This window comes from Lissotriton vulgaris, chromosome 11 (assembly GCF_964263255.1).
Source record: "Lissotriton vulgaris chromosome 11, aLisVul1.2, whole genome shotgun sequence".
In the NCBI taxonomy this organism is placed as follows: domain Eukaryota; kingdom Metazoa; phylum Chordata; class Amphibia; order Caudata; family Salamandridae; genus Lissotriton; species Lissotriton vulgaris.
In genome coordinates, this window is record NC_141699.1 from 671,457,333 (window position 1) to 671,745,690 (window position 288,358).

Sequence of the window (288,358 nt, forward strand, 5' to 3'; positions counted from 1 at the left end):
GATTGCGTATGTGCAGGGCATAGTGAACTCTCCCCCACCCCACCCCTTGCTTTTGGAACCACAGCAAGGGTGAAGTTCTTTATGGGCCTCTTCTGTCTGCAACTCAGTGGACAAAGGCTCGGCTCATAATTAATGTGAATAGGTGGGCTAGTAAATAAGTGAAGGAATGGTAAATGTCTCGATATATTAGTGAAAGGATGAATGGATGAGTGAAATGGTGAAAGAATGGATAATGATAGAAAGGATGGATGGATGCTTAAGTGGAAGGATGGATGAGGGTAAAAAGATGGATGTATGGGTAGATGGAATGGTAAAAGGGTGGATGGATCAGTAAAAGGATGGGTGAAAGAGTGAAAGGGTGGATGATGAGTGAGTGAATGGTGGATGGATGAGAGAAATGATGGATGGATTGATGAATTGATAAGTGAAAGGGTGAATGAATGAGTGGATGGATGGATGAGTGAAAGGGTGGATGAGTGATAGGGTCAATGGATGGATTCATGAGTGGATAAGTAAATGGATGAGTCCGTGGATGGGTGAAGGGTGGATGAAAGGTAAGTTGACCAAGTTAAAGGGGAATGGAGAGAAAAAGGGAGGATAGATGGATGAGTGAAAGCTTGGATGAATGATTGGCAGAATGGATGGGCGAATGGGTGCGTGGATGAGTGAAAAGAAGAATGTAAAGATGGATGAGTAAAAGAATGCATACAAGAGTGAAATGGAGGGTGGAGAGCTAGAAGAAAGGATGGATGGATTGATGAGTGAACGGTTGAATAGATGGATGGATGAGTGACTGGGTGGATGGATGAGTAAGTGAAAAGATGGCTGGATGGGTGAAAGGGTAAATGATTGGATGGATGATTGAATGAATGAATGGATGGGTGGAAGAGTGGATGGATGAGTGAAAGAGTGGCTTGGGTGAAAGCGTAAATGGTTGGATGGATGAGTGAATGGATGGATGGGTGGAAGTGTGGATGAATGAGTGAAAGGATGGATTGGGTGAAAGGGTGGATGGATGATAGATGGATGGATGAGTGAAAGGATGGATGGAGGGATGGATGAGTGAAATGATGGATGGAAGGATAGATGATGGTTAGGTTTCGAATAGATGGAAAGGTTTGGATATGGATGGGCACACAGATGGATGGACAGAATGAATGGTGAAAGACTGAATGATGGATGAAAGAATTAATAGATGACAGAATTTGAAATGGTGGATATCAGGGGTTTGATGGAAGGATGAATGACTAGATCCCTGGACAAAGAGAGCTCTTCTGTGGAGGGTTGTAATGACTTACTTTACTTTCTTAATCCCATAAGAGCTTTAGTTCAAAGGGGGAGGTATTTACATTTTCTGGCTACTCCCTTGCCTATGTGTTACTACTCTGTATTTGCTGTGTGCTTAAGTGCGGGATCTAAACATCATGCATATGATATTTTGAGTGACACCCAACTGCCACTTGAATGTTACACTAGTAATTGTAAATGTTTGCATGTTTTGTTTTAGGTGTAACGTTTTAGGGAGAGCCCTATAGTGCCATGAGCTGTACTTGAGATGTATATTGTGTTTTTAGCAATAGGCAAGGCTACAAAAATAAACTATGTAATAGTGTATCGACAGTGCCTTAATTAAGAAAGCTGCAAGGAAAAGCACCTTTGTGACTTCCGTCAGCTAGTCCAACTCTCTCTTCATCACAACAATCCTCCCATTAGTTCACCTATGCGTGCTGTTTCACATCTCACAAAGGCATTCAGATATGAGATGCTAGTAACAAACTCTATTCGAGCAAATCATCCTGATCACTACTCTCACCAAACATGCCTACTCAGGACCAAGAGTTGTAAACAAAATTTCAGACTGGACAACCCAGTGCAGTAACCATATAAATAGATTATTATCATATGAAATACCACAAAAAGCCCTGCACAGTTGCGCACACACCAAAAACACGTGAAGTGCACAATTGCCTCAACCTAATATGAACTTATTTTGACTTGTACTTAAGTAGTTGTCTATTTACTAAAGCTTATACTATCACACAACTTCCTCTGTTTTGTCTGTAAAACTTACCTTTTGTCCTGAAGTTTTGTCCTTGATTTTGACCTCCTGTCCTGAATATTGGTCCTGAATTTTGACCCTTTGTCCTGAAATTTTACACTTACTGTCCTGAATTTGCACCCATGCCAGCTGGTCACTCTAGATGTTGGGCACAGTTTGCATTTGTCAAAGAAAGGTAGACCTTTTTTAAAGTCAGTTATTTCAGATCTGCATCTGTTCTCTTATACTGTTCATGCATGGCCTTGTCACGAGCGACCTTTATCACAGATCGCGTGGTGTAACATAATTAACATTTAACGTCCGTTAATTCTGCCTACTCTTTCACACTGTGACTCAGCACCCAGATACGAAAACAGCAGAAAACCCAGAATTATGAAATCATAGATTTTGAGGAAGAGCTTTAAAGTGTACTTTCCATTCATTCTTTAGACTTCTATGCGGGCTTTTTCCATTCAGACAGGAATTTCTCTGTAAGGGGTGTGCCCCGGAGCTAACTAACAGGGCAGACTTGTTAGACTACATTCCGTTTTTGTGTGCAGAAAATAAAACTCCACAGTACAATTCACAAAAGACCTCTCTCTGTGTAGGACTTCCTGAAAAATTGTTACCCTTGGGTTTTCAGGCTTTCTCTGAGAAACAATATCCACGTTTTTACCCTACAAAATGTTAATAAAACTCTTGTGAATTAGTCCCTTAGAAGAAACGTATTTCTGTTCGAGAAAACAGTAATGGGGACGCATCCCCTCAGATATAGGACACTACGTCAGTGGCGCAGTGAAAGATCTTACAACACCTTGCCACTCGCTGGGTAACTTACTCCTGCAACGGAAGCAAAGGTTATTTGCAAGAATTGTAATGATACAAATAGCTTCAAAAAGATAATCAAGCCTTTTGTGAAAGAAGAGCATACAAAATATAATTTACAGTATGGAGGTTAAGTGGATAACTGTGTCTGTCCTCACAAATACATAACAAGCAATACAGCATGTCACGCCTTTCAATGCCATGACCTTTTGGCTTCTTCAATGCTTTCTCACAATTATGTTTTGCACTGGCACAAATGAAATAGAGAAATAAATCCTGTTTGCAGTAGCAAAACAGCATCAAGAAAAACAAACAAGCTTTGTCAAAGCCAATAGATCTCGCCTACTAGACCTATTGTTTAGCCATGCTGTGCAGTGTATCATGCCTAAAAAAACAAGCATTTGCAATACAATCGGCATCGCCTTTTGGACCTTATAAGCAGTGCTTAGTTTGAGCCGGTGGTTTCTGTTATGTCTTAGCATGTAATTGTGTATACCCAGACCAGGGTGATGTCGCGCTGCAAGGTGCCGGGACAAGTATGAGGGCCGCATTTAAGGCTGCAGCAAGAGGTTTTATTATAAGGTATGTGGCTAGAAAACGTAACATTACCCGCAAACGTACCAGGTCCCTACTTCTAGACCTCAAGAGATTGGAGCATTCTTTTTATACATCCAATTCAAAAGATATTCTCAATGCCCTTATAAAAGCTAAATTACAGATCAACAAGGAATCTACCGACAATGCCTCATTATAGCTACTGAAATCTAGTGCAAAATTTTATGGGGAAAAAATAGGGCTGGTAAAATCTTTGCCAATTATTTGAAAACCAAACAACACAAACTGAACATCGATTCTATTTATGATGAGCATTCTGCTTTAAAATTCAAAGAGACAATTTGTTTTAATGAATTTGCACTGTTTTACAAGTTATTATACTCTTCTGAAACGAATCCTACTAACCAACTGCTCTCACAATTCTTTTCAACTTTACATAAAACTCAACAGAACTTTCCTGACTTATCAACCTTGGAAACGGTGATAACGCAACAAGAACTTTTAGATGCACTTCAACATCTCAAAAAAGATAAGGCACCTGGCCCAGACGGTTTTACGGTTTAATTTTATTTTCACGTCTCTAAAGTATTAATGCCTAAATTACATTTTTTAATTGATTCCTTTTTTTCAGTGGGAAAATCCAAGGGTTCCTTTTCGATGCCCATATTTGTCTAATACCCAAAGAGGGCAAAGATTTGAAATTCTGTAAATATTACAGACCCATATCACTTGTCAATATAGATTACAAGATTTTTTCCAATGCACTAGCCTTACGTTTAGACCCTATCTTACCAAATATATTAGGTAAGGAACAATTTGGTTTTGTGAAAGGCCGAATAATCTCTGATAACACAAGACTTTTTAAAATATTTTATCTAAAGCCCCATATCTAAAACACCCTCTTGCGGCAATAGCGTTGGATGCAGAAAAGGCATTTGATAGAGTTGAATGGCAGTATCTATTCTACACTCTCAAATGGTTCGGATTTGGCCCTAAATGTGCGTCCCTAATCTCACTTTTATATAGTATAATCCACACGCTGCTGTCTGTGCTAATGGTTTAACATCTTCATTTTTTGATCTTGGCAGAGGAGTGCGTCAGGGATGCCCCTTATCCACTTTCCTTTTTAATTTGGCCCTTGAACTCTTCCTTTCAGAAATTCGTCAAAATGTACAAATACACAGATTTGAAACTCCCACAACCAATGTCAAACTTGCAGCATACGCTGACGATATTCTGCTTTTTATTTCAAATCCCAGTGAATCAATTCATGCATTTCAAAAGGAGGTTCATTCCTTTTCAATGATTTCAGGATATAAACTAAACAGCCACAAATGTGAAATCTTACCTCTCAGTAAATTTACCTTTAAAGCTGATTTTGCTTCAGCAAACTTTACTTGGAAATGCTCTCATATCAAATATTTAGGCTTAAATTTCATGCCTACAATTAAAGGTACAGTAACTTTGTGTATGAATACCTGCATTCAAAACATTTCGTAACTTACCTCAAAACGGCATTCCCTTTACCTATCCTGGTGGGGTCGTTTGGATACTATAAAAATTATGCTCTCTCCTATAATTGTATATACCATGTCCATCATTCCGGTTCCCATCTCTACTACACTATTTAAATCTATCAATTCAATATTATATTCCTTCTTATGGAACAATAAAAAGCCTGCATGTCTATTTCCAAGTTAGTGCGACCCAAAACTGAAGGAGGAGTTAATTTTCCTGATTTTCCAGCTTATCAAAAAGCGTTCTTGTTGCGACAGGCTTCATACTGGCTGCTTGATCCTACTGAAGATCATCCCTTATGGACCTCACTTGAGAATTCGTTTTAATTCCCTTACTCATTTCATGAATATCTTTCCTTTTCTGGCAAACCCCAAATTTGATCTACTCCCCTATTTAAATCACCTCCAAACTCCTTAACTCTATATTTCCTTCATTACATGATTCTCTCAAATCTTTTTTAGCCTCTACTATATGGCACACTAAAACTGTATTGATAAATAACAAGCCCTTTTATTGGAAATGGTGGAGGCAACATGGTTTAATATGGATTCACCAATTGTTCTCAAATAATGAGTTTGTTTCTTTCTCCTCGCTTCGACAGTTATATAGTTTGCCCGCCTCGTTCATTTCTAAGTATTATAGTCTACGCAACACTGTGCTTAACATATACACTCAGCTTAGTCGCAAGCCTCACAAATCTCCTATTAACGACTTGCATGTAGACTTGTCCTCTATTTTGCATACTAAACCCAAAGCATCAAAAATGTATGCTTACTTTCAATCCATAGGTACAACATGACATAAATCTAGTATTGAAATGGCTTGGGAGAAAGACTTTGATATAATCTGGCCTTTATCAACGTGGAACAATATCTGGACTAAGCTACGTAAAACCTCAAAAACAGCTAGTTTAACGCAAACATTATTTTACATCTATAACATGCTCATGCTATCCCCACACACATTAAACAAAGATTCCCCAATTTGCCGAATACTTGCTGGTCTTGCACATTTCCTTAAGCTGATTTGTATCATATGTTTTTTTCGTGTTCACCTGTATATCAGTTTTGGGAACGTGTATGGTCTCAAATTAATATAATTTTTGGTACCAATATTCAATTCTGTGTAAAATAATTTTTGGGGGAAGTCTTTCACCTTCTTGGGATAATTGTGAACTTAATATCAAAATTATTGATTTACTAATAGCAGTTGCCTTTCAGCAAATAACAAGAAACTGGAAAGACTTTAATAAGATTTCTTATAAAGCCTGGTGGTACGATGTATGCCACAATCATAGATTGGACACATTTTCCACATTTCCTCTCCACTTGGCCACGAAGAGAACTCAGTTATGGTCACCTGTTACAACATTCTTTTATAAATGTGCAAGCAGGACTTTTTGTCTAAACCATCTCAGTAGGATGTACTTAAACCCCCATAATTTTCTTTAGATATTCCTTTAGCTCATATATTAATAGGTATTGCACTAATTCTCTTATTTTCTTCAATATGTTTTATGTTTTATTCTTATTCTTGTATTTATGCTGGATTACATATGTGACTCATTGTTTCTTGATTGATCACATGTATGTATGATGACACCTCTTTATTTTCAATAAAATTATTTTTGAACTTAAAAATACGAGGGCCGCGTGGCATAGGCCGCAATGAATTAGGCATGACACAATGGGTAGTTCACAGTTGCTCGAGTGTGTCGGATCTGAGGCACGCGCACAACTATTTATTAACACTAGCCCGCGCTGCACGGTGCAAACCAAAACCATCTCGTAAGCGGCAAGAGCTCGTTGCCCACCCCTCGGTTACGCATTATGAATGGGCACGCCTAAAATAGAATATTGCGAAGAGTGATACAACATTCCTCCCCAAACAAAGAATTCACCCATACCAGCACTGGGCTCTTAGCACAAACATTCATAGCATCTGAAATAAAAAGTCTCAGAGAGCAGCATACAAGTTATCAGTTCCATTGAGGGATAACTTAGAAAGGAAAGTTCTTTAAACGACTCGATGGCTCAGGATTCTTCCACAGTCTACACTGAGTGCGATTCTCTTGGCACTCACCGGTGCTTTCAGTGGCTACTGGAGACTCCAACACATCTCGCTGAAGACCTGGGGGTAGTGTGGACACAGCCACAACTTCACCTCTCTGCATATCATGATCAGCTTCGGACCAATCTTCCCAGTGGCAGTCATCTGGACCTTGTTCCGCCAATATATTTTCAGTACTAGGGCGCCCATGATACTTCTTAAACACGGACAAGTTTCTGGTGAGCACTTCCAAGCCTCTCTTGATCATGACTTGTGTGCCTCGAACGTGAGTAATACACCAGGGATCTTTTTCGAAGGGAAGGTGGAACTTACTTCTAGGGTGCCGGTCTTAAACAATAACCAAAGCCCCTACCTTGAGCTTAGATATCTCCGCTCTACGCCTTCTCCTGACATGATCATGATCAAAAAAAATTAAAAACCTGGCTCTTTCCCTAAACATCTTCCCGCACCGACCCCACTTGGAACAAACTAGGTCCTCTTAGCGCTGGGATGCCCAAGGGTAGCTATGCGCTCTATAAATCCACATCCAAATCCAAAATCCAAATCATTGCCTCGTTTCCTTCTGCAATCTACAGCACTATTGTTTATGTCTTCTGGAACCCATCGGGGATGATGAGGGATGGAATCATTAGCCACTCATTCCATGGACAGATGCCCTGGAGCACACCCATTGGTGGTGTGGGAAGTCTGCATGTAATCCTGTTGAAAAGAGTATATAGATTGTTCCACAGACTCACCCTTGGCCACTGCATTCGGATAACTTTATTCAAGATTCTTATGAAACGCTCCGCTTCGCCATTGGCTTGCGGCCACTTCAGGGTTATCTTCTTGGGTATAATTCCATGAGACGTCAGGTATGATGCAAATTCCTGTCCCTGAAATGGCGGCCCATTATCAGTTCTGATCTCTTTGATGAGCCCATGGGAGGCCATCACTTTCTCCAGCTTGAGTATGACATCTCCAGCACTCAGGAAGGACACCACCTCTACCTCAGGATACTTCGAGTCGTCGACGATCACCACCATGGAGTGTCTTCCATCCAGGAGACTTCCAAAATCCATGCTTGCCCACATCCATGGGCCTTCTGGTCGTTGCTCTGTCATTATGGGTGCAGGAGGATTCGGTTCACCGGTCACTTGACACCACTGACAGGATCTCACCACTTCTTCCAGTTTGTCATCCATGAGAGGAAATCAGACTTTAGTTCTCAGTCTGCCTTTAGTCTTCACCAATCCCTGGTGTCCAGCATGTGCCAAACCAACCACTCAGTCGACAAGAGTTGCAGGAATCACCAACTTGTGGCCTCGAAGTAGGCATCCGCACTCGGTTCATGTCTCACCTGGTACAGGCTCTCGAATATTTTCCTGGCTTCCGGAGTGAAAGTTACCCCTTGATTTCTGCTATTAAACATAAAGAGTTTAAAAGAGTTGCTATGACTCACTTAGAAGGAAATAGGCTAACTCTCGAATTGAATAAATCCATGGTGATCCACCATCAATTGATTACAATCACTTGTAATATTCAACCATACTAGCAACACGTCCTGAGCAGATACAACAGATATCTCCTGACCAGATTTAGGTTTGGGACCTTCCACCATCTAATCACGTACATAACTATCAACAACTGCTCTAGAGAATTATGCCGATGCCCCTGTATTAATATATCACAACAAAGTACAATACATGTGGTTTTATTCTGTAAGTTCTACACTATCGAGAGGTTAAAATGGTTAACGCCATTATTAAAACAGGGAGGCTGGAGGCAATGCCGCCCTGATTTTATACATTTGCAGATGCTGGATTGTTTTTATTGTATTGGTTCTATAGTGGGATTCCTAAATACCGTATTAAGGATAAGGAAAGCGATCAATTAGTGAATTCTGGGAGGAGTGTATTGGAAAATCTACCCAAGGGAACCATAACACGTTTACAAGTATATTATGAACTTATCAGTATTACTCGTTCGATTGCTGCATATAAATGTATCTTTTATCGTGATATTTGATGATGAATTTTCTCTTCTGTATGTATGCTTTTATGATTTTAACCCCTAATATCGAATAACGCTCGTTTTTGATTTGATTTGTCTTCTGAGAGGATGCCATTTATTAATCTTCACGGCTTCTAACACCTTCTGCAGGCATTCATCCTGGACTGTTGCTTGGCACAGCTCTGCTAGGGATATGGGCAGCGGATGCGACCGGTCTGCTATGTATCTCACATACTCTTCAGTCTCGCCCATCTCAACACTATTAGCTCCACGGGCATAACACAATAAATAATCTGCTGGATTATTTGCTTCAGGGTGGTATTCAATTTTACAATTATATTCCTGCAACTGCAGCATCCAGTGTGAGGTGTTGGTTTGGACGCCGTTCCAGTAAAGAGAGGAATGAGAGGTTTGAGGTCAGTGGTGACCAAGAAAGGTTTTCCATATACATGTAGATGGAAGTGCCTGCACCCCCAATGCACCACTATTACTTCCTTTTTTATTTGGGAATACCTTTGTTCGGTAGCAGTCAGCTACCTACTTACAAACGCCACTGGAGCCCACTCGTCCTCCTCTGTCATCTGTTGAAGTAGAGCGGCTCCCAGACTTTTTGGGTCGGCGTCAACTGCAACTTGGGTCTGTTGCTTTGGGTCAAAGTATCTAAGCGTGGAGCAGTGCGCTAGAGGGCGCCAAGCAAGATGGCCATACTACTTTGAGGCTCTTGCTGCTCGGAGAACTATACGCTATTTATCCTGGCCATCCAGACCTCATGAGCGATTAAACAGTAAGCATTGTGCAGGGGAATTATACAGGAGTGCCTGAGACCGAGAACACAGCCGGTACCTGGCTGCGGACTGCTGATCCACGTGACTGTTCTGGATCTGCGGCCGGATTCAACATGGCGGAGACGAGAAGGCATTTGGCGGAGAAAAGAGAGCCGACGCGGGGGTTGTGGTGCTGGTCCCGACTGAGGCGGGGATCGCTGCTGGGCATGGCCGCTCGAGGCGCTTGCTGGTAACGTGGGTGCAGAGAACGGTGGCCCCCGACTGAAGACCGCGATCCGGCTGTCGGGAGGAGGAGCCGGTGTCCTGCTGCCTTCTCAAAGTAAGCAGCATTTCCTCGACACTCCGCAGCTTGCACAGGACTTCCTGAAGACCCTGCCGAAGACGGCGGTGGGGCGGGCTTCGCCTCCTCATCGCCCTGAAGCTGGCGGAGGCACTTCGTATGTGGAATGATCCCCAACCTCCTGTATATCCCTCACGGATGAAAATACAAGCCTTGTGATCCTGACCTGAACGGTATAGGTGAGAGGGGCAACTGCATAATGTTGGGGGGGCCTGGGGGGGAGGCTGTTCATTCCCTTGAAGGGGTACTGGGGCCCAGTTGAGTGATATGCTATGCTGGTCGATGTCATGGAGGCATGGACAGAGATGATCACTTTGGTACTGTCTGGGATGGTTACCTGACCCCTGCCCACCTGCAATGACAAGGACAGTTATATTTTTCCCCTACCCCTGCTGAAAGAGCGGATGGTTCTAGGCGATGTCTTTCGTATATAACTAAGTTCTAGATGACCATTATATAATCTCCCGAGCACCCTCGCTATAGCGAGGAAGACCCTTGGACACCCTCTGGACTCCACCTCGCAGGTGACCCCTTACTGAGATGAATGTGGGTTTAGTGCCACTAGTTATGGCATTGGTACAGATGATTTCCCCTGTTGGGAGCCTAATTTTGTGGGGTGCGGGAAGGGGGGAGGGACTTGGGCCACGGCAGGATTAGGCTGCTGATGTGGGAGGGGGATGGGGAACTGTTATTTGGGACTTTAAATGATGACCGATGTCATGCCACGTCACAGGCCACTAATTTTTGTGCTAATGGTGCCTTGAGCTTTGATTACCGTACAGGAGAATGCGCTGCCCCAGGTTTTGCAATAGATGAGCGCTTGGGACCCCCTGCCTACCGTTTCCTTGACTGGAATGTCAGAGGGATGGGGGCGGCCCGTAAACGCAGGCACATACTGTCCTTTTCAGATAGACACAACATACACTGCGCTATGCTACAAGAGATGCAGTTTAACCCCACTGTCCCCCTACCTTTGCTGCTCAATGGGCCATTCACATGCTTCCCTTCCTATTATTCGTATGCCCGCGGCACGTGCAGACTAGTGAGGAAGTCCCTCCCATATACCCGTTGGGAAATGTTACTGATAAGCAGGGGCGGTATTCCATTCTTTGGGGCTGGATAGCCAATCAAACCTTCACCCTGGTATCATCCTATGGACCTAACACTGATGATCCAGAATTTTTCCGGGTGCTCTGGGGAAAGATATTGGATATTGGGTTGGTGCATCTTTTATGCGGGGGAGATCTCACGGTGACAATTGCTCCTGGTATGGATCGCTCACACTCGCAACCACACCACTACTCCCATTCACAGGCCACCCTTAAGTCATTACTTGAGGATTATGAACTGGTTGATGCTTGGCGACATTTGCACCCGACTAGGCGGGAGGGCACCTGCTACACCACCGCCCGGACCTCTTGGTCGAGGATAGATGCCTGGATTATTTCGAAGGGCCTTGCCCCATTGGTTACACACTCCTCACACCTGCCTCGGACTTACTCAGACCATTCCCCGGTACTGATCTCTGTGACCCTCCCGCATACAGACTCCCCTTTTCAGTTTTGGCGCTTTAACTCACTCTCCCTATTGGACCCAGTGTTCAAGCAGGAATTAGAGCAGGAGATCGCCGATTTCTTCCCCAGGAACAAGGGCTCGGTGGCTCACTATTCCACACTATGGGACGCTTTCAATGTTACGGTGCTGGGTATATGTATTGCGAAAAGTGGCGGAGTCCTGAGGGACATCCGATCCACCTTGCGGCGATGTCCCACCCCTGAATTGCAAGCTAAGCTACGTAGTGCCCTCAGTGAATATTAAGAGACAGCAGAGAGGGAATGTAAATACAGAGGGAAATATCAGAGAGCACAGCAGTATGGGGAGGGGGATAGGCCCAGAAAGATGCTGGCGGCTTTGGTTCGGCCTCCACGCTTCTCAAACACAGTGCTGGAGATTGAGGGGGCAGATGGGCAAATGCACAACGACGCGACTGAGATTGTGGAGATCTTTAGGCGTTTTTACAAACGGTTGTATAAAACTCATAGAACTCAGACAGCTGACTTTACCCCCTTCTTCGAGGATACAGCCATTGCCTGACTGGGGGATGATTCAGAAAAGGGGGTGGTGATGAACAGAGTGTCTGAATTAAGCAGACCACTCTTACCCAGTCCAAAGATCAGGGCTTGATCTATCACCGTTATTTAGCTCACTGCACCATCCCAGCTCAGAACCTGGCTATATGCAAATTAGTCTGTCCCGGGCCCAGTGCATCATGGGAACAGGGCAGTCCAAACTACCAAGCCAATTCTTCACCAGAAAGGAGACAAGCTTCCGGGGACCGGTTTCTGGCATTTCGGCTGTCATCGCCCCGGCTTGCTTGAATCCTGATGGTGCAGTGAGCAAGGGACTCATGTCTGAGTATACCCTGCCACACCTATAGTGGCCAAAAACGATTCAGAAAAGGGGGTGGTGATGAACAGAGTGTCTGAATTAAGCAGCCCACTCTTACCCAGTCCAAAGATCAGGGCATGATCCATCACCGTTATTTAGCTCACTGCACCACCCCAGCTCAGAACCTGGCTATATGCAAATTAGTCTGTCCCTGGCCCAGTGCATCATGGGAACAGGGCAGACCAAACTACCAAGCCAATTCTTCACCAGAAAGGAGACAAGCTTCCGGGGACCGGTTTCTGGCATTTCAGCCGTCGTCGGCCCGGCTTGCTTGAATCCTGATGGTGCAGTGAGCAAGGGACTCATGTCTGAGTATACCCTGCCACACCTATAGTGGCCAAAAACGATTCAGAAAAGGGGGTGGTGATGAACAGAGTGTCTGAATTAGGCAGACCACTCTTACCCAGTCCAAAGATCAGGGGTTGATCCATCACCGTTATTTAGCTCACTGCACCATCCCAGCTCAGAACCTGGCTATATGCAAATTAGTCTGTCCCTGGCCCAGTGCATCATGGGAACAGGGCAGACCAAAGTACCAAGCCAATTCTTCACCAGAAAGGAGACAAACTTCCGGGGACCGGTTTCTGGCATTTCAGCCGTCGTCGGCCCGGCTTGCTTGAATCCTGATGGTGCAGTGAGCAAGGGACTCATGTCTGAGTATACCCTGCCACACCTATAGTGGCCAAAAACGATTCAGAATAGGGGGTGGTGATGAACAGAGTGTCTGAATTAAGCAGACCACTCTTACCCAGTCCAAAGATCAGGGCTTGATCCATCACCGTTATTTAGCTCACTGCACCATCCCAGCTCAGAACCTGGCTATATGCAAATTAGTCTGTCCCTGGCCCAGTGCATCATGGGAACAGGGCAGACCAAACTACCAAGCCAATTCTTCACCAGAAAGGAGACAAGCTTCCGGGGACCTGTTTCTGGCATTTCAGCCGTCGTCGGCCCGGCTTGCTTGAATCCTGATGGTGCAGTGAGCAAGGGACTCATGTCTGAGTATACCCTGCCACACCTATAGTGGCCAAAAACGATTCAGAAAAGGGGGTGGTGATGAACAGAGTGTCTGAATTAAGCAGACCACTCTTACCCAGTCCAAAGATCAGGGCTTGATCCATCACCGTTATTTAGCTCACTGCACCATCCCAGCTCAGAACCAGGGCTATATGCAAATTAGTCTGTCCCTGGCCCAGTGCATCATGGGAACAGGGCAGACCAAACTACCAAGCCAATTCTTCACCAGAAAGGAGACAAGCTTCCGGGGACCTGTTTCTGGCATTTCAGCCGTCGTCGGCCCGGCTTGCTTGAATCCTGATGGTGCAGTGAGCAAGGGACTCATGTCTGAGTATACCCTGCCACACCAATAGTGGCCAAAAACGATTCAGAATAGGGGGTGGTGATGAACAGAGTGTCTGAATTAAGCAGACCACTCTTACCCAGTCCAAAGATCAGGGCTTGATCCATCACCGTTATTTAGCTCACTGCACCATCCCAGCTCAGAACCTGGCTATATGCAAATTAGTCTGTCCCTGGCCCAGTGCATCATGGGAACAGGGCAGACCAAACTACCAAGCCAATTCTTCACCAGAAAGGAGAAAAGCGTGGAAGGGTATACTAAGATGTGAGTCCCTTGCTCATTGCACCATCAGGATTCAAGCAAGCCGGGCTGACGACGGCTGAAATGCCAGAAACCGGTCCCCGGAAGCTGGTTTCCTTCCCAGTATAAGAATTGGCTTGGTAGTTTGGTTTGCCCTGTTCCCATCATGCACTGGGACAGGAACAGACTAATTTGCATGTAGCCAGGTTCTGAGCTGGGATGGTGCAGTGAGCTAAAAAACGGTGATGGATCAAGCCCTGATCTTTGGACTGGGTAAGAGTGGTCTGCTTAATTCAGACACTCTGTTCATCACTACCCCCTTTTCTGACTGGGAGATGGGCAGAGGGAATTCCTTTTACGACACTATGAGGAAGAGGAAATTATTGCAGCGATAATGCAGTTACAGTCCGGGAAGGCCCCCGGTCCGGATGGCCTCCCGGCCAAATTTTATAAAACCTTCCATCATCTCCTTATCCCAGTGCTGAGACACGTGTTTGAAGAGGCCCGGGAGTGTGGTATACTTCCCCCCACTATGAGAGAGGCACATATAATTTCTATACCTAAACCTGGCAAATCACCTCATTTGTGCGACTCATATAGGCCTCTCTCCTTAGTAAATGTTGACGCGAAAATCCTGGCCAAACTTATTGCTAATCGTGTCAGTCCCCTTATGACGGCACTGGTGCTTACGGATCAATCAGGTTTCGTGCCCACTCGGGGCACATCCCATAACTTGCGGACGCTATTTGCGCTCCTCCATGACAAGGACCCGTACGACAACGCTGCGGGGGTATTTATTGATGCCACTAAGGCGTTCGATTCCCTGGAGTGGAACTATCTCACTTTTGTCCTTCAGCGCATGGGGTTTCCGACCCCCTTTATGGAGTCGATCAACTTGCTCTACTCCTGGGTGCGAGCCAAAAGGGTGGTGAATGACATTCAGTCTGTGCCCTTCTCTATCACACGGGGCACCCGGCAGGGATGCCCCCTGTCCCCACTGCTCTTTGCCGTAGCCATTGAGCCCATAGCAGCGAAGGTACGGCAGCACTATCGTGAGCATGCCATAATATATCCTGAGAGGCAAATTTTTATTTCCTTATACCCACATGACTTAACACTCTACTTGCAGGACCCCGCGGTCACCCTTAACCCCATTCTCTGACTGCTCATTCTCTTCTGACAGCTTCCTGGCATTAATGTGAATTGGGGCAAATCCCAAATTTTCCCCCTCACAGACGCTACAGGGGAATTTACACCTGACTTTCCGCTGAGATGATGCGGAGACACCATTACTTATCTGGGCATCCAAATCTCTCGATGTCGGGAGGAATTGATGCGTTCCAACTAAGGCTGTGCGCTTGATACCATCACAAACAAGGTAACTCGGTGGGTTTCAATGCCTCTTTCCATGGCGGCTAGGGTGTCGCTGATCAAGATGATAATTTTACCTAAACTCCTTTACCTTTTTACTAACATCACCTTCGCTCCGAGACGGTTTCTATTTAACTGCATCAAAGCACAGCTGATTTGACTAACATGGGGGGTAAAACAGCCCAGACTAGCGTGGGGGATTTTGACTAGGTTGTTTGAAGACAGTGGATTCAAGATCCCGGATATGGACTTATACTTTACCTGCGCTCAAGCACACTTTGCAGCGCATTGGTTCCATCCCCCCCATATATGCCTCACCTGGCTATTGAGGGCGGATATATGGCACCCACACCGTGTACAGCATATCTTAGTGCAACCAGAGTACTTAGACATTTGGCGGCCACCACGGTCCAATGCATAACTAGTGCCTGGCGCGACCAAACGCGTACACTTCAATGCCCCCTTCTTTACTCGTTAGTGCCCTTGCAGGGGAGGCAGGATATACCAGTAACTACGGAGGGAGGGTGCCGTAGCATGCTGTGGAAAATGTCCTATCTTACTTGGGGCCACTTGTACAAAAATGGGAAGTTTAAGACTAGTGAGGAGTTTTTTGGCCCCTACACCCCTACTCCTTTAGAGCGCTTTTACTATGTGCGACTTAGGCAAAATGTACGGTCACTAACCCAGGACTTCCCGTCAGAGCCTCCCGTCATGGTTCTTTACAAAATCTACTGCAACAAAATCCCCCTGAGCATGTGGTGTCGCGTTTATATAGTTCCACTCAAAGAGAATGGGGAAGGAGCCCTGCTCCAACTAAGGGGAAGTGGGAGGAAGAGTTGGATGCTCCCATCTCGGAGGAGCAATGGGCCTATTGCTGTTATGAAACAGGGGTCATCTATGCAAATAGCAGGCTACGCCTGATGCATTATAAATACATTACTCGCTTATATTATACACCTGCTAGGCTACACCGGCTACGCTTGCGAGACATGGAACGATGCAACAGATGCGGGGCTGAAGGAGCTGACTTTGGACATTTGGCATGGGACTGCCCGCTTGTTCGGAAATACTGGACGGAGGTACTGCAGGCGCTGGATGTCATAACTGCAATACATGTGCCTGATGATCCCCTCAACGTCCTGTTGGGCTATACGGAGCAAATTCCCGTTAAGGTCCGGAAGTTCACCTCTCTAGCTCTTTTGATGGCGAACGGCATATAGCCTGTCGCTGGGGACGCGGCCGAGCCCCCAAATTTAAAGAGTGGCTTAATGATCTTGTATACTGCCAGGAACAGCTGCACACTTATGCTGACCTTGTGCCACGTTCCTCATGCCCAAGGATATTTGGGGCCCTCTTAGGGCATATCTTCTGGAACATACTGACACTGGGGAGGCAGAGCTGAGTCCGGAGCGGGTGGGGAATGGGAGGGGAGGCCGGGGGGAGCTTGCAGGGGCAGGGGACTCTTCAGGCATGGTCCCATAAGATCCTATTGTGGGATATTTGGCGGAGCATGGGGTACGGGGGGTAGTTATCCTTGGCCATACATAATTACCTGTGACCTGAGTGGCAACTGGACTAAGGTATTGGATGACAATGTGGCTTAACTGTGACTGTTGATTTTTGTAGGAATTCTGTTGTAGGGGGGTTCTGGTTTATTGTTTCTTTTTAGGAAACCTAAATTGACTGCTGCCTGATTTGATTGCCTACCTGACGCGGCCAGCCCACTGGGGTGTAGACGACTTGCTGTGTATGCACCTCCCACTGCCTTATGCATTGAATGTCAAATACTGCTGTGCCGGCCCGATGGGATGTAGGCACCCGGCTGTGTTATGTTTTCTGACGTCAATAAAGGTCGAGTTTAAAACCCCCCCAAAAAATATATATATTTATCAGCGTGGTGGTGCGCGCCAGTGTGTCTTTAGCCACTTCAATTGAAGTTTCTTGTTCTGGGCACCATAGCCACGGAACAGACACTTTAGTCAATTCCCTCAGAAGTGTGGTCAGTGAGAATCGATCTTTGATAAAATCTACCGCAGTAGTTAACCATCCCCAGGAAGCTGCGAATTTCAGTCACATTTGTGGGGGCCGGGGCCTCTTTGATGTTCTTGACTTTTTCAGATTCAGGAGCGACCTCTTCTGCTGAAAAGGTATAACCAAAGAATTGCAGTCTCTGTTGAAGGAACTCGCACTTATCTCAGTGTAAAGTGAGCCCCGAGTCCTGTATTCGCTGGAGCACCTGCCGCAGCTGACTGTTGTGTTCAGGTATTGATTGTGCATAGACCAGAATATCATCACTCACATTCACTACACCCGGGAGGACGGACAGGAGTTGCTTGATAGTATTTTGGAAGACCTCCAATGCGCTCAATATCGAAAAGCTCAGCCGCTTGAACGCCTCAATCAAACATGCTTGTAAAATGTTGTGATGCATCTGGACAGTTCTTCGAAGACTAGTTGATGATACCCAGCTCAAAGGTCAAGATTCGAGAACCAGCTGGCCTCGCTTAGTTCCCTAATGAAGTCGTCAATGGTCGGAGTCAAATGCCTTTCTCCTTTTTATTGTTGCGTCGGGAGCTTGCATGTCCACACAGATTCTCACTTCTCTCGGCTGCTTGGGCTTCCTCGCAACCACGATTGGTGACCCCCAGGGAGTCGGGTCTTTCACCTTTTCTATAATCCCTGCTTCTTCGCGTTTACGCAGTTTCTTTTCTACCAGGGGTCTCAGATAAAATGCAACCCACCTGGGTTGAAGGGCCACTGGCTGCACCAAGGGGGTCAATGTGAAGACGTATCTACTTGTCCCGTAGACATCCAATCCCATTGAACACTTTTAGGAATTCTTCTAGTATTTTACTCACACTTTCTTGATGTAGGCCGAAGGCAAACATAACAATGCCCAGGGCCTCTGCTGACTTGCACCCAAGCAACATGCCATATTCTTCCTCTGTGAGGTATACCACCGCCTCCACTTCCTGCTTTTCATAGGCTAGGGTAGTTCTGAATTTTCCCCTCAAAGCCAGGGGTTTGGATTGTCCATATGCAAACACTTTAATATTTGCGGCAGTCAATGCTGGAGTAGGTGTCATTCCTTGGTGTGTTTCACAGGACATTATGTTTATGGTCATACCCGTATCTACTATCGCCGTCGAAGGGCGTCCCCCCACTAGAACTTGGCACTGTGGGATTCGACTCTGGGTTCTCGATGCTGACTCTGCAGTGAATACCGAGTGTACCGTGTGTTCATCATCGTCCATATCACTGCCTTGTTCCTGTGTCTCCGGGATCACGTTCACCTGGGACCTCACCGCTCGTTCTCTATTTGATCGACAGACTATCATAAAGTGGTTAATTTTGCCACATCCTGAGCACCTTTTTCCTTTCACTGGGCACACCGACGGCTGATGTAATGGTCCCCCACAATATCCACATGTGCGTTTTCTCTGGCCTCTTGGCCTTATTGGCACAGTCATGGGGGTCGGGGTGACTGCATTCACTGGTTCAGTCTTGATGGGAGCCTGCAGTGCGTCCTCCATATGTGCCTTTGAGAGCTCTTTAGTCCTTCCCACGGTAAGTATCTCTGCTAATGACTTCCCTGATTCTTCCAGAATTCGCACCTCTGAATGAATTGGCCTCTAATCTCCTCCATCTCATCCTGAAACCCACATGTGCTGGCTAGCTCCTTTAACCTCCCATGAAATACATCTAGCGACTCTTCAGGCTGTTGTCTGGCTTGTCTGAACTAAAAAACGTTTACAGTCGAGATTTACCATGTGCTCAAAAAGAGTGTTGAGGGCTGTGATGAGCGTGAGATGAGTCTTTGGTGCTGCCTCTGCCACTGACGTATCTATCTTCTACACATCCTTCCCTCCAAGATGTAAAATGATCGCCCTCTTCTGTTCATCATCTACTTTTGTGGCCTCGAAGAATAAGAGCACTCGCTCCACCCATTCTTTCCACCTCGGGGTTGAGCAGATGAGGCCCCATCCACCACAAATGGTTCTATGGCAGGGATGTGAACCATGACTGTGAAGTCTCAATGTAACCAGTGTGATCCTTCGAACGATAGATGTTGCAGCTACGCCTGGAGACAGCTGCTATATTCAGTGCCCTCAGCTGCTTCTACTCACAGGTCTCTGTGAGCACTCGCAATCTATGAGTTGCCACCAGCCAGATCAGCAGACAGCGCTCCAATGCTGCCCCTTCAGGACTTGTGACGATGCAGAGCAGGCGTCTCGCCGTACTTTTCCCCCATCAGGTGCGGACAGCACGTGGGCACGTGGGAGTGGTAACACGGTAGCATGAGCACGGCGCACACATTTTGATTGCGCGTGGTCGCTGCATGGGACCACGAGTCACCATCATCATCATCAAAATGTTATGTCTAAGCGTGTAATTGTGTATACCTAGACCAGGGTGATGTTGCAGTGCAATGCGCCATGACACGTGCGAGGGCCGCATGGCATAGGCCACAATAAATGAGGCAGGACTGAAGGGGCAGTTCACTGTTGCTCGCTTGTGTCAGCTCTGATGTCGAGCGCGCGCTCACAACTATTTATTAACACCAGCCCGTACTGAGCGGGGCAAACCAAAACCATCACTTAAGCGGGGACAGCTTGCCGCCCACCCCGTGGTTACGTATTATGAATGGGCACACCCAAAATAGAATATCGCAAGGAGCGATATAACAGTTTCCAATGCTAAGCACCGACACTTAATCATCAACACCGGGGCTTGAGCACCAGTTAAAGTGACATTCATTTTGGATAGGCTGAGGTCAATTAAGTGATTCGCCCAGAATCACAGTATGTTGAGCTAACGCGGAGGCTCGAACCTGGTTTGCCAGTGCTGAGGTTAGCAGCTCTGGGCATTATGGAACATCCTCTCCCCACTTGTAGGGTTTGTTGGTTTTGTGGAGAAATGGGCTGGTTGAAGAAGCAGCCTCTTGACGAGAGCCCCGGCACAATATTTTTAGAAATTAACCACTGCTTATAAGTCTTTAGCTATTCAACATATATAACATTTTGCGAACAACTTTGGTGTAGTGGGTGTAGTGTCTTTGAGGATAAATCATGGCTCTCCAAAAGAGACGCATGTTGCCAATGTTTTAGAAGAAAAAAATGCCAAATTAATTTAAATTAAATTTTCTAGCGAGATTCAAAGCCTTTTATAAAACATGTTCATTAATTGATTTTCGCTGTGTGTTGTTTTTAAGTTAAATGTTAGTAATTACCTTGTGTTAAGCTGCTGGTGTAGTCTGTGAAGTTTTTTGTCGAATCCTGCCTCTGGAATTACTTCCTTCGGAGTTCTGACTTACTCAGACCCATCCTTGCAAGCTTTTTCAAGGGTACTGCCTTTTATGGGAGCGTGCTTCTGATTTCCTTACCTACAGTTGTGAGTGTCCCAGATTGTGCCTCAACCCCGCCTCTCCTTTGGAGTGCCATTTAACTAGTAAACTAAAACGACCAACAGCTGTGAGCATTTTTGTCCTTAAGCTAAAAAAGCAATGGTGTCAGTGCATTTTTTTTAAGTGACAGGGCTAAGGGTTCGAGTCTTGGTGTCAGCTCAACATACTGTGATTCCGGGCAAATCGCTTAATCGACCTCTGCCTACTCTGCCTTCTCAAAATTAATGTTACTTTAACTGGTGCTCAAGCGCCCTTGTTGATGATTAAGTGCCGGTGCTCAGTAGCAGTAACCACCGGCTCAAACTTTTGCAACCCCACAATTTTGCAGAACTTCAAATAGGTAGGTCGCCTCTGCACACCCTGGGGCCAGCTGGGCGGCTGGCCACAGTGATGCCCAGCTTGACCACACAGAAGTTCATCAGTCGGTAACAATAGGGCAGTGCGCACTCACCTTGCAGAGCAGCTGTTGTACGGCCAGAAAAGTGCGGTCCCCCTCCAGTGGCTCTATCAGCAGGTAGATGCCGATACGCGGGGTCACACCGTGTGGAAAGCTGGGACTCTCAGGCAAGTCCAGGTTGGGGCTGAAGGCATTGGGGGAGCGGATACTGGCGGGCTGGGAGTAGGCATGGGCGGAAAATCCGTTACGCTCGCAGATTTTGCGGACTTTCGGTAAATTCGCAATCCGCGAGATTCGCGAATTTCCCGCAAAATCCGCAAATCCGCGAGCTGCGTATTTTTTGCTTGTGTTCGCACTGCTCGCGGCCCGCGGCGCGGGCAGCAACAATCTCGCACTCGCGAAATTACAAAAATTACAATTGGGGAGGGGTGAAGGAAGTGGCCCAGTCTCCAACTTCCTGTTCCTGTCCAGCAAGCTCCTCCCATTGGGGTGGGGTGAAGGAAGTGCCCCAGTCTCCAACTTCCTGTTCCTGTCCAGCAAGCTCCTCCCATTGCTTAGTCCATTTCCTGGCCACTTTGAATTCGATCTTGACTGGGAAGGATTACTTTTTGTGGATGCTGCTGGATATTTGGATTTGAGGCCTTTTGGATTACTTTTGGATTCTTTCACAAGTAAGTTGATAAGTTGATGTTGTTTGTTTGTGGTGATTTATTTTTGTGTGTGTTTTTCGACTTTTTGGGGTGGGTTTGGGGGCTGGCTATGTTGGTGTGGGGCCATTTTGAGGCATGGTCCTGCAGGTCCTGGCCATGTGGATGGGGTCAAGCGGCCACTTTGAAGTCAGGCAGTGTGCTTTGTGCCCTAGGCCCACCCAGTCTGCTCTGATTTCTTTCATGATGCCCAGGGGGCCTAGAACTCCCGCGGATTTACCGAAAATCGGATTTTTTTGCTTGTTTTCGCACTGCTCGCGTCCCGCGCAGCAACAATCTCGCACTCGCGAAATTGTAAAAATTACAATTCTGCACATGAATTGAAAACCACCAGGCTTAGTTATGGGTGCATGCATGATACAACTGTTTTGTTGAATTTTAACATGATTCTGGCCAGGGCATGGATGGCATTGGATTGTGGTGATTTTTGTGTGTTTTACGACTTTTTGGGGTGGTGTTGGGGGCTTGCTATGTGGGTGTGGGCCATTTTATTGCCTGGTCCCGTGTGGGTGGGGGTCTAGGGGCCATTTTTAAGCCAGTTTGTGTGCTTTGTGCCATAGGCCTGCACCCAGTGTGCTCTGATTTCATCCATTATGCCCAGGGGGCCCAGAATCGGTCTGTTCGCGGATTTTGCGGGTTTTTCGCCACGTTCGCGTCGTGAAGCAACAATCTCGCACTCGCGAAATTGCAAAAATTGCAATTCTGCACCAGAAAACTACCAGCAGGCAGCATAAACCTTCTGAAACTTGATGGATGGCATTGGATATTGGATTATGGTGATTTGTGTTGTGTTTTTTGACTTTTTGGAGTAGGGGTTGGGGGCTGGCTATGTTGGTGGGGGCCATTTTGAGGCATGGTCCTGGCCATGTGGATGGGGGTCAAGCGGCCATTTTGAAGGCAGGCAGTGAGCTTTGTGACATAGGCCTGCACCCATTTTGCCTTGCTTTCACCCATTGTGCCCAGGGGGAGTCAGTGGTACATGAAACTACAACCCTCTCTGTGGGCTCTCTTGGATCAATGTTAAATTCCTGTTTCCCAAAAATTTAGCAATTCTTATTTTTGATATTTCCATATTGTGGTGTGCACGTGTGTATTCATAAATGCCTACTTGCAAACTATTATTTGAAGCGCTACATATGCAACATATATTTAACTGATGTTCCTCTGTCTTCGTTTGCTTTTAGGTGCACAAAGTCAAGAACTCCGCATCATCGTTGAGCATCAGTGCCAGGAAGAAGTCCTGCTGCGGCCTGCTGTTCCGACATCTGAAGAAGATGGGTCCAAAAAGAGGTGGCCGTAGCTCCTCTTGCAAGAAAGATGTCTCTACTAAGGAGAAGAAGAAGCAAGTGGCACCACTTACCAAGGAGACTGGTGCCTCGACCACTAAATTTTTGTGGAAAAAAGAAAAGTCCACCATGAGTGCTGCACAGGTAGCCTGTTTAGTGGTTGAATCACCAACGACCAGTGATGTTGGCTCATCGCAAGAAAGTAGCAGCACACAATCAACACAGGTTGTAACTCATCTCACAAGTACTATTCAACAACCAAAGCCGCAACAACAACTGCATGGGCTACTGGTACAAGCACAAGTACATGCGCAAGGAGCTGTCCGAGAAGGAGCTGGCCGAGAAGGAGAAGGCCGAGAAGGAGCTGGCCGAGAAGGAGAAGGCCGAGAAGGAGCTGGCCGAGAAGGAGAAGGCAGAGAAGGAGCTGGCCGAGAAGGAGCTGGCCAAGAAGGAGAAGGCCGAGAAGGAGCTGTCCGAGAAGGAGCTGTCCGAGAAGGAGAAGGCCAAGAAGGAGAGGTCCATGGAGAGTTGCAAGTAGAGGTCAGTGAAGAGGCCCATGTAGCGGCGCATGGAGCGGTGCAAGTGGCCACAATGGTTGTTCTTCCAGAAGTAGGGGCACAGGAGGAAATTGACTTTGGAGCCGGGGTATCATGTCAGGAAGACGAAGCCACTCCTCCTGATGATTCATTTTCTCCCAGCTCCCCAGCAAGGAAAAGATCAAGGAGGGTGTGTAGAAGTTCCTCTTCAAGCGCCGCTCCATCAGATGATCTGGATCTAGAATGGCAACCATCTCCGACGTCTGAGAGGGAGGCACACCATGAGCTGAGAAAGGTATCAAATGTTAAAAGGAAGGGACCCGGAAAGCTCATACTTATGGATCCGAACGTCGGACTTGATGAAGTGGTGCATTCTGATGTTGATGAACAGGATGACAGCAATGACCTAGTCATCACACACGTCATTCCAGCCACACCGGCCATGCAGCAGACAGACATTTATACCTTATCCCGACGTCATGCTGAGCGTGACCCTGGCGACGTGGCACTGGTAGCACCACCAACGCAGTCAAGTAGTACAACAAGTTCAACAAAACCTACAGCTCCCATATTTTCTGCCCAGAGGGGAACTCCATCCAGCTCGACTCCCTCAAGTAGGGTTGCTGCAATAGTTGCACAACCCAGTAGATGTCTGCAAGGCTCATCCACCACTGCTTCATCTGGCATTGGCAGTATCATCTGGTGCGGCAAAACCAGAAGTTTCCAGTCCCCAGTTTGGAACTTTTTTAGTGTCCATGCAAAGCATGATTATATAGCCGTTTGTTCCATTTGTAAGACTAGAGTTAGCCGTGGTAAGACTGGTACCAACTATGGTACCGGAGGCCAGATAGGTCATCTTCAAAGAAGGCACGCTGTCGAATGGTTTGCGCACCTAGCAAATATCAAGGGAAAGCAATCCCAAAGGGCAAGTGGCCAAAATATACCCGTACTAGGTGTTTCATCTGAAGATGACGGGGAGGTAGAAGAAGCGTCAGACATTTGTCCGGTTGCACCCAGTACCCCTGGCAGCACCACACCCTCCGGAACACATAGGAGGCACACTGAGAGTCTGGGAGACACACCAATGCTGAAAATGTCAACACTGAGCACAACTGGGTCGAAGAAGGCATCAGCATCATCCAGTAAATTTGTCCAGCGCACCATTACAGACATGTTCTCCTCAGATGCGCCATTTCAACGCAACCACCCAATTGTGCGCCTGTATAACACTAAGCTGGCTAAAATGCTAGCGGTGGACCTTCTCCCTTTTTCGTTTGTCGAAGGTGTGGGTTTTCTTGAACTCGTGGCAACACTGGCCCCTAAATGGAAGGTTCCTAGCCGGTTCTATTTTGCCAGGGTTGCTGTTCCAGCACTACATAAAGAGGTGCTTGAGTTGGTTGGGGCAGCTTTGCAGAAGAGTGCTGTTCACACTATACACCTGACAACAGACATGTGGACCAGTTGTCAAGCCCTTGATTACATGTGCATCACTGCACACTGGGTCTCTTTTTCAGGGGTTGCAAAACAGATAAAATGCAGGTGGTGACTTGGTCGAGATTTTTAAGGGTGCTCGTAAACATGCAACATTAGCCATGTTTGGCATGGAGAAAACTTATACTGCAGACAACATTTTGGATGACTTTAACAAAAAGGTCTCGCAATGGCTGCCCCCAAGAAATTGCAAGGTTGGTTATGTTTCTACTGATAATGGCAGCAATGTAGTTAAGGCCATGGAGGACGGTGACTATTTCAGAGTGCCGTGTTTGGCGCACTGTATGAACCTGGTCGTGCAAAAGTTCTTGAAAAAAGAACCTGCAGTCGAGAAAATACTGACCATCTGCAGAAGAATATGCACACATTTCAACCATTCTTTTAAGGCCCGGTAGGAGCTGAGGCGCCAGCAAAATGTACGTAGAATGCCAGTGAAAGCACTTATCCAGGAGGTGGCAACACGTTGGAACTCAACCTTCTACATGCTTGAGCGTCTGCATGAGCTGTTTCCAGTAGTCAACGAGTATTTCTACAACCTGGGTGGTGATACGACAGAAATGATGCTAGCGGTGGAGCAATGGCAGCTAGTTAAAAGCCTGACAGACATGCTTCGTCCTTTTGAGGTCTTCACGCGTGAAGTCAGCAGGGAGGACTGTTCTTTGAGCAAAGCTATCCCATTGTTGCTGAAGCTCGAGCACCAAGTCTGGGTGGTGTCTTCAAAATTAAAGGATGCTGGAAAGAATGAAGCATATGAGTTGGCGCAGAGATTATTACAACGCCTAGTTAGCAATGAACGGCTTGTAAATATCAAGAAACAACAGCACTACATTTGTGCTACTATTCTGGATCCACGTTACAAACAGCTATTTTTTTGCAAAGTATTAATTCCTTTTGAAACTTCAGATGTTACAGAGTACAAAGGTTGGCTAGCTCAGTCAGCCATTCGTTTTGAAAGAGAGCGGAAGGAAACTGTAGGAGAAGACAGTACTAGTGAATCAGCAGGCCATCAGGCGTCCCAAAAAAGCACTTCTGCATCTGTGCCTGTGGCAGAAGTGAGTGTCTTTTCCTCTGAGCCGTTAACCACACCAGCAACCGTATCATCTGCACCAGGCCCAGGCGATATGTCTGAAGAGGATTGGCTAAGTCAGCTAGGGTTTCCTTGTCCCAGAAAGGACACAGAAGTGCAAAGTACAGGAATCCGGGAGAACATTATTTCAATGGTGCAGGCCTACCTGGATGACTCAACAGCGGTCAATATTACTGAGGACCCATTGGCGTATTGGCATGGGAAAAGAAACATATGGCGAGAGCTCACCAACCTGGCTATCAATTACTTGTCTTGCCCACTCGCAAGCATGTCTTCAGAACGTGTTTTTAGTTCTGCTGGTGGCATTGTGACTTCCAAAAGGTCCCGCCTCTTGCCCGCAAATGTGGAGCGGCTCACCATGATAAAGATGAACCAGCACTTCATACCACCAGATTACAAAGTACGAGAATGCACGCAGGAAGAAGAGGACACCGACCTACCTGAGGAAAGTTCTCCTCAGTTACCAGAAGTACTACCGACTGAATTTGCAGAGTATGAGGACGAGTTCTGCTTCCCTGACAGCGAGTTCTGAAAATGAGTCAATGATTCATTAACTTTATTTTTCGTCCTTATTCACTTTTATTCCTGTGTGTCTGTCTTTCTTTGTTTAGCAAGTGCTTGATCCCATTCACAACAAAACTGTAATCACCCAATCAAACAACAAGCCCATCAGCAGAACTGTCTTGATTTTGATGCTGCAGCATTCCTCAGGTTCACAAGTTAGTTGCCAAGAACTCATTCCTGGTCGTCTATCCTCCTCCTCCAGACTCACCCTATCCATTTCCCATAATGCTGATGCCTGGATTCCGCACAATGAAGAAACTTACGTTGAGGAGTCTCCTAAAGAGGTACTGGAAGTAGTGAGTCCTCATTTAAATACATTTTGCTAAGTGTGGCTTTTTTCCCGGATTTGCTTTTTGGCTGTTTGGGGGGTGTCAAACTTGTTTGTGCTTGGATTAACGGGTCTTGGCTGGGCCATTGCTGGCAAGGTCTATTAAGGGATGAAATTGGTTAGGAGGAAATGGGAGGTGAAAACGTTTAGGCGTTATTGCTCGCTTGCCTGTCATAGGGTTGCTGTCTGTGGGGCTTCTAGGGTTTTGGGGTCTGTGAGCACGGCTGCCACATTTCTAATGTTGATTGCTTTTGTTTTGCAGCAAATCCACGCCGGGAAACTCCAGTTGGGGCCCTGCTGCAGAACGCTTTAGGACACTGTGAATTCCAGGTGGAGCCAGCCTCAAACACAAATTACAGGTAAGATAAGCGTTTGGATGGGAGGTAGTATAATGGAGTATTAGGAGAGGCGAAAGAGTGACAGTGGTACTAGTAAAGTCCTAGGACTCTTGAATTAACAAACTCTGTGACAGGCATTTACTTTGGAAAACATTTGGCCAATTACACGTGAACGTTTAGGCGTTATTATTGCTCGCTTGCCTGTCTTAGGGGTGCTGTCTGTGGGGCTTCTAGGTTTTTGGGTGTGGGTTTTGGGGTCTGTGAGCACGGCTGCCACATTTCTAATGTTGATTGCTTTTGTTTTGCAGCAAATCCACGCCGGGAAACTCCAGTTGGGGCCCTGCTGCAGAACGCTTTAGGACACTGTGAATTCCAGGTGGAGCCAGCCCTCAAACACAAATTACAGGTAAGATAAGCGTTTGGATGGGAGGTAGTATAATGGAGTATTAGGAGAGGCGAGAGAGTGACAGTGGTACTAGTAAAGTCCTAGGACTCTTGAATTAACAAACTCTGTGACAGGCATTTACTTTGGAAAACATTTGGCCAATTACACGTGAATGTTTAGGCGTTATTATTGCTCGCTTGCCTGTCTTAGGGGTGCTGTCTGTGGGGCTTCTAGGTTTTTGGGTGTGGGTTTTGGGGTCTGTGAGCACGGCTGCCACATTTCTAATGTTGATTGCTTTTGTTTTGCAGCAAATCCACGCCGGGAAACTCCAGTTGGGGCCCTGCTGCAGAACGCTTTAGGACACTGTGAATTCCAGGTGGAGCCAGCCCTCAAACACAAATTACAGGTAAGATAAGCGTTTGGATGGGAGGTAGTATAATGGAGTATTAGGAGAGGCGAGGGAGTGACAGTGGTACTAGTAAAGTCCTAGGACTCTTGAATTAACAAACTCTGTGCCAGGCATTTGCTTTGGAAAACATTTGGCCAATTACACGTGAACCAACACGATGACAGTGTTCAGTAAAACAAACTTACTGCAAAACCACCACCCACCAGGCTCAAAAGTAGTAAAAAACAGGTATGCTCAGATAAAGTTTGAAAAAGTATATTTTTATATCCCTAACAAAATAATCTCCCGCAAGACCCTCCCTAACCCCAACAAATAAATAGTCCTTCAAAAGTCCCCAAAAACTCCAACTCCCAATTCCCACCCCCCAAAAGTCTCTAAAAAAGGGGCAAGGGACACTCTAGGGATGCATGGTGTGGACTTTGGCCTCCAGGGCATCATGCCTTAGGGCCAGGGCATCGTACTGCTCCCGGAGGGTGGCGTGGTCTAAGCGGAGGCCCTCCAACAAATTTTGATATTCTTTCAACTTCCGGACCTCCGCCTCCAGGTCGGACACTCTGTGGATTGCACGGCACAAGCGAGCCTTTAGAGTACTGTGAGGGGCAGCCTTTGCTGCTCGGCGGTGGCGTCTGCCAGCCCGGCTCCGTATCGCCGGAGCACTGCGCTGACCGGCAGAACGTGGGGTCACGGAGGAGGATGCAGGTGTCCCATTCGATGTACTGGACTGCGTGTCCTCCCACTCCAGTTCCACCAGCCGCCGATATTGGGCAACAGTAGCATCCAGCCTCCGTTGCCGGGCCAGTAGAGCCTGCATACTCCTTGATGGTTTTGATTTTTTAGTATTACCAACTATATGAAGAAAGAAAGACATAATCTGTAACCAATGCTCTTTAAGAATATGATTAACACAAAATGATTCAGCAGAAAGTTGTGTCACAGTACAACTAGCAACTAGCCAGCGCAGTACAAAACTATTGAGGCCAGTATCATGGGCGTCCGCAGGGAGGGGCAAGGGGGGGCGCTTGCCCCCCCCCCCCCGGATCGCAGGTCCATCCAGTGCTGGCCCAGTGACAAATTACAATATGGTAATTACAGCAGGCTGGGACCGACAGACAGATAGAGGCAGAGACAGGGACAGAGAGATAGAGAGGGAGATGGCGAGAGAGAGAGGGATTGAGACTGAGGGTGACGGAGGGAGGGAGACAGAGAGGGAGACAGAGAGACGGAGACAGAGAGACGGAGACGGAGGGAGACAGAGAGAGAGGGAGACGGACAGAGTGAGTGAGACAGAGGGAGAGAGAGAGAGGGGGAGAGAGAGCAAGAGAGGGAGACAGGCAGAGAGGGAGGGAGACAGAGAGAGAGAGGGAGGGAGGGAGACAGAGACAGACAGAGAGACACAGACAGAGACAGATGGAGGCAGAGACAGGGAAAGGGGCAGACAAGCAGAGACAGACAGAGAGACAGAGAGGGAGACAGAGGGAGGGAAACAGGGACAGATAGCGACAGGGACAGACTGACAGATAGGGGCAGAGACAGGGACAGACAGAGAGGAAGACAGAAGGAGAGAGAGAGAGAGGGAGGGAGCCAGAGGGTGACAGAGGGAGGGTGAGGGAGGGAGACAGAGAGAGAGAGACAGCGAGGTAGAGGGAGACACAGGGAGACAGAAAGAGGGAGACAGAGAGAGAGAGAGAGAGGGAAACAGAGAGACGGAGGGAGACAGAGAGAGAGGGAGGGAGACAGAGAGAGAGGGAGGGAGAGAGACAGAGAGAGAGAGAAAGAAAGATGTGTGTAATGTGTATGCCAGGTCTGGTGGCTCAGTGGAAGAAGGCATCCGCTGCAGGGGCATGAGTTCAACCTCATGGTCATAGTTTTTTTTGTTGCTCTAGATCCACCCCCCTCCCCCACTGACCCTGCCCCCTTCGGTGCGGCCCTTGGCCACAAACCACACTGTCAATTTGGCCCCGAGAGAAAGTTTGTGAGGATCCATGCTCTATAACCACATCCTCCTGATTTAGATTGAATTGTTTTTTTCTGGCATTTTTTGTTTTTCCCTCTGTTTTAATGTAGTTGCCAGGTCGTCTGCTGTGGTGCCGCACAAGATTTTTCTCTTCCCCCTATGGGGTTCTTTGTTTATTTAAGCTCTATGTCGTATTAGATTTAAAAAAAATGTATTTAATACTTGTGCTCAATCATGTCAGGACTCAGGAGATGGTGATGATGTTGCCCCCCCCCCCGGAAACATTTCATAGTATTTTCGTAGTTCATCCAGTGACCGTCTACTCTCTGTAGATACACATCATATGCTATCTAAGAGTCAGATAGTACCATGATCCAGCTTACCTCTACCCGCCGCCACCACTGTCTGTTTCCTCACAGTCTCTTCTTTGGCCACTTGCGCCGCCTCCTCCCCAGAGTTGTCCTCGGAGTCGACCACCACCACCACATCCGAGCTGGCCCCGCCACCAGATGTTCCACCTACAAAGTAGATTTAAGAATGTTAGATTACACCACTCACTAGTATTTGGTCTAGGAATGAAGAAATGTGAAAACAACAGAAAAAGTAATTGACTGTCTACTCTAGTCTAAAGTAAAAATGTCCCTCCTTCCAGGGAAGGCTGTTGTCTTGCTGCACTTTTTTGTCACAATTGATGAATGCTTGCTTAATTTTAACACACACCATTTCTCTCTGAACAGACAGAAGCTGGACTGCTAAGGACAAGAGCAACATCAACTTCAAACCAGGTGAAAGCTCGGCTCGACCACAAGAAATGTGTTCCATTACTCATCAACTCAGCACCAAGCACTTTTCCATTTCCAGCTAACTTAATTTTAATATATGTGTTTACTTTTACTTTTAATAAAGCTTTTAAACTTGAATAGACTCTGTGGTTTTTGGTCCTCCAGACTAGAGTGACTGAGCGAAAGGTATTGCAAATTTTGGCAAGGAGGAGTCCGTGCCGCTGACACTACCAGGTTTATACAGTGTGCCAAACACGCCACTCTGAAATATTATTACTCTGGTGTTTAGTGTCCATAGTTCGGTTTGTGGAGAATTGTCCCTGCAACAGTAGTATTATGGATTGTGCTCCTATCTAAACACTATTTCGAAAAAATTAAATTAGGATTGCTTGGACAACAATAGGTCCTCTATATTTAAATGAAAACTTACTGGGGCCAGCAAAGGAGCACTCGCCGCCCTGGCCTGCATCCTCCTCCTCTGGAGCCACAGCATCCTCCTGTTCCATCCGCTTGCCCCTGTGGGGACCTGACGTACAACATGAAAGAAAGAACAGAAAACATTGATGATTGCTGCTTGTCGATGTCCTTGTCAACCAAATCAAACATTTAGAAAGAACAAGAACCAACTATTTCAGCCAAAAAGAGGGCTACAAAGGAAGGACTGCACCTGAGCCTCTACTCTAGGGGCAGATTTACAAGCCCCTTGCAGCTCTTTTGCTCCGTTCTTGCATCACTTTTGTGACGCAGCGCCACAACAAGAGAGGCGCCATGGTGTGGCGTATATTAACAACGTGACGCATATGGGAGATGCATCCCATTTCAAAGCCCTGCGCCATAAGGGAGCGTTCCAGCGCAAGGGAGGGCGTTCCTGCGCAGGAACGCATGCTAAAAGTGGCTATGGAGAATATATAAAATTTCAATCAGTCATTTAGGACAATGATGCGTCACTCAAACCCTGCGCCTGCATGAAGCAGACGTACGGCTTGACGCAGCATTGCTGGAGCTGCGCCATCGTTGCGACGCAACTCCATCAATGAGCCGCCTTTACGGCACCGATGCGTAACGCTTCAGTGACGTTTTGGGACCATGGTGTGCCGCATTGTAAATACGGCGCACCATGGGTGGTGCTGGCGTGCCGCACACTTTGCAGGGATGCGCAGGTAATTGCAAATCTGACACTTAGGGGCATACTTACGAGTTCTGGGCTGCACACCTCCAGAGGTGCACCAGAACAAATGCGTAACGCAAAACTAACCTTGCGTCACGGCAGATGCGCCGCAATTACAATGCGGCTCACCCTGGCGCAAGGGTAGGCAGATGCGTGACGCATCTCGTGACGAAAGAGGGGCGCATCTCTAGAGTCGCGTCGCAGGCGCGATGCAACTCTAGCAATGCTCATGGCTGCCCAATACTCAACATACCGCATCAGTCCTTACGCCTGCTTCAAGCAAGCAGGCATAAAGAATTGACGTAGCAGCGTCACGGAAGTGCCTGCGTTAAATCTTGTAGATTTCACGCAGGCACTTTTGCGAGGCCCAAAGCTGCCTGACCGCCCCCCCCCTGCGTGGGAACGCACCCATTGTGGCGCAGGCCCAGGCCTTAACGTGGCGCATCTCCCTAGATGCATCACGTTGTACATGACTCGCAGGGATGCGCCACGTTTACGTCGCTGTTGCGTCAGGTAAGGCAGCGTAAACGTGGAGCAAGGGGCTTGTAAATCTGCCCCTTTGTGTCTAGCATTACGCAGTTCTGTAAAGTACACTCATACATTACTCAGCCCAATTAAATGAACACAAAATAGAAAACAAATAAGCAGTGGCACCGCCACAGAGAAGGAGAGCAGTGCACCTGAAATGCACAGAAGATTTTGAAATATTAATTTACCTCTACTATCAATGTAATCGGCAGCATTATTGCTCTTTGTAAAAAAGTTAAAACAAACATTTGCAATATAACACACAGAGCAGGGGAAAAAACAGAGTAGTGAGCGATGAAAAAATTGCTACTACTACTCACCAAGCCCGGGGACCTCCACTCCCAGCAGGTCGAGCAGGTCGCGCTCCCTGTCCAGGATATCCGTCCAGCGGTGGGTCACCTGGTTGTAGGTGCGCTGGACCCCCGAGATGTCAAACAGGGCCCGGCACACCTGCTCCCACCGCTTCCGTCGCTCCTGGCGGTTTGTGCCGCCTGCCGCGATGGTCCTGGGGAGGCGGCGCTGTACATAGAAAACGAGTGCGCCCACCTCCTCAGGGCTGAAGATGTCCCTGGGCACCACCATTTCCGCCCTTAAACGGCCACACGGGAGCCGGGCACGGGCTGCGGGGCCCGTCTTGGGCAGCTTCACTGCTGGCTTCACCATGGTCTGGGCAGGTGGTAGCAACAAGGAGAAAAAATGAAAAAGAATAAGACTAGGGAAGAAGAAAATAAAAGTTTAAAAAAGTAGTTGAAAAGTAAACAAAAGTAGCCTAAAACACAAAAATATAAAGCTAGAAAACTAGAGGGATAGATAATAATTTAAATGGATTAAAAAATATTAAAACAAGCAAAGGATGGCAGAGATATAGAGAGGATTAGAAACACCATGCCCAGACACATAGGAATGAATGAAAAACAAGATGGCGGCCCGCTCACGTGCGGGTAAGTAACTTCGCACGCGATTTCTCTCGCGAACTTATGCGAACTTGTATTCGCAAGGCGCTCATTCCGCGAGATTACACATAGCGGGCGGAAACGGAAATACGTCACGCAAACAAAATGGCGGCGCCCATACTCGACCTTGGGGTAATTCGCACGAGTTTGCGGCTTCCACGGTCGATTTCGCACGACGCCGCGCCTCGCGAATAGCGCGAAGTTACAGAAAAACGATTTTTGCAAAAGCAATGAGCAGGTGCAAAAGTTCAACCTCATCATTTGTAACCATTCCCTGTAGTGCTTCCTGAAGGGGCCCTCCAGAATTCGGTTAGGTTCCTGTTAAAAAAAATTTACATTGCAACAATAAGCAAAAGGAAAGGAAAGGGAGCAGACAAGCAGGTGCCAGCCTTCATTAATGTCAGTTGGGGCAGGGCAGGTGTTGTTGTAATTTAATTTTGCAAAACTTAAAGCACTTAGCAGGTGTGCTTTGCTTTGCCACAATAATGTACACTCACTGGTCAACCGAGGGTGGCATGGGTGTGCCAGCCAGAGGGTGGCATGGGTGAACCAGAGTGCCAGTGTTGACAGAGGATGGCAGTGCTTTGCTTTGCCCCAATAATGTACACTGGTGAACCAGAGGGTGCTGTGATGACACAGAGGGTGACATGGATTAGCCAGAGGGTGGCATGGGTGAACAAAGAGAGTGTCAGTGGTGACAGAGGGTGGCAGTGATGAAGAAAGGCTTGCAAACAGGCTGGGCACGTAGAAACAACAAGTTCGCAAAACTGGCGACCTGACAAGTAAGTTCGCAATTTGCGAAATTGTACAAAACCCTCGCGAACTTGCAGAAACCCGTGCGAACACACAAAAAAAAATCCGCTAAATCCGCAAGAATTCGCGGATTTTGGGGATTTTCGCAATCCGCAAATTCGCAAATCCGCAAATTCGCGGATTGCGAATCCGCAAAATCCGCCCATGCCTAGCTGGGAGCGGGTACTGGAGGGCTCCAACGAATGTGGCAGCAGGTACACTTCAGTGGTTGTTTTTTAGCCTGCTCATGTCCTACCTGTTCTTGACATACATGCATGGTGTTGATCTGAACTTTTGCATTTTCAGTAATATTGTTCCTGTGTACCTTTATAAACCACACTTGATGGCATGCTCTTAGACACCTTATTCAATCTCACTGTATAAACGAGTTACAATGTTAATCTTCCCCTCTACTGTATCTTATGTGAACACCATGAACATTTAGTATGATTCTTGCCTCTCAGGGCCTGTTGAGAGCACCCCCTTGGTACCTAATCAGTAAAAACGCTGCCTACTGAACACTGGAAATCACTACTAGTATTCCGCGTTTATTGTACAAATGAGTGCTCCTATACCCAGCATACAATTGCTTAGATGTTCCATCTGTTTACTAATGTTCATGGCACACTAAAGTTAGCGATATATAACTTGGTAATTCCTCCTGGGGGGTAGCCTCTGACATGTTCTCACTTATATTTTTTTCCTTACATTTTCACTGTTTAAAAAGAAAAGAAAAAACATTTGAGTACTTTAGTCTCCATACCATCAAGTAGTCAACTTCATAAGGAGAGGTCAAGAATTGAATATGCATTGACAAGCCAATTTTTTCTGCACTGCAAATGTTATTTCCGCTAAAGAGTTTATAGATTTTTGTTCTCTGCATATTTTCCGTAAAAGTCAAACTTAATGACTTTGTTGATGGTTCCATGTTCTAACTCTGGGTAAACTGCATCATAACTAGGGCTCCCGGTTTTCTGTTTAAACGGATTTTTACATATAAATACAGACGGCAAACAACTTTTCCTTTGTCTGTATTTATATGTAAAAACGGGAAAACACTAGCACATTTTGCGGCGCAGCGTGCTCCAACAGAGTTGAAAGAAACAGGATGGTATGGTGATTGCTCACAGAGCAATCACCTCTGGTGTTATCAGTATTTAAACAAAGCCTCATTAACAAGTGATTGGTCTTTTAAAGACCTGTGACGTTCTCGGGTGTGGCTGGCAGCACAAAAACTCTTGGTGTGTGGCAGGGAAGTTGTCTCAGCCCGGGCCTGCCACACGACGTAGGGGGGAGGTATTGTAAAAGAGAGAGGTGGCCATGCTTAAGACGTGCTGCGAAGCATGCATTCAGGTTCATGGGGAGTTTTTAAAAAACAGATGTTTAATTAGTTACAGGTCCGGTGACGACATGACAGACATAGCGTTATTTTCCTCTGTACTCCAGTTCCTGTGACATACACCTCGAAGTGCACCTGTTTACTCGGGTGCAAGTCTGTATGATTTAAAGATGTTCCACAGATTCTGTCTGAGCAGCAGCACTAATGGAGCATAATATAAAAACAAGACAGAGAAACCGTTTGACGCTGGATGGAGAACTTTAAATGTGGTTTATGTTTGAGTCTCTTGAAGCAGTAAGACGTCAGCCCCCGCCCTCTTGGCATATTGAAGAACCGCCCCCGCTTCACCTTGTCCAACACCCCCGCACATTCCAACTCAAGACACACAGGGCACCCGGGCCTACCCGCCCTCCCGTCGCAGCAGCAGACATAACATAACATGACAATGCAGACTACCAATGCCCCCATGACGCGGCATGTGAAAATAATAGTAGATACACAGCAGCATACATAGCGCAACCAAACTTCCCAACCCCCATCCCCAACTCCAACCCCAACCATCCCCCCTACCCTCCACCCCGTACCTCCCAAACATGGAAGCACCTGTTGTGGTCAGATCGCGGGCCAGCCCCCAACAGAGGAGCAAGCACCACACCCTCCAATGGATCCCCCAGCGATTGCCCATGGATCAGGGCTCTCACTCCCTCCCACCCACACCTATGGGGGCAGGCTCCCAGCCAATAGAGCTGAGCACCTCAGCATCAATCAACATCATGCACACAATTTTACGGGACAGTCCCAAACTTCATGATTCGTCCAATTGCTGTGTCGACACTGGGTCCTCCCGGCAAGGCACCGAGCCAGGACGAGACCTGCGCCCGGACCTCGACCGCCTGCGATGACTCTGCTGACTACGGAGCCCCTCACGGGCCTTCCCGCTCGAAGAGGAGTCGGATTCTCCCCCCGAGCCTGGTTGACTCAGATTTTCACTGTTTCGTCCGTCCAGTGAAACACCTCCTCTGGCGTATCGAAGAACAGGGTACGGGATTTGTAGATGACACGGAGCCGCGCCGTGTAAAGCAATGCATAGTGTAGCTTGAGGCCGCGAAGGCGAGCCTTGGCAGCCAAAAAGGATTGACGCTGCTGCTGCACCATTCGTGTGTAGTCCGGAAAAATGAGGATGGTGGCATTGTTGCACTGGAGAGAGTCCCTCACCCGAGCCTGCCGCAGGATAATGTCTCGATCAGCATAATTCAGAAACTTAGCAATTATCGGTCGCGGGCGAACACCAACTGGAGGTTTCGGCATGAGTGCTCGATGGGCCCTCTCCACGACAAAGCAGCACGACAGCAAGTCCGGGGGCAGCCAGCCCTCCAACCATTGGGCCAGGAAACGTTCCACATTGTCCCCCTCACAGCCTTCCGGAAACCCCACAAAGCGGAGGTTATTCCGTCGGGCCCGCCCTTCCGCGTCTTCCACCCTCATTGCCAGGCCCTTTTGTACCTTCTCCATGGCTGCCACTTTCTTCTTCAAGGCGGACACGTCGTCTTCCACTTTGGATATTCGGGTCTCCGCGCCCGTGATCCTCTCCACCGCGTTCCGCAGATCCTGACGGAGCAGGGTGACATCTGCCCCAACAGCCCCTATCTTGGCATCCAGCATGTCTCAGGACTGCGTTATAGCTGCCAGCAAGGCCGCATTGTCAGGTGCGGCCACTTGCGAACTCCCTCCGCCGCCACCGCCACCAGCCCCTTGGCCCGCCTCTGTAAACTTGTCCAGGGTCCCCTGTTTAGTGTGTCCACCTCCAGCATGGCCCGCGTCATTGTACTAGTATGGGTCGCACCGGGCTGTGTGTACTACTCTCAGACACCCGCTGTCGCGGGTGTAAGCAGGAATGGCGCTCCCAGCAGGCAAATCCAACCACAGAGGGCAGCAGGAGACTCAGCCCCAATGTCCGCGGACAGCAGATTCCCCGCCGCTCCACAGGGTACAGTGCGCCAGGGGCCGCGTATCAGGGTATCCGGTCCCCCCTGATGGGCCCACATGACCAGCCCAGGCAGCAGCTCCGACATACCACCGGCAAGCACCCACCACATGGGCGCCAAGGATCAGCCAACTACCACCGGGGCCCGATCTGGCCCCTGAGCGCAGCTATCACGGAGAAGGGCCACTGGCCAGGAGACCCAATGCAGGAGGGAAGGGGAGGATGAGGGGGGCCTTTTACCTATGCCCCGCCGCTCCCTGTCTCCTCCTTCACTCACTGCAGCTCCGGGGACCCTCAGGCCTCTCCAGACCACCACTGCTGTCCCCCGCAAGGATTGCCACGCTGCACTGTCCCGGCCTCTTCCTCACGCCAGATTCAATGACGGATGCACCAGCGGCGCGAAATGGCGGCCACTCTGCAACGTTCTTCGTAAATAGGCTGCCCCCGCCGTCTATGGGCGCCGTCCCGTCCGTGCCAGCTCTCCAGTCGCCAGGATATCAGGCAGCTACTCGGGCGCTATGCGCGCCTGGCCCCAGGCAGCCGGGAAGTCCACTCCCGGTCCGGGTCCGCAGCGCCGCCCACCGGGGGTCCGCCAATGTCTCGCCCAGGCCGGCGGCGCGAAAATTGAGGTCCCGGTTATTAGGCCCCACCGGGTGACGCAGACCGACACCACTCGCCGGGGCGTCCCTGCCGCCCCCGGCCTGGCCACGCACCACTGCTGCCACTGGAGTTTACCCCCAGGTCCAGGGCACCACTGGAGTCGTTTGCGGCCGCTTCCGATGCCCAGGGCCAGGATAATAAATCAGGATCAAGGATGGCTGGTCGGAGCTAGCGCTCTACACGACCGCCATCGCTGCCAGTCAAGCCACGCCCCGCATTTCAGACTCTTTTCTCAACAAAGCTTATATCAGTGGTTTAGTTTTCTTCAATAATGGAAGTTCCAGAAAGAAGGCATCATACTTCTCAGTGATAGTATGCTCCTGAAAATTGGAGTTTCTCTCTATGAGATATTTTGGGGTGCTTTTGTGGATCGCTTTATTTTTTTCAAACTTTATTTCCAGTAATTAGTTAGAAGGCACATTATGTAATGTTAAAAGATTTATACAGATTGCAGCTGCCCCAACAATGGGGCGTCCCAGCGCTAGTCATAAAAGACCACACAGCATAAAGCGACCAATTGCAAAGTGCTGCAGGAAACAGCTAAGAAGAGAATAACCAGGTCTTCAGGATTTTGGGAAAGACCAGGGGTTCTGGACATTCCTAATGGACAGAGGGAGTGTGTTCCATAGGGCTGGGGCCTTAGCGCGGAAAGAACGGCCTCCCACTCTGACTCTCTTAACACGTGGAACAGAAGCCAAATTATGATTGGCTGAACACAGAACCCGAGATGGCATGCACGAAGGCACCAGATTGGACAGGATGCGAGGCAGGTGGAAAAAAAGTTCTTATGGGTGGTGCATAAGGTTTGAAAATGCATGCTCTTCTCAACAGGGAGCCAAGGCAATTTGCGAAAAAGGCCAGAGACAAGACAATACTTTGGAAGCAATAACAGCAACCTGGCCAAAGTGTTTAGTGCCAGCTGGAGTCTACGAATCACAGCGTTGTTGGTTCCCAGGTAGAGGATGTTGCAGTAGTCTAGCCAGGAAAACATAGCTAACTGAATAATTACTTGTCAGTGGGAGAGTAAAAAAATCTGATATGGGTTTAAGCCCACGCATACGTCTAAAGAAGGTGCCAACCTCTGATTTTGCCTGTGCTTTACAAGTTAATGCATTGTCCACCCAGGCCCCTAGTTTTTTTTTTACCACAGACTTAAGACAAGGGGGGAGACTGAGTGAGGGAGGCAACCAGTGGTCGCCTCAAGAGTGGGTGTCTTTCCGTAATCTCAGTCTTGCTTGTATTCAGTTGTAAACAATTAGCCTCCATCCACTCTGCAATGGCCACCATACCCCTTTGGAAATTAGCCATATTTGACAAGGGATTGTTAGAGAAGTAGAGCATGAGCTGGGTGTCATCTGCATGGGACACCAGCGTGAGCTCCAGGGATTTCACAAAGCATGTCCAAACATTTTCATGGCAACATAGTGCGTGAAGGACATTACAAATTGCAAATCTCATCTTTGCAGAAGTTGAATGCATCAGTTCTAGGACATGACTAGTCCCATATACAGCAATAGCAAACTGGATCTGTTGCTTGCACATCATAGTACGTGGTTCCTGCTCACTATTACAGTAAGATGTATCCTAATACCACAAGTAGTACACCACATGCTCCTAGGCTTTTCCCATGCTAAGTATAATAGTTTGACCCACAACTCCCCAACCATTCTTCAATAAATAATCACAAAGTGGGTGGCAGATTTGTTTTGGCCAGGAAGCAGCAGGCAGTAGGAGTGCTTAAGTGTCTACCACATCATTGCAATAACTTAGATCCTTTATCTTCTCTTTTATTGTTTTGACTGTTCCCTGCACCCAAAACATGGCCACTGTGTTTTTTCTAGCAATAGCCCAGGGTCTATATATCTATCTGATGACTCAGGGTGATCCTTTCCAAATATCAGCAGCACTCTGAATGGAGTGGGTGTTAACTCTGTCCCGGTCCTCTCAGTCATTGCATGAAATACATCAACCTAGTATCTCAACACCCCAGGACACACACTGCAGGTGTAAGAAATCTGCCTCTGCACCTTCATCATTAACTCCTTCGACGCTCATGACGAGCTCAGCTCGTCATGAGGTACACCTCTCATACACTGATGCCGAGCTGAGCTCGTCATGATTAGTAGGAATTCCAGATTTTCAGCACAGGGGGGGGGGGGGAAACCATGAGCGTCGATGGTGTTAACATACTCAGCCAAGCCAAATAATGTAAGCTTCACTGATATGTGGTAAAGCATGTGTAGGAATGTATATTGCATCAGTCTATGTTTGCTATTCAAGGAGACTGCTTTCAGCCATATGCAGCAATCTTTCCACTAATTGTCAGTCAGTTATACGTTTATGCTGTGTTCCCGTTGACATCTAGACAAGGACGTCCCGGGTATTCCACCGTCTAAGGCTCCCTACATATATGCTTGATGAGGGGAAAAGGACTAGGGGTGCCCAGCAGGCTGGAGAGGGCTGAATAACTCGGTGGCTCCCATGGGTGTCATAGGTAGCCAACATGAAGCCCATTGGAAGCTAGCCAGAGGATTTTTCTGGTTAACCTCACCCCAACTAAATAAATACTGAAGCATGTCTACATAGAAATGTACGCGGTCTGAGGAAAAGATAAAGCTACAGTCGATTTTGTGAGACTTCATGCTCCTAAATAGACACTCTGTCATCAGCACAAATCCTCTGGGCAGCATGCATAGCATACATGAGAGGCCAAGTAATGAGAGAATTGGCATTGTGTAAACGAAAAGTTGTATATACTCAACGGCTACTAGAAGTCAAATACTAGATACAACACTTGAACACAGGGTCTCATCCACACCTGAAACGTTATGGCCGGTATTAAAAGCAACGTTTAGCCTCAATTTGCTTTCACTTTAAAGGCCAAGTGGGCATTGTCAAGGAACAAATTCAAGCAACATGAGCAGGGTAAAAAGCTGGTGACTCACTACTCAACCCTCTGATGCTGTCACTGTGCCACTTCTTGCACTGTGACCTGTAGGCACCGCACGCCACACCGCCTCACTTCACATCACTTCCTTGATCGCATCGGCTACGCCCACCAAGCTGACCCCAACGCTGCAGCCTGCACCGTGGCCTGAGGGCACCACTCGTAAGTTACACTACGCACTGCCCCATTCCACACCGCAGCCTTGGTCCACCAACATCAGCCCCATCAACTCCAGATTGTCAACAGATAGCGCTTCAGCAACGGCGACGACGCTGCTTGCATTGTGACCTGTCAGCACCATGAGTACCGCCCCACTTCGCACCGCGGCCATGGTCTCGCCAACGCCACTGGAGCCCATCACCGAGCCGCTGTCTGCACCACAACCTGAGGGCACTGCACGCTGCACCGCTCCACTTCACACTACAGCCCCGATGCCTGCACTCCTGACTTCAACCTCACTCCGTTCGATCTGAAACAAGTGTGACTTCAAGGGCCCGACGACTCCTGCACCAAGGTATGTGCTAACACAGGAGGGGAGGCACACTACCAAATTCTGTGAGGAGACCAGTGAGCCCTCTCTTGGAGACACACAGGCAAGGTGTTTTAAGTACACTGATCAGAAGTTCCTTCTGAAGACACAGAGCACCGAAGCACTTGAACACCTCTTAGACAGTACATTTACACCAGGAAAAAGAGCTTTTCTATGTGCTGGAGTACCCATGTAATATTTCTGAGTATAATTGGTGTTGTCAGAGCCCTCCTGAACAACTAGATATGGGGCTAAAAGAAAACCTGGTCTGGCATTTTAACTAACAGTGCCCCAAATTTTCTTCAGTACCGTGGTCACTTACGATTCTCAACCACAGTTTCTCACATCAGCCCCAGCAACGAGGAGGCAACACAATTTTCAGGCCAAAACTGAGCTGCTTGTGAAGGAGTGTGGGGCAGCTTTGGTGGGACCTCAGAGGTCTGATTTCGAACCCCTGTACCTTTCTTTGAAAGTCAGTCAGCTGGGTGACAGGCAGACTGGATGATAATACCCTCGTTTGTTGAGGCAGTCTCCATGGTCCTGTGGAGGGGCAACAGCAGGATTCTTTAGCCGGCGCTCTTGCTGGCTGCTGGTACTTCAGCTTGCAAACAGAAGGGAGCAAGTAAGTGTGTCCCTGCTTTGGCCCCAAGGGGACTGGGGAGTGCGCCATGTGATCGGAGCATTGGTTTCCCACAAAGCACGCAGAAATGAAATCACGAGGTATCCAATGAGTCCAGCACAGCGAGCTGAGCCCTGCTTATGAAGCACAAGTTGTAAAGGAGGTTAAGCCGGTTCCAGACATGAAGCTCTCCACACGTTGATGCACAGTAAAGGGTGGCAAAAATAATCACAGTCACACACTAACTGGAATGTGCAGTGCTTCCCACGCTGGTTAGAGATCAACAACCAGCGCTCAACACACACTTGTATTAAAGAGACAAGGAGCAGAAAACAGTGCTTACCAATCACTGGGGCTTCTTGGAGAACATTTGGGAGCACACAAGAAGCAGAAGGCAGGCAGGCCAGCACATAAAGATCCTCCCGGCAGCACTGCAGTCCTCTGGTAATGTGTAGAATGTAGAGCCAGCAGAATCTGGTTTCAAGTCCCATGCAGTATCTAACATCATGGGGTCAGAGCTCCTGTACTTATACTGATTAATTTATTTGGTCAAGGTGTAACTTCAAAAGAAATGCACAACAAACCACTATCAACCCAACCCTGGCTCCAGAAGTCAGTAGGGGTAAATCAGCTCTTTGTGCGAGGTCAGGACACATCCTATACAATTGTGTAGTGGGAACACCCTCTCCCTCTCCTAGCCCAGGAAGACAATCAGTATGCAGAAGAATACAGATGTGACCCTGTCACACCCAACCCGTCATGTGTGATAGCTGTCTGGAAAGTATGTGCAAAGTGTAGCAGTCACCCAGGCCCAGACTTGGATTGGAGTCAGGTTGCAGTGCACAAAGAGTCATAAGCACAGAGAAATCTCCACTTTCTAAAAGTGGCATTTCTAAAATAGTGATGTGAAATCAAACAACACCAGTACGCATGATTTATCACTACCACTCTAAAAATACCAAACATGGCAATACTACGTCTTTCAGAATAGGACTTAGCACTTAAATATATATAACTGAATTTCTTATGTAGGAATAGGCCTAACAGCAGTGAGAAACAAAATAGGCTGTTTGTCACTTCTAGGATATGCCAAACAATAAAGGCACATGTCCTACCTTTTAACTACAGAGCACACTGTCCAAGGGGCTTCCTAGGGCCTACCTTAGTAGTGGCTGTTAGACCCGGGATCCCTGGTTGGCTGAGGTAGGTGCCTTAGGCCAAATAGGTACCCGCGTTTTCATGTCAGGGAAAGGAAGGGCACCTTCTGAGATAGCCCCCGCTCACCCCTTGGTAGCTCGGCACGAGCAGCCAGGCTTATCTTCAAGGCAAATGTGTAAAGTATTTGCAACCAAGCTCACAGCAACCTAATGATGACCCCACAAATAGCCTCCACACAAGTTTTATAAAAACGAGTATAGATTTCATATATAAAGATATATGATAAGACCACACAATATAAATCCAACATATGAGTATGTGTATGTGTAATATTTCTCCTGGCTGGTTGTTAGGTCAGCCAGCCCTTGTAAGTTCTGGCAATATTAATGAATACTTCAAACCATTCCACTGTAATCTTAATACCACGTCATGCAATTTGTAATGCTAGAATCAGGCACTCTGCAATGGAAAAGAAATACAATGCGTAACGCAACAATCAGGCACTTTGCAATATAAAAATAATGTAATGCGTAACGCAACAATCAGGTACTTTGCAATGTAGAAATAATACAATGCATAATACAACCACCAGGTACATCCTTATTCAGATGTAAGGCAATGCGTAATACACTAATCAGGTAGTTTGTTATGCAGTAATAATGCAATGCGTAATACGCTAATCAAGTAGTTCGTTATGTAGAAACAATGCAATGCGTCAATCGACAATCAGATAGTTCATTATGCAGAAATAATGCCATGCGTCATACACTAATCAGGTAGTTTGTTATGCAGGTATAATACAATGCGTAATACACTAATCAGGTAATAAGTTATGCAAAAATAATGCAATGTGTAATACGACACTCAGGCACTCCGTTTAGCAGAAATAAGGAAATGCGTAATACACTCTAGCACCGATCACAGTGCTTTAGGCGGTCTCTCCACCGCTCCTTCTGACTCGCAGTCAGCCTCTGTCAACAATTGCCCCCAACACGGATATGGTATAAGAAAAAGTGCAGCTCCGCACTCCGGCCCCAGTACTGCCACTCCCATGGCAAATACGGGCCGTGATACGAACCGAAACAGAGGCTTGTGCTGCTGGAAAGAGAAAGAGGCAGAGAGAGTCCCCCTCTGAACCCGCGCCCCAGGAGTCGACATACATTACCTAGGGGGTGCAAACTCACTCTCCTCATCCAGCGCCTTGGGCCTCTGATGCTATCTTTGGGACTTGGCAACAGCGAGCTTGGGCCGGCGGCTCAGCTCGTGCGGGGCTGCCGGTCTGGGCAGCTACTGCTACGAAGAGCTCAGGCTGCCACAGGGCACACACACACAGTGTCGCTGAGACTACCTTGAGCTTTGGGTGCACGATCACCAGGCACTCCACACGAAGGTCTCAGGCTGCACGATGAACATGCACGCAGCATCACTGAGACTCACTTTAACTCCAGGTGCACGTTAACAAGGCAATCTTCATGAAGGTCTCACGCTGCACAAAGCACACAGCATCATAAGACTCACTTGGAGTCTGGTGCACACAATAACTGGACTATCCACACAAAAGGTTGAGGCTGCAAAAAGCACACACACACAGCAGCGCTGATCCTCGCTTGGACTTCAGGTGCTCACGATCACAGGGCATTGCTTACAATTGTCTCAGGCTGCAAAAAGCACACGCACACAGTGGCGCTGAGACTCTCCTGGAACCTTTTGTGTTCCTGAGTTTCCGCAATAGGGAGCCAGCTCCCCTCGGGCCCTTGGAGATAAGTTACTTCAGGACACAGCACAGCAAAGTTCCTTCAAGAAGGGGGACACAACACACAGCAAAGTCCCTTCATCCTTTCCTTGGTTAAAACAGCAAACTGCAGGCCAGCCCCAGAACGCACAGCAAGGGTCAGTCCTTTCCTTCAGTCTATTCAGTTGTTTCTTCCTTGGCAAAGGTTCCTCTTGACCACAAAGTAGCTCCAGTCTTGTTCAATCTTGATCAAGCCATTCTCCAAAGCTCAGGAGCTTCAGCTTTCATAGTTATTCCCCGCAATCCTTTTAAGTCTTTGTGTTCAGGGGGGCACTGACCCCTGTTCAAACTAGTTCTGGGTGCCTCCCTGCCAGTGACACCTGCTTCTTTTGATTAGTGGGGGTCTGGATTCTCAATCACTCAGCAGGAGATGGGACAATTGTTTTATAGCAGCAACCCAGACATTTTCACCTCCTGGGGCTACTCCTCCCCCTACACTCCAAATGCAGGTCAGCCTGTTGCTGTCTCACCTCCTCCCCTAGGTCAAGACATTTCCTAGATCCTATTGCTTTGAAATCCAGACAGTCATTCCACAACCAGGCAGAGACACACCGAAATGTTAGAGCACAAAGATCCAGCCACTTCTAAAAGAGTGGCTACTAAACACACAATGCAAAAACCACCTTCATAAAAAGATGTGTTATTACATTGTGAGTACAGGCACACTAAACTTCACCTCTCCATCTTAAGCCTTTGGGAAGATAGGCAGTAAAACATATTACACAGCCTTCCCATTCTATCCAATGGGCAAGATGACCTTTCAACAGTGAAAAACGAAATGGAGATAATTTCACTGTCAGGACATGGTACACACCTTAGTACATGTCCTACCGGTCACATGCACTGCACTCTGCCCAGGGGGTACCTTGAACCTACCATAGGGGTGTCTGATGTGCATAGAAAGGGAAGGGTAAGGACTGGCAAGTCGGTGCACTTGTCATAACAATATGGCAGTTTAACACACTCCGCGCACGCACTGCAATGGCAGGCATGTGTTCCCTTTTTAAGGCTACTTGTGTGAGTGGCACAATTAGTGCTGCAGGCCCACTAATAGCATTTGTATTACCAGCCCTGGCACACATAGTGCACTTCACTAGGGACTTTATTAGTAAGGCAAATATACCAATCATGGACAACCAATTACCATTACACTTTATACAGGGAGCACTTGCACTTTGACACTATTTAGCTGTGGCAAAGTGTTCAAAGCATCTAGGTTGGCAACACCATGTCAGAAAAAAAGGTCTAGGCGAAAGCAAAAAGCGTAGAGAAGTTTAGCCAAAAAGGGCCAAGTCCTGCAGTGACCAATGTGTAATAAAAGGGGAGTTTAAAGCTTGGCAGTAGTTGTAAACGCCGAGTCAAAGTGGCAGTAAATTGTGCACTCAGATCCTGCCTGTGGGAGGCAGAAGCAGTGCTGCAGGCCCACTACTTTTGGAGTCAATGGGGTAACCCTGTGTATTCCTCAGAACCTGGGCTACCTAAGCTACAACTGGTGCTGTGGGCCCACTACTAGCATTTAATTTACAGGCCCTATGTGTAAATTTAATATGCCAAAAAGGTGTAAAACAATCATACCTTGTGTTTAAAGGTGAGAGCACATGCACTTTAGCATTGGGTACCAGTGGTTAAGGGCCCAAAGTCCTAAAGCCAACAAAAAGGTCAGAAAAATAGGCGGAGGAAGGCAAAATGTTTGGGGATAATCCTTCAAAAGGGCAAGTCCAACACATATGTTTATAGTAAAGGTCCTTTAGGAGGAATTGGGCTTCATTGTCAATGACGAGAAGTTAACATTTCAGCCTTTTCAGTCAGTGGAATTTTTAGGTTTCAATATTGGCACGGTGAAGGTCCAGCTTCAGTTACCAGACAGGAAAATAATATTGATAATGAGAGAAGTATGTCATTTGAAGGGAAGGAAGGAGGTGCCCTCTGAGAGAGCTTGCATGCGTTATTGGTCTTTTGTCATCAACTCGGGCTGTCTTTCCAGGGCCTTTGCTTTACAGGGCTTTGCAACGCTTAAAGGCATCAGGTTTATTGAAGGGTCTTTGGTATTAAGACATGGTGGAGATGACAGAGAAAGTGAAGGAGAAGTTAACCTGGTCGCTGGAAAATCTTTATGCATGGAATGGATGAGCAGTTTTTGGTAGAGGGCCGGATTTTGTTGTAGAGTCAAATGCGAGCAATTATGGATATGGAGTGGTGCGTTTGGGTCAAGAAACTGGAGGAAGACAGAATCTGGAGGAAAGAGAGGAGCACATGAATTCATTGGAGATAGCTGTCGGTCTTTTTGCTTTTCGCTGTTTCAATCTGTTGAAAGGAGGTTTAGTATTTCTAAGAATGGACAATATAATAGCGGTTACCTATTTAACCAGGTTAGGGGGGAGAAGGTTGAAGAAACTGTAAATGAATGCAAAAGAGTTATGAGAGTTTTGTCAAGAGCACAAGATGCATGTAGCTGCACAAAATAGTGGCTGGGGAACGAGAATGTAGTAGCAGATTGGAATTCTTGCAATTAGAGAGACTCCAACAAGTGAAAGTTGAGAGAAGATTATTTTGGGGAAGATAGATTCTTGTCTGGGTCCAACAGAGGTGAATGCGTTCGCTTCCCGTCTAACTTGTCAGCGGGAGAAACCTATCAGTTGGCAACTAAATTCAGGAGCTATGGCAGTAGATGGTTTCACTCAATGTTGGCTGGGTCTGAAAGGATATGCACTCCCTCCTTTTATAATGATTCAGATGGTGTTGCTACAGGTGAGAGGCAGAAATGAAAGTTAGTATTGGTGACGTCTTTTTGGGTGGCGCAGAATTGGTTACCGCCAGTGATGTAGTTGGCTGTGGAAATTCCTTTTTTGATTCAGTCTTTCGAAGGGATGTTGGTAGGTATAGAAGGAGAGGAGCATCCTTTGTTGGAATTGGGTATGCTTGCCTTCTAGTTTGGTAGATATCAGGAATTCTGGAAGATTTGTTGGTCTTTCAGGAGAAGCTTCAGAGCTTCTTCGTGAATTATGGGCACCAGGAACTAGAAAGAGATACAAAGGGGCATGAAATGTTTGGGTTCATTAGTGCATGGAAAGGGAATTGGATCCTGTGGAGAAGGATGAAGTAGAGGTTGTAAATGTTTTAGTTGGCTATTATAGATCAGCGATTGCAGCAGGTCATTCTTTGTTGAATAGGTTGTCTATTGGGAAAAGGCCTTTTATCTGTAGAGTTACGCAAGAGATTTGGTTGACGTTAACAAGCACCTTAGAGGTAGGGGAGCTATATAATGATAGCAAGGTGTTAGTATAGCTTGGACCTAGTCCTAAATGCTGAATGAGTTTCTTCAGATAAAGCCAATTCACGCGGTCAAATGCCTTAGCGGCATCAAGGGCAATAAGAGCAAGGGGAAGATTAAAAACTGTAGCCATATCTATTGCGCCAGCCACTGAGAAAGTGAGTTCTTTTAGATATCTACCCTTCATGAATCCCTTTTGGTCCTCATGAACTAAGTGCGAGATAAGTAGACTCAATCTATCTGCCATAATTTTAGTGAACAGTTTATAATCATTATTTAATAATGATATTGGCCTGTATGCATCTAGATATTTGGGGGATTTGCCGGGTTTTGGGATCAGAACTATTACCACCTCATTCAAAGACTCCGGCATCACTGTGTCTCCTCTAAAGATATTATTAAATAATCGATGTAATGGAGGAGCAATTGAACCAATCAGGGCCTTATAGACCTCCAGAGGGAGACCGTCTGGCCCCGGGGCCTTACCTCTCTTACCATTCTTTATGGCTTTTTCCACCTCCATCAGTGAAATTTCTGAATTCAAAATCTGTTTATATTGGACTGGAAGTGGCTTTATTAACTGTGCCCATGCTCTCACCTCTTGTATATCTGGTACTAACTCCTCCTTATAAACCGCAGAGAAGTGCTCAAAAAAAGCTTCTGCAATCTCTCCACTATCTGTAATAGCTATGTCCCCTTCAGACCCATCCACTCTAATTTCCTCCATAAAGTTTCGAACCAGGTCCTTCTTGGCTTTCCATGCCAAAAGCTTACCACACCCCTCTCCATAACTAAAATGCGCCAAGCTGCTAGCATCCCATCTCTCCTTGTTTCTAGCTGCAAGAACTGTAACTAATTCAGTCTTCAGTTTTGAAATGTCAAAAATGGCCTGGTCCCTTAGCTGCTGCTCATTTTCTCCCACGATCCGTGCCTCATTTTGTCTGATTTTTTCTTCCAGATCAATAATTCTACTATAATATAACTGTCTCTTCTTTGCCCCTAAGACCCCCAGCCTCCCCCTCAAAAGGGCCTAACACGTGTCCCAAACCACATCTAGCTTGGCAGAGTCTATGTTCGCAGTCAAGAAAACATCCAGTTCGCCTTCTACAGTCTCCATGGCTTCTTGATCTAACAGAATCGTATGATCTAATCTCCAAACCAGGCTCTGCGTTTTTTGGCCAAACGTCAAGTGTAAAAGGATAGCTGTATGATCTGATAGATGCACACCTACATGACTAATACTCGTAACATGCTCCACCATCCTTAGATCTAACAAAATATAATCTATCCTTGAATTATGTCTATACTTTTGATTATAATATGTATAGCCCACCTTCTGGCCTGATTTAATACGCCAAATATCGCACATTCCAAACTGTGTTAACAGCACCCTTACTCTGTTATACATCTTAACATTCCTCTGCGCAATCTTTCCTGAACGGTCTAGGTCTTTATCCATGACCGTATTAAAGTCTCCTGCCATGACAATATTGCCAGAAAAACTTAATAATTCAGCCGCTAATTTATCCAGAGGTCCCAGGTCATCAATATTTGGCCCATAATATCCAACCAGGACAAGGTCTTTCCCAGCCACCGTGGCCTGTACTATGAGCCACCTCCCCCAGGATCTGCCACCATAGCACCAAAAGAAAACTGCACCCCTTCCCTAACCAAAATATCAACCCCCTTAGTCACCATAGTCTGAGGTGTATAATACTTATGAGTTATCCACTTCTGGGTTCCAAACATGTAATTACTTTCTACTGCATTTAAATGAGACTCTTGCAAAATAACTATATGAGCCAATGAGTCTTCTAAATATTTGAAAATAATCATTCTCCTGGATTTCACCCGTAACCTGTTAACATTCCAGGACAAAATTCTTAATTCCTTCCTGTTAGCCCCCGTCATTCTCTCTTAAAAAACAACTCTATTAGGCTAATGAGGGGCACGCGTCAGGGATGCCCTATTTCTCCATTATTATTTAATTTGTATATAGAGCCACTTGCTTGTAGAATTAGAGATATGGATACAATAGCCCCTTTTAGGGCGGGTGAATGGAATAAGAAGATTGGTCTTTACGCGGACGATATTATTATTTTCACTTCATACTTGAAAGAGTCAATGGGAAACTTATTTAAGCTCACTAAAGAATTTGGCAAGGTTTCAGGGTATGAAATCAATGAGATCAAAACGGAGCTAATGGTTTGGAACTTGGATACCGAAGACATTAAATGTAAGAAGGAGATGAGATACCTAGGCGTGAGAATAACGCAGAATATAGCGGACTTAACAAAAACTAATTTTTTTGGGGTGAAGAAAGAAATAGGGACTACATTGCGAAATTGGAGTCACCTACCTCTCACTCTGTTTGGTCGTACTAACCTGATTAAAATGGTGATTTTACCAAAACTTACTTTTTTGTTTGAAACAATTCCCTTGGACTTTGACAAGAATGGGCTTAAGAGATTACAAAGCGAGATTTGTTCTTTCATTTGGGCCTCTAAGGGATCTCGCCTATCTTGAAAGAAAATTAGAAGAAGATGGGACAAGGGCGGGTTGGCAGCCCCAGACTTTTTGTTATATGACTGGGCTTTTCGTTTAAAAAATTTGAGAGAGCTTATGGGAGTACCGAAGGCTACAACCAACGGGTATATCTTTATGGCTATGTTAAGCTTGAGCAATTATGATGAGGATGGATTCATGTATAAATTTTAAGACCCAAATTCTTTCAAGAAGGTGAAACTGAAAACTCTATGGGAAGCGGCAGAGCTCTGGTATAAAATCAGGAAACAAGCAAAGTTGAGTCTTTACGGGTATAGGTCGTCTATTTGGGATACACCAGGATCACCGTCTTGGGCAGAGGATGCATTGGCTATCCCGTTGAGAATAGCAGGCTTGAAAACTTGGGGAGACCTATTTTCAGAGGGAAAGCTGATCGGCTGGATACAAGGGGCACAGGTGTGGGGTAAAGGGTTATCTAAATTTAAATACTTGCAGATGCAAAGTTGGGCAAACAAGTCAGACACTGTTATCGGTCTCCAGAATGACTTTGAAGACAAGATATTTCTACCACAACCATTTAAGAAGGAAGTTGCGATATGGTACTGGGCAATGGTGGAGATGGAAGATGGCCCGTTCACACTGCCGGAACTGCTATGGGGAGATTGCTTGCCGGACATCGCTACAGAAAACCAATGACAAGTAATGATGACTATACTTTATAAAACTGTAAAATCTGCAAATGTAAGGCAAAATGTTCTGTTTACTATCCATAGAGCCTATTTGACTCCCCGTAGACTATCGAAGTTTGAAGCCAGCGGACGGGTTGGGTGCCCAAAGTGCAGAAATATAAATGTGGACGACCGGCACATGTTCGTGGAATGCTTGAACATCAGGGAATTTTGGGAGGCGGTAAGCAACTGTTTGTCACAATCAATTGGCTGCATGATAGAGGTAAGCCCTGAATTAATTATTACTGGGAGACACGATCTACAGGATAATAGAATAAATGATAAAGCAATGTTAGTTTTCTCTGGGGTTCTGCTAGCTCGCAGGGAAATCTGTAAGGTATGGGTAGAAGCTATGACACCGACACTTATGGACTGGTTAAAGAGCATGAGATACTTTGCAACACTAGATTCCAAGGGTCGGATGAACAAGAAGCACAGATTTTGGTCACTTTTTTTGCAACATTTTGGGTAACGAGTGGGCATTCGCCTTGGCATATTGTAAGAGATTAGGACACAAAAGAAAAAATCCTATGATTAAGGCTTTGGCCTATCTCGCAGGCGTGTTGAGCAGGAGACCGGGCTGCGGCCTCCAGTAAGGCTGTGCCATTGTTTTACAGGGCGGTATAGAGGATCTTGGCCCAGTGCAGGCTGGAGAGTCGCATATGCCCGAGTCTATAGCCAGCATATGAGATAAAAGCCCAGGGCGGAAACAATCGAACATTGGGTGGCGTAAAGGCTAATGAGGATTACAAAAAAAAAAAAAAGAGATTTGTTTGAGGAGGCCTCCAAAGTCAAGTTATGAGAGTGTTTGGAATGTCAGTATGATTTTAAAGTTCTTTAAGACTTGGCCAGCAAATAAGTATGTACCTTTAAAAGAGTTTACGTGGAAGTTAGCAACTTTCAGTGGTGGCTGGCACGGATCGGTGGTGGTGAGGGAGGGTGAAGGGGGTAAATACAAAATACAATTTCATGTACCTCCTTGCTGTGCCCTCCTAGTCGTGCTTCTCCTCGTCCCTCCGCTCCGGCTGGAACAGGAAGCACCTAGGCTCGCTCCCCATAGCCAATCACAATGCTGAAATGCAGCGGTGTGATTGGTCGCAGCGTCATGGTTCGGTGCACAGCCAGGGAATGGTAGCCTGCACATGTTCTCCACCCAGGCTGTAATGCAGCCTGGGTGGAGAACATGCTAAGTGCTCATGAATGTTTGGCCGGCCTGAGGTGGCGCCCAAACATTTATGCGCACTTAGGCAGCGCAAACCACTCCTCCCCTGTTCTGTCAGCAGAGCAGCCCTGCCTGTAATGCTGCAGCAACAGGAAAAAAAATGTATAATAACATTGAGTTATTAATATTTTATTTTTCCTTACACTGCTAAAAAGGAATATATTATGTTATAACGCATGCTTTTACTTCATATTCTATTACAATGCGGTCATAACAATGACCTCGTTGTTAGAAAGCGATACCTTTACATTGCAAGTCATTAGATCCACTAGCTGTAGGCCGAGATGGGCTTAGGAATAGTATAATTTACTATTCCAAATCCAGCGTGCGCAACAGTAGAGAAGGTGTTCGAATAGTAAATTATACTATTCCTTAAGTTAGAGCGCCCCCTACAGCAAGTCGATCGAATGACTTTCAATGTAAAGGTATTGCATTCTAACAACACGGTTGTTGTAACAACTGCGTTGTAAGTGTAACACGATGTAATGACAGCGTTTTAAATGCTGTTTCCCGCTGAAAAGTAGTGGGGCGACGCTTCTCCGACTTAATGGAGGGGTGGCCCCTGGCAACTTTGATGTTTGATGTTTGGTGGTTTTTATATAGCGCTCTGTCACTCCAGGGAGCATCCTGGCGCTTTGTCTTCATTGCTGACAGGTTGTACAATGTTTCGACTGCATTTGGGAAGTTTTGGGAATAATTTAGACCATAGTTTTGCATTTGGATTCTGGGAGTCCGTAGATCCAAGTTTTTAAGGATTTTTTGAAAGTCTGTTCTGAGGATATTGAACGTAGGTCTATGGGGAGTGTGTTCCAGGCCTTGGCCCCAAGAACTGCCAATGATCTTCCCCCCTTGGTGGCAAGTTTAAACTTGGGGACAGTGATCAGATTGGCTGTGGCTGATCTGAGTTCTCTCGAGGGATGATACCTGAGAAATCTGTTATTTAGGTATTTTGGGCCCGTTTGTGAAAACACTGGAATGTGATCACAATGATTTTAAATAGGATCCGCTTTTGAATAGGAAGCCAGTGCAGCTTGTTTAGGGCAGCTGATGCTGAAGATCTTCTAGGCAACTTTAGGACTAGTCTCGCTGCCGCATTTTGAATAGTCTGTAATTTGTGTAGGGTAGATTTTGTTACTCCTGCATACAGACTATTACAGTAGTCAATTTTGGATGTTATTAAGGCAACTGCTACTGTTCGGTGGGCGGACAATGGTAGATAGTCAAAAAATGTGCGTAGTCCTTTCATGATGTTAAAGCAGGCAGCTGCTATTTCTTTGGATTGTTGCTTAAAAGAGAGCAGATTATCAAATTTTATGCCCAGGTTTCGAGTGGCATTGATGGTATCGGGAGGAGCTTCTGCATCAGGTGGCCAACACGTGAGTGGGGAAAAGAGATTATTTTTTCCAAATGGAAGGATCTCTGTCTTTGCAGAGTTGCATTTCAGATGGTTTTCGTGCATCCACTTAAAAGTCGCCGTCAGACACTCTTTTAGGTCTCGTTCTGCTTTAGCTGTATCTTTGTCCAGAGTCAGGACCAGTTGGGTGTCGTCGGCGTATGCGACCGTGTTTACGTTGAAGGACGCAATTAGATTGATCAGGGGAGCCATGTATAAATTAAATAAGGTAGGGCTCAGACTAGAGCCCTGAGGTACCCCTGAGCCAATCTCCTTCTCCTTTGAGTGGAATTGTCCTAACCTGACGATTTGTTTTCTGTTTAACAGAAAGTTTGTGAACCAGTTCAACACGGACTCACTGGCGTATTATTTGGCGGGCCCTATATTGCTGGCGGGGGATTTTAACTCCATTTCAGATGTGCTCTTGGACAGGTCACACCCGCCCTTGGTAGACTCCCCAGTGCGCAGACTTGCGACCCATAGGCGGGACTGGCAAGAGAAGTGGGGCTTGGTGGATGTATGGAGGGCGCAGCACCCCGAAACTCGAGATTACTCCTACTTCTCAGCGCTGCATGATCTGCATGTTAGATTGGATTCGGTGCTGTGTTGCGAGTCTCTAGCGAAGGTGGTGATTCACTCTGAGTACTTGTCTAGAACCATCTCGGACCATAACCCACTGCTGATTTCTATGCAATGGCAGCAGGCGAGATCGGCGGTCCCTACGTGGAGACTTCGTCCGGAGACGCTGGATGACCCGGCGTTCTGTGATACGGTCCGACAGGGCATAGACGACTATTTCACGATCAATGCTGGGTCGACAGCGACTAGAGCGAATGAATGGGATGCGATGAAAGTGGTGGTGAGGGGGGTATGTATGGGACGGTTTCTGAATGTGAGAGGAACAGTGCTGAATGACCTCGCGAAGGCGGAGGAAGTGCTGAGAGGGGTGGAACAGCAGCGACCCGAGAAGCCGGAGCTGCAAGACAGCTTGTTACGTGCCAAGGAGGCGGTGGCAACTGAGACGGAGCGATTGCGGTGCTATGATTATAAGTTGTATGCGGTGAAAGTGCATGAGGAGCGAGATAAGGTGGGCACGCTCCTAGCGAAGTTGGCTGATCCGAATCCTAGAGGTTGTCCGGTTATGAGTGTGCGACAGGAAGATGGGGAGGTGGTTTATTCGCAGTCAGCGGTCCTGAGGCGCTTTCAATCCTACTACACGAGTCTGTACACCAGCCACCTCGAAGTGGAAGCCACGGACATTGGCGATTATTTAGACCAGATCCCTTTGCCGATATTGGATGAGGAGGAGGCCCGGGATCTGGGGGGCCCTGTCACCCTGGCCGAAATCAGAGGGGCGATTAGTCATATGGCGAGGAACAAAACCCCTGGGGTGGATGGGTTGCCGATCGAGTTCTACGCCAAATTTATGGAAGTGCTGGCGCCCAGACTGCAGGTTGTGTATGCGGAGGCGAAACAATTGGGGCGGTTGCCTGACTCTATGACGGAGGCGCTGGTAGTGCCCCTGCTGAAGCCGGGCAGAGATGCTTTAGATGTCTCTTCTTTTCGTCCGTTGTCTATGCTGACTGTAGATTATAAGATCTTGAGCCGCATCCTGGCCACCCGGCTCCTACCACTGATGACCTCTTTGGTGCATAGGGATCAAGCGGGATTCATCCCCTCTAGGAGTACTTCGATGAATATCCGTCGGCTGATTGGGGTCATTGATGGTGCTGCCATGGCGGATCCAGGCCCGGTAGTGCTGACGGTTGATATTGAAAAGGCGTTTGATAGCTTGGAATGGGATTTTTTAGATGGCGTGCTGTTGAAGTTCGGGGTTGGGGAGGGGTTCCGGGGCTGGACGAGAGTGCTCTATTCCTCGGCTAAGGCGCGAGTGCGGCTGGGGACCTTGGTCTCCTCGGTTTATCCGGTCTGTAGGGGCACGAGGCAAGGCTGCTCGCTATCCCCTCTGCTCTTTGCTCTAGCAATGGAACCACTAGCGGCACAGGCGAGAACGGGAGTTGTTTTCGACGGGATTGCACAGGGACTTGACTCGCATTATATCTCGTTGTACGCCGACGACTTGTTACTGTACCTGGCGGACTCTGGAAGAGCTCTAGAAAGCGCGGTGGACATGTTGGGCAGGTTCGGGAGGCTTTCAGGCCTCAGGGTGAACTGGACTAAGACTTGTGTGTTTCCGCTGCGAAAGACCACACTCTGCCCGCGGCTCACGAGGCCGGTGGTGTGGGAACCCTCTTGTTTTGTTTATTTAGGAGTGCGCATCTACCATGACGCGGCAGACCTCCTTGAGGGGAATGTGGGGCGCTGTATTAGGGCACTGAGAGGCAGTATGGACTTCTGGGCCTCTCTTCCGCTGTCTGTACTGGGCCGTGTGGCGCTGTTGAAAATGGTGGCACTCCCGAGGCTCCTCTACTATTTTAGAACGCTGCCGGTATGGATCCCGCAGGGTATCTTTAGGGAACTGAAGACGTTGGTGACAGGCTTTCTCTGGGGCCACGGTCGCAGACGGGTGGCATTGACCACCCTGCTGAGACCCAAGTGTGAGGGAGGGGTGGCTGTCCCGGACTATGAGCTTTACTATCTAGCAGCGCAGCTCCAGGTCCTGACACAGAACGTGGCCAGAGAATTCAGGGGGCCTGTAGAAGGCCGGGGGGTCGGCATTCAGAGGCATGTCTTGTCGTCTATCGTGATGCAACAGAGACTGGCCAGCAGGGACCTCACGATGGAGGAATGGACACTCAGGTTGTGTTGGAACAGGAACCTGAAGAGGGCTGGGAAGCGCCGGCCATACGCACCGGAGATCCCGCTGGGAATGCTCACTGCCTTACCGCACGGAAGTGATTGGTCCCAATTGTTAGAGTGGGAGGACCTGGGCTTGCAGATGGTGGGAGACCTCTATGTGGACGGGACGCTGGCCCCGTTCCAGACCCTACAAGAGCAGTTCGGCCTGCCGAGTGGTACCTTCTTGCTGCATGCGGCGGTTGTCGCGGCTCTGCAGAAACATTGGGGGGGTGGACTGGCTGAACCGGAGGTGACGGCGGTGTGCCAATATGTGGTGATGGCAGCGGGCACCGTCAAGGCGGTGACCTGCCTCCACAATAGGATGTTAAATGAAGGTCTGGCCCCGTTAGTTGAGTTGAAGTCGCGTTGGGAGACCAGCATCGGTAGACAAATCCCGGATTCCGTATGGGGTCAGGTGCTACACAGGACCTGGAAAGGGACGAGGAATGCAAGATTCCAACAGGTGCATTATTTTGTGCTCCATAGGGCATATTTGACCCCGGAGAGGTTACGTCGATACTTCCAGGTGCTTGATGCCGTGTGCCCGCGATGTCTAGAGCCCGAGGTGGATCTTGACCACATGCTGTGGGGTTGCCCGAAATTGGGGGACTACTGGTTTGAGGTGGGGGACCTCTTGAATGCTGTCACGGATCGGGAGGTGGACTTTGATATGGCCGCATGCCTGCTTCTTTGGTTCCCGCATACCAAAAAGACCAAGGTTACGAGCAAATTCATTGGGTTGGGACTGGTACTGGCGCAGCGTGAAATCACTTGGCATTGGAAGTCTAAAGAGGGGCCGTCTGTACGGAGATGGAGGAATGAACTGGTGAAGTGGTCGAGCTGTGAGAGTGTGTTACGAATGCGCCAGGCGACTAGAACTGGTAATGAGAAGAGCTTGGAACTGGCACGGTCCTGGGAGCTGGTGGTGCAGGCGTTAAGGGACTACCTAACTGAAGGCGAAGAAACTGATCAGTTATAGGCAGGGATTCCGTGTGACTACGTGCTTGTCGAGACTTCCTGATAGTTGTCACCCTGGAGCAGGAGAGGGAAGGTGGAACCCGCATTAGCAGCAGTTGAGGGGGAGGGCACCGAGAAGGAGTCGTGGGAGGGGGTGGTTTGCCGGCTAGCGGCAACCTCCCGGAACCGGATGGCCAAGGAAAGTAGTCGTGATGATTTAGTGACATGACATTGGAGTGGCCTAAGATTTGATGGAGAGGGTGGGTTGGTTGTGTTGGGATAAAAGCGGAAACGAAGTATTACACTTGACCTGTGTCCCGAATGGGGCATGCACCGAGGTACCTCCAGTGAACTGACTCATTGAAGCGCCGCCCAGCCTCCGGGATGTGGGCTAATCGGCTGTGTATTGTGTTACTATCGCACTGTATGCTGGGTACCGTTGGTGTATGGGTTGGCTTGTTGGAAGTGTTTATTCCTGATTCTGCAATAAAAATATATTTAAAAAAAAAAAAAAAACCAGTTCAACACGGTGCCCCCTATACCTGCCTCAGCTAGGCGATGTAATAAGATGGTATGGGACACCGTGTCGAAAGCTGCCGATAAGCCAAGGAGGACAAGGACAGCCTTGCCCCCCTGGTCTAGTGCAGTTCTTATGGTTTCTGTTGTAAATAACAGAGCTGATTCGGTAGAGTGGTTAGCTCTGAAACCAGCCTGGTTGGGGTGTAGGATGTTGTTTGTTTCCAGGAACGTTGTTAACTGTCTGTTGACCAGGGTTTCAGTGCATTTACACAATGCAGGGAGTTGGGAGATCGGGCGTAGGTTAGTTAGGACAGATGGAACATGTAAGGCCTTTTTTTGTAGTGGCTTTACAATGGCCGTTTTCCACACATTGGGGACTTCTCCGGATTTAAGTGAGGCATTGATGATGTCGTTGATCATGGGGGTTACGTCCTCTTTAATGGCCTGGATTAGTGAGGGAGGGCACGGGTCAAGTGGCGATCCAGATTTGATTTTTGATAGAATTTTCAGGGTGTCTGCTTTATCAATCGGGTCAAAATTATTCCATCTAACTGTTATCTCAGGGTTACTTTCTTGCAAGTTGTGTACTTTATTTTCCGTAATAACAGAAATTTTTGGTGATGTTTACAATCTTTTGTTCAAAGTAATCTGCAATATCATTACAGAAACTTTGTGATGGTGGTATCTCGTGAGATAGTATTTTTGGATTTCGGAAACTGGTGACTATACGGAAAATTTCTTTTTGGTCATTCTGTGAGGTTTCTATTCTTTTGGTAAAATAGGTTGTTTTAGTTTTTTTTATAAGTGCGTGGTAATTCTGTCTTGCAGTTTTAAAGTTGACCTGATCTACCTCGTCGTATTGTTTGCGCCATTTACGTTCAAGTCTACGAACTGTGCGTCGTTTGTCTTTCAGTTCTTCTGTGAACCAGGGAGCTGATGTTTTCCCCTGTTTAGATGTGGATTTTTTGTTATTTCTTCCTGACGTCAGTTTCTCACCTATGGTTCTCATCCATTTATCATAACTAAGATTGTCAATAGTAGCGTTTCCTACTGACTCTGGTTTATTCTCTTTGACCCAATTTTGTAGGTCAGGGTGCTCAATGATTTTGGTCTAGCAGGGAGTTGGCTTCTCATCTCTAACTTTAGCTGGTTTTGAAGTTTTCATTTCTTCCGTTTTAAGGTAAAAGGAAATGAATTTATGGTCAGTCCACGTTTGGAGTAGGGGCGTAGAGATGTTTATTGACTTTGCTCTGTTTCATCTCTATTAGGAGGGTGTCTGATGTTCAGACTTTAGACATTACCAAACTTTTATCAACCAAATGGAGTGTTTTTTGAGATATGGAGAATGAAAAAGACAAATCCAGAATCCATTTTTTATCCAAGATTTGAAAGTTATGCAAAACTTTGTGTGGTTGGTTGAGTGAATGAGTATGAATCAAGGGTGCAAGAATTTAAGAGTGAAGGCGTGAGTCAGTTATTACTTTCTTATATAAAACCAAATAAAGCTGTTTCACTAGCAATTACTGCTAGATGGGTGAAGGAAGTTATGAAGGAATCTGGTGTGGACATTGATAGATTTAAATCACATTCGGTGAGAGAGCGATGGCTTTAAGGGTTTTTAGAGCAGGAGCACAGTTAGAGGAGGTGATAAAGGCGGCAGATTGGTCAAATGCTAAAGTTTAGCGCATGTTTCAAGTCTCACTTTTAGAGGCATTGAGCATACATAATGCTAGCCTCATGTCTTGCCATTACATTCGGATTCTCATAGCTTTAGTAGATAGAGAATCATGATTTTATTAAAGGCAAGGAGGCCAGCATTATCCCTCCCACCCTTCCCAGGTGTTTACGAGGAGGGATTGGAGAGTGAAAGGGAGGTTACAGAATGAGTATACTGATGAAAAATATAATGATTTGTATAGGACGAAAGATGATAATGTTGTGTGCATAAGATCAAAGATGTTAGTGTTATGATGGGATTGAATAGTTTTTCTAACTAGGAGAGGAGTTTTTTATTATGGATACACTATCTTGTTTAATTTTGTAAAAACTCAATGAACAGCTGAGGAAGCACTGGAGACTGGAACTGGATGGATAAGAGTAGTGACAAAAGAGGGAGAAGATGGAACTTTGTGGGGTTTTATGGGCTTGTTGTCCTGGTTCACTTTATGAGTCATACAATATTCGTTTAATTGAACTTTAATGTGATTGCTGCTTGGAGGTAGTAAATAAAAGATGTGGGGCTAGATTTATGACCCTTTTTAGCGGTCGCAAATAGGAAATCCGTCCGTTTGCAACCTCTAACAAGCATTTGCAATGCAATAGGTCTCGCATTAGGAAAGTTTTAGCTATTGGTATTGTAAATGACAAATTTTTTATTTATGTGTTAGTTTTGAAAATAGCGAAATTAATAGCTTTGTCATTTACAATGCCAATAGTTATACCTTTCGCAAATGTGACACCTATAGCATTTGTAATGCAATATGTGTTGTATTTACGTGACTTAGATGTATTGATATCACAAATAACAGTGGCGTGTAATTGTTTTAATAATTAATACTTAAATAAAAGGTAGTGTAATTTATAATGGCAATAGCTTAAACTTTTGTGAAGATTATGTTCGGTGTATTTTATTGTGACGAAAATCCAAGAACAGAAGTGAAATATTAACATCGTTTTGTAACATTTGTAATAAAGCTGAGAACATATTTGAACCAGTTGTTGAATGGTTGCTCAGATTGATGATGTGATAGCGCATAGTGATACTGTGGAGGCCCTGAGTGATGCTGTGGTGTTCCTGAGTGGCGCTGTGGTGTTCCTGGAGTGGCGCTGTGGTGTTCCTGGAGGGGCGCTGTGGTGTTCCTGGAGTTGCGCTGTGGTGTTCCTGGAGTGGCGCTGTGGTGTTCCTGGAGTGGCGCTGTGGTGATGCTGGGGTGGTGCTGTGGTGATGCTGGGGTGGTGCTGTGGTGATGCAGGGGTGGCGCTGTGGTGATGCTGGGGTGGTACGTGGTGGCGCTGAGTGATAATGTGGTGGCGCCCAGTGATGCTGGGGTGGCAGAGGGGGAAGAGTTGAATTGGAAAGGAATGTGAGAACAGGAGGGGGGTAACTTATGCGAGGGACAGTAAAATATGAGAGAGGGAAACAAGGAGGTGAAGAGAGAAGAAACTGAGTGGAGGTACTCCAGAGAGAGAAGGGGAGGATGGGGCAGAGAAAGGGGGAGTAAAACGACCTATGGATGGAATAATAAGAGGATGGGCATGGGGAGAGAAGGATGGAATACCTGGAGAGGGAACAGGTGGAGAGTGGGTCATCTAAGAAGGAGAGAGTGCAGGAAGAGAAGAGAACTGAAACATCAGAAAAGAGGATGTGAGATGTAGGGGAGACAATGATGTAATTATAGAAGGGTAGAATGAAAGCAAGGGCTGCTAAGGGAGAGAAGTAAATGCAAGGGTGGTAAGAGCGTAAAGATCGCCCATGCCATGTGTGACACTTTCAGACAGTCCTATCTTTTCAGGCGGCAGTGCATTGCATTCTGGGACTTGTAGTTTCACTTTTCCCACCACATTATGGACCCACGAATGCTGTAAACGGGAAGCCGGAGTGGGTGGAGGCATCACATGGTGGAGGGGTGGGAGTGAAGGGGAGGCACTTGCTAGCTCTTCTTGAAATGGGTGGAGGGATGAGCAAGAGAGCTAAGAGGATGAGAGGAACGTGAGGAAGTGAGCGAGGAAGGCCTGGGGATGGGGGAGCACAGACTGTGAGGGCGGGACAGGAGGATGCGTCAAGAAACAGGCCGCTGTAAGGGAGGAAGATAGAATGGGAGAAAAGAGCGCGTGGGAGTCAAAGAGAGAAATGGGGTGGGAGCAGCATTGAAATAGCGCTCATCTTGGAACTGAACACACCGAGGGCGGGCTGAGGCGGTCACCGTGGGGGCGTGGAGAGGTGGGGTATCATCCAGGGGAGGGAGAAAAGGACAGAGGGCACAGGATGCATGAAGGAATCTGTGGGGCAGAAACCGCGGACCCCAGGTGGAGGGAAGCCACAAGGGAGAGGCAGAAACAGGGGAGTGCAGAAGAAGCGGGGGCAGGGAAGGGAAGGGTCCGCTGGACACGGGAGCGGGGCACGAGGAGGGAGGCGGGAGGAGAGGAGGCAAGAAGAGGGCCGGGTACCGGCAGAATAGATGTGATGGCAGTGGGGGTGCAAGAGAGGTGTCAGAGAAAGAATGGGGCCAAGGGCAGTGGAGGGAAGATGTATCTGGCAATAGGAGTGGAGGGCAATGGAGGGAAGAAGTATCTGGCAATAGGCGTGGAGTTTTAGAGTAATGTGACAGAATGAGGGTGGGTGCACTGGGGTGGAAGGAAGCAGTGTGACAAATTGGGGGTGAAGGGCAGTAGGGTGGACGAGTAGTGTCAAAGACAGAGTGGGGATCAGCCAGGGTTGTGTATGGGGGTGGGCAGGGCAGAGGGTAGAGAGGGGGAGGCAGGCAGAATTAAGGTAAAAGGATGGTGGGGAGGGGCCAGGCAGCATACAGGTGAGTCAGTGAGGTAGAGCAGTTGTATGACAGCATGAATAGCGGTGGACCGGTGGTGACTGGCAACGCGGAGGTGGGGCACGGCAGCAGGTGGGGTGCCGTGTATGGGGGTGCCAGGCAGGAGGACAGGTGCAGGGAAGTTAGACGTGATTAGGGATGTGGGGACAGAGGGGTTAAGGTCAGGGGGGGGTTGGAGGAGAGTTGGGGGGTACATATTAGGGGTGGGCAGAAATGTCTGAGAGTTGGGCCGAAAACAGGATGGGGGTGATGGATGGGGGAAGCGAGTGGCAGTCTCAAAACGTTGGGGTACAGACAAGATACAAAAGTTGGGCACGGAGAGATCGGAAGTGGGCGCAGATGCCCCGGGGGTGGGTACAGACAGGATGCATAAGATGGTATGTGAGAGTGGCAGATACTTGGGGCTAAGCATGGGCGGAAAATCCGTTACGCTCGCGGATTTTGCGGATTTTCGGGAAATCCGCAATCCGCGAGATTTGCGAATTTCCCGCAAAATCCGCAAATTCGCACGCAGCGGATTTTTTTGGCGGCGCGCGGCGTTGGTGATACAATTTTTGCGGCGCGCGGCGTTTATCATCGTTTGCCGAGTTGTTTTTTTCGATAGTTTGCGAGTGCTGCGCCATTTTGGATCTTGCTGTGTGATCCCGCGGGAATTGGCGAGCGCGATTACGTCATCGCGGCTTGCCAGCGATAGTTTGTCAATGCGAGTACGGCGAGATCACGTCTCGCGGTACTTCGCAATTGCGAGATTTGAGATGCGGCGAGCGAAAATATAAATTTGCAATTCTGCACAAGAAATCCACCAGCAAGCAGCATAAACCTTCTAGAAATGATGATTTTTATCTGAATAACTCCTTAGTTTGACATTTGCCTGCACTTTTTTAGCGAGGAGTCCATTTTGGGGAGGGGGGCAGGGGGGTGGGAGGAAGGAAGTGCCCCACAGTCTTCAACTTCCTGTTCCTGTTCAGCAGGCTCCTCCCAGTGCTTTGTCCATCTCCTGGTCACTTTTCATTTGGGTCTGGAGCTGGAAGGATTACTTTTTGTGGATGCTGCTGGATATTTGGATTTGAGGCCTTTTTGACTTTCTTTGGATCACTGTTGGATTAGAAATTTTACAAGTAAGTTTGTTTGGGGCATTACAGTTGCTGCAATTAAAATTTTGGAATTTTCGATTTTTGGGCTGTTTTGGGGCCTTTTGCCCAGGGGTACTCAGTGGTGGGTGGACTGAGTCTTTCTGTGGGTTGTCTTGAACTTAAACATCATGGAGGCCATGGATGAATTGGGATTGTGCTGATTTTTCTGTGTTTTTCGATTTTTGACCTGTTGTTGGGGCCTTGACCAGGGGTAGTGAGTGGTGCATGGGCCTAGTCTTTCTGTGGGCTGTCTTGAACTTAAACATCATGGAGGGCATGGATGGAATGGGATTGTGCTGATTTTTCTGTGTTTTTCGATTTTTGACCTGTTGTTGGGGCCTTGACCAGGGGTAGTGAGTGGTGCATGGGCCTAGTCTTTCTGTGGGGTGTCTTGAATTTAAACATCATGGAGGCCATGGATGGAATGGGATTGTGCAGATTTTTCAGTGATTTTCGTTTTTTGGGCCTGTACTTGTGGCCTTTTCACCAGGGGTATTTGAGTCTAGCATGGGCCTAGTCTTTCTGTGGGCTGTCTTGAACTTAAACATCGTGGAGGGCATGAATGGAATGGGATTGTGCTGATTTTTCTATGTTTTTCGATTTTTGACCTGTTGTTGGGGCCTTGACCAGGGGTAGTGAGTGGTGCATGGGCCTAGTCTTTCTGTGGGGTGTCTTGAATTTAAACATCATGGAGGGCATGGATGGAATGGGATTGTGCTGATTTTGCAGTGTTTTCCGATTTTTGGGGGTGTTCATGGGGACAGGCCATGTGGGTGGGGGCCATTTTGAGTGCTGGTACAGGCAGGCCCTGGCCATGTGCTATGAGGCAAGTGGCCATTTTGAATGCAGGCTTTGTTGTTAGGCCTCCAACCATTTTGCCTACTTTTCAACCTTTATTTATGCCCAGGGGTAGTGAGTCTTGCATGGGCCTAGTCTTTCTGTGGGTTGTCTTGAATTTAAACATCATGGAGGCCATGGATGGAATGGGATTGTGCTGATTTTGCAGTGTTTTTCGATTTTTGGGGGTGTTCATGGGGAGGGACATGCCATGTGGCTGGTGGCCATTTTGAGTGCAGCTACAGGCACTGGCCATGTGCTGGCAGGCAAGTGGCCATTTTGAATGCAGGCTTTGTTGTTAGGCCTCCAACCATTTTGCCTACTTTTCAACCTTTATTTATGCCCAGGGGTAGTGAGTCTTGCATGGGCCTAGTCTTTCTGTGGGTTGTCTTGAATTTAAACATCATGGAGGCCATGGATGGAATGGGATTGTGCTGATTTTGCAGTGTTTTTCGATTTTTGGGGGTGTTCATGGGGAGGGACATGCCATGTGGCTGGTGGCCATTTTGAGTGCAGCTACAGGCACTGGCCATGTGCTGGCAGGCAAGTGGCCATTTTGAATGCAGGCTTTGTTGTTAGGCCTCCAACCATTTTGCCTACTTTTCAACCTTTATTTATGCCCAGGGGTAGTGAGTCTTGCATGGGCCTAGTCTTTCTGTGGGTTGTCTTGAATTTAAACATCATGGAGGCCATGGATGGAATGGGATTGTGCAGATTTTTCAGTGTTTTTCGTTTTTTGGGCCTGTACTTGTGGCCTTTTCACCAGGGGTATTTGAGTCTAGCATGGGCCTAGTCTTTCTGTGGGCTGTCTTGAACTTAAACATCATGGAGGGCATGGATGGAATGGGATTGTGCTGATTTTTCTGTGTTTTTCGATTTTTGACCTGTTGTTGGGGCCTTGACCAGGGGTAGTGAGTGGTGCATGGGCCTAGTCTTTCTGTGGGGTGTCTTGAATTTAAACATCATGGAGGGCATGGATGGAATGGGATTGTGCTGATTTTGCAGTGTTTTTCGATTTTTGGGGGTGTTCATGGGGAGGGACATGCCATGTGGCTGGTGGCCATTTTGAGTGCAGCTACAGGCACTGGCCATGTGCTGGCAGGCAAGTGGCCATTTTGAATGCAGGCTTTGTTGTTAGGCCTCCAACCATTTTGCCTACTTTTCAACCTTTATTTATGCCCAGGGGTAGTGAGTCTTGCATGGGCCTAGTCTTTCTGTGGGCTGTCTTGAACTTAAACATCATGGAGGGCATGGATGGAATGGGATTGTGCTGATTTTTCTGTGTTTTTCGATTTTTGACCTGTTGTTGGGGCCTTGACCAGGGGTAGTGAGTGGTGCATGGGCCTAGTCTTTCTGTGGGGTGTCTTGAATTTAAACATCATGGAGGCCATGGATGGAATGGGATTGTGCAGATTTTTCAGTGATTTTCGTTTTTTGGGCCTGTACTTGTGGCCTTTTCACCAGGGGTATTTGAGTCTAGCATGGGCCTAGTCTTTCTGTGGGCTGTCTTGAACTTAAACATCGTGGAGGGCATGGATGGAATGGGATTGTGCTGATTTTTCTATGTTTTTCGATTTTTGACCTGTTGTTGGGGCCTTGACCAGGGGTAGTGAGTGGTGCATGGGCCTAGTCTTTCTGTGGGGTGTCTTGAATTTAAACATCATGGAGGGCATGGATGGAATGGGATTGTGCTGATTTTGCAGTGTTTTTCGATTTTTGGGGGTGTTCATGGGGACAGGCCATGTGGGTGGGGGCCATTTTGAGTGCTGGTACAGGCAGGCCCTGGCCATGTGCTATGAGGCAAGTGGCCATTTTGAATGCAGGCTTTGTTGTTAGGCCTCCAACCATTTTGCCTACTTTTCAACCTTTATTTATGCCCAGGGGTAGTGAGTCTTGCATGGGCCTAGTCTTTCTGTGGGTTGTCTTGAATTTAAACATCATGGAGGCCATGGATGGAATGGGATTGTGCTGATTTTGCAGTGTTTTTCGATTTTTGGGGGTGTTCATGGGGAGGGACATGCCATGTGGCTGGTGGCCATTTTGAGTGCAGCTACAGGCACTGGCCATGTGCTGGCAGGCAAGTGGCCATTTTGAATGCAGGCTTTGTTGTTAGGCCTCCAACCATTTTGCCTACTTTTCAACCTTTATTTATGCCCAGGGGTAGTGAGTCTTGCATGGGCCTAGTCTTTCTGTGGGTTGTCTTGAATTTAAACATCATGGAGGCCATGGATGGAATGGGATTGTGCAGATTTTTCAGTGTTTTTCGTTTTTTGGGCCTGTACTTGTGGCCTTTTCACCAGGGGTATTTGAGTCTAGCATGGGCCTAGTCTTTCTGTGGGCTGTCTTGAACTTAAACATCATGGAGGGCATGGATGGAATGGGATTGTGCTGATTTTTCTGTGTTTTTCGATTTTTGACCTGTTGTTGGGGCCTTGACCAGGGGTAGTGAGTGGTGCATGGGCCTAGTCTTTCTGTGGGGTGTCTTGAATTTAAACATCATGGAGGGCATGGATGGAATGGGATTGTGCTGATTTTGCAGTGTTTTTCGATTTTTGGGGGTGTTCATGGGGAGGGACATGCCATGTGGCTGGTGGCCATTTTGAGTGCAGCTACAGGCACTGGCCATGTGCTGGCAGGCAAGTGGCCATTTTGAATGCAGGCTTTGTTGTTAGGCCTCCAACCATTTTGCCTACTTTTCAACCTTTATTTATGCCCAGGGGTAGTGAGTCTTGCATGGGCCTAGTCTTTCTGTGGGTTGTCTTGAATTTAAACATCATGGAGGCCATGGATGGAATGGGATTGTGCTGATTTTGCAGTGTTTTTCGATGTTTGGGGGTGTTCATGGGGAGGGACATGCCATGTGGCTGGTGGCCATTTTGAGTGCAGCTACAGGCACTGGCCATGTGCTGGCAGGCAAGTGGCCATTTTGAATGCAGGCTTTGTTGTTAGGCCTCCAACCATTTTGCCTACTTTTCAACCTTTATTTATGCCCAGGGGTAGTGAGTCTTGCATGGGCCTAGTCTTTCTGTGGGTTGTCTTGAATTTAAACATCATGGAGGCCATGGATGGAATGGATTGTGCAGATTTTTCAGTGATTTTCGTTTTTTGGGCCTGTACTTGTGGCCTTTTCACCAGGGGTATTTGAGTCTAGCATGGGCCTAGTCTTTCTGTGGGCTGTCTTGAACTTAAACATCATGGAGGGCATGGATGGAATGGGATTGTGCTGATTTTTCTGTGTTTTTCGATTTTTGACCTGTTGTTGGGGCCTTGACCAGGGGTAGTGAGTGGTGCATGGGCCTAGTCTTTCTGTGGGGTGTCTTGAATTTAAACATCATGGAGGGCATGGATGGAATGGGATTGTGCTGATTTTGCAGTGTTTTTCGATTTTTGGGGGTGTTCATGGGGACAGGCCATGTGGGTGGGGGCCATTTTGAGTGCTGGTACAGGCAGGCCCTGGCCATGTGCTAGGAGGCAAGTGGCCATTTTGAATGCAGGCTTTGTTGTTAGGCCTCCAACCATTTTGCCTACTTTTCAACCTTTATTTATGCCCAGGGGTAGTGAGTCTTGCATGGGCCTAGTCTTTCTGTGGGTTGTCTTGAATTTAAACATTATGGAGGGCATGGATGGATTGGGATTGTGCTGATTTTGCAGTGTTTTTCGATTTTTTTTGTGCTCTATAACTGAACTGATGTTCCTCTGTCTTCCATTTTTTTTAGGTGCACAAGACTCAAGAGAACCACCAGTGCCAGGAAGAAGTCCTGCAGCGGTGTGTGTGTGCAGCATAACGTCACGCGACGTCACGTCTGGCCTCAGACAACTCTACAATTCGTGCAACTGCGGCCTGCTGTCTGACCTGCTCTGAAGAAGATGGCCCCAAAGAAATTTCTCTGTAGCTCCTCTAGCAAGAAAGTTGCTAGTAAGGAGCAGAAGAAGCAAGTTACCAAGGAGGCTGGTGTGCCACCCGCCACGTTTTTTGGGAGCAAAAAAAAAAGTACGCCTGCAGCAGCAGGATCTGCTGGGGACCAAGCTGGGAGCAGCACCCCTGCTCCATTGGGTTCAGTGCCTCCACCACCACGCCAACTTAAGTCAAAGCCCTTGAGTGCTTCAGAGGCAGTCAGTGTACTTCTCCAATCACCATCGACCAGTGATGTTGGCTCATCGCAAGAAAGTAGCAGCAATGTCCCTGAATCAACACAGGTTGTTGTAACTCATCTGACAAGTGTTGAACAACCACAGCCGCAACAACAACACCATGTGCAAGTACACGCCCAAGTACATGTGGAAGGAGAGGCAGCAAAAGGAGATGCGCAAGCAAAGGTGCATGGAGGTTCACAAGTGCCCACAATAGTTGTTCCTCCCGAAGTAGGGGCACATCAGGAAATCGACAATGAAGCCGAGGAGGTATCATTGGAAGCCACTCCTCCTGATGATCATTCATTGTCTTCCACATCCCTAGCAAGGAAAAGATCAAGGGGGGTGTCTACTACATCTTCTTCAAGCCCACCTCCTTCTGATGATACAGATCCAGCTTGGGAACCACAACTGCGGTCTGACAGTGAGGCACACCATGATCTGACACCGGTACCTAAGCGTAAAAGGAAGGTCGTCCAAAAACTCAAACCTATGGAGTGTGATGAGGCTCAACAAGAAGTGACAGATACTGCTGGTGATGAAGCCTCTCACGATGACGACGAGCCAGTCATCACAAAGGTCACTGCAGCCCCACCGGGCATGCAGCAAAGACACATTTTGACCCTATCCCGAGAAGCTGCTGAGCGTGATGATGATGTCGGCGAGGAGGCAATGGAAATGGAATCATTAGATTTGGAGTTGAGTAGTACACCAAAACCTACCGCTTCCATATTTCTTCCTCGCAAGAAGGTACCCACCTCGTCCTCGACCTCAATTCGTGGTGGTGAAAGTGCAAAACGTACTGAAGTTCGGCAATCCACATCCTCCACTTCATCTGGCATTAGCAGCAGGACCACCACCACCAGTATCGCCGCCTCCTCCGGCCCCCGAAGACATTTCAAGTCTCCAGTTTGGGACTTCTTTAGTGTTTGCCCAAAAAAGGAAAACGTAGCCATTTGTAGCCTTTGTAAGCTTCGAGTTAGTCGTGGTAAGCGTGGTTCTAACTATGGTACCGGAGGCCAGAGAGGTCATCTTGAGAGAGCGCACCCTGTCCAATGGTTTCCGCACCTAGAGGCGGTCAAGAAAGCCGGAATTGCACGTAATGAAAACGTTGATTTTTCATCTGATGATGACGAGGAGGTAGAAGACGATTCAAACACTTCACTTACACCCAGTTCCCCTGTCAGCAGCAAACCCCATGGGAGCCACACTAAGAGTGTGGGAGAGAGTGAGACATTAATGCGGAAAAGTTCATCAGCGAGCGTAACTGGGTCGAAGAGATCATCATCATCCCGTAAATCCTTGGTCCAGGGCAACATTAAAAAGATGTTGTTTACAGAAGCGCAATATGAACGCAACCACCCAATGACCCGTCTGTATAACACTAAGCTGGCTAAAATGCTAGCTCTGGACCTTCTCCCTTTTTCTTTTGTAGAAGGGGTTGGTTTTCTAGAATTAGTGACAGCGCTCTGCCCTAAATGGAAGGTTCCTAGCCGGTTCTATTTTGCCCGAGTTGCGGTTCCAGCACTACATGAAGATGTTCTGAAGGTGATTGGGGCAGCTTTGCAGAAGAGTGCTGTTCACACTATACATCTGACAACAGACATGTGGACCAGTGGCGCAGGCGCTGATTACATGTGCATCACTGCACACTGGGTCTCTTTTTCAGGGGCTAAAGCAAAGCTAAACGCAGGTGTTGACACGAACATTGTTTTTAAAGGTGCTCGGAAACATGCAACACTAGCCATGTTTGGTTTGGAGAAACGTCACACAGCAGAAAACATTTTGGATGTCTTTAACACAAAGGTCCTTAACTGGCTGTCCCCACTAAAACGCCAGGTTGGTTATGTTTCCACGGACAATGGCGCCAATATAGTTAAGGCCATGAGGGACGGTTACTATTTCAGAGTGCCGTGTTTGGCGCACTGTATAAACCTGGTTGTCCAAAAATTCTTGGGTAATAAAGGCAGTGCAGCGTACAGTGTATTGGAGACCTGCCGAAAAATGTGCAAGCATTTCAGGCATTCTTTTAAGGCCCGGAAGCAGCTGAGGAGCCTGCTATATCAACGTCAAATGCCAGTGAAAGCACTCATCCAGGAGGTGGTAACACGTTGGAACTCAACCTTCTACATGCTTGAGCGTCTGTATGAGCAGTATACGGAACTCGATCAATATTTCCTTAAAGAGGGTACAGAGGAGCTGAGGATGGGTGGGCCGCAATGGAACATAGTTGAAAGCCTGACACGCATGCTTCGTCCTTTTGAGTTCTTCACGCGTGCAGTCAGCAAGGAGGACTCTAATTTGGGAAAAGCTATCCCATTGTTGTACATGCTGGAGGACCAACTGAAGGAGGTGTGTTCTGTGTTTGGAAAAGATAAAAACCAAGACTCTTTGCTTCTGGCTGAGCAATTATTAGAGCTCCTACAAGGTGATGAACGTCTTAAAAAGATCCACTCAGAACAGCATTACATTTGTGCTACTATTCTGGATCCACGCTACAAAAAGGCGCTGGCAGGCCAAGCATTCTTTCCTTTTGATGATGAACATGTTCCAAAGTACAAACGTTGGCTAGCCTTGTCAGCCAAGAAGTTTGAAACAGAACGGCTGGAAATTGAAGGAAATGGCAGTACATCAGCAGGCCATCCCCAGTCAAAACAATCCACTTCTGCACCTGTGGCTGTGGCACAAGTGACCTCTCAGCCGTTAAAGACACCGGCAACCGGATCATCTGCACGAAAGACAACAGAAACATTGGAGGCTGAAGAGGATTGGCTAGCTCTGCGTGGGTTTGGTTCTCAAAAGGTCAGAGGCACAGCAAGAGCTAAGCAAAGTGGAGGAACCTTGGATGAGGACCTTGAGTCGATGGTGAAGGACTATCTGAATGACTCAACAGAGGTCTATGTTAATTCTGACCCATTGGCGTATTGGCATGGGAAAAAAGAATTGTGGCCACAGCTCACCAACCTGGCTTTAAACTACTTGTCTTGCCCACTCGCAAGCGTGTCTTCTGAACGGGTTTTCAGTGCGGCTGGTGGGATTGTAACTCCCAAACGGAGCCGCCTCTCGCCCAAAAATGTGGAGAGGTTAACAATGATCAAGATGAATCAGCACCTCATACCACCAGATTTCAGAGTACGAGAGAGCGTGCCGGATGAAGAGGAGGTGGCCAGCAACATAGATGAGGGAATTTCTACTCTGTCAGGTGACACTGAGCTCACCCTGCCTGAATTCGCAGAGTATGATGACGAAGCCTTATTCTTATTCCTGGACCGTGATACCGAGCCCTGAAAATGAGACAACGAATCAATAACTTTCTTTTTCATCCTTATTCCCTTTTATTCCTGTGTGTCTGTCTTTCTTTGTTGTGCACAGTTAATATAATTCAAACTTTAATCAGATAATCACAAAAACAAGCCCATCAGCAGAACTGTCTTCACTTGTTTGCTAATTGATTTGAAGGTGCCGCAGTCTGCATTCCTCAGGTTCACAAGTTCAGAAGAACATGCTCCTCTATCCTCCTCCTCCAGACTCCTATTTCCATCAAAGCAGAGGGCTGGTTTACGCCCAATGAAGAAAGACTCAGCACTTGTGGGGGTGTTGTTCTACCTCTCTGCAGGTGAGTTGACGGGTCTGGGGCCATTGCTGGGAAGCACTAAAAGTGGTTTGGACCAAATCCGAGGCGGAAAATTTTTTGTGTTTTTGATGACTTGCTTGCCTTTGAGGCGCTCTTAGGGGGGGTTCCGTCTGTTTGTGGGTGAGTTTCGTGGTCTGGGAGCACTGCTGGGACACTCTAATCTTGATTGCATTTGCTTTTCAGGAAATCCGTTGTGGCAACCCCGACTTATGGCCTAGCTACGCAGTGCGTTTGGACCGAAGGCCCAGAAATATTGCAAGTATGAGATTTTGCTTTTGGCCTGTTTGGGGGTGTTATGCTTCTTGGCGGGTGGGTTGGCGGGTCTTGGGGCATTCCTGGGAAAGGTCTAATACCGGGTAGAAGTGGTTGGGACAAAATCCAGGCCGATTTTTTTTTGGCTATTTCTGACATTTTGCTCTATGTAGCGTTTTCGGGGGCCTGTTTGGGGGGCTTCCTGGTGTTTGTGGGTGAGTTTCGTGGTCTGGGAGCACTGCTGGGACACTCTAATCTTGATTGCATTTGCTTTTCAGGAAATCCGTCGTGGCAACCCCGACTTATGGCCTAGCTACGCAGTGCGTTTGGACCGAAGGCCCAGAAATATTGCAAGTATGAGATTTTGCTTTTGGCCTGTTTGGGGGTGTTATGCTTCTTCGCGGGTGGGTTGCCGGGTCTTGAGGCATTCCTGGGAAGGTCTAATACCGGGTAGAAGTGGTTGGGACAAAATCCAGGCCGAATTTTTTTTTGGCTATTTCTGACATTTTGCTCTATGTAGCGTTTTCGGGGGCCTGTTTGGGGGGCTTCCTGGTGTTTGTGGGTGAGTTTCGTGGTCTGGGAGCACTGCTGGGACACTCTAATCTTGATTGCATTTGCTTTTCAGGAAATCCGTCGTGGCAACCCCGACTTATGGCCTAGCTACGCAGTGCGTTTGGACCGAAGGCCCAGAAATATTGCAAGTATGAGATTTTGCTTTTGGCCTGTTTGGGGGTGTTATGCTTCTTGGCGGGTGGGTTGGCGGGTCTTGGGGCATTCCTGGGAAAGGTCTAGTACCGGGTAGAAGTGGTTGGGACAAAATCCAGGCCGATTTTTTTGTGGCTATTTCTGACATTTTGCTCTATGTAGCGTTTTCGGGGGCCTGTTTGGGGGGCTTCCTGGTGTTTGTGGGTGAGTTTCCTGGTCTGGGAGCACTGCTGGGACACTCTAATCTTGATTGCATTTGCTTTTCAGGAAATCCGTCGTGGCAACCCCGACTTATGGCCTAGCTACGCAGTGCGTTTGGACCGAAGGCCCAGAAATATTGCAAGTATGAGATTTTGCTTTTGGCCTGTTTGGGGGTGTTATGCTTCTTGGCGGGTGGGTTGGCGGGTCTTGGGGCATTCCTGGGAAAGGTCTAATACCGGGTAGAAGTGGTTGGGACAAAATCCAGGCCGATTTTTTTTTGGCTATTTCTGACATTTTGCTCTATGTAGCGTTTTCGGGGGCCTGTTTGGGGGGCTTCCTGGTGTTTGTGGGTGAGTTTCGTGGTCTGGGAGCACTGCTGGCTATATATACTTTACTTTGCAAGAGGTTTGAAGCAAATCCATGGTGGCAGAGGGGACTTAGGGCCTAGCTGCAGAGCGCGCGCGGAGTGATTTGGGAAATTTGTGAAAAATTGACTAAGTCCCCATTTTTGTACTTTTGCTCTTTGGCTGTTTGGGGGTCTTCTACTCGTTTTCTCCTGGGTTGACGGCTCTGGGGCCATTGCTGGGAAGCTCTAATACCGGATAAAAGTGTTTTGGACCAAATCCCAGGCGGAAATTTTTTTGTGTTTTTGATGACTTGCTTGCCTTTGAGGTGCTCTTAGGGGGGGTTCCGTCTGTTTGTGGGTGAGTTTCGTGGTCTGGGAGCATTGCTGGGACACTCTAATCTTGATTGCATTTGCTTTTCAGGAAATCCGTCGTGCCAACCCCGACTTATGGCCTAGCTACGCAGCGCGTTTGGACCGAAGGCCCAGAAATATTGCAAGTATGAGATTTTGCTTTTGGCCTGTTTGGGGGTGTTATGCTTCTTGGCGGGTGGGTTGCCGGGTCTTGGGGCATTCCTGGGAAGGTCTAATACCGGGTAGAAGTGGTTGGGACAAAATCCTCGCGGAAAAGCCTTTAGTTTTGGCACTTTTTGTAACTTAGGGTTCGTTAGGGTTAGCCCTAGCAGCAGGATTGCATGTGTTTCGGGGTGTTCTAGATTTTTCCAACTGAGTTCTGGGGTCTTAGAGCACTCGTGAGAATGTGTAATTTTGGTTGCAAGTCATTTGAAGAAAATCCATGGTGGGAAAGGGGGGATTTGGCATAGTTAAAGAAAGCCTTTGCCACTATTCTTAATTTAGGGTTCGTTAGGGTTAGCAGTATTTCTATTGCATGTGTTTGAGTGGGGGGGATTTCGAGTCTTGGAGCGATGCTGGCTATGGCTACTTTTGCTTGGTTGCTTGCAAGTGGTTTGAATGCAATCCACGGTGGGTAATGGGTAATTAGGAAGGGGGTACTTCGGCCTACTTTTACTTTCAAAGTAAGTTTTGTCACCAGTTTTCTGCTAGGCCTCGTTTTTTGAGATTTGATTGGGGGTCTTCTACATTTTTGCGACTGGCTTTAGTAAGGGTCTGGGTGGGAGCACTGCTAGGAAGATCTAATTTTGTTCTAAAACACAGTTTACAGTACACCTAGCTTGAGGGGCAAGATCCGCTACATTAATTTGCCCATACTTATTTATCCTTCAAAAGGTGACTCAGAGTACGCACTTTCAAAAATATTGTACTGTCTACTAGGAAAATCAAATTGTGACTTTTTGCACTCCACAGCCTACATACCTTATATTTATTTATCAGTGGTGTTGTAATATTATATCACTTCCTGTTTTTCGTTGAATAACTACAGGCCGGGTTTCAGTCTCTGCAATGGGGAAAAAAGGATGGAGTCAGGCTTCACAGTAGCGAGCCACAATTCAGCATCAGGCAGGCAGTGGACAGGGTGTCTTCTGGTGACCAACATCGATGGACGAAGCGTCGGCTGCAATGGAGGAGTGCCGCTAATAGGAGGATTTTTTTTCTGCAGGCAACTTACTTACCACTTCCAACAGGACCACTACAACCACATAGATACAGTATCCCTTGCCTTTTTCTCTGACTGTGACTGCATTTCTTGGATCTCTCTCTGCTTCTAAATTGATCCCTTAACACATCACTTAGTCCACTCCACTATCACATCTGCACCACACATAGTCATTTGTAAGTGCTCCTACGTAATTCGCAAGTCGCAGCACGCCCCAGGCCGTAGAGGACTGGGATGGCCCCAATGATGAAGCATGTCACCAAGGGGCAACCCTGGTGAGTGAGGGGACACCTAGAAAACAAGCAATTTCTCCTTTTCTATCTACTATACCTTCCAGACCAACCCCACTGAGTGTTGTTGTGAATGGATTTATAGTGACCAGCAAGGCTCTCGGGTATCTGGCTAAGTACAGAGACCTTATGTTGAATATCGTTATCAATAATTCCACACAGGCCCTGTACTGTCGCATTCTTTCTTCCACAGTTGTCGAATGTACTACTTACTTTTCACTGACATGCATGCAGTAGTGCATGCACTTTCAAAGATTGATGGATAGGTTTGTACCCAAAGAATTGTTTATGTTCCATTGTTTGTCTATGCTGTGCTTTTTTTTACAGGGTGTCTTCTGGTGACCAACATCGATGGACGAAGCATCGGCTGCAAAGGAGGAGTGCCGCTAAAAGGAGGATTTTTTTTCTGCAGGCAACTTACTTACCACTTCCAACAGGACCACTACAACCACATAGATACAGTATCCCTTGCCTTTTTCTCTGACTGTGACTGCATTTCTTGGATCTCTCTCTGCTTCTAAATTGATCCCTTAACACATCACTTAGTCCACTCCACTATCACATCTGCACCACACATAGTCATTTGTAAGTGCTCCTACGTAATTCGCAAGTCGCAGCACGCCCCAGGCCGTAGAGGACTGGGATGGCCCCAATGATGAAGCATGTCACCAAGGGGCAACCCTGGTGAGTGAGGGGACACATAGAAAACAAGCAATTTCTCCTTTTCTATCTACTATACCTTCCAGACCAACCCCACTGAGTGTTGTTGTGAATGGATTTATAGTGACCAGCAAGGCTCTCGGGTATCTGGCTAAGTACAGAGACCTTATGTTGAATATCGTTATCAATAATTCCACACAGGCCCTGTACTGTTGCATTCTTTCTTCCACAGTTGTCGAATGTACTACTTACTTTTCACTGACATGCATGCAGTAGTGCATGCACTTTCAAAGATTGATGGATAGGTTTGTACCCAAAGAATTGTTTATGTTCCATTGTTTGTCTATGCTGTGCTTTTTTTTACAGGGTGTCTTCTGGTGACCAACATCGATGGACGAAGCGTCGGCTGCAAAGGAGGAGTGCCGCTAAAAGGAGGATTTTTTTTCTGCAGGCAACTTACTTACCACTTCCAACAGGACCACTACAACCACATAGATACAGTATCCCTTGCCTTTTTCTCTGACTGTGACTGCATTTCTTGGATCTCTCTCTGCTTCTAAATTGATCCCTTAACACATCACTTAGTCCACTCCACTATCACATCTGCACCACACATAGTCATTTGTAAGTGCTCCTACGTAATTCGCAAGTCGCAGCACGCCCCAGGCCGTAGAGGACTGGGATGGCCCCAATGATGAAGCATGTCACCAAGGGGCAACCCTGGTGAGTGAGGGGACAACTAGAAAACAAGCAATTTCTCCTTTTATATCTACTATACCTTCCAGACCAACCCCACTGAGTGTTGTTGTGAATGGATTTATAGTGACCAGCAAGGCTCTCGGGTATCTGGCTAAGTACAAAGACCTTATGTTGAATATCGTTATCAATAATTCCACACAGGCCCTGTACTGTCGCATTCTTTCTATTCTTCCACAGTTGTCGAATGTACTACTTACTTTTCACTGACATGTATGCAGTAGTGCATGCACTTTCAAAGATTGATGGATAGGTTTGTACCCAAAGATTTGTTTATGTTCACAATTGTTTGTCTATGCTGTGCTATTTTTTCTTGTCTCCCAAAACATTTCCCAAAAACCCCCGTACCCATCCATTTTTCAAACCCTAACCCTCTTCCCCCGGGCTGTGTGATTTTGATTGATGTGTGACTAAATGACAGCAATAAATCCACACACTTGCTGGGGAGGATAAGGTGATAGCAACAGGCTGGTGAAGAAATCCGAGGATATATTCTTACTCTGCTTGACAAAGAACCATTGCTAATGTGAAAGAACTTCAACCGAATTACTAGTTATACTTTACCATTTGTTAGGCTACAATGTGGCACTGTTCTACTGTACTTCTGTCACCTGCTATATTCTCAGTTGTACCGTTGAATTGCTCAGGAGGACAAACCAGATTTCATTTTCTTTTTTTTCATAGGCATGCAACTGCCACTGTGTCACACCACTAGTACCACCGCTATGAGGAAATTTTATCCGACCAAGATTGCCAACCATATTCGCTGTCTCCCGTGGAGCCAGCCCTGGGTCTAGCCCTACTTTCAAACACAAATTACAGGTAAGATAAGCGTTTGGTGGTTTGGGGGTATAATGGAGTATTAGTACGAGAGACGAGAGACTGAAGGTAGTACTACTAAAGTCCTAGGACTCTTGGATTCACTTTGTCTGTGAGAGGCACTTAGTGTTGAAAACATTTGGGCATTTACACTTAAAGGAAGAAAATGGAACTAAACTTTCAGGAAAACAAAGTCAACGTTAAACCCCCACCCACCAGGCAAGCAGTAAGAAACAGGTATGCTCAGATAAAGTTTGAAAAAGTATATTTATATCCCTAACAAAATAATCTCCCGCAAGACCCTCCCTAACCCCAACGATTGTCCTTCAAAAGTCCCCAAAAACCCAACTCCCAATTCCCACCCCCCAAAAGTCTCTAAAAAAGGGGCAAGGGACACTATGGGCGGATGCTGTCAACTTTTTGGGCCAGGGCATCATGCTCCTGGCGGAGCAAGGCGTGCTCTACGCGGAGCCCCTCCAACTGGTTGGAAAAGTGGTGGAGCTCCTGCTGGAGGCGGGACACCATCAGGGTACTGCGGCGCAGGCGTGCCTTCAATGCCTTGTAGGTGCAACGGCTGTGAGAGGAAGCTGTAGCTGTTGTCCTTGCTACTCGGCGGTGGCGTTTGGCTTTGGCAGCCCGGCTCAGTCTGGGTGGACCACTGTGCTGGGTGGCACTGGCAGCCCGTGGGGGAACGGAGGCCGATGCAGACGACGTAGTTGTTGTGGTCGACTGCACACTTTCTTCGTCCTCCAGGGCCACCAGCCGCCGATATTCGGCCACAGTGGCATCGATCCTCCGTTGCCGGGCCGCTCTAGCCAGCTCCTTCCTCCTTGTTCGTTTGGAAGGAGAACCTATATGAAGAAAGAAAGACATAGTCTGTAACCAATGCTCCTTAAGATTAACTCAATCATTCAGCAGAAATTTGTGTTGCACTACAACTAGCAACTTGCAAACGCATTACATAACTATTGAGGCCAGTATCTATCTAACCTCACACTTCTTCATCCTTGCTCTAACATTAGTGGGAGTTTAAGGAACAAATTCTACGAGCACTATGGACTTCCATTAGAGTCGACTATGAAAGTACACCAGTCTTATTCTTCTTCTTGTCTCTTGTTTTGGAAAATTGGTACGTTATCTTCTGCAAGCCGGCATAATGCCAGCGCTGTAAACTTGCACCCGAGAAAAAGAGACGCACGCCATGAGGAGTGACCTAGACTTGCGTTGCGTTACTGTACCCGTCCAGTACATGCAGGTGGTGAAGCTCTTACTTTTCTATTACGGGTGGCACTGAGAATACTCTGTTACAACTCAAGGGCTACTCCTTAATTAATTTAACTTTCACCCTACAGTGGAAATGAGTACTAGAAATGGAAAATTGAAGAAGATAAATAATCTGATTATCTATCACTTCAAATGGGATGTTTTTGCTTACATATATGGGATGACTTTTGGTGCTTTGCTTTTTATTGAGTGACCAGTGATACATCCACACATGAATGACTGAGTACTACTAAACTTATTAAGAGAGGTAGGGAGTGGCCACCGTAATAACCGGATCTATGCAGTGCTTGCAATACAAACTACTGCTACTATTGATGGTAGTATTTGGACAAAATTAAAAGTTCTTTTCCTTGCCTTTCCTACACTGGAACGGACGTGCGGGTGCAGTGTTACATGCTCTTCAAAGTTACACTTAGTTCATCCACTGACCGTCTACTCTCTCTAGATCATGGGTACTCACAAACTTTCTCTCAGGGGCTACATTTACAGTGTAGTTTGGGGCCGAGGGCCGCACTGGTGGGGGCGGAGTCAGAGGGGGCGGGGCTAAAGCAAAACGATAACTTGTGACCATGAGGTTGCACACAGGTCCCTGCAGCAGATGCCCTCACCCACTGAGCCACCAGACCCAGCATTTACATACATCTCTCTCCCTCCTGCTCTCCCTCCTGCCCTCCCTCTCCATCTCTCTCTCCCTCCTGCCCTCCCTCTACCTCCCCCTCTGTCATCTCACTGTGTGTGTGTCTATCTGTTTCAGCCTTCAGCCTGGGTTGAGACCGCTTCCTCAACGCGCACACACAGACAACAACACCAAAGTACTTAACAGGTCTTTAAAAGTCCATTAACATATTATTGAGGCTTTGTTTGTTGTAGCGCCCCTGCTTCTCCACCCTAACAATCACTGCTTGCCCGGCCCCACAGAGGCTTTGTTCTATTTCACCTCTTTGTGGCCTTGCATCTCCACTCTGCTCTGTGGGGGCCGGGGGAGCAGTGATTGTCTGCAAGGTCTGCGCACCGCCAAGGAAGGCTTGCCGGGCCACCACCGGCCCGCGGGCCGTACTATGAGTACCCCTGCTCTAGATACACATATGCTATCTAAGAGTCAGATAGTAGCATGATCCAGGTATATGGACACATACAGTTTCTGTGTCACCCACCCAGGCTGTTGTCCTTCCACCCATCATTGCTTCATCATTCACCCAGCCATGCATCTCATATTCTTGCCTTCCCAGCTAGTCTTCAATCTCAATAAGTAAGGAATATATAAGAGCTTACCTCTGGCCGCCACCACCACCGTCTCAACTCTCACAGCCGCCGCCTCCTCCCCTGAAGAATCGCCCTCCGCCTCCGTGTCGAGCACCACCACCTCCACACTGGCCCCGCCACCAGATGTTCCACCTACAAAGTACATTTAAGAATGTTAGAATAAAGCACTCACTACTCTTTGGTCTAGGAATGAAGACATGTGAAAACAATGTAATTTGTGACTGTCTACGTTAAAGTTAAAAAAAATGTCCCTTTTTCCAGGGAAGGTTGTCTTGCTGCACTTTTTGGCACAACTGATGAAGGCTGTTTTTTTAAAACGCACCATTTTTCTCCACACAGACAGAAGATGGACTTCTAACAACAAGATCAAGTTGAAACCAGGTGAGAGCTCGGCTCGACCACAAGAAATGTCTTCAATTAATCGTCAGCACTAACCACTTTTCCATTATCAGTTAAACGTTTAGTTTTATTATGACTTCATTTTAATAAATGTGTTTACTTTTAATAAAGCTTTTAAACTTAAATACAATCTGTGTATTTTGGTCCAGACTAGAGTGACTGAGCGAAAGGTTTTGCAATTTTTGCAAGCATGAGTCCAGATAGAACACTTCAAAAGACATTATGGACAATCCCAGAGGACTGCACTAAGTTGATAGAGCTATTGCTGACTAGAATCATGGGAGTTTCGCCAACCGTGTAATCTTACTTAGCTACACAGACAGACTAATAAGAATAATCTAGTAATACCACAGGGAGTCATAGTAGAGGCAGGATAAGAATTTAGATACAGTCTACAAGAAGAGCAAAGACAATTTTGAAAAAAGTCAAATGAGGAACGCTAGGAAAAATAGGTACTAGTCTAAAATGAAAACTTACTGGGGCCAGCAGAGGAGCCCTCGCCTGCCCGATCCTGGCCCTGTTGAACAGCATCCGCCGCCTGCTGCTCCTGTGTCCTCCTCTCGCCCCTGGGGGGAGCTGACGTACAACATGAAAGAAAGAACAGAAAACATGGATGATTGTTGCTTGTCAATGTCAACCAAATCAAACATTTCAAAAGAACAATAACAAAATATTTCCGCGAAATTATATTGATTAGGGTTAGTTTTCATTTATTTGCGGACCTGTGACTTCGAAAGTCACGTAACTCACTAAACAAAGTACTGAAACGTTCACCTAGGACTGGCAGGCAGCAGTCCGCAGGCAAGACGCAAAGTGACAGACAAACTCCATTGTGATTTCAGTCAGATCAGTGACAACACTAACAGTTGCCTGCTACATTACCAGTCATTGAAATAGTCAAACTATCAATCCACCGCCACTATTTTTCTTATTGTCAGGGGTACAAAGGAAGGGGCAGATTTAAGCCCCTTGCGGCTCTTTTGCGCCGTTCTTGCGTGACTTTTGTGACGCAGCAGCTAAACAAAAAAGGGCGCCATGGTGCGGCGTATAATATTATAACAACGTGACGCATTTGGGAGATGCATCCCGTTATAAAGCCCTGCGCCATCAGGGGGCGTTCCGGCGCAAGGGAGGGCATTCCTGCGCTGGAACACATCCTAATAGTGGCTGAGGGAAATCTACAAAATTTCAATCAGTCACCTTTAGGACAATGATGCGTCACACAAACCCTGCACCTGCTTGAAGCAGACGTACGGCTTGACCCAGCATTGGGGAGATAGGGTACCCCAGAGCATTGCTGGAGCTGCGCCATCGTTGTGACGCAACTCCAGCAGTAAAGCTTCGGTGACGTTTTGGGCCCATGGTGCGCCACATTGCAAATACGGCGCACCATGTTTGGTGGTGGTAGCGGGCCGCACAATTAATGGCGCATCCCTGCTACTTTGCAGGGATGCGACGGTAATTGCAATTCTGCCCCTTAGGGGCATACTTACTTACGCGTTCTGGCGCATCTCCAGAGATGCGCCAGATCAAATGCGTCACGCAAAACTACCCTTGCGACACGGCAGATGCGCCTCATTTACAATGCGGCGCGCCCTGGCGCAAGGGTAGGCACTTGTGTGACGCATCTCGTCACGTAAGAGCGGCGCATCGCTGGAGTCACGTCGCCAACGCAATGCAACTCCAGTAATGCTCAGGGCCACCCAATACTTAACATGCTGTGTCAGTCCTTTAGCCTGCTTCGAGCAGACATAAGGAATTGAATTGACGTAGCAGCGTCGCAGAAGTGCCTGCGTTAAATCTTGTAGATTTCACGCAGGCAATTTTGCGAGGCACACAGCCGCCGGACCGCCCACCCTGCGTACTAGGAACGCACCCATTGTGGTGCAGGCCCATGGCTTTATAACGTGACGCATCTCCCTAGATGCGTCATGCTGTAAATGACTCGCAGGGATGCGGCACGTTTACGCCACTGTTGCGTCACGCAAGGCAACGTAAACGTGGCGCAAGGGGCTTGTAAATGTAATCTGCCCCCTAGTGTCTAGCATTACGCAGTTCTGTAAAGTACACTCATACATAATAGTTACTCAGGCCAATGAGACCACGAAATAGAAAACAAATAAGCATAGTAGCAACGCCACTGAGAAGGAGAGCAGTGCACCTGAAATGCACAGAAGATTTTGAAATATAATTTAACTACAATGTAATCGTCATCAGCGGCATTATTGGCTTGCTCCATGTAAAAAACAAATATTTGCAATACAACAACACAGAGCAGGAGAAAACATCATAGTAGTGAGTGATTAAATGGCTACTACTACTCACCAAGCCCGGGGATCTCCAAGCCGAGCTGGTCCAGCAGGTCGCGCTCGCGGTCCAGGAGGTCCGTCCAGCGATGGGTGACCTAGCTGTAGGTGCGCTGTACCCCGTAGAGGTGGGATATGGCCCAGCACACCTTCTCCCACCTCTTCCGACGCTCCCGCATGTTGTAGCCACCGGCCGCGATCCTGCCGCCTCCCGCGATGGTCCTGGGCAGGCGGCGCTGGACGAAGTAGACCAGCGCGCCCACTTCCTCCGGGCTGAATATCTCCCGTCGCGTCACCTGCTCCCCCCTCAATCTCCCGCATGCTGTCCTGGCACTGGGTCCCTCAAGTGCCTGGGCAGCTTCACGGCGCCTGGCTTGACCATGGTCTGGGCAGGTAAGGTAGGAAGAAGTAGAAAATTAAGAAAGAATAGGATAGGGAAGAAGAAAAGAAAAGAGTTTAAAAAAGTAGTTTAAAAGTAAAGAAAAATAGCAGAAAAGACAAAAATATACAGCTAGGAAAAGAGAGGGATAGATAAGAAGCAAAATCGTAAAAAAAAAACTGAAAACAAGCAAAGGATGGCAAAGATACCAAGAGGATTAAACACCATGCCCAGACACAGGAAATGAATGAAAAACAAGATGGCCGGCGCCCGTTCACGAGCGCGAAAGTAAGTTCGCGCGAGATTTTCCTCGCGATCTCGTGCGAACCTCTAGATTTCCCGCGCGATCTCGTGCGAACCTCTACTCGCAATGCGCTTACTGCGCAAGATTATACATAGCGGGCGGAAACGGAAATACGTCACGCAAACAAAATGGCCGCGCCCGTACTCGACCTTGGGGTAAATTCGCGTGTTGCGCTGCAAGCGGCTCGCGAATACTGCAAAAAAACTCGCGAAACAACAAGCCGCAAAAAAATAAAATGCTAATTCGCACGAATTGGCGGCTTCCGCGGTCGGTTTCGCACGACGCCGCGCCCCGCGAATAGCGCGAAAAAAACCGAAAAACGATTTCAGCAAAAGCAAAAGCAATGAGCAGGTGCAAAAGGTCAACCTCATGATTTGTAACGATTCTTTGTAGTGCTTCCTGAGGGGGCCCTCCAGAATTCGGTTGCCTGCTTGCAACTATTGTGTGACCCTGCTCTGACCTTAACTGTATACCACAAAGGTCCTGATTTACAGCTAAAAGAGCAGACAAGCAGGTGCCAGGCTGGAACTTGAAATTCTTTCAGTGACACATTAATTAGCCCCTAATTCATTATTGTCAGTTGGGGCAGGGCAGGTGTTGTTAATAAACTAACCCCAAATTAATTCATGTCAGTTCAAGCAGGGCAGGTGGGCTTGCTTTTCCCCCCCATCTTCTACAGTGATGATGAACCAGAGGGTGGCATTGATGTAACAGAGGGTGGCATGGGTCAAAGAGAGGGTGCCAGTGGTGAAACAGAGGGTGCTGGGAGGCTGTGATGATGAACCAGACGTAGAAACAACATAGTCGCGACCGTTGCGAGCCGACAAGTAAGTTCGCAATTGCGAACTAGTACCAAATCCTCGCGAACTGGCAGAAACAATTGCGAACACACAAAAAAAAAATCCGCAAATTCGCGGGAATTCGCGGATTTTGCGGATTGCGAGTTCGCAAATCCGCAAAATTCGCGAACGCGAGATCCGCAAAATTCGCCCATGGTTACTTGGGGCGCCGAGAGATTGGAGGTGGGTGGGAGATGCCAGAGGGGTGCAGATCAGTAGCTGGAACAGCATGGGGTGTTCTTTAGGCATGCTTCATTGAGTTCATACAAAACAAGAGGGGGCTCTCTTCCAGCCTCCTCCCCTTTTTCATTTATCACACAGCCGGGCTGAACCTTCACAGCTCCACAAAAGTGTTTGTGTTCGCTGAAACTGTGCTCTAGAAATGAAGGCCGAAGAAACAGGACACGCCCTCACAGAGCACAGACCCTATTTCACGCTTGTTTAAAAGTGCTGGACGTGCTCTTTGTGCAATGTGTGAGCACTTTGTGTAAAAGTGCTGGATGTGGTTGTGCAACATTGTGGAGGCGACCTTTGTGCGGGGGGCCGATTGAGCTCTTGGTGTAAAAGTGCTGATTGAGCCTTTGTGCAAAGTGCTGACATGGCCATGCGGGAGTGCTGGGAGATGAGGGTTTGGGCACAGTTGATAGAAGATGGAGGTGGCTGCTGGGTGCTGCCCATTAGCGGGTGGCTATCTGTGAGGGTTTGGGGTGATGCTTTGGACACGGGTGCGGCAGACCAGCGTGTGGCATTGCTCTGCTGACAGCTCGCACTGATCCCGGCAGATCTCTGGGGGGACGGGGTCTGGGTGCAGTTGGGCGATGGAGGGATGAGGGATGGCGGATGGCATAGTGCCTTTGCTTGAACAGAACGTTGGGGTTAGGCATGGCGTTATTGGGGGGGGGTTATTTCTGGGCAGATGAGGTGACACGGGGGTCATCCAGAAGAAAAAAAACGTTTTTCCAGGTGGGGAGAACTGGGGGGTTGCAGGCTGTGCGGAGATGAGGGGTTAGCGGAATGCAGTCTAGGAGATGGACATGGTGGCGGGGGAGACTCTGGGAGAGTCCTAGGGCTACTGCGGGTTAGAAGGGATGAAGGGGCGCTGGCCTAGTGGTTGGGGGATTTGAGAGTGTGCAGTGCAGCGTTGCACGGTGGGGGCTTGCAGAGGGGGTGTTTCCCCCCCACCTCGGTGGGGGACAGCTGGGATTTGGCAGTACACTGGCTCTGGTGAGGCAAAGTGCGACTGGAGGGGTGGGGGGCACCAACCTAGGCAGCCAGACAAGACACAAAGTGGTGGGCTTAGTCAGGGGGAAGGGGGCTGTCTGAGTAAAGGAATTTATCAGAGGAGAACAGGGAGGGCCGGTTATGGTTTATGGGGTGGGCTGGCGAATTGGGTCGGTACGGGGTGGACGGGGGCTGCTCCACCAGCCATGGCAGAGAGCAGGAATGGGCGGCAGTTATTACTATGGCAGGAGTAATTTGCTCACTGGGGCAAAGAGGTACCGGACGGCAATAGCAGAGCGCAATCGCGGGTAGAGAGGGTGCTGCAAGTGTTGGGCACCGCAGGTGGCCTCAACCCTGCCTCACAGCTGGAGTCTGAGTGAGGGAGAGTCTTGCTCTGGTATATTTTATTCCGGTTGTCTGGTGAGTGATCTCTTTCGGGGCGAAGTGTGCGCATGGGGCCACGGCTCCCGGGCATGTTTTGTAGGGGAGTGGCAGAGCAGGAGTGGCACCAGGCGACGTGAGAGTGGACTTGTGTCCTGGCAGCAATGTTGAAGGAGGCGGGCCGGTTGAGCATAGTTGGGTACAGGGTGATTGTCACTTTGTTCCCTGCTGGAGCGCAGGAGTAGAATGTAGGTGCAGGCCGGGAGGGGCCAAGGATTGGGTCGATACCTACTGGTTGCATCCAATTAAATAGTTATGGCAGTTGCTCCTCCGCCGTAGCTCCCTTCGTTGAGTCAGCCATGTACAGTTCTGCAATCAAAGGTGCCCAGTTCGCTGTAGTTCGGTGCTGGTGATCATGAGTGGGGACTCTCGTCCATTATATGGACCCTGGTAGGGTGCTTGGACCGCACCAACCGGAGGCAGACTATTTCAGGTGCAGGCAAGAGCGTTGGGGCAGGACAAGGGGGAGTCGACAGACTTAGTATTAAGGCAAGCGCAAGGCGAGTGGTTTTTTATTTTCCATATTCCGTCATCTGTCGGCGGCGACCCTCCAACCCCCGGGATCTTACCTGCACCAGCCGTGCCGGTTCTTGTCCTTGAGAACAACAATCTTAAAAGGCACGTTCGGATCCATGTGTGCATGGTTTGCGGACTACATTTTTTTTATTCATTGAGCAAGAGTTTAGTCTATTAAATCAAACACCGGAGTTTATTTTATACAGCAGACACCGCAAACTCATTTATGACGCTTCACTCTACCCACTATCTCGTCCCCCTTCCAGAAAAATTAACATGTAAACTCCATTTTTCTTTTTGCCAACCAGGTTTGGAACGGGAAATGAATCGAAAAAAATGAGTGGGTCGTTTATGTAGGTGAGCGTGCATGTCCATATAAAATTACAAACTTTTTTAATTTTGCCATGGGGCACACTATCAGGGATGCTATACAGCACAGCTAAAAACCTTTTCATGGCTAATAGATCTTGTAGGCAAGACCTATTGGCTTTGCAAATGCTTGTTTTATGTCCGTTCAACTCCCATTCATAATTTGCTTCTGCCCGCCACAGCATATAACACAGAAACGAGTCAATCCACTTCATCCATTGGTTCTGTTGTACTGAAGCATTCACCTGATCACATGTCCACATCCTCACAAAATGAAAGGCACTTCATTCAGTGTGACTGATGTTGTGGAGCCAATCCTTTGAATTGTCAAGCTGTGTGTAAACGGTGTTCAGGTCCCAATAATTCTAAGGCAATAGCGCCCTTTCCCTGCACCAATAAGAATTATATTTTTCTGTGATGTGCATTAAAAGTAGAATGCGTTTGTCTACCTGTGGGCTAAGTTCACATGCCTGCTAGGAAGTAATTATTGTTTTTGCATGCAATAAACAATTTATAGTTTTTCTGGCAAGCACATGGTCGCCATGTTTATTTTGTGGCATATTTTTCACTTTTTATGGCATATGCTTGCTACATATAATTAAAATATGATCACTGCAAAAGCTTGCCAGACCTAATGTATTTGCCAAGCTTGTTTTGCATGTATTGTAGAATTCAACTCACTGTGCGCATTCTAAAAATTATCTATCAACAGCTATTTTCATGTTTGCATTCAGGATGTTGCAGTTGGCCGTACAGCCCAGGTGCAAAGGAGCTCATATTTGCTGCACTGAGACTGATAGCCATTCATGCTGGTGTCATGTGGAGGTCGCGCCAGCTAGTCTGCTCTACAGCATTCAACAGATCATAGCTCTGTTGAGGGTCGGTGTTGCTGCACAGCGGTGGTGGCAGTAAAGGGACACTTCCTATCACTTTACCACCAATGATAAAGCACAAAAGTAAAGCCGCACAAAGCTGTCGGACGGGCAGGCAGAAATACTAACACGAAAAAACACAAACAGCAGTTATGAGAGCTGATCTAAAGGGTGAAGAACTGGAAATAAAAACCGGGAACTAAAATGTAAGCCAGCCAAATTAGTCTTCGGCCTCAGACCTATTACGCCACCCTTCCAATCAAAATTTCCGAATCCTGGCCCTTTACGTCCCTTGATAGAGGCGCCATTCTCAAAACGTATCTCTATATGAAGTATATAGAGGAGAGGTGGAAAACCGATATTAACAATTTTCTAACTTATTCAGCACAGACATTTTTGGGAGTTTATGAATACGATGTGGGTACAGCGAACCAGGTGTCTTCAAAGAAAATTAAACAAAATTAATTTTAACGTGTAGGTGAGACAACTGAAGGGACCGTACTGTGGTAGTCTTAAAAAAGTAATTTAATTTGCTCAAAAGACAATATAAATAAAATATAATTCACTAAGAGTAGCCTAGCATGAAGAAAAGTAGTATGGAAACCAATTATTCGTTAATTTGGACTTTGGTGATGAGTGGGTCCATCTTTAACAATGTACGTAGTGAGATGAATAATTCGAACAAGTGATAATCTGCACATGCTTAACTCGTGTGTGCATCAGCATCAATCAAAACACTTCAAATAAGTCTTACACAAAAACAGGCTAATGGTTGTCACGTCTTTTTTTCTTCAAAAAAGCACTACCTCCCTGCTTAAACAAGGCACGGCCTGCAGCCGTGAATAAGTGACGGCGGGGGACAGGGCAGCTGAAGCCTTTGATGTGGCAAATGCTGCTGGCAGGGGGAAGCCTGTGGGGAAATGCGAGGCGCGGCCGTAAAGAAGTGACGGCGGGGGGCGGGGCAGCTGAAGCCTTTGATGTGGCAAATGCTGCTGGCAGGGGGAAGCCTGTGGGGAAATGCAAGCTCGTGCACGAAGGAGCTTGTGGTCACGTGATTTCACGTGAACTGTTGAGAATCGTCATCATAAAAAGTCAGCTTTGTGGATGGACAGTTATAGGTCTCTCTGCGAGACCTAAAAAGGGTTGTGGCATGTACAAACCCTATTTTGCTAGTCAGTAACCTATTACCGATTTGCAAAATAGGATTTGCAACTCGCTGTTAGAAAGGGGTGTGAAAAGGGCATCCCTTCCCAAAAGCGAGTCACACTGGTATGTACAATTTCGGTTGCAAAACAATCACAGTTAGCTTCTACTTCAAGTAGGTGGTAAGCAAGTCGCAAATGGTAAGCCAGGCTCAAACGAGAAGGGGTCTCCAGGGAACCCCTTCCCCTTTGTGAATGTATGTGAAAATATTTCTTTAGGAGCAGGAAGTGATCCCTTGGACCACTGCCTGCCCTTAAGAGATGTAAAGAAAACTTTACTTTTTTTTTTTAACACATCCCATATTCCTATAAGCGAAACGTGCTGCATTTGAAAACAAAAACATTGGATTTTTAAAAAGCAAACCTAGACACAGTGGTCTGTTGTCCCCAGCAAGTCACCATCCCTGTGATATGTGAGATTCCCAAAGGGTCGCAAATTGCTTTTATTAAAGAGGTAGGTCTTTTGCAACCCTATTGGGAATCACAAACATTCTCTGCGTCAATGTTGTACATTCAATTTTGTGAGTCGCAAATTGCAAGTCGCAAAACGTCGCAATTTTCGACTTGCAAAATGAAATGTTCATACATCTGGGCCCTGATAAATAATGCTAACCTCCTTGTTCTATATAAAATCATGATTCTCCGTATGCGAATCGGCTTTCTCATTCTTCTGATTACCATTAAAGATAAATGGTTTGCTTGCATTGTGTGTAAAAACAAGAAGGTGAAGGGCAGCTCCTAGTTAAATGGCTAGGGCAAAGAACGACCTAATGTATGAAAATAAAGGTGGGATGCAATAGTTTAGAATTATATACAGAATTTTTCTGGGACAAACACATGAATATGTATATATTATCTTCAACTTTTTTCCCAGTCGAGGAGGATGAGAATGGATGATAAATACCAATATCGATGCAGCATTAAAGGAGTGCACATAATTTGTAAATAACGGCTTTATCATTTTTACGTATTAAAAGCAAATTAAACATTAAGGTGTGTCGTTGACAATTCTATACTGTAACAGTTCTATGGATAGATACATCTTTACCTCAATCTCTGACAGTATGATTGTATCTGCATGACTCAGTATTGCCTTATGTGGCTACTGTCCTGGATGATATCAGAGCATGCATGAGGCAGATTGAGTCTTGGCCGTGACTGATTCCTGTATTTCAGAGTAGCTGGTGTACTGGACATCCTGTATCCAACACTGCCCATCAACACATGTCTGCTGTAGATCTAAAGGACTCAGAATGACTAATGGCAGTATGTTTTTATTAGATGTGGTTATTCTTGTTGCTCAAGAAGTGATTTAGAAATCCTTTGTTGCTCCAGTAAAGCGCTGCCAGTCTAGTGGACTTTCAAACTTCCTTTACACTGAGTCAGACTGATTTGCATATAGCCATGTCTGAACTGGGGTGGCAGAGTGGGCTAAAGAACGGTGATGGATCAAACCCAGATCTTTTGACTGGGCGTGAGTGTTTGATTGGTTCAGATGCTCCGACCATCACCACCCCCTTTTGTACCGCTTTTGGCCGCCATAAGTGTGGCAGGGTATACCCAGACGTGAGTCCCTTGCTCACTTTGCCACTGGATTCAAGCAAGCCGGGCTGAAGACGGCTGGAATGCCAGAAACCGGTCCTCCGAAGTTTGTTTCCGGTCCAGGGAAGGCATGGCTTGGCAGTTCGGGCTGGACTGTTCCCATGAGGCACAGGGTCAGACTGATTTGCATATAGCCATGTCTGAACTGGGGTGGCAGAGTGGGCTAAAGAACGGTGATGGATCAAACCCAGATCTTTTGACTGGGTGTGAGTGTTTGATTGGTTCAGATGCTCCGTCCATCACCACCCCCTTTTGTACCGCTTTTGGCCGCCATAAGTGTGGCAGGGTATACTCAGACGTGAGTCCCTTCCTCACTTTGCCACTGGATTCAAGCAAGCCGGGCTGAAGACGGCTGGAATGCCAGAAACCGGTCCTCGGAAGCTTGTTTCCGGTCCAGGGAAGGCATGGCTTGGCAGCTCGGGCTGGACTGTTCCCATGAGGCACAGGGTCAGACTGATTTGCATATAGCCATGTCTGAACAGGGGTGGCAGAGTGACCTAAAGAAAGGTGATGGATCAAACTCAGATCTTTTGACTGGGTGTGAGTGTTTGATTGGTTCAGATGCTCCGTCCATCACCACCCCCTTTTGTACCGCTTTTGGCCGCCATAAGTGTGGCAGGGTATACTCAGACGTGAGTCCCTTGCTCACTTTGCCACTGGATTCAAGCAAGCCGGGCTGAAGACGGCTGGAATGCCAGAAACCGGTCCTCGGAAGCTTGTTTCCGGTCCAGGGAAGGCATGGCTTGGCAGTTCGGGCTGGACTGTTCCCATGAGGCACAGGGTCAGACTGATTTGCATATAGCCATGTCTGAACTGGGGTGGCAGAGTGGGCTAAAGAACGGTGATGGATCAAACCCAGATCTTTTGACTGGGTGTGAGTGTTTGATTGGTTCAGATGCTCCGTCCATCACCACCCCCTTTTGTACCGCTTTTGGCCGCCATAAGTGTGGCAGGGTATACTCAGACGTGAGTCCCTTGCTCACTTTGCCACTGGATTCAAGCAAGCCGGGCTGAAGACGGCTGGAATGCCAGAAACCGGTCCTCGGAAGCTTGTTTCCGGTCCAGGGAAGGCATGGCTTGGCAGCTCGGGCTGGACTGTTCCCATGAGGCACAGGGTCAGACTGATTTGCATATAGCCATGTCTGAACAGGGGTGGCAGAGTGACCTAAAGAAAGGTGATGGATCAAACCAGATCTTTTGACTTGGTGTGAGTGTTTGATTGGTTCAGATGCTCCGTCCATCACCACCCCCTTTTGTACCGCTTTTGGCCGCCATAAGTGTGGCAGGGTATACTCAGACGTGAGTCCCTTGCTCACTTTGCCACTGGATTCAAGCAAGCCGGGCTGAAGACGGCTGGAATGCCAGAAACCGGTCCTCGGAAGCTTGTTTCCGGTCCAGGGAAGGCATGGCTTGGCAGTTCGGGCTGGACTGTTCCCATGAGGCACAGGGTCAGACTGATTTGCATATAGCCATGTCTGAACTGGGGTGGCAGAGTGGGCTAAAGAACGGTGATGGATCAAACCCAGATCTTTTGACTGGGTGTGAGTGTTTGATTGGTTCAGATGCTCCGTCCATCACCACCCCCTTTTGTACCGCTTTTGGCCGCCATAAGTGTGGCAGGGTATACTCAGACGTGAGTCCCTTGCTTACTTTGCCACTGGATTCAAGCAAGCCGGGCTGAAGACGGCTGGAATTCCAGAAACCGGTCCTCGGAAGCTTGTTTCCGGTCCTGGGAAGGCATGGCTTGGCAGTTCTGGCTGGACTGTTCCCATGAGGCACAGGGTCAGACTGATTTGCATATAGCCATGTCTGAACTGGGGTGGCAGAGTGGGCTAAAGAACAGTGATGAATCAAACCCAGATCTTTTGACTGGGTGTGAGTGTTTGATTGGTTCAGATGCTCCGTCCATCACCACCCCCTTCTGTACCGCTTTTGGCCGCCATAAGTGTGGCAGGGTATACTCAGACGTGAGTCCCTTGCTCACTTTGCCACTGGATTCAAGCAAGCCGGGCTGAAGACGGCTGGAATGCCAGAAACCGGTCCACGGAAGCTTGTTTCCGGTCCAGGGAAGGCATGGCTTGGCAGTTCGGACTGGACTGTTCCCATGAGGCACAGGGTCAGACTGATTTGCATATAGCCATGTCTGAACTGGGGTGGCAGAGTGGGATAAAGAACGGTGATGGATCAAACCCAGATTTATTGACTGGGTGTGAGTGTTTGATTGGTTCAGATGCTCCGTCCATCACCACCCCCTTTTGTACCGCTTTTGGCCACCATAAGTGTGGCAGGGTATACTCAGACGTGAGTCCCTTGCTCACTTTGCCACTGGATTCAAGCAAGCCGGGCTGAAGACGGCTGAAATGTCAGAAACCAGTCCTCGGAAGCTTGTTTCTGGTCCAGGGAAGGCACGGCTTGGCATTTCGGACTGGACTGTTCCCATGAGGCACAGGGTCAGACTGATTTGTATATAGCCATGTCTGAACTGGGGTGGCAGAGTGGGCTAAAGAAAGTTGATGGAACAAACCCAGATCTTTTGACTGGGTGTGAGTGTTTGATTGGTTCAGATGCTCCGTCCATCACCACCCCCTTTTGTACCGCTTTTGGCCGACATAAGTGTGGCAGGGTATACTCAGACGTGAGTCCCTTGCTCACTTTGCCACTGGATTCAAGCAAGCCGGGCTGAAGACGGCTGGAATGCCAGAAACAGGTCCTCGGAAGCTTGTTTCCGGTCCAGGGAAGGCATGGCTTGGCAGTTCGGGCTGGACTGTTCCCATGAAGCACAGGGTCAGACGGATTTGCATATAGCCATGTCTGAACTGGGGTGGCAGAGTGGGCTAAAGAACGGTGATGGATCAAACCCAGATCTTTTGACTGGGTGTGAGTGTTTGATTGGTTCAGATGCTCCGTCCATCACCACCCCCTTTTGTACCGCTTTTGGCCACCATAAGTGTGGCAGGGTATACTCAGACGTGAGTCCCTTGCTCACTTTGTCACTGGATTCAAGCAAGCCGGGCTGAATACGGCTGGAATGCCAGAAACCTGTCCTCGGAAGCCTGTTTCGGGTCCAGGAAAGGCATGGCTTGGCAGTTCCGGCTGGACTGTTCCCATGAGGCACAGGGTCAGACTGATTTGCATATAGCCATGTCTGAACTGGGGTGGCAGAGTGGGCTAAAGAACGGTGATGGATCAAACCCAGATCTTTTGACTGGGTGTGAGTGTTTGATTGGTTCAGATGCTCCGTCCATCACCACCCCCTTTTGTACCGTTAATTTCGTTAGGGGCATATTACCTCATCTATTCTTGAGGAAAACACCACCGCTGATCCTGCGAAGATGCTTTATCTATTATCTATCAGATTATCAAAGATAGTGTCAAAACCATCACTTTTCTGTTTGTTAAAGTAGATGCCCTAAGTGAGACGTGTATGCCCAGAAGTGGGTCCTATGCTCACTGTGCCTCAGGAATCAAGCTGTAAGCCACTGATCCAGACCTAAGTAGGCCTGAACCGGTCTGTGGTTGGCTGTGTTCCCATATGGTTGGGACCTGGTCTGGCTGTTCAAGCTGGATGGTCCTATCAGGGCAGATCGAAGGCTGACTTGCATTTGGGATGAAACTGTCTGGAGTGGCATAGTAGGTAAATAGGAATGCAGCCTTTAAAGACACATTTTTTGGCACAAAGAGTATGGCTGTTGCGTAAGAGAGGCTGGATTGTTCTTTTTCACCAATATCCACTCGATTTTGGACAATGGGTACTAGTTTCAGGAAGCTTCCTGATGTACAACTTTTTATTTCGGAAAGCTATACATTTCACTTATTAATTTACTGCTTTTTTTGTAAAAACAAAAACTCTTACCAGGTTGTATTTTTTTCTACTAGATATTTAAGCCTGTCTGGTGATACTAAAGCAAGATCTGCAAGAACAGAATATGAAATTAACTTCTGGATTTAGGGTGTCAGGAAGCAAAAGAAGCATAATCTGTGGTGATCACCAGGTGCTGAAGGAACTGTTCAGTGCCATTGTAAAAGTCAAATATTTATAGAAGGGCTATTAGTCAAGTTTAAAGTAAAGCACATGTAAACAACAATGATTAAAACGTCATAAAACAGAAGTGAGCCAATCAAAAGAAAAACGTATGTTGGCGAACTTTGTGACGCATACTTCTCTAATGTAAGGAAAGAAATCACCAGCTTGCATACTACAGCGGAATAATCATTTGAATGCATTTCCCCAACCGTATCTGGGCCATAGCTCAGCATTCAAAGCATTCATCTTTCCTGAAAATGCATCCAAGTAAACACACCAAAATACCAATTTAGAGTTTGGCATCTGAGATAATCTGTTAAAACATAACAGGTATCCTATCTGCCATAGGCTATAATGCTCTTGTAAAGCAATGTGGCAGATGAGATAATATGTTAAAACATAACAGGTATCCTATCTGCCATAGGCTATAATGCTCTTGTAAAGCAATGTGGCAGATGTGGAGGTCACCATGCAAACTCTAACTAATGCCCATAGCAACAAATGAAACACTGCACCCATAGTCACTTCCTGCCCTCATCCAAACAAACTGACAACATTCCCAGAACAAGAAGCATCTCAAATGGTAGTAGGCCTCACCTTGCCTAGGTTAAGTGCACCATGTTGATATCATTCAGGAAGAAAAGAAGAATCAGGAATTAATTTTGAGGTGGGCAGTAATATCTCGGCTGTCAAAAAAGGCCTGATGCCCAGTTTGCCAACCCCTGCATTCCCATGCAGCATTTATAGTGCTAGGAAAGGGGGTGTACTCAGTGGTGCAACCATCACCACTTGCATGGTGTTGGCTGTTGTTCTGCTGATGGGAATGGCATCTCATTGGCTAACACTAACTTGTCGGGTCTTTGACACCACTCTTATTGGTGGCCCTTGTGTTCAGGACCACAAATGAAACCAAGGAGGTGTGCATAGAAAAAACATGAATGTTCCTGTAGGACTTGGCCCTTTTTGGTTAAAGTTCCCTAGACTTTTTGCTTTCCCCTAGGCCTTTTTTCTGACATGGTGTTGCCACCTTAGATGCTTTGGACACTTTGCCGCTGCTAAACAGTGTCAAAGTGCAGGTGCTCCCTGTATAAAGTGTAATGATAAATGGTTGTCCATGAATCGTATGTTTGCCTCACTAGTAAAGTCCCCAGTAAAGAGCACTCTGCGTGCCAGGGCTGGTAATGCAAATGCTACTAGTGGGCCTGCAGCACTAATTGTGCCACCCACACAAGTAGCCTTAAAAAGGGAACTCAGGCCTGCCATTGCAGTGCTTGCACGCTGTTTGTTATACTGCCATGTTGTTCTGTAAAGTGCACCCACTTGCCAGATCTTACCCTTTCTTTTCCATGCACATCAGACACCCCTTTGGTAGGTCCAAGGTACGACCTGGGCAGGGTGAAGTGCATGTGACAGGTAAGACATGTACCAAGGCGTGTACCATGCCCTGACAGTGAAATATTCTCCATTTCGTTTTTCACTGTTAAAAGGCCATCTTGCCCATAGGATAGAATGGGAAGGCTGTGTAATATTTTTTCCAGCCTATTTTCCCAAGGCTTAAGATAGAGGGGTGACGTTTAGTGTGCCTGAACTCAAAATATAATACATCTTTTTATGAAGGCGGTTTTTGCATTGTGTGTTTAGAAGCCACTCTTTTAGAAGTGGCTGGTTTTTTGTGCTCTAACATTTGTGTGTGTCTGCCAGGTTGTGGATTTACTGTCTGGATTTAAAAGCAATAGGATCTAGGTAATGTCTTGACCCAGGGGGAGGTGAGATAGTAGCAGACTGACCTGCATCTGGAGTGTACGGGGAGTAGCCCTAGAGGTGAAGAGGCCTGGGTTGCTGCTTTAAAACAATTGTCCCATCTCCTGCTCAGTGATTGAGAATCCAGACCCCACTAATCAAAGGAAGAAGGTGTCACTGGCAGGGAGGCACCCAGAACTGGTTTGAACAGGGGTCAGTGTCTCCCTGAACACAAAGACTTCAAAGCCATTGAGGGGTAAAACTATGAGAACTTTAGAGAATGGCTTGTTCAAAATTGAACAAGACTGGAGCTACTTCGCGGTCAAGAGGAACCTTTGCCAAGAAAGAAACAACTGAAGGAAAGGACTGACCGTGCTGTGTGTTCTAGGGATGGCCTGCCCTTTGCTGTTTTACAAAGGAAAGGCTAAAGGGACTTTCCTGTGTGCTGTGACCCCCTGCTTGAGAGGACTGTGCTGTGCTGTGTCCTGAAGTAACTTATCTCCAAGGGCCCGAGGTGAGCTGGCTCCCTGATAAGGAAAATCAGGAACACAAAAGTTTCCAGGAGAGTCTCAGCAGCGCTGTTTGCGTGTGCTTTTTGCAACCTGAGACCTCATAAGCCGTGCCCTGTTATCATGGGCATCTGGAGTTCGAGCAAGGTTCAGCGACACTGTGTGTGTGTGCTTTTTGCAGCATGAACCCTTTGTGAGGATTGTCGAGTTATCTTGTGCACCGGAATCCAAGTGAGTCTCATCGACGCTGTGTGCATGGGTTTTGTGCAACATGAGACCTTCGTGAGGATTGCCTTGTTAACGTGCATACCAGGGATCCAAGTGAGTCTCAGTTACGCTGTGTGCGTGTGCTATGTGCAGCCTGAATCCTTTGTGAGGATTGTCCAGTTATTGTGTGCACCGGAATCCAAGTGTGTCTCATCGACGCTGTGTGCGTGTGCTTTGTGCACCGTGAGACCTTGTGAGGATTGCCTTGTTATCGCGCACACCCGGAATCAAAGTGAGTCTCATCGATGCTGTGCGTGTGTGCTCTGTGCAGCGTGAAACCTTTGTGAGTATTGCCTTGTTAACGTGCACCCGGAGTTGAAGTGAGTCTCAGTGACGCCAAGCGCATGTTCTTCGTGCAGCCTGAGACCTTCGTATGGAGTGCCCGGTGATCGTGCACCCAAAGCTCAAGGGAGTCTCAGCAACGCTGGGTGCTTGTGCCCTGTGGCAGCCTGAGATCTTCGTAGCAGTAGCGGCCCGGACCGGCAGCCCTGGAGGAGCTGAGCCGCGGCCCGATCCGGCCGTTGCCAATTCACAAAGATTGCTTTGGAGGCCTAAGCAGCTGGACGAGGAGAGGAGAGTGAGTTTGCGCCCCCAGGTAATGTGTGTCGACTCCTGGGGTGGAGTGCGGGCTCGGAGGGAGACGCTGTCTGCCTCTCTCTCATTCCTGCAGCGCACGCCTCTGCTTCGGCTCGTATTGCGCCCGTATTGCCATGGGAGTGGCAGTACCGGGGCCAGAGTACAGAGCTGCACTTTTGTTACACCATACCCGTGTTGGGGGCATCTGTTGACAGAGTCTGACTGCGAGTCAGAAGGAGTGGCGGAGAGACCGCCTGAGGTACTGTGATCGGTACCGGTGTGTATTACGCATTATCTTATTTCTGCAAAACGGAGTACCTGATTGTCGTATTACACATTGCATCATTTCTGAATAACGGGGTACCTGATTAGTGGATTACCCATTGCATTATCCCTGCATAACGAACTATCTGATTAGCGTATGACGCATGGCATTATTTCTGCATAACGAACTATCTGATTAGCGTATTACACATTGCATTATTCCTGCATAACGAACTACCTGATTAGTGGGTTACGCATTGCCTTATTGCTGCATAACAACGTACCTGATGGTTGTATTACGCATTGCATTATTCTTACATTGCAAAGTGCCTGATTGTTGCGTTACACATTGGATTATTTTTACATTGCAAAGTGCCTGATTGTTGTGTTACGCATTGCATTATTTTTACATTGCAAAAGTGCCTGATTCTTGCAATATGAACTGCATAACATGGTATTAGGATTACAGTGGAATGTTTAGAAGTGCTCATTAACATTGCCAGAACTTACAAGGGCTGGCTGGCCTAACAACCGGCCAGGAGAAATAGTTCACATACTCATATGTTGGATTTATATTGTGTGGTCTTATTGTATATCTTTTTATATTAAATTTATACTCGCTTTTATAAAACTTGTGTGGAGTCTATTTGTGGTGTCATCATCGGGTTGCTGGCAGCGTGTTTGCAAATACTTTACACATTTGCCTGGAAGATAAGCCTGGCTGCTCATGCCAAGCTACCAAGGAGGTGAGCGGGGGTTATCTCAGAAGGTGACCTTCTTTTCCTGATGTGGAAACGCAAGTCCCTATTTGGCCTAAGGTACCTACCTCAGCCAACCAGGCATCCCGGGTCTAACAGCTCCTCAGAGACATCAGGGCCTGGGGTCCTGGAGATGTACCCCTGATTTTGGGGCCTGAATGCAGGAAATGCAGTGATTGTGGAACATAACTGTTGCCGTGGGTCATCCGTCTCAGGGGAAAATAATCTGCTTTTGGGGCAGACATTGCAAAATTTTTGATCATGCCCTCACCCTTTCAGATTCATCTTTGTGAACATTTGTTTATCCAGAGAGTGCAGGAAGGTCATTTCGTTCATATTGGTGGGCTGTACACACATCCATCATTAATATCTTAAGTCATATATTCTTGTAAACATACTTTTCAGGCACCATTGCAAAAATATATTGGTAATATTAGCATTATCAGCATGATATGGAATCACCTGTTGGTGTGACCCTAGTAAAGCATTAACCCACACCATTCTTCGAAAGCCATGGACATAAAAGGTTGATTGTATTGGCAGCAGTCAGAATAACACTTTAAGAACAACTTCAGCTGTCAGTGGGCTATTTCTAAAACATCAAAGTAAAATGAGCAAAGAAAGATATTTGTATTTAATTTGCCATCCTTCCAAAATAACTAGCTTGATACTTACACCAATCACTTCCAGAAGTAAATAAGCATTGACAAAACCAATTGGTCTCTGTAATGTGAGAGCTATTGGCTTAGTCAATGCTAATGTCTTTTGATCATGTAGCCCAAGACCATCCATTTTAAGCGGGGAAACCTCAGTTTATTCATGTTTTCTGGTCTCACTTTGTAATAATGAGCTAGGAAATAGGCATCTATTTGTCTTTTGACCGAAGGCCAAGCACTTTACATGAGCACTAGTAAAATGGTACAAAATCACATGCATTGTTTATAGGCATAGGAAGTTTAAGTGATGTGCCAAGAATCACAGGATGCTTAGTTTATGCCAAGACTCAAGCCCAGTTCACCAGTTCCACGTTCGGAAGCTGTGATCATAATGGCACACTCCTGTTAAAGGGGGGGGGGAGTGAATAAGTGAGGCAATGGCTCAAAAAATGAAAGCAATTTAGTCACAGCTGCTGTAAACAAAGAAGCCATCACGTGACCAGCACTTTCCCCTCTCTTCTCCCTGACAAATGTGCATTCAGGGCAGAAACGTGTAGCCCTGAGTAATAAGTGAAACTGAAAGTAATTTAGAGGTAAGGCAGGGAAGTCACAGGTAGAGACGCATGCTTACGGAGGAGGGAGTCCTGAAATTGTAATGGAGAGTTTGTCAATGCGCAAAATAAATAAGTAATGGAACTTTCTTTATCAGGCTTCAGAAGGTCACAAAACAAGAAAGTACACTGTAACCTTAACTCCATGTTCGACTATATGTGCCCAGCTCTCAACGCCGCTGTGTCTGATGCCTTCATACACAATCCCAAGGAGCCCTCAATGAACTGGAGTCTGCTGAATGTGTACACAAAAAATCACAAACAATAGCTGGTGGGAGGGGTGGGGCGACGTGGGCTCATGGAGAAGGCGAGTAGGGGTGGACAAGAAGCAGAATGGGACAGAGGGGAAAACATAAGCACTCATGTGGAGTGCTGAAATACAAAAAAAATCCTCCAAAAACAGGAGCAATGGAATGGCACAAGTACTTGGTTCATACTCTAGGGTAGTGCCTAACAAAAGAAGAGTACATGATACAGGCACGGCTTGACAAAAAGCAATAAAGGAAATAAGAGTGATGCAGAAGCAATGAAAATATATGTGTGGCCTGTAATACCACTGTGTGTAAACAACATGTCTCGAAGAGACAGTGCATGCGCTGTCTAGCTTTGACATCAAAAAGGCCATTGTGGTTTCTGAAGTTAACCATCGATTTTTCTCATAGTCCCTGACTGAGCGAATATTTTTTAAAAGGTTTTGAATATTCTAATGCCAAATTAGTAATAAGATGTGTAGGCTGAGTAACTAGCCTCCTAACACACTTGTAATTACAACGCTCTAATTCTAAAATTAATCAAGGTGATTTGAAAAATATCACCAATCGACTCTGCCTTTGATATCCTGATTCAAAGGTGAACACATTTAAAGAAAAGTTAGCATGAGACATTGTTACATGCAATTGATCACGCTTTTGCCTGATATTTCAACCACAGTGACAATGATCAGATCGTTTTGCTCAGAGTGTTTCCAAACAGATGCGTACCAGATATAAATTATAAAACAAGTATTTTGTCCTATTATTTGCATATTTTGGTTTTTGCACAATTTATTTCCATTGTTTTGCAGTTGTGCACAGTGATGCCAACATTAATTTCAGCAGTGACTACAAGCAATGCTTCGAATTTTTAAAAAGGAGACAGCACAGAAAGTAGTAAGCTGTGCCCATTGTCAAGTGAACCCTTACTAAAAGGGTGGAGAGGAGAGGAGCACAAAGGCGCTACACCTAAGCAAAAGAAGGAACATTTAATCCTAGTAAGGCATGGAGAATTTAACTTGTAGGGGATCGCTCAACCAACCATCTGTGGGTGATGTATCAAGAGTCAATATGGAAAAAGATAATAAAAGGTCAGAGATCTAAACCATACACATAAACTAGCGTCTCTCGGTGCAGGAATTAAAAAACAAATCAGATTAATACAAAAAATCAATGCCACTTTTTAAAGTAAGGAAAAACAATGCTTGGCAATGAGGCAAAATTTAGTTTTCCAGTGTCAAAGTTGGATCAACCAGTGATTTGTTTGTTTTGATGTTGGACTGGTGCAGCTATTTTCTAGACAGAGCTGAGCCTGTCACTGGCCATCAATGGTCATTTGCTGAAAATGCAGGCTGATTGTGTTACTCAGGGAATTTGAAGTCGGCATCTGATTCTCCGCGGATCCATGAGCCGAATGTTTTGTTGCTGGAGACTCTACTAATCACGTAGATGGATCCCTGATACCTGAGGCCATGCCCATTAGTTCTGCGAAATTGAATTTTTGGTGAAGTATAGTACAAGCACTACATCAGTCTAAGTTCAAACTCACAACACATCAGACCCTTTTTAAAGCAATGTAGCTACAGAAGTTGCACCCATTGAATAATTCAGAATGGAAACAAGAGTTCCTAAAAGCTACATGTTGCGCTTGACTCTCAAAGAATTGTCCAGGGCTACCAGCTGCCGGAGGAATCCCCTGTTGGGAACAATGCCCCGATGCTCTTTTACGGTTTTGATGGCTTCCACGAGGGCCATATGTTGGTGGATCATGAGGTAGGCTAACACCAGTGTGGCCGAACGACTGACTCCAATAGCACAGTGAACTAGAATTTTGCCTGTGGGGAGAAAAAAAGGAATATGGAACATGGTGCATATCTCTTATATATCATATGTTACTCCAACATCAACATGGAAAATGAGATGGGAGGATATATATGCAGATTTTAAAGCATAATATATATAATGATGGTTTGTGGCCACATGGACATGTTCTTGTCATACCCACCATTACTGAAGAATTCTTTGATTGCTTGATAGTAATCTTTATTACACAAATTACTACTCTACCTTCTCACAATTCTAGCAGTGTGAAGGCGGCTGGCAGGGAATGAGGGTGGACAGGCGGGGGGAAGGTTGGGAACAGGAGTAGAGGAGGGGGGACATAATAATTAAAAAACACCACTTAACCTCTTCCACTGCCCGTCTCTCCTTGCTCTTTCGGAGTCCAGGAACCAGGAAGCACCCAGGCTCCTCTTAGCCAATCACAACACTACAATGCAGCATTGTGATTGTCCTGAGCACTATGGATCGGCTCTGAGTCGGGGACTGGGGGCCTGGCATGTTCCCCACCAGGCTGTGTAATGCTGCTTGGTAGGGAACATGCTAGGTGCGCATGAGGCTTTGCTCGGTCCCAGACTGCCGGCCAAGCAGTCATGTGCACTTAGTGTACACAAACCACTCCTCCCCCTTGCCTCCAGCCCCGCCCGCCCTAACCCAGCCCTGAACCAGTAAAAAATAAAATTATAATAACTATGTTATTATAATTGTATTTTTTTCTGCTCAAAGAGCAGTGGGACGACATTCCTCTGCCTTAAAGGCCATCACACCACCCACTCGATTTATAACAAAAAGAATTGTTGTACCCTGTCCATGGCCGGGCACCAAGTATCTAACCTCTCACCTGGAAATCATGACTTTAGTACTATTTTTCTTTTACTTAAAGTTTTCAGTGTATTTATACAAATGATTTCACGAATATCTAAACAAAACAAAACCAATCACAAAGAAAACATACCAGATCACAGTAGTGCAATATGATTAACACACACAAATAGTATGTTTTCAATGCATAGTGAACCTAAATATTTTACATTTTCACCGCACCATACAATATAATCAGTTACTCAGTGATATTGGACAACATATCCGGGTTAGATCTCCAATATTCGGACAGCGGCAGCCAGTATTCTTTTGGTCTTGCAGTTGGTGGTAGTTCTTCCTCATACGTTTTAAGAGTATCTTAGTCAGTTAACCATTGTTTCTTACTAGGTGATCTCCTACCTTCCCAGTGCATGGACACACACCTTTTAGCATCAGCAATGCCATAATGCAGAGTTTGCGTTTAGTTGATTTTAATTTTTCAACTATACCCAATAGGCAGGCTTTCGCTGTACAATCTATCTGTGTTTCTAACATTTGACTTAATGTCGCTGTGACTTCTTCCCAGTACTGATTTATTTTTGTATATTTCCATGCCAAGTGCATGAAGCCGGCATTATCTTCTCTACAACGGGCACATCTTACATATGCCTTCAATCCACATTTTAGTAATTTGAGTGGGGTGTGGTATATTTGATGTATGTACTTGTAATGAATGATGTGCAAGTGAGTCGCCGTTTGGTGTAAGCAGTGTGAATAGTGCACAGCAATTGTGCCATTCCTCCTCCTGCAGTGTTCTCTCTAATTGGGTGCTCCATCGGTCCCTGGCTTTATTGGTGTTTCCTGCAATATCATCCTGTAGTAATTTATATAATTTGGATTCCATATGTACATTGCTTGGGTTGTTGATGATCATGCCTGTAGTACTTAGAAAATTTAGCAACCCTTGAAGACACAGACTGTACAGGGTGGATGGAGAGAATCAAGGAAAGTAATCAGAAGAGTATGACTCCTTACAACAAAAAGTACTTGAGGTAATCAAAGCATTTCCATGTTGTCAAATTCTTTCACTATAGTCTTAAAAGTATGACAATATACTAATCAGTGACTCGTGTATTGCCGACAGCAGATGCTCAGGATAATTGCACCAATTATTATTTGTGGACACCTTTTCTCACACTCCATTAATAAAAGAAAGATCTATGAACGTCACTGCAACTAAGGAAATGACACAGAAAATCACAAGAGGGGTCCCAACGCTGCCCAGCAGCAGACGAAAGGTGTTCTCAAACAGATAACAGAAACATAAGGCACTAGAAAGGAGAAATCAACGGTATCACCACAACACTTCTGACTTGAAGAGAACAGGTCTTGTTTCACCAGCTTAACAACCAGGCGGGAGGGCAGAGGATGTGTAATGTCTCACAGAGCACAGGTATTCCTGTAGAGATACACAGCCTTCATACCCAAGCTTTAGATACCAGGCTATTTCTAGGGTACAAAGATTTCACATGGAACCCTGGGTAAGATATTATTAGTAAGAAAATCCAGCGAGCAAAACCAAGTCCTGATCTGGCAGGGGCTGTGGCCACATGTGTAGCTCAGCCCCTTTCCCCTAACCTACGACACAGGAGGGGCATGGAAGCCCCCCACCCCCTCCAACTGCCTGCCCTAAGCCTGTACTACTCCTGAGATCCTGTTGAGGTATTGTTCAGGCAACACAGCAAATTACATGTTTGACTCTCGTATATTAAGCTATCCCTTAAAGCACTTTAAGGAGAGATTTTTCTTTTAATTGAAATTAAAAACCTCCATAACCTCTGTTTTCATCGAAGTATGTCAAACATTTTGTTCCAGAAGAACCCTTGGCAGCTGCTGTCTAATTCATGGTTTATAGAGTCAACTTAACCACAATATATTAGTGATAATATATTTTGGGGTTTAGCACCCTTTTTTTTTTTTAAATAAACAAACTTTCCGGCTACCTAGCATGCCAGATTTTTATTGCCACAGATTGAAGACCCATGAGTTAATGTAGGGTGGCCACAGGCTACGTCTGCTAACTCAAGCCACTGTACGCCAAAAGCATACATTGCTACCTACCATTCTTTAGCCAACTCATCATTAAAGACAGGGACACCCTTGTGAATAAGAGAATTACTGTGGAATCGTAAGCAACCAATACGGGTATAAAGGAACAGTCACTATACTGACTATTAAATGTGTACAGTCCTGAATTAATTGTTACCCCCTTTGTAAGTGACAAATCCTTTTCGTAGATAAATCAGTCCGAATCATCCTTCTCAAGAGAGATATGGTCCAATTATTAGGAAAATCAATTTTTAATTTGATTTCTTAATGATTATTATTAATGTGTTTGTATAGTTTACATCTAATTTGTTTTCTTTTACATAGACCCACTATCTTTATATTGTCAGGAGAACTTTAAGCAGAGTTTGTGTGACTCCTATGCTGTGTGTGTGTCTGTGTCTGTGTGTGTGCGTACATTCATGCGTGTGTGTCAAAATGTGTACACCTGAAAGCTGTAAACGAATCATGGGCGAATATGGACCTGGAATAGTAGGTTTTTAAAATCTCTTCCAAATGTTTCAAAAAAGGAGATTGTCCTTATTGCTGATGGAATGGCTTGGAGATAATTTGCCACTATCAGAGAAAAATAGTTTTAGAGTTGTTTTTACTCTGAATGAAGGAGATATTCAGAGGTCCTGGGGTTGTGGGTACCATCGAAAATGTCATTAGTTCTAGAGTTAAGGCTCTTGTGGGAAACGTATGCAAGTTTTAAATACATGTCTGGCTTCAACGGGCTCTCATTTAAGAGTGCTTAGTACAGGTCTTATGTGATTGTATCATTTGGTACCTGAAACCTGCCTAGTGATGGCATCCAGGATAGTCTATATCAGGGCTATGGGTACCTTTGAAACCTCAGTTACAAACAATTTTATTCCTCTCAGAATTCTAAATTGGATTAAGAAGTTTACATGGACTTGAAGATTTTGTGTTCAGTGCGAACTCTTAGGACTTTGTGCAATCAATAATGCGAGGAGTACAGTCAAGAATTTTCAGTAAAGTTACCAACTTTGGGATGGGAGGTCACAATGAGGTGGGACATCAGGAGGGGCTTTGGTCTAAGTGTGTTCAGCATGAATTCAACAACTTAATCATGGCTTGAGTTTTGCAGTGGGAGACGACGTCCGAGAGATTTTCTAGCAGAGCTGTGTAACATAAGCGGAACTGTAGAAAGAGATATTTAAGTTTCTAATAGGAGAGCTCAAGGTGTTGAGGAGGGCATTATGAGGAACACCTTGATGAAGAAGGAAAGAGAATGATAAAGAGTTTGACATTTTTATCTGTTTGCATCAGTTACTCAAGAAAGATCAGAACCATATATTAAGCACAATGTAATTCTGCTCAATGAATGGACCAGTCACAGATGATCTGGGGATTTTCAAGAGGCTGGACAGACAAAGAATTAGCATTGTGGCGATTTTAATATTCATTTAGGGAATGGATTACTGGAGGCGAGGGACAATTTCTATACGGAACGTAAAGCCCAGGTGTTTATGGCTCTGTATTATATTGGGAGTGACCATGGGTTAGCAGAGGTTTGGAGTAAAACTACGACATCAGATCCAGGGTTCACATACTTTTCAGCCCTGCTTAGGAAACATGCCTGTTCAGATAATTTTTTATAGGACTCATAGTCTGCTCCAGAAAAGCATGATTGAAAAATTCCTCCAGGCCATCTTTCACTATCACCCCCTGGTGTTGGAGTTATCATCTCAGGGGGTAGTGAGGTTAGAATCAAATTGAACGTTTGAACGTGCTTTATTAGCTGGTGAAGACTATTTTAGGCTCATAGATAGATGGACTCTGCTCTTTATGGAAGAAAACAGGGTGAGTGCCCCACCTGGGATAATATGGAATGCCTTTAAGTTGGGAGTCCGAGGGGAGAAAAAAAGAGAAGCAACAAATGTTGATACAGTACAACACTTTGGCTAAAGCTGATCCAAATTAATACAGGCAACGTTAGATGGGGTAGAGTTTGAGAAAGCACAGCATATTGAAGCACTAGCTAAATCCGCAATCACTGAGATCTCTGCAATGAAGGCTGCAGAAAATGTTCCTGCTTGGAAGAAAGACCGCTGTGAGTATAGTGACTGTGTGGGCCACCTCTTCACTATCAGAGTTCATCAAAATTCAACACAAGGAGAGATAAGAAAACTTAGGGCCTCCCAATGGTGACAGTTTTGGAGTGCCAGAGGGCACAGGAGAGACTTTCCAAGAGTATTATCAGGATCTCTACAAAAAGGAAGCAGAGTGGGGGTAGGGTGAAGACATGATACGATTTTTAAAGTCAAGTCCCTCTCCAAAATGTAGACAAGGAATCACTCGACTCCACCCCCAGATGGGAGGAAATTCAGATTGTTATAAAAAGCCTATCATCTCGAAAAGCGGTCAGTACTGATAGGATCCCTATAGAGTTCTACAAAGTATTATCCTCCCAACTAGAGGTATTCCTGACAGATGTGTTTGCAAGTATCTATGAGGGACTGACTCCCCCCGCATCATAGGAAAATGCAAACATAGTAGTCTTCCAAAAAAAAAAAGCCCCATGAACCCAGGTCATAACGGCCAATAACGTTGATTAACAGCAACACTAAATTATACTCAAAAGTATTAGGTATACGGCTATCATGTATAATTTTTAAGACTGTTTCCCCTAAGCCGCACAGCTTTCTACCAGGGAAGGGGACCAGTGATCATACACGACGGGTTATCACACTTTTAGACGCCTCCGAGGTGGCAGAAGACCCTAAGGTGGCAATTTTATTAGATGCCGAAAAAGCATCTGATAGGGTTCCTGGAGGTACCTGTGGGCCATTAAAAAAATGGTGTGGTATTGGGCCTGGGTACATTAAAGTGTTTAGAGCTTTGAACTGTAATCCCATTGCTTGGATAGCACTAATGGGTGGACATTCCGAACAAATAAGGATTAAATGAGGTACAAGGCAAGTGTGTCCATGTTTTAGACTACTTTTTGCCATATGCTTAGATGCTATATTATGAAAAATGGATAGTAATACTTCAATCCCGCCTATGCGGTATCATGGATGGGTCACAAAAGTATTGTCCTATGCTGATGATGTTGCCATAGTGACCCCTGACTCCGACATGGCCTTTATAGACATTGAAAAGAGCCTGCCAATTTCGGAAGGTTTACAGGGTACTCTTTAAATTGGGATAAAATCCAAGTGGTCATTAATAGCAAAGTGCAGTTCAATGATACTTGGGTGGTAGGTAAGGTGGTTACTTTCTCTACTGAAGTTGAGCAAATTGTGAAGAATAATCTAGCTCCTGTTATTGAAAAGGCGAAGACACATTTTTCAAGAATCGACAAGCTGAATCTATCTATAATCGGCAGGAGTAATGTTGTCAAAATTATTTTCTGCTCAAAGTGCTATACTTCTTTTGGGCTATATCACTTGAATTCGGAAATCATTGGTTTAAGCTGATTGATGAGTTAATAATTCGTATTATTTCGGCCTATTCGAAATCTAGGAGGGCTCTCAAGTTCTTGACTGGGCTATTGCGCTGCAATACCTGGTCATGCTAATCGGGGAGGGGGATGGGATACACCAAGAGAGGGAAGAAATTCCTCAGGTTTTTTTTAATTACAATAGGGTGTTTTCTCCATCAGATAGATCTCAGCTACTTTAAAAACATTTGCTTTAAGACCATTCAGGGAGCCTACAAGATCTGGGCAATGCTGCAAAAGAAACTGGGGCTGGGCCGATGTAACTTCTATACCCTGATACATGAAATTCCTGGTCTTGCTGCATTCTTATGGGACTCTTACATACTTGGATGGAAGGGTCACGGTCTTAGAAGGCTAGGAGACTTCTATACAGATCTGGGATTTATCTCCTTTGAGGAATTAAAATTGAAGTTTGAGCTTAGTCAAAAGGAGTTTTTTAAGTATTTGCAAGTCTGGGATTTTTTAATCAAGGAGGGTGGGGGTCCGCAAGGTTTTTCTAAAATAGAGCTCATGGATTTAATAGTGGGGGTGAGGGGGTGTCTCACTTTACGATCGGGTGGAGATACAGGGTCTTAAACTCTATGGAAGGACAAGCTGGAGACCCACTCTTTGAAATGGCAAACAAAATCGTGGCCCCCAGACAGCTCTTTCCTGGAGTCACTCAAGCTAGGTCCCTCCATATTATGGTCCGCTAATTTAGCGACTCAATACTATAAAACCCTTTATGACCTCTAGTATACCCCAGGAAGATTGCTAAAGGGGGAGGTGGTTCAGGCACCAGTTGTCGAAGATGCCAATGTATCGGGCAGATGTGGTACATATAGTTGGTAATTGTCCTGTGCTTGATGCTCTTAGAGTGGAGATTGGTAAATTCCTTGATAGAAGCTTGAAACTCAAAATAGCTCTTACCCCATCTCCTACTACTGGGTGTACACAGTGAAGATGTCCCCAGCTTGGTTCAGCTTTTCATGTTTGTCTCCATGACTGTGTATCGATTATGCATAGCATCTTCCTGGCTTGATCACTCCCCACCATCTTTTCAGTAGTTGCTCCTGTGAATACTGGCAATTTATAATCTGGAGATCTCAATACTGTGGGTTTTCATGAAATCTAATATGTATGAATTAGATGCTCTTCACTTTGTGTTGATGGGGGCGAAATGATAACATCTTTGAAATAAAAAAATAATATATATATATATATATATATATATATATATATATATATATATATATATATATATATATATATATATATATTATCTACTGGCGGTCGCCAGTAGGTATATATAGTTAGGATATTTTCTCTATGGAATTTTTGAAAATTCTATGTCTAATAACTTTGGCGTTTGTGGACGGAATTGGCTGAAATTTTCAGGAAAATGGAACATTTTGTTTCTGAGCAGCCCCTGACAATTTGGGGGGGTTTCATCAAGGGGGAGCCGAGAAAAAAGGGGGGTCCCAAAACGCGTTTTTCCCATGTTAATTTCCATAGGGCGGTTGGCCTCACTTTTAGCTCGAACGGCTGAATGGATTTGCACAAAACTTGGCAAAATTGTAGGGACTGTTAGCCCGATGTGCCTTTGCTAGGTCTCAATATATGTGCTCCAGTGGATTTTGAGTAATTTAGGTTCAAAAAAAGATATATATCTGGGCGGAGCCTAACCACACATCTGATCTGATTGGCTGTCAGCACTTCATCCAAGAAGTGTTGGCAGCCATCTTGGGACCAATATACATGATAGCACCTCATTAAAAAGCATTGTAGTTAATAGAGGGTTTTAGGACTTTAGTTACATTATAAATCATTTGTTGATGGTACCATACTCGTTTTAGGAATTGTGGTGGGTTCTAAGGTGATTTTACCATGTGAAAAAACCTTCTGCTGTGATATCATGAATATTGTTTGAAAGAAAACTAATATCTCATGATTTTCCCACAGTGGTTTGGAAGGGGATCTATAAGCTAAACTGAAAGCATATTTTCTGTAAATTCACATTATCTTTCTCAGTCATGTGAAAATGAAGTCTGACATTCTCAGTAAAACATGTACATCCAACAAGGACAGAGACTGTCAGTTGATTCCTTTGTGTTCTACTGCAGCCTCCTAGAGTGTTCTAAAGAACAACTAGAGCGCTAACAGTCCTACTTATTACAAAGGTATGGCACACCTGAAGCCATCTTGATTGGAATAAAGTGGTAACTCTTAAAACATTTAATTTAAAAAGAAACAACATGAGGGGGTATGTTTTGCCATAGAAAGTATGATTAGTGCTGCAGAATGAAAAATTAGGGCACATTTTGAGTGACTTCTCAAATCCTTTTCTATTTCATTAAAACATTCTGACATGCAGTCTCCCAAAATGGCCACCAGAGACAAAAGAGCCCAAATGTAGCCCAAATATCACCCAGATGTAGCCCAAGTATAGCCCAATGGCAGAATGTCCCAGAGTGTTCTAAAGAACAACTAGAGCGCTAACAGTCCTACTTATTACAAATATATGGCACACCTGAAGCCATCTTGATTGGAATAAAGTGATAACTCTTAAAACATTTAATTTAAAAAGAATCAACATGAGGGGGTATATTTTGCCATAGAAAGTATGATTAGTGCTGCAGAATGAAAAATTAGGGCACATTTTGAGTGACTTCTCAAATCCTTTTCTATTTCATTAAAACATTCTGACATGCAGTCTCCCAAAATGGCCACCAGAGACAAAAGAGCCCAAATGTAGCCCAAATATCACCCAGATGTAGCCCAAGTATAGCCCAATGACAGAATGTCCCAGAGTGTTCTAAAGAACAACTAGAGCGCTAACAGTCCTACTTATTACAAAGGTATAGCACACCTGGAGCCATCGTGATGGGAATAAAGTGGTAACTCTTAAAACATTTAATTTAAAAAGGAACAAAATGAGGGGGTATATTATGCAATAGAAGGTATTATTAGTGCTGCAGAAAGAAAAATTAGGGCACATTTTGAGTGAATTTTCAAATCCTCTTCTATTTCATTAAAAAATTCTGACATGCAGTCTCCCAAAATGGCCACCAGAGACAAAAGAGCCCAAATGTAGCCCAAATATCACCCAGATGTAGCCCAAGTATAGCCCAATGACAGAATGTCCCAGAGTGTTCTAAAGAATAACTAGAGCGCTAACAGTCCTACTTATTACAAAGGTATGGCACACCTGAAGCCATCTTGATTGGAATAAAGTGGTAACTCTTAAAACATTTAATTTAAAAAGGAACAAAATGAGGGGGTATATTTTGCCATATGAATTATGATTAGTGCTGCAGAAAGAAAAATTAGGGCACATTTTGAGTGACTTCTCAAACCATCTTCAATTTCATTAAAAAATTCTGACATACAGTCTCCCAAGATGGCCACCAGAGACAAAAGAGCCTAAATGTAGCCCAAATATCACCCAGATGTACCCCAAGTATAGCCCAATTACAGAATGTCCCAGAGTGTTCTAAAGAACAACTAGAGCGCTAACAGTCTTACTTATGACAAAAGTATGGCACACCAGAAGCCATCTTGATTGGAATGAAGTGGTAAGTCTGAAAACACTCAATTTAAAAAGGAACAACATGAAAGGGTTAATTTTGCCATAGAAAGTATGATTAGTGCTTCAGAAAGAAAAATTAGGGATCATTTTGAGTGACTTCTCAAATGCTCTTCTATTTCATTAAAAAAATTGTGACATGCAGACTGAAACATGCACTTTGAATACCAGCAGCAGACGTCCCTGGTGAGCAGTAGCTTTACTACAGTGATCTAATGTGCAACTAGAGTGCTAACATTCAGAATTTATGGCAAATGTGTGACACATCTGAATGCCTTCTTGATGGAACCAAAGTAAACAAGCATTGAAAATGCAATAGATCTCGCCCTCGTTTAAGTTAAAGCCATTCTGTTTGTAATGAGGTGGCTTTTTAGCTTTGCTTTTATTAGTGTTTTTTCAACTTTCATGTAAATAACATGCATCTGTATGCATATAAGTATATGTATGCATGCATTTATGTTTGTATTTATATAGATATACAGATGATATATGTTTTTATATGTATGTATATATATATATATTCACTGAAAAAACCATAGGTTATATACCATATATAGTTAGGAATTAGCATTTACAAAACCTTGAAAATTCACTGAAAAAACCATAGGTTATAGACCATATATAGTTAGGAATTCGCATTTACAAAACCTTATTTTACTCACACAAAACCATTGAAATTCCATATATAGTTAGTTGCACTAACTATATATCGCGCACCCGCAATCCACTGCTGATGATGTCACATATTACATCATTCATGACATGGTCAGTGACATCACTGATGACATCACTGATGACATCTCAAATGACATCACTGATGACATCTCAAATGACATCACTGATGACATCACTGATGACATCTCATTTGACATTACTGATCACATCACTGATGATATCATTCATGTGATAATACGATGAACCTCTTCAGACTCTAATATAACCTTAGATACAATCAGTGTAAACAGACACTCACAGACTGTCGCTCATCCATGGAGTTACTCACACACCTAGTCAGTCATGCAAAGAATCAATCACACCTCCATTTCCTCAACTATACAGTTATACAAACTTTACTTATTCAAACATATACTAACACATATTTACTCTCTTATACAATCCCTGATACAAGTTCACAATGATCCATACAGCCACTCACACATTCACTGGCTCTTATGCACAGTTATTTATATATGTCAACTCTCACATGTACTGTGTTTTACATATGTACTTACTTTGACATGTAGCACTGAGATATCCATTCACTCACCAATACACTCATGCACACAGTCAACCGCCCATACAGCTGTTTCCACATGCACTTTTGAAACCATACATCTAGTGAATCAACTGCTCACACATCTATGCACAGAGTCATACACCTCCCAGCCACCCACACACACACTCAGTCTCCCATACAAATACTTGGGCAACCAATCAATAACCCATATAGTTACTCATATAGCTACTTATCAACACATGCAACAGTTTACAGAACAACAGACATAATGATGCACAAATTAAGACAGTTTAGTCACTAATCCATGCAGTCAGTGAGACACATTTAATCACTCACTCATACAGTCAGTCATGCACCTACTAAATCCTTCATCCAGACACGTATACATCCACTCATTCTTCAATATGTAAGACATATTTTAACTTTACAGAAACATACAGTCACTGGATGTTGTCATCAGTGATGTCATCAGTGATGTCATTTGAGATGTCATCAGTGATGTCATCAGTGATGTCACTGACCATGTCATGAATGATGTAATATGTGACATCATCAGCAGTGGATTGCGGGTGCGCGATATATAGTTAGTGCAACTAACTATATATGGAATTTCAATGGTTTTGTGTGAGTAAAATAAGGTCTATAACCTATGGTTTTTTCAGTGAATATATATATATATATATATATATATATATATATATATATATATATATATATATATATATATATATATATATATATATATATATATATATATATATATATATATATATATATATCTTCCAATGGACCGCTTAATGTGTAAGAGATCAGAGGCCACTGCGGCGAACTGTTGGAGGAAACTTTATTGACAGGATGCAAAGCGTAATGCATTTCGGCATTTCAAGCCTTCTTCAGACGCTGTAGCAAACAGGAAACGCTACCAAACTCCTCCTTTTGTCCTCCTGCGGTCCTCCACTGAACCAGGGAGTCAGCTGACCACGCCGAATCTTTGGCAGCTGTAGTCACAGTGCTTCTGGACCACAACTCCCATCATGCACCTGAGTGGTAAGTGCATTGGCGAAGTTGTTGCTTGGTGCATGCTGTAATACCTGGCAAAAGCGAGGGGGTAATATGATTATTGGTTGCGCTGTAATAAATGTCCAGTACCTCCTCAGGTCCCCAACACTCTGCCTGAGTACAACGATGTCGGGTAGGGCTGAAGGCATGGATTTTAGTGATCCCACCTTCTCTCAATGATGAGCTGCTCCTGGCAGTAGCCTCTTACCCACGCTGCTGTAAACGGCTGTCCTGCGGTAATCCGATACCTCGGGAGTTTTTTCAAAAGTGTTGCCACTCGTGTCAGCAAATACCGCAGCACACTTGGAGAGTGGGGCCCCTTTGCGCTGCCGACAAACGCATAGAATTGCTTCCAATGGACCGCTTAATGTGTAAGAGATCAGAGGCCACTGCGGGGAACTGTTGGAGGAAACTATTATTGACAGGATGCAAAGCGTAATGCATTTCGGCATTTCAAGCCTTCTTCAGACGCTGTAGCAAACAGGAAACGCTACCAATATATATATATATATATATATACTAGCAGCCCGTCCCGACCTTGTCCGGGAACAATCAGGCTTCAGGGCCCCCACCCGCCCCTACATTGTCCATGGGTCCCCCGGAGTAGCAGCCCGTCCTGACCTTGGCTTCAGGGCCCCCGCCCACCCCGACATTGTCCGTTGGTCCCCCGGAGCCTTACCTCACCGTCGCACCTCCCCGCGCTCCCGAGTTTACCGGTCCACCGCTACTCGCCGCTCCTCCCAGCCTGTCCGCCGCTCCTCACCGCTCCTCCCCGCCTGTCCGCCGCTCCTCCCCGCGCTCAAGTCCTCCGCTCCTCTTCGCGCTCCTGGATGCCGCTCCTCCCCGCGCTCCTGATGTCAGCACGCACGTCGCGGCCGGTGCTACTTCCATGGTACTACTTTTTTTTCTAGTAAATTTTTTAAATAACTTATACTTTCTTAATTTATTTTGCCTATGTCCATCTGCACACCCTGACAATTACAACAATGTATCGGGTGTGTGGATTGGCGATGTGGTTCCCGAGTTTACCCGCCCTAAAGGTTCAAAGTTCTTACTTTATAATAGTAGTATAGATATATATATACACACAAATTGTCCTGTAGCAGCGGGAGCACTGTTCAGTGGGTGCCCGCATCGAGACCAGAGCAGTGTCTCGTAAATATTCCACAAAAGCTTTTGTCACGTTCTGAAAATAAATAACTGCTTGAAACCCAAGAAGTGTGCAGCGAAACTTTATTTCGTGTGGAATATATATATATATATATATATATATATATATATATATATATCCAACCAGTACTTCTCCAGTAAGGAAAAAGAAATCCGGGCCACTTTAAAGTGCAAAGCGTGATTTATTCAAATGGCTTTCTCGACGCGTTTCGCAGTAAATACTGCTTTTTCACTTTTTCCTCGTGAAAAAGCAGTATTTACTGCGAAACGCGTCGAGAAAGCCATTTGAATAAATCACGCTTTGCACTTTAAAGTGGCCCGGATTTCTTTTTCCTTACTGGAGAAGTACTGGTTGGATGTTTTTGGGATTCGCTATCCCATTCGAGGCCCGCCTTTGACAAGCGGCAGGGTTCTACAGCGAAAAAAAAGTGGTTGGATATATATATATATATATATATATATATTACCTACTGGCGGTCGCCAGTAGGTATATATAGTTAGGATTTTTTTCCTATGGGATTTCTGAAAATTCTATGTCGAATAACTTTGGTGTTTGTGGACGGAATTGGCTGAAATTTTCAGGAAAATGGCACATTTTGTTTCTGACCAGCCCATGAAAATTTGGGGGGGGTTTCGTCAAGGGGGGGCAGAGAAAAAGGGGGGTCTCAAAACACGTTTTTCCCATTCATTTTTCCATAGGGCGGTTGGACTCACTTTCAGCTCGAACGGCTGAATGGATTTACACGAAACTTGGCAAAATTGTAGGGACTGGTAGCCAGATGTGCCTTTGCTAGGTCTCAAGATATGTGCTCCAGTGGATTTTGAGAAATGAACGTTCAAAAAAATATATATATCTGTGACAGCGTCCCGGTTAGCGCCCCGGTTCGCGTACCTGACGCGTAACGGAACTTCGCGAGGAGAAGCGGATTGGCTCCCCGGTGACTGTGAACATTCTAAACAGTCCGGAGCGGCCGCCATCTTGTGTCTCGGTAGGATCGAGACACAAGAGGTGGCAAAAACAAAGGGGGAAATGAGCATAAGGGGGCAGAGTACATCCTCCCTGACCCCCTAGGTTTGATGAGGGGGCTTTAAAAGGGCCCCGCGGGGCAAAAAAAATAATTTTTATTATCGTTTTTTTTGCGGGGGGAGCGCCCGGTACGCGCACCGGGAAGCGGTCCGGGGAGCGTAATATAGGGAAAAAAGAATGAAAGAATGTTCAAATATTGTATGTTTATTGATTGTTCTTTTTGTTGTATTTATTTTTTTATTTAAGTACCAACATGTAGGTACCAATGCAGAGTCTAAAAATAAATATACACCGTTTCCTTTGTAGATATCTTGCATGTTGTTTCAGAAGTTATTGTGGTATATAGAATTCATAGCATAGTCTGTGAGGAAAGCAGAAAGAACATGGAGGCAGGAGATGATAAAGAGATGTTAAATACACATTGGAGATAATATAGTGGGAGAAAGGAAGTAACTATCAGCAAACTTACTATGTAACACACAAAAGTTGCACAGTATATTTTAAGTCTCAGTTTATATTTTATCTTTTTGGGTACTATTTCATAATTTTCATATTAAAAAGAATAATGTCTCAAACAATTTTAACTTTTAAAATTTAAATTTATTGTTCTGATTTTTCAAAATCTAAGAGAATTTGTAACATTAAATCATCAGGTATGTCCTCCTTTTCATTCCAAGAATCACATTCTTCAGCACATTTTAATAATTCTTGGTCTACTGTTACATCCATAAAGTCTAGTTCTTCTTTTTCTTGGTTTGGATTGTTTTCAATCTTAATTTCAAATGAAATTGTATTTTCTTTTTGCTGTGCTTCCATTTTCTTGCTGTAAATTGCATAAAAAATAAATATATCAGTGGAGATAGGGAACTGTTGTTCAGACAGGTACTTGTGAGTTTTTAACAGTGAAGTAATCTTTGGGCAGTGCATGGTTTCAGGCAGGAAGTAGAACTATTAAAAAGTGCCTGTGATGAAGCCTAAGTAAATTCATAATTATACCACAGAAGCCTAACTCAATCAATAATTTAAATAATTAAGTCTTTCTCAATGACTAACTCTTGTAGAGGGACAGTATGTAACTATCTGAAAACGTTTTCCTAAATTAATTTAAAGTGCATAACATAGTTCTCCTTTCAAATTTTTTAAATTATATCTTACCTTTGAAAAAGAAGTTAAAGTTGACAGTGAAAATGCTCTTGAAATGTACTTCAGGAAGTAGTAGTCAAAATGGTTGTGTTTCTCTCTCTTTCTTTATATATATTCAGGTACATAACCAATCAAATGTCTTGAAATAATAGTAGAAAATGAAAGTAACATTTTAATTGGTTGTCAATTCTAACACTTCATATGTGTTTTTGTCATGTAATTTACCTCAGGATATTTAGTCAGGCCTACAGCATAATTTTCTCAATGGAATTCCATCGAATTTGGGTAAATGGTAGGGACTGCTATGCAGTAGGGCCTATTCTATATTTGATGAAAGTGTCTCCAGTGGTTTTTCTGTAAATTACTTTCCCACCTTTTTTTAGCGAGCGCTCACCGGTGCGCGCCCCGGTACGCGTACCGGCAGCGTTACGGGAGTCCTCCATTTTGTGTATCGGTAGAATTGAGACACAAGATGGAGGGGAAACAATGTTGGGAATGGGTAGAAGGGGGCACGGTAGACACTTTCTGACCCTCTAGGTTTTCTGAGGGGGGCTTAGGACGCTCATATAGGCCAAAAAAAAATAAAAATCCCATGGGGAGCGCCTGGTACGCGCACCGGTAAGCGAACCGGGGAGCGTACTTTGGTGAAAAATAGTGAAAAAAGTTAGAAAAGAAAAACGTTTTGAATGATCAGAGGTAGGGTAGCTCTGAAAAGAGCTATTGGGTTCTGTGGCTAATTTAGGTACCTACAAGTAGGTTCCAATGCACAGTTTTAAATTCAGGAGGAATATTCTATTCCCCTCATCGGAGAAGTGCACACCATCTCCTCTGTAGATGTCTTGCATGTTGTAACGCAAGTTATTGTTGTATATTAAACCCATTCTAAAGTCTCTCATGTAAGCAGAAACAGATTTATTCACATGTTTCCGTGCTTTCTCAAATTGTGGAAAAAATTGGTTGGGCCACTTCCATTTCTGTCTTTGGCATATATTGGAATATACCAAGGCAGTTTTGGGAAAAAGTGTCATCAATTGATGAAAGGTGTCCTGTAAAAGCATTTCCAGACCAACCCCAGTCATAGTCCCAAAATCATTTCCACCACAGTGCACTATTTAGAGGTCAGGGTTTGGCAGATGCATAAAAAAATTATATTAAAAACATATAAAATATATTTGTCATTTAAAAGAATAATACATTTTACAGATTTTGATATATGCTATAAAAAAAATTGAAATTCACTGAAAAAAACATAGGTTATAGACCATATATAGTTAGGAATTAGCATTTACAAAACCTTGAAAATTCACTGTAAAAACCATAAGTTATAGATCATATATAGTTAGGGATTAGCATTTACAAAACCTTATTTTACTCACACAAAACCATTGAAATTCTCATATATAGTTAGTTGCACTAACTATATATCGCGCACCCGCAATCCACTGCTGATGATGTCAATCAATCAATCAAGGCATTTATAGAGCGCACTACTTACCCGGAGGGTCTCAAGGCGCTTGGGGGGGGGGGGGGGGGTGCCGCTACTGCTCGAACAGCCAGGTCTTGAGTTTCTTCCTGAAGGAGAGGTGGTCTTGGGTCAGGCGAAGGTCGGTCGGGAGGGTGTTCCAGGTCTTGGCGGCCAGGTAGGAGAAGGACCTTCCTCCTGTTGTCGCTCTTCGGATGCGGGGGACGGCGGCGAGGGCGTGGTAGGTCGATCGGAGGTGGCGTTTGGGAGCGTAGAAGTTGAGGCGGTTGTTGAGGTAGCTCGGGCCTTGGTCGTGTAGAGATTTGTGTGCGTGGGTGAGGAGGCGGAAGGTGACTCTCTTGTTAACGGGGAGCCAGTGCAGGTCTCTCAGATGTCCGGAGATGTGGCTGCTTCGGGGGATGTTGAGGATGAGTCTGGCTGAGGCGTTCTGGATCCGCTGGAGTCTCTTCTGGAGCTTGGCGGTGGTTCCGGCGTAGAGGGCGTTGCCCTAGTCCAGTCGGCTGGTGACGAGGGCCTGGGTGACCGTCTTCCTGGTCTCGGTGGGGATCCACCGGAAGATCTTCCGTAACATGCGCAGGATGTTAAAACAGGACGCGGAGACGGCGTTGACTTGTCTGGTCATGGAGAGGGAGGAGTCCAGGATGAAGCCCAGGTTGCGTGCGTGGTCTGTCGGTTTGGGTGCAGTGCCCAGGGCGGGGGGCCACCAGGAGTCGTCCCAGGCGGAGGGCGAGGAGCCCAGGATGAGGACTTCCGTCTTGTCTGAGTTCAGTTTCAGGCGGCTGGTCGTCATCCACTCGGCTACGTCTTTCATCCCTTCGTGGAGGTTGGTTCTGGCGGCGGCGGGGTCGTTGGTCAGGGAGAGGATCAGCTGGGTGTCGTCGGCGTAGGAGATGATGTTGAGGTTGTGTTGGCGTGCGATGGCCGCAAGGGGGCTCATGTAGACGTTGAAGAGGGTGGGGCTGAGAGAGGAGCCCTGAGGAACGCCGCAGATGACTTCCGTGGCTGCAGATCTGAACGGTGGTAGGCGGACTCTCTGTGTCCTTCCAGCGAGGAAGGAGATGATCCACTCCAGTGCCTTTTCCTGGATTCCGATGTTGCTGAGGCGCTGCACTAGGGTGCGGTGGCAGACAGTGTCGAACGCCGCAGAGAGGTCTAGGAGGATGAGGGCCGCTGTTTCACCGTTGTCCAGCAGGGCTCGGATGTCATCGGTGGCAGCGATGAGGGCGGTCTCGGTGCTGTGGTTGGCTCGGAAGCCAGACTGAGAGGGGTCGAGGGATCCATTTGTCTAGAGGAAGGCGGCCAGCTGCTTGTTGACGGTCTTCTCGATGACTTTGGCTGGGAACGGGAGGAGCGAGATGGGGCGGTAATTCTTGAGTTCGGTGGGGTCCGCTGTTGGTTTCTTTAGTAGAGCGCTGAGTTCGGCGTGCTTCCAGCTCTCCGGGAAGGTGGCGGTGTCGAAGGAGGAGTTGATGATGTCCCGCAGGTGGGGTGCGATGAAAGCGTCGGCCTTGTTGAAGACGTGGTGGGGGCACGGGTCGGTCGGGGATCCGGAGTGGATAGAGTTCATTGTGTGGATGGTGTCTTCTGTGTTGATCTGGGTCCAGGCGCTGAGGGTGGTGGTGGGGGGCGTTGGTGCGGTCGTTGGGAGCGTTGTTTGTGGGCTGAAGCTGTTGTGTATGTCCGTGATCTTGTTGTGGAAGTAGGAGGCGAGGGAGTTGCAGAGGTCTTGCGACGGGGTGATGTCGTTGTTTCCGGCGTTGGGGTTGGAGAGCTCTTTCACAATGTTGAAAAGTTCCTTGCAGTTGTGTGCGTTGTTGTCCAGCCGGTCCTTAAATGCTGTTTTCTTGGTGGCGCGGATCAGTTGATGGTTGATGATGTCACATATTACATCATTCATGACATGGTCAGTGACATCACTGATGACATCTCAAATGACATCACTGATGACATCACTGATGACATCTCAAATGACATCACTGATGACATCACTGATGGCATCTCATTTGACATTACTGATCACATCACTGATGATATCATTTATGTGATAATACAATGAACCTCTTCAGACTCTAATATAACCTTAGATACAATCAGTGTAAACAGACACTCACAGACTGTCACTCATCCATGGAGTTACTCACACACCTAGTCAGTCATGCAAAGAATCAATCACACCTCCATTTCCTCAACTATACAGTTATACACACCTTACTTATTCAAACATATACTAACACATATTTACTCTCTTATACAATCCCTGATACAAGTTCACAATGATCCATACAGCCAATCACACATTCACTGGCTCTCATGCACAGTTATTTATATATGTCAACTCTCACATGTACTGTGTTTTACATATGTACTTACTTTGACATGTAGCACTGAGATATCCATTCACTCACCAATACACTCATGCACACAGTCAACCGCCCATACAGCTGTTTCCACATGCACTTTTGAACCCATACATCTAGTGAATCAACTGCTCACACATCTATGCACAGAGTCATACACCTCCCAGCCACCCACACACACACTCAGTCACCCATACAAATACTTGGGCAACCAATCAATAACCCATATAGTTACTCATATGGCTACTGATCAACACAAGCAGCAGTTTACAGAACAACAGATATTATGATGCACAAATTAAGACAGTTTAGTCACTAACCCATGCACTCAGTGAGACACATTTAATCACTCACTCATACAGTCAGTCATGCACCTACTAAATCCTTCATCCAGACACTTATACATCCACTCATTCTTCAATATGTAAGACATATTTTAACTTTACAGAAACATACAGTCAGTGGATGATGTCATCAGTGATGTCATCAGTGATGTCACTGACCATGTCATGAATGATTTAATATGTGACATCATCAGCAGTGGATTGAGGGTGCGCGATATATAGTTAGTGCAACTAACTATATATGCGAATTTCAATGGTTTTGTGTGAGTAAAATAAGGTTTTGTAAATGCTAATCCCTAACTATATATGGTCTATAACCTATGGTTTTTTCAGTGAATTTTCAAGGTTTTGTAAATGCTAATTCCTAACTATATATGGTCTATAACCTATGGTTTTTTCAGTGAAAATATATATATATATATATATATATATATATATATATATATATATATATATATATATATATATATATATATATATATATATATATATATATATATATATTACCTACTGGCGGTCGCCAGTAGGTAGTTATAGTTAGGATTATTTTGAATAGGGAAATCGCAACATTTCAAGAAAGTTTGGGGGGGATTCATCAAGCGGGGGCCGAGAAAAAAGGGGGCCGAACTCAGCGCCCTTCTGAAAAAACCCACAGCAGACCCCTCAGAACTGAAAAACTACCGACCCATATCCCTCCTCCCTTTCCCGGCCAAAGTCATCGAGAAAGCCGCCAACAGCCAGCTTGCCGCCTTCCTTGAATCCAACAACTCCCTTGATCCTTCTCAATCCGGATTTCGAGCCAAACTCAGCACCAAAACCGCCCTCATTGCAGCGACCGACGACATCCGAGCACTCCTGGACAATGGAGAAACAGTGGCCCTCATCCTACTCGACCTCTCTGCCGCTTTCGACACAGTCTGCCACAGCACCCTTATACAACGCCTCAGCAACATTGGCATACAAGGAAAAGCCTTGGACTGGATCATCTCGTTCCTAGCTGGGAGAACTCAGAGAGTCCGACTTCCCCCATTCTACTCAAAGGCCACAGAAGTCATCTGCGGCGTACCTCAAGGATCCTCACTCAGTCCCACCCTCTTCAACGTCTACATGAGTCCTCTTGCCTCTATCGCACGTCAACACAACCTCAACATCATCTCTTACGCCGACGACACCCAGCTAATCCTTTCCCTCACCAAAGACCCCAACACCGCCAAAACCAATCTTCATGAAGGCATGAAAGAAGTAGCCGAATGGATGAAACAGAGCCGCCTAAAACTCAACTCAGACAAAACGGAGGTGCTCATCCTAGGATCCTCCCCCTCAGCTTGGGACGACTCTTGGTGGCTTTCCGCTCTGGGCACAGCACCCACACCCACAGACCATGCACGTAACCTTGGCTTCATTCTAGACTCCTCTCTCTCAATGTCCAGACAAGTCAACGCCGTCTCGTCCTCCTGCATCAACGTCCTTCGCATTCTCAAAAAGATCTTCCGCTGGATCCCCCTCGAGACAAGAAAGACTGTCACCCATGCACTGGTCACGAGTCGTCTGGATTATGGCAACACACTTTATGCCGGAATTACAACAAAATTGCCGAAAAAACTCCAGCGCATCCAAAACGCGTCAGCGAGACTCATATTAGACATCCCGCGCCAAGATCACATCACCGGACACCTAAAAGACCTCCACTGGCTTCCCGTCAACAAAAGAATTACTTTCCGCCTTCTCACCCACGCACACAAGGCCCTTCATAATCTAGGACCCGAATGCCTCAACTCTCGACTGTCCTTCTACAAACCCACCCGCCAACTAAGATCATCCAATCAAGCCCTCGCCGCAGTCCCGCGCATCCGAAAATCCACCATGGGTGGCAGATCCTTCTCCTTCCTGGCTGCTAAGACCTGGAACTCACTCCCCACCCACCTCCGCCTTACTCAGAACCACATCTCCTTCAGAAAAGAACTGAAAACCTGGCTATTCGACAAATAATGAACCCCTCCCTCTAGCGCCTTGAGACCCTCTGGGTGAGTAGTGCGCTATATAAATGCCCGAACTTGAACTTGAATGGATTTCCACCAAACTTGGCAAAATTGTAGGGCATGGTAGCCCGATGTGCCTTTGCTATGTCTCAAGATATGTGCTCTTGTGGATTTTGAGTAATTTAGGTAAAAATATATATATATATCTATAAGCGCGCCCCGATACGCGCACCGGGGCGCTAACCAGCGCGCTACGCGAGTTCACGCGCGGAAACCTGATTGGCTCTCGGGTGTCTGTCAACATTCCAAACAGTCCGGAGCGGCCGCCATCTTGTGTCTCGGTAGCATCAAGACACAAGAGGTGGCAAAAACAAAGGGGGAAATGACCAAAAGGGGGCAGAGTAGACCCCCCGACCCCCTAGGTTTGATGTGGGGGCCATAAAAGGGCCCCGCGGGGCAAAAATAAAAAAATAAAAATTTGATTTGCGTGGGGGAGCGTACCATGGGGGGAAAAGAATGACAGAGTTTTTAAAAAATGTAGACTTTTTTTATAAATTGGAGGTAGTTCTAAAAAGAACTGTTTTTTTCTTCTTTTTGTTGTTTTATATTTTTTTTAATGTTTTTTTGAACATTTTTTACTTTTTTGGCTTTTATGAACAATTTTGTATTTTTTTTGTTATTTTTATGGCTAGAAACAAAAAACAGGGAATTGTAAACAGCTCAACTGGAGCAAAAAAAAATCTGGGAAAAATTATTGTTTTTTGGTGCAATTGTGGTTGTCACCAGCACGGTTGATGAGCTTTATGCTTTGCTCACCATAGGTGATGTTCTTACCACAAAATATACAAGTGATCTTGTATTGCCAAACTGGGGTTTGTGGCCAGTTCACGGACCTCTGCCGCAGCATAGTTGTTGGGATGCCTGCGCTGCATGTGGCGAATCATGGTGTTATTGCCAAATGAGTATTTCTTGTTAGGGTTCCCCCTTGAAAGTTCAGTGCCACAGATTAGGCAAGTCACCTTTGGCGCATTCACCTTTTTGAGGCCACTTGGGATGGAAAAAAACTCCCGTACAATGTGCTGCTTTGGCCTATATGGGGTATTGTCTTCTGGTAGGAATGTCCTCCTCCCCTCCTCCTCCTCCTCCTCCTCTTCTTCTTCATCTCCACCACTGGGGTGTAGTGGTGGTCCTCTTGGTGGTGGCTCAGATGCTGCTGCTGCTGCTACTGAAGCCATTTTTCAGTCAAAAAAAGTACAGAGAGGTCTTTCAACAGGTCTTCTTCACTCAAAGTACAAAATGAGAATGAGGAAAAAAGGTGGGGGCTTTCATCATTTGGAAAAAAAACTGTCCTGAACCAATGAAAAGTGTTAATTTCAGGTCACATGACCAAGGCTTTCATCATTTGGAAACCAAAACTGTCCTGCACCAATAAAAAGTGTTATTTTTAGGTCACATGACCCGACGCGCTTACGCTACGCGCCCCCGGCGTGCCCCGGGGCGTGCCCAGGGGCGCGTCGGATGCTAACGTTGCGCGATCGTATGTGCTCGAGTGCTTCCGGGTGCGTTTACGCCGTGCGTATCAAGCGGACGCGGCTACGCGATACGTCATGATGATGTTTTCGTTCACGGCAAAAGCGCTAACGGGACGCTCACCGGTACGCGCCCTAGGGCGCGCCTCAAGACTGCGCTTTCCGGTGCGCTCACCGTGACGCACCCCGGGAGCGCTCCAGGGCAAAAAAAAAAAACATGAACAATATACATAAAAAAAATAGTATTACATAAATATACATTAGAGGATTCATTATAAAAAATATTACATTTCATAGCTATAGAAATTTGCTATTAAAAAACCTTTGAAATTCACTGAAAAAAACAAAGGTTTCACACCAGTTATAGTTAGGAATGAGCATTTAAAAAACCTATGAAATTCACTGAAAAAACCATAGGTTTCACACCAGTTATAGTTAGGAATTAGCATTTAAAAAACCTTTGAAATTCACAGAAAAAACAATAGGTTTCACACCAGTTATAGTTAGGAATTAGCATTTAAAAAACCTATTAAATTCACTGAAAAAACCATAGGTTTCACACCAGTTATAGTTAGCTGGAAATTTTACTGATATAAAACCATTGAAATTCCCACGTTATAGTTAGTTGGACTCACTATAACTTGCGCGCCTGCAATGCACTGCTGATGACGTCACATATTACATCACTCATGACATGGTCAGTGACATCACTCATGACATCACTGATAACACCATCCTTGTGACACACTGACAGACCTCCTTTCAGTGTAATGTAACCCTTGAAACACATATTCTAAAATAGAAACTAACCTTTTAAAAAAAGATGGAGATACCCATACCAGTTACAACAACCAATTAGTAATTCCACCATCTATATACACATCCACTCATTCAGCAACAGTTCTATATAGTCACTCATACATATACTCACTCATCATATGTAGTGATACACATATAAATCCTGTTACACACCGACAGTCTTCCAAAAGTTACTCACACACATACTCACACATGCAAATAAACTATTGAACATCCATTTATTTGCATATACAGCTATACACACACTACCACCTTACTTCTAAGGAAACTTACACATACTTACTCTCTTAAACAATCACTTATAGAAACACATACTTATTTAAACAGGAACTCTTTCAATCTCTCACTCTCACATATACTTACTTATATACATCAATACTCACATATACTAGATTAAAACATATGTAGTTACTCATAAAGACAACAGTGAGGCAGGCATTCACTCACTAACACACATATATACACACTCATTCACCCATACAGTCCTGCACATATGCTGTCTTCAAAACACATACAAACAGCGAGTCAGTCACCAACCCATGCAGCAACTTATACACAAAGTGAAACACTGATACATATATTTAAATATTTAAAAATTACTCGCTAATATATGTATTCACTAAGATACACTTAATAATCCAGTCAAAGGGAAGCTTGTTTCCTGTTCAGGGAGGACATGGCTTGGCAGTTCAGGCTGGGCTGTTCCCATGAGGCACAGGGTCAAGACTGATTTGCAAATGGCTGTGCAAGCTAGGGTGGCATGGTGAGCAAAAGAACAATGGATTTAACCCAGATCTCTTGACTGGGAGTGAATATTTGATTAGCTCTGAATTCCATCCATCATCTGGGTGTCTTTTGCTTTCTTGGCCTAAGTGCACCGTGTATGCCTAGACGTGGGTCCTGGGCTCACTGTGCCTTTGGATTCAAGCTAGCCTGGCTGATGAGGGGTGATGCCTCAAAACCGATCCCAGGATGCTTGTTTCTGGTCCAGGGAGGACCTGGCTTGGCAGTTCGGGCTGGACTGTTCCCATGAAGCACAGGGTCAAGACTGATTTGCATATGGCTGTGTCCAAAGTGGGTTGGCATGGTGAGCAAAAGAATAATGGATTTAATGCAGATATCTCGACTGGGGGTGAATGTTTGATTTGCTCTGCAGTCCGTAAATCATCTGTGTGTCTTTTGCTTTATATGTCTTTCGTCAGTGCTTAATTTGTAACAAAAAATACAAAAATTAGTGACTCTCTGGGCTCAAGATATTTCTCAGAAGCCCACAACAGCTGGCACCATCCACTTCCCTGGCAGCGCTGCAAAGTGCCGGTATCAACACTACCTACAAACCAATACACTCATGCAAAAGTGATAGTTTGGTTTATTTCAGGTTACCAAAAGCTGTAAGAATAGCCTTGGCACCCTGGTGTTGCTATGTTTTTACTAACATATATTGAATTGTTAAAGATGCTGCTTTTTTGCCGTGTTTAAAATTAGACCGAGAGTGCCACAATGTAGTGGAATGTCATAATAATGTGATGGAGTTAAAAACATAAGTATCTATGCTGAGCCCATGGAAACACCAGCACAAATTAAGCACTACTTTCACTCATTTTCGGGGCAAGAGTTTTGACATCAAAGGTGTTCCATGGCTGTAGCCACATTCCTCTCTTCACTCCGTTCATTTTAGAATTATCATGCAAACTTGTTAGTTTTCTGTTATTTTAGGACCTCATTTACTAGAAAGTGCTGCAGTGCTGCACCATAAGCCCTTTGGCTCTGCGGCACTTTCAAAGCACAGGGATGCGTCATATCTACAAGCATATGATGGATTCCCTTGCTCTCCCCTGCGTTGGCGCACAATTAACTGCCATGCGCCAATGCAGGCACCTCTGCACTATGGTGCAAGGATGCCTGCGTCACGGGGATGATTGTTTATGTGCAGGAAGGGACACCTTCTTGCACATAAGCAATCATAAGAGGTGATTTACTCATTCTATGTGTGCTGCAGAATGCAGCATGCATAGAAAAAGTAAAAAGACGAGGAGAAATAAATACATTTCTCCTCAGACACATTTCCAGGTTTACGATTTCTCGTAAATATGGAAATGTGCCAGGCTCCATGGGTATTGCGTGGGAACACCCATGGAACGTCCCTTTCACGCAAAGTGCTGCGTGTAAAAGGCCATATTTACAAGGACAGGAAACCCACGCAGGGTTACTTTTCATGTCCTTATAAATATGGTGCAGCAAAAAGTGACGCACCGGCGGCGTAAGGGGCTTGTAAATAGGCCCCATAGTCTGTGTGGTGCCAATGTACCTATTCCCAATCAAGGTATTGTTAGTGCAAACAGACAGTGATGTAACTTGGTACTCTACATAGATTCGCTGTAGGCTGGGGAAGATTTTGGATCTAAGGTAGCTAGGTTCATGTCCTGAAAGTCTTTTACCCATTTATAGGGTCTCTTTGGTTGTCCATAAATTGTGATTTCAGAAAAAATTACAAAGAATGAAATCGGGAGGCTATGTAACCAATTTCCCTGGTGATCGCCCTTTGCCATTAAGAGATCAAATATGGATCTTCTTACATGGTTGGGAGTCAACCAGAGTTGGTCAAGATCATTTTTTGTCAAGGATAAGGATAATTAAAAGAATGTGGAGTCATACAATGTAGGCAATGTATATTAAGAACCCCCTTGTAGATGTTGTGGGAGGTATCGATAATTTATTTTCTGTCATAAGGTCTTCAAGTTGGTTGAGATACAAAAGGTTTTCTCTAGGAGGGTGGTAAATAATGTTGAAATTGGGTAATTCCAAGTGTAAGGATTTTCCTCTGCAGAAAGGCGTTGGATACACATTTTAAAGAACAAGTGAATATAGTCATGTTGCTTTATGTGTCAGAAAGTGTGTAGGTGCATGTGGTGTTTTCTGTGTATGTGCAATATGAAAAGTATAAGGGGTATGTAATGCAGGGATTGTAGGTACTGGGAAAGGTGGTCAAAGGTAAAGGGAATTTGGGGTTCTAGGTTTCATGTAGTTTAGGTGGTAGTGAAGGACAATGGTGTGGGTTTGGGTGTAGGTGGTTGTATACATAAAATGGCGACTAGGCAGAGCCGCAACACACCCTGGAGCGAAGGAAGACTGAGCGCGCTTCACGATTGAAGCGACCCAAACAGCGGAAACGTTGACGGAGGGCTAGCGTGTGAGTGGGCCTCCGGCAATCCCTGTATGGAGCCAGATATTGGGGCTCTGCGGTAAGGGGCTGCGGCTGAAGTTTAAAGCGGAGGAGGGAGGTGCCCGCACTGGACTACATTGAAGAGCTATCTCCGGCCACCGCAATAAGGACAGTGCCTGTCCTGCTGTGCTTAGCATGTGCGGATGCTGTAACTGATCAGCGTTCCTGGCTCCAGTATTCGGTGAGTAAAACGCGCCCCATCCTCCTTCACAAACGGCCCGGATTAACAAATGGCAGTGGGCGTGTTTCCTAATTTAAAAAGATGCTGTTCTCAGTGACAGTGGCGGTGCTGATCTTCTCGCTGTGGAACTTAGTCATTTGGTTTAAAATTGCTGGAGCATTGCGGAGCATTACGGACCATGTATGCAGGCGTAACCATGGCTTAATTTAGTGCCTTATTCTAGGTCGCTACAGTGCAAAAGAACGTAATGTAAACATTGTAAAGTCCTGCTACAGCCTTACGCTCACTGGGAGAATCTCAGGGAGAAACTACGGAGTGTCCCAAAGCCACGGGCGTGCATATTCTTACGACATCTTCCGGTAAGGTATTTATACCAGTATGACCATGTTTTCACACTTTGCAGGGCTCTTATCGTGACGTATCCTGTTCTTAAATTGGGCGGCTTAAATGCAATGCAAGGACGGGTCTTTCAGATTACAGTGATGTTGAGAAGAAGTGATTGTGTATCTGTGCATCCGTTGTTGGCGCTGCGCGAGTGACTCATAAAAAGCACCTCTTGGCGATCACACCTGGCACCGATGTCCCTGAGGCCTCCCCATTAGAAGACCGGCTACTGACTGACCATATGCAAAAGCGCGCCGCGTCCTTCACATACAGGAAGCTGATTAACAACTTGCCAAACCCGACAGTCTCACTAAGGGGCAAATGGGTGACAGATGTGGGTGACGTAGAAGACTTGGAATGGCAAGAAGCCCTGGCATCACCCAAAGAGGTGGGAATCCCTGCAAAGCTGCGGTTAGTGCAGCTTAAAATCCTACATAGGGTATATTACACCAGAACCATGTTATTTAAAATATCAAGGGCACAACACCCATACAGCATATGGGGGTGCGGAGAGGAGGGATCTCTCATACACACAATATGGGAATGTTCAGTGGTAGCGGACTATTGGCGACAAGTACTAAGAACAATATCACAGGTGATGGAGGTGTCGTTACTGCCAGAGCCACGCAGATGTTTACTCAACATATGGGAACCCAATGATATCATGCGCCATGGTCAAACGTGGGTCACGCTGGGGCTCATGGTGGCAAAAAGGAATATTGCACAGAAATGGGGTGCAGTGGACTTACCATCACTAGAGACTTGGTGCAGAGATATGGATCTCATTATGGTAACGGAAAGGACAGTGTACACAACTCAGAAAAGCCCCCAAAAGTGGACTAAAATCTGGGCGGCTTGGAACACCTACAGGGGGGATATTTGTGACCCGATAACAGAATTGGAAGCGCATAGCTCAGATGAAGATTAGAGGGTAGAAGGGTATAGGAGGGAATGGACTGCCGAATAACGTTCCTTTGGTAAATACTGATTATTCTTGTTTTATAATCGTAATGTTCTCGGGAATGTGTCACCTTACTATATTGCTCGAACTTTACTTATGTATCATCATTGCCGATGTGTTGACTGAATAAAAACTTAAAAAAAAAAAAAAGCACCTCTTGGAGGGCCCGACTCCGGCTGCCTGACTAATTTACTTTGAATGGTGCCTGACCCCAAGATGGCAGTCTCATGAAGACGAGGAAGTATGTCTACCCCTGCTGACACCGAGTGCTGCAGGTCTGGCGAGTGCGCATTTGTATTGTGACAGCGCTGTGTTATATGTTGAAAGCAACAAAGTAAGTTCAATTTTTTATGCAAGCTACAACTCCTGGGCACATTTTGGTGTTATTGTAAGCTGTTTCTATGATGGTGCCTCAGCATTGGGTGCATCAACACATGTCTCTACGTGGATCGGTATCAGCTGCCACCGCCCATCTCACATTCCAACCCAGCAGTCCGGAACACCGGATGGTTTCAATGGAACTATGATGACCCAAAACTGTTTTTTACCATCCACGGAGCCCGAGCAACCTTGGCTGATGCCCGGTGGAGCTGTCCCATATAGATATAGAGAAGTCTGGCCCCTTGGCCGTCACCTACCCAGCTGGTCATCTGACATTGTTTTCCTCGTCTCCCCATTTATGTCTCCTTCCCTCCCCCTTCGAAGGAACGATGACGACGCCCCCTGGACGGATACCAAAACTGTTTGTACCCACCGCTGAGACCGAGCAACCTTGGCCGATGCCCGGTGGTGCTATCCTATGCAGCTATAGATAAGTCTGGCCCCTTGGCCGTCACCTACTCAGCCGGTCATCTGACATTGTTTTTCCCTGTCTCCCCATTTGTGTCTCTTTCCTTCCCCCTTCGATGGAACTATGACGACCCCCCCTGGGCGGATACCTAAACTGTTTTTACTTACCGCGGAGCCCGAGCAACCTTGGCCGATGCCTCAGGGAGCTGTCCTATACAGCTATAGAGGAGTCTGGCCCCTTGGCCGTCACCTACCCAGCCATTCATCTGACATTGTTTTCCTCGTCTTCCAGTTCTAGTCTCCTTCCCTCCCCCTCCTCCTCCCTCTGTGATTCTTTGATTCAAACTGATGTAACTATGTAACCTGTAACTTGCTGATTCAACTGATTTATTTATTTGAGTTTTATATAGCGGTGGCTAGACCCGGAGGTATCAGAGCGCTTTACATGAGGTTTAGAGTTACAGGCTAACATGTTACATTTTTTTCAAGAGCAATCAAAACGTAGGAAACAAAGAAAAAGAGCAGAGTTACAGAAATTCGTTATGGGGTGGGTGAGAGGGATGAGGGAGACAGGGAGACAGGGAGAAACTGTGCCCAATGTCCGGGTGGGTAGGTGACGGCGGAGGGGAAGAACCAAGGTCGATCTCCTCAATAGCTGTACAGAGCAGCACCAGCGGGGGCGGACATAATGCTTGGACTCCGCTGTCACTGATATAACTATGTATTCTGTAACTCGCTAATCCTCATGTAAAGCACTCTGATACCTCTGGGTCTACCCAGCGCTATATAAAACTTTGCAAATAAAATAAAATAAATAAAGTGTTTAGGTGGTGGTGTTCAGTATGTGTTTAGGTTGAGTAGGGCTTGGGTGGTGCCATAGGTGTAGGTTGGGGTGTAGCTGTAAGGGTAGTTTAGGTGGTATGCAGGTGTATGTTGTCGGTGGTAATGTGAAATATAGGGGATATGGGTGTATGTAACGTAGGACGAAGTTGGTGGTGTATGGTGTAGGGTGTGCAACGTTCCAGTGATGTAAGTTATTATGTAGTGGACAGGTGGCGAAAAATGAGATAGATGGGAGTAAGTGGTGGTGCTAGGTGTAGATGGCTGTGTACAGTGTTTCTGATGGTGTGGGTAGTGTAAGTGGTGATGAAGAGAAGTGGTGTAGAGGAGGATGTTGGTGGTCAAGCATTGTTTGGATCATGTGAAGTGTAACATTTTATTGTAGGGTTGAGTGAGTAGGGTTTTTGTAATTCTGCATTTGTTAGTTGGTGATGAAGTTGGAGGGTGTAGGTAGGGAGGTTGGAATGCAAGTGTAGGGTATAGGTGGTGATATGAGGGTATAGTATGGTGGTTGGGCAGGTGAGGTGGTGTTTATTCTGGATGTTGGTCAAGACTGTAGTTGGTTTAAGGTGTATGTGGCAGTGCAGAGTGTGTTGCTATAATGTATAGATGGTGATGAAAGCCATAGGTGCTTTTGGGGGTATAGGTTGTATATGGTGTGCTAGAGGTGGTGGTCTTTGTGGCTTGAGGGAATGAAGAGTGGGAAGGAGCTTGCACTAGTAACAACAAACTGATGGTGGGGAAATGATGCTGCCTGTTCCTCATCCCAGTGGGGCAAAATTATCCTTGGTGAACATCGGGAAGGAGGCAACAATCAACTGCATGAAGTGTAGATTATGGTGCAAAGGATGTAGAGTGTATAGGGAAGGATAGGCAGTAGTAATGGTTGTAGGTTGTGTGGGATGCCGTATGTAAGTGATGGAGGTGGTGTAGGTGATGGGATATGATATAGGTGAAGTAAGTGTTGGTGTTGGATGTGTTGGTGTAGAGTGTGTGTGTTGTTTAGGTGGCTATGTAGGGTGTAACATGCAGATGGTAGTATACAGGAAGTGATGGAGGGTGTAAGTAATGTTGGGTTTAGACAGTCATTTAGGGCCTAGATAGTAGCAATAGGTGAAGGGTGTGGTGGTAATTTAATAACTGGGTGTTCTAGAACATAGTTGGTAGTGTACAGTTGAGATTGATGGTTGTTTTGCTACGTGTAGAATTGTGGCATTAGGAGAAACTAAAGGTTTAGGTGGGATGTAGGACATTGTTGTCATGTATGGTGCATGTTGTGCATTGAGTGTGGTTGATAATCTAGGATGTTGGCAATGTAGCTAATGGAGTGTTGGTGGAGATGTAGGGTTTAGGGTGTAGGTGGTAGGTGATGTGGATGCAAGGGACAGTGTCATCCTGGATGTCATTTTCAGAGAAAATCAGTCAGAGAAGATCCCACAAGAACGTACAGCTGGAATACTGAAGGTTGGACTGGATGGTGGATTTTTGGGACTAAAAGAATTTGACTATCTATCTAAAATATTCCCAAAGATTTCGGTAATTTCTTTTCTGCCAAAGATCCATAAGAGGCTGAATGACTCTCCAGGGAGAACAATTGTCTCAGGCAGTGATTCCTTGCTGGAGCCCATTTCGAAATACGTTGATTTTTTCTTGAAGCCCTTAATGATGGACGCGCCATCATACTTAAGAGACACCACTGATTTCATCACCTGAGTGGAAGGCCAAGAGTTTGACGATCAAACACAATGGATGGTTTCCTTTGATGTAGCCTTTCTATACACACAGATACCCCAGCACAAAGCATTACAAGTGATTGAAGCTTACTTTGAAGATAGACCACATCCTCACCGGGTTTGAAGACTTGTTTTACATTCAGATGAAAGGGACCCCCATTGGTTGTCCCTTTGCCTCAGAAATGGCAGTCCTCTTTATGGCCAAGTATGAAGAAAAATTCATCTTTAACAACAATCCGTTCAAAGATTTTTTTTTACATTGGTTACGCTATATAGACGACATTTGGTGTCTATGGCGAGGGTCCCAAGAAGAATTGGAAAGCTTCCATGGTTGGCTAAATACGCACCATGAGGACATACTATTCAGTTTGAACACAAGCAAAACCAGCCTGACGTTTTTAGATGTGGAAGTTTTTCCACACGTGAAGAGGTTTACTACTTCACTGCACCGTAAATCCACTGACAAAAATACCATCTTACAACATAAGAGTGCCCACCCAAGAAGCCTGAAAGAAAATTTTCCATATGGCCAACTTCTGCGGATACGAAGAAATTGCTCCAGAAAAACTGACTATGACCAGCATACAGCCATCCTCCGTAAACAAATGATCATGAGGGGATACCCATAGAAAATGTTAAAACAAGTAATAAACAGAGCGTGGTATATGCCTCGTGAAGAACTTCTCCAAAAGGAAGTGAAACCACCACTAGAAAGATTGTTTTGTGTTACAACATTTGGGCCACTTACCAATACATTTAGGTAAATAGTTTTAAAAAACTGGCACCTGTTAGAAAACTTGGATTGTCCGTTCCAGAGACCATTATTTGCCATGGAGAAAAACCAGAGTATTGGCCAACAAATTGTAAGGTCAGACATTCTTCCTTAATGATTAAAAAGTGACTTACGAATCAGGTGGCAACTTAAACTGGTTGAGGGCCACAATAAACGCGGAAACTGTTCTGCTTGTGACTCTGTAATTGAAGGATCTGAATTCATACAAAATGCCATCAAATGGCGACATTCGGAATTCACCAATTGCAAAACAAAAAATTTTGTTTATGCCTTTCTTTGCCCATGCTCCAAGCTATATATAGGCAAGACAAATCAGCAGATCAATCAACGCATTACTCAACATCTCTCAAGAATCGAAAAGAAAGTCTTAGCTGCACCCATGGTCGAGCATTTCATTGAAAAATCCCACAGTGAAAAGGATTTTAAGTTGACAGTGCTGTCAGTTTTAAACATAACTAAACGTTTACTTGATATTGAAACTGCCTTATTACAGAAGGAGGCTTACCTCATATTGAAATACAATAGCGCAGTTACCGGCCTCAATGGAGTGACAGAACTCTCAAAAACATAACGTTTTAGGTTTTTTTAAACGCAAGTCCCATAATGCACCATGCTGGGTGCCAGAGTGACCCCTTCTCTGAATTACACTGCTATTGGCTGTCAATTTTGCCCATTTCCCATGAGTACTTGTGCAGCTGTGTGTGCGATATAGTTCTAACGAGTAATGCCCCCAGCCATCTAATGTGCATCTATGCTGGTCGAAGGAATGGCTTAACTCACTTGAGCTACAGAAAGTAAGTTTGGCTCCTGTGATTCGAGCAGTAGGCTCTTGCACTGAAGTCCGTAGCTAAACTGACACATGCAATCTTTTTAGGAAATTGGGATGCCACAGATTTGAAGTATGTGTTGCTATAGCGATACTTCATTGTGGATTAAGGTACACTTTAATCTTTTTCACAACCTGCAATGAATGGTTGAGAGTCAAATAGAGCCACAATCAGTAATGACAATTGGCTTTAAAGCTACGAGCTACATTGCTTTTTTACAAAGTTGATATAAACCTGCTTTATGATCACCCTGAGAAAGCGAACTGATGGTGACAACTAATTTCCACCAGGTAACACTTGCTTGCTGAGTGCTTGGCCCTGTCGGAGACTAGGAGAGTTTTTAAATTTACTCACAACCATTTTTGCATCATTTATTTTGTAGAATACCCTGATACCTATTAATAAGAAGTCCTGATGAGAGCCCCAGTACTACAAGCCTTGGTCTTGAAACATGTTGGCATCTTTAAACACAGAGGAACTGAGAACTAATATGCTTTACTGTTTGAGGGAAATGGACTGTAAATTATCCCCTGGTTGTACGTATAAAATGAGTTCCCTGTGTGAGGCATTATCTTGAGCTTGATACAATCGGTAGTTCCAAGGTTTGCCTAGTCGTCATATGAAGTGGTGTAATACAATGTTTTTTTTAAATCGTTGTACATAGTGATGTCACATTTCACTGTTTGTTTATGAATGTTTTCTGTGAATTGTTGAATGTATTGTTTGTATACGTCATCTGGAAATTAAGTGTTTCTCTTCTTTTCATGCAGTTGAATTTTGGTTAAAAAATATACAAAAATAATTTTAAGTGGAATGGTTAAATAAATAACCTAATCAAACAGAAATGGTAGTTGTTTGTCTCGACAGTGCTTGGAGGCGTTTGAGGTTACGGCTGCAGTGTGGCCGGTGTGATGCAGAGCCCCACAGCCTGCCACTGCTAGACGGGTCACAGCACAGCTGAGACGCCGGCGGTGCCGTTGGGAAGGTACCGCAGGCGAGGAGCCGAGGAGCGAAGAGGCGAGGAGGCGGGCTGGGAGCACGCTGAGACACCGGTGGAGCCGCTGGGAGAGGAGCAGAAGAGGCGAGGAGGTGGGCTGGGAGCTAAGTCCAAAGGCTGCTACAACGGCTGTGGCTACAATAGTGCTTGGAGGTGTTAGAGGTTACGGCTGCAGTGTATTTGTCAGCTGTTAAGAAAACGCTTGAACGCAGGCATTAATGAGTGAACGAACGAATGAACTTGTGAAAACGGCTGTCTACAACGGCTTTAACAGTGCCTGGAGATTAAGACAGTAGCATCTGGAAAGTATTGGAAGCTCCCTTTTTTCAGTTTGCTACTCGGAGATTACGGCAGCGGTATTTAACGAACAAACTTTTGAAAATGGCTTTAACAGTGCTTGGAGGCTAAGTTATCAGCAATTGGAAGCAATAGTATTTAGAGTCACTATGAGTTTGTGGTAGCAGCGTTTTGGAAGCATTTGGCAGCTAATAAGAAAAACGCCTGACTTAAGGTACAGTGCATGAATTTAGGAAAAATGTTCTGTCTAGATAATATATAAACAATAGACAATAAGCAGCTAAAAAACAAACAAACAAATAAACGAGTTGAGCTGGACGAGTGAAAGCAAAGCGCTGGGGGAAACAGGCTGCCACAACGGTTTGAACGCTTGACTTAAGGTATTAAGTGGCTGCTTAGATAATATACAGATAACACACAGATAATAAGTATCTGCGCTGAGGTCTGAGCGCGGTCTGTGTTGCTGCGTGCTTGGTAAGGGCTGCCTTGCCCTGTCATCTGGCAGAAACTACCTGTGGGGGCCAGAGTGCCGAGGAGGACGATATTTCATGGCCGAATTTGCCCCAGGAATCACGAGGACTACCACGACCAGCAGCCCCTTTGCAGGCCACAGCACCGGGAGCACCTGAGGCTCGTTAAGCCCCGCCCTATCCACTACATCATTGCCCACCGCCCACGCAACGCGGGACGTGCGCGGGCTAAGCCCGGGCAAAGGGCGGGCCCTCTACGGCCCTCATCGGCACGAGTAGGCCAGGCTAGGCCACCCCCCTAAAAAGTCATCACTGAGCACCAGGGATCAGTTCCAGCCAGCTCACTGTCAGTGGAAGTGTTATTGCTTTTGGTTGACCGTCTCCTAAGTCTTAGTTACCAGACGGGGGTCGGTAAGTAGTCTGTATAGCTGCCACCGAATCGCCCAGGAACTTGGAAATAGGACGGGGCCTTCGATGAGAAGTATACAACAGATACAACACCACTACGAAGCAGGAAATAAGTTCGCTGGATACCTCTATAAGGCGCTGAAGTAAGACATTTGTTTTTTCAACCTTGAGAGTTACACCTTGTGATTTTGTTTGAGTTGTGGGTACAAGACTATCACATCCCTTTTGTATAATCATGCCTAAAAGAAATAATCACATGGCATCTGAAACACCAAATAACACCATGGATAACTACCTTGTTCAAGTGGTTAACAAGATAAACAGTGAGCGCAGACAGTCGTTGGGACTGAGTCAGTCACCTATTTTCCCTTCCATGAGCCCACCCACTTCCTCACAAACAAATGAGTCTCTGCCATTAGACTCTAATAATGATACTCATGAAATAAACTCCCCTGTAAATGTCAGTATTGATACCAGTGCAGCAAATGTGGCGGATATTGAGCCACATGTGGTCAATGATTTAGATGCACATGCTGTCATTGTGGTTGAAGAAAAAGAAGAAGTGGAGAACGAACCATCTGTAAAGCGGGCCACGAGGGCAGTTAGAGCCAGTCGTAGATTACAAAACAAACGTGGGGGGGGCACGCTCTGGAAAAAATAAGGTTACGTCACCACCAAAGACAAAAAGCACCCGCCAGAACCATGAGGAGGACAATTCGAGGGAAACATCGGATGAGGACCTAATGTCAAGAATAGCAGAGCTGTTAGAAATAAAAATTCAGACACTTATTAAGCCACTAATTAGCAAGATTGATAAACTTTCTGCGGACATAAAGAAATTGGGAGGTACACAAAATGTATTAGTAGATGCAATAGGAAATGTCTTAAGTAATGTTAACAAGGGCCACGATTGTCCAAAGGAAGATAACGATTCTGGGTCAACACCAGATGTTACCCCACTAGGGCCAACTCTTCCGGAATGCCCGCAAACTGGCCCCAATATCAATGATTTGCCACTAGAAGCCCCAATTGCTCAATTAACTGATCCACCACATGTCACAGTGCCCCCTAGTTCTGAAGAAGACTCAACACAATTTGTAGTTGAAGCATCGCCATTGGTGTTAGTTCTAGCTAATACACCAACCCTACCACCGGGTCAAACCGAGTCAACACCGTCACTAATAAGTAAGGCATTATACTGGCTGTCAAATAAAATGCGGATAGCACAGGGGGGTGAACAGCGGCTGGCTGACGAAATCAAAATGGCAAGGAGGGTTAGATGGATAGGAAATAAGCAAAAAAAATGGAAGGGCGACTGTGTGGTACTAAACCTTTCAAATCCAGCTACTCTTCCCGATATTCTATCCAATATTCTTCCACCACAAAGAAGAAGTAGTTCTATAATCCCCCTCACATTAGAATTCTTTTACAATGAGACGCAAAAAGCCAACAATCATAAGTCCCTGAAGTCAGCTTGGTTAGCGAGGAATAATGGATGGGGTGGGGGACCTACAATGTTTGACACGAACTATGCTTCCAAAAATAGGGCTGGCCCATGGCAAGCTAATCAACATAACATTCCCTGTTTCACTACTCCAGGGCAAAATTGGAATTTAATGGGCAGACGAGGGCCGGGCACATCTGCTAACAATTGTGGGGCCTTAGGTAATGGAAACTACAACGGAGGATGGCCAGGCGTGCAACAGAATTTACCATATCCCATTACCCCTGTACCCATAGGCAATGGCAACCATAACGGAGGATGGCCAGGTGCTCACCAGAATCCAGCATATCCTATTACCCCTGCATCTAGATGGAATGTACCAGCAAATGGTTGGGGTCTTGGGGCCCCATCTTATAATTGGGGAGTTAGCACCTCAAATAGGTTCGGAGCCCTAGCTGGTCTAGCTGATTGCGATTGACTTGATGGAGGGGCTTTGGCAATGTCATGTGGTATAGAATACACATATCCTAGTTTGCATCCTGAAGCTGTACCAAAGCAGATCGCTCTTGTTAAAAATTCTCAACAGCTACTGCACTATGTTGACACTATGGCACAAACACCACACTTAGATGCAAATGGGTCTATTGTACAACAGCAGTTAACAGGGAAACCAGGTGTTTTAGAAACAGCAAAAATAATCTGTTGGAATATTGCAGGTTTGAAAAAAAACCTCCCAGATCCGGCCTGGCATGACTATCTGGCTAGTGGGGATTTAATCATGTTCCAGGAAACCTGGGGGCTCGAGAATTATTTCAAGGTTGGCTATAGATCTTTTTTTATCCCCGCAGTTAACACAAATGGGGGAAGACCTTCTGGCGGCCTAACAATATGGGTAAAAATCACAGGCGGCCTGTCTTTTAAGCAAATTGATACAAATAATCCCGACCTTCTACTACTTGAGTTAAAAAACACCAAGGGTTGTAGCATTTACGTGATCAATATTTACAGCAGACCACACCGATCATGTAAAGAATCACCAGTTGTAACCCATTTGAGTAATATTGTGGCGGGGTTTGATCAAAATGCAATAATGATTATAGGTGGTGACTTCAACAGAGGTTTCGAACCTATAATAGGCCTAGAAGACATTTACAAGGACGAGGACAGCGTCAACAATATCCCCTTGGTTGACACAAATTATAAAGTACCTTGTACAGTGAGTGCCCTAAAACTATTGAACTTGACTCTCAAGTTAGGCCTACGTGCCTGCAATGGGCGGTTGCCCTCAGATTGCCCCAGTAAACCAACATTTACCAGAGGGGCGAATCCCAGCCATTTAGATTATTTTATAGTTTCTCTGAACTCATGGCCCATGATCATCGACCTAATGGTGGATGACCGCACGGAAAGTGACCACTATCCATTGATTTTATCTGTCCAGACTCAGATCTTTAAAACCCTTGAGAAAAGTGCTAAAAGTATTGTTTCCTTACCACAGGATCCTTTAGTGGCAAACAACCGTAGATCCCTGAAGTGGCCAGTGGTTTTAGGTAACACAACAATCATTAGTCAAATCTATAATGTATTTGTGAGGCACATGTCCCCTCTCTTAGGAAACAGCACTGTCAACCAAAATCCTTGTCTGATAGAATCTCATGATCATTTAATTGACCAGCTTGGCGAGATCCTAACTAGGGCGGTAAAAAGATCACATAACACCCAAAAGAAATTTGGGTCAGGCATTTTACCTCGTTATATGCTTGTGAAAGTTCTGGCGAGATTGAAGGTTGGGACAGTTTGCAGCCTCTTTTGGCTGAGCATTACACACCTCTTGTCTTCTCCTTGACAGAAACAATTCTAGCAATCAAGGCAGTTAAGCCAGGGAAAGCGCCAGGCCCTGACAGAATACCAGGTGATCTTTGGAAGCACGAGAACTATATTTGGGCTCCTTATATCAATCTACTATCTAATGATATTGCTAGAGGAGCTCCTGTCCCAGAAACCTGGAAGGGGGCGGAGATTGTTACACTGTTCAAGAAGGGTGATAGGTCAAATCCCTCGCATTATCGGCCTATCAGCTTAATTGACGTGTTGCAAAAAATTTTTGCTGGTCAAGTCCTTAGCCGGCTTTCCACTTGGATTGAAGAACACTCTATCTATACAAAATACCAGGCAGGTTTTAGATCAAAGATAAGCACTGTAGACCAGGTTTTTAGATTTTTATGTTTAGTCTGGAAATATACGATTATAAGAAGTTCCCATATATACGTGGCTTTTGTTGATTTGAAGGCAGCTTTTGATATGGTTCCAAGGGTAGCCCTATGGAAGACATTAAATAAGATGGGCGTCCCCGGGAACATCCTTCAAATTTTAATTAGACTTCACGAGAATAATTATGCACGAGTTAGATGGGGACCAAACGGAGAAGTCAGTGAGAAGATAAAAATAGCGAAAGGGGTAAGGCAAGGGTGCGTAATGGCACCTACCTTATTCTCCTTATACGTCAATGACATCCCGACACTCTTTTGGGCTGCGAGCATGACTCTCCCAAATTGAGTGGGCAAGCCGTTCCGGCATTGTTGTTTGCAGACGACACTATTTTAATTTCTCAGACACCTAGGGGGCTTCAAAACCTTTTAAATAAATTTAGCTCGTATTGTCATGACAAGGAACTAGAAATCAATTCCTCAAAAACAAAAGTTATGACAATCAACCCTCATAAAGGTTTTAGCAAAGTTTTTAAGATAAATAACGAACCCATTGAAGAAGTCCCCAATTTAAAATACCTGGGTATCATTTTAGACAGTAACGTTACATGGAAAACACAATTGGAGAACTCAAAATTAAGGCTGATTCAAAATCAGTGTCCGATTTTAAAGAGGCATAAGAATAGCCATTTTAAAGCAGTCTCACCAGCCATTGAACTATTCAAGTACAAAGTGCAATCATCTTCACTTTATGGTGCGGATCTCTGGGCTTATGCCTTAAAGGATACTTTCCGAGTGAGGGAAAATTCCTTTATTAGGCAACTCTTAGGGATACCTGGGTCAACACCAATGACACCCGTATTATGGGACCTTAACTTGCGACGTACAGATGACTATACTTCTCTTCGTCCGCTGCTCTATTGGGTCCGCTTATGGTCCACTGAGGAGCTGACTGATTACAGAGAAGCATTGAAAGAGATACCGGCTATAAGGAATATCACGCATTTGCCATGGTTAGAGTACGTCAAAAAATGGTTTGAAAAACTAGGGTTAAGTGATTTTTGGTTTGACCCTGATTCTCTTATAAATAGCTCAAAAAGGATCTTGAAACAAAGGTACTGGGACTATATTAGAGACTCAGTATTATCAAACTCTAGAACAGGGACTCTAACTTCGAAATTTTTTGAATTAAAAGTGACCATGCAATTAGAGCCCCTTATGGACGAAATTTACCCTCCATTGGCCAAAAGCCTATACTTAAAGTTCCGGTATGGTATCTTGCAATTAAAAGAAAGGACAACTAGCTGGAACTGCAACAAGGGGCTGGCCGGGGCCACTGGCTCCGTTATATGCGAGTTTTGCGAAATGGGGCTGAAAGAGGATGTGTCCCATGTTTTATTTATATGCCCAGCATACCTTAAAGCCAGGAAAAAATGGCTAAAGCCAATTTGTAAAAAGCTAGGCCTCCGACAAATTAAGGTTGGGCTCAGAATTTTTAAGGGAGACACTGCCCAACCGATTGTGTTCAGCCTGAGCCGTTTCCTTTTATGCGTAGCCCTGATAAGGAAGATGAAAGACCAAAAGACTTAAGGAAATAGGCTAATTTTCCATGTTACTGTTGGCTGCTAAAGTGCTGCTTGCTTTACTGTCCTGGTGTACATTTTTAAACAAAAACAGATATTTAATTTATTGTTTTATTCTGTATATTTATTCAGTGTTCGTGTACATTAGAGGGGCCGACTAGGACCAAGTTATCCCCAAGTGGTCATTCTGGGAAATGAATTGAATTTTATGTATTATATGTAAAGGAAGTGTGTTGATATTTTTATCCACCCGCCATTTTTATGTACTCAAACAAATTTTCTCTTTTATTGTGATATGATGTATTATGATTAAATGTATTGTATCTTACAAGGTTTTTTAAACCGAATAAAGATTGAATTGAATTGATTGATGCTGTAAAGCGATAGAGCGCAAGTTGTGAAGGAGTCAGGTTCCCCCTTTTGTATTTGATAATTTTCAGAGAAACAGCAGGAAAGAGTAAAGTGATAACACGTCTCAAAGGCCATTGAAACATCTAGAAGTATAATACTGGCAGCTCTGTTTGAGTCCACTTGTGACTTGAGATCATTCAAGTTCAGTGATACAGAATTTTGTCCCACAGTATTGAAGAATTGTTGAGATGCAATCAGTTAGGCTTTACTTTCATTAAGGTGGGGTATTCAGGGGGGACTGACTGGAGAGCCTCTGAAAATCACAGTGCACGTTTGTGTTATGATATAGTAAGACAAAGGAGCTTACTAGGCTGACCTCCTGTGACAGCATCTGGTGCTGAGGAGCCTGCAAGCACTCTCGACAGCCCTCTTTCTACACTCCCCCGATTCAACTCTGAAAATAAGGATATACCCAAGATTGTTCCGTCGGATGTCCAGCACGTTAAATTTGCTGAAATATGACTGTTTCTGCTTCGTGGCAATATTTGCACACCTCCAGCTTTGATCAACTACTGGAATTATTTCCTTTGCAATTTCTTAAAGTGCCATAGAGGGTTTTTCCTGCTCTTCCGCGTGGGAAGAATTAACCCCTTTGAAGCTAATGACGAGCTGGGCTCGTCATGGCGCTTACCTGCCGTGCGCGGATGACAAGGCCAGCTCGTCATCAGCCCCACCCTCGGGGGAAGCGCTGGCGCTCCCCCCGAGGTTCTCTGATCTTCGTTGTTTTGCTGGGGGCGGCAGCGGAAGAGCTTCCGCTGCCGCCCCGCCCCCCCCCCATGGGAATCCCTGATGACGTCAGCGCGCACAGCGCACGCTGACATCATCAGGGATTCCCAGCGCTCGGGAAGCCATCTGCTTCCTGCGCGTCTGGGGAAAAGGTAGGATTGCAGTGTCTGGCGGGGGTTTGGGGCAGCGAAGAGGCATCAGGGGAGAGGAAAGAGTTTTTCCTCTCCCCTGATGTCTCTTTGCAGGGCATTTCTGCCTCACGATCGCGCACAGCGTCGCGATTGTGCGGCGGAAATGCCCCCACTAGCACCAGGGATGTAATTTTAGATTATAGGGAGCGACCCCTTGGGCAAGGGTCGCTTCCAGGCGGGCTGTGATAATGTTTTCGTTTTTCTGCCCCCCCTGGGGGTAAATCGGCCCGTTTTTTCGGCCGTTTTGCCCCCAGGGGGGGCAGAAATTTCCCACTAGCACCAGGGTTGTTTTTTGGAGCCAAGATGGCGGCCATATTTTTTGTTTACGTTTTTCTGTCCCCCCTGGGGGCAAATCGGCCCGTTTTTTTTTGCCGTTTTGCCCCCAGGGGGGACAGAAAATGCCCACTAGCACCAGGGATTTTGTTTTAAGCTTTTAGGAAGCGACCCCTTGGGCAAGGGTTGCTTCCAGGTGGCCTCACACTTAACTTTTTGTTTTTCTGCCCCCCCTGGGGGCAAATCGGCCTGTTTTTCGGCCGTTTTGTCCCCAGGGGGGGCAGAAATTTCCCACTAGCACCAGGGATATTTGTTGGGGCACTGTGTTTGTTTTGGGAAGCGACCCCTTGGGTAAGGGTCGCTTCCAGGTGGCCATGATTGTGTTTTTTGTTTTTCTGTCCACCCTGGGTGCAAATCGGCCCGTTTTATTTGCCTTTTTGCCCCCGGGGGGGGGGGGGGCAGAAAATACCCACTAGCACCAGGGAATTTAAATTTAGTTTTTAGGAAGCGACCCCTTGGGCAAGAAGTAGTGCTTGGCTGGCGGTGTGTGTGGAGTGGCACTTGGCTTGCAGTGTGCGTGGAGTGGTGTTTGGCTGGTGGTGTGTGTGGAGTGGCGCCTGGCTGGATGGTGTGCGTGGAGTGGTACTTGGCTGTCTGTGCACGGAGTGCTGCTTGGCTGGCGGTGTGTGTGGAGGTGCGCATGGCTGGATGGTGTGCGTGGAGTGGTACTTGGCTGTCTGTGCACGGAGTGGTGCTTGGCTGGCGGTGTGCGTGGAGTGGTGCTTGGCTGGCCGTGTGCGTGGAGTGGCGCTTGGCTTGCAGTGTGCATGGAGTGGCGCTTGGCTTGCAGTGTGCGTGGAGTGGTGCTTGGCTGGCGGTGTGTGTGGAGTGGCGTTTGGCTGGATGGTGTGCGTGGAGTGGTACTTTGCTGTCTGTGCACGGAGTGGTGCTTGGCTGGCGGTGTGTGTGGAGTGGTACTTGGCTGTCGGTTTGCGCTGAGTGGTGTTTGGCTGGCGGTGTGCGTGGAGGGGTACTTGGCTATCTACGCACGGAGTGGTGCTTGGCTGGCGGTGTGTGTGGAGTGGCGCTTGGCTCGTGGTGTGCGTGGAGTGGTACTTTGCTGTCTGTGCACGGAGTGGTGCTTGGCTGGCGGTGTGTGTGGAGTGGTACTTGGCTGTCGGTGTGCGCTGAGTGGTGTTTGGCTGGCGGTGTGCGTGGAGGGGTACTTGGCTATCTACGCACGGAGTGGCGCTTGGCTGGTGGTGTGTGTGGAGTGGCGCTTGGCTGGTGGTGTGTGTGGAGTGGCGCTTGGCTTGCAGTGTGGGTGGAGTGGTGTTTGGCTGGCGGTGTGTGTGGAGTGGCGTTTGGCTGGTGGTGTGCGTTGAGTGGTACTTGGCTGTCTGTGCACGGAGTGGTGCTTGGCTGGCGGTGTGTGTGGAGTGGCGCTTGGCTGGATGGTGTGCGTGGAGTGGTACTTTGCTGTCTGTGCACTGAGTGGTGCTTGGCTGGCGGTGTGCGTGGAGCGGTGCTTGGCTGGCGGTGAGTGGTGCTTGGCTGTCGGTGTGCGCTGAGTGGTGCTTGGCTGGCGGTGTGTGTGGAGTGGCGCTTGGCTGGCGGTGTGTGTGGAGTGGCGCTTGGCTGGTGGTGTGTGTGGAGTGGCGCTTGGCTGGCGGTGTGTGTGGAGTGGCGCTTGGCTGGTGGTGTGTGTGGAGTGGCGCTTGGCTTGCGGTGTGCGTGGAGTGGCGCTTGGCTTGCAGTGTGCGTGGAGTGGTGCTTGGGTGGCGGTGTGTGTGGAGTGGCGCTTGGCTGGTGGTGTGTGTTGAGTGGTACTTGGCTGTCTGTGCACGGAGTGGTGCTTGGCTGGCGGTGTGTGTGGAGTGGCGCTTGGCTGGATGGTGTGCTTGGAGTGGTACTTTGCTGTCTGTGCATGGAGTGGTGCTTGGCTGGCGGTGTGTGTGGAGTGGTACTTGGCTGTCGGTGTGTGTGCTGAGTGGTGTTTGGCTGGTGGTGTGCGTGGAGGGGTACTTGGCTATCTATGCACGGAGTGGTGCTTGGCTGGCAGTGTGTGTGGAGTGGCGCATGGCTGGATGGTGTGCGTGGAGTGGTACTTGGCTGTTTGTGCACAGAGTGGTGCTTGGCTGGCGGTGTGCGTGGAGGGGTGCTTGGCTTGCAGTGTGCGTGGAGTGGTGCTTGGCTGGCGGTGTGTGTGGAGTGGCGCTTGGCTGGTGGTGTGCGTTGAGTGGTACTTGGCTGTCTGTGCACGGAGTGGTGCTTGGCTGGCGGTGTGTGTGGAGTGGCGATTGGCTGGATGGTGTGCTTGGAGTGGTACTTTGCTGTCTGTGCACGGAGTGGTGCTTGGCTGGCGGTGTGTGTGGAGTGGTACTTGGCTGTCGGTCTGTGCGCTGAGTGGTGTTTGGCTGGTGGTGTGCGTGGAGGGGTACTTGGCTATCTATGCATGGAGTGGTGCTTGGCTGGCAGTGTGTGTGGAGTGGCGCATGGCTGGATGGTGTGCGTGGAGTGGTACTTGGCTGTTTGTGCACGGAGTGGTGCTTGGCTGGCGGTGTGCGTGGAGTGGTGCTTGGCTGGCGGTGTGCGTGGAGTGGCGCTTGGCTTGCAGTGTGCGTGGAGTGGTGCTTGGCTGGCGGTGTGTGTGGAGTGGCGCTTGGCTGGTGGTGTGCGTTGAGTGGTACTTGGCTGTCTGTGCACGGAGTGGTGCTTGGCTGGCAGTGTGTGTGGAATGGCGCTTGGCTGGATGGTGTGCGTGGAGTGGTACTTTGCTGTCTGTGCACGGAGTGGTGCTTGGCTGGCGGTGTGTGTGGAGTGGTACTTGGCTGTCGGTGTGTGCTGAGTGGTGCTTGGCTGGCGGTGTGTGTGGAGTGGCGCTTGGCTGGTGGTGTGCGTTGAGTGGTACTTGGCTGTCTGTGCACGGAGTGGTGCTTGCCTGGCGGTGTGTGTGGAGTGGCGCTTGGCTGGAAGGTGTGCGTGGAGTAGTACTTTGCTGTGTGTGCACGGAGTGGTGCTTGGCTGGCGGTGTGTGTGGAGTGGTACTTGGCTGGCGGTGTGCGCTTTGTGGTGTTTGGCTGGCGGTGTGCATGGTCTGGTGCTTGGATGGTGGTGTGGGTGGACTGGCGCTCAGCTGGCAGTGTGCGAGTACTAACTTTCTGTTGGTCATTACACACACTGCTAGTTGAGTGACACTCTACGCAGTCCATCATTTTGTGTAGTTGCTGTGGCAGATACGTAAGTGATGGGCCCTTGAATGGCGCTGTCTGCTGGTGTGAGTGTTGTAATGTGATGGGTCCGCGGCTGGCGGTGGGTGGGCCAAAGGCCTGTGACTAAGGCAGGGGGGCTTAACTTGTAAAACTTACATACTACTTTTTTCAAAATTCATTTTTGGCCTGTTCTGCTTTGGGGCACCCACACAAGTGAGGTATCCTTTTACTCGGGAGAACAAGGGGAACGCTGGGTGGTAGGACATTTTTGCCGGCACGGAGATCCCACGCAAAAAAGTTTGGAAAATTGATATTTTTACCTAAGGTTTGCAAGGAGTTCTGGGTAGGAAAACATTGGGGGACCCACGCATGCCATACCTCCTTGGAAGCCCGCGGGTGTCTACTTTTCAGAAATGTGTGGGTTTGGTAGGTTTCCCTAGATGGCCGTCTAGCATGGGGCCAAAAACCCAGGTAACCCCTCTTGCAAAAGCTGGTAGTATTGACATTCAATACCACCAGCTTTTGCAAAAGGGGTTACCTGGGTTTTTGGCCCCGTGCGAGACGGCCATCTGGGGAAACCGACCAAACCCACACATTTCTGAAAAGTAGACACCCGGGGGCTTCCAAGGAGGTATGGCTTGCGTGGATCCTCCAACGTTCCTTTACCCAGAATCCCTTGCAAACATCTATTTTTGCTGAAAAAAACAGTTTTTTCACACTTTTTTTGTGTGGGAAAGCGTGGCATCACTGGGCTCCCACAAATTTCCTTCCACCAAGCGTTCCCCCAGGTCTCCTGAAAAAAATGGTACCTCACTTGCGTGGGTAGGCATAGTGGCTGCAACAGGAAACGGTTCAAATCGTACGGTGGTGAATTTACAATACCCAATTGCAAAACACCCTTGATTTTTGGGGGGGGCACCTGAGTTTTTGGCCTGGGGCTCGGTGGTATTCTTTGGAAAGTACCAAACGCAAACAGTTCTGAAAAGTAGACATCCGGGGAGTCCAGGGAGGTATGGCATGCGTGGGTCCCCCAATGTTTTCCTACCCAGAACTCCTTGCAAACCTTAAAATTAGGTAAAAATATCACTTTTCCAAACTTTTTTGCGTGGGATCTCCGTGCCGGCAAAAATGTCCTACCACCCAGCCTTCCCCTTGTTCTCCTGAGTAAAAGGATACCTCACATGTGTGGGTGCCCCAAAGCAGAATAGGCCAAAAATGAATTTTGAAAAAGTAGTATGTAAGTTTTACAAGTTAATTCCCCCTGCCTTAGTCACAGGCCTTGGGCCCACCCACACAAGTGAGGTATCATTTTACTCGGGAGAATAAGGGGAACGCTGGGTGGTAGGACATTTGTGCCGACACGGAGATCCCACGCAAAAATGTATGGAAAACTGTTTTTTTAACCTAAATTTATGGTTTGCAGGGATTTCTGGGTAGGAAAACATTGGGGGACCCACGCATGCCATACCTTCCTGGACTCCCCCGGGTGTCTAGTTTTCAGAACTGTTTGGTTTTGGTAGTTTCCAAAGATGCCCGCCGAGCCCCGGTCCAAAAACTCAATCCTACCCCCCAAAAAAGAAGGTAATGTTGCTATTGGTTGTTGTAATTTCTCCACCATACGATTTGGACCTTTTCCTGTTGCAGCCACTATGCCTACCCACGCAAGTGAGGTACCATTTTTATCGGGAGACCTGGGGGAACGCTGGGTGGGAGGAAATTTGTGTGAGCCCAGTGACGCCACGCTTTCCCACACAACAAAATTGTGAAAAATCTGTTTTTTTCTGCAAAAATTGATGTTTGCAAGGGATTCTGGGTAAAGGAACGTTGGAGGATCCACGCAAGCCATACCTCCTTGGAAGCCCCCGGGTGTCTACTTTTCAGAAATGTGTGGGTTTGGTAGGTTTCCCTAGATGGCCGTCTAGCACGGGGCCAAAAACCCAGGTAACCCCTCTTGCAAAAGCTAGTGGTATTGAATGTCAATACCACCAGCTTTTGCAAGCGGGGTTACCTGGGTTTTTGGCCCCGTGCTAGACGGCCATCTAGGGAAACCTACCAAACCCACACATTTCTGAAAAGTAGACACCCGGGGGCTTCCAAGGAGGTATGGCTTGCGTGGATCCTCCAACGTTCCTTTACCCAGAATCCCTTGCAAACATCAATTTTTGCAGAAAAAATCAGATTTTTCACACTTTTGTTGTGTGGGAAAGCGTGGCGTCACTGGGCTCACACAAATTTCCTCCCACCCAGCGTTCCCCCAGGTCTCCCGATAAGAATGGTACCTCACTTGCGTGGGTAGGCATAGTGGCTGCAACAGGAAAAGGTCCAAATCGTATGGTGGAGAAATTACAATAACCAATAGCAACATTACCTTCTTTTTTGGGGGGTAGGATTGAGTTTTTGGACCGGGGCTCGGCGGGCATCTTTGGAAACTACCAAAACCAAACAGTTCTGAAAACTAGACACCCGGGGGAGTCCAGGAAGGTATGGCATGCGTGGGTCCCCCAATGTTTTCCTACCCAGAAATCCCTGCAAACCATAAATTTAGGTTAAAAAAACAGTTTTCCATACATTTTTGCGTGGGATCTCAGTGTCGGCACAAATGTCCTACCACCCAGCGTTCCCCTTGTTCTCCCAAGTAAAATGATACCTCACTTGTGTGGGTGGGCCCAAGGCCTGTGACTAAGGCAGGGGGGCTTAACTTGTAAAACTTACATACTACTTTTTCAAAATTCATTTTCGGACTGTTCTGCGTTGAGGCACCCACACAAGTGAGGTATCCTTTTACTCGGGAGAACAAGGTGGACGCTGGGTGGTAGGACATTTTTGCCGGCACGGAGATCCCACGCAAAAAAGTTTGGAAAAGTGATATTTTTACCTAATTTTAAGGTTTGCAAGGAGTTCTGGGTAGGAAAACATTGGGGGACCTACGCATGCCATACCTCCCTGGACTCCCCCGGGTGTCTACTTTTCAGAACTGTTTGGGTTTGGTACTTTCCAAAGAATACCACCGAGCCCCGGGCCAAAAACTCAGGTGCCACCCCCCCAAAAATCAAGGTTGTTTTGCAATTGGGTATTGTAAATTCACCACCGTACGATTTGAACCGTTTCCGGTTGCAGCCACTATGCCTACCCACGCAAGTGAGGTACCATTTTTATCGGGAGACCTGAGGGAACGCTGGGTGGGTGGAAATTTGTTGATCCACGCAGATTCCAGAACTTTCCACCACAGAAATGTTAGGAAAATGTGTTTTTTTTTTCAAAATCTTAGCTTTGCAAGGGATTCTGGGTAACAAAACCTGGGGGTAGGCAGACGAGTCACCCCATCCTGAATTCCCCTGTGTGTCTAGTTTTCAAAAATGTATAGGTTTGCTAGGTTTCCCTAGGTGCTGGCAGAGCTAGGGCGCAAAAACAAAAGGTAGTCTTTTTTTCCAAAAAGTCCAAAATTTCACTGGGAAAATGAGGTGCGACGATGTTGTGTTTTGCGCTGTTTCATGTCGCAGCCACTATGCCTACCCACGCAAGTGAGGTACCATTTTTTTTGGGAGACCTGGGGGAACGCTGGGTGGGTGGAAATTTCTTGATCCACGCAGATTCCAGAACTTTCCACCACAGAAATATTAGGAAAATGTGTTTTTTTTTCAAAATCTTAGCTTTGCAAGGGATTCTGGGTAACAAAACCTGGGGGTAGGCAGACGAGTCACCCCATCCTGAATTTCCCTGTGTGTCTAGTTTTCAAAAATGTATAGGTTTGCTAGGTTTCCCTAGGTGCTGGCAGAGTTAGGGCGCAAAAACAAAAGGTAGTCTTTTTGTCCAAAAAGTGCAAAATTTCACTGGGAAATTGAGGTGCGACCATGTTGCGTTTTGCGCTGTTTCATGTCGCAGCCACCATGCCTACCCACGCAAGTGAGGTACCATTTTCTTTGGGAGACCTGGGGGAACGCTGGGTGGGTGGAAATTTGTTGATCCAGGCAGATTCCAGAACTTTCCACCACAGAAATATGAGGAAAATGTGTTTTTTTTGTCAAAATCCTAGCTTTGCAAGGTATTCTGGGTAACAAAACCTGGGGGTAGGCAGACGAGTCACCCCATCCTGAATTCCCCTGGGTGTCTAGTTTTCAAAAATGTATAGGTTTGCTAGGTTTCCCTAGGTGCTGGCAGAGCTAGGGCACAAAAATAAAAGGTAGTCTCTTTGTCCAAAAAGCACAAGATTTCACTTGTAAAATGAGGTGCGTCCACGTTGCGTTTTGCGCTGTTTCATGTCGCAGCCACTATGCTTAACAACGCAAGTGAGGTACCATTTTTTTCCAGAGACCTGGGGGAACACTGGGTGGGTGGAAATTCGTTGATCCTCGCAGATTCCAGAACTTTCCTCCACACTAATGTGAGGAAAATGTGTTTTTTTTGTCAAATTCCTAGCTTTGCAAGGGATTCTGGGTAACAAAACCTGGTGGTAGGCAGTCGAGTCACCCCATCCTGAATTCCCCTGGGTGTCTACTTTTCAAGAATATATAGGTTTGCTAGGTTTCCCTAGGTGCTGGCAGAGCTAGGGCTCAAAAACAAAAGGTAGTCTCTTTGTCCAAAGAGCGCAAGATTTCACTGGGACATTGAGGTGCGACAACGTTGCGTTTTGCGCTGTTTCGTGTCGCAGCCACTATGCCTACCCACGCAAGTGAGGTACCATTGTTTTAGGGAGACCTGGGGGAACACTGGGTGGGTGGAAATTTGTTGATCCACGCAGATTCCAGAACTTTCCTCCACAGAAATGTGAGGAAAATGTGTTTTTTTGTCAAATCCTTAGCTTTGCAAGGGATTCTGGGTAACAAGACCTGGTGGTAGGCAGTCGAGTCACCCCATCCTGAATTCCCCTGGGTGTCTAGTTTTCAAAAATGTATAGGTTTGCTAGGTTTCCCTAGGTGCTGGCAGAGCTAGGGCACAAAAATAAAAGGTAGTCTCTTTGTCCAAAAAGCACAAGATTTCACTTGTAAAATGAGGTGCGTCCACGTTGCGTTTTGCGCTGTTTCATGTCGCAGCCACTATGCCTAACAACGCAAGTGAGGTACCATTTTTTTCCAGAGACCTGGGGGAACACTGGGTGGGTGGAAATTCGTTGATCCTCGCAAATTCCAGAACTTTCCTCCACACTAATGTGAGGAAAATGTGTTTTTTTTGTCAAATTCCTAGCTTTGCAAGGGATTCTGGGTAACAAAACCTGGTGGTAGGCAGTCGAGTCACCCTATCCTGAATTCCCCTGGGTGTCTACTTTCCAAGAATATATAGGTTTGCTAGGTTTCCCTAGGTGCTGGCAGAGCTAGGGCTCAAAAACAAAAGGTAGTCTCTTTGTCCAAAGAGCGCAAGATTTCACTGGGACATTGAGGTGCGACAACGTTGCGTTTTGCGCTGTTTCGTGTCGCAGCCACTATGCCTACCCACGCAAGTGAGGTACCATTGTTTTAGGGAGACCTGGGGGAACACTGGGTGGGTGGAAATTTGTTGATCCACGCAGATTCCAGAACTTTCCTCCACAGAAATGTGAGGAAAATGTTTTTTTTTGTCAAATCCTTAGCTTTGCAAGGGATTCTGGGTAACAAGACCTGGTGGTAGGCAGTCGAGTCACCCCATCCTGAATTCCCCTGGGTGTCTACTTTTCAAAAATGTATAAGTTTGCTAGGTTTCCCTAGGTGCCGGCAGAGCTAGGGTGCAAAAACTACAGGTAGGCACTTTGCTAAAAAAGGGTCAATTTGTAACTGCAAAATTTAGGTGTCACCACGTTGCATTTTGCGCCGTTTCCTGTCGCAGGCACAAGGCCGACCCACACAAGTGAGGTACCATTTTTATCGGGAGACTTGGGGTAATTCAGATTTGTAAATCAACTGTTATTAACAATTGAGCTTTCGCGCATTTCTCCCTTTCAATGAAAGACATTGTGTAAAAAAAATATATTTTTGAAAAATGACCAATAATTGAGTATTCCCAATTTTGAAAATGAGCAATTATATACTGTTTCTGAACTCTATAATTTGTACCCAATTCAGAAATACATAGGTGTCTTTCATACAGATTTTTCCATGTATACATTTTCCAAGACAAAGTGCTCTATACCCAGTAAATGAAAAAATACCATCGCAAGTTGCTGCTCAGTTTTTGGATCTGGGTTCGTCGGATTCTTGGTGAAACTACAAGTCCTATATATCCCCACAACCAGGAAGGTCTAACGGATGTAACGGTATATTGCTTTCCAAGAGCAGTCAAAATTAGAAAAAGTTATAGGTGAAAACGTTGAGACAAAAGGCTGTTTTTTTCAACAAATTTTCAATTATTCCAATATTTAACTGTTAGTTTCTATAAAGAAACCTTCATGGATTTAGACAAATGACCCCTTTCTGAATTCAGAATGTTGTCTACTTTTCGAAAATGTACAGCTTTCTAGGATCCATTATTGCTTTCAAACTCATTTCTACCATTAACTGGAAGGAGGTGGAAAGCTCTAAAAATAGCAAAAATAGGCTATGTCCCAGAGAAATGCCAAAACTGTGTGAAAAATGTCGGTTCTCTGACAAAAGACTGTCATTTCCTAAAAGCTGAGAAAATGGAGATTTCAGCCCCACAAACCCTTTTTTGATAACATTTTCAGGCAAAACCCAGAGGCTTTCATTTGCAGCCCGTTTTTCCCATTTTTCTGAAAAAAACAAAAAAAATCACTATATTTTGGTTAATTTCTGGGACCCCTCCAAGGGAATCCACAAACCCTGGGTGCCTTTAGGATCCACATGATATTGGAAGAAAAGGACGCAAATTTGGCGTGGATACCTTATGTGGTCAAAAAGTTACAAGGCCCTAAGCACGCACTACCCCAAATCGCCAAAAAAGGGCTTAGCACAGGAGGGGAAAAGGCCTAGCAGCGAAGGGGTTAATTATGTGATCACCGCTCATCACGCAACGACTTGAACAGCGTAAATATAGTCTGAAAAAGCTTTGCAAGGCTTCACTTCAAACTAACCAGATAGACAATTGTATGATTCCTCACAACTATTTTGGACAATATTATAATGGCTACCAGATGCTTTTCTGCTGTTTATCTGGTGTTACTCTAGACTTACCTCACATGGCAGCCTCTTTTGATCAGCCCCCTGCAACTTCAACCTGCTGCAACTCTTGCTTAAATAACAAGGGCACATTAGCATAATTCGTATAATTTATACATACTGCTATGCTTGTTGCCTACTTTCTGAACATTATATGTCATAAAATCACTGCACCATGTGTTGTAAAAATAGCATACCTGCTTATAAAGACTAACAATGCACTAATTTATGGGCTGAATACAGAGTGCTTTATCTCTTCTCCTAGCTCCTTCTTGCTCTCAGGGAGGTGAAATCCTCTCTCTCGGTCCTATCTTCATGGAACACACTGGCAGACATCAACAAAAAGGATCATATGATTGCCAAAGAACTGAGAGAGCAAAAGACAGATCAAAATAGTTTCAAATCTGATCCTCCTCTACCAGATTCCCCACTAAAAGATAAACAAGACCTTTCTAAATGGACATAATTTTGCAACGGCTCAACTCTTGAAATGATTTGATACAATCGACAAAAACAAACAGAATGCCTTCAAGCGGAAACATGGGCCTGCAACAAGATGTTAAAGCACTGGCTAACGGCCTGGAGGAGGCAGAATCTAAAACTGGGAAAATGGAAGAAACACAAAACGCACTACTGAAAAAAAAAACAGACTCGAAGACACTAAACATGGAACCCCTTGAACTGGAAATAACTAAATTGGAAGACAGGAATAGAAGAGGTATTTTCTGAATTATTGTCCTTCCTGAGAATACAGAAAGCAACACTAAATCATGTGTAGTTTTCCTTGAACCCTCGCTTACTCAAGTGTTAGAAATCTTGTTTGTCAAAGACTTTGAAATCAAGAAAGTGCATAGAATTCCATCAAAAGCTGCCTCTACTTCATCAAAGCTGAGAACCCTCATCTTCAGGCCTTTAAGATACCAGCATAAAGTGCTGATTTTGGATCGCATGAGGAAGATTAAAGTCATCGAGTGGAAAGGTCATTAAAATGTGTGTGTCTTGTAAATGTGTGTGTCTTGTAAAGCGCACTGCTACCCGGAGGCGTCCTGGCGCTATAGACCGCTAGGGAACCCGTCCTGGCTTTCCCTGTGAGATGTTCTCTCCTGGGTATCTCCAAGGTGAAACCAGGCATCCCCGGCGTTTGTGGGGGGCCGTTGTGGAGATGAGGCAAGCTAATGCCCAGAGTTTCCAAGTGTGATCCCTGGTTAGAGTGGGCACCGAGGCGAGAATTATCGAGTCCGCTGACCCTGGTTCACGACCCTGCCGCGTCGGGGATTGAACCCTGGTCCCGGGCCGTCCTCTGCTTCCGGGTCTGCCACCTCTAACCAGTGAGCCACACCACTAAAACAGGATTTCCCAAGATTTTGAGAAGCCGACAGTGTACTGCAGGAAATGTTTTCTGGCCCTACATCCGGATTGATATCCCTGAACATTTTGTTCTTCTTTGTTGGCCCAGCAAAAATAAAAAACATATGTGGGTCGCACTACATTTTATGATGACTGTAAGGTCCTAGAGACCTTCATGAAAGTTTTGATAGACCCACGTATGTGTCATTAATCTCACTTTGTAAGGATATTTTAACTGAAGAGTCTCTGGACCTGTCCTCACCTAGACTTTGTCTAATAAATAATATGACTACTTTATTCTGAGTTTGCTCGTCCATGTTTGTGGTTATAATTAGGATGTTTTGTAGACATTCTATAAAGACTTCCACAATAATGTTTATGCTGTGCATGTTTAATACATTTCTGATCCTCAATGTCCTTGTACCACACTTCGGCCATGTATTGGGTTTTATTACACGCTAGAGACAGATGTGGTTTGTCACTCACCAGAAAGAGGACACCTGAAAGGACCCCCCTCTTTTTTATGCGAAGAATCCTGTTATAATTTTTTTAAGCTAGCATTTGTACTTCACACAACATGGTTATTTTAAATATATCTCCAATGATGGCAGTTTGTATATGTTCGAGTTTAATGTTTTTTGCAGATACTCAGATGGAAATATCAATGACTGACTGTTGTTAGTTTAGTGACCCCACAACATTCTTTTGTTTCCTCCTCAGGTTTGCTCTTCACATTTTGGCCAGATGGCTTGCCAGGCCTACATGGTTCCTGTTGTTCACGTTTGGGCATGGAGGCAGATTTGGGGAGGATTCAGGGAGGGAGTGAATCGAGAGTTCTCATGTCCCGTAGCCTGCTTCTTGAACGGCTGCGAAACCACAGAATTGGCAGCAAGGCTCTGCAGTGGTTGCCATCCTTTCTGCAGAACAGCGTCTTTCAGGTGGCATAAAACCCTTTTTCTTCATAGGTTTTTTCACTGCAGCAGTGGGTGCCTCAGGGCTCTTCCCTGAGCACGACACTATTTAATCTGTAAATGCGACCCTGGCTGATTCGTTGAGTGTCACAGATTTAACATTGTGTTGTACACTGATGATTCACAATTAATAGTCACTCTTTCCCAAAATTAAGCCTACACTGCGGTGCTATTCCATTCCTGCTTGACAGAGGTGGCAGAAGGAATAAGCCTCAGTTTTCTCAAGCTCAACACGGGAAAGACTGAGGTCTTCATCCTTGGCAAACAGTTCAATATGGTTGACAGCCTGGTGGCCTGATTTGCTGGGTCCCTTACCTTTACCCAAGTCAAAAATCTGAATCTTAGGCATCTAATTTGACTTAAAACTATCATTTGACAATCAAATCACAAGCCTAGTGGGACAATGCTCCAGGATCTTAAAATCCCTGAAAAAAGTTCTCGCTTCTTCCCCAGCGGGAGGTTTAATCATGCTCAGACTGGACTATTGCAATGTATTATATCTAGGGGTCTCTCAGTCACGACTGAGGAGACTCCTGTGGGTGCAGAACGTGGCAGCTCGCCTGCTATTAAATCTGCCTAGGTGCTCTTCCTTAGGTCCTGCCCTGACAAAACTGCATTGGCCTCCCCTGAAGGAACGGGTCTACTTTAAAGCTATGTGCTATTGCCATAAAATCCTCAACAGTAAAAGCCCCAGCTGTCTTCATTCTCTAGTTGCATCCTACTCCTCAAAAAGAAATCTGAGATCAGCTGATGCCTCCTTAGCATCCATTCCTAGAATCAATAGAATGAGTATCGGAGGATGCTCCTCCAGCTTTCTGGCAGCCAAGCTGTGGAACTCCCTGCCTATTGCCCTTAGGCAGGAAAAGTCAAAACTGTCCTTTCGTAAGAAATTACAAGCTTGGTTCTTTATATTTATTTAATTCCAGCCTTTCAGCATGAGAGAGCGCAAAACTGAGTTAGAAATTGTAGGGGTGCACCATATTCACGAGTAGTCAGCACCCACATATATAGAGGACTTTCTAATCGTGTTTAAATGTAATGTAGGGCTACGAATTAATGTGTTAGAAACACGCATAGAGCAACGTAAAGTGTTTTGAAAGCATTAATGCAATGTTAACCTAGAAATGTCGTTTTGCGGTGAAGTATTAATCCAATTAAGGGATGGTCAATAGATCATCATTGTATTAGCTGCTGCATTAAAATTCACTATTGTATTCTTATAACGTAATAGAAGTGATTAAGTTAGAAAATGTATTTTGCTTTAAGGATGAAGGCCTAAAGAACTAAATGTATTGCTTGTGTTGGGATGTGATACACATAAACGTGGAGAGGCCTAGTCATGAAAATCGCGTAGGCCAGATTGAAAATGCTTTGCTTGACAATAAACCATAGAAATGTTTTTGAGAAAGCTGCTTTTAGTTAAAGTCAATTGCAACATTATGAAACTGTGAGCCGATTCACATGCGTTCCTTTGCAGGTGCAAGACTAAGTAGAGATTGTAGAAGAAGGGCCCATTGTGTATGAGCGTTAGGATGGTAGACCCAGACATGGAGGAGTGATTGGGGAATTTAGGGAAGCAACTTCAAGAGAAGAAGAGTCTGGGACCCAAGGACGTTTCAACGGACAAGGATGGAGAGATGCCGTAGTGGAAATTTCTGAAAATTAACACCTTCGAGAGGGGCGTACCTTAGGGCGTGTCGTCCGTATTGTGGGGTTTTGTATTAGGGACAGCACCCAGAGGATCAGAGAGAGCAGATGCGCATGAGGGCAAAGGAAGCGGCTGATCAGGCAGAGAGCTTTGCTATGAGGGAGCAGTTCTTAGACTAAGTCCGAACTAAGTGAGTGTACTTCTTCGGAAGTCACCACTGCTGACACCTTTGGTAGGAGGGAACCTTGTTGAGTAGGGATGTCACTTAGTATAGTGTAGGGACAGATTAATCTGGATTTATTCCTTTTTCAAATGCATACTAAAACTCAGTTCATAGCAATTCTTGTTAGCCTGATGATTCTTGAACTAATTTTGGTATTGTTTCTGAGCCGACTAAGATTCTTCCGTAGGATTATGTTTGTATTAGTGCCTGTTTATCTTCTGAACCTTTTGTTGAGATGTTTATACATCCAATTGTCTTTGGCTTTGTTATAAATCTTTGAACTTGATCCCTAGTCAGTGGTTCAAAGCAATGGAAATTGTTGAAATTGATTGTCAACTGTTCAGATAGATTGCCTTCTACACTCTATGACAGATAAAAAGGTCTAGTCGACCTGTAACGGGATTCTGGAGAATACTATTCTAATTCTAGAGAAATAATCCCACCTTTCCAAGCATGTCATGCTCAGTATTGAGGGTAGGAACCCTTAGTGCTGGGACATGTCAGCTGGCGTAACTATGCACTATAAAACACCTTATTACTTTTAATATTTTTATTATTAGTATGTGGTTGATGAGGTTTATTCATTTCCTCTCCCTTCTCTGTTTTCTCTTTCAGTCCTTCTAGTTTACCTCTGCTCTCTGCTTTCCCCGTCTCACAGCTTTGTCCTTTTGCACTCCTCTTCCAACAATGTGTGCTCTGAAATACGAAATCACGCAGGTTGTGTCTTTCCAAATACCGACTCCCAGTAGCTAATTTCTTGATGAAATACATCTACTTCAATGCTCCCCCTCTTGATGTCTTTGTCATCTCTTAAGATGCTATCCCTCAACACGAAAGGTCTCAATCACTCGAATAAGTAGAACAAACGTTCTGGACTACTGTCACAAATTATTATCATCTAACACCAGGAAAACAGATTGGGGCCCACAGAGGCTCACAGTATACACCCCTTCAGCAGTGCATGTTTGCCAGCAAAGAAAATATAAAAACAATGTATTGACTCTTATCTCTAAACATACTAAATGCACTATTGACACTGTCGCGTATTATGCCAGTGGTAGATAGCTGATTTCCAAAATGATATGTCGTTTTTCGTTTGTTAACATCTATTCCCCCCTGGCTGATGAACCGTCCTTTTGGGTCTCTCTAAAAAGCACGAATTACCCAGCGACAGAAGGGTTAATCTGGGGGATGTGAGGATTTCAATCTTCCATATGAAACAACCATAGATAGAATTTCATGTTGTCCTTATAAACCAAGCTGTGCACATTCTCAAATGCGTAAACTTTGCAAAGACAGTGGTTTCGTTGACATACAAAGAATGCATAACCCAGCCGGTAGTGTCTTTACCCTTTACGCTCATCCGCACAACACTACATCCACTATGTCCAGAATAGACTACGTGCTAGCCAGCATACATTTAGTCCACTCAGCCTCTATGCCTACCATAGAACCGATCCTTATATCTGATCATTAAACTCTACAAACTGAATGGCAAGAGTAACTTGTGCAGACCCAGAATGCAAATCTACAATCTATTACTCACTGTTTTCAAACCAATAAAACACCAGCTATGAAGGCAACTATTAGAGGTGAAATGCTCAGCATTATGGCGACTCAGATAAAAATATGAATACGAGATTGAACCTATTAGAAATGCAGATCAAAAAACTGAAAACGAAAGAATGCAAATACTAGATCAAAATATTACAGTCAGGAAAAAAAACACTTAAATACGAATACAATAAAATCCTAAGTGAAAGAGCTCACATCTGGTCCAATAAAATGAAGTCGGGAACCCACCCAGAGCATAAAAAAGCAGTTGAAATTCTAGATCTAACTCTTAAGGAATCAAAAAACGTGATTCACATTCCAGACAATATCGATAAACAGGTTGATCATACAAAAATTGTTGAAGCTTTCAAATCCTTCTACATTGATTTATACAACCCAATCAGAGTTGATGGTATGTATAGCCCCGAAGCTTTCCAAAGATATTTGGATTTAATGCAGTTACCTCAATTATCGGATAAGGTGTCCGCTGAGCTTAGCAAACCGAATGATACAAATGAAATAGTTAAAGAAGTAACCGTACTGTATTAGTGGCCAGGCAAGTTATTTTGTGGCTGAATTTGTATTCCCCTTCTCGTCCTACCTGGTTTGATATTGAGGTTGAACTAGTTAATCCTCTCGCCCTACTCAGCACCCTCACAAAAAAACAACTTAATGTTCCCCACTGAGTCCTGATCATAAGGATACATTGGCAGCATTAAAAGCCTTAGACAACTGCTTCGTTCACAAAATAAGGGGTTCTGAGTTAGCCTCACTTTGGTTGAACAGCTCTGTTAAAATCAACCCTACCATGCCCTTCTGGAAAGACTGGGCTGCTCCCTCTTGGTATACTTTTTACCATGGATCTTGGAGAAAACAGAAACCCACTATCATTTGCTCTGCCTTCAGAGAGGTTCCACCTACAGGCTTATGACTTCTATGATTTTCTGAAAGTTAACATTGCCTTACGATATTGCAGTCATCCTCACCCAGAGGATTGCCTTCACTTTCTTGGGAATCTAATGAATAATGCTTCCCTAATATACAAAACCTTGCAAAAAAATTGAATCCAAATACCAACAAGCATTTGCAATGCAATTGGTCTCGCATTTGTGAAAGTTAGAGCTATTGGGTTTGTAAATGACAATTTTTTTACTAATGCTATTTTGTTTGCAGGGGAGTGATCCTTTAGAAAATGAGGGTTAGAGCTATTGGCGTTGTAAATGTAAATAGTTTTTAATCGTGTTATGGAGTGGAGTGGATATATGTGGTGTGTAGTGGAATTATGTAATTTCCATCCAGATGATGTGAGCTTTTAAAGAGCAGAGGTGTAGTTTAAGATGGATGGGTTGGCGGAGTGATAGATGTTTGCATGGATGCTTGAATGTATGGATACCTGTATGGGTACTTGGATGGATGTCTGGTTTCTTTGAGGAGGATGGGGTCTTTCTCCACCTACCGTTGTAAAAACACTATTAGGCGATTTCCCCAAGATATGACTTTATCCACCAGGACAATGTTTTAGACCTGGGACTTTGTGATGCCAATAGTTAACAGGTACCAGACTACATTACCCACAATACACTAGGATGGGAAAGGACAGGGCAGAACAGAAACATGAGTTGATTACATGGAGGGCGACAGCCCTTATTGAGATTATATATTTTTGGGCTGCAAAATGTCACCATCTCGTTACATTTACATTAGCCTCGGAGGCCCCTATAGGTCTCACTGAAGCAGGTTTCACACAAGTGTGATCGAACAGCACATTCAACCGACCAAAACTGCAGAGTTTAAAAACCTGCATTTATAATTACCACATACAAAACAGTCTCCTCAATATGTTGCATGAAGGAAATTCAGTACTGTTGTTCACAAAGTGATACAAGTCGGTAGGTTGTACTTTCCATATTTTACTCAGCAGCCTCCTGGAACAGGTCACAATAACTGAAGCAAATGGAGAGGGGATATCTGTAAATCCAAACAGCAAAGTGATTACTTATGTTTGTACAAGGCAATCGTCGTAAAACCCTATTGTAAGCTCTCTAGAGTGAAAGTAATACAGGGGTCAGAACGAGCAGATATCTAATGTAATTACAAAGATGGACCACTTACAAAATATCGATGTGAAGAATATCGACCTACCAAAATATCGAGGTAAAAATATCGAGAATCAGAATGGAGAATATCGACTTCCTATCTACAAACAGGTAAGTGCAAAAATATTGAATCCAAAATATCAAATTTTTTAAATGTCTTAAAAAAAGTAATACAAAATGTAATTAAATAATAAATATAATTATGTAAAACATCCTTAAAATTAATTAAAACATGTTACAATTAATAAATAATAAATAAAATGTAAAAAAAGACATAATTTTTTTAATATATATTAACTTTATATTATCAAAAAATAATTATTATTTTTAATTATAAAATGTTAAAAACATAACTTAAAATATAATTACGTATATATATAAATAAACCTATATTATAAATTTTAAAATAAATTATATATAATAAGTTAAAACATTAAAATAAATATTAAAAAAATAATATTTTACAATGCATTAAATATAACAATATTGAAAACGTTGCATAGCGTAGAGCATAAAATTACTATTTCCACTCCAGCGAGTGGCACAGTAGTGAAAATGTTGGATAGCGGTGGGTAAAAATCACTATTCCCACTCCAGCGAGTGCAACAGTAGGGAGAATGTTGGATAGCGGATATATAAAAATGACTATTCCCACTCCAGTGAATGCAACAGTAGGGAAAGTGTTGGATAGTGGTTGGGTAAAAATTACTATTCACACTCCAGCGAGTGGAACACTAGGGAAAGTTTTGGATAGCGGGTATTTAAAAATTACTATTCCCACTCCAGTGAGTGCAACAGTAGGGAAAGTGTTGGATAGTGGTTGGGTAAAAATTACTATTCTCACTCCAGCGAGTGCACAGAAAGGAAAAGGTTGGATAGCGGGTAAATAAAAATTACTATTCCCACTCCTGTGAGTGCAACAGTAGGGAGTGTGTTGGATAGCGGGAGTGTAAAAACTACTATTCCCACTCCAGTGAGTGCAACACTAGGGAAAGTGTTGGATAGCGGGTGGGTAAAAATAACTATTCCCACTCCAGTGAGTGCAACAGTAGGGAAAGTGTTAGATAGCAGGTGGGTAAAAATTACTATTCCCACTGCATCAAGTGCAACAGTAGAGAAAGTGTTGGATAGTGTTGGGGTAAAAGTTACTATTCCCACTCCAGAGAGTGCAACAGTAAGGAAAGTGTTGTATAGTGTAGTTGCAAAAATTTCTATTCCTACTCCTAAGAATGCAACAGTAGAGAAAGCGTTGGATAGCGTAGGGGTTAAAAATAACATACTTATAAATTCAATAATGTTTGTAATTAAATAGTTAATTATTAATAAACTAAAATTAAATTATATAAAACTACCAATAAATAAAAAATAATAATTACTTTAATAACATTCAATTATTTCCCACCCTATTCCCCAATAAACACACAACGCACTCCAATAATCATGAAAAACAATTAATATCATTATCAATTAATCAATTAATACAAATTCATTACCAATTAATAATTAATAGTAAAATAAAATAATTAGCAATACCAATAAATAACATTTCATACTTACTTAATTTCAATTAAATAACTTCCCACCCTATTCTCCTATAAACTCACAACCCACTCCTAAAAAAAGTATACAATTAATACATTAACAAATTAATCATTAATAATTAATATCAAATTAATAAATACTCAATATGTTTTTACACAATAAACATACTTGCCACTTAATTATTAATTGTTCAATAATAAATGTATAATTATTGATAATAACTTAATTAACTTAATTAACAATGTAAAGTATTAACTACTAATTTATTAATTAATAAAATAATTAATTAATATCAATTAAATTGCTTCCCACCCTATTCCCCTATAAACCCACAACTCGCTACAGAATTAAATTACGCAAAAAGTAATTAAAGTATAATTAATTAATTCTAAATAATTCTTAATTAATATATTATAATTAAATTACTTCCCACCTTATTTCCCTATAAACCCACGACCCACTCAAAAATAATTGAACATAAAATTAATTACTTCAAAAAAAATTCCAACACACATTTACTTACACTTAAAACAATAAAAGAAAATCGATATTCTTAACAACGATTTTATGACTATCCATATTACTGACTTCGATATTATTGAAAACGATATTTCTTACCTGCATGTCGATATTCTGCTCCACTATATTTTTGATGGTCAATGTTATGTCCACTCGATATTAAAAACTCAATATTTTGGTATATCGATATAAAAAATTCGATATTTTGACTGTTCACCTACAAAGAAACAAGAGTATTTAATAATAAGTTTAAGATAAAGATCTTGATGAAGCTTACAGACTAAAGAATAGAGAAAACAAGGATGTTTTTTTTTTAGTTAGGATGGATGATTTTTTTGTCCTATATTTTCCAAGAAGCTACCTGCAGGGGAGGGGAGCAAAAAGAGGTGCGATCAAAGAACTTCACAGCTTCTGAAGGGGGAGGGCAGAGAGAAAACAGGCGCAGCCTGCTGGAAATTTGGCTCGCACTTTGTACCAGAATGGTGGTTTAAAGGGTTAGTGAAAAAACACAGCTTTACCTCGTTGTTCCTGGGAAACATAGGACAAGCAGCAGTTAAACTAAGGCATGAATACAAATCGCTCCCACATCTCCGGACTTGGCATGGGGTTGCGATTGGGTAGACACATGCACACAAGGGAGGGTGAAGAAAAATTTAGGCCCAGTTCTCCGTACTGGGGTGAATGTATGACATTGTTCTGCATTGTATCCATCAATTTTGTTTTTGCATTTGTTACCCCGAGTAGGTCAGGTATGCCCATACTTGGGTCCCGTGCCCTCCATCCACTGGAGTCAAGCTATTCTGGCTTATGATGGCTGAAAGCCTGAAACTGGTCCTAGTATGCTTGTTTCCAGTCCAGGCAGGAACCGGCCTGGCAATTCGGGATGGACTGTTCCCATTGGGCGCAGGGTCAAGACTGATTTGATATGGCTGGGTCCAAACTGGAATGGCAAGGTGAGCAAAACAACGATGGATTTAGGTCCAGATATCTGGGATGAATGTATGACATTGTTCTGCATTCTGTCCATCAATTGTTCTTTTTGCATTTGCCATTGTGGTTCCAGTCCTGGGGAATAAGATGGCCTAACTTTTTACTACACCTCATCTGGGTGGAGGTTGAAGAAGCTCTTAACAAGATTTTCAACAATAAATTCACCCTAAACCAGGTAATCATCTCCTTAAGACTCCCAACCTGTTCTCCTGCCCCACCTCCAGACACCTGGGATTGTTCCCTGATAGATTTATTGCTTACTATTAGTGTGAAAACCATTTTGGAAAATTAGAAAAATATCATAACAAATCACATCAAACAAGATGGACTTGGATTTGCTTTTCAAGAAGTGCAGGATACAGCATACACAATAGCAATTGCAACACCAAATCCTCTTGTCTATTATGGGCAACAATAAGGGGTCTATTAGGATGTTGGGCGGATCGCCACCGCCGCAAGGCGGTGGCGATCCGCCCGATATTTCCCTCTGCCTGCATCCCATATCCCCCTGCCATATTACAATGGCGGGGGGTCCGTGGTGGACGGAAAGACCGTCCGTGGTTTTTCCGCTGGTCGACTCGTCGACCGGGCGGAAAACATCCCCATTATGGTGGCAGTGTCTGCAAGACACCGCCATCCATATTAGGATGCAGACGGAGACAAGCCTATCGGCATAGTGGGCCAATGTGGGCCCCCAGGGTGTTGGGTGGGTGAGGGTTTCACGTGGGGGGTTAGTACCCCCCTGCATTTGCATGCACAACGTGGCAGGTACCGTGCGGTGCCTGCCACGTTGTGCATGCAAATGCACAAGGTTCATCCACAGCATTGTGGCGGGCGGTGCTGTGAGCACCGCCCGCCACAATACTGGGAATAGGGGATGCCACAGTGTCGGTGGCATCCTAATTGTCGGTCCGGGACTGCTGCACCACTGGCGGCGGGTCCCAGCACCGCTAGGGTGTGCCATCCTAATAGGCCCCTAGATTTTTACCTATAAAGAAAACAAGCCGCCAACAACATCAACCCCTACGCAACACATACGTCCTGTAACTTCTTAAAGTGCATATCCTTGTCCCTCTTTTTCATTTCCATTTGTCATATTCTTTCTTGCTAAAAGATCTGTTTACTCTAGTCCACTATCTAAGTCTGGTCATCCTCTTTCCTTTATTCTAACACAGTGTATCCAGTAATGCCTTAGATGCTCACTGAGGGTTTTGTGACGTAAAACACTATGCTATGCAATGGAATGTATTAACATAGGTTGCCTGTAATTTTATATTTGTACTGTTCTGTGTTGGACTTCTCCAATAAAAAATTGCTGAAATTAAAAAAAAAGGGTTTTGAATTCAGAAATATTTTCTTTAACTCCGAGGAGGTGGCAGTGTGAGGCAGGCGGATATAACCCCTTTTATTTTTATTTTTCATGGAGGTTCTGTATAGCCTTGGTTTTGTAGTGCACTGCCCTCTACCATCTATGTTCGACTATGTGATTCTTTGGATTGAGCATATGGATTTGGTGAGGGAGGCGATTCGGCTAGGGATTTCCGTGTCAAGGAGGTGAAGTGTTTGTGATACTGTGTTGGAAGACTGATTCTGAGTATTCTACTGAAGTAAGGTCTTGTAGCGATGCTGCATAAGTCACCTCACGATCTTCTAATCATTACCTGAATGCTCCAATGCCAACTCAAGCTGCTCATTATACTACAGGTAGGTGAAGCCTTTCTGTAAGGTGTCTTCATTGAGAAAGGCATGATGTAGAGATAATTCTATATGAATGGTTATGGCTGGTGAGCTTTCTTCTGGGAGGAGACGTCATGGAGGGTATTTAGGGCTGTTTCCCTAAGCCAGCAGAAGCCTTGGTGGAGGTAACTGAAGTAATTGAAGGGAGGGTGGATTTTTTTTCCACTCATGAAAGTCAAACCACATGTTGAAGTTCCCAAGCATTATCAGTGAGGTGTAATTTATTTATTTATTTATTTATTTTTGAAATTTATACAGCGCACTGTTAAAGGACTATCGATGACTAGTCGCAGAAGGAGTCAGCGAAATGAGAATTGGTGGGTGGGCATCTGCAGATCAGCCGAGGAGAGAGAGAAAAGAGAGGAAATCTGATACCAGGCTAGAAGCACAAAAATGTTCATATTAAACTCACTATTTCAAATGGATGATGCCTCTCTTACCTCAGAAAATAAGTGCCTGTAATTTCTGGTACAAAAATGCAGACTGCCTGTGATACATCCTTGAATGGGTGAAAGGCTGCCATCTGTGTCCAAATGGAAGGAACATTGAAAACCTGGTGATTCGGAGAGCTGTCTCCTTTATTTATTCCATGGTCTGAAGAACTGGCACAATTCCTGTGCCAGACCCAAAAGTGAAAACCTTAAAATCTGGTTTTGTGAGTATCTCTTCTTCTCACCAAAGATTTAAGCCATCATCCACAGTGGAAGTTAATGTCACTGCCTTACAGCTGAATTTTGCAACATCAACAGTTTCAGGATATTTCACTTGGTGAAGCCTAACATAGGCATATTGCAACAGTAAATCTGAGACCATCTGGGGGCTTGATGATACTCACTGAAAACGGAGGAATCCTATTTAATACTCTCAAATTAAAGTAGCAATGTAACGCACGTGTTTTGCCAAGTTTATGGTGGAGTCAAAAATAACTCCACAGTCTGTTCTGTTGTACACTGAGAAAGGTATCCACAACATTTATGTTCTTGAATTCATTTTTGACATTCCTTTTATTTAGTTTGACGTGCAGTAAGCAGCATTTCGGTTTTTGATGCATTCCACTCTAACCAATTGGAGCCCATCTACATTGGAGTATCTGGGAATGTTGCTCCTTTTGATTTCACTTTCAATTCATCCAACTCATTTTACATCTTTTGCTCCTTTGAATATCACATTATCTACCTCGAAATAGCGACCTGAACGTATGTTGTAACCATGATATTGAAATTCGAAATATTGTCAAGATAAGTTTAGAGTTACTATGAACTCCTCTGTGACGATATTTGGAGTCAGTATTATGTTTATGATTTATATGTGTGTGTTAATATTTTCACTGTGATAATGTGGTGACACTGTTTTCCTCTACACATGAGGTCTCTATTTCTCAATGTTATGCTAACCTCAAGACAGCAAAGGTAACATTTATGGGCCTAGGGGTCTCTTTGGTCAAGCCTGGGCAGCACATGGGCTGCTCTGCGGCATGCTGTATTGGAGAATGGAATAGAAGCCCAGCCCACTCTCAGCCCATATTTGTCAGTGGCTTGTGTTATTGGCCTTCGTAAATGCTGGCTTCTGATTCGTTAATAAGCTTGGTAATCCCTCCTTAGTACCGCCTTGTCTTCATTTGCAACCTTCCATGAGGACTGGCCCTTTTACTTCTGTTTTTACACTGTAGTCTTTTTCAGTCTGTAAGCACTATTTTCTTTAATGAATTTCTCCTACTGCAAGCACGACGCGCTTTCATACAAAATTCAGTGTGCCTTGAATACTTTCACTTTCCAAGCACTCCGGGACAATGGCGAGATCTTCTTTGAATAGGTCTCGCATTTACAAGAGTTTGAGCTATTGACATCGTACATGACAATGCCGTTCATTTATGTATTAATTAGCAAAACAGATAAATAAAAGGCATTGTCATTTACAATGGCAATAGCTTAAACTCTCGCAAATGCAAGACCTATTGCATTGCAAATGCTTGTTCCACTTTCTTTATGCAATGAACATTCCAATGTAGTACATGCCCTTATCATTAAGGTATCACCATGAATGATCAGTTTACCTTTGTCTCCTCGCAGTGCCTGGTGGATGAAATCTGCTGCTGACTGGAAGTGGATGGTCATATCAAAAGTTTGGGAATCATGTGCCTCAATCCCCTTGTATGTGATGTTCATGCCCTCATAATATTCAGCTCCCCCTTTAAATTTGCTGTGGGAGACGTTGAGAATGTGGGTAATGCACAACCGTGACAATTCCCGGCGATCAGCAGCTATATCCCTAAAGAGAAAAGAATAAATAAAAAAACAGAAATAAAAAATCAGGGTGTATTCCAGCTTGCTACAATGCTTTACATCCAAGTAATACAAGGTATCACATTCACAAAGGGGGTGGGTGACTTGATTTTGTGCTGAGTGCCCCAGAAGTGAGTACTCCTGCCGCTGATCAGGGCCAGGCACCCAATTTTGAAAAACAGTGCCTTGCTTGTTATAGGTTTAACAGTTAACCATTAGCTTAAAGTACACTTGATATATTGAATCTACTGTTTGTACAGTTTTTTAATCTGTAGGGGGCATATTATCAAGGGGGTTTATCGCCGGTTTTTTGGCTTTAAAAGCCAAGAAAGCGGAGATAAAATTATCTCCCTATTACCTAGCTGTCGCTAACACCAGTTAGCGACAGCTAGTAGGAGATAGCGACCATCTTGGGCCCCACTTTGCATGTCAGTGAAATTTATCACTAATGACATGCAAAGTGGGCGTGCCAAGATGTTAGCGACTGGAAACAGTTGCTAACATCGATATCTCCTATTACCAACTTTTGGAGATATTCGCGCTAAGCGTGAATATCTCCAAAAGCTAACACCTGCCCCTGAGCAGTTCTTAGCCATGTTATCCAATGGTAGGTGGATAACATGGCTAAGAGCATTAGCTCGGTAATGCATGAATATCGCTGACTTTTCAGCGATATTCATGCATTTCGGCCGATTTTTATGGCTTAGGAGATAAACCTTGATAATAGCAAGGTTCCTAAGCGATAAAAATCACCGTAGCTCAGCGATAAAAATATTGCCGCTAAGCCAACATAGCGATAATTATCGCTAGTTGTTGGTAATATGCCCCCAGGTTTTTTAGTAACTTTGTGGTTTTCATATATTACATTTATTTTGCAGTTGTTTGTTTCATGTGATCCCTGAAGCTCTAATTGATTGCACTATATGCACATTATAAATAAAATAAACACACACAGCATGTCATATCTATATCTACACGAAGACCAGACAATGACTTTAATGGAGTGTGTATTTACTATTCTAACTCCACAAGCACCTCAATCCTGGGAAAAGTTATACAGTGGACCAAAGCAACTATAACTGTGCTTTTAGTTTGATGCACCAGCTGGAAAGTACCTACACACCAGATGGACTGGTTCACATAGGCCAACTGCTGTTAGAGAAATGGTCAGTCTTGTTTTGTCAGGGCTTACCAACACTTTGCGGACTGGTCTAGTCTCCATAGTGCGGGTTAAACATGCCTAGTGCTCCCATGTATATCAGCTCTTTCTCCCAAACCTATTAAAGGGTCAGCAGACCGGCCTATAGGTGAGTGTACTAGATGTCATCAGCTTTCATATGGGCCTTCCACGTAACTCTCGACTCAGGCTGCAGGGTGCCGGTGTTTAGATACTGATAGCACTGTTGCTGCCACACTATCAGTGAATGTGCCTGGGAATTTAGGATCCCCACCACAAGCTGAAGACTATGACTACATCCCTCATGGGCCATTATGTGGAGCATCTGTAGGAGCCTTTTTGCCCTCTCCCAACAATCCCATCAGGATGGCAAACTAAATGTGCATGTGGTATTCTACATTCAGCATATCACTCTAAAACCTCAATGCACCTGTGCATGCTTCAGAAAGGTAAAGGATGTGAAAAGGCGGGGCGTGGCCAGAGTGGAAAGATGTCCGCCGCACTCTAAAGTGAGCTCCCAGCCGGTGCCTAACATCCTGCACCATTCTGGCCTCGACGGGAGGTCCTGCAACCTGAAATTATTGACACTTGTCCCGGAAATGCCCAAAGTGTGCTGATGGCGAGCAGACCCCATGGGTGCGACCCGTAGGGGCTGTGTAGATGGATGGCATAGTAGAGTGGGTCCGGCCCAGTGCCTGCTTTGCCCACCTCATCTCTCCTGACCGTATCACTGGTGCCGACAGCGGATGCATGAGCATAGTGCCATCATGGCGACACTCCCCACCCCCCAGCCCATAGCATGCATGCAAATAAATACACACCACACAAATTTTATTATGGGAAAAACTGCTGCAGGTTTATTACATACAACGTTATGTAATATGGTGGGTTATCTTACGGGCGATCCAAGGGCAGGCAGCATTCTCGCCACCTGCCCGCCTGATGAGCCAAGCAGCACTGGGGTAAAGCCTGTCTGTGCTGCCCCTTCTGGTGATCCTCTTCCCAGATCACGTGACAGTTCTCACTCACGCCCCTTTCAGGGGGGAGCGTAGCAAGCCAAGCCCCCGGTTGTTCAGGCCTAGGCCTACAACCGCCTGAAGGACAAACGGGGCACAGACACGGTTTCCTGGAACCTTACATGAGGCTCCTGGGCTCTGGCACCCCTATTTGCCATGCAGAGGTACTCTTCTGTACCCATTTGCTTCCAGATCGCCCTGTAACTCCACCTGCAATGAAAAAAGTACAAGATGATAACATTCTCACCATGCTTCCTACCACCGGCCACGCCGGGTAAGCGGTAGGGTGGGCGACGGCGTGTCCCGCGAGGCAGCAGCCACGATTGTCCGGTGCGACGACAAAGAGGTCGTCAGCATGGTGAGGGGGACATATATACCCCTCACCCCGCCTAGCGCACCAGACATGACGCAGCACTGGCCGCACCCAGAAGGGGACTCCACGAGAGTCCCTGCCCCTAAGGGAGGAAAGGGGGTGTGGAATGCCTGATGGCACTAGAGGGCCACCCTCTTGAGTGGCCTCCTGCGGTGGCCTCGGGAAGCCGCATAGTACCATCATGGCGACACTCCCCACCCCCCAGCCCATAGCATGCATGCAAATAAATACACACCACACAAATTTTGTTATGGGAAAAACTGCTGCAGGTTTATTACATACAACGTTATGTAATATGGTGGGTTATCTTACAGGCGACCCAAGGGCATGCAGCATTCTCGCCGCCTGATGGGCCAAGCAGCACTGGGGCGAAGCCCATCTGTGCTGCCCCTTCTGGTGATCCTCTTCCCAGATCACGTGACACTTCTTACTCACGCCCCTTTCAGGTTGGAGCATAGCAAGGCAAGCCCCCGGTTGTTCAGGCCTACAACCGCCTGAAGGACAAACAGGGCTCCGACACGGTTTCCAGGAACCTCACATGAGGCTTGTGGGCTCTGGCACCCCTATGTGCTGTGCAGAGGTGCTCTTCTGTACCCATTTGCTTCCAGATCGCCCTCTAACTCCGCCACAGCTCTGGCGGCGGCCACCATCACCAACAGAGCCCCCACCAACACAGCTCCTTTCTCCCTGCAACTTCCCATTTACAGGCCCCCTGCCAATCCCAGAAAAGGGACCCCTCCCTACTGGGGATAGATGGACCCCTCTATATCCCAATTGCCCTTGGCGTTAGACACTAGTGTCTAATGAAACCAAAGGCCCTTCTGGCCTGTGAACTTGTACCAAGAACTGTTCCTCATATCAGAAAGTTCCACTGCCCCACATGACTCTGCCCTGAGCCAGCTCTGGGTGGGGTGGAATCAGACACTGTGGCTCACAAAGCCCCCGGAATATGGTGATGTCACCTAACTGCTATCCAACTAGCACCGTGTGTCCTGCACCTTGTGCCCCACATCTGAGGTACAGCAGCCCCCTGTTAGCTGACCGCTCCCATATCCGCCTGCCTACTTTGGGCTAAAGGGCTGGGAGGATTATACTTTAGCCTTAGCACGTTCCTTTTGCTTTTTGAATAAGGGCACACCCGGGTGTGCTGACTAGGAGTAAGTGACAGTGAGCAAGGGAGACCCTCATGAAATGAAATGAAATGAATGAAACTTATATAGCGCACGACTTACCCTGGGGCATCTCAGCGCTTGCTTAGGGAACCCGTCCTGGTATTCCCCTGTGAGATAACCCTGGCAGGGTATCCACAAGGTGAAAGCCAGGCATCCCACCGCGAGGGGCCGTTGTGGAGATTAAGCAAGCTATTGCCCAGAGTCGCAGAGTGTGAACCCGTGAGTCGAGAAGGCATCGGAACGAGAATTAACGAGTCCGTGGAATTTTTGAGCCCAAGACCCGCCGAGGCGGGGAATTGAACCCTGGTCCCGGGCCGAACTCAAGCTCCAGGTCTGCCGCCTCTAACCCCTGAGCCACACTTCTCATGCCCTTGCCCGGCGTCCCTTGGTCCTATTGGGAAACGCCCGCTCACCTCCCTCTGTGGAGAAACTCCCAAAAGCATGGCTGCTCAGAGGAAGTCTGGTTTATACACTGCCCGCTGCCGGTCCTATGGAGCCTAACCTTACTGATTGACTAAGTCCTACTTACCCCCCCCTAGCATGTTTAAGAATCGGGGCGGGAGCTTCACACTGCCTAAACTGAGCAGCCTCCGGGGTCGAGTAGGTAAGCCGTCCCAAGGGGAAAGTGCTTATGATGTGGTTTCTGTGAGGCCCTGCGGGAACATCCATAGCGGTGCCACTTGCTCTTTCTTCCTTTCTTTATCTCGGGCCCGTGCTGCTGTTACCTGGGTGGTAGTCAGGGTCTGGCAGGCCCAGTGTGGGGCATGTGGGAGAGAGGGGGTTACCCCTCTGTTCTGATCGTGCTTCCCTGGATGGGTGTCAGGCGGGCCTGATATAACCAGCCTCCTCACATGACTAAGGATAAACCCGCCATGAGGCAAAGAAAATTAGACTAGTATGCCAAATCCTTGCCATTCACGGACAAGGCGCCTACAAAAATGATGGAACCACCAGCCATGGAGACTGAGGCGCAGGGACGGCCGGTGGCCAATACAGCCATACTGCTCACCATCCAGGAGTCCAGATTGGCCCTAGAGAATAAAATTGGGTCGGTCGGGTCAGACGTCTCACTACTCCTTCAGGACTTGCATAAAACAATGGGCTGTGCCACAGAAGCTGAAGGGCATATCTCCAGTCTGGAAGACACCATAGGGGTGCTGCCACAGAGGGTCCACAACTTGCAGATCGCGAAATTTGACATAACGCGGCATATGGGGACTTGCCTGTAGAAATAATCTTTGATTTGTTTGCTTCCTGAGGGGCTGAACCCAGAGACTTACCTCAAAACTGTCTACCCAGCCTCCTATCTGCCAACCAGCTATCCCCTGGCTTTCGCGTTGAATGCGCGCATAGGGCCCAGTGACAGCAACCACCACCTGTGGCCCCACAAGGCGTATTATTGCCAGATTGCTCAACTACCGCAATTGTGACCTGGTCCTGCGTTCCATCACAAACTATTATAGGGCAACCATGTAACCCTGGGAAACTGGACTAGCTAACTTGGAGAAAAAACAATGATTCCCTACGGGAGAGGTTTCTGGCCTAAAGGCACACAGCAGTGCATCTTGTTGCATCTTCAACATGAGCTCTAAGTCTGCAGCACCAAAGTTTGAAGGTGCCTGGCCATTACTGATTCATTGCTGGCATTGTTCTCCTGGTGATTGTTCAATATTGTTTTGATTTTTTTACTTCATCGTGGGAGTGTTTACAGGTACTGGTTGCTGTCATTTTTTGTTGTCCTGATAATGACCCTGTCAAATTGTCTATAACAGGGCCAAAATGTTGTACTGATTTGATTACCCAAAATAATCATTATGTTCTCCTTTTTGGAGTCTTGGCGCAATATATTCATTTTGTCAGCCCCTAGAGATCCATGTACATATTTACTGTGTATATTTTTGAACAGCACTATCACACATCTTCTTCACTGATGTCACATTTCACTTGCACTGCATCATATTCGGAGCACCTGTTATGCTATATGAGATATTGAATTATATTATCTCCTGAAAATTGAATTGATTGATTTTGAATTGTAATTGTTTGCCTAGGAGGTTAAGGCCAGAAACCTCTCCGTCAGGGATCTATTGTTTTTACAACCTGGGCCTACTTTCGGCATGCCTCAGCGGAGATATTCCTTATCATGCCAAACTACAGGTCAGTGCACACCAAAAGGAAGTCAGTCAGTCAAATGAACTTTATTCGGCTTATCAACAGCCATAAAAGCACACATCTAAAATCAGTAAAAAAACAATGGACTTCCCACTTTAAAAGCTTAAAACGCAAATCATAAAAAAATTCAGCAACAAGCATAAATCTAAAACAGGGGTCTCCAACCTTTTCATCAGTAAGAGCTTCTTGTGTTAAGTGAAAATCATTCTGAGCTACTAATATTATTAGTGCAATACAACTGAAAAGATTATATTACTGGCCACCCTATGCAAGCTTACCAGCCGTGATCACCTCCGAGCTGGATTATCAGCAATAATGTAAATAAGGTTTTGCACATTGTGAATACCTCTACAAGGGTAATACTTAACCACCATGTCTGCAATGCCGCTGGCACTAGGGCAATAATAGGAAGATAATAATATTAGTAATAAATCTCCCAATACTGCAGGATTATCATTTATCAGTTTAAAATAGTTTGGGGAAATTATTGTCTTTGAAAATACACACATTTTCATTTTGAATCCTCATTTTTCAATTTTAGTACATATACAACAAACAGTATGCAGTCTTAATAAACAAACTACAAAAGAATAATGAGGTGTTGATTAACAAATCGTACAAAGGGGGCGACGTTGTTCTTTGGCCTAGATCTCTGTATCTTGAAGAGGCACAAAAACATCTCAGTGATAACACCTCCTACAGGATATCCAGTCTCAAGGAAGTTGGTACAAAAAGCAAAGAGTTAAAAAAGAAACTTAACCATTATAAATCAGAAGGCCTCTTCACCAAAGATGAATTCCAATTCCTCTGTAATGAATCTCCAGTGCTTCTGGTGTTATACTTTCTTCCCAAGGTAAACAAGGGACTTTCCCAGTCCCAGGACGTCCGCTCATTTTGGCTCGCAAGAGACTTTGTGAGAACATGTCCAAATACATGGATTATTTTTTGCAGGAGTTCGTCACCCAACTACCATCATATCTGAAAGATACGAGTGACTTCCTGCTTAAGATCAAAGATATCCCTTGATCTGAGAATTATATTCTGTTGTCCATGGACATTACCTCTTTTACACCAGTATCTGGCTCTGTGATGGTATATTTGCTCGTCAGCAAGTCCTCAAAAACAGACCCATATACTGTTACAAACTCAATGATCTGATTTTATTCATGACTGAGTGGTGTCTCAATAACAATTTCTTCGTGTTTGATAAATTGATCGATGAACATATTTCTATATGTCCTGCAAAACGACCCTTTTATACTCCCTCCCTTCTTCTTTTCTGATCTACAATCCAAGTTTACGAGGTTTTACCGGGCCTCTAAGACCCCCATGTTTCTCACAGTAAGTGCTCTACCTCCCCCTATGAAGAGGGCATAGGTGCCCCTGATCTCTGCCTCTATTGTTTTGCAGCACAAATTGGTACCAATCAAGATTGGCTGTTCAGGATTGCTATTATTCTTCTTGGTGCCTTGACCTGTACATACTTGAAAATTGGTGTATTCATAACCTAATGTATGTGAATAAACTCTTGCTTTCCTACTGCCGATCTCCAAAATCCCACTTTTGTGATGGAGGGTAGTACTCACTCATATCCACTGCCTCAGGGTAACAGCTGCACAAACGACTCTGTAGGTGGGGACCTGGCTGGAGCAGAATGCATGCCTGGAAGGGTTCCATGGATCGGACCGGACAGTTATCTCTACGCTGGGGGAACTTTGGGACAGGGACCACATAGTATCCTTCAGCCGTCTCAAAGCTGTATACAATTTTCATAATTCGCAATTCTTAGACTACCTACTTGTCCGCCATGCCCTGAATACATATAAAGACCTCCTTCTGAAGGTCCCTGAAGATAACCACTTAGAGAAGAAGGTGACAATGGGTCCTCTGGGTTCCCAGGGAATTTACCGACTGTACCAATCACTTCTCCCTAATGCCCCAGATCCTCTCCTAATTCTCTGGGAAAGCTTGTCATCTGATTTGGGAGAACTGGATGATGAGGAATGGTGGGCCACAAGGAAGGCATTGCGCACACTAGCCATACATTCTAACCTCCGTCTCATTCAATTTTCCTATTTTCACCACATATATTATAGCCTGGATAGGCTTTGGAGGATGGGGCACACTCACTCACCTAGCTGCACACGATGTGGCAACCCCTTGGGATCCTTCGATGTTATTTGGTCCTGTCCGGTTATAAAAGCCTACTGGGCTTCAGTTCACAAACAGATTACATGCATACTGCAGGAAGTGGCAGAGCTATACCCTAAAGTGGCACATCTTGGAATAATGGATGGTTGGCTACGCACCAAAAACCAACGTGGAAGGGCCCAGGCTAGATAGCTGTCTGAGACTGTGGTGCCTGGCTGAATGCTACCCCACTGTGCTGCGACACCTGATTACAGTGGAGTTGTTTTTTTCTTTTTTATGTGAGTGTGATGAATTGGTGAAAGTTAAAAATACCTCATGTATCCTGTTCCCGAGGAGACCGGAGTATGTTTAGAAGCGGGCAAGCACCGTGACGAAAGTGTGACTATAGGGGCTCGCCCCTACCGGGAACAGATTAGCTGTGGAATCTCATAGTAACTTTTCTCAGCAGTGGATCTATAACAAATGGTTAGTCCACAGCATGCATAGCACATCTTGGTGTGTGTGCTAAAAATGCAAACACACGTGGTATGATTTTTAACACCCACTTGTTCACTGTTTTCATCACCAATTGCACATCAGTTAGGTCCTGAAGAAAGCCTTACAATTTTTTGTATTTTTTATATAAGGCTGAAACATGTAGACCAGGGATAATTAAGACCAAATTCAGTGGTCTTAAAAAATTATCCACATTCTGTTTTAAATGTACCCTGGGCCACAGGGAATAAAGTAATTAACATTTGGAATCCCCAGAGGTATTTTTAACTTGCACCACTTCATCACACTCATATAAAAAAAGAAAAAAACAGCTCCACTGTAATCAGGTGTCACAGCACAGCTGGGTAGCATTCAGCTACTCAGCTGGGAGTCCGATGATGAAGCATGACACCAACTAGGTTGGTGTGTGAGGGTTCTTTTAACAAACCTGTGTGTTGCCAGGCACCAAAGTGTTGGACAGCTATTTAGCTTGGGCTTGTCCAAGTTGTTTTTTTATATAGTTACTTAGGGACAGGGACGGTCCTATAACGGTTCTAGCTTTCTCTTTTGTTCTTCCCATAGACACTACGCACCACAGGCTGTTTGCCGGCATTGGATACCTGGTAGCTAAATGGGACATTTCTCAGAAGTGTCTGACACTGTGCCCTCTGCCCCACCTAGCCACCCCCACCCCGCTGGCTACCTGGAGGAAAGAAGGTATAAACTTCTAATGCAATACCAAAAAGGAGATATATAGGTGTCAAGAAATTAAATAAATAAAATTCACATTTATGAAGCGCAAATTTATCACTTCTAAGGGTATCTAGGTGCTAGGGGGCCGTCAGGGAGATTAAGAGAGCTATTGCCCAGACTCACATGATGCTGATCTGAGCTGCTCCCGGTGATCGAACTGTGAACCCGAGCTCCGGAGTCAGCCACTCTGGCCGCAGCGCCACAGCTCTCCCGCACATGAAAGCTAGGGAGGCAAGGTTCTCGTAGAATGGGCACACAACTTTATTTTTGTTGTGATCCTGTTCAATGAGACTATCAAGACAACACGTAATGTCTACGTGGGTGAAGGGGATTTATATACCAAGACAGCTACATTACTCATATCTGCCCCCTACCAGAGTGTAACCATAAACCTTTGGTTTATAAAAAATATTTTAAACTGATAAAAAGAAGTATAAAGGAAGAATATGAAAAGGCAAAGGGATACATTCTTATGCATATTGCCACACCCCAAAGAAACACATCCATGCAAATTGTATACCCACACAATTGCTATTCAAATAAGGTCACATGCAAATAGTATGGCTCTTTCTGTAATCTCAAAGTGCCATGGGAGTGCTTAATCAGGTACAAACTATAATTGCACACCTGGGCAATTTTGGATACCTGAGGATAGAGACTGTATGCCATAAAGTGAGGACTGGGAGCGCTAAATTAAGACACTGTTTTGGGATGACCGGTGTTTTAAGTAGTCGAAGATCTGGAGCAGTGCTGTTTTATCACCATAGCAGTAAATGGTTGCTTGTCACAGGAAATTTCAAGGCAAATGGTGCTTTTGGTTGGACATGTAAGAGTATTTGTTGACATTGCTAAAATAAACGGCTGCAAAGAAGGCAGTAATATAAACAATGCAGCATAACACAAGTAAAACTCAACAGCACACTCCAACAATACTGTCAAAACAAAAGGTAACACAGCAGCCACACTACTCAACAAAATCACATTGCAATAGTGCAACCCAAAACACAGCAACAAACATCAAAATGCCACACCACAGATATGTGCAACCATTCTTGTCACACATTGCCATCTCCAGAATCCTGCATTCAAAATGTAGAGGTAAAACGTTTTTGCACCCAATACTTCCTTAAAATACAACAGATGATATGAAATAGTGACAGTCAAACATTTGCAATAGGCCCTGAATGCCTAAAATGAGGAACTTAAAAAACTGAATACTTTCATCTGATAAGCTCTTAGTTGTTGCATCATATCAAAATAAGCATAATGAAATGCTCAGTCAGTGACCTGGCTTAGCATGAAGGCCTGGGTCGAACAGTTTTATCTTGCCATTGCAAATCTTTATCGAAGCTGCATCAAAAGCTTGCAATTCCAGGTTTCTATAAAGATTTCAGTTTAGTTATTTGGTAGGGTACCAATCCTTACTCCAATGAGTCGTGCAAAGTGCTTTTGTACTATGTTGGCTATTAACCAGACACTGTTTTGTTTTGTGTTGTGTTGATCTCTGGTTATTGGAAGGATGAGAATCCCTACGCTCCTCTAGAATAGAAAAATGCAATGCATTTTACATATTTTTTCAGGCAATATTTTTATCTGTGGGATGGCTTACAATATAAATTCGGTAAAACAATGGCTAAATTAGCAAAGTTATAGTCAACATCTGTATACTTACCATTGTGAGAATATATTTTAAACCAAACAAGGGAACCCGCAAGGTAAATAAGGACCTTGTGTCTCAGTATTATAAGAAAATAGCGGTCCTTCTATAAAAGAAAAATAGGGCTGTGATTAAAATAGACTAGAGTCAGTGCTATATGGATGCTGTCCAGCCGGACAGTCAATTTAATGAATGATCAATGCAAAAACAAATAAGAACACAACAATAAAGTGGGACACAATCCTGCGTCTTACAAAAACACAAAACAAATACATTTGGATGAAAACATTTCAGGCAAGACAAAAGTAGCTTGTGAAAAATGGTTAAGACAACCTTAGAGACAACAGCTATTGAACTAGTTTTATCACATTAGATGAATGTGCAAGCTGCTTTAACAATGCACTAGTAAACCAGATATTGCAGTTCCGGGTCCGGAGCTCGTGGCTAGTCTACTAGTGCATCGCCACCAAGACCTCAATCACAGCCCTTCCAAATTTTTAGCTGCTGCATCCACACCGTGACCCTTCCATGGTACTACTAATACCAGGTCCGCACCTGAAGCACATCCAAGCTCCCTCTGAGCCATCCTTGGTCCCGCTCGTACTACCATACGAAGCACTAAAATTCAGGCTTGTATTAAATCCATCCTGATGATGATCCTAGATTTTTTTTAAAAAGATCGAAACATCGTCGACTTGTTAAAACAGCTTGCACATTCATCTAATGTGATAGAACAAGTTCAATAGCTGTTGTCTCTAAGGTTGTCTTAACCATTTTTCACAAGCTACTTTTGTCTTGCCTGAAATGTTTTCATCCAAATGTATTTGTTTTGTGTTTTTGTAAGACGCAGGATTGTGTCCCACTTTATTGTTGTGTTCTTATTTGGTTTTGCATTGATCATTCATTAAATTGACTGTCCGGCTGGACAGCATCAATATAGCACTGACTCTAGTCTATATTAATCACAGCCCTATTTTTGTTTTTGATAAGGACCACTGTTTTCTTATAATACCGTTATGAGAAAGCACTTTAGTTAATAAGCACTATGAAAGTTTTTTGTATTTTTATCACTGCTCCATTTTTTTCTGTTTGACTTCTGCTGTAGAGAAAGCCTGGCCACTGGGTTTATGCAGAAATATTACTATTATTGTTGTTGTTATAATGGTAATGATGATGATAATAAAAATACTGGTTTTATTTTAATGTTTTAACTTTTTCCTTTATGCTCAAAAACAGGACTTTATTGAATCAGTATTCACTAGGCATTTTCAATTAGCAGTCATTGGAATGTGTAATATGGTAAAACAAGTAAACTTCGCAAATATTTTTCTTTTACATGGATCAGCTTTGGATATGAATTTACCATCACATGCGATTTACTGGCAAGTCTTTTATGATTAACTTTGAATTGAAGGATAAAGCACTTTATGACATTTGCACTTTATAGGTACATTTGACAGGCTACCTCCTGTGCATGGTATCCCCCCTAGGTACTTATGCTCTGGAGCATCCGAATACATGTGGGTTGTGCTTTTCTAGTTTTATACCCCACTATTTGCATTTTTCAGATATTTACATTTTGTGATTTAAAGAGGCATGTGTTCTTTTTCACCCTTCTATCTCCCTTTCTTTCTCTCTAGCACGAAAACAACTCTGATAAAAGGTATTGGATGAAGCAGATGAAACTCTTACTTGTAGGCTTCATTTTTAGAAGTTTGTATTTAATATAGTCAAGCAATTAAATATAAAATGAAGGCCTTAACTGTTTTTGAACCATGAACGTCAATCATAGTGGGACAACAGATGCTTATCCTTCCTGTGGCCTTATTGCAGGCATGCTGGCAGATGTTAACTGCTATTAATTGTGTTTTCCCCTTGATTATGCCTTTCACATTAAACCCAGAGTTTTCGACGGGCAATTATTAGCTGATAATGTCCGGGGCGCCTGACCAACTCAGTGCTTCCCCTGTGCAAATGCACAATTTTTTTGTTTCTTTTCTCTCCATGGGGAAAATATTTTTCCCTGTGGAGTAACCCCTACCCTTACGCCTCCTTCAAATTTTGGTGTGATCCATTTCCCTGTCGATATTAGGGAAAAAAACAGATTTATGCCAGCACTTGGCTAAGGTACAGGGAAAGTTGAAGAGCTTGTGAACATGGGTATTTACAAACTATGGGGCATATTTACAATGAAATGTCGAAGCGGGAGCTGCACCAAATTTAACAGCACCGCGCTCCGACATTTATGAAATGCAGGGATGCACCGTATCTACAACAATATGTCACACTCCTGTGTTTTCTCTAGCACTGGTGCTAAAATTAGATGCCTAGCGTCAAAGCAAAAACCAACCACTTTTGTTGATGGATTAAACCCAGATCTGTTGACTGGGTGTGAGTGTTTGATTGGTTCAGATGCTCTGTCCATCACCAACCCCTTTTGTACCGCTTTGTTCGACATTAGTTGGCAGGGTATGCTCAGACGTAAGTCCCTTTCTCACTTTGCCACTTGATTCAAGCAAGCCGGGCTGAAGACGGCTGGAATGCCAGAAACTGGTCCTCGGAAGCTTGTTTCCGGTCCAGGGAAGGCATGGCTTGGCAGTTCGGGCTGGACTGTTCCCATGAGGCACAGGGTCAGACTGATTTGCATATGGTCATGTCTGAACTGGGGTGGCAGAGTGGGCTAAAGAACGGTGATGGATTAAACCCAGATCTGTTGACTGGGTGTGAGTGTTTGATTGGTTCAGATGCTCTGTCCATCACCAACCCCTTTTGTACCGCTTAGCGCCAAAGTAGGCACCCTTGCGCCATTGTGCAAGGGTGCCTGCGTTGCAGAGAATGATTATTACAGTGCAGGGAGGCGTCACTTCATGCACATAAACAATCCCTAATGGCTATTTGTTACTTCTATGCAGATTGCAGCACACATAGAAAATTCAAAAACAAGGAGAAATAAAATGATTTCTCCTAATTGCATCATTCTAGTGCCTGGAATTACATGGCATTAGTTTTTGGCGCTGCCTCAGATTCACACCTCCTTGTAAATCTGGGGCAAAGTAAAAAACGTAATGGGTGTTGCAGTGGGACGTCCACAGCAACACTCATTGCACACCCATTTTACGCAAAGACCTGTGTGAAAGGGTACCATATTTACAAAGCGGCGTTAAGCCACAAATAGTGGCTTAACAGCACTTTGTAAATATGGTGCCGGGCAAAGCGCCACTGGAACTTCAAAAAAGTGATATTCCAGTGGTGCAATCCCCTTGTAAATATGCCCCTAACATTTCCAAAAATGTTTGCGCTTTTTGGTTTATGGTTCTCAGTTGTGAGTTAAATATAGACCACTCCAAACAGTTACTTGAACTTCATCAGAATTCAAAGGGACTCTGCACACTGGTGCTCAGAATGTTTGCTAGAGTCAGGACTTTGCTGGGTTCTGTTTGCCTTCTGCGTTTGGCATGAGCCCAGCCTTTGAAACATTTTATTGCTGCGTCCTGAGCCCCAGGAGGAGAGGAACTTAACCCCTTCCATGCTGATGACGGCTGGGAGCCGTCATGGCACACGGTGCTCGTGTGCTAATGACGGCTCCTGGCCGTCATGACCTCCCCCGCGATCGGAATGTGCCGCACAGGCGCAGAATCGCGGCCGCGTCCAAGGGGTTAATGACACGGCAAGGGGATGAGCTTACCATTGACTTCCTGGAAGATATACACACGCTCAGATGCCTTAGGTTTGCATGGAGGTTAGAGTTATCTAGGAAAAAAAAGATTCCTGCAGCCCTACTGGCTATGGTATATACTCGTTAAATGTGTGGACTGGGCACATTTTTTCAACTCAATCTTTTTAAGTTATTGCTGATTTTGCTATGCAAACATTTTCTTTTGTTAAACTTATTTTTTCGAAGATGTTTTGCTGTTGCGTATCAGAATACCATCAACAAAAAAATTGTCAGAAATAAATATCCTGTCTTAAGTTTACTGTTAACAAAAATATCGTCCAACTTGGTGTACAGTTTGTGTTATTAGCTGTGAGAGGGTGTTATATAGGACACACTATTTTTATCAGACATTATTTATTCCACGATATTCTGTTTTTTTTTATTATAAAGACCTTTATTAGCAACAATACCAGCGTCGTTACAAATACAATAGCAAGCATACAGTTCGTGGCTACCGGGACCAAACAAGTCCTCAGGCAAAGATGTTACACAGCCATGATTGCCGGCATCCCGGGGGCCCGGGGGCCCGGCGGCGTCATTTAGTGGACTCAGCTCAGCTGTAGTGATAGTAGCTTCCCCATCAAGGCAGCACTCATCACAGCACGACTTCTGAGTATTCATTAACAACAGCTCGAAGGGAAGGTCTCGTGTGTGCAAGGTCAATAGTAGAACTAAAATGCCCATAAACCTACCCTAACCCCAACTCCCAACTCTACCCACCCACCCCAGTGTGTTCCGTGGAATGCCCAGTCAGTCTGATTCAGAGTAAACCTGCAGTGTAAACGTGTCGTGTACCAACCATGTCCCGTGCTAATTCCCAACCCATGTCATCAATGGCCAAACCCTCTGGTGACCCCCCCTGTTAAGCCCTCCCACGTAGGTGACTACTTGTGTGTCCCAGCGCCCCCCCCCGGCAATCTCCCCACTTTCCTACCCGTAGGGGAACCCCCCGTCCGCCCAGCCCATTATTCCAAAACTTGGTCCTGGAGATCCACCACCTCAGATGTGTCGGAATCACCTTCCTCCCCCTTCCGTAAGTACTCCTTGTAGAGGTCCCAGAAGTTTTTTGGCCTACTTCTGGGTGGCAACAGTTCACTGTACAGCTCAGTTTGGGTACAGCAAAAGCGCAGATCCCTCTTCCACCTAGCCACGGTGGGCAGCGGTCCGCGCATCCAGCAGGACGCAACTACTCTCCTGGCGAGCAACAACGCCATATCAGCTAGTCGGCGAAGTGATGGCGGCAGCGGCTTAGAAAAGCCCAGCAAAGCCAGCGCCGGTGTCCTGGGGAGCGTTTCTTCTAGCATTTGATCAAGTTCCGCAAATACCGCATTCCAGAAGTCTTGCACACCGGGGCAGAGCCACGCCATGTGGAGGAAGTCGGCGACCTGGGTGCGACAGCGCTCACATTCCGCCGTGGGCCGTAGGCCATAGCGGTGCAGTCGCTCTGGGGTATAGTACACCCTTTGGAGGAACTTAAAGTGCACCAGCCTGTGCCTGCCATTGAGTGAGATCTTGCGGGTGCTGGAGCAGCAATATCTCCACATGGCATCATCTATGGGTGATTGCAGATCCTCCTGCCATGCCTCTCTGGCTTTAGACTGCGTTAGTTTCTGGTGTGCGACGCCTAACTTGTTGACCGACGAGAGCAGTTTAGCCGAGGATTTAGTCTTAATAATATAGGACAACTCTGGGATCTCCTCAGGTTCTTCCATAGTCGGGCCCAACTCGTCTCGGTAAGCCGATCGCAGTCTGTGGAACTGAAACTGTTGAAGCAGTGTGGGGCTCGCAGTCCTCAGAGCTAACTGACCCCAAGTTTTAAGTGTGCCCACCTCGAACAGATCCTCCATCCTTTCCAGGCCCAAAGAGCGAAGGGACTCTACAACGCCCTTTTCTCCCAAGGGGCTCAACCACAGTGCCCATTCAATCGGCATCAGGGGTGAATACAATCGATCGCAATCACGGGCGCGCACAAGTGCATGCCATGCATGGTTAGTCGCCTTAAGGGAGTCAAGGCGCCCGACCGACCGATCAAGTGGAAGACTAATCGTTGCTGGCAGAGGGAGTGGTTCCGCGAATAGTCGCTCCAGGAGCAAGTGCGGTGTACGCGCCTCTCCGTGAACCCAGGAGTGCAGGTGAGTAGCCTGTGCTACGCGATAGTATCGTTCCATGTCAGGGGCCCCCAGGCCCCCCATTTCGCAGGGGAGAATGAGTGTCGCCCACCGTATCCTGGGCTGTTTGCCAGCCCATGCCAGCCGAATGAGAACCTGCGTGAGTTGTTTAAAGAAGGCCCTCGAGAGCACTACTGGTAGATTCGTGAATAAGAACAGAAACCGGGGTAGGACAATCATCTTCATTATAGCTATTCTGCCCAATAAGGACAGCGGGAGCCTGCACCAAGCGTCCACATCCTCCACCAGTTTGGCGAAGGCAACGCCGTAGTTATCACGGACAAGAATTTCCGGGTCGGGGTGTAAGTGGATGCCCAGGTATCTCACCGAGTCCGTCGTCCACTTTAGCGGGTACTCCATAGGGAAGGGCTGCGTCACAGGTGTGAGGGGGAATGCGATAGATTTGTCCCAGTTCACACGTAGTCCTGAGAGCGAGCCGAAGCGAACCACCTCTCTGAGGACTGATGTCAGGTTAGCTTCTGGGTCACGGACGTATAGTAAGGTGTCGTCTGCGTACGTAGATATGCCTATCTTATAGCTGGGGAAGCTGATCCCCTCCAAGCTGTGGTATTCCCTGATGGCACAAGCAAGCGGTTCCGCCACCAGCGCATAAAGAAGAGGTGATAGGGGGCAGCCTTGCCGCGTCCCTCTGCCGATATGGATCGGTGCTGACACCCTATCCCCCAGTTTCAGTCTGGCCGACGGTCGGTGATACAGCGCGCCAACCCTTTGCAGAAATGGTTCACCCAGACCTAGCTTCCGAAGCACCCGGACCATGAACGGCCATTCGACAGAGTCGAATGCCTTTTCCATATCCAGGAAAATCGCCAGTGCTCTATTCTCCTGTCGCACATGTTGCATGGTACCCAGGACTGTGCGTATATTGTACGTCAGATTTCTACTCGGCACGAACCCAGACTGCTCAGGTGCCACCAGTTCCGGGACAAGGAGGGCTAGCCGATTGGCCAGTACCTTCGCGTATATTTTAGCATCCACATTCAGCAGACTGAGGGGCCTGTAGGAACTGCACATGTTCAGTGGCTTCCCCGGTTTCGGGATTGTAACAAGCAGTGCCTCCCGCATCGTGGGGGGCATTTCCCCATCCTCACAAATCTCATCAAAGAGAGTGATCAAATGAGGAAGTAAGATCCCAGCATAGGCTTTATAGAAGCCCACCGTGAGCCCGTCAGAACCCGGAGCGCTGCCCGCCCTCATGCCCGCCAAGGCTTCCAGTATTTCGTCCCCATGAAAGGGGGCCATAAGGAACTCTCTGTCGGTATTCCGCAAAAATGGCATAGCTATATGCCCAAGGTAGTCGTCTATAGCGTCCTCTACGCCCAGGGACCTGGATTGGTAGAGGTCCGCATAATATCGGCGGAAAGTCGTCAGGACTTGCTCCTCATCCGTGACCACGCCTCCCTCGGGGGTGGTCAGTTCTTCTACAACTAGCGGTTTGCGCGAGTTCCGCACCATGCGGGCCAGTAGTGCGCCTGGCCTGTCCCCTTCACCGTAGGCGCATGCCGTTGCATATTTCCCCATGAAGAGGACCTCCCTATCCGCCAGGTCCTGGTATTCTGTTAACAGAGGAGCGAACCTTGAGTCAGCATCTGGGCCAGGGTCTCTGAGCAGTTTATCCTCCAAGTCCGCCAGTTTGGCCTCCATCGCAGTCAACTCCCTTCTAATAGAGCGCAGTGTACTGGAGTGTTTGGACATAGCCATGCCTCTGGTGAAGACCTTAAACGACTCCCAGGCCGTAGAGAAGTGATCTACCGAGCCCAGATTCGCAGCAAAGAACCCCTCAATATCCTCCGCCAGTTCACCCCGGAACACCTCGTCAAGCAGGGCAAAGGGGGGGAACCTCCAGGTAAATGCTGGGATACCTTTCCTGGTAGTGGTGATATGTAACATCACAGGAGAGTGGTCAGAGAGGGTGCGTGGCAGCACCTCACATTTGCCGATACTCCGCTGGACCGAAGACGACGCCAACCAGTAGTCTATACGTGTGTGGACATTATGGAAGGCCGAGTAGTGGGTGAAGCCACCAAGTGAGGGGTGCCTCTCCCTCCAGACATCGACCAAGTCTAGTTTGAGCATTTCGGTTTTCATATAGGCAGCTGAGGCCACCGGCCTTCGGGCTGGTCCTGAGGAGCGGTCTTTCTCGGGGTCAAAGATAAAGTTAAAATCACCTCCCCACAACAACCCTGGGTGAGTGTGCTTCCTACATAGTGCAGACAGGGCTGCATAAAAGTCAGTGTTGACATAGGTAGGGCCGTAAACATTAACAAGCATGAGATCAAGCCCTTTGCCGACACATCTGGCCAGGACATACCGCCCCTCAGTGTCTCTCTCCACCGGGAACAGTTTCAGTTGTGAGGACGGGTTAACCCAGGTCAGTACCCCTCTAGAGTGTGTTGTAAAGCCAGATGCCACTATGTGTCCCGCCAACCCTCGTGTCTGTAACATCCTGCTATGAATGGGTAGATGAGTTTCCTGCAATAGGGCTATGTCCACCTTATGGCGATGTAGGTAACTAATAACCTTCCTCAGTTTGCGGTGATCATTTAGGCCCCGAACATTCCACGTCATCAGTTTGAGAGTGTGCGGGGCATGTGTGCGATCTGTCAGGGCGGCATCCGACATTGCAAATTCAACTGTTCAATCATTAGACCACGGGCAGCATGGGTAGTCTTCCCCACCATAAGGGCAGCCACCAAGGGCATCCGATAAGCAGCAACACACAGCGTTACACATTGCGTCCCCCCGAACCATGTACACTCCTTGTCATGAGCGTTCCCACAACTATGAACACACATAAACCCTCCCCGAACACCACCCACATACGTCCCACACAACAGACCAAACAGGTGAACCAGAGAACAGCCACCCACCCACCCACAGCCGACCATCCCCAACCCGGTCAGACAGGACTCATCACCACCCGCCATCCCTCCCTACTCAACAATGATTTCTACTGAACCCCAGGTAGCCCCCGAAGGAGCTAAAAGCCAAAAGCGCAGGGGCAGAGGAGTCTAGCCAGCCAACGACTCAGCAGTGAGACCAGAGCTAGTAACCTCACGCGTGCTCCCGTCCCGCCCCCCGCCCAGTGGCTTTGAGCCCTGCCAGCTCCAGTCTTCGCAGTTTGTTAAGTCCAGACCCTTATGTGTGGCGGGCTACCCCGCAGCCGACCCCCCGCCAATCAGGCAGCCCCCCACCCAGACCACAGCGCAGATAAACCATCCCGGTAAGAACCAGGTAGATCTCACCCCAAAGTCACATCTCTACAGAGCCGCAGTGACTGCGTGCCATTCCAGCTCCTCACTGCGCCTCCAGTTCAGAAGCGACGCTCTCGAGTCCGGCTACTCCTGTTCATCCAAGCGGGATGTGGCCTCCAAGTCCTCTCGTTGGCTCCTCTGGCTATTGCGGATGTCCTTCTCCCATTCCTTTAAGGATTTCTTAAGTTCAGCGGGGTCGGTGAAGAAGTGGGAGTGCCCCTGTCTGTTGATGCGAAGCCTCGCAGGATACAGCATGGCGTAGTCGAGGCCTAGGTCTTTCAGCTGCTTCTTGTAGGGGGCAAATCGCTTTCTTTCCTCCTGTACTCTCGCCGTGAAGTCTGGGAATAGTGAGATGTTCATGCCCTCGTACTGTAGCTTCCCCTTCTCTCTGGCCAGTCGCAACGCCAAGTCCCTGTCCCGGTAATTTAATAGTTTCGCTATAATTGGTCGCGGGGGGAGGCCCGGTTGTGGTTTCGGCCCCAGCGTGCGATGAGCCCTCTCAATAATGAACATGGGGGAGAAGACATCTTCCCCCAGCAGGGTCTGAAGGAGCTTCTCCACAAACAGCTCAATTTTACCGGTGCTTGTGGATTCCGCCACTCCCGTAATGCGTAGATTGGAGCGCCTCGAGCGTGCCTCCAAATCCTCCGTCTTATCTTGTATCACCTGAAGCAGTCGGCCAAACTGTCTGCGGTCCTTATCCCACTCCGTTTGGGCCTCTTCCGCCTCCGTAAGTCGTCTCTCCGCCATGTCCAGCCTCTCCGCGTGCTTGTCCACCCTCTCGGACATGCGGTCCATCCGGTACGTCAACGCATCGATTTTGGTGCTGATCTGCGCCATGCTGCCTTGCAGGCCTCTTTCCATGCTTCCCAGCATGTCCCGGATCTCCGTGCACAGAGAGTTCTCGGATGTCGCCGGGCGTGGAGGGGTGGTTTGTGTTGTCCCCTCGGCCCCCTTCGTCTTCCTCTGGTCGAAAGAGAGCTTGGGCTGCGATCTGTCCCCCTTCCCCATGGTATTCCTAGTAGACATATAGCCGTCCGGCCAGAGGTGTGAGGTCCACCACACGTGATTAGTGACCAGGCTCTGCGGTGGGCAAGGCGTCAGGGGATCCCCACGGCCAGGGTGGTATTCAGCGGGACCGGCGCCCAAGATGGCGGCCGCGCGTACCGGAATGCAGATGTCAGTCGCCTCGTGGGCCTCACCCACATGCAGTGCCCCTCGCGGGCTGCTCCTCTAGCGGGTGGCCGAGCTGCTCCGGTTCTTGGGAGTGAGCCCTCACCGTCCCTCCAATGGCCCGTTACCACGCGGTGTTAGCGAGCTGTGCGTCTCGCCTTCGGGGATGCTCGGCTCTTCAGGGTCTTTCCCACCGCCAACGTGCGCTCCGCACTCCGTGTGCCCCTCCACACCGTGGATACCGGGTCGGGCCGGTCCTCTTTGTTGCTTCCAGCACCGTCCAAGTGCGCGCCGACCAACAAGTTGTCTTTACAGGCGGCCGGGACCGCCTCGATCACACACGCCGCACGTACTGCGACGTAACCCGGGCAGCTCTGCAACGTAGGTCGGGGATCGCGGCCTGGGCTGCCTCTGCTCCGTCTGCTCCGGCGCCAAGTCTCACCGCACCCGTTCTCCGCCGGACAAAGGGGTCGCCGTCCTGTCGGGGCTTTGGGCTGAGGTCCGCCACTGTTTTGGACGCCGGCAGGGTAGTTGAGGATGAGTATGCAGGAGTTTGGCGGGTTATCGGCGAGGAGCTCCGCGCTCGCGCGTCTTACATGGACGCCGGCTAGCTCCGCCCCCCTCCACGATATTCTGTTAGCATAACATTTTAACAGTGTTGTTTTAATAAACCTATTGACAACAAAAAAAACGACCAGAAGTAAAACCGCAGACAGCCTTTTTTGAGTTTGAGGTTCTGACATTTAACTTTTATAACATGTGCGATGAGCGTGCACTGTCCCTGACCTTTCTAGTACATAAGGGTGCTTGTATCTGCCCTCATTCATCACACGAGTAACACAATTGTTTTTCCTCTTGATCATTACCATTAGGGTGTGCCATGTGAACCTTTAGTTTCACATGTACAGTTTTGAATAGACTCCATTTTGAAGCCATAGCTGTACCATATCTCTGGATTTCATTACCCAGTTAAGAAATGGCAATTCATTGGCTCCAGTGGCGAGCCTCTCAGAGTTGCAAACCCCAGCAGAGAAAAAAGGGATGGCGAATAGCTCTTTTCAAGATAAGCACCCCTAAAGTTTGAAAATCTTGTGGTGCTTATCCTGACCCTGTACTGTTTCGACCCACTTGAAAATACTACTAAAGACTGTGGGGCATATTATCAAGGGGGTTTATCTCCGCTTTTTTGGCTTTAAAAGCCAAGAAAGCGGAGATAAAGTTATCTCCCTATTACCTAGCTGTCGCTAACACCAGTTAGCGACAGCTAGTAGGAGATAGCGACCATCTTGGGCCTCGCTTTGCATGTCAGTGATATTTATCACTAATGACATGCAAAGTGGGCGTGCCAAGATGTTAGCGACTGGAAACAGTTGCTAACATCTCTATCGCCTATTACCAACTTTTGGAGATATTCGCGCTAAGCGCGAATATCTCCATAAGCTAACACCTGCCCCTGAGCAGTTCTCAGCCATGTTATCCAATGGCAGGTGGATAACATGGCTAAGAGCATTAGCTCGGTAATGCATGAATATTGCTGACTTTTCAGCGATATTCATGCATTTGCGCCGATTTTTATCGCTTAGGAGATATACCTTGATAATAGCTAGGTTCCTAAGCGATAAAAATCGCCGCAGCTCGGCGATAAAAAAATCGCCGCTAAACCAACATAGCGATAATTATCGCTAGTTGTTGGTAATATGCCCCTGTGAGACCAGCAGAAACCGATGTCATCCTGAACTCTCTCCTGATAGACACCAACTATTGATTGATTGGACACTGAGATTATGATGTAACTTGCCTTGAAAACCCTAACACATCGTGCTAGGCTAGCTTGGGACTTGGATTTTTGTTTCTGTAGTATGGTGTTGGGACGAAGACATTTGTGAACTACTTTTGCTGGAAATGAGCTCCAGAGTTCTAGCCCCTGTGAGTTGTGCAAGAGTCAAAGCCACTAAAGGAATGGCAGAAAGATGTCCTACTTAATGAGAGCTGTTTGCAAGCACTGTAATGTATGTGGTGAGACCCAAGGGTGACTGAGAACACCATAAATATTTCCACAAAGGATAACATTTACTGTGGAGCTCAATCTTACTAGAAAATAATGCGCCTAGTTTACTTAATCCTATAAATTCTTTGGGTATCATATCACAGCCCTATAAAGTGCTGTGTGTACCGTATTTCTGCCTATTTCAATCAACTGTTAATTATGTTGTATTCATCTTTATCGTTATACTACTTAGCATACATTCAATTTATTGTGTATTATTTATTGTGTAATGTTGCACATTGCGCTCTAACCACTCCAACCTCATAGAATAAGTCGGACAGTTGAATTTAACTAAACCTGGACAGTTAACTGCCTCAAGGGAAAAATGTGGTTATGCAATTGAGGGCTTTTTTACAAGCCCATTGCGCTGCCGGTGCGTCACTTTTTTTTACGCACGGGCGGCTCGATGGGCTTGCCCATATTTACAAGGTCCCGTCAAGTCGCCCTGCATTTCTTTTCATGGCCTTGTAAATATGGGCCCCAGTCACGAATAACTCTCCGTGAAAGGGGCGTTGCATGGCTGTTGCAGTGGGTGTTCCCGCGCAACATCCATGAAACTTGATGCATTCCCAGATTTACAATATTTTGTAAAACTGGGAATGCGTCAGAATCCTACGCCTCCCCAGGTCAGGCGTAGGAATGGCGCAATGAGGAGAAATGCTTTTCTTTCAACTCGTTTTTTCCTCTTTCTATGCATTCTGCATTCTGCAGCAAGCATAGAAAGAGGAAAGTGCCATTAATGTCTGTTTATGTGAATCCCCACAGTGCAGGCACCCTTTGCAAAATGATGCCAGGGTGCCTGCGCTGGTGCATGGCAGCCAATTGTGGACCGGTGCAGGGGAAAGCACAGGGATGCATCATATTGTTGTTAATATGACGCATCTCTGTGCTTTGAAAATGATACAGCACAGCGCAGCTAAGTGGCTTGCGGCGCTGCACTGTGTCATTTTCTTGTAGATGAAGCCCTCGTGTGATTGGTGGTCTTGGGAAATGTGTGGCAAATAACAGTACCCACTTAGGATACTTGACCTGACAGTATGAAGGTATCACAAACTATTTTTCCAGGTAACAGCCAGAAGCTCATCCACCCGCACTTTCGTAATCTTACAGTATTACCATGGTACTGGATACATACTGGTCTCCAAGGTACAGGCTAGGCCAGACCTCGTCGACGTGGTTGCTGGCTGTCTTGCCTGTGTAAAGAAGCCTTTCCAGCTCGAAAACGCTGAGGGCAGGTGGGCTTGAGTTTTCTCTGGACCTTCTGCTTGGAGACTTGGAGCTGCTCCGGGAGAACCTGGATATGAATGCCATGGGTTCCAGATAAGAAGGCACATTACAGTGCAGTACGGGTGCTAGATCTGTTAGAGTTGACAGAGCTGATGTTTCCTATGGATAGAATGTATCAATGATCATGTCAGTCAATGAAATGAATCTTTATCAAGAGGAATTTCAAATGCAATCCACTAATACACCCAGCTATCAACCCAAAACCTGTCAATCAGTTAATAACTCCATCCACTTACCCATATATCCATCATGTGACCATCTTTCCCTATTTCCGCTACACTTATTAGTTTATCTGCCCAATCATCAAATCAGTTATCTTTCTGACTTTCAGCTTACCATCCATCAGTGGCGGCTCTTCAGCTATGGTAGAGGAGCGTCGCGCCCCCCCCCCTTCCAGCAGCCCAAAGAAAAAAACAACAAAAATAAACCATGGTTTATTATCATTTTATTTTGTGTCCCAGAGTCTTGGGGGAAGGGCCGGGGGGATAACAGGCACCCACGGGAGTGGCATGCACTGTAATCTGTGCACATGACCCCCATTCCCTGGCTGAGCACCGAACCACGGCACTTAGACCAATCACAGCACTGCATTGCAGCTTTGTGATTGGCTCAGGGAAGCCTGGGTGCTTCCTGCTTCCGGCTGGAGCAGAGCGAGGACAGGAGGGATGACAAAAGAGATGGGGCAGCAAGTAGGTAAGTTTCATTTTTTTTTCTAACCCTCTGCCCCCCCCTGCATTACTTCCCCCAATCTCTGCCAGCCGCCACTGCCATCCATCCATGCATCTGTCCATCCAGGTACTGACCTAGACATGCATCTATCGACCTATCAATCTATATATCCATGTATTCACCTGTCCATCTGTCTGTCTGTCCATCCATCCCACCTATACGCCTGTTCTTGGACTGCTGCTAGATGTGATTTACAAAACAGTTATAACTAGCACACATTTGATTTGTGCTGGCACAAATGTGTTGACCTTGTAATTGGGCAGACAGGATATCCCCCACATTTTGACAGAGTGCCACACAATCCAAATGTTAAATAAGGCCCTTTGTCTAAAATTAGCAGCATATCACTTTAGGTAATATGGCTCCATGAGCACCAAGGGCTTTGGCAGCAGCGCCATAAGGTAAACCAGCTGTAGCTGCCACCTCTTAATTAATGTCCCGTTTCATTCAGGAACATGGTACAAATCTCTTTAGCCAGAACTTTCAGAATGTACACACTCACGCACCCCCTGTATTGATGTGTCACTTATGTGTTTTGTTGTTTTGCACTGCACATACACAAGTGAACGGGAACTAAGGGCCAAAGGTCAGATGCTCGCTTACTCCGCATTTACATTTACAAAATCAATTTTTGTCAGTTTAATTAAATAAGTGAAGTTTACTCCTCTGACATAGCTCCACCAGACTGACCCAGAAGGTGAAGCCAGAACCATAAGAAGACTTTTTCATGGAATTAGAATCTTCCTCCACCTCAAGCAGATTATGACACTGTGTATATTTCTCCTAAGGTACTTCACTGCTGAGCCTGTGTGTTTATCCAGTCGGGCGAGCTCAGGCCACATGGAGCAGCAGTCCATGGGGCGAGAGCTCGGAAGCAATAAGAAGAGGTATTACAGGAAGAGCTCTCACTCTGCAATCCAATGATATGAGCCATCTGGGTATAATGTAGCAAGCTGTTGGTGCTGGTGGGAAGCCCAACACTGTTGGCAGAGGGCCATGTACTGCATTTAAAAACAGCCAAAGGCTGGAATGCCAGAACTATTCCCAATGGTGCATCTAGTATTACCCTGCACAGGAGGAACAGACAGTTGCCAGGCAATTGAAGAGAGCATACGAAAGACAATAAGTATGGGTCGCACACACCAGCGTCTTGACGTTAAGCAGGGTATGCCAGGGTGTGTTCAGAATACCTTGCTGGAGAGAAGCCTCCTTGGTTATGGAGTCCCATGTTCAGAGTAACACTGATATACACTCCCTGTAGTAGCCAGAGATTCCCAGCACTGCTTTCTCTCACTTATGACACATTGGTCATCCAGATGACATTAAAATTCAGCGTCTAGCTAGTAAATAGGGACAGTGGGAATCACGTTCATCCATTTATGCATATCACAATTTAGATGGCAATTGACAACTATCTACCTTAAGACATTGTCTGTATATCTTTTGGTGCATACAATCTGATATTATCTAATTATTCGCCCATCTCTCCTCTCTATTTACTTCCTCGTAGGCTTAACACACCTAACCACCCAGCACATGAATGCCAGCCATGCTTTAAATGCTTTAAATGCAATAAATAATCTGAAATTCAAAAGAATATTTTTGAGACATAAAATGATGAAGCTTTGAGATAGATTAGTTAACTCTGAACCACTGCAAAGTCACGCAGACTGTAGCGAAGCGGTGCAAAAGCTTGATAAAGTATTAATTTCCAGCAAAACCCTCTTTTGGAGCACAAATAGTGCTGTGCTTCTTGGTGCTAGTTTGCACCAAGGGGGTGCTCTGAGGAAATGTAGAATTTTATGGTCAAGTTGTGTTCCCTAGCGCGTACCCCACCGTCTCCATGTACGAGTTAAAGTGCATGTAACTTCCCTCCTGTATCAGCTATGAAGACGCAAATACATTTGCGTCCAACGTCAACATGTCCTCTTTCAGACCCACCCTGAATGGGTTGAATGGTCCGTTCCTAAGTATGCTATGCCAACGTCTTTTTGTAGTGTACTTCCACGTTTTTCAGCTCTAGTTGAGTAGGCCCTGAATTTCTGCCACCGAGCCTCTATTCTGGCTTCTGACTCCAAGGGCCTCTGCCCAGGCTGCCTCTGCACCCGTGAACTCTGACTTACTTTCAGCGCGGCCTCTCGCGCTCAGCCCAGCCTGCTGCCTGCCAAGATTGACTATAACCTTCGAGTTATCTGTTCCGCTCCCCGAAAATACATTCCTGCCTGCTAGCTTCAGTAAACATCCCTCTTCAGCTACAGGGCCAAAGGGCCGACCTGTCTCTGTGCAAGTAATTCATAGCTTCTGTTGCCATGCTTCCATGGAAGGCCCATGCCCCCACGCTTCTCATACAGACACTCAGGCGCTTATGTACGCACTCACAGTCAGTATAGAATAGCTTCGGCCCTAGAGACCTTTCCGCCCAGATAGCTTAGTTCCTAAAACACCAGATATCAGATATGATAGAAGCACAAGTTGATCTGACATGCCAGACTTCTGTCTCTTTCCGTCAGTGTAAATGTCAAGCCCCCTGCACCCTCCAGCTTCACGTCAATCACACGTCATGCAGCTGCGCGCGCATCCAAGCTTCCGATTTCTGCTGACATTGCAACATTTCTGTTAGTGCCACCCTTTTGTGACACCTACCTGTGACGTTTCTAGCACACACCTCTAGTTCACGCCTTCTGATTACGTACTTGTAACACGTGTATACTGTTATCTTGTCTTCTCTCAGCTGTTACGCCCATTATGACTGTTTAGTATGACATGAATTAAGTATATAAGCTATGTATTGTCAATAAATTGTAGCGCGCTCACTCTATCCCTTCTGACACCCTTGTGGGGGTCAGAACATGATATCCTGGTCTAAGACCATTCCTTTTTGAGGAATAAAACCCCTATGAACTCTAACACCACGGACTCTGTTTTCTTTCTTTCCGATTGAGTTATTATTGATTAAGTACTTACCTGCATAGAAATTAAGAGAGTAAATTAATTATTTACGTCATTTTGGCGCCCGAACAGGGACCCCTCCCCCACCTCACGCGCCGGTTGGTGCATTTGCAAGCTGTGTCCCCTGCCATCAGTTAGATGGAACTACGCGTACCGGCAGGATTTCCTGCATCTCCCTCTGACCCACGGAGGTGACGAAGACTGCGATCAGTACCCAGACGAGGCGGTGAGGAGTGCGGAGGATCCCGACCAGAGCCTAGCCGAAAGAAGCAAGGTCCGAGGTGTCGAGAGGCCCACCAGGTTTCCGAAATTTTCCGAAGTTTCCCGAAGTTTTCCGAAGTGTCGAGTCGAGTCCAGTCGAGTTTTCCGAGGCCTTCTGTTTCCGTGCTTCCCGGTGAGTACCATTGCTGGGACGTATCTAGACGGGTTTGGGTACACAAGTCCGGTCTGCACTGTTTTTAGGCAGTGTATCTGTACTGTTTAGCAGTATATCTAGTCTGAATTTCTGCACTGTTACACCAGTGTATCTGTACTGTTTAGCAGTACATCCTGTATAGGGGGTAGTCATCTATGTCTCAAATGTCTTTTCATGTGATTAATGTTGTGGTATGAATGTGACCGTTTTTTATGTGCATTATTGTGTTTCTTGTATACCTAGTTATATTCAGAATTAAGTATCAAGGATTGAGCATTCAGTACTAAGTAAGCAAAATGCCGTTTTTCAACAAGTTAAAGCAGATAGGAACTAGGAAAGGGATACTGGAGGAAGAAATTCCTATCCCCCCTAGGGACACTCCAGGTAACTTTATGTACCATAAGCACGGCATAGATGCCATATTGTATCTAGACTTATGGACTGACTATACTAAACACCTAGACGAAAGACACAGATGGCCCGTTAACGGAACATGGGATGCCGAGTGCATCATGAAGGTAGAGGAAGCATTATGGAAAAAGAAAGCCAGACAATCTCAGAAAGACGCCATAGAATTTTGGCGTAAGGAATCACATAAACGTGCTGAAAGAGCACTCCGTAGAGAAGACAGACTTAAAGAATCAGAGAAAGCACAAGAAAACGAACTAGTTACCGAGGGGATCCGAGTAAAAACAGAACAGATAGACCGCGCACGACATAATCTTGTAAACGGCATGTATCTTGTGGCCGAGGGTACACCTGAGGCCCTATCAGAAATACCGAAAAACTTACCGCCACCATTAGTTCCAACTAAAGTAATGCATAAGACTACTAAAGATATATTCCTAAATTCTTATCTAGAGGATGTAGCACCGGCTTACACCAATCTGCCTGTTCGCACCCCGCCCCCAGATCATGTTCCGCCAATACCGCAACAGACCTCCCCCGTTCCGCCAGCTCCGCCACTTCCCGCACCCAAAACAGACCTACCGAAACCACGTTTACTTGATCTAACTAAACGACAAATTCAAGTTCAGATACCGACTCCACAGGGAGATACTGCACAAGCCTCCGCTTCAGGAGGTGCGACCGCGGGTCCCCGGACCCCGCCATTGACACACAGATTCAATCTCAGGGATATGCAGAGTCCTCTCACGTTCAGGTCACCCCGCTTTGACGCATTTAAAGAAAACATTTCAGTCTGCAGATACGATCCAGTACCCGGAAAAGACGATCTAATGATACTGGCATCACTACGGTTAAGATCTGCTACTGATATCTTGCTATGTTATGTAGGAATGAAGGATCGTCTAGATAGAATATATGAGTTTGTTCAGACAGGGAAAGACCCTGACAGTATTAAGGAGGCCATGGAGAAACAGAAAGTTGACATTCAAGCACAGATACTACGTTAGAAAGGAAGATTGGGACGCGATCTCGTCCTGTAAACAGAAACATGATGAAGATACTAGTGATTTCTATTCGAGATTCGAGAAATGTTTCATTATTAATAGTGGCCTCAAACCAAGTAGCGAGTCATATCCGCATCTTTTTGTATCAAAACTAGTCGAGAACTCCCTACCATTAGTTAAAAACCGAGTGTACAAAGTTGAAAGTACTTGGCAGGCAAATACGCCATCCCAGATGTTACAGATGCTCCAATATCATCAGAACAGAATTAGGGAAGAACAAGACCAGGAACAAAAACGCATGAAAGACACGAAGATGAAAATGTTAGTAGCTCAGACGGTCCCAGCCGACGGTCAGAGAAAGGGTGGGACCCAGACAAGTCACACTACAGCTCCCGTTAAAGGGACATGTAATTACTGTAAGCAGCCAGGTCATTACGTACATGAATGCCCAGTCCTGAAACATAATATAGCGACGGGTAAAACTAAAGAAAGACCGCATCCGCCTAGACAGGACCATAACCAGCATCAGTCTTCACAGAATACACAGAATACACAGCCTATGCATGCTTCTTCACCTTCAGCACAGACAGTAGCGGTACCACAGCCACAGCCCATTGCCGCATCTCAGCAAGTTTCACAGCAGATGTACCAGTATGCCCAGTCCGCATATCCAGATTATCCCCGATATACATGAAACAGCCTAGAGAGGGAAGGTGGCTTGCCTCTTATTGAAATTCCTGTAGATCAAGAAGGTCCTTATGTACACAGTCACGTATTGGGAAAAGACAGAAAGTTTTTAATTGACACAGGGGCAAGTCGCACTACGATCAGCCATGATGAAGTCCCAGGGGCACCCCTCTCAGGCTCACAGAATGTTTCCCTGGGTTTTTCAGGACAGCCTATTGTAAATGAGGTATCAGAACCAGTACCCCTGGCTGTGGGTCCATTATCACGTGTTACAGACTTGTTACTTACAAAATCATGTCCAGAAAATCTGTTAGGAATTAAAACATTGAAGGCTCTAGGAGCTATAATATGCTGTTCCCCGGAGGGAGTTAGACTCTTTCTACGGGATTTCAAGGGTCATTATGTTTTGCGAGAATTCGATGTCAGATTGAAAAATGTGCCAGATTACTTGTGGGCAAAAGGCCCAACTGATGTAGGTTGCATGCACATCACCCCATACCGCGTTACACTCAAGGCAGGTGTTGTTCTACCACGAATCAGACAATACAAGTTACCACCCGATGCTGTAGTGGCTTTACTGAAAATCATTGAAGAGCTCATTGCCCAAGGAGTGGTCGTAGAGACCGACTCCAATGTCTGTAATTCACCGATTATTCCGATTCTTAAACGTACTGATCCCAATGCACCGCCAGTATATCGGCTGGTGATTGATCTTCGAGAACTGAACAAATGCATTATACCACAGTTCCCTGTGGTCCCCGATATCTCATCCCTATTGACTGCTATTGATTCAGAAGCAACGTTCTTTACTGTAATTGACCTCAAGAACGCCTTCTTCAGCGTGCCTATTGATCCAGAGAGCCAATATCTCTTCGGATTCAGTTTAAATGGACGCAGCTTCAAATTTTCACGCGCACCTCAAGGATTCACAGAAAGCCCCAGCATCTACAGTCAAGCACTGAAAAGACAACTAGATTGTATTCAAATGCCAGTTAACACCGCTTTACTGCAATACGTCGATGATCTACTGATCACCGCACGAAGTGAGCCCGAATGTGAACAAGCATCACTGACAGTTTTACATTTTCTGGCCGACAAGGGACACAAGGTGTCTCCTTCGAAGCTACAATTCTGTGTTCAGCAAGTTGTGTACTTGGGTCACTTGCTGTCCAAAGTGGGGAGACAGCTCACTCCCGATCGCATTCAGTTAATTGTAAATATGCCACAACCCCAGACACAAAAGGAAGTGCGGGCCTTCATAGGCCTCACCTCGTACTGCAGACAATGGATTCCTCAATATGCATTTCTAGCTAAACCACTCATCCAGTTAACGACACAGGAGGCAGCGACTTCGACTGCCCTTCCTTGGAATCAGGAACACACACAAGCTTTTGAAGAATTAAAGAAAGCCTTATGCCAAGCACCAGTTTTAGCGACACCATGTTACAGCAAACCGTTTACACTTTTTGTTACAGAACGTGATGGTACAGCGTTGTCTGTCCTCACCCAAGATCAAGCAGGTTCACATAAGCCTTGCGCTTATTTCTCAAGTACATTGGATTCAGTAGCCCAGGCACTCCCTGCGTGCTTGAAGTCAGTAGCAGCAACAGCGTTAGCCATCAGACAGAGCGACTCAATTGTGTTAGGCCATCAATTAACAGTACAAGTTCCACACTCTGTAGAGGTTCTGTTAAACAGAACCCAGACTCAGCACCTGACTATAGCACGACTGACAGGTTATGAATTAACGTTATTCCAGCCACACATAGAAATCAGGCGCTGCAGTATTCTGAACCCCGCAACACTGTTACCTACAATTATGACAGATCCAGCCCCGCATGATTGTATAGAAATAATTAATGCAGTAACAAAGCCACGACGAGATTTAACAGATGTTCCACTGACAAATCCAGACCTGACACTTTATGTGGACGGTTCATGCATGAGAACAAGTACGGGAGAATTAGTGGCCGCATATGCAGTGACCACTGAAAATGAAGTTAAAGAAACATATTGTATTGACACACTGTCTGCTCAAGCAGCAGAGCTCATCGCTCTGACCCGAGCTTGTATACTAGCCAAGAACAGAAATGTTAACATATACACTGATTCCCGTTACGCGTTCGGAGTCGTACACGACTTCGGCATGTTATGGCAAGAACGAGGTTTCCTGACCTCTCATGGTGCCAAGATACAACACGGTCCCCTCATTCAAGCACTGTTAGAAGCAATACATTTGCCCTCGGGCATATCAGTCATGAAGTGTAAAGCACATACTAAGGTCACAGATTCTGTTTCCCAGGGTAACGACCTGGCAGATCAGACAGCGAAACATACAGCATTGACTCACACTCAGACAGCTGACATGACAAAGACAATAGTACCGACAAGGTGTATGGCAGTCAAGGATCCCGCCCTAGATGTAATTGATATTCAGGCACATGCTACCCCAGAAGAAATAAAGAAATGGATTGAACTAGGAGGGATCCAGACAGATCAAGGTTGGATGACGAAGGGAAAATCTACATGGTTTCTCCCTGACTCTATGGTTCAAGTCATGATTAATACAGCACATAGCCCAGCACATCTAGGAGAGAAAGCGATGTTAGACAGTTTACAAAATCTCTGGAACAATAAACACTTACGAGCAGCAGCAAAACAGAAAGTGCGTACTTGCATGATCTGTTGTCAGTTCAATCCAGGTAAAAGCGTCCCTGTAGAGCAAGGTGGATTTCATCCTCCCGATCACCCTTTTGAAGTCCTCCAGATGGATTATATCCAGATGGACCGTTGTCGAGGATTCAAGTATGTTCTTGTAGTTGTTTGTGCTCTGTCCCGCTGGACCGAAGCATACCCAGTTCCAGACTACACTGCTCCGACCACTGCCAGGCAGTTGGTTCGTGAATTTTTTCCACGATACGGTTTGCCTCGTGTCGTATACTCAGATAACGGACAACCCTTCTCGTCCGAGTTAATGAAGCAGGTTTCTTTACTGCTGGGATACCAGTGGAAATTTCATTGTGTCCGACATCCTGAAGCCGCAGGCCTTGTAGAAAGGCATAACCAGACACTAAAGATCCGCCTTGCAAAGATATGTCAGGAGAAAGGGGTCGACTGGATAGTCGCCCTGCCAGTGGCACTATTCTACATGAGGATGGTTGCCCACTCGAGATCAGGGCTATCCCCGTACGAAGTGGTTTTTGGCAGACCACCGAATATGTGGGGGACGCCCATTCCGAAAAAGATCACTGATGTTGATTGTAACATGTTGACAGATTACCTTGCCTCCTTGATGTCTGCACTCCAATCATGTCGTTCACAGGTTGCCGCAGCCTTCCCTGACAACACTGATGTAAAGCCGCACGAGGTCCGTCCTGGGGACCTGGTACTGGTCCGAAATTTCGACAGGAAGAGTCCGCTGGAGCCCCGCTGGAAAGCACCGAAGACCGTCCTTCTCACCACGAGGACCGCCGTCAAGATCGAAGGGAGAAAGGGGTGGGTCCACACGAGTCATGTGAAAAAATTTTGCGAACTGAAACCTGATCGAGACTCGTCCACCCCCACCAAAGACTGTGTTGAGCCAAAAGACTTTACCGTTACCGAACGAGACAAAACTCCCCAAGAGGAGTATAGGTCGAAACTCCGATCTAGCAAGTCAGACAGTTTAATTGTTTAAGTCCTCCCCTAGGTGAATCGGTTAAATAGTTTCTGACATGTATCCCCTAGATCGAGATAGAGAGAGAGAGAGACAAGTTAAGAAAAGTGCATATTGTAAATCACTCCGTAGTCACTGTATAGTGACACTATTAATCATGTTTATTCTAAGTATTTTAGTTATTGTTGCTAGCATTCTGCTACCTATCTACTGGCCTATTTTCAGGCGTGAACAATCTGTTTACAATGTCTCTGCTGAACACACTTTTAGCAAGTTACCTCTACACGAACTCTCTTACAGACTTGCGCTGCGCAACAACACATTCATTAGTATGTTACACCACTCCCATCAGACTAACAATGCTACAGACTGCTGGATATGTGGCCGACTCCCTCTCTACCAGAATTACAAGGGAGCCCTTCCCCTCTTTCCGTACCCGTTCACTCACAATGGCTCCTGTGGGGCATGGTTTAAAATAATTAATTCCTTAGATCCTGATATTGCTGTCTTCGATGGGGGCTGGGTTTGGGGAAACTTGAACTTAGTCCTGCTCGACGTCTGTTACCCTGATAAGGAGGGACTCCCCACTCGAATAGGAACAGATCTAGAAAATGAAGTATATGGATTAGGTAACTACACAATTAGCCTTATGATCCTTACCGTTGAATCCGAGGCTGCACCAGTCCTGCCCCATATGCTAGTATTACCAGTCACTGGTGAATTATGTGTCCGAAAGAAAGGTTCAGTACACTTAGGTCATAGTAAATGCACTACTGTGGTCGAATTCAGTGATCATGGTAAATCGTCCTTCAAAGCTATCAGTCACTCCTATTTTGTTTGTGGTCATACCGCATACATACGTCTGCCTCCAGATTGGGATGGTACCTGTTACATTGCATTCCTTCTGCCACCTGTTTTCCTGGCTCCCCCTGATTACCATAGAAATACAAATCTAGTAAAGAATAGATCCAGACGAGACATCCCCCTTGTCGACTACACAGAAACGGCATGGGAACAGTACACTGATTTTAATAAGGGATTCTTTTTCTTTTTAGGACCTGTCCAAAACAGTAAATTAATACGTAGATTAACTAGAACACTTGAAGTCGTAGTACATGAAACTGCCTCCGCCTTAGGTAACTTAACAGAGGAGCAATCTGCTATACGGGTTGTAGTCCTTCAAAATCGTCTTGTTATTGACGTCATCTTGGCAGATAGAGGTGGAGCCTGTAAGGTCATCGGGTCAAGTTGCTGCGTTTTCATCCCGCAAAACGCGCCATCTGTCTATCAAGCTATTACCCGTCTGCATAAAATTGCAAATCAGATACATCAGAATCCAGGCACCTGGACTTGGTCCGGTTGGTTCTGGACAATGTTAACTGCTTGGGGATGGAAGATCCTATCCTTCCTAGGTTTTGGCCTTGTCATAGTATTCAGCTGCTGCCTGTGCCTACAGTGTGGGCCGGCGATATGTGGACTGTGTGCCACATCGTGCATTGAACATTCCAGTTTTCTCTCAAATAGACAACGGAAGAGAGATGAACAAATTATGCTGCAAGAACTAACTGATCAATTTATGATGATCGATATATCATGAAGGGTCCGTAGGGAACAAGGAGGGAATGAGGAAATGTAGAATTTTATGGTCAAGTTGTGTTCCCTAGCGCGTACCCCACCGTCTCCATGTACGAGTTAAAGTGCATGTAACTTCCCTCCTGTATCAGCTATGAAGACGCAAATACATTTGCGTCCAACGTCAACATGTCCTCTTTCAGACCCACCCTGAATGGGTTGAATGGTCCGTTCCTAAGTATGCTATGCCAACGTCTTTTTGTAGTGTACTTCCACGTTTTTCAGCTCTAGTTGAGTAGGCCCTGAATTTCTGCCACCGAGCCTCTATTCTGGCTTCTGACTCCAAGGGCCTCTGCCCAGGCTGCCTCTGCACCCGTGAACTCTGACTTACTTTCAGCGCGGCCTCTCGCGCTCAGCCCAGCCTGCTGCCTGCCAAGATTGACTATAACCTTCGAGTTATCTGTTCCGCTCCCCGAAAATACATTCCTGCCTGCTAGCTTCAGTAAACATCCCTCTTCAGCTACAGGGCCAAAGGGCCGACCTGTCTCTGTGCAAGTAATTCATAGCTTCTGTTGCCATGCTTCCATGGAAGGCCCATGCCCCCACGCTTCTCATACAGACACTCAGGCGCTTATGTACGCACTCACAGTCAGTATAGAATAGCTTCGGCCCTAGAGACCTTTCCGCCCAGATAGCTTAGTTCCTAAAACACCAGATATCAGATATGATAGAAGCACAAGTTGATCTGACATGCCAGACTTCTGTCTCTTTCCGTCAGTGTAAATGTCAAGCCCCCTGCACCCTCCAGCTTCACGTCAATCACACGTCATGCAGCTGCGCGCGCATCCAAGCTTCCGATTTCTGCTGACATTGCAACATTTCTGTTAGTGCCACCCTTTTGTGACACCTACCTGTGACGTTTCTAGCACACACCTCTAGTTCACGCCTTCTGATTACGTACTTGTAACACGTGTATACTGTTATCTTGTCTTCTCTCAGCTGTTACGCCCATTATGACTGTTTAGTATGACATGAATTAAGTATATAAGCTATGTATTGTCAATAAATTGTAGCGCGCTCACTCTATCCCTTCTGACACCCTTGTGGGGGTCAGAACATGATATCCTGGTCTAAGACCATTCCTTTTTGAGGAATAAAACCCCTATGAACTCTAACACCACGGACTCTGTTTTCTTTCTTTCCGATTGAGTTATTATTGATTAAGTACTTACCTGCATAGAAATTAAGAGAGTAAATTAATTATTTACGTCAGCTCTATGAATGGTACTGGCGTTATAATGCTACCAACCATTCTTTTTAAAGCACTGTGCAGCACACAGCCAATGTGTGAAATGTTAAAACAAAAATGAACTAAATGTAAGATTTTGTACTGCAAGGATATCCTTCCAGTTTAAAACCTATACTAGACATCTTGCACAAACCTATTCAATATGACCCAACATGTGTGATTAGCGCTAGGCAGCCTGTTTATGTGCAGGTAAAGAGAGCAGCAGCAGACTGTATTTTGTAATTTTGGCTCTTGTAAGACATTGTTATGTGGGTTGACTGGGGTGTGAGATCTGGTCAAGCAACAACAATCCTTGTCATGGCGAAGCACAAGCCAAACCTAAATTAACCGATGCTCAGCGCTCTGGTAGCTTGGCACAGACCAATCAGGCTTAACTCAGAGGCAATATGTAAAGTATTTGTGCAATCCTTAAAACAGTAATAAAGTGAAAAATGCCACACAAAAAGTACCTCAAAACAAGTTAGAAAAATAGAAATATTTTTAATAAATAAACAAGGCCAAAACAACAAAAATCCAATCAGTAGAATCAGAGATATTTATTGTGAAAGATTTCAGTCAAAATAGCGCCGAAAAGCAGAAGGCGCCAACTGTGGATATATGGTGTCACCGGACCGAGACAAAGTTTCAGGTTTGGGCTGACCACAATGGAGCGCAGGCCAATTACAGGGACTCCGTTAGGCCCACTGGACAGAGTACCTTAAATCCTGGTGAGCGGGGTGTTACGAGGACACCACGTGCTGTTTAAATGCATGGCTCTGCTGACATGTTGAAACTTTCTGATTCCTAAGGTCTTTGACAGGCTCCCCTGTTTTCCTTCCTGTTTTTTCTTCAACAGGCATTATGTTTCTTTCCAGGCATTGCATTCTTTAGTCCTGATGATGATCCCTTTGTTTTTTGAGCACGGGATCGAAACGTCGTCGACAAACTAAATAGTGCTATGTTTAACCAATGTGTATGACTAATGTGGTCACTATGTTGGTTAGCTTGATTCATTCCCTGATTATGCCAAGCTTCCAAAGCTCTTTTTTCGCCTGAAATCTTTTATGTGTAATATTTTCTCGTTTCCCTGTTTTGTGACTGGATGCAGGATTGCGTCCCACTCTATTGTGTTGTTTTCCTATTTTATATTCATTGGATTGCATTGAAAAATTAAAAATTCCTTGTCCGGCTGGACATCGAACGCATATAGCACCCATTAAGGTCTATATTTCATTTGTTTTCAGAAATTCCTTTTCTAAGGACCATTGTTCCCTGATATAGCTTTCTAATAGTGGCATTTTCAAAATTGAATTTTAAAATCTGGCTTAGCCATAAGTTAGGATTTAACATTACAATTCCAAAGACACCAACGATGAACTGGGTACCTGTTACAATTTAGAATGACATCTTATTAAATATAATAAGGTAACTCCAATGTTATCCTATGGGAAAGGTAGGGCGTGCAGTAATGAAAAACAAATCTAAGGGTTTTTCAGTACCAGGACATGTCAGACTAATAAGTACATGCCCCACTTCTTAAGCACACTGGACCGTGCTCTCTGGGCTGTCCAGGACCTACCCTAGGGGTGGCATATATATTAAAAGGGAAGGTTTGGGCCTGGCAAAAGGTTTATTTTGCCATGTTGAATTGGTGGTTTAAGACTGCACACACACAGGATTCAGCGGCGGGCCTGAGACATGTTTAAAGTGCTACTTGAGTGGGTGGCATAATCAGTGCTGCAGGCCCACTAACATCATTTAATTTGTAGGCTGTGGGTACAGGTGATGCCACTTTACTAAGGACTTACAAGTAAATTAGTTAAACCAGTTCACAAAGCTGGATCCCGAGCTATGCCGAACAACTACAGATTAATCGCCCTACTGGATATAGAGGCGAAACATTTTGCAAGACTAATTCTGGAGGATTTGAGGCAATGGACAAAGGATAACGATCTGATTCCTCTGAATCAAACAGGGTTTGTTGCCAAATCAGGTACCATGACAAACTTACTGGCAGTTTCCACTATCATCGACAAAGCTTCACTAACACGCAGGCTAGTCTTTTGCTGCTTTGTAGATTTCAAAGCAGCATTTGATAGAGTACCCAGGGCGGCCCTTTGGAAAAAACTGACACAGTGGGGTATTCCAAACAAGATACTGAACCCAATCATTCAACTCTACTCTGACACCTGGGTTCGAGTGCAGCTAGGGTCCGGCTCGCATCTCTCGTGAAAAATCATGACCTCACGTGGTGTCAAACAGGGATTCGTACTGGCCCCCCTTCTCTTTAACCTATTTATAGCCGACCTGTCAAGTACCCTAGATAAGGTAAACAGCCATCCACCTAAAATAAGAGGTGCTGCATTATGCAACCTTTTATATGCCGATGACCTGGCCCTGTTTAGCCTTACTAGAGTAGGGTTACAAAGGCTTCTTGATGCACTGTCGCAATACACGTTTGATAACCATCTAGAAATTAATATGGAGAAAACCCTGATAGTACCATTTGGTAAGAAACGCTACAGTGGCGGTGGCTGGTCAATCAATAAAACAAGTCTTACAATTGACCAATCATACAAATATTTAGGCGTTCACTTGGACTCCAGGGGCAACTTCACAAAGCAAAGCAGTGCGATCGCAGCCAAAACTACGGCTCTAGGGGTATCCTTGGCCAGACTATCAATTAAACTTTCAGGCCCAACCCTTGCCCCCTTACTAGAAGTCCTTAGAGTAAAGATTGGGCCAACACTCTCATACGGCATAGAGATCTTTAAAGGTAAAATGAATACTGCCCTAAACAAACACACCACTAAAATCTACAGAAAGGCACTTCACTTGCCGAGCACCACCTCCCCGGCCCAGATTAGATTAGAGCTAGGACTAACTAACTATGAAGCCTCCAATGTCGGCACCTATCTTAAGCTGTGTCACAAACTAAGACAGGCCGAACCAGGTACACTAGAATCTCTAACCTGGAAAGAAATCAATGAGACCAACCCAGGGGGAACATTTGTCCGCCTCTTGAATGACTATATTCTCCAAATGTCAGTTGCCGAACTCTGGGCCCTTAACCCCAGTCAGACCGTTTTAAAAAATATAATCAAAAAATGTGTAAGAATGAAATCTCTGGCTGCAGACAAAGCTCTAGTCACAAAGCGTAGTCACTCGTGGGCAGTAGTCAATTCCTACAAACGACTAACCCCTGCTGCCTACCACTCCACGACATTTTCACTTCATCTAAAGCGCTGTCTGATTGCTCTAAGAATGGGAGATTGGCGCTTTCTTCAAAATCTACCCACTTGGCGCCGCACCAAGGAGGCCACAACATGCAGAGGATGCGGGTTAGCAAATGAAACAATTTTGCACGTGGTCTGCCTCTGCCCTACATTTAATTCTCATCGCAGGCGTCTGCTTAAGCCAGAATGGAACAGGCTGGGGGTTCGGTCCTGTAGGCATGCCATTACTGCTGCTTTGTCTTTAGATATTATTATTTTAAGCATACATTTGGCCAAATATATTCAGCAAGTATACCGTAACCTAGATAAAATGGACACTGCTGAGGTCTCTGCTCATCGCTAAATCTGAATATGCATTCTAATAGAACTTGAAAAGACCGGAAGGGCTAATCTTCAAACTGTAATGTTTTAACTGGCATGCTTTAAGCCACATTTTATTGTTTGCTTCTCTTTTAATCATTTTTTTACTTCTTAAAATTGTATATAATGTGATTTGTGCGACCTTTTAAAGATATGTTTTATATCTAAATAAAGGAATTATTATTATACCAGTGGGATACAAGCCAATTCTACCATGGTTTAGGTACAGAGAATGAGCACTTTAGCACTGGTTGGCAGTGGTAAAGTGTGCAGAGTCCTAAAGCCAGCAAAAATGAAGACAGCAAACAGAAGGTCTGAAGGCAAAACAGTAGGGGCTAAACCACACCAAGTATGCCAGCTCTTGTAAGAAATGCACTGCACTGATTTCTTCCCCAGTTGAACACAGCACACCAACTTTGGTTGCTTTGCTGGGTTGCAATGTAATTTTAAAAAATCTGCCTTTTTATCCATCCCTTAGTAAAATAGCAATCACAAACAATACTGTGGTCATAACTCTGAGCTTCATCCTACAACAGAAGTACAAACAAAGTCAATACAGGACAATATAAGTCAACCCTTCACAAAATCAATAGGTTTAAAATGTACATAGTTCATGCATGAAGAGGTACAGAACATGAGGGCACACATACCCCACCCACCCACATGCAGACCACCACACCTACAGACATCATTCATGTGGAGCCACATAGGAGCGCATGCACACAAACATACAAACATATGTAGGCAGACCGACAAAAATATCAACTAACATATACACATCCAGACATACAGTCATTAACCAGTAGGCATTCATGCATGCAACCAGAAAGTGTACGTACAAATATCTACCCTGTAAAAAACACACCAATAAATATAGGCGCACATACATGCAGGCCAGAATGGAGACTTCTGTGCATTGGGGAGGAGTGAGAAATAGCAAGGGTCACAGAATGATGTGAGAAGGTGGCACAAGGTGATGCCAAAGGTGAAAGCTGAGGGTAATGTGCACAAGGGTAGCACAATCTGTTGTGAATGTTGGCAGTTCAAGTGATGTAGCACAAGTTAAAACTATTTGAGACAGCTTCACAAGCACAGGGTGATGTGTTTTAAAGAAGCACTGGGTAACGTGTGTCAGAAAGGCCATAAATGGCCCTCTTTGTGGAAGAGATGGCTGCTGTGCGTCAGGTGAACACCGGGTGTTCTTAGTTAGTGTAGCATTAGATTGTGTGTACCGTTATTTATTTCAAAATATTCCATGACTCCTGTAAAGGCCCTATCGAACAACGCATCTGGGTATAGACTCCAAGAAAGACCAGACCAAGGCATCCCCAGAATTCTCACTGTTAGCAAAACCAGAGCATGGTCTGAGAGGGTCCGGCTAAATGTGCCACATCCTTAGACAGTAACCAATAGTTAAAGCTTGATCATCCCCCATGTATGAGGGAATAGTAAGTGCTCTCTACGGTTCATCTTTGGCTGCAGCAGCTCCAGGGCCAGACGGCATGCAAGTTTTATCCATATGAGGCTGCAAAACACAATTAAAGTATCCCCCATATCAAAGCCTGAGGCTCAGAAGCGAGTATTCTAAACCATATATCAAAGAAACCGAGGTCTATATTAGGCCCATAACAATTAACAACTGTGAACGGGGTGTGTCCCAGGCTTCACCACAGAATAGCAAACATTCCGTGCACATCTATGAATGACCTACCCATTCTAAAAGGGAGATACAGTTCACCCCATGCGCATATAAGGAATAAGACAAGGTAACCCAACAGGACGACTAATGTTGACCCAGGGTAGCCTCCAAGTGCATTGCTAGATGTGTCTTCTGTAGAAGTGTGAAGTCAACTTTGTGGCTGTCAAGACCTGCCTAATTTTCTTGGGATATTGAATCCTCTCAATGTGAAGAAAAAAGGACCCACTGGTGAGAATCCCAGGGACAATTCAACAGTGCAATAACAATCCCCTTGGCAACCAATTAGATATGACATAATAGGAAAATATAGACCACAAAGAACAAGTAAACAACTACATATTTTATTTGTATTTACAAATAATATAAAAGTTACATGTTATCCTTTATGAATGTAACGCAGGCTCCTTAATGTGGCTGGATCTGAAAATGTTCTCCTTAATTAGGTCTTCAGTTCACAGTTTTAGAGGGTAAGGGTCAGCAAGAATAAGACACTGTCAGACTGCAAACATGACTAGAGCTGGCAAATTAATTGTGAGATCGTCCAACTACTATGAAGGTGACACTAGGTAGAAAAAACGTGATACCGAAATGTTCCCCAAACCCAAGCAATTCAAGCCTCTGACATTCCAGATCAAAAAGCGAAAGTACTCATCCATCCTGTCTCCCATGTCAGAAAACATTCAAATTGGAACATGGTCCCCTCGGACTGCAGTGGCAACACTGTGTCTCCTCTAAATTGCAATGCTGACAGATAACATAACATACAACAGCAATCACCCCTCAGCTCTATCCTTCCAACTACCCACTCTGATTGCCCAATCCCACCAGGAGTGTTAACCCCCCTGTAATGAAAGCCAAGCAAATCAGCAACAGAACAAGCCCAGAACAGAAATGGGGCAACTATCGCCAATAAAAAAAAAATCACAGGTGTGACCCTCAGGGTCCGTCCTGAGCGACAGTGAAGCAACCCCAGCATAAGCTGAGTGTGTCCGAGACATCCAGGTCCAAGCTCGCAGAACACATGGTGAGCGCAGGGCAACCACCAGCCCACAACATCAAAACTACAGTTGTACATGCCCAGCATTCCAAGAGCTCAGCGGAAGAGGGAGCACTCAACCCAGCGACCCCTTCCAAGGCGAGTTCCGATAAAGGATGAGAGAGACATTCCATCCCATGGCAAGTTCTGCCAGTGCATCAGCGAACAGTCCCCTGCCAGTGCATCAGTAAACAGACTCCTCTCATCAGTCTGAGTCAGTTTGCAAGGCTTGAGATATCATGGGTAAGCATCTTTCCAAGCTTGGATTATGATGACTGACACACCGGGTGTGACATTGCATACTGGATTCCAGCCTGTACAACTTATTGTTTCACCTGAGTAAACATAAGCCCAGCTTCTTGAACCGCTATCATAAAGTCCGGATAACAGTGACACTTGCGGCAGATTTAAGTGTACTTTTCTCGTGCACCTTTCCGAGTGCTGTGTCATTGTCCTGGAAATTTAACAGGCGCGCTATGATAGGCTGTACTGGAGCTCCTAGTGGTGGCATGACCCCCAAGGAATTGTGGTCTCTCTCCACTAAGAGGCGAGACATGGTGTCAGCTCTAGATAGCAACACCAGCATCCTCTCCACATAGTTGTCAAGCCTGCAAGTGTTAGTAGTCTCTGGCACTCCCAAGATACACTGGTGATTGCAGCGTGACCTAGCTTTGAGGTCCTCTTTCTTGGCAGCAATTTCCTCAAGAACATTTTCTCAATATTGAGCAGAGTTTCTCCTTTAGCCCCCAAGGCATCATCCGGTGTAGATATCCACTGCTCTGCATCTTTCAGTTGACTGTCGATGCTTATCGATCTTGTGCATAACAACAGGGCATCCAATTCCTGATCAATGGATCTTAGGCTCTCCAGCATGGCCATTATTAGGTTTTTCATGTCAGTATTTGGGGTGGGTGGAATTTGCAAGGTTTTAATGCATGGAATTCAGAGGAATTCCATGAACACTCCATCCTCAAAACCCGGGACTGGCTGAAAAAAGTTGCCCTCACAATGAAATGGGACCCAGTACATTACACCTTAATGTTACATTAGAGCTGGGCAGGAACTGGATGTGTGAACAAAGATTTTCGTACGCAGGAAACGTAGTAGGTAAGACTGGTAACTGTTTCAACAGTCACCCCCCTCCCGCCCTTACACAAAGGAGACCTTATTATCACACAGCAGACGCCATAATGTTTTTTTGATCCTTCATGCGATGACTTATGCCTAATAAGTGGGAATTTGTTTATATCAGGATGGTTCAAACGAACATAGAAACTAGTGCTGATTCTTTTTAAAGTAATGGTCTCATGTCTTTGTATTTTACATCAAATGTATGTGTATCTATTTACATGTACTGTGTTGTATTATATATTTGTTTTTAAATGTTTTTTACAGCCCTGATGAAGTTCTTCTAATAGAAAGAAACATGTTGGCTGTTTGGTGTACATTATTCAAATAGAAAGAAGAATAGAGAATTCTGAATATTATCAACACTGGACGGACATTCGAAAAGTTATTTATGTATGGGCATTGGGATTGGGTGGTGCAACCTACAGTTGGCAAAGTGTATGTTGGTTATTCTAACTGCCCCTTAAGAACAGCAGGGGCAGTGGTGTTGCACACCGTGAAAGAATAAGGCTCGTTGTTTTTGTTTAAACGTAGGAGGGATTAATCGTGTCGTGTCTTTACTTAGAAGGAGGTGCATCACAAACTCTTTTAGTGTTTGTATGGTTTAGCTGTTCCTATATTGTTTTGAACAATTTCTGTTATGCAGTGTGGTGGAAATCTAAGAATGGCTCCCCATAATGGCAAGTATCAATTCAGTACTTCAACATGCCTGCTTTGACAAGTACAAAGGCAGTGGTAAATGTAATGATACTTGAACAGTAACACCATCTGTGACCCCCAACTAGAGTACGCCCAAGAAGTGCCCAAGTATGAGCCAAACTTTTAGTATACATGGGGCCCTCAAGCCAGACATTTACTACCAAGAGAATGGCAATGTTAACCTGTGTCAATGCCTGCCCTTGCTGCCTCTGTAGTCCTTTTCCAAAAAGTCAAGAGTGGTACAATGGGATCTATTTGCACTAACTGCTGGGGTGCTAACTAATTTCTTTGCCATGTGCAGACTGTTCAAAATGCCGCTGCCCGACTGCTGGTAACATCCCCAAATTCCAATCAGTCTCGAGCACCATCAGAGAGTTGCATTGGCTTACCATTAGGAACAGAGCTAAGTTTAAGGCTCTGTGCATTGTCTATAAGGCACTGCACAACCAGGGACTGGCCTTTCTGACTCAACAACTCATCCCCTACCGGCCCGCTAGGTCCCTGCGGTCTTCTGATCTCTTCCAGCTGGAAGTACCCCGTACCAGACTGGTCTCATGGGGTGACAGAAGATTTCTTGTTTCAGCACCCAAGCTCTGGAACTCCTTGCCGCTAATCATAAAGAACAGTCCCTCTTTGTGGTCCTTTCGGAAACAACTCAAAACATGGTTATTTGACCAATAAGTAGATCCTCCTTTAGGGCTGAATTTAGCAGATATCAGCGCCGAGATGCCCAAGGGCCATTGTAGCGCTTTACAAATGTTTAAATAAATGTGCCATTCTACTTTGCTCTACTCTAGCCCACTCTACGGCACTCTATGCTACTCCACAACACTCTATGCTACTCCATTTTATGACACTTGACTCCACTTTATGGCCCTCCACTTTCTTACAATCTACTGCACTCTACTCCACTGTATGCAACTCTCTCTTTGCCACTACATGCCACTTTTCTTCACTCCACTCTACGACACTCTACGGCCCTTCACTTTACATCCCTTCCACTTTACTCTACTCCACACTACTTCCTCCATGAAACTCCATGACACTTTATGCCATTCCACTTTACTCCACTCTACATCATTCCACGACACTCCACGACACTCTACTCTATGCCACTCTGATCCATGCTCCTCTGGGCTGCTTACTATGCTGAACAGCAGTCACACTGGTGTACAGCCTGGCTAAAACGTATTGGCAAAGTCAATAGCTCTTGAATATGCAAGACCTATAGGCTTTTCCAATATTTGTTTTCCAAAGGCGTGATCTCAGACCTCTTGAAGGAATCAGTGACCATTAACAGAGGAATATAACGTTCAAATCACAAGTTCATTGTTAACCAACTCAATGGCACTCATTTAATTTTATAGCCCTCCGAAGGAGGAAAGACTGAGTGGAGAAGCCAGGATACGAACCTGTGACCATCAGGTCAAACACATATTACCAAAGTGTGATCCATTTGAACACCAGACTCAGCTACCAATCTAACCATTTTTCTTTCTTTAACATTGTGACACACATCTGTGGGACAGTAAGCAGCCTTGAACACATTAACTACTTCAATTACTCCATTAGTAGAAATACTTGAACTTGTGAATATTAACGTGCTAAGTGATCGGCGGAGCCTATTACTTGTGAATGCCTCCATTTTGATATTCTACATCTCTTTGGATGACTACATCCTTTGATAGATGATCAAATGTTGGCTTTTTTTTACTTGGAAAAATGATGGTTAGATCGTGTATCCATCTCTGTGTTTGATCAAATGAGAATGCTCTCTCTCTCTTTCCTCACTCCCTTTTATTTATGTATTATAATTAACTGAGGTTCCCTGTGTTTTTAGTTCTGGCCTCCTGGAGACAACTTTTGCACTAGCTTTCTTTCCATGTTCATGTTACCAAAAAATCACAAATTAAAACATTTATATAGTGGTGCGTTGGGTCAGCCCTCTTCATGCTTTTGGTGTGTTCAGATGTCATTCACATTGTGATTCTGCCGACCACACCATACGGTATTGAGCAGTAGGTCTGCCCACATTAGCCTTTGTCATAAATGTGAGTAACAGCATTGTGCTTGACTGATCACATGTTCATATTCGCTTTCAAATGAGTGCGCTTGAGTGTCAGGACTTTCAAAGGTAAGACCATAGTGCCTTTTCTTTGTGCCAATTAAAACTACAGGCTTTCTTTTGATGTGCATAAAAACCAAAAATGGGTTCTTTACTTGCTCCAAGTGCACCTCCCTGCTCGGATTCATTCCTCTTTGTCCTATTGAAATTCAATGCAGTGGTATTTTTTTAAAAAGACTTTTAAATCTGTCTGAAGAGGAAAAATACAAACTGAGAAAATTAGATAGTGAAAAGTGGAAGAGAAGGAATATGGACAAATATAGGAGAGAATAATAAAAGGGGCAGAGAGAGCAGGTAGAGGAAACAAAGAGGGAGAAGAAGAACGTGAAGAAGAAGAAAGAAGCATGAAGAGAAAATGAAAGAAAGACGAAAAGAGAAGCTAAGCAGTAGGAGCATTGTAGTGAAAGGTGAACTTTCATGAAGCTTGTGTGTTGGAACTGGAATACATGTGAATGTGAGTGACGGAAATGCAGTGTGTGTGACAGAAATAGCAATAGGTGACAGCAAAGCTTAAATAGAAAGATTAGTAAAGAGAGGAGAGGGGAATATGGAGCGTCAGAGTGATAGAAAGACAGATGTACAGGGAGATTTGGAGAAAAGAAAGTTAGGAAGAAGTACAGAGTAAAAAAAAAGGATAGAAAGAAAAATAGGAGAAATAATAAAACGTGTAATGGTGTGAAAGAGAGTGAAAGCGACAGATAGAAAGCAAGACAGCAAGAGAAAAATTAGGAGAATTGGGAGAAGGTGGGAGAAAGAAAGAGAGTGAGAGATAGATAAAAAAGAGCACTAAAGCGAGCAAAGGGGTAAGAGAGTGAAAGACTGCTAAGAGCACAGGGAGGGAGAAAGCTTAAAAGTGAAAGCACGAGAACAAATGAGAGAACAAGGACAGAGAAAAAGAGAGCAAGTGAGAGAGAAAAGCACAGTAAACGCATGTGTGAGTAGAAGTCTGTGTATATTGTGAGGGATTAAATGAGTTATGGCGAGTAAGAAAATAAAAGCACCTGTGAGATACCGATGGTAATTTGGCTAGATGTAAAGATAAGGCAAAGTGAAGAAGAACAATAATATGAGTATTAAAGACAGTGCAATGAGAGAGATAGGATCGAGAGAGTATGAAGCCTGGAGGAAAGCTGTCGAAGAATTGGGAATGTACATGCGATTTGGATACCCATGTACCTAGTTTGCCATACATGTTATTCTTGTGTGCAGTATTATATCCATGGTTACATCAGACACTGCCAAATGAAAGTATGAGTTTTTGAATATATGAGAGCTCCGAGCAATCGAACTTGGAGATGCCAATTATTCTGTTGTCATTCCATTCGCTAAGAAACCTGAAAGTAGTACTAAGAAGTGTAAGTGATGGTATTTTACAGAGAACCTGTACATGTCCAAAGAGGTAAAAATGGGCTTTGAGGCTATGCATGACGAAATCTTGCATTATATTCCTACTACATGCAACAGTACCACAAGGACTGAAAATAGACAAAGAGCTTCAGGTATTCTTGTAAAACTAAGGGCCACTCGAAATTCAGCGACTGCAGCGTTTTTCACATAATTAGGTATGTGCCGCACTTAATCCATCATCTGCTGCTTAATCTGTAGATATTAACAATAAAAAAATGTTTCTAGCTCAAACAGACCAAAGGTAACTAAAATCACAATGACGTAATCCTGCTCACTGGAAAGCCCTTTGAAAAAATTGACTAGTCATCTTTCAGTTACTTGTTCTTGTATTTGAGTGTTAAATTGATCCCAATACGGTGAAATCCTTAACCAGACAGTGTTAACATGTTGAAAAACTACAAAATTCTGTTAGTAATTAATACTATCACAAAATGTGCCGCATTATGCCGAATAATTTGCCTTTTCTTGCAGCATAATTCAGTCAATCCTGCCTCATAAATTGGTTCTCCTCTGCAAAATAATCCCACTGGCCCTCATTTTTCCTCCTTTGGGTTTGGGTTTTCCTATTAAGGCGTGATCTTAGAGTGAATATAATATTTTCTTGCACAGTGGCTTATATTCATAAATGTGCTCAATTATGAAGGAATGTATATATGTATTCTGCTATGTGTTGAGTTAAGGGGAAATGGAGTGCTATATATAGTAATGAAACAAAATGTTCATCAATTACTCTTTTGAGAAAGGTCAGTGGCTGAGCGAAATGCATCAGGCGAAATGTAACAAAATGTAGCACTACATCTAAACTGACAGCACATACGGCCGACCACACCCTCCAAGTCTGAGGGTCTCCTATCTGCGTGTCACAGTTGCACCCCCCCCCCCCCCCCACACACACACACCTTAATTTGTCTCGCGCTATATACCATTCAAAACCTTTGATTTAGTACAAGGCTTCTTAGGGATTGGGCGAGAAAGTTGTGGGTTTTTTTAGTCTCTATCAGAGTAAACCCATCCTACATCAGCTACCAATGGTGCCACAGAGAGAAAAATATTCTAGCTAGTTTTAGAGCTGAATAGAACTTGACCTAGATTGAGTTTGTTTTAAACCCCATTTTCCATCAAATGTCTCATGCTGTCAACAATTATACTCTCCCAGTCTGATTTATTTGCACCGTTAATTAAAGCCATTACAGAATCTATAAACTTGCTACATATGTAAATCGTGTTATTCAAAACCAATTTAAGTTTAGAAAAAATAGCCAGAGCACGATTGACGAAGAAATAGCTCAGCTGGCTAATGCAAAAACTGCAGCAGTGATTGCAGGTCACCTGTCCGAATCCTACTGGCCTACATAAAACAAGGACCATTGAGTTGGTGAGTATACATCCTCATTCCACAGTGCTACGAAGCTTCAAAACTGAGGGCTAAGCACTAGATAAAACACAAGAGTTCTTAAGGTATGTATGACTCGTGAGCTGTTATTTTAGTGACTTGCATCTGGTCACTCAAGTATGCATGACGACTGTTTTAATGTCGCGAACAGGCACTGGCAGGCAAGAGACTCCTGATGAAATCACCACAGGAATCACGGATTTGTCCCAATGTCTTTACTGCTCACAGAGCAGGGGCGTAGGTAGCCCTCAGTGGTGCAGCGGCACTAGAACCCAGGATTGCGAGGATCCCACTTTGCCCCCAGTTCAATTGGTGTTCCGCCTGCACCTCGGTGTTTACCTCGACCAACCTGCCCTGCGTCCTCAACTGACACTACACTCTCCATCCGGAGGAGGCACCGCGACTGCAGAAGGACACGTGAAAAGCAGGGAATGGAATAGCCGAAAATAGATACCCTTTAGCCTCCACCCTGCTTGAAAACAAGACGGTTTCACGGGTTCTGGAAACTGAAAATTAGAATTCAGGCACACTTACCGTAAAAGGGGATGGTGTTATCGTTTAATATGAAATGAAGGGCAGAGGCGGTCACCTCTCTCCCAGACAGGCAGCCATGTCTTCTGCGGCTCCTGGCGGGGGAGAAGCAGAGCTATGAGCGGCTATTTTAAGCCCACTACATGCCTGGGCGGCAGGATGGCGGTTCATGTTCGGGTGCCTGGGAGATAGATGCCAGGGTCCAGGATGCCCATTGTTAACCCAACGTTGTCGATGGGTATTTATACCGTATTTTTTTCTCGAAGCCAGCGTTCCGTGTGCAGACCTGCAATCCTAGCTAGTGAGGTGAGGGAAGCTGCCTCCCACCGTGGTCTGGTTCTCGAACCTTCTCCCTGTGGGGGACACGTCGTGAAATATCCTGAATGGATTTAAAAACACAAAATGTGGCGCCACTATTCTTTGTACAGCCACCGCCCACTGCTACTCTGACAACAGAGTTATGAAGCGTTTGTTGTAACATTGACGAATTATCAATAATCTGTTCTATCTCTGCTGTGACGTCAATACATTGTACACTTGATTGAGGGTCCCCATGCACTAGGCAGAGCAAACATGCGTCGGCAACGTTAATCGTTTTGGCATTTGTATATTGAAAAATCTTTTTGTAAACTGGCATTTTAGTAATGGGGGTAACAAATTATTAACAAGGGGAGCTGAGCCAAGGGAATAGCTTGCCTCTAAGAGCTCGTGCACGAGCCGAGTCATTATAAATGTTTTGGAAAGAAGATCGTGCAACGAACATCATATAAACATGTGATAACGTCTCTTCAAAATTGAAAAAAAAAGATGTTAACAAGCGGAAGCGTTTCATCTTTAGTACATCAGGCTATATTACTGCATTGAGATGCGTTTATTAAAACAAAAGTGATAGATTTTAGAAACATACGTCTTACCATTCCCTGACAAAGAATGCTATTTGTTAACTGACGCAAGTCAGATGTCAAGTGCACGACTCTACACATTTGCTAGAGGCTTATTATTCATGAAGCAACATTGCAGTCTATTAATGAAACACAGGAGACGTTTTTGTACTGCATGTTTTCAGAGCCTATGTAATTCAGGGTGTTCTCTTATGCATGAAAGAAAAAAACTAGGCATAATTAAATAGAATGCTTGCCTAAGATCACACAGTTTGGTCAAATGAGTAATCAGGAATTGATCCTGGGTTTTGTGGTTTCACTTTGTGCGATTCAGTCACTAAATGGGCATCTTTCTCTCCTGTTTTACATCAAAGGTTAATGCTTTGTCTTTAATTCTTGCCGCATGAAGTTAGAGAGAGGGTGGCAGGCCGAAGCCAATTGAAAGCTCGTCTCGTTTTGGACTCAATGCTCCAAGAGGACCTTGAGCTGAGCCAGGGCCATGCACCTGTCTCAAGCCTCAAGTGCCTCGCTGACTTTTATCTCCGCCTAGAGAAGAAATGTTGTATCATGATTCCTACCAGCTGAGTATGGTCCTGCAAGGGTGGGTTAAAGTGGGTTGGTAGCTGCTGCCGCAGGGTAAGAAGAGTTAGAGGAGAGCTGTCCCTGTTGGATGTGAATGGCCTCAGCAGCTGCCCTGACCTCCGCCCCGAAAGGATTGGGCTTAGTCAAGTCAAGTCAAGTCAAGAGATTTATATAGCGCGCTACATACCCATAGGGTCTCAAGGCGCTTGAGGAAGGGTGGGGGATTACTTGTCGAATATCCAAGTTTTAAGTTGCTTTCTGAATGCTAGGTGGTTCTGAGTAAGGCGAAGGTGAGTAGGAAGTGTGTTCCAGGTTTTAGCTGCCAGGTAGGAGAAGGATCTACCTCCCATGGTGGTTTTGTTGATGCGAGGTACAGTGGCAAGGGCTTGGTTGGAGGATCATAGCTGACGGGAGGGGGAGTAGAAGGACAGTCGTGTGTTGAGGCATTCGGGTCCAAGTTCGTAGAGTGATTTGTGTGCGTGGGTTAGGAGGCGGAAAGTAATCCTCTTATTTACGGGGAGCCAGTGGAGGTTTTTCAGGTGACCAGAGATGTGTTCTTTACGCGGGATGTCTAGTATGAGCCTGGCTGAAGCGTTCTGGATGCGTTGGAGTTTTTTCTGGAGTTTTTCGGTGGTACCGGCATATAGGGTGTTTCCTTAGTCTAGGCGGCTCGTGACCAGTGCGTGGGTGACCATTTTTCTAGTTTCGGTGGGGATCCAGTGAAATGTTTTTTGGAGCATGCGAAGAATGTTGAAGCAAGATGAAGAGACGGCGTTGACTTGTCTGGTCATCGAGAGAGAGGAGTCCAGGATGACGCCCAGGTTCCGTGCGTGGTCAGTTGGGATGGGTGCTTTTCCTAGGGCAGCTGGCCACCAGGAGTCATCCCAGGCGGAGGGGGAGGTGCCTAAGATGAGGACTTCTGTTTTGTCTGAGTTCAGTTTCAGACGGCTGTGCTTCATCCACTCGGCTACTTCTTTCATTCCTTCATGTAGGTTGGTTTTGGCGGTGTTAGGGTCTTTGGTGAGTGAGAGGATCAGTTGGATGCCATCAGCGTAGGAGATGATGTTGAGGTTGTGTTGGCGTGCGATGGCCGCGAAGGGGCTCATGTATACGTTGAAGAGGGTGGGGCTGAGTGAAGATCCTTGTGGCACGCCGCAGATGACTTCAGAGGCCTCTGATTTGAATGGTGGGAGGCGGACTCTCTGGGTCCTTCCGGTGAGGAACGAGGTGATCCATTCCAGTGCTTTTCCTTGGATTCCGACGTTTTTGAGGCGCTGTAGAAGGGTGCTATGACAGACTGTGTCGAAGGCAGCGGAGAGGTCGAGGAGGATGAGGGCGACTGTGTCTCCGTTGTCCAGTAGAGTTCGAATGTCGTCTGTTGCTGCGATAAGTGCGGTCTCAGTGCTGTGTTTGGCTCGGAAGCCGGACTGTGAGGAGTCGAGGGATTTGTTGGTTTCGAGGAAGGTGGCGAGCTGGTTGTGGACAGCTTTCTCAATGACTTTGGACGGGAATGGAAGAAGCGAGATGGGGCGGTAGTTTTTGAGTTCGTTGGGGTCAGCTGTGGGTTTTTTCAGAAGGGCGCTGAGTTCTGCGTGTTTCCAGCTTTCCGGGAAGGTGGCGGAGTTGAGGGAGCAGTTGATGACGTCTCGGAAATGGGGTGCGAGAATGGAGTCTGCTTTGTTGAAGATGTGTTTAGGGCATGGGTCAGTTGGGGATCCTGAGTGGATGGAGTTCATCAGGCGGATGGTGTCCTCAGTGGAGATTGGGTTCCAATTGTTAAGGACGTTCAAGGGGGGTGAAGGTCCTGCAGGAGGTTGGGTGGGTTGGTCTCCGGGTCGGTTGTCGAAGCTGTTGTGGATGTCTGCGATTTTGTTGTGGAAGAAGGAAGCTAGGGAGTCGCAGAGGGCTTGGGAGGGGGTGATGTCGTTGGAGTTGGCTGATGGGTTGGTGAATTCTTTGACGATGTTGAATAATTCCTTGTTGTGGGCGTTGTTGTCTAGTCGGTCTTTGAATGCGGCTTTCTTGGCAGACCGGATTAGTTGGTGATGTATGCGGGTGGCGTTTTTGAAGGCGTCCCTGGTGCTGGTGTTTGGGTCTTTTTTCCAGGCCTTCTCGAGGGAGCGACAGAGTTTCTTAGATTTCTTAAGAGCATCGTTGAACCAGGAGGCGTTTTTGCTGTATAGTTTTATTTGACGTTTTTTCAACGGTGCTAGGATGTCTGCGCTGTTGGATAGCCATTGGGTGAGGTTAATGGCTGCTTGGTCGGGGTTTGAGGAGTGGGCGGGGGGGTTGAGAAGAAGCGATGAGGAGATCTGGTCGATGGTGATTTTGTTCCAATTTCTTCGCAATTTCTTCCTTTGCCACTACCCACTCCTAAACTCTAGAATTACCCTTACCTCCATTTACTACTACCCACACCAAAATTATTTTTATAATAATATTATGGTTATGTTGTTAAGAAAATATTTACCTGCCTGGTAAGGGCTGTCATGGTAAAGATACAATTACTTACCTGCATGATACTTGCCTGCATGATGTAGGCTGCATGCTAAAGGTATTGCCTGACAAAGTCGTTGTTATAAAGGCAGTCTCCCACAATATTGGCGGTCAGGTTCGAACTAATTATTTTCCTCCGTATGCTAAAAAAATAAACCTGAAGCTATTGTAAACCAAAAATAATTAATAATAATCAACAAACTATTGTAATGAACTATAGACACCCCTGGACTAATTTTTTATTGCATTTTTTGTTTTCTATTTTTTATACATTACTGAACAATTACATACTCACCCATGCCATGCTAAAAGTATGTTTTCGTTAACCTCACAATGTGTTGTTTTTTAGTGAGGGAGGTCTTCTTTTCAAGATTGCTTTTGACTTCACAAAATTGTTCACACCATCGGCCACTGCTCCTGACAGTGCTCCTCGTGCAATGCAATGGAAACATCCCTCAATAAGCACCAAAATATGTCCATCGGCCCACAGCATCACAGTTAGACAGAATTATGCATCTGTGCAAATCCAGATTCTGATTGATTCTGTCCTAAAGGGGGATGACCTAAACAAGCTAATTGCTGATGGAGGCAGACGCAATGCCCACTCTCTGTGCATTATTTACAAAATGTCTAGTGGAACACTAACGCTGCCAAGCTAGAGCTACACACAAAGGTTCACCAAAAAGCCTTCTTTGAATTCCCACAGTCGTATGTTATTTAGTGCTGTGACCTGTATTGATTAAGTTTTCTGTTGTCTATTTGTCTATTTTTTATGTTTTGATTGTACCAGATGGACTTGATTGATATCAGGAAAATGACAAATAAGTATGAAAAATATTGGAGATAAATTTTAAGCATACAAGTGTGATGTGTATGTTGTGCTTTTTTTCAAATCAAACATTGAATTTTGGCCAAGTGGGGGCTCTGAGTACTTTTGTGTTATGAAATTGATCCCTCCTCACTAACAGGGCTTATTGGATAACCCCCGTTACGTAGCTAGATTGTGAGTGTGTGTTGAACCAAGAGGGCTTCAGTGATATATATTCCATTTACTGTTTTCAGGTAATTGAATCTTAGTCCATCTGGTTGACAATCATCTTTTATTACTGAGTATGTCAACTCTACAGACCCTTAGTTATTCTGAAGAGGAGATAGGATCTCTATCACAAAGACCATCTACATTTAATCCGGGTGGAGAAAGTGCTACTATATCAGAGCAGAAATTACTACGACTAAAAAAGAAACAAATCTGCACACATTTGCATGTAGAGGTTCTCCTTGAACATTTGAGGAATACGACCATTCCTATAGGATCACAAGTCAAGAATGTCCCTGTAATTTTCGTTGATGGGCCTGAGTACCTTGGTGATTTTAGCTGTATAGGAACAAAATGTTCCAGGGACTGGATGTTTCTATCCATAAAAACAGCTGAAAAGATTAGTCTAAAACAACTAGAACAAATTCAGGAATTGTTGTGGAGAAGTGTGGCTCAATGATTAGAGCGACAGACCCTGATGCAGAGGTCTAGGCCGGGACCAGGGTTCAATTCTCTGCCTCGGCGGGTCTTGGGCTCAAAATTCCACGGACCTGATAATTCTTTCCTCGGTGCCTATTCCAATCATGGAGTCCCACTCTGCAACTCTGGGCAATAGCTTGCTTAATCTCCACAACAGCCCCCACAATGCTAAGGATGCCTGGTCTCCACCTTGGGGGTGCCCAGGAGTGGACGCCTCACAGGGAAAGCCAGGATGGGTTCCACAGCGGTATTTGTACAAGCCCCTTGAGACCTTTGTGGGTGAGTAGTGCACTATACAAGTATCAATTTACAAAGAGGCAATAAAGATTAATACTGCAGTTGCTGACTCCAAATCCCTTCTAGTAAAGATCGAGAAAGAGGTGTCTGATTTTCGAATAAACACTAAAACATTTAAACAAAAAAAACTACAAAAGGATCTTTTGAACTTCAAGAGGGAAAGAGTTTATCCATACTTACAAAAAAACTTCTATGACCAGGCCAATAATACAAGATTTCACCGCCAATTATCAATATAAAAGGAGAAGCAATAGGAGGTTCATTGGCTTCTCGGATAGCTCCTCATATTTTGTTTCAAACACAAGTGATTCAGAGCAGGGCACCAATTTTGAAGAGGGCTCGACAAGAGTTCGTTTTTTAGATTTTGCCTAGTGTTGCAGCACATGCGCTGCTCGCTCTGCGAGACCTCTTGTAATCGAGAAGATTTTGGAAGTAGAGTGGAAGCTCCGACCATATTTTTATTGGCGGGGTCATCATTTATGGTAAATGCTCGCTTTCTATTTGAAGTGAGACTTGTTTGTTCTCTCCCTGTCTCCTTTTCGGCTCGCCCATCCGGACTGGATTGTGTAATTGCGGCGTGACAAGGTGGGATTTATATGTTGGTTCAGTACTATTTTATACAGACACTGATCAGGACAATGGCATTGGCTGCTGCAGCGGTATGCGCTTCAAATTGTATGTTTACAGCTGTCATGAGTAGTGATCCATCGTGTGTGTCGACTTCTTAGATCTCTTATGTACCTTTAGACTGTCTTGGGGGCGTGTAGTGTCCGTGAAATGTTTTTCATGATGACAGAGCCAGGACATTGCCGCAAGCAGGGCTTTGACTGCTGTCATGCGGTGAGAAAGTTCGTAATGCGTACCACATCATCAGCTGACTCTGAGTTAATGAAACAGGCTCATAGACTTTAGGTCCCGTGCCGTGCCGCCCAGCCTGCAGCAACGTCACGTTCTGGTAATGCTGCCAGAGCTGGTGCTCCCTCTTAGTTGTGGCAAATCATGGCAGCGTGGCTGCAGTGAATAAAAAATCTTAATCCTGATCATGACCGTCCCCTCCACTCCCCCCTCCCCCCGTGAAGTGAGAAGGAGTGACTGTGCAGGCCAGGACTGGAGTCTGAGGAAGCAGGCGGGCCTCGGAATCTGAAGTAAGTCAGATAAACAATGTGTTAACTCCAGCTTTTTTTTCTTTGTATGCGGCAGCTGATGTTACCTACAATATGTGTTTCTTAGTGTAGCAGCAGCGCGTTGTCAGCTGCCTGCAGTGTTGCTAGAGTTCTTCCCTGGGTATTGCTGCAGGCTCGAGGCTGCTGGTGGGCCGCGACCAAGTGTGTGCTGCGTCACAGAGCCTGAGGCTGCCTTGCCTAAAATATCCAGCGTTGCATGCTGCTTTCTTATTTTAAATCTCCCTTGAGTCTTTTCTCTTGACTCGCAGTCAGTTTTTGTGGGCGAGTGTTTGTGTCCTCGAGAACGTGTAAGCAATGCGTGCCAGGAAGTGTTTTTGAAGGAAAGAGTGAGTGTTAGATGGTGTTTTTCAAGTGTGTGTGTTTCAGACAGTGTTGGTATTACTGCGCTAGTGAATGTGTATGTTCTTATATGCACCAGATAGTGCAGGTGTCAGTCATGTTTATTTATAAAGTTTTATATAGTGCTACCTTGTGCTACCGTCGTTCAGTGTTTGGCACAGTTAGAGCTTTTTGTTACTTAGTTTGTGTGTACGACAGTGTCTCAGGCAATAAGAGCGTGTGTGCCAACGCTTGTTTGTGTCACTGAGTACGTTATTGCCTGTGTTAATTATTTGTATGTGTGTACTTTTGTCACTGGAAGTAATCATAATGCGGGTGTGTGTTCTTGTGTTAGTGGATGTATCAGTAGCTCACATTGATGGGTTGTCCCTGTAACAGTTTTCTCAGTGTTTGTATCAGTGAGTGTTGTGAGTATGTGAGTGAGTCATCAAGTGAACAGCTTTTAGTTTTGTGACAGTGGAAGTTGAGCGAGTGAATATTTACACTAGACACCGTTAGCTAAGAAATACTGAATCTGCTTTCGTGTCAGTAAGTCCTTAAAAGAGTGCTTGAAATGGAAAAATAGGTGTGTGTGTGTTGTGGGGGGCTCAAGTAATGAAATAGACGATAAATATAAAGTTATGTTAAGATTTTTTATGGTAGTAAAAGGGCCCACAGGGAGCCAGCAGAAGGGACGCAGTCACTGGCAGAGCGGACACGGCGTCTAGCAGATGACAGCAATGACGTCACATATGTAATCTCCGAACATTCGGAGATGACAGATCGTGACGCATACTCATGGAAATAGAAAACATACCTAACGAAGTAAGATGAAATAACATTTCAACATCTCCTTTTTTCCCCAACTGAACCACAAGGAAGAAGTTATACGAGTGAACAAAACATTTTCATTCCATTACATAGTCCTCAAAGCGTTTAGGCATCCTGACCGCTCTTCCTGATTTAGACTGAACCCCTGAGGTACTAGGGCACACATTGTCAGTCATTGAAACACAGAGGGATTCATCACGCTCATTGGACTGTACCATAGCAGAACTATCATTGTCATCTATCTTAGTACTTGTCCTTGCCATAGAACCCCTTGCTCTCTCTCCTTTGTTCATGGAAGTGTTGGTGCTATTGTCTAAAGTTGAATAGCTTTGGTTGCCAGAAACATTATCCCACTCAAGTATACTCTCGTCTAGCCTTTTCTCTTCTTCATCCATGTTTCTTAATATGATCTTTTCCTGCCCTTTTTTCAATGTTACAATGTCATCCTTGCTCCACCATCCTTTTCCTTCAGCAAAAACTGCCCCACCAGTAGTTTCGCACACTTTCACTGTCTCGCTGAACTTAGTCTCCCCCTTAGAGACTACAGTGGGTTTTCTTATTAAAATCCAATCACCTGGTTTCATGTTCTTTTCTCTGACTCTATTCACCATATCAGAATATCTCTTGGTCTTTTCCTGTTTGTTTACAATGCGCTCTTTAACCTTGATATCACTGTCATTTATTTCATCAGAAATAACTTCTTCACTGTACCATTTGCTAAACTTAGGCGTAAGTATAGTTACATTTTCTACCTCTCATCAGATAAAAAGGTGTATATTTTGTTGTTTCGTTGGGCGTGTTATTGTACGCATTTATTTTCTCCCTAATGAACTCCTTCACACACCTTTTTGATGCAATGGCAGATTGGATGCCTTCTTTAATGAATTTATTTACTCTCTCCACCTGACCATTACTTTTGGGGCTATATAAAGGCGTCTTCTCCTGTTTGATTCCAGCATTTGATAAAAACTCCGTCATTTTATGCGAAATTAACTGAGCACCATTGTCTGAGACCAAAATTTTAGGTTGCCCTTCACTTGCAAACATTTTTTCCAATAATTTTATCACCACATCAGTTGTAACGGCACTCACACATTTGTAATATACCCACTTTGAATAATAATCCGTTAGTACAATTAGGTTCTTACAGTTATCCTGCAATATATTAAAAGGTCCAGCAAAGTCAATAGCAACTTTTGTCCATGGACCATTTGGTATTTCCACCATCTGCAATTTATTCTTAGAAACAGTACAGTGCTAGTCAGACCTTAGACATTGTTCACACCTGTCGATGTAGTCCTTAATTTCATTATCTACTCCTGGCCACCAATAATGCATCCTCAGAACATTCCTTGTGGCAGTGCTGCCAGGGTGGCCCTTATGTGCCAATGCAATTATTTTCTGTCTTAAACCTGCTGGCGGTATGAACATTTCTCCTCTTTTCAGGAAACCGCTTTCGATGGTCAGTTCATCATTTACCTGCAGGTAACTTTTCATTTCACAATGCACATTTCTGATAGGGGGCCATTTGGATTTCACATGACCCATCACATTCAACAAAATAGAATCTTTTTCCATGTTTTCCAACCATTCTTTTTCTGTAATGGATCCTTTACACATGGTAGTAGCATCCACCAATGCCACCACGCACTCAGTGTCATCGAGTGATTCCTCTATTTGACCGCCGACTGGTAGGCGGGACAGACAGTCAGCTCTACAGTTCTTTCCACCTTTTATGTGCCTTATTCCAAAGTTATACTCTTGTAGCTTCGAAAGAAGCCTTATCAATCTTGAACTTGCCCTGCCATTTCCACGTCCTTCACCATCCATCATGTAAACTAACGGTTTATGGTCTGTGACTATAATGAACCTTTTGCCCCATAAATAGTCTTTTAATTTTTGCACGGCCCAGAAACATGCCAACGTTTCGCGTTCTATAGTACTATAATTCTTTTCAGTATCATTTAGACTTCTAGATATGAACGCAATTGTATTTTCTCTGTTACCTTGAAGCTGACAGAAAACAGCTCCGATCCCTTTGGCACTTGCATCAACGGTAACTGAGTTTTCTAGTCCAGGATCATAAGGTTTTAGAGCAGGAGCGCCCGCTATTTCTTCTTTTACCACTTTGAACGCTTGCTCTTGTTCAGTAGACCAGTTGTATGTCACATTCTTTCTAAGCAATTTCCTCAGAGGTTCTACCTTTTCAGCATAGCCCTGAATGAATTTAGCATAGTATTCGCTGAGGCCCAAAAATGATTTTAAACTCTCCTTATCATTTGGTTCAGGTGCTTCTTTTATGGCCTTCACGAGATCATCTTTTGGGGTGATTCCTTCAGAAGACAATACATGACATAAGTACTCTATTTTGTTTGTCATAAACTTGCACTTGCCCTTTGATACTGTCATTCCTTTTTTTTTCAAGATGCCTAATATCTTTTCAAGAATTTTCAGGTGATCTTGTACAGTCTCTGAATGTATTAGAATATCATCTTGGAATGCTTCGACACCCTTCATTCCACTAAATAAGATGTCCATCAATTTTTGAAAAACGCCTGATGAGGAAGCCAAACCAAATGGCAGGCGGATGTATCTGTATGCACTAAATGGTGTGATAAATGTTGTCAGCTTCTTTGAATTTTCTGTCAGACATACCTGGTAGTATGCAGCTTTCAAGTCAATTAAGGTGAAATACTTTGAACCAGTAACTGATTGCAATATATCTTGGATCCTTGGGAGTGGGTGGCAGTTTACTATGATGTTTTTGTTTAAACTTCTCAGGTCTACACACAACCTTAATTCACCTGTTTTTTTCTTTTTAGAAACCACTATAGCTGATACCCACTCTGACTCATCAGTATCTTCAATTAGGCCTTCATTGCTCAATTTATCCAGAACCTCTTTCAATTCTTTTTTAATTGACAATGGAATGGTTCTCACCTTATGTTTACTAGGAACAGCGCCATCCTTTAGCTTTATTTCGTGTGTGAAACCTTTGACACACCCTATTTCGTCTTTGAAAACAAACATCCTGGTATTTTTCCATGGTACACTTAATATCATTCTGAATGTCATCTATGCATACGCTGTTTACCCAATCCTCACTCAAAATTATAGGATCTTTTGCACCTGGTTTTAACAAAACTCCTAATTTCGCCAAGTCTCTCCACCCAATTAAGATCCTCCCTTTATCTGCCACATAGATTTTTGTTTTTATCATTCTGCCTCTAAATGTAACTGTATCACAAAAATATCCTAACATATTTATGTCTTGTTCACCAAAAGCTTTTGGGTTCACATCAGATTCCACTAAACTTACATCTTGCCATTTCTCCTCAAATAGTTTATCTGATATTGTCGTGATTGGTGACCCTGAGTCAGCCGTGAATTGTAGCTCAACATCACCAATCTTAGCATCACCTATCGGTCCTTTTATTTTCCCATCGACCATTTCCACATACAAAATTATGCTTGCACACATTTCCTCGTCATAGTCTACTACAGTGTTAACATTTACATTACTGTACGCTTTTTTTGTCTTACATAAGGCTGTATTGTGACCGAATTTTTTGCATTTTAAACATTTTTTACCTATTGCAGGACATGTTTTGCAGTCTGCCAAATGCTCTTTTGAGCCGCACCTGAAACAACTCAATTGTTTTCCTCCTACTTTTTTCTCACTCCAACTTTTTTCATAACTTTTGCTCTCACTTTTTCTTTTGTCCTGTAGATAAAATACATTAGCATTACCACATGCATTGGACAACTCTTTAGTAGACACCATTGACCTTTCTATCCCTTTTGCGATGTCTACAACTTCTTGTAGCGTCGGTTTTTTACATGCCAGTAATCTTTCCTGCACCTTTTTTGAATAGCAATAAAATACAATTTGGTCTCTGATATAAATATCAGTCATGCCCTCAAATTCACATTCTTTTGCAAGGACACGTAAACATGCAATATATTCGTCAATAGTTTCCCCTTCATGCTGCTTTCTTAGCGCAAATTTGTGCCTTCCTACCATTATGTTACTTTCTTCATCGAATTGTGCCTCAAGTCTTTTTACTGCTTCCTGGTACTCGTTTAATGGTAAAAAGACTCCTGGTGGGCTCTCATACTCAGGTAAGCTATCGAACACTACCTGCCCAGCTTTTCCTAAAAGACCAAACAATAATGAACATTTCCTCTCAGCATCATATCCTTTCCCATCTATGGACACAATATAACTCTCAAACGCCCTAATCCATTTCTTGGTAGGTCTTCCTGGCTCATCAAGGAAAAGTGGTGGCACACATATGGTATTGCTCTGTGCCATATTAACTTTCAAAACTTTTACTTGTACGTCTTTTTTTTGTTCCTTATAATTTTTATTAAAAGACTTCCTTTGCTGCCTCATATGTTGCTTAATTTGTTGCTAAAGTTCCTTATTTCAACTCGATTATTTTATACTTTGGTTACTTCTTCAGGCATATATTGTTTATAACATTTTTGCTAATTTCCACTTAAAGAATCTGCTTTGCGCGATATATTTTCCTCATAAAGAATTTGTTTTGCGCGATATATTTTCAATGTTCAAATCGCCGCTTTTGCCATCACTCGCGCTCTATACAATAGAATAGGCACCGTGTATATTTTGAGTTAATTTCTGTTTCAAAAATGGCCGCACGCTTTTGACGCTTGCTGACGTCTTCGGCTTGCATCCAATGGTTACACAGATGCCAAACCTTAATTTCCCAGCATGCTTCACGCGACACAGCTGACTGGATTCCTCAGCGCCACGCCGGCAGCCTTTACACAGCTGACAGGTTTCCTCAGCACGCTACGCCGGCAGCCTTTACACAGCTGACAGGGTTCTTCAGCGCGCTACGCCGGCAGCCTTTACACAGCTGACAGGGTTCTTCTGCGCGCTACGCCGGCAGCCTTTACACAGCTGACAGGGTTTCTCAGCGCGCTTACGCCGGCAGCCTTTACTCAGCTGACTGGTCTCCTCAGTGCGCTTACGCCTGCAGCCTTTACCTCCTCTTCAACCTCCGATGCACTTACTTCGATTCCTTTAAATTTCGAAATCCACATCCCTTCTTTTCTCGTTTTATGAAAACTCAGTGGTGACTCTTCAATCAGCACCGCGACTCTTCACTCAAGATATTTATTACCCGTGGGCCCATGTCTTATCCCCGTCCTCGTCGCCAATTGTTGTGGGGGGCTCAAGTAATGAAATAGACGATAAATATAAAGTTATGTTAAGATTTATTATGGTAGTAAAAACGCCCACGGGGAGCCAGCAGAAGGGACGCAGTCACTGGCAGAGCGGACACGGCGCCTGGCAGATGACAGCAATGACGTCACATATGTAATCTCCGAACATTCGGAGATGACAGATCGTGACGCATACTCATGGAAATAGAAAACATACCTAACAAAGTAAGATGAAATAACATTTCAACAGTGTGACCTGTTACTTGTGAAACAGGCCTGGACTTTAACCCTGTGGGAATGCGCCAGTGCGTGGATGATTCTTCTCAGCTCGCTCAGCGCCCTGGCGAGGGGCAGTGGTGTTAGCAGTTCAGGGAGAAGGACTGCCCTCACCAGCAAACACAGGAATCACAGCAACTCACAGGGACTTAAGCAAAGTAGAAAACTATATGGGAATGCATCCACCTTACAGGTGGAAAAAAATATGAACACAAAGGGTTGTGGTTCTTGTACTGTACAACCTGCATTTTACCATATTTTGAATCGGTGATGTACTTTGTAGTTTGCCCCAAAGGAGTATCCTCTATCGAATATCACATATTACAATGCAGGGCTTTATCCTGCACCCCTTTACCGTGGGCATTGCAATGCATTGACCTTTACAATGCACTGTATGTTACGTTTGTGTATTGTTTTGCTTGTAATGCGCAGAAAAATGTCAATTGCAATTGTATTTCTAACAGACCAATGACAGGTCACATCGCCTCTCACTTCCCAATATTGTCAAGTTTCAATGAAGTCATTTCTTGTTTAACTAACTGAGGGCAGAAAGAGCAAGCCAGTCAGCCCTGTCAGTTGTGAGAGCTATATAAATAAATTTACAGTTGACTCTGACTGACCTGACTTTTCAAAGGAAAAGACTGCTATTCGATCTTGCATACATTTAAGTCAAGGTGAGCCAGTGTTCCTCAGATCAAGGGAGTAGCCAGAAAAATAAAATACACCCCACTTTCAACCAAAGGCCTTATGGCACTAAGCAGGCAAAGCAAGTCATTGTGCCCATCCCCAGAAAAGCTTGCTTGTTTATTCAACCCAAACATCTACCCATTCATCTTTTCATCATTCATCCACCTGTTGATATCCACTATTTCATCCATATACTCTGTTATCCATTCAGTCTTTCATCCAACATTCAGTCTGTCACCTTCCGCCCATCCATATCCAAACCTCTTCATCTATCTTTAAACCTATCCATAACACAAACCCTTCCTTTCACCCAGCCATCCATCCTTTTACTCAGCCAACCATCCTTTCACACAGCCATCACCCTTCGACCCATCCATCCATCCATTTACCTTTTCTGCTCATACATCTTTTCACTAACTCATCCATCCACCCTTTCACTTATTCGTCCTTCCATACACTCTTCCACTCATCCATCCACACTTTCACTCAGCCATCGGTCTACTCTCCCTTTCACTCATCCATCGATTCCTTCACTGATCCATCCTTACAGCCACTCCTTCACTCATCCATCCGTTCACTCATCCATGCGCCATTCCACTCAGTTATCGACCCATTCACTCATTAATCCATCCATTTACCCTTTCACTCATCGATCCATCCTTTCGCTTACTCATCCATACTTTCTCTCATCCATCCATTCATCTACCCATTCATCCATACATTCTTTCACTCATCTACTCATCTTTCCTCTTTCATTCATACAACCTTGCATCAATCATTTTGCTCATTCATCCATTCATGTATCCATCTATCTTTTCACTCGCCTGCAATACACTTTTTCACTCACACATCCATCCACCCTTTCACTCATAAATCCTTCCATTCCTTCACACTTTCACTCATCCATCCTCCCTTTCACCCAGCCATCGTCTGTCCTCCCTTTCACTCATTCATGTATTGTTTCACTCACCCATCCATCCAGTATCCATTCATCCACTCATTTAACCCGTCCATCGCTCGAGCCTTTCACCCATCCTTCCAGTTACTCTTTCACACATCATCCATCCTTTCACTCATTAATCAATCAATTTTTTACTCATCAGTCATCGACCCTTTCACACATCCACTCAGCCATCCATTAATTCATCATTTGACATATTCATCCATGCATGTATCCATCCATAACTTCACTCACCCACCCATCCACCATTTCACTCATCCATCCAGCCATCCTTTCACTCACTTACCGTCCCACCTTTCAGCCAGCTATGCAGAATTAAAACATTTTTTTTAATTAAAAGTAACTTTGCTGTTTTCATTAGGGGACAGTGGACACTTGGAAAATGCAGGAGTTGGCTAGAGCGAGTAGTACTAAAATAACTACTATACAGAGGCAACCTGATTATGTCATAGGTGGGGAAAGATTTCCATGTTTGCTGCATCCACACAGTTCCATGTCTCACAATTCAACAGCACACCACATAATTAAACTCCCGAACACAAAAAACATTCCACAGTATTACACTCCATAACACAATCCCACTCCACATAATTCCAGTACTCAATACCACATAACTACTATACACATATTTCCACTGCACACCATGCCACTTAATTGCACTACACAAATCAACAGAATTCAACACCACACAATTCCATAACTAACACTTCAAATCCAACCCACATAATTCCACTACACACCACATACATACACCCCATAACACTTACATAAAAGGCATTGTCATTTACAACGCTAATAGCTCTAACTCAACCAAATGCGAGACCTATTGCATTTTCAGTGCTTGTTTAGGAAGAGGACGGGGACGAGGCAGAATGAGGCGACCATGGACCCCAGACAAGGAACAGGAGCATTACGAACAAGCCGCAGGAGCGTGACACAGGCCCCGACATCCCCTGTGGTGTGTGGGGGACCCCAAGCTGCAGGGGGCCCCCTCAGCACAGTACTCAGGCCTGAACGCTCCAGATTAAATCCGGAGAGGGGGCCCCCGTGTACATAGCAAGGGGACACCTTAAACTTTTGTTACACCACTGATAATTTATACAAAAGGTTTTTGGATGAGATGGAACAAATGATTTGAAATTATGCATTTTTTCAGGAGTGTACGGTTAAATGTTTTCTTTTTGGATAAAGAGAATGTCTACAATAGTGGTTTCTCACGATTGAAAAACCGGTCAACTTTCTATCCACCAAACAGTTTAATACCATTGGAAGTGAATTCTTTTGAGAAAACTGTGCTTAGAGAACTAGATGTTGTAGAAACAAAGATAAGCTATACTAAACACCACATCTTGAAGGAAGATCGAGAAGCTTTAAATTGACTAAAGATTGACCCTGAAATAATTTCAAACTAGCAGACAAGGGTGGGGGAATTGTGATAATGGACAGAGAATACTATGAGGATGAAGTCCTCAGACAACTCTCAGATAATGACACCTATAGGACCCTTTATGGTGATCTCTTCTTATCTTTCAAAGATAAAATAAGTAATTCCATTAAAAAAGGAGTAACTGGAGGGTGGATCACCGAAAAGGAAAATGTTTTTTTGATAAATAAGAATCCACGTACCCCGGTAATGTACATTTTACCAAAAGTATATAAAAACCCATTAAGTCCCCCAGATCACCCCATTATTTCCGGGGGTGAATTCAATTTCAAATCTCTGGCTATGTATGTATATGTGTTTTGTAAACCCCTCATTCTGACTATACCTAGCTATTTAAAAGACACCACTGATGGAATCAACAAATTAGATCAGAGTACGTTTGATCCTGGAACAGACGTTCTTTCAACACTTGATATAACAAGCCTATACACCCATATTCCACAAGAGGCAAGACTTGAAGCTATGTAATGTTTCCTCGAAAATAGCTCAAGACCCCATAATGTATCCACATGGTTGAATTGACACTGATCTGTTTACAGAATTATTTTCCTCGTTTCAATAAAACATTTTATCTGCAGGACAAAGGGACCGTAATGGGATGTCCCTTTACTCTAGAATTGGTGGTAATGTTTATCGCCCAATATGAAGATAGATGGGTATGCAATAATAACTCTTTTAGGGATAACATCATGACATGAAAACGTTTCATTGATGATATTTTCCTGATAAGGCGGGGAGATGTGGAATACTTTCAGCTATTTATTAAATGGTTAAACAATCGATTAGGTGACAAAACAATTCACCGCACAGTGGAGTAAAGCGCATATCAAATTCCTTGACCAGAACATCAAACACGAGGAAGGGGAAATTTACACCACCCTCTACTATTATAGTCAACACCAAAGAGACCTTAAAGTCAATTTTACTTACAGCCAATTCTTGCGCTTACACAGGAATTGTACAAAGAAATCGGACTATTTCGATAATGCCAAAACTCATGACAAAATTGAAAGACTGTCAATACCCTCACCGCTTGCTGTGCCGGTCAATGAAGAGAGCCTGGAATACACCAAGAGAGGCCCTACTAGAACCAAGAAATAAGCAGTCAACAGACCGTTTAGTCTGTGTAACTACTTTTAGCGGTGTGACATCAGATATGAAAAAAAAATCTGCAATCATTGGAGGAGTGTATCTTTTCCTAACCCATTCAAAGAAATGCCTTTATTTGCCCTTAAGACAAGTAAAAACCTTAAAGAGAACTTGGTTCACTCTAATACTGAGTTACCAAGTACCCGAAGACAAAGAAATTTAAGAACTATATTGGGTTTATCGCCTATTTTGGGGCACCACAAGTGTGGTACATGTGTGGCTTGTTAACCACTTCGATGCTGATGACGGAACCGCTCCGTCATCAGCTGCGGTTGGGCTGTGCTGATGACGGAGCGGTTCCGTCATGGCTCGGCCGCCACGCCTGCGTGGCGCTGATTTCGCGCCTGCGCGGTGCGTTCTATTGAGCGGGCGGGGCCATGACGGAACCGCTCCGTCACAAGCACAGCCCAACCGCGGCTGGTGACGAAGCGGTTCCGTCACCAGCATGCGGCCGCTGCGCGGCCGCCCACCCTCTTAGCGCTGCAGCGGAATAGCCGCAGCAGCGATGTGGTTAATCCATAATAGAAGGGACTTTGTTTGTGTATAATAACATCTCGATTCAACACAAGAAATTCACCAATTGCAAATCAACAAATGTAATTTATGACATGTGTCCATGTGGCAAAGTCTATGTGGGTAAAACTAACCAAGAAATCCGACATCGGATTAGCCAACACAAATCACGGATATGATGTCGAAATCTGACGGCACCTTTGGTGCAATATTTTATTGATAATAAAAACATGGTTGGCAATTTAAAATGGACTGTATTGCGTCAAATGAAACAAACTAGTGGTGATAGCTCCAACTTAGATAGACAAGAGTCACTGCTAATTATGAAGCTACGCACTGTAGAAATGGGCCTAAATTACCTGTCTGAATTAGCAAATGCTTTGCAATGACAAGCTTCTTTCTATGTATCCTTTTAAACTACATGTATTCAAGTATATATGCATTACCATACACTGAATGGATTGTCTGAATTAGCAAATGTTTTTTGATGGCACAGTTTTTCTATGTATTTTCTCTAACCATGTGTATTTAAGTATGAAACTAGGTATCATCCTCTCTTTTAACAACGATATGAGTTGCAACTTTCCCTCAGATCTTTGATTTAGAGAATGTCTTGACTACAAAACATGAATCTTGAGTTACCTGCAATTGCATATTTGTGAGGAGTGAAAATCAACCTGATGTATTTGATTCTTGAAATGTATTGATATCATCAGAACCATCAGAAACACTTTTGTTTTTGATTCCCATTGGAATATGCTTCAAGCACGCCTGTAGTCCTGAATATGAAGCTAAATAAGTAAAAAAACGAAGTGAAAAACTACAATCCCCATGAGGCCAAGGGGCCAGGAAGTGCCCTGCGGGCATCTCACAGGATAACGACTTTGTCCGTAGACTTGCATACTTGATTTTGCGAGCCACGGAGTGCCTTGAATTAAAGAAGGTTCGGCAACACTTCCTAAGCATCATAGAGGGCCAAAAAGTAAGTGACGCTCTACTCGGCTCTCCCCGCCTTTATTTTTGGTGGGAGGGGGGGGGGGGCAAATTCTAAATACCTTATATATATTTATATTTATTGTTTTCAGACACTTTACTTTGTGTATTGTGGATATCGAGATGGCAATGAAAGGGTGGGTTTATCTAAGCATGGGCCTATACCATTTTACTCTGGTGAGGCAGTACACGATCATAATAGAGTACTGCACCATTGGTGTTGGCTAATATAAACCTTTGGGCTGACATTATTTTTTAATGACCCCACAGTGAAAATACTTTTGTTCACTAATCCCTGGGCAAAAACAGTTGATTAGATGTAGGTCCACTCATTAGGTATTACGATAAGGGCCTGTAAGGTACCAATACATAAAAAGGTATATTCCCCTTCAGGGATATACTCATGTTTTGGGCTGCACATGGTGATTTAGTAAATGACTCCTTGTAGACATTTTCCAAATAATGCCTCATTTTATACTCATACCCTTTTTTCTATTTTTGAATGGATATGTTTTCCTTTAGACCTGATGAGACCTCTTAAAAAGAGTTGCTGCATACGCCTGTACCTCATGAGGTCGAAACGTGTTGGTATGTTCTAATGGGAACCCATCGGAAGTACCACCTCATTCACATAATTACTGGCTATGATTCTGAAAAGACTCTTTCAACTTGAAAAGGAATCAAATAAATGTTTCACTTGTTTGGACGGTGTTGAGTGTGGGAACATACCATTGGATGTACAGCCCCATTTTTATTTAAGGGGTAGGATCATTTACTAGAGTTAGTTAGTCTGGACTTATTGGCAACAACTCACTAAGGTTCACCCAAAAAATCTTCTTTGAATTCCAACAGTAGTATGTTATTTTGTGCTGTGACGTGTACTGATTAAGTTTTCTGTTGTTTATTTGTATATTTTTTGTGTTTGAATTGTACCAGATGGACTTGATTGATATTAAGAAAATGACAAATAAGTATGAAAAATATTGGAGATAAATTCTTAAGTATACAAGTTTAATGTGTATGTTGTGCTTCTTTTCAGATCAAACGTTGATTACTGGCCAAGTGGGGGCTCTGAGTACTTTGAAGCTACAAAAAGCACATTGTTTAAAAAAAAAATCAGCCTTGGGAGTTCATTTGAGCCTTTGTTAATTTCATAGTGGTATTAAAGAGTATTTGTTTGTGAAATCTAAAGTCTGTGTGGGTTGAGAGAAGAACAGTTACGGATTACCAAATAGGCAAAGTAGACACTGGCCTATGGGCCCCACGCCTTTTAAGGTACTCAGGATAACGGATTAAAATACAATTTAAAAAACATAAACTAGGAACATCAGATTCACATAACAGTTTGTGCCGTAAAAGCTCTTCTTCTGGAAGCTGTCAGTTTGTGAAAAAATCTTGTGCATTGGGTATTAGGAAACATTTTGGTAGGGGGGGGCTGAAATTTCAACCGCCAAGGGGCCTCCACAGGGTTTAATCCGGCACAGGAGAGGACAACATCTCACAGGCTTTGACTGGTGCTTGAGGGGGAAGGAAGGAGGGGAGCACACTCTCAGTGCTATCTAGCACTTTTTTTAGCACCCACTGCATGGGGCTTTATTTGTGAACTTTGGAGTCTGCCTGGAAGGGAAGGGACAACATCCTGAAGGTGTACCATCCATGCCAACATTTAAATAAGGAAAGAGAGAGTTAGTGGGAAAAAAATAGGGGTCATTATTTTTTTGCATTGATTAACATTGAAATTGAGGCAGATTTAGGTGGGAGACCGCAAAAAAAAAAGCCATTTCATGCTTTGAAAATCATGCGTCTCCCCCTGAATCGGGTCTGTTGGCATGTATGGTGCACACCCTCTCAGCACTATTAAGCACTTTTTCAGCTCCCTCTGAAGTATGGCTGAGAGGGAGAAGACTACATGTCCCAGGCTTCATCTACTGCTTGAGGGAGACGAAAAGAGGCATAGCACCCCCTCAGTGCTATTTAGTGTTATCCACTGGTGCCTTGCCTGTGCCTGGGTGAAGCCCAAGCTTAAACCTGCCTCCTCTGCATCCATCCGAGTCTAACTGAGGCAGTGCTGTGGTCCTTTTATTTGCTATAATTTGATATGAGTAAAAGGAAAGCATCTGCCCTTCACAACGACATTGCTTCATTTAAAGAGTAATTGTGCTAATTGAATAATGCTTCTGAAATATCTCATAGTTGTGTCCCATCAGCTGCCATTGTTAATACTGATATTACAGCACCCGAAAGAAAAACGAACTTGTGTATTTCTAATCAACCTTTTACTATTAAGGCTGAAATACACCACTCCACTTCCTCATAATCACAGGTCTTGTTACCTCTAGTTAAGAAAAAGAAAGTTTCTCAGTTAGTAGTGTGCTGCCTGGTTTCAACAAGCATTGCCAAAGCCAATAGGTCTGGTCTATGTGATTGCTATTGCCTTTGAGAATGTGATTTAGCCATGCTGTACACCAAAGTGACTGCTGTTCAGCATGTCTAAATGCTAGTTGCCTAGAGAAGAGTGGCATGAAGCGGAGTGGCATAGAGTGGAGTGAGGTAGAGTGGCATAGTATAGAGTGTTGTAGAGTGAAGTGACAGAGTGGAGTGTCGTAGAATGGAGTGGCATAGAGTGGATTGATTTGGAGAACAGTGTCTTAAAGTGGATTGGAGTAGAGGTGGTAAATTGGAGTGGCGTAGAGTAGAGTGTCATACAGTAGAGTGGTATAGACTGGAGTAGAGTGCCGTAGAGTGGAGTGGTGTGGAGGGGAGTAGCGTGGAGTGTTGTAGAGGGGAGTGGACTGTTGTAGAGTGAAGTGGCATAGAGAGGAGTAGAGTGTTATAGAGTGGAGTGTCATAGAGTGACTTAGACAGGAGTGGCATAGAGTGGCGAAGAGTGGAGTGGCGTGGAGTAAAGTAGCATAGAGTGGAGTAGAGTGTCTAGAACAGTGCCAAGCATTCAGCCCTCCTTCCATCTCAGTCACCATCATTGTGATTGATCGGAGTTCAGTCTAATGGGGCTGTCAAAAACTGGGAACTGTTGTGGTACGATTTCAGATGGTTTGTCGCAAAACATTTTAATAAAAATATCTTTGACAAAAACTGGGAACTGTTGGAGCTTTTTGGCACTCATGAAAGGCATCTGCCACATACAGACAGTTCTGACAACTTCTCTGCAACCAATCTAGTCTCTGCCAACATGAACTTCTATTTAATTTTATTCTGATTTGCTTCCAATTTGTCACTGCGATATTGTACATAACTTCAAACCCTCAGACAGCAATTTTTATTGCCACCAAAACATATTCTGCTGTATATGAGAACTAATAACGCGAAGCAAACCAAGAATGAACTACAACAAGAATCCACTAAGATTTCCCTTTTCTGTATTTTTAACGCCATTGTGCTGTCTGAAAACCTCCATCAACCTCTCATAATCAGCATGCACAGACTCTTTGGACTCTTGAGAGGTTCTGACTATTTTGAGCCAATCAACCTTCTTAATCCAAACCTCTGTTTTCAAATTTGCAATCAGTTTGTTATACTTGTCCATAACAGCAGGAGAAGGAGCAATGGTTCTAGGATCTCTCTGAGGTTCGGCGTTTGGCCAATTCACACCCACTTTGCATTTTGCATATACATCTTTATGGACCACAACACCAAAAAAATTTATTAAAATCCGCACAAATCACTTTTGAAATCTTCACGCCAGTATACCATTGGGTGGAATTCTTCTGTAGCTTTGGAAATTGATTGGTGAATGTTAAAAGGTCACCATGACTCCAAAGCACATGAACACACCCACCTCCCTGCACCTTTCTCAGCAGGCAATCTCTGAGGTAGGTATCACTCATGCTAACATCCACTTCAGGCCCATCGGTATCCACTTTCTTTTTCTATTTATTTTCCTTTCTTATCCATCGATGCATGTATTTTTAGATATTCTCCCATTTTCTGTTACATTCCAATAACTCCCTGACATGTATTCTCAAACCAGCAGTTCTCATCTTCATTGGTGTATCCTCAATATGAACATCCTATAATTCTTCTTTAAATCCTGACTATTATTCAAGTCAACTCAAAATTTGGCAGCCAACCCTTCTAACTTCTGCTGTGGCATTTACTGGGCCCACAAAGCATTGTTTACTTTCTTTCTCTCCTGTGAGATATTTATACCGGTCTCTTGGTCCTCTGATGAACCTTGTTTTGTGTAGAGAGGGGTTGGATATAAGGGTCCCAACAGTCATCCAATGAGGACCAGGAATTGGATAACTGTACTACAAACTAGAAATTATATTTATGTAAATTATTCTCAATACAATGCTATAAAGGTTAAGGATTATCACAACTAGCCCAATTCTCCTGAAGAGACATAGGTGAGCCAAAAGTACACCCACTAAAAGTTCAGTTAAAGCAATACAGAATAATACCTCTAGTATTTGATGCTGTATGATCTCTCTGATATGATGTTTTCTGATCATTGCAAACCAGAATTAAGAATGCACATTCATTTGGATAGAAATAAACATGATAGCTGAGTCATTATGGAAAATGTTGGTATAGTTTATCAAATGTCAAGTAAAATAAATGCATCAGTAAATTTGCATCAGGTCATAAGGTAAATCGAGCAAATTCTAAATAGATATACCAAAGCTCAAGAGTTCAGGGCGGGACATAAAATATTCCAGTTCAAGCAGCCTCCCAGCAAGGAAGAGACCCCAAGGTCGCATTTAGCATATGGATCAGTTTGAAAGGGTAAGCCAGGTGAATCCGCAACAAGCGAGTTATAGATTGCCAAGGAATTTCCACAGATTTCTGTAATAGGAAAACCAGCAACCCATTCATCACCACTAGCATGTGTGGTCGCACCAAGCAGCAACTGTCAACCAGCTCAGCCCCACTGTCTATTCCATCAGGTAATAGTATATTCTTAAAGTTCTGGGGGTGACACCTCCCAGAGTCACCTCATCTGATCAGACCACTCAGTTCATTGGTCAGTTCATATAGGATGAGTGTCAGGCGACATAAAGAAGACACAAAATGTAGAGAAGTAGGTGGGACAATTACGCAGTCCTTAAGCAATCCAATAAGTGAAACTTAGAACAAATTCCCCTTTAGCCAGAGCACATAAGCAAGTGCAAGAGGAAAGTTTCTCAGGCAGCTGTTCTGGATTGAAATGAAAAATTTAGTAAAACGTATTGTTCAGTACATGGGAACTCAGGAAAGAAAACACTGTTTCATGTTATTGATTACATTGAGGGAGCAGTAGACTCAGCAAGTCAAGGTTCTTCACATTTTCTGTCAGGCCCACTATAGATAGAGCTAATTTAATGTAAAATATGTATGATCGTTGGACATATGGTCATAGAGAATATAAAGATCTCATGATTCTAAAATAACTCGTATATATATGAAATCTTTTAGTGTGGTTACAAAAAATACGTGCCAGGATGATGTATTACTACTTTGAAAGTAGTAACATGTAAAAAATATTATAAATCAAAGTAATAGGCATCTAACATTGGTAGATATGTAAAATCCATTCTCTGAAAATCCCACAAATACACCATTAATTTGGAATATGCAACACCTTTTTTCTTTTGTCATTTCGGTGCACGTGCACACGTTTACACATAAAAGACACATTTTATATTGAATTCAACACCATATTCAGGTTAAATCTTGATAAGTAACTAATTGCCGTTGGTTGTACACACATATAAATGATAATAAAGAATGATTAGAGACAAAACTCCATAATGTGAGAATTCACCATTTACACATTTTTAGCTCATTAAAGAAAAATAGTACTTTGTCAATTAATAAATCACAGTCTCTATTATTTACACAAATGATATCATCTAGTCTACACCTTTTTCTGCATGCTTTTACAATGCAGTAACTAAAATCCTCTTGTCATAATTTCTTGAACGTGTATTTGGTGCATGTTTATTATTTTCCTCTCAGAAATGTCATCATTCTGTTTCTCACGTCTCTGAAAGTTTAAATGCGATTCCCTCTCCAACACTTCTAATGCGCCACACAAGCATATCTTGCAGCTTCACTGCTCAAAAAATTAAGTTCTGCCTCATGTATGCCTCTATGAAATATAACTCGAGATTTCCCTTTGCAAATTACTCAAATTCTGCATTTAATTTTAAAATACCATTATTTTTATTATGGTCTCTCTTTCATGAGCGTGAGACTCTGGATCTATGTCAGTGGCAACAACAGACATGTTTATGGGTTTGGTACCTCATGTACAGAGTTGAGCTCCCTAATCTAGTGGGGTACCAGTATAAGATTAACCATGGGCGAATTTTGCGAATCTGGCGTTCGCAAATTTTGCGAATTTGCGAACTCGCAATCCGCAAAATCCGCGAATTCTCGCGAATTTGCGTATTTTTTTTTGTGTTTGCAAGGATTTCTGCCAGTTCGCAAGGATTTCTGACAGTTCGCGAGGGTTTTGTAACAGTTCGCAATCGCGAACTTACATGTCGGCTCGCAACGGTCACGATTATGTTGTTTCTACGTCTGGTTCATCATCATAGGTTCCCAGCACCCTCTGTTTCACCCCTGCCGCCCTCTGTTTTACCAATGCCACCCTCTGGTACATCAATGCCTTATGCCACCCTCTGGTTCATCATCACTGTAGATTATGGGGGGAAAAAGCAAGCACACCTGCCTGCTTCAACTGACATGAATTAATTTGGGGTTGATTTATTAATGTGTCACTGTTTTAAAATTCCAGTCTGGCACCTGAATCCTTATCTGTAATTTGCTTTCTGTTGCAGTGCAAATTTTTTTTCCAGGACCTTTGTGGCCTACTTGTAGCTATTCTATGAGCCTGCTGTGAGGGTCAGAGCAGGGTCATACAATTGTTGCAACTAGCAACTGAACAATTGTTGCAACTAGCAACTGAACTTTGGAGGGGCCCTTGTCAGGAAGCACTACAGGGAACGGTTACTAATGATGAGTTTGAACTTTTGAACCTGCTTTCACTTTTGCAAAACTCGTTTTTCTGCAGAGCAGCATTACAGCAACTTTAATGCCCCACCAAGCTTATATGAGAAAGTTGATTTCTAATCCAAAAGTTATCCAAAGTAAATCAAAAGGCCTCAAATCTAAAAAAAAGTGCAGGCAAATGTCAACCTGAGGAGTTATTCTGATAAAAATAATCATTTTCAGAAGGTCTATGCTGCTTGCTAGTAGATTTCTTGTGCGGAATTGCAATTTTTGTAATTTCGCGAGTGCGAGATTGTTGCTGCCCGCCGCACCTACATGTTCGCAATTGCGAACTTACACCGCAAAGAAAAAAAACCTGCTGCGTTCGAATTTGCGGATTTTGCGGGAAATTCGCGAATCTCGCGGATTGCGAATTTACCGAAAATCCGCAAAATCCGCGAGCGTAACGGATTTTCCGCCCATGCTTATAAAAGATGCACTAGGGGAAATGGTGACAACAGACGCCCCAGGCTAGTAAAGATAACCGTAGTATTAGTGGCTCTTAATGAGGGATCTGGAGTGGCAAGGTGTGAGCCTCCTTATGTGCAATCCAAGCGCACTGGGACTCATACCTACATTGGCACCCAAGTTTGCTCCTCCTTCCAAAGCTCCCAATTGGGGCTGAGGGTTCCCTAAAGGCTGAGGAACAACTTTGTATGGAGATGGTTGAGAGTTAACAAATCATCCAAAAATTGTCATCCGATTCACTGTCATTTCCAAATTCTCTCTTTTCATCCCCACTTCCCTCTCATGATTTCTTTCCTTCTGTTTCTTCTTTGCTATCACAGGGTATATACCTATGTCCTCAATCATATCTTCACTCACATATTCCTTCTGGCCTCCATCCAACTATGAACTTTATTTCCCATTTGGGTTTTATATTTTTCCTCCTCTTTCTTGTGCGTGGCATGCTACCATGGATGTAATTGCTTCAAACGGTATAGACCTGGGTTCATCTCATACATCACTCATCTCAGAGTCTCGATTTTTCTACAATTCAATATACCATACCAGGGAAATTGCAAGCACCTATCTTCCACCGTGATCTTATTTCTTTTTTTCATCCAAACAAAAGTGTGTAAACCAACCTTAGTAGGCATATTGTGGGTGAGTGTGCCCTCTGGAAAATCCTTCTCCCCCTCAAGGACAGGCGTGCTCACCTCATTTCTCGACATAGTTGTAATTTTCTTAAAGAATTTCATCATTGTCCTTATACAAAACAACACACAAATTGAAATACCAACAGTTCGCATTAATTCACAGTGCAATACTCAATGATTCAAACACATAATCCTAGCGCACACCACTGAGCAGAGCACTGGTAGCATGGAGCCCAATGACGTAACAACCAATCCCAGCATGGTAGAAAAGCCACAACCAATTTCAGAGCAAAATATATTGATGTAACTCACAGCGCCACATAGCGGCTCTCACTTCACTCTGATCAGCTGCACATAAACTGATCGAAGTGAACAAAAAAATAATAATAAAACCATAATTCTTGTCTGTTAACCTAAAGATATATAGAATTGAGAATTGCTCTACTGGGATAGGGAATAGTACCCTCCTGGTACCATCAAACACACAAAGTAAGTTTGAACCAAAGGGAACACATCTTGGCTAGTTGGGTCCACTCCTGTACTCAAAGAATCAACCAACACTAATATCAGATAGTCCAATCTCACAATACCATTTTTACAAATCCATTGGTGCAGCCAATGGTGCTTCACGGTCCAACACCTCAACCTTGACAGACAAGTCAAATAACTATTAATATATCTGTATCTATTCAGGATTCTCGAATATGACAAAGCTGATGACCAAACTTCAGCTCTTACAAATAAGGGCATTAATCTCTATAAGCAGAAGCACTATATATGTGGAAAACACTTTAATTCTCTATTTCAACATAGAGGTAAAAAGTTATTTTTTACTTCTCAAATTGAGCTTGTCAATAGTGACCAAAGAAGATTTTTCAGATCTCCAAGTCATTTCTCAAACCCAAAGCCTCTGGGAGAGATATTACTCCTTCTCAAACTTTATGCAACATTTGCTCCATTTATTTTTAGGCGAAAATCATTACTATCCAGATGAGCTTTAATAGTAACTATGATGGGTTGGATATTTTTCACTGCTTCTCAGGATATTTCCAATCTTAAGCCCAAAATGGCTGTATTTTTTAACCGATTTCTTGAAAGCAATTGGAACGAGGTATTACTTTAGTAAATCGGGCGCCCAAGCCTGGAAGCAACGTCTGAGATCCTTGAGATTCATAGAGAATGAATCTGTTTTTAAGAAATGTCTAAAAACCTGGCTCTTTTCCGTTCCTGATGTTTTATGTAAACGGCTGATTGAATGATTTTAGTTGTTGGTTTTGATTCTTGGTCTTAGAATCGTACAGCTACATGCATCATTGTAGGAATTTGCGATTCCTAAATTGCGAAAATTAAGGAATCGCAATTTCCTATGCATCAAAAAATCGCATTTTTTTTTGCGATTCGCTAATTTTCCTTATTTGCGATTCCTTAATTGCGAATCGCAAATAAGTAAAGGCTTTACATTGATTCCTATGGGCCTAGAGGCCCATAGGAATCAATGGGAAGGCATTTTCATTTTGCGAATTCGCAATTAAGGAATCGCAAAATGAGAATGCAATTTCAAGGGTGCAGGGGGGGTCCAAAGGACCCCACCCTTCACCACTGGAATGCCATGTAAGTACATTTTACTCACACACATGTCCCAAGGGCATGTGTGTGTTTAAAATGTAAGTTTCAAAAATGCATTTATTTGCATTTTTGAAACTTTTCGCAAAATGCCATGAAGGTGTACTTCATGGTAATTTTTCCCTTTAAAATTGCGAATTCGCAAAAATAAATAAATCATGCATAGCATTTAAGAAATCGCAAAATTTGCGATTTCTTAAATGCTATCGCAATTTGAGAAATCGCAAAAAATTGCGATTTCTTAAATTGCGAGAAATGGGAAATGAATGATGCATCCCAATAAGTGATTTTGGAATCGCAAACGGCCGATTTTTGCGAGTTGCACCGTTTGCGATTCCAAAATCGCTTGATGCATGTGCCTGTTAATGTTTTTCCCTGTAGGTTTAATAAATGGGACAGGTATCTAAAACAGCACTAGGATATGTTGGTTTATGTGACAGTGCATCTTTAAAATACTTCACTTCACTTCGTTTCATTTTAATTTTACATCATTTCATAAATGCTTTAAGTTATGGCAAACAATTACTATAGCTGTCTCACACCTCGTCATGTAATAAAAGGTCCTCTGGCATAATTATGCATAATGCCTCACGTCTACATTGACAAAGTATGAGATAACTTATTTAAATGTCCAGGAATCACATGGACTACAGGGCTGTCATGTACAATCACTGTATGCCTGATCAAAGAAGAGAGTGAGGACTGGATAAGCTAGTCCGGATCCCCAATTTATATATGGTATATCAATAAGAACTAGCTAGAGGTGCGAGACTCTGTTATGTACGCTTTTATCTGGGAAACCATTGGGTTTGTTTAAAAAGCCCTCACCCACCAACCTAGTTGGTGGCATGCTTCATCATCGGGCCCACCACAGTGACACCTAGCATGCCTCGGGTGTGCTTCAACGTCAGTGTTACTGCGGAGCTGGTATAATTGCTGAGTGTGATGTGTAGTGAGTGAGAAAGTGAGATTAAAAGCTATACAGTGGGTCCCAGTACCCGAGGGTAAGATAGATACATTTTATTAACTGGGCCCCTGTTAGCGGATGAAAAGGCTGTAGGACGTGTTGGTGAATTTACGATTCCCTACGTCCAGTGCGTTCTACATGTTTCAGCCAGGCCTTAAAAACTGGCTTTCCTCAGGACCAATAAGTGAAAAAGTGCAATTAAATTATACTAAATTATAGTGTTGGTTGTTTAGAATGTGTCGCACTCCCTAAAGTGGGTCTATATGTAGAGGGGGATTCCCTTGTCACTTCTCATCGACACACTCTACCTAAAGCTTTCAGGTCAGTGTATAAATGCCTCTTATCAAAAAGCAAAGATGCATACTGGTACAATTTTAGATATAGGAGAAATAAGAATTTTCCTCAAGAGTTGTATACAGAAAAATATTGCCCATCCCCTAAGTATTTCCAATTGTGAATATAACATAAGTAGCAACAGTGGTGCCATTGACTTGTGCTCCACAGGTGCATGGACCTTCCCACAAGGGACAGCGGCATATTGCTCATGCACCGTGGATCAAAGGTCCCCCTACTGGGAAGTGTATTTAGTAGCATCCAGTCAATTTTCATGTTTTACAAGATTAGAACACAGGAAGTAAGAGACTTTACGCACAGAGCACGTGAAGAGAGTAAAATTGTTTTTGAGAAGATGTAAGGAGAAACAATCCAGGGGATCAAGATTACTACAAACCTTCCGGCCTTGGCGATCCTCATTGACAGAGTAATTAAAATAATATCTATGCTGTACCTCTGTTTCGTGGATTTTGAAGCAGCATTTGACTCTGTACCCCTGAAACAAATTATTGCAGAAATTAGTGGTGAGAAACATTTTTCCACTTTTCCTGAAGAGCATCATCACATTGTACTCAGACACATGGCTTCAAGTTAAAAGTGGAGGTGGAAATTAACATACCCGTAAAACTCAAACATGGACCGGGTTAAAACAAGGATGCATTTTAGCCCCTCTACTTTTGAACATCTTTTTGTCTGAACTTCTTTCAGACTTGGAGGAAGTAGATGCACATTCCCCGAAACTCGGTGGCAAGCAGATCAATTGCCTCCTCTACGTAGACGATGCTCTTCTGATTCTATAAACAGGATATTGCAATAATGCTGTTTTAACAAACTGCATAACTACATTGAATCCAATGGACACACCCTTAATTTGGGAGAAAACAAAAATCGTGATAATGGGCATAAAGATATAGAAGTTGGGGCATTGCATCTGAATGGTCTTCCAGTTAAGAAAGCATCCGAGTGTAAGTACTTGGGGGTGGGTATAAATAATCGAGGAACTGTCCTCCCCCACATACAACTCATAAAAATAAAGGCCTTGTCTCTGCTCTATGCTTTCTTGAAACTCTTCAAAAATGTTTGCGGCCTCTCCCTTGACCCTATCATGATAATTATATGTGCCAAGCTATTTCCTAACTTAGTTTATGTTCAGAAGCCATGTTTGGAAGTGGTTTCAATTGTTCTGGAGGAACTGCTAATTAATTGGACTTACCCAAAATTTGCTTTCCAGTCCAGATTCACCTGGAAATCGGCTTAACCAGAAAAATGCTAGAAAGACTAGGGACATTTGTAAAATGTGTTTTAGTCTATGAGCTGCAGTGGAAAACTCACTAGGACATCAAGAATGGCAAGAGATTTCAAACCGAAGTATCAACGCAACAGCTTGTTCCTGTTTAGGTCTTGCCTATGTGCACGTGTGGCGATTCCCTTGCGAGAGCAAGCGCCGCCATATGGTAGCAATTATCTCTCTCGCAAGGGAATCGCGCAGTCCCCCTCCTCCCTCCTGTTGCCGCGCGAGGCGCTCGCGCTCCTCCCCTGCTGCCGGCAGCCTGCCGTGCTTGTAAAGTTATCTTTGACTGTGGCCTCTGCCCAGCGACATGCTCTCCCTAGTTTTTCTTCTTCTTGGAGTCTTAGAAAACAATTGGTGATGGCACTTCGTACCTGGATATTTCGTGTAAGCCCAGGAAGCGTTATTGCCTCCCAACTTTATTTAGAGGTGAAAGCATATTACACAGAACTGTCACCCATGGGTGACTATTGTATAATTGTATAATATGAAAACTGTTAGCAGTGTTAACTAACTTAACTGGGGGGTGGGAAATGCAGCTACATCTAGTGCAAGTTTCACTTGAGAATCATAACAAAAACCAAAATATATATAAACACAGATCCATATTAATGTAGCTAAACATCTCAATCAAATGATATTTAGTAACTACCTCGCTGGTTTAATAATAGATGTGGCAAACGACAATCCAGACTTTTCAAAGTCCGTTTAAACCTCTGAGGTCTCCACGTGCTCCTAGTGCGCCGTGTTTGATTGGCTGAAATCTTGGCACAGCGCACCCCCTGGGTACTGTCCCTGCTTCCCTATGCCATACAGCCAGCCAAAGCCCCTCGCTCGCATTTTCAACAAGCATTTGCAATGCAACAAGGTATCTCATTTACACAAGCTTGAGCTCTTGGCATTGCAAATGACAATGCTTTTTGTTTATGTTCTGGTTTTTTAAACATAAATATAAGGGATTGTCATTTACAATGCCAATAGCTTAAACTCGCGTAAATGCGAGACCTATTGCATTGCAAATGCTTGCTTTGCAAGTAAGGGAAATGAGACCCAGAGAATTTAAGTGAATGAACACATACATTCTATGGAAATCCCTCTTTAGTCGTTCCCTAAAAAGGAGTTTCCAAACTCTGAAAGTGCTAAAATGCAGCAAAACAATTGTAGCTTTCATATTATTCTTGAATAAATTCTGCTTCCTGTGCCATTTTAAATTTAAAAAAAGGTCAATGGCTCTCTTCACTATAACAGCACGCATGGCACAGAGGTTTCTCCGTACACGATTCTCCACTTTAGATTTCATTTTAACTTCAGCTGGAGGAGAATTAAATTTTCCACGAACACATTAGACAAGGTTCAGGAAAAAGACATTTCTTGGTAAGATGCTTTTGCCTGTGCAACATTGCTAGATTTTACTGAAATATATTGATAATGGATGTATGAATTATGTTACTTGTGTACTTTGGACGTACACACACCATTGTGTACTTGCTCACTCATGAACTGCAAAAAAAGTATGCAAATGCTTCAAAACAAAACTAGGCCGGGGTTTAAATTTTGTTATGTGAGCATAATTGTGCATAGTTCCTAATTATCGGGCCAAATGACACCTGTATAATTACTAAGCCTGGGCGGGCAACTTCGCTACGCCCACAAAGTGGGCATAGTGCCGCCTACTTCGCCCTTTGCAAAGTAGGCGAAGTAGGAAACACTACGCCCACTCCTTGGGCGTAGCGAAGTTGCCCGCCACCCGCCTCCCTCCCGCCCTCCCAATCATAGCTAAATTAAATTAAATGGGCAAAGATAAACACTTAAAATACACTTACCTTGTCCGCAGCGTCCCGGGGCTCCCTCTGCTCGTTCACGGAGCTGCCTTCTAACCAATGCGCATGCACATTTCTCGTGAGAAATGCGCATGCACGGCCGCCCGCGCATGCGCATTGGCTAGAAGACGGCGCCGTGAACGAGTAGAGGGAGCCCCGGGACGCCGCGGAAAAGGTAAGTGTATTTTATGTATTTATCTTTGCCCATTTAATTTAATTTAGCTATGTTCGGGAGGGGGGCATGCGGTGCGTAGTGGGGCTACGCAAAGTGCGCAGGTGGGCGTAGTTTCTCGCCCACTTTGCGTAGCTTCGCGTAGCCCCACTACGCACACTACGCCCAGGGTTAATAATTACATGTTTTCCTTATGCCTAAACTGACTTCATAGCTTTTATTTGGGATAGTGTTGTTTCCTGCAGAAACGCCTTGTGGGAACTGTGAAAACCGGATGTGCGGGGTGCATGCCATACCATTCCATTACCACTTATTGTGTTCTTTACAGAAACTGGACAGAGGGCAGTCAAGCGGGATAGGTGTGCAATTACATTTAATCTGATGAACAGATGATGAAAATGGAGATCTGGAAAGAAGAAAACAATGCGACTTTATCCACCTATAATAAAAAAAGAAAGCATTGGCATAGCCAATAGGTCTCGCCTTTGGGACCTTATAAGTGTTTAGCCATGCAACGGTTGATGTTGTTGCACCAAGGATATTGTGCTGCATAACAAAAAACGTATAAGGCTCCAAAAGCGAGACCTATTGGCTATGCCAATGCTTGGTGGAATTGTAGGTGCAGAATCTGCAGATAGTTAGCCTATAGTCAGACCCAGTTACCTTCACAACCTTTGCAAGATTAGTTTAAAAAACCTTGTGGCATAAATTGTGGCTGGAAGACCTACAGAGACTGGCATATTGGGCACAGGCCTGGCAGGTTTTAAACAACTATGAGAAGCTAGGCCCACAACCCATCTTGAATCTTTGTATATCGAAAAAGAGCAAACGGAAACTGTTCCAGTGTAGGCAAGGAGGTCTGCCTACACTTGACTGCAAACAGAAAGGGTTAAGGAAAACAACTAATACCCCCTGCAGGCGGTGCAATTTACACCAGGAAACTATCATATCCATTGCCTTCATTTCTCTGGCCTTGCTGAAAGAGAGGTGTGGACTATTGGGAAATCAGTACAAGTTATTGGGTATTCACTCCTGCAGACCGGCTGTAATGACTTGCATTAAAGCAGAGCACCCCACTCTGGCTACTAGATTTGTGAAATGTATGTATTTTGATGAAAACTATTTAACGCTAAAGTGTCAACACCTGTTAAAAAAGAAATTAGAGGGCTCATTTTTTGGCCTTTGGATGATACTCCCACGAGAAGAACCGTGAGCTGTTCCTTTGGCAAAATGGTTGCGCCATGCACTTTACTTTTATTTTGTTATTCAGTATCTTATGATGACTTTTTGTGAAGCATTTTTCTAGACATAGATATGGTTACAATGAGAAGTCTTCATGATGAATTGTATATGATGATAGATTCTTGTGATGACTGTTTTATCCTACAAGTTATGTTATGTTACTGATTCTTCTAGGGATCAAGGTTATCCAGAACAGGCTTTCCAGCACTAACAGGAGTCATGAGAGCAATAATACGCTATTCATGTGAAGAAATTGGTCTTTAGCTGCCTTCTGAACCCGAGCAAGTTGCCATTAGCTCTTAGTTGAATAAGGAGGCATTTCTAGAACTTGGATGCTAGATAAGCGAAAGACCGTCCTTCACTTCTGGCCCTATTGATTTTGGGGGTGGCCCGAAGATAGTGATTGTTAGACCTTAGATCTCATACTTTGTTGTGTGGGACGATGAGGTGCCTAAGGATATGTGGTCTCTGGTGATGTTTTACTTTATGTACAATGCAGAGTGTTTTAATTTCTATTATTCTCCTTACTGGTAGCCAATAGATCATAACCAGGGCCGGACATGCAGACTGCGTACTTGGAAGGCTCAGTAGGACTCTGGCTGCAGCATTCTGAATAATCTGCAGCCTCCTGATAACATACACAGGACTGCCGAGTTAGAGCAAGTTTCCATACTCTAACCGTGACAAAATGAGATCTTGTATCACTATTCTTCAGGTTTCCATAGGGAGCCATCTGGCCATCTTCCTGAGAGCTTTGAGAAGGTCAGAGCAGGTTCCTGCTACCTTCTTAGCCTGTGAGGCCTTGGTTAGGTCTTCATGCAAGAGAAATCCAAGGCCCTTTTCTTTTCTTCCACTTTTGGGGAAAGACAATCACCCAGGCATGAGGGTCAGGTAAACTGGCCCCTGAGGGAGGAATGTTTCCCAACCACCATAACCTCTGTCTTGTCGCCATTTAGCTTAAGGTAACTGGTGGCAATCCATTTGTACACTTGCTCCAATCAGGTACACAGATTCGCTGAGGTTTGGCTGATGTTAGGCACCAAAGATACAATGATCTGGGTGTCATAGGCATACAACACCATACTAAAACAAGGCTGAGCAAATGATATCAGCTAAGGGACACATATATGCATTAAAAAGAGCGGGGCTCAGTTTTACATACTCGCGAGTGCACGAGGCATCTGGTATCCTCGTGCGGTCGCGTGTTTGTGAATGTTGTAGATTTGTGTATATATGAAGTGGTAACAGAGACGCGAGCCCTTGTGCGTCTCTGTTACCTTTTGAATGGATAAGTTAGTTTGCTGGCTTGTGGGTGGTTGTTGCTTGAAACCTGCGACTTGTATATATTGAGGACGGTTGTGCCGTTGTGGCATTCAACTGTACACTTGGGGATCTTCATGTTCCTGTTCATGAAGCGCTAATAAAAATAAGGAGAAAACTCTACAAATACCGTTTTCTGTGTCTTCATACTTTGTGGATATTGCTGGATTACACTTTCCAACACTCAGAGATGAGCCCTAAAGTACTTCAAACTTGAGCTGATGGTCTCCAACAGGCAGGGTCCTTCCCTAACCTGGAAACTTCTTTTGTCCAGAAAGGAGGTCAGCCAATTTAACTTGTTGCCTGTGATTCCGAGCACCTCCAGCCAGTGTCGAAGGATTGAGTGTCAAAGACTGCGCTCAAATCAAGAAGGATGAGCGCAGCTGAGCCACCATGATCTTATGTTTTCTGAGATCTTCCATGGCCAGTAAGAGAGCTGTCTCAATGCTATATCTGGCAAGGAAACTAGTTTGGGTCTGATTTACAAAGTTATGGCTTTCCAGAAATGAGTCAAATAGCAGTGTACCAGTTTCTCTATGATCTTACTGACACCTTAGAGCAGAGATACAGGTTTGTAATTATTTGCCTTATCAACTGCCGTTCAACTTCCAGATCACTAAGGTGAGGGGGACCAGTAGGTGAGGCGAGGAAGACCTCAGGGGAGACGGGCATCTCAGCAAGATCCAAGGAGGACCCACTGCCAGACTCAGCAACAAGGGGTACTTGAGACCTCCTGGGCCAGAGAGACAACACAGCAAGCACCTAAGCCTCCACCCTCTGAACCTTCAACAGAAACGCAGGGATGAGTGGAAAGGGAGGGAAGGCATACAGCAACCAGAGGGACATTGGAGGAACAAGGCCTCCACCCCCCACACATCATGAATCCAAGAACAAAAGAGAGGAAAAAGAGCATCCGCCCTTGCAGCAAACAAAACCAGCACCAGAGTCCCGATCATCCGGCAAATCAATCGGAATACCCTGGGGGAGAGAAGCACTAAGTCAGAGAGGATGGAAACCTGCGGCTTACAGCGTCTGCTACCACATTGTCCAAGCCCCTGATGTGTTGAGCAGAAATGGCCTGGAGATGAAGCTCCGCCCAACCTACAATCGCACAGGTCGCCTGATTCAAGGACTGACTTGAGTACTGCCCTGATGATTCACTTATGCCAAAGTCACAGTGTTGTCGGACTGCACAAGAACATTGCAACCCAGCAGACGATCCTGGAAGAACCGAAGGGCCTGCTCCACGGCAGACAGCTCCTTCCAGTTGTAGGACCAGTGGGACTCTGAGGCAAGCCACCAACATGAAACAAAACAGGAAGCGCTTTCTGATGGCTGTGGGGTAATTGCCCCTGGCAGGAGGGTGGGTGGAGCCTAAAAGTATTTCCTGTTTTGTTTCCTGTCAGTGGAATATACCTCATGTGTTATGACTGAGACGAGTACGAGGGAGGTAGAGGTAAGTACTATTTTACACCTTAAAAAGCCTAAGACACCTCAACCTATGACGTTTAAAAAAGTGCGGGTAAAAAGCGGGACAACCAGGAATAAATATATTGCCACTAAGGAACCGGGACATATTGAGGTTTTAGTTCCTGATCCTTTTGATCTGGAGAGGATCTGTATAATAATGACAAAATAGGAATTATGTTACATATGTTTTGCTTGGAGGGTAAAATGCAATGTTATTGTGATTACAATTGGTCTTCTGAACCCGTCTAAAAATGCAGAATGGTTTAGTGGGTTCTTAGGTTATATGGTAAGTTTTTGTGAAAACAAACTCATCATAAATATAACAAGAACAAACAATAATTCCCTTTAGCCTTAACTTCAAATGTGCACCCATTCTTTCCAAAACCAGCGTTCCAACTCAAATAAATAAGCCTCTGCCACCCTCTGCTGGATTGTTTAAGGAATAACCCCGTATGACAACTGGCATTATTGTGATATCGCCAGCAATAGACCAATAAAAACCTGTAGAGAAATATGTGACACGTTGCTGAAATATTTTCAGATTTCTTTGAGAAGAGGATATAAAGTTTGAGGAAACTATGGTGAAAGTGAATATTAATTTCTCGTAGGCCAATGACAAAATAAATTAGGCCGGTGCACCAACCTGCACTGGCTGTATATGTTTTACGTTCAAAATTACGAATGTTTAGAAACGAAGCTAATTGACACACCTTCACATACTTTGCCACTTTTTGCATGATTGTACACGAAGAGCGCATGTTTGTTGCATTCATCTATAGTGGATAAGACCTACTGTTCTGGGCGTCTTTCCTGCAAACAGTCACTCCGCTGGTGTGCTCAGCCCAGCTCAGAAGACAAATAGGCGTCATTAAAACATTGAGCCCTTCAGGCAGTTCCTGAATGTTATCAGCCCATGTTAATAGCTGCCACTGTAGCGCCACTTTCTGCTCTGTCGCTCCTTATTCCTTTCTGATGATCTGACATGCTTTCTTTTTGCTTGGAAATTCCAGCAGAAACTGGACCAGCGCTTTAAATTGAAATATAAAAGTGCAGCTACTCACTATTTGGGGTACCTGTTCAGATATTCATCCAGTATTGCAGCAGTGCTAAGAAGTGAAGGAGCTCTCCCCTTCAAATTAAAGAAATGCAGGTACTCAGTACTGGACAGTACCCATTTAAACCATGCAGGACATCAGTGGTAATTTCCCAAATTACAAAAATTTGCTGGAACTTTGCAAAATACCCTAACACTGTAGGAACTGGTGTTGCTCTGTCACTATTTTTCATTTTGCATAACATGTATTTTAATCCGAACATCTTATACATGTACCTGAAGTTTGATTTTCACGTTAAGTAAGCCCTAGTTAATTCAAGTCTCAATTTAACTAACTCTCGCTAACATAGAAAATGGCTGCTGCATTTTTCTCTTGTTTCAGAAAACAAACTATAGTAGTTTGCACAAATTAGATTCTTGAAAAATGTTTTTTTTAGAATTGTTTATCTAGCCTAGTCTGGATATTTATATTGCGCAAACATATCACATCCCGGAGGGAGTCTCATGGCGCATGCGGACAGTCCCAGAAAAAAAAAGTAAATGAGCCTGGAAATGGAAGTTTAACTAAAGAGCCATGTTTTCAATTTCTTTCGGAAACTCATGAGTTCGATGGTTGTACGTATGTTTAGGGGGAGTTTATTCCATAGGGATGGTGCCATATAGGAAAAGGCACGTCCGCCGTTTCTAGCAGTTAGAGCTCTGAGCGGCGTGAGCTGCAACTTGAAGCTTGATCTCAATTGTCGACCAGGCTGGTACCATGTCAGTTTTTGATTCCAATATTTTGGTCCTGTGCCGTACATGTGTTTATGAACCAAACACATAGTTTTAAAGATGGCTCTTTTTTAAACAGGGAGCCAGTGTAGGCTTTTTAGGCATGGCAGAGAAGGGGATCGTCTTGGTAAGCCCAGAATCATACGAGCAGCAGTATTTTGTACAACTTGTGATTTCCTAATATAGCACTCATTTATGGCAAGAAGAAGAGAGTTACCATAATCTAACCTATTTAGTATAAGGCCCTGAACCAGGGTTCTGCGTGCTTCCGTTGGTATCCATTTGAAGACCTTACGTAGACTTCGCATGATTCCAAAGCAGGTGCCTACGGTGTAATTTACATGGTCCTTCATGGATAGTTTATTATCCATGCAGAATCCAAGGTTGCGGACTGATTCCTTTGGGACGGGGCACTCCCCCATTTCCGGGGGCCACCAATCATGGGTCCAGTGTACACTAGCTTGCCCAAATGTCATAATTTCAGATTTGGAACCATTCAGCTGGAGATGGTTTAAGCTCATCCAGTTTTTTACCTCTATCAAGCACTTTTTTAAACGCTTTTTGGTGTCGTTTACATCAGGGCGAAGGTGACCAGTATTTGCGTGTCATCCGCATATGATAACACGTCAAAACCGTATGCCCTGATAAGATTGGCTAGGGGGGCCATATAAACGTTAAAAAGCGAAGGGCTGAGGATAGAGCCTTGAGGCACACCTCTTGTAACTGGCCGGGTACTAGCTAGGGTCTCGTCTGTTTGCAGTGTAGCTGTTCGATTAGACAAATAACTGATAAAACATTTTAAAACCTGCCCTTTGACACCACACTCCCACAGTCTTCTAATCAAGATCTGATGGGAGATGGTGTCAAAGGCAGCCGACAGATCTAAAAGCACCAGAATGCAGGATTGACGTTTGTCAAGAGCAAGTCTGATGTTGTCGGCAACCTCAACCAGGGCTGTCTCCATGCTGTGAGCAGCACGGAAACCTGACTGTGAGGAATCGAGTAGGTTGTTCTTCTCAAGATAGTTTACCAGCTGTTCATTAACAAATGCCTCTAGTACTTTCCCTGAAAAGGGCAGCAGGGAGATGGGGCGATAGTTTAAAAAAGTGTTTGCATCAGCACCGGGCTTTTTTAATAAGGGTTTTACTCTTGCCGCCTTCCAGATTTTAGGAACTTCCGCTTCTGTCAGGGATGTGTTTAAGAGGCAAGAGAGAGGATGAACTAACACTGGGGCAAGAATGGCAAATAGTTTTGAGGTAAACTGATCGCAAGGGGAACCTGATTTGATTTTTCGTCCTAAAAGCATGTTTTTTTCGTTATCCAACAGATCGAAAGTGGACAAGCTCGAGGATGAATCATTTATGTATACATCTTGATTCACGTGTAGCTCCAGTTCCAGGTGTTGGAGAGATCTATTCTCTGTTTTAAAGGATTGACATATTTTTGTAATTTTTTCGTCTAGAAACGTAGAAAGGTCTTCCGTCCATTCATTTGTTTTTGGGGTTTCTTGCGGGCTTTTAAAGGAAGTGAATTCTTTTAAAATATGGTGGAGCTCCTTAGACGAATTCTCGGCTTTATTTATTCGTTCAGCTATGTGTGTTCTTTTCGCTGTTTTTATTTCCCTCATATATTTGGTGTGTAGGGTTTGAACGATTTTACGATCTGTCTGTGTTTCTCTGAAAGCTGAATAATGAATCATTGAAATAATGCTGACTGCAATGTATCTCCTTGCTGGGAGATATCTCTTGAAGGCATTGCAGATGAAAACTTCCATTGTGTGATGGCTGGGCAGAGGTTTGACCCCCAGGATATCTTGAAAGGTTCGATCCCGATTTGTCACCTCTCTCTGGGAATCGTGGAAAGTGCTGCATTTTAGCAAGAAGTGTGTGATTTAATTGCACATTGCTAATCTAGTTGGATTCAGATGCTCCCTTCCACTTTCTTGAGATCCGCTGCCTTACTTTGAGTCTCTCTAAGAGTTAGACTTCTGAGAAAATCCATTCTCATTTACCTAACTGAATCTTTATTTGATTCTGCATTTCAGAGACTTTACTTGCTGACACCTCCTGCTTGACTTCAATTACATTTTCCTGATTTCCTCTAGTTTAGCATGTTAGGGAATCTTCCCTTCAAGGGAAACTGAATTTGCATGATTTGCTTATGATAACGTTAAACACTTGTTGTTGTATTTATTTTTAATCACTTTCAATTATACTAACAAATGCATTTATATGATGATTATTGATTTATGACTAATGGGAATGTTTTGAATTTGTAACTTTGGTAATCTGATAATAAACCTCATGGTTTGCAAATCTACTACTCTCTATTATCCTTTGGGGCCTAAAATATTTCTCTAAAAAATTATATACCATAGAATTTCTGATGTTAAACCTCATCCTGGGGTTAAAGGCCAATCTGCTCGAGTGTAGCTTGTACCAATGATCTGCATGGTGCAAATCCCATCCCTGCTACAAGAAAACTGAGAAGTCACTAATCATGTTACTTCCTATGTTAATTCCTATGAGGAGTCGAGTACACGAGTAGCATCAGAGGTACTTTCTCATTCCTGTGTATTTTTAACCCTGAGTGGCCCACACTAAGAGTACAAGGATAGACACATCCTTCTTTTCTCATTTCGCAGACGCAACAGTTTGGTACTAAATGCATATGAACGTTTCAGCTCTGGGTCTGAAGAAGCAGCTTGTTGATTGGGATTGTATGTAGTCTGGTAGCTAAACAATAAATGTGGAACCTCAAGAACTGAGTTGTAGTCATGGCTTTTCTATGGGTTGCAGTGGGGGGCATAGACAGGTCTTGAGGCCCCATTTTTGGGGGCAGTGCACCCTGCAAGCACCACGGGGGAGGGACCTGCAGGTCTTTTATTACAGAAAAGTGCTGCAGGTGCTGGGGCAGTTCCTATAGTTTCTGCAGGTACAGAGGTGGACATGGGTGGGTAGAATAAGAGGTGGCGCCTCACCAGGTAGGGATGGGTGTGGGGGCAGATGCTTGAGACCAGGATCAGGGAACAGTACCAGTTACTAAGGGACACTGAAGAGAGGTGGGAGAGAATGGACAGGTAGCAAGAAGCAGCACTAGAGCAAGGCCATAAGGACAAGAAGGTCAAGGGAATGGTGGATGCTAGGCACATGGGGGCCAGGGCCCTGGGATTTCTGGTCAGGGTGAGGGTCCTAAAGGCCAGTGGCTCTGGGTGCCAGATACACGGGATGATAGCGCAGGGTCCGGGGGAGCTGGTGTAGCTCAGGGGGCAAGCGGTGAAGTAGTCCCTGCAGGTTTGTGTAGCCTGGGGTTGGACAATGGAGGTTAGCTGACTCCTGGCAAAGCCAATTGGGTCCACAACGGCCCCAGGATGTTTGTCTGAAGAGGAATAGGGTCATCGGTAGTTCTCCCCAGGCCGTGGGCCCGGGCTTCCACAGCGCACACTGTGAGATGCACTGCAGATGATGTGGAGTTACCCTGGAGGGGGAGTAGTATGAATGTCCGGCTGAATGTGAGTGGGGTATGGATGGTGCAGATGATTTGGTGCTGAATTATGTAGATGACAGAGATGAATGGGAGGAGACGCGGATGTTGCTGGAGTGGACACAAGTGACGGAGCCGGTGTTAGGGACCGGGGCACTGGAAGAAATGTTGGTGTTTTTCAGAAGTCAAGTGCAGACAAAGAAGACGCAGACGCCAAGCTGGCCGACAAGCAGGTATGGCATGCCCAGAAGCCAGGAGGCAGGAACAGATTGCAAAAAGGTTTGGACTGACTGGTAGTCTGTATAGGACAGTGGGGACATGGGGATGGGGAAGAGACACACCAAATCAGTGGGGGTGGGTGAAGGGGTCATATATGAAGTGAAGAAGAAGGAGGGGGACAGATGGTCCAACCATAAATAGTGCAGAAGGACACCAGGTATGTGATAAAGCAATTTAGGATGAAGGGAAAGAGGTCGATAAGAGCCATGGACACTAAAGAAGGTGAAGAAGACAAGGACTGTGGTCAGCATAGGAAAAGTAGCCTTATATAGGCTTGGCAATGCCTTCGGCTCCCACATATTGGACAAGACTGAAAGGGCTTGTCCTAGACAGAATCACGTGTCAGAGGAGGAGCAGCGGCGAGCAGCGGCTAGTGGCGTGAACGGAGGCGAGAGCGTGAACGGAGAGCGGAGGCAAGGCAAACAGACCCCGCTGGTGGACGCCCGGGGTTTTTTTCCCCGCAATTCCAGTATCATCTGGTGAGAGAAGTGGCCGCATCTCTGTTAGTCCATCTGGCAGGCGAGGGAAGAGAGAGCCGCGCCAACTGGGACGTGGGGCTCGAGGGACGGAGGCAGAGACACAAGCGCGGCTGCCGTAAGAGGCGGCCGCAAAGTAAGAGTCCGGTAGCTGGTCTGCCTGCGTCCCCCCCGAGTGCGCCGCTCTGTTTGCCGCTAGTCCCCCGTGATGCTGAATCGAAACCCGGTGCTCCCGCCTATATCTTAAAATTATAAGATACCTAAGCATCAACTGTGTCTGGCCAGAGACGAGACAAAATCTCTGTGCCAACAAACCTTGCGACAAGGGGAGGCTGCAGCTGACCAAAACTCCTCTTACTTTTCACCAGATGAAGCAGGGGCTGTGTTTTCATCGTCCCTAACTACCTAAATTTTACTTCCTTTGTGCCTGTATACTGGGACTGGACCTTTGCTGCCGGTGGAGCTGTCAGCGCTTAAGAAATCCTGCGCGCTTTTCTCTTTACAAAGCACTACCTCTTGCCGGACCCGCTTTGCAGTGCTTTGCCCTTTGAGGACGCTGGGGAGCAGGTCTCTCTAAAGACTGATGTGGGCATTTATAAAGCAGGGCTGCGAGCGCATCAGCTGTTGGACTCCAGTTCCCAAGAGTCCCTGCTGCTGACCTGACCAGAATCACCTGGTGCCGCTCTCCCTGTAGGCTACTCCCCCCCTATCAGCATTAAAACTACCAGGACTCCGACCTTCGTGGGATTTTACTTCCTTTGTGCCTGTATACTGGGACTGGACCTTTGCTGCCGGTGGAGCTGTCAGCGCTTAAGAAATCCTAAGCGCTTTTCTCTTTACTAAGCGCTACCTCTTGCCGGACCCGCTCCGCGGGTCCCGCTTCGCGGTGCATTGCCCTTTGAGGACGCTGGGGAGCAGGTCTCTCTAAAGACTGTTGTGGGCATTTATAAAGCAGGGCTGCGAGGGCGTCAGTTGTTGGACTCCAGTTCCCAAGAGTCCCTGTTGCTGACCTGACCAGAATCACCTGGTGCCGCTCTCCCTGTAGGCTACGCCCCCCCCCCTAGCTACTCCCCTATAAAACATTGAACGTCACTACCGCCGCGCGGGAGCGCGCCGGGAGAAGCCTGGGACAAGGGCGGGACCGACAGAGGCCGATTGAGGCTGGGCTGGGCCATTTCTCTTTACTCTTTTGCTTTTTGATTTATTAAGTTTTTATGTTTATTGTTAATTAGTGGAATATATTGTTTTTATCCTAATCTTTTATTTTCTGGTGATATTGTATAATGTCTCTCCAGCAAAAAATGACGACAAAGAAATTGAGATCAGGAAGAGTATTAGTTGGTAGAGCTTGTTCTAAGACTAAATCCAACCCCTTGCGGAATAGAGATGGGTCAGCTTTACAATTAAAAAGTAAATGTCAACTTTACTCTTTGTGGGACAAGGGTAAGGATAAAGTAGAGCGGGAGGGGCCCTTTGCTGAAGATATTATTATTAACAACAAAGAGCAGGTGAAGGATCCCGTTGTTACTAAAAATGATAGTACCTTATCGGGTATCGTTGCCCTGCCCCCTACAGAAGATATATCTTATAATAACCAAGAGGGAGACCCCGCCTATTTGCCTGAAATCCAAGCCAAAGCTGTAGGTGTTGCAGATTTAGGTAACACCTCCGTTTTATCTGCTGTGGCCGCAGTACATAACTTTCCCCCTCCTCTTAAAGCAGACCAAAAAATTCATCTCGGTACATCTCCTTCTTTGCATCTTCTGCCAGAGGACTTCACCTTACCAGATATAAACCTTGAGTCCCAGAAAGGATTAATCAAAGTACAGAATTCCATTATTTCACAAGATATTGTAGCTACTCCTAGGTTACATCTTTTTAGTAGTACTCCTTCAAAAAACTCCGAGTTCTCCATCACTGAAATGAACTCTTTCCCTAGCCCCGTTCATATTCAAAATAAAGATCCCCTTAACTCTTATATACGAGAAGATAACGTAATATCTAATTCCTTGTCCTCTTTAGAGCGGCTCATTTCATCTATTTTACAGCTTCTGGAAAAATTAGTCAGTGGGTCGGATAGTGTATTTGATACAGTAACCCTGATTTTAAAGGCATTGCTGAGTCATAACAAAGGATCAGAAGGTGTCACCCATCCAAAAATAATTACTCCAACAAAAAATTCCAGTAAGGTAGTAAATGAAGAATTAAACGTTAAAACAAATCTTGAGGTACCCCTATCGACCACAGTTTCAGATCCTCTGATTAAAACTAACACTCATACAGCGGTTATTTCTGAATCTTCCGTATATAGGAATGAGAATCCAATCAACGGTAATTGTGTGGCATTTATTAATCAAGAGATTGAGGCTTTGATACTTCCGGACGATAACTTGACCAGAACTTTACCCCCTATTTTTCCTATTTTTATTCCCCAAACAAATAAAGAAACACCACTTCCCGCTGTTTTCCCGGATAAGGTTTCTCCGCTAAAGGAGAAAAAACCTGAAATAGTAGTATTAAAACAACAAAGATGCAAAAAAAGAAAACCAAACCATAGATTTTATAAAAAAAGGCAAAGGAAAATCACCTTTGAATGCGAACAAGAGCCTTCTTTGGATAATTCTAACCTCGAGGTCTTGGAATCTAATTCGTTACATGACTCAGTGGGAACATTAAAGTTGATCCCCACAGAGACACAACATGAATTTTTATCTCACACAAACCAACAATGTACCGATGAGCAGATCAAAATGGTGAATGATCGAAAAGCAAAACCAATTCTTGATCCAAAATTAAAATTAAATCTTAACCCTCTGGCTATTCCCTTTTCAGACGTGGTCGCAACTGAATATGTATCCAAGACAGTGCCCAAGAATAGAGAAAATGTGGACACTCTTTTCTTGGATTTCATACCTATCTTTGATCCAGATCTTATTTTAAATAGATCTAAGCATGGGCGAATTTTGCGAATCTCGCGTTCGCGAATTTTGCGGATTTGCGAATTCGCAATCCGCAAAATCCGCGAATTCTCGCGAATTTGCTGATTTTTTTTTTTGTGTTCGCAAGTGTTTCCACCAGTTCGCGAGGATTTGGTACTAGTTCGCAATTGCGAACTTACTTGTCGGCTCGCAACGGTCGCGACTATGTTGTTTCTACGTCTGGTTCATCATCACAGCCTCCCAGCAGCACCCTCAGTTTCACCACTGGCACCCTCTCTTTGACCCATGCCACCCTCTGTTACATCAATGCCACCCTCTGGTTCATCATCACTGTAGAAGATGGGGGGGGAAAGCAAGCCCACCTGCCCTGCTTGAACTGACATGAATTAATTTGGGGTTAGTTTATTAACAACACCTGCCCTGCCCCAACTGACAATAATGAATTAGGGGCTAATTAATGTGTCACTGAAAGAATTTCAAGTTCCAGCCTGGCACCTGCTTGTCTGCTCCTTTAGCTGTAAATCAGGACCTTTGTGGCATACAGTTAAGGTCAGAGCAGGGTCACACAATAGTTGCAAGCAGGCAACCGAATTCTGGAGGGCCCCCTCAGGAAGCACTACAGAGAATCGTTACAAATCATGAGGTTGACCTTTTGCACCTGCTCATTGCTTTTGCTTTTGCTGAAATCGTTTTTCGGTTTTTTCGCGCTATTCGCGGGGCGCGGCGTCGTGCGAAACCGACCGCGGAAGCCGCCAATTCGTGCGAATGAGCATTTTATTTTTTTGCGGCTTGTTGTTTCGCGAGTTTTTTTGCAGTATTCGCGAGCCGCTTGCAGCGCAACACGCGAATTTACCCCAAGGTCGAGTACGGGCGCGGCCATTTTGTTTGCGTGCCGTATTTCCGTTTCCGCCCGCTATGTATAATCTCGCGCAGTAAGCGCATTGCGAGCAGAGGTTCGCACGAGATCGCGCGGGAAATCTACAGGTTCACACGAGATCGCGAGGAAAATCTCGCGCGAACTTACTTTCGCGCCCGTGAACGGGCGCGGCCATCTTGTTTTTCATTCATTTCCTGTGTCTGGGCATGGTGTTTAATCCTCTTGGTATCTTTGCCATCCTTTGCTTGTTTTCAGTTTTTTTTTTACGATTTTGCTTCTTATCTATCCCTCTCTTTTCCTAGCTGTATATTTTTGTCTTTTCTGCTATTTTTCTTTACTTTTAAACTACTTTTTTAAACTCTTTTCTTTTCTTCTTCCCTATCCTATTCTTTCTTAATTTTCTACTTCTTCCTACCTTACCTGCCCAGACCATGGTCAAGCCAGGCGCCGTGAAGCTGCCCAGGCACTTGAGGGCCGCAGCGGCGGCGGGGAGTAGTGCTGGACCCAGTGCCAGGACAGCATGCGGGAGATTGAGGGGGGAGCAGGTGACGCGACGGGAGATATTCAGCCCGGAGGAAGTGGGCGCGCTGGTCTACTTCGTCCAGCGCCGCCTGCCCAGGACCATCGCGGGAGGCGGCAGGATCGCGGCCGGCGGCTACAACATGCGGGAGCGCCGGAAGCGGTGGGAGAAGGTGTGCTGGGCCATATCCCACCTCTACGGGGTCCAGCGCACCTACAGCCAGGTCACCCATCGCTGGACGGACCTCCTGGACCGCGAGCGCGACCTGCTGGACCAGCTCGGCTTGGAGATCCCCGGGCTTGGTGAGTAGTAGTAGCCATTTAATCACTCACTACTATGATGTTTTCTCCTGCTCTTTGTTGTTGTATTGCAAATATTTGTTTTTTACATGGAGCAAGCCAATAATGCCGCTGATGACGTTTTACATTGTAGTTAAATTATATTTCAAAATCTTCTGTGCATTTCAGGTGCACTGCTCTCCTTCTCAGTGGCGTTGCTACTATGCTTATTTGTTTTCTATTTCGTGGTCTCAATGGCCTGAGTAACTATTATGTATGAGTGTACTTTACAGAACTGCGTAATGCTAGACACTAGGGGGCAGATTACATTTACAAGCCCCTTGCGCCACGTTTACGTTGCCTTGCGTGACGCAACAGCGGCGTAAACGTGCCGCATCCCTGCGAGTCATTTACAGCATGACGCATCTAGGGAGATGCGTCACGTTATAAAGCCATGGGCCTGCACCACAATGGGTGCGTTCCTAGTACGCAGGGTGGGCGGTCCGGCGGCTGTGCGCCTCGCAAAATTGCCTGCGTGAAATCTACAAGATTTAACGCAGGCACTTCTGCGACGCTGCTACGTCAATTCAATTCCTTATGTCTGCTCGAAGCAGGCGAAAGGACTGACACAGCATGTTAAGTATTGGGTGGCCCTGAGCATTACTGGAGTTGCATTGGGTTGGCGACGTGACTCCAGCGATGCGCCGCTCTTACGTGACGAGATGCGTCACGCAAGTGCCTACCCTTGCGCCAGGGCGCGCCGCATTGTAAATGAGGCGCATCTGCCGTGTCGCAAGGGTAGTTTTGCGTGACGCATTTGATCTGGCGCATCTCTGGAGATGCGCCAGAACGCGTAAGTAAGTATGCCCCTAAGGGGCAGAATTGCAATTACCGTCGCATCCCTGCAAAGTAGCAGGGATGCGCCATTAATTGTGCGGCCCGCTACCACCACCAAACATGGTGCGCCGTATTTGCAATGCGGCGCACCATGGGCCCAAAACGTCACCGAAGCTTTACTGCTGAAGTTGCGTCGCAACGATGGCGCAGCTCCAGCAATGCTCTGGGGTACCCTATCTCCCCAATGCTGGGTCAAGCCGTACGTCTGCTTCAAGCAGGTGCAGGGTTTGTGTGACGCATCATTGTCCTAAAGGTGACTGATTGAAATTTTGTAGATTTCCCTCAGCCACTATTAGGATGTGTTCCAGCGCAGGAATGCCCTCCCTTGCGCTGGAACGCCCCCTGATGGCGCAGGGCTTTATAACGGGATACATCTCCCAAATGCGTCACGTTGTTATAATATTATACGCCGCACCATGGCGCCCTTTTTTGTTTAGCTGCTGCGTCACAAAAGTCACGCAAGAACGGCGCAAAAGAGCCGCAAGGGGCTTAAATCTGCCCCTTCCTTTGTACCCCTGACAATAAGAAAAATAGTGGCGGTGGATTGATAGTTTGACTATTTAAATGACTGGTAATGTAGCAGGCAACTGTTAGTGTTGTCACTGATCTGACTGAAATCACAATGGAGTTTGTCTGTCACTTTGCGTCTTGCCTGCGGACTGCTGCCTGCCAGTCCTAGGTGAACGTTTCAGTACTTTGTTTAGTGAGTTACGTGACTTTCGAAGTCACAGGTCCGCAAATAAATGAAAACTAACCCTAATCAATATAATTTCGCGGAAATATTTTGTTATTGTTCTTTTGAAATGTTTGATTTGGTTGACATTGACAAGCAACAATCATCCATGTTTTCTGTTCTTTCTTTCATGTTGTACGTCAGCTCCCCCCAGGGGCGAGAGGAGGACACAGGAGCAGCAGGCGGCGGATGCTGTTCAACAGGGCCAGGATCGGGCAGGCGAGGGCTCCTCTGCTGGCCCCAGTAAGTTTTCATTTTAGACTAGTACCTATTTTTCCTAGCGTTCCTCATTTGACTTTTTTCAAAATTGTCTTTGCTCTTCTTGTAGACTGTATCTAAATTCTTATCCTGCCTCTACTATGACTCCCTGTGGTATTACTAGATTATTCTTATTAGTCTGTCTGTGTAGCTAACTAAGATTGCACGGTTGGCGAAACTCCCATGATTCTAGTCAGCAATAGCTCTATCAACTTAGTGCAGTCCTCTGGGATTGTCCATAATGTCTTTTGAAGTGTTCTATCTGGACTCATGCTTGCAAAAATTGCAAAACCTTTCGCTCAGTCACTCTAGTCTGGAGCAAAAAACACAGATTGTATTTAAGTTTAAAAGCTTTATTAAAAGTAAACACATTTATTAAAATGAAGTCATAATAAAACTAAACGTTTAACTGATAATGGAAAAGTGGTTAGTGCTGACGATTAATTGAAGACATTTCTTGTGGTCGAGCCGAGCTCTCACCTGGTTTCAACTTGATCTTGTTGTTAGAAGTCCATCTTCTGTCTGTGTGTAGAAAAATGGTGCGTGTTAAAAAAACAGCCTTCTAACATTCTTAAATGTACTTTGTAGGTGGAACATCTGGTGGCGGGGCCAGTGTGGAGGTGGTGGTGCTCGACACGGAGGCGGAGGGCGATTCTTCAGGGGAGGAGGCGGCGGCTGTGAGAGTTGAGACGGTGGTGCTGGCAGCCAGAGGTAAGCTCTTATATATTCCTTACTTATTGAGATTGAAGACTAGCTGGGAAGGCAAGAATATGAGATGCATGGCTGGGTGAATGATGAAGCAATGATGGGTGGAAGGACAACAGCCTGGGTGGGTGACACAGAAACTGTATGTGTCCATATACCTGGATCATGCTACTATCTGACTCTTAGATAGCATATGTGTATCTAGAGCAGGGGTACTCATAGTACGGCCCGCGGGCCGGTGGTGGCCCGGCAAGCCTTCCTTGGCGGTGCGCAGACCTTGCAGACAATCACTGCTCCCCCGGCCCCCACAGAGCAGAGGCTTTTTTGTATTTCACCTGTTAGCGCCCCTGCATCTCCACTCTGACAATCACTGCTCCCCCGGCCCCCACAGAGCAGAGTGGAGATGCAAGGCCACAAAGAGGTGAAATAGAACAAAGCCTCTGCTCTGTGGGGCCGGGCAAGCAGTGATTGTCAGGGTGGAGAAGCAGGGGCGCTACAACAAACAAAGCCTCAATAATATGTTAATGGTCTTTTAAAGACCTGTTAAGTACTTTGGTGTTGTTGTCTGTGTGTGCGCGTTGAGGAAGCGGTCTCAACCCGGGCTGAAGGCTGACACAGATAGACACACACACAGTGAGATGACAGAGGGGGAGGGAGAGGGAGGGCAGGAGGGAGAGAGAGATGGAGAGGGAGGGCAGGAGGGAGAGCAGGAGGGAGAGAGATGTATGTAAATGCTGGGTCTGGTGGCTCAGTGGATGAGGGCATCTACTGCAGGGACCTGTGTGCAACCTCATGGTCACAAGTTATCGTTTTGCTTTAGCCCCGCCCCCTCTGACTCCGCCCCCACCAGTGCGGCCCTCGGCCCCAAACTACACTGTAAATGTAGCCCCTGAGAGAAAGTTTGTGAGTACCCATGATCTAGAGAGAGTAGATGGTCAGTGGATGAACTAAGTGTAACTTTGAAGAGCATGTAACACTGCACCCGCACGTCCGTTCCAGTGTAGGAAAGGCAAGGAAAAGAACTTTTAATTTTGTCCAAATACTACCATCAATAGTAGCAGTAGTTTGTATTGCAAGCACTGCATAGATCCGGTTATTACGGTGGCCACTCCCTACCTCTCTTAATAAGTTTAGTAGTACTCAGTCATTCATGTGTGGATGTATCACTGGTCACTCAATAAAAAGCAAAGCACCTAAAGTCATCCCATATATAAGCAAAAACATCCCATGTGAAGTGATAGATAATCAGATTATTTATCTTCTTCAATTTTCCATTTCTAGTACTCATTTCCACTGTAGGGTGAAAGTTAAATTAATTAAGCACTAGCCCTTGAGTTGTAACAGAGTATTTTCAGTGCCACCCGTAATAGAAAAGTAAGAGCTTCACCACCTGCATGTACTGGACGGGTACAGTAACGCAACGCAAGTCTAGGTCACTCCTCATGGCGTGCGTCTCTTTTTCTCGGGTGCAAGTTTACTGCGCTGGCATTATGCCGGCTTGCAGAAGATAACGTACCAATTTTCCAAAACAAGAGACAAGAAGAAGAATAAGACTGGTGTACTTTCATAGTCGACTCCAATGGAAGTCCATAGTGCTCGTAGAATTTGTTCCTTAAACTCCCACTAATGTTAGAGCAAGGATGAAGAAGTGTGAGGTTAGATAGATACTGGCCTCAATAGTTATGTAATGCGTTTGCAAGTTGCTAGTTGTAGTGCAACACAAATTTCTGCTGAATGATTGAGTTAATCTTAAAGAGCATTGGTTACAGACTATGTCTTTCTTTCTTCATATAGGTTCTCCTTCCAAACGAACAAGGAGGAAGGAGCTGGCTAGAGCGGCCCGGCAACGGAGGATCGATGCCACTGTGGCCGAATATCGGCGGCTGGTGGCCCTGGAGGACGAAGAAAGTGTGCAGTCGACCACAACAACTACGTCGTCTGCATCGGCCTCCGTTCCCCCATGGGCTGCCAGTGCCACCCAGCACAGTGGTCCACCCAGACTGAGCCGGGCTGCCAAAGCCAAACGCCACCGCCGAGTAGCAAGGACAACAGCTACAGCTTCCTCTCACAGCCGTTGCACCTACAAGGCATTGAAGGCACGCCTGCGCCGCAGTACCCTGATGGTGTCCCGCCTCCAGCAGGAGCTCCACAACTTTTCCAACCAGTTGGAGGGGCTCCGCGTAGAGCACGCCTTGCTCCGCCAGGAGCATGATGCCCTGGCCCAAAAAGTTGACAGCATCCACCCATAGTGTCCCTTGCCCCTTTTTTAGAGACTTTTGGGGGGTGGGAATTGGGAGTTGGGTTTTTGGGGACTTTTGAAGGACAATCGTTGGGGTTAGGGAGGGTCTTGCGGGAGATTATTTTGTTAGGGATATAAATATACTTTTTCAAACTTTATCTGAGCATACCCGTTTCTTACTGCTTGCCTGGTGGGTGGGGGTTTAACAGTGACTTTGTTTTCCTGAAAGTTTAGTTCCATTTTCTTCCTTTAAGTGTAAATGCCCAAATGTTTTCAACACTAAGTGCCTTTCACAGACTGAGTGAAGTGAATCCAAGAGTCCTAGGACTTTAGTAGTACTACCTTCAGTCTCTCGTCTCTCGTACTAATACTCCATTATACCCCCAAACCACCAAACGCTTATCTTACCTGTAATTTGTGTTTGAAAGTAGGGCTAGACCCAGGGCTGGCTCCACGGGAAACAGCGAATAAGGTTGGCAATCTTGGTCGGATAAAATTTCCTCATAGCGGTGGTACTAGTGGTGTGACACAGTGGCAGTTGCATGCCTATGAAAAAAAAGAAAATGAAATCTGGTTTGTCCTCCTGAGCAATTCAACGGTACAACTGAGAATATAGCAGGTGACAGAAGTACAGTAGAACAGTGCCACATTGTAGCCTAACAAATGGTAAAGTATAACTACTAATTCGGTTGAAGTTCTTTCACATTAGCAATGGTTCTTTGTCAAGCAGAGTAAGAATATATCCTCAGATTTCTTCACCAGCCTGTTGCTATCACCTTATCCTCCCCAGCAAGTGTGTGGATTTATTGCTGTAATTTAGTCACACATCAATCAAAACCACACAGCCCGGGGGAAGAGGGTTAGGGTTTGAAAAATGGATGGGTACGGGGGTTTTTGGGAAAGGTTTTGGGAGACAAGAAAAAATAGCACAGCATAGACAAACAATTGTGAACATAAACAAATCTTTGGGTACAAACCTATCCATCAATCTTTGAAAGTGCATGCACTACTGCATGCATGTCAGTGAAAAGTAAGTAGTACATTCGACAACTGTGGAAGAAAGAATGCGACAGTACAGGGCCTGTGTGGAATTATTGATAACGATATTCAACATAAGGTCTCTGTAGCCAGATACCCGAGAGCCTTGCTGGTCACTATAAATCTATTCACAACAACACTCAATGGGGTTGGTCTGGAAGGTATGGTAGATAGAAAAGGAGAAATTGCTTTTTTTCTAGGTGTCCCCTCACTCACCAGGGTTGCCCCTTGGTGACATGCTTCATCATTGGGGCCATCCCAGTCCTCTACGGCCTGGGGCATGCTGCGACTTGCGTATTACGTAGGAGCACTTACAAATGACTATGTGTGGTGCAGATGTGATAGTGGAGTGGACTAAGTGATGTGTTAAGGGATCAATTTAGAAGCAGAGAGAGATCCAAGAAATGCAGTCACAGTCAGAGAAAAAGGCAAGGGATACTGTATCTATGTGGTTGTAGTGGTCCTGTTGGAAGTGGTAAGTAAGTTGCCTGCAGAAAAAAAATCCTCCTATTAGCGGCACTCCTCCATTGCAGCCGACGCTTCGTCCATCGATGTTGGTCACCAGAAGACACCCTGTAAAAAAAAGCACAGCATAGACAAACAATTGAACATAAACAATTATTTGGGTACAAACCTATCCATTAATCTTTGAAAGTGCATGCACTACTGCATGCATGTCAGTGAAAAGTAAGTAGTACATTCGACAACTGTGGAAGAAAGAATGCGACAGTACAGGGCCTGTGTGGAATTATTGATAACGATATTCAACATAAGGTCTCTGTAGCCAGATACCCGAGAGCCTTGCTGGTCACTATAAATCCATTCACAACAACACTCAGTGGGGTTGGTCTGGAAGGTATAGTAGATAGAAAAGGAGAAATTGCTTTTTTTCTAGGTGTCCCCTCACTCACCAGGGTTGCCCCTTGGTGACATGCTTCATCATTGGGGCCATCCCAGTCCTCTACGGCCTGGGGCGTGCTGCGACTTGCGAATTACGTAGGAGCACTTACAAATGACTATGTGTGGTGCAGATGTGATAGTGGAGTGGACTAAGTGATGTGTTAAGGGATCAATTTAGAAGCAGAGAGAGATCCAAGAAATGCAGTCACAGTCAGAGAAAAAGGCAAGGGATACTGTATCTATGTGGTTGTAGTGGTCCTGTTGGAAGTGGTAAGTAAGTTGCCTGCAGAAAAAAAATCCTCCTATTAGCGGCACTCCTCCATTGCAGCCGACGCTTCGTCCATCGATGTTGGTCACCAGAAGACACCCTGTAAAAAAAAGCACAGCATAGACAAACAATTGAACATAAACAATTCTTTGGGTACAAACCTATCCATCAATCTTTGAAAGTGCATGCACTACTGCATGCATGTCAGTGAAAAGTAAGTAGTACATTCGACAACTGTGGAAGAAAGAATGCGACAGTACAGGGCCTGTGTGGAATTATTGATAACGATATTCAACATAAGGTCTCTGTAGCCAGATACCCGAGAGCCTTGCTGGTCACTATAAATCCATTCACAACAACACTCAGTGGGGTTGGTCTGGAAGGTATAGTAGATAGAAAAGGAGAAATTGCTTTTTTTCTAGGTGTCCCCTCACTCACCAGGGTTGCCCCTTGGTGACATGCTTCATCATTGGGGCCATCCCAGTCCTCTACGGCCTGGGGCGTGCTGCGACTTGCGAATTACGTAGGAGCACTTACAAATGACTATGTGTGGTGCAGATGTGATAGTGGAGTGGACTAAGTGATGTGCTATGGGATCAATTTAGAAGCAGAGAGAGATCCAAGAAATGCAGTCACAGTCAGAGAAAAAGGCAAGGGATACTGTATCTATGTAGTTGTAGTGGTCCTGTTGGAAGTGGTAAGTAAGTTGCCTGCAGAAAAAAAATCCTCTTATTAGCGGCACTCCTCCATTGCAGCCGACGCTTCGTCCATCGATGTTGGTCACCAGAAGACACCCTGTCCACTGCCTGCCTGATGCTGCCTGATGCTGAATTGTGGCTCGCTACTGTGAAGCCTGACTCCATCCTTTTTCCCCATTGCAGAGACTGAAACCCGGCCTGTAATTATTCAACGAAAAACAGGAAGTGATATAATATTACAACACCACTGATAAATAAATATAAGGTATGTAGGCTGTGGAGTGCAAAAAGTCACAATTTGATTTTCCTAGTAGACAGTACAATATTTTTGAAAGTGCGTACTCTGAGTCACCTTTTGAAGGATAAATAAGTATGGGCAAATTAATGTAGCAGATCTTGCCCCTCAAGCTAGGTGTACTGTAAACTGTGTTTTAGAACAAAATTAGATCTTCCTAGCAGTGCTCCCACCCAGACCCTTACTAAAGCCAGTCGCAAAAATGTAGAAGACCCCCAATCATTCTCAAAAAACGAGGCCTAGCAGAAAACTGGTGACAAAACTTACTTTGAAAGTAAAAGTAGGCCGAAGTACCCCCTTCCTAATTACCCCTTACCCACCGTGGATTGCATTCAAACCACTTGCAAGCAACCAAGCAAAAGTAGCCATAGCCAGCATCGCTCCAAGACTCGAAATCCCCCCCACTCAAACACATGCAATAGAAATACTGCTAACCCTAACAAACCCTAAGTTAAGAATAGTGGCAAAGGCTTTCTTTAACTATGCCAAATCCCCCCTTTCCCACCATGGATTTTCTTCAAATGACTTGCAACCAAAATTACACATTCTCACGAGTGCTCTAAGACCCCAGAACTCAGTTGCAAAAATCTAGAACACCCCGAAACACATGCAATCCTGCTGCTAGGGCTAACCCTAACGAACCCTAAGTTACAAAAAGTGCCAAAAGGCTTTTCCGCAAGGATTTTGTCCCAACCACTTCTACCCGGTATTAGACCTTCCCAGGAAGGCCCCAAGACACGCCAACCCACCTGCCAAGAAGCATAACACCCCCAAACAGGCCAAAAGCATAATCTCATACTTGCAATATTTCTCGGCCTTCGGTCCAAACGCGCTGCGTAGCTAGGCCATAAGTCGGGGTTGCCACGACGGATTTCCTGAAAAGCAAATGCAATCAAGATTAGAGTGTCCCAGCAGTGCTCCCAGAGCACGAAACTCACCCGCAAACACCAGGAAGCCCCCCTAAGAGCACCTCAAAGGCAAGCAAGTCATCAAAAACACAAATAATTTTCCGCCTGGGATTTGGTCCAAAACACTTTTATCCGGTATTAGAGCTTCCCAGCAATGGCCCCAGAGCCGTCAACCCAGGAGAAAAGGAGCAGAAGACCCCCAAACAGCCAAAGGGCAAAAGTACAAAAACAGGGACTTAGTCAATTTTTCACAAATTTCCCAAATCACTCCGCGCGCGCTCTGCAGCTAGGCCCTAACTCCCCTCTGCCAACATGGATTTGCTTCAAACCTCTTGCAAAGTAAAGTATATATAGCCAGCAGTGCGCCCAGACCCCGAAACCCACCCACAAACACCAGGAAGCCCCCCAAACAGGCCCCCGAAAACGCTTCATTGAGCAAAATGTCAGAAATAGCCAAAAAAAAATCGGCCTGGATTTTGTCCCAACCACTTCTACCCGGTATTAGACCTTCCCAGGAATGCCCCAAGACACGCCAACCCACCCGCCAATAAGCATAACACCCCCAAACAGGCCAAAAGCATAATCTCATACTTGCAATATTTCTCGGCCTTCGGTCCAAACGCGCTGCGTAGCTAGGCCATAAGTCGGGGTTGCCACGACGGATTTCCTGAAAAGCAAATGCAATCAAGATTAGAGTGTCCCAGCAGTGCTCCCAGACCACGAAACTCACCCACAAACACCAGGAAGCCCCCCAAACAGGCCCCCGAAAACGCTACATTGAGCAAAATGTCCGAAATAGCCAAAAAAAAATCGGCCTGGATTTTGTCCCAACCACTTCTACCCGGTATTAGACCTTCCCAGGGATGCCCCAAGACCCGCCAACCCACCCGCCAAGAAGCATAACACCCCCAAACAGGCCAAAAGCAAAATCTCATACTTGCAATATTTCTCGGCCTTCGGTCCAAACGCACTGCGTAGCTAGGCCATAAGTCGGGGTTGCCACGATGGATTTCCTGAAAAGCAAATGCAATCAAGATTAGAGTGTCCCAGCAGTGCTCCCAGACCACGAAACTCACCCACAAACACCAGGAAGCCCCCCTAAGAGCACCTCAAAGGCAAGCAAGTCATCAAAAACACAAAAAATGCTCCGCCTGGGATTTGGTCCAAAACACTTTTATCCGGTATTAGAGCTTCCCAGCAATGGCCCCAGAGCCGTCAACCCAGGAGAAAACGAGTAGAAGACCCCCAAACAGCCAAAGAGCAAAAGTACAAAAATGGGGACTTAGTCAATTTTTCACAAATTTCCCAAATCACTCCGCGCGCGCTCTGCAGCTAGGCCCTAACTCCCCTCTGCCACCATGGATTTGCTTCAAACCTCTTGCAAAGTAAAGTATATATAGCCAGCAGTGCGCCAAGACCCCGAAACCCACCCACAAACACCAGGAAGCCCCCCAAACAGGCCCCCGAAAACGCTTCATTGAGCAAAATGTCAGAAATACCAAAAAAAAATCGGCCTGGATTTTGTCCCAACCACTTCTACCCGGTATTAGACCTTCCCAGGAATGCCCCAAGACACGCCAACCCACCCGCCAAGAAGCATAACACCCCCAAACAGGCCAAAAGCAAAATCTCATACTTGCAATATTTCTCGGCCTTCGGTCCAAACGCGCTGCGTAGCTAGGCCATAAGTCGGGATTGCCACGACGGATTTCCTGAAAACCAAATGCAATCAAGATTAGAGTGTCCCAGCAGTGCTCCCAGACCACGAAACTCACCCACAAACACCAGGAAGCCCCCCAAACAGGCCCCCGAAAACGCTACATTGAGCAAAATGTCCAAAATAGCCAAAAAAAAATCGGCCTGGATTTTGTCCCAACCACTTCTACCCGGTATTAGACCTTCCCAGGAATGCCCCAAGACCCGCCAACCCACCCGCCAAGAAGCATAACACCCCCAAACAGGCCAAAAGCAAAATCTCATACTTGCAATATTTCTCGGCCTTCGGTCCAAACGCGCTGCGTAGCTAGGCCATAAGTCGGGGTTGCCACGACGGATTTCCTGAAAAGCAAATGCAATCAAGATTAGAGTGTCCCAGCAATGCTCCCAGACCTTGAAACTCACCCACAAACAGACGGAACCTTCCCTAAGAGCACCTAAAAGGCAAGCAAGTCATCAAAAACACAAAAAAAATTCTTCCTGGGATTTGGTCCAAACCACTTTTATCCGGTATTAGAGCTTCCCAACAATGGTCCCAGAGCCGTCAACTCACCTGCAAAGAGGTACAACAACACCCCCACAAGTGCTGAGTCTTTCTTCATTGGGCGTAAACCAGCCCTCTGGTTTGATGGAAATAGGAGTCTGGAGGAGGAGGATAGAGGAGCATGTTCTTCTGAACTTGTGAACCTGAGGAATGCAGACTGCGGCAACTTCAAATCAATTAGCAAACCAGTGAAGACAGTTCTGCTGATGGGCTTGATTTTGTGATTATCTGATTAAAGTTTGAAATATATTAACTGTGCAAAACAAAGAAAGACAGACACACAGGAATAAAAGTGAATAAGGACGAAAAAGAAAGTTATTGATTCGTTGTCTCATTTTCAGGGCTCGGTATCACGGTCCAGGAATAAGAATAAGGCTTCGTCATCATACTCTGCGAATTCAGGCAGGGTGAGCTCAGTGTCACCTGACAGAGTAGAAATTCCCTCATCTATGTTGCTGGCCACCTCCTCTTCATCCGGCACGCTCTCTCGTACTCTGAAATCTGGTGGTATGAGGTGCTGATTCATCTTGATCATTGTTAACCTCTCCACATTTTTGGGCGAGAGGCGGCTCCGTTTGGGAGTTACAATGCCACCAGCAGCACTGAAAACCCGTTCAGAAGACACGCTTACGAGTGGGCAAGACAAGTAGTTTAAAGCCAGGTTGGTGAGCTGTGGCCACAATTCTTTTTTCCCATGCCAATACGCCAATGGGTCAGAATTAACATAGACCTCTGTTGAGTCATTCAGATAGTCCTTCACCATCGACTCAAGGTCCTCATCCAAGGTTCCTCCACGTTGCTTAGCTCTTGCTGTGCCTCTGACCTTTTGAGAACCAAACCCACGCAGAGCTAGCCAATCCTCTTCAGCCTCCAATGTTTCTGTTGTGTTTCGTGCAGATGATCCGGTTGTCGGTGTCTTTAACGGCTGAGAGGTCACTTGTGCCACAGCCACAGGTGCAGAAGTGGATTGTTTTGACTGGGGATGGCCTGCTGATGTACTGCCATTTCCTTCAATTTCCAGCCGTTCTGTTTCAAACCTCTTGGCTGACAAGGCTAGCCAACGTTTGTACTTTGGAACATGTTCATCATCAAAAGGACAGAATGCTTGGCCTGCCAGCGCCTTTTTGTAGCGTGGATCCAGAATAGTAGCACAAATGTAATGCTGTTCTGAGTGGATCTTTTTAAGACGTTCATCACCTTGTAGGAGCTCTAATAATTGCTCAGCCAGAAGCAAAGAGTCTTGGTTTTTGTCATCTTTTTCAAACACAGAACACACCTCCTTCAGTTGGTCCTCCAGCATGTACAACAATGGGATAGCTTTTCCCAAATTAGAGTCCTCCTTGCTGACTACACGCGTGAAGAACTCAAAAGGACGAAGCATGCGTGTCAGGCTTTGAACTATGTTCCATTGCGGCCCACCCATCCTCAGCTCCTCTGTACCCTCTGTAAGGAAATATTGATCGAGTTCCGTATACTGCTCATACAGACGCTCAAGCATGTAGAAGGTTGAGTTCCAACGTGTTACCACCTCCTGGATGAGTGCTTTCACTGGCATTTTACGTTGATATAGCAGGCTCCTCAGCTGCTTCCGGGCCTTAAAAGAATGGCTGAAATGCTTGCACATTTTTCGGCAGGTGTCCAATACACTGTACGCTGCACTGGCTTTATTAGCCAAGAATTTTTGGACAACCAGGTTTATACAGTGCGCCAAACACGGCACTCTGAAATAGTAACCGTCCCTCATGGCCTTAACTATATTGGCGCCATTGTCCGTGGAAACATAACCAACCCGGCGTTTTAGTGGGGACAGCCAGTTAAGGACCTTTGTGTTAAAGACATCCAAAATGTTTTCTGCTGTGTGACGTTTCTCCAAACCAAACATGGCTAGTGTTGCATGTTTCCGAGCAGCTTTAAAAACAATGTCTGTGTCAACACCTGTGTTTAGCTTTGCTTTAGCCCCTGAAAAAGAGACCCAGTGTGCAGTGATGCACATGTAATCAGCGCCTGCGCCACTGGTCCACATGTCTGTTGTCAGATGTATAGTGTGAACAGCACTCTTCTGCAAAGCTGCCCCAATCACCTTCAGAACATCTTCATGTAGTGCGGGAACCGCAACTCGGGCAAAATAGAACCGGCTAGGAACCTTCCATTTAGGGCAGAGCGCTGCCACTAATTCGAGAAAACCAACCCCTTCTACAAAAGAAAAAGGGAGAAGGTCCAGAGCTAGCATTTTAGCCAGCTTAGTGTTATACAGACGCGTCATTGGGTGGTTGCGTTCATATTGCGCTTCTGTAAACAACATCTTTTTAATGTTGCCCTGGACCAAGGATTTACAGGATGATGATGATATCTTCGACCCAGTTACGCTCGCTGATGAACTTTTCCGCATTGATGTCTCACTCTCTCCCACACTCTTAGTGTGGCTCACATGGGGTGTGCTGCTGACAGGGGTACTGGGTGTAAGTGAAGTGTTTGAATCGTCTTCTTCCTCCTCGTCATCATCAGATGAAAAATCAACGTTTTGATTACGTGCAATTCTGGCTTGCATAAACGCCTCTAGGTGCGGAAGCCATTGGACAGGGTGCGCTCTCTTAAGATGACCTCTCTGGCCTCCGGTACCATAGTTAGAACCAAGCTTACCACGACCAACTCGAACCTTACAAAGGCTACAAATGGCTACGTTTTCCCTTTTTGGGCAAACACTAAAGAAGTCCCAAACTGGAGACTTGAAATGTCTTTGGGGGCCGGAGGAGGCGGCGATACTGGTGGTGGTGGTCCTGCTGCTAATGCCAGATGAAGTGGAGGATGTGGATTGCCGAACTTCAGTACGTTTTGCACTTTCACCACCACGAATTGAGGTCGAGGACGAGGTGGGTACCTTCTTGCGAGGAAGAAATATGGAAGCGGTAGGTTTTGGTGTACTACTTAACTCCAAATCTAATGATTCCATTTCCATTGCCTCCTCGCCGACATCATCATGACGCTCAGCAGCTTCTCGGGATAGGGTCAAAATGTCTCTTTGCTGCATGCCCGGTGGGGCTGCAGTGACCTTTGTGATGACTGGCTCGTCGTCATCGTGAGAGGCTTCATCACCAGCAGTATCTGTCACTTCTTGTTGAGCCTCATCACACTCCATAGGTATGAGTTTTTCGACGACCTTCCTTTTACGCTTAGGTACCTGTGTCAGATCATGGTGTGCCTCACTGTCAGACCGCAGTTGTGGTTCCCAAGACAGATCACTTGCATCAGAACGAGGTGGGTTTGAAGAAGATGTAGACACCCCCCTTGATCTTTTCCTTGCTAGGGATGTGGAAGACAATGAATGATCATCAGGAGGAGTGGCTTCCAATGATACCTCGGCTTCATTGTCGATTTCCTGATGTGCCCCTACTTCGGGAGGAACAACTATTGTGGGCACTTGTGAACCTCCATGCACCTTTGCTTGCGCATCTCCTTTTGCTGCCTCTCCTTCCACATGTACTTGGGCGTGTACTTGCACATGGTGTTGTTGTTGCGGCTGTGGTTGTTCAACACTTGTCAGATGAGTTACAACAACCTGTGTTGATTCAGGGACATTGCTGCTACTTTCTTGCGATGAGCCAACATCACTGGTCGATGGTGATTGGAGAAGTACACTGACTGCCTCTGAAGCACTCAAGGGCTTTGACTTAAGTTGGCGTGGTGGTGGAGGCACTGAACCCAATGGAGCAGGGGTGCTGCTCCCAGCTTGGTCCCCAGCAGATCCTGCTGCTGCAGGCGTACTTTTTTTTTTTCTCCCAAAAAACGTGGCGGGTGGCACACCAGCCTCCTTGGTAACTTGCTTCTTCTGCTTCTTACTAGCAACTTTCTTGCTAGAGGAGCTACGGAGACCTTTTTTTGGGGCCATCTTCTTCAGAGCAGGTCAGACAGCAGGCCGCAGTTGCACGAATTGTAGAGTTGTCTGAGGCCAGACGTGACGTCGCGTGACGTTATGCTGCACACACACACCGCTGCAGGACTTCTTCCTGGCACTGGTGGTTCTCTTGAGTCTTGTGCACCTAAAAAAATGGAAGACAGAGGAACATCAGTTCAGTTATACAGCACAAAAAAATCGAAAAACACTGCAAAATCAGCACAATCCCAATCCATCCATGCCCTCCATAATGTTTAAATTCAAGACAACCCACAGAAAGACTAGGCCCATGCAAGACTCACTACCCCGGGCATAAATAAAGGTTGAAAAGTAGGCAAAATGGTTGCAGGCCTAACAACAAAGCCTGCATTCAAAATGGCCACTTGCCTGCCAGCACATGGCCAGTGCCTGTAGCTGCACTCAAAATGGCCACCAGCCACATGGCCTGTCCCTCCCCATGAACACCCCCAAAAATCGAAAAACACTGCAAAATCAGCACAATCCCATTCCATCCATGCCCTCCATGATGTTTAAGTTCAAGACAACCCACAGAAAGACTAGGCCCATGCAAGACTCACTACCCCTGGGCATAAATAAAGGTTGAAAAGTAGGCAAAATGGTTGGAGGCCTAACAACAAAGCCTGCATTCAAAATGGCCACTTGCCTGCCAGCACATGGCCAGTGCCTGTAGCTGCACTCAAAATGGCCACCAGCCACATGGCCTGTCCCTCCCCATGAACACCCCCAAAAATCGAAAAACACTGCAAAATCAGCACAATCCCATTCCATCCATGCCCTCCATGATGTTTAAGTTCAAGACAACCCACAGAAAGACTAGGCCCATGCAAGACTCACTACCCCTGGGCATAAATAAAGGTTGAAAAGTAGGCAAAATGGTTGAAGGCCTAACAACAAAGCCTGCATTCAAAATGGCCACTTGCCTGCCAGCACATGGCCAGTGCCTGTAGCTGCACTCAAAATGGCCACCAGCCACATGGCCTGTCCCTCCCCATGAACACCCCCAAAAATCGAAAAACACTGCAAAATCAGCACAATCCCATTCCATCCATGCCCTCCATGATGTTTAAGTTCAAGACAACCCACAGAAAGACTAGGCCCATGCAAGACTCACTACCCCTGGGCATAAATAAAGGTTGAAAAGTAGGCAAAATGGTTGCAGGCCTAACAACAAAGCCTGCATTCAAAATGGTCACTTGCCTCCCAGCACATGGCCAGTGCCTGTAGCTGCACTCAAAATGGCCACCAGCCACATGGCCTGTCCCTCCCCATGAACACCCCCAAAAATCGAAAAACACTGCAAAATCAGCACAATCCCAATCCATCCATGCCCTCCATGATGTTTAAGTTCAAGACAACCCACAGAAAGACTGGGCCCATGCAAGACTCACTACCCCTGGGCATAAATAAAGGTTGAAAAGTAGGCAAAATGGTTGCAGGCCTAACAACAAAGCCTGCATTCAAAATGGCCACTTGCCTGCCAGCACATGGCCAGTGCCTGTAGCTGCACTCAAAATGGCCACCAGCCACATGGCCTGTCCCTCCCCATGAACACCCCCAAAAATCGAAAAACACTGCAAAATCAGCACAATCCCATTCCATCCATGCCCTCCATGATGTTTAAGTTCAAGACAACCCACAGAAAGACTAGGCCCATGCAAGACTCACTACCCCTGGGCATAAATAAAGGTTGAAAAGTAGGCAAAATGGTTGCAGGCCTAACAACAAAGCCTGCATTCAAAATGGCCACTTGCCTGCCAGCACATGGCCAGTGCCTGTAGCTGTACTCAAAATGGCCACCAGCCACATGGCCTGTCCCTCCCCATGAACACCCCCAAAAATCGAAAAACACTGCAAAATCAGCACAATCCCATTCCATCCATGCCCTCCATGATGTTTAAGTTCAAGACAACCCACAGAAAGACTAGGCCCATGCAAGACTCACTACCCCTGGGCATAAATAAAGGTTGAAAAGTAGGCAAAATGGTTGGAGGCCTAACAACAAAGCCTGCATTCAAAATGGCCACTTGCCTGCCAGCACATGGCCAGTGCCTGTAGCTGCACTCAAAATGGCCACCAGCCACATGGCCTGTCCCTCCCCATGAACACCCCCAAAAATCGAAAAACACTGCAAAATCAGCACAATCCCATTCCATCCATGCCCTCCATGATGTTTAAGTTCAAGACAGCCCACAGAAAGACTAGGCCCATGCTAGACTCAAATACCCCTGGTGAAAAGGCCACAAGTACAGCCCCAAAAAACGAAAATCACTAAAAAATCAGCACAATCCAATGCCATCCATGCCCTCCATGATGTTTACATTAAAGAGACCCCACAGAAAGACTCAGTCCATGCACCACTCACTACCCCTGGGCAAAAGGCCCCAACAGCAGCCAAAAAAATCGAAAAACACACTAAAATCAGCACAATCCCATGCCATCCATGCCCTCCATGATGTTCACATTAAAGAGACCCCTCAGAAAGACTCAGTCCACCCACCACAGAGTACC

General features: G+C 45.3%; 1 protein-coding gene across 1 annotated transcript; it reads right to left on the reverse strand.

Annotated features, from left to right (window-relative positions):
- Positions 1-102,332: 102,332 nt before the first annotated feature.
- DUSP26 (dual specificity phosphatase 26) lies at positions 102,333-222,634 on the reverse strand. The gene is made up of 4 exons (XM_086943774.1): positions 222,410-222,634; positions 195,934-196,184; positions 171,250-171,464; positions 102,333-103,445 (listed from the first exon to the last, which is right to left on the reverse strand). Exons 2-4 carry the CDS (start codon positions 196,107-196,109, stop codon positions 103,246-103,248), a joined length of 591 nt encoding a protein of 196 aa, XP_086799900.1. The 5' UTR covers positions 196,110-196,184; positions 222,410-222,634; the 3' UTR covers positions 102,333-103,245.
- Between the last annotated feature and the right edge of the window lie 65,724 nt (positions 222,635-288,358).

Excerpts from the sequence above, each read along its gene's own strand:
- DUSP26 (XM_086943774.1), bottom strand. The coding sequence starts at position 196,109 with ATGGCATTCATATCCAGGTTCTCCCGGAGCAGCTCCAAGTCTCCAAGC. Across the intron at positions 171,465-195,933 it reads AGCCTGTACCTTGGAGACCA|GGATATAGCTGCTGATCGCC; the intron begins GTATGTATCCAG and ends TTTTCTCTTTAG. Across the intron at positions 103,446-171,249 it reads GGCACTGCGAGGAGACAAAG|GCAAAATTCTAGTTCACTGT; the intron begins GTAAACTGATCA and ends TTCTCCCCACAG.